This window comes from Papio anubis, chromosome X, assembly GCF_008728515.1.
Source record: "Papio anubis isolate 15944 chromosome X, Panubis1.0, whole genome shotgun sequence".
NCBI classification, from domain to species: domain Eukaryota; kingdom Metazoa; phylum Chordata; class Mammalia; order Primates; family Cercopithecidae; genus Papio; species Papio anubis.
Genome location: NC_044996.1, coordinates 127297898 through 127586255, shown reverse-complemented (window position 1 = coordinate 127586255; position 288358 = coordinate 127297898). Strand labels below are relative to the sequence as shown.

Below are 288358 nucleotides of genomic sequence, written 5' to 3'. Positions count from 1 at the left end.
GTTGGTGTTCTGCAGTTGAATTATGATGTGTTTAGGCATGAATTTCCTCTTTTTTATATGCTGCTTGGTATGTGTTATTACGTTTTTCATCAGTCTTGGAAGATTCCGGCCATTATCTCTTCAAATACTGCATTCTTTCTCTCTCTCCTCTTATTCTGGAACTCCAATTAGATTTATGTTTGACCCTCTGCACTGCATTCTGGGTAATTTCTAATCCTCTCATCAGCTGGATTTAAGCTACTATTTAACCAGCTCATTTAGCATTTTTACTTCAATAGTTGTATTTGAAGTTATAGAAGTTCCATGAAAAAAATCTTCCTGGTTATTTCTCCTGGCCTATTGTTGCCTGCTCATTTATGTGATTGCATCTTTTATTTATTTAAGCACTTCACATACAGCTGTTCTATATTCTCTATCTTGACAATTCCTGTATCCAGTTAGAGTGGGGATCTGAATCTATTATGTATTTGTAATGCTGCCTCTGGTGTATGGCGGCTTGCCTTAGCATACTGCGAACTTCTCCCTTGATTTTAATCTTTGGGTCTAATCCTGTAGGTCTAAATTAGAAATTAGAGAAGCTTTCTTCAAAGAGAATTTGCTTCAGCAGGGAATCAGGGACAAATCTGACCAAAGACTACTGTGAAGATCCACCGTACATAGATCTCAGAGTCAGTATCCCACCACAATGCTGGCCCAAGTGTCAGTATTCCCATAACAGCAATGCTATTGGTATTTGCTCTCAAGGCACCGCCTCCCCCCCCCCCCACACACACACCTATTACTTGCAGTTTAAAGTTTCCTCCTCTGGTATGGGCTTGGATTGGTTTTTATTTTGTGGATTGCAGTTGTGGAAGCCTTTGAAAATCTCTCCAACCACTTGCAACACTTGCAAGTCCAGAAATGCCTTGAAGAGTGTCTTGTATCCAGGATATAGCTATATATCTGCTATGCAGTGACAGAGTCCCTCAGAGCACTCCCCCAGCCCCCAACACACACACACACACACACACACACACACACACACACACACACACACTCCACTATACTGCTAGAAGGAAAAGGCTTATTGTTAAATTTTGAAACACACTGTTTTAGAGGAAATCAGGTTTTTAAAAATGCCATTATTCATTGTTGCACTGAATATGCCAAATATACAAGTTGCTTTCTTCTTTAGTCAGTATTTATCGTCCTTATTGTTGAGAATGGCTATGGGCCTCAAGATGCTTGCTTCTGGCGTACAAACCTGGTATTTTGGCATATGGTACCGAAAGATAGGTCCTGTCCCATAAGTGAGTTCATCTCTGGAAGTGGCACTGGCGATCCTGACCAGGAAAATGGTATTCCACTTAATCTTGCATACACGATCTTAGAAACTGTTGATGCTTCAACACCACATGAAGATATTATTTAGCATTCATAGCTTACTGTATATTTGCCAAATGCTTTACAGCCCTTTTCTGGTAAGTAATTTTTTACTACCACTCAGAGAGAAAACCAGGGTGTCCCTTCTAGATCCAATTCCATATCTGCCACAATCCGTCTTTGTGGGATGATTCAAACCCTACAAACTTCCATCCCTTTCTGCTCTATATTTATTGAATAAGTGAATCAACTGAAATGAAAAACTGGCTGCCACATCCCCCTGTTTCCTGATATCATTTCTTTCTGATTAGGCATCAGGAAAAGGAAGCTGATTTGACAAGTAAGAAAACAAACACTGGTACACAGGTTTTTCTTTGGACCCCTACCATGAAATGATGCAAGGGGGAAACCTTAGCACCCAGTGTCGGTGCTGTGGACAGGTGCCTTTCTGCACGGCTCTTTTCATTACTAGGCAAACTATTTGTCTTCAAAATTCGCCAAACATATATACAGTGTGCTGTCAGAGGAAGGGCAGGAAGCTTTTAAGTAGGCGGCCTTGGGAAAAGCGCGGAAGGTTGGGTGGAAAATATATGGAAAGCATTTCAATAGTTATGAGAAGACTATAAGACCCCTAGGACTATGAAGGCAAGAAGGGAGATTCACATTTGTTGAACTCCTGTGATGGACCTAGTACTTTTGTTTCTTGAATAAACAATGAAAAAAAGATAAAAAAAAAATAACAGAGCTTAAGGAGAATAACATTCATTTATCTATTATCTAGATTTAACAATCATTAACATTTTGCCATATTTGTTTCATCTTTTTTTTGCTGAAGTATTTAGAATCATAGACATGATAATATTTTACCCTTAAAGCTTTATCACGTTCTATATAATCACAATGCCGTTATCACATCTAACAAAATTAACAGTAATTTCTTGATATTATCTAATACTCATTTCATATTAAAATTTTCCCCAATATCTTTTGTAGCCGCTTGTTCAAAGCAGGATCTAATCAAAGACTATGCATTGCATTTCATGATTATATCTAAGACTCTATTAATGCAGATGGTCCTGGTAATTTTCATGTCTTATCTTTTTATCTTCATAAAAACCCTAAGAGGCAGTTATCATTATTTCCATTGTACAAATGCAAAAAAATGAGGCTAGAGAAGTACTTACACTAAGAGCACACTGTCAGTAAGTATGCAGAGGAAATTTCCTGCTTTTTTAGCTGCCCAGCATCCAAATCCCCTTCCTATTTTGAGCAAAGTTCTAGTGCATTTTGGTGGGGGCACCCTTGGCAGCCAGGAGGGAAGTGCATAATCTAACTTGGCAAATTGGATACCTTGGTCCAGGACTTTGAGTCTACACCAGTAAAATTTTCTGCAGTGATGGAAATAGTCTATACCTGCACTGTCCAATATGGTACTATCAGCCACATGTAGAAGCTACTGTATTGGACAGCACAGGTCTAGACAGAGTGATGGCAAGCTGCAGGGTATGAGAAATCATATACACCATCAATGACAGCATTTAGAGCTCAGTGGTGTTGGCAGCTCCTAGGGTTGGGTTGATGGTTGTGTTCTAAATAGATTGCTTGCTCACTTTCAAAGCTTGACCCTTTAATCAGTCTATCAATTATCTGAACCGCACAACAGCCAACCAGCTCCTCTTTTGCTTAAAATGTTCAGTCAGTTTCTGTTGTTTGAAATCAAATGTCCCTTGGCAGATAGTGTTAGTTGTCAGTAGTTTGTCGGTAGTTTGTGAACTAGTTGTTGCTTTTTCTCCTTAGGAAGAGAATCTTCATGCTTAGCTGGCACAAGTTCTAACTAGTTGTGGCTACATAACTAAGTCCTGATCCATGAGATGAAGGTGGAAGTGTGGTGTGCATATTCTGGAGAGAATTTTTAACAGGATTCATGCTCTTTTTTCCCCTCTTTCTACTTCCAACTGGTGGAATGTAGAGGTGATGGGTGAAGCTTAAGAAGCCATCTTGGATCATGAAGTAGAAACCCAGTCTTGAGGATGGCAGAGTTTCAGGGTAGAAAGAGCCTATGACCCTGGGGATTATGAAGTCACTACAGTAGCCTTGATTACTAACATTCATGTGAAAAGAAAAAAACTATCTTGTTTATGTCACTGTGTTTTGTTTTGGTTTTGTTTCATTTTAGCTGACTACTGCTAGTTTTCAGTTGAACCTAATATTAACTAATTAAAAACCCTGAGACAGGTGTGGCTGGTAGATCTAAATTTGAATCCACATCTGGCACTAAAAGAGTGGGAAGTAAGATAAACATATTCTTCTCTGGGACTATTCTCCAGACACTGATTTCCATGTTTCTATGGACCAAGCAGATAGTTTGTAGAACTCATCCACCATCTTGCTTATAGATAGGGCTATTCTTTTATCCCATCAAGAAGGATCTATTCTGGGCCTTGCCTACCAGAGGGCTCCACTTTGGCGGGCACCTTCTTACAGGAGGAGCCAGTAAGGCCAAGACCTTCTAGATCATGGTTTAGGTGGCAGTAATCTTGGGATTCCCTGCCCAAACAGACCAAGCCAGCTTCCAGAGCCTACATGGGCTTCTTCCCAGGGTTCTTCTTCACAAGGGCAGACAATGTAGCAAGTATAACCACCATATGCCAGAGGTAAGGCCAAAGGGTAGCTATTTGCAAGGAGGTAAGGATAGAATTTACATGGATACTCCAACCCATTGGTCACTATGCCCATGAGGCCCTTTACAGTGGGGGATGGAGTCTATAAGCAAAGAGATGGAGATTGGGCTACAGATTGGCAACCTGGGCTTACTCTCCCCATGCCATTGTGGTCTAGTCTCGAACTCCAAGGAGTCCCGTAATTTTACATTGAAACTTGGTATTCCATGTCTAACAGAGGTATAAAGGTAGGAAGACTGGCATGTTTTGATTATAAATTAGTAGCTTGTATATAATTTTTAAGTATTTTGATGCTTATGTGGGCTTCCATTTGTACTCTGGTGCCAGGTGTTACAAATATTTGTGGTGAACCTACTTGTGCATAAGCTTAAATACTATTTCCTACCTCTGAAACAGCAAATGTTGCATACAGTCCCCATGGCCTTACTTCTGAGTTGTTTTCCTCTCACTTTGTTATTTTCTTGTTCTCTTCCTAATGTTCTCCTCTGATTGCAATAAATCACCTGTAGGCAAGAACTTGGCTTTCTACTTCTTTCCAGCATTCTGGCTCCTTAACACAAAGTGTTCTAGGTGCACTGGTTGTGCGTCCAGTATGTCTTAACTCTAGCTGCACAGCAGAATGATGAGAATGCTTTAAAAACACAGAAACCCTAGCATCAACCTAGCAATTCTGATTCTGAAGTCTGAGCTGAGGTTAGGGAATCTGTAATTTTTTTTAAGTTCTACAGATGATCCTGAAGGACAGCTGTGGCTGAAACACTGAACACAATGACCAACTCACTCACTCCTGACTTGAGACCAATGCTGTCAAAGATACAAGAACAAGGGTAAGGACATGAGAATGGGGTGACTTAAAAAGTTGTCTCCCCTGGGTGTTCTAACTCCTCCTCCTTCCAAGCTCTAGGACACTACATCTGTGTCTCATTTCTACTGGCCTCTTGGCATTGAAAGGATGTCATTAGCACTATTATGGCTCGAAGCTTGATCATGGATTTCAAAATCACAGTGGTAGCTGGTGGTTCTTAAATTTGCATCCATACCTCTTTACATTTTTTGAGGATACACTCAATCTTCTAGCACAGTGTCTTACTTAGTTTTGTGCCACTATAACAGAACACCAGAGACTGGGTAATTCACAAAGAAGAGAAATTTACTTGGTTCATGGCTCTGGAGGCTGGGAAGTCTGGATCAAGGGGCTGCATGTGGTGAGGGCCTCCTTACTGTGTCATAATATGGCAGAAGGCATCACATGGTAAAAAAGTACATGAGAGAGAGTGAGGGGGACTGAACTCCCCTTTTATAACTCACTCCAATGTTAATGGCATTAATTCATCCATGACAGTGGTGTCCTATAACCCAAACACCTCCCATTAACCTCCACCTCCCACCACTGTCACATTGCAGATTAAGTTTCCAACATATGAACTTTGGGGGACACATTCAAACCATAGCACACAGTAATTGGCACATAGTGGATACTCACTGAATATTTATCTAAGAAAAAATATGTTTTTTTCTCTTCAACTTTTATTTTAGGTTCGGGGGTACTTGTGCAGCTTTGCTACATGGGTATGTAATTGCGTGTTGTTGGGGTTTGGTGTACAGATTATTTTATCGCCTTGGTAATGAGCATAGTAGCCAATAGGTAGTTTTTTGATCCTCACCTTTATCCCACCCTCAGCCATCAAGTAAGCCCCAGTGACTATTGTTTCCTTCTTTGTGTTCATGTATACTCAATGTTTAGCTCCCACTTATAAGTGAGAACATGCAGTATTTAGTTTTCTGTTCCTGAGTTAATTCACTTAGGATAATGGCTTCCGTCTGCATTCATGTTGCTGCAAAGGACATAATTTAATTCTTTGTTTATGGCTGTGTATATGCCATGGTGTATATGTACCACATTTTCTTTATTCAGTCTACCATTGTGGGCAGTTAGGCTGATTCCACATCTTTGCTATTGTGAATAGTACTGCAATGAACATATACATGCATATGTCTTTATGGTAGAGCAATTTATATTCCTTTGGGTATATTCCCAGTAATGGGATTTCTGAGTCAAATGGTAGTTCTGTTTTAAGTTCTTTGAGAAATCTCCGAACTGCTTTCCATAGTGACTGAACTAATTTACACTCCCACCAGCAAGTGTATAAGCATTCCCTTTTCTCCACAACCTCGCCAGCATCTGTTATTTTTTGACTTTTTAGTAATAGCCATTCTGACTGGGGTGAGATGGTTTCTCTTTGTGGTTTTGATTCGTATTTCTCTAGTGCTTAGTGGTATTGGGCATTTTTTCATATGCTTGTTGACTGTATTTCTTAAGAAAAACATCTTGAGCTGTGTTCAAGGATCATTGCATTTGGTTCTGGGAAAACATTAGAATCATCAGGATTTTATATTCAGATTCCTTCAAAGAAATGGACTAAGTGTTCTTTTTAGTTTTACACAACTGCAGACAGACTTGTTTAGTAGCCAATTACTACCCACAGTTAGACTATAATGGGAACTTTAAAACTCCCAATCACCTCACAGAAATACCTGTCCAATCTCTTCCACCTTATCTCTCATGGACATTATAACCAAGGCTTCTGATATTTACATTTTTAATATTCTCATTATTTAAAACACTGTCAGATACAATACCACCTCAATCTGCTTGAAACCTTTAGTGGATCATTCATTTTATGCCATCTTTTAAGATAAAGGTAAGTTCTTTTAGAAAACCAGGAACACATAGCAAAGCAGAAACCCAACAAGCATTTAGATAACACAAAACGAGAAAACTTCAGAGCTGGGAGCCACATGTCCTGAAGAATTTTTCTAAGAAAAAAATATTTGAGATAAACTATCTCTGTTCGTTTGCTGCCCAGCATTTTTCCCATTGGAGTTGCTATTGCACACGATTGCAACAATAGTTTGATCCTTGTCTTGATCTCAGTTATTTTTGGCCCCAGTGGGTTGGGATTATTTTCAATAACTGTCTTGGAAACAGCTCTGTCAAGTCCCTCCTTTGTTTCATGCCACAGATCTTGACTGAAAATAGTACAATGGCTTCATTAGGGACTATAAAAGGCTCATACCAGAAGTCCTTGGGAAGCCACAATAGAAAGATATTAAGGCTGTTTAGGAGGATGAAATGAGAACAACTATCCACCAAAGGGTCAATTAAACATGCTTTTCCTCCTTTACTAGAGCAAGTGAGTAACTGAACCTCACCATTTGGGTCTGCTTCTTGCAAGAGCTTTCATTGACACCACAGAGCACTATGCTGTAGCGTCATCGGACTTGATGCTTCATATGAGTACCACTGCCAAGTTCCCTTGAAGGAAAGTGTTAAATTAAAACCAACCCCATTGCCAATGTTTCTCAAAATAAAAAGAACCTGCTAAGTGAGACAATCATAACGTATCATCTCCTCCACTCTGCTTTTTGCCAGAATATTCTATTAACTAAGCAATATTCACAACCTTGTCAGGATTCCATATTACAGTCCATAGACTTAATTGGGACCATACAGAGAGAATGGCAATTGTGGGTTTCGTTTCTCAGGGGCTTGGGATTATTGCAAAGAGGGTCATACAGTGTTGACTAGGATTGAGGGAGTTGTGCACGGGGAGGCAGGCAGCTCCAAAGCAAGATCCACTGTAGCCTACAGTATCTTGATCTGTTCAGCTTTTGCTCATATGTTAGAATTTTAGAACTTTTAAAATCATAAGCCAGAAAAAAATCTTTAAAATAATGCCCTTGATATTTGAATAAAATACCTGAGACTCAAAGAGGTACAGCAACTAGATGTGAGACTCAAGGTCATACAGCTGAGTTGTGATTGACCCATGCCCATTGTTCACGCTCAAGAAATATTTTTGGTAGCTAATGGTAGTTGCTGAAAAGATTTGTGTGAATGAGGGTTAGCTGCTGGCAACAGCTTCAGAACACGATTTTGAGGAAAGTAATTCTCAAACTGTTCTATCACCTTGTGTGAAAAGTTCACTCGAAAGTAGACACAACATAGAGATAAAAGTATGTTATCACTATAGTCAGCATCAGACAATGAGAAATCCTCCTAAACCAATTGTGGGGCAAGGACCCATGTAGGGTTCAATTCTTAGGTGCCATTCCTAACAGTACAAGCTATGGATGTCACTAGGTTCTTACCCCTGCTTGATGCAAGAGTAGGAAGTATTGCTAAAATATTTGAGCTGATCCACATATCTTGAGCTCATGCAATTTAATCAATGAGATCTCATTTCAACATTCATCTTGTCAATTGACAAGTCATTAATTTTACCAATAGACCCCCTTTCTGATATTTGCTATCCTTATTAGCAAAACCTAGGTGATCTGGATAGCAGTAATAGGTATAAGAACAGCCTTTAAAAGGTGGCCTTCCTGCTGAGAATCCCCACAGACCAGCCCTGGGATGTGCACGCTTGACTGGCATCTGGGCTAGTGCTTAACCTAAATTTGACACGAGATGTCCCTCTGTAATTGGTGAAGCTTTCAAGTAAATTTCAGAAATTATAACAAACTTCTTATTGGTGAAATATGAACTCGAAACCAGGTATTCTGACTTCCATTCCAAAATCTTTTCCAAAAACCACCTGCCTCTCTTACAGCAATTTTTAAAAAAAGACAGAAAGCTGCTAAACATATGCCAAAAAGGATGCCAAAATACTAAATCATGCATGCCCATGAAATTGGGATTCTCTGAAACTGATTCTTAGGAATCCAGACTGGGGTGTCCTACAACTTCTACAAAGGAGTGTGTTTCAGAGCTGAGAACCCACCTTCACAGAGTCCCATAGAGCCATCAGCAGACACACACAGGGTGACCTTTCAGCAACACAGTGCAGGAGGCTCTACAAAAAACTTGATCTTGCCCACAAGGTGATTTTACCTTCTGGCTTGTTTGAATGGACCTGTGGGGTGTGGTGAGATGGACCCATAATAGGCACTGAATACTTATCAAGTTGAATTGTGCTGAAATTCCTGCTCTTCCCCTGGGAGACTGGGGGCGGGGCAGGTAGAGATTCTGGAAATATCCATGGGGCACTGATTTAAGTTTATGATTGTTTGGGGTTCTGTTCTCTAAGATTTTGTGTAATCCAGTGATTCTTGTCCTTGGCTCCCTGTTAGATCCCTTGAGGAGCTTATAGAACTAAGCTAGAAGGATTAAATCAATCCCTAGAGGTGGGGGTCAGGCATCAGTATTTTCTTTCAAGGGTTTCAGATGGTTTGAATCTGCAGCCAGGGTTGAGACCCAATTGTCTAATCCAATGTCTCTCAAACCATAATGTGCAGGCCACCTGAGGATCTTCTTAGAATACAGATTCTGATTCAGCAGCTCTGGAGTGGAGCCTGAGAGTCTGCATTTCTAACAAACTCACAGGTGATGCTTATGCTGCTGGTCCACAGACCACATTGTGAGTGGCAAGGGTTTAATTTCTACCCAAAGGGTTTTGAGAGTCAAACCATTAAAGCAAAATCTGGGATGGGCCAAGATCATCTAACTCATAATGCATCCTTCTGGAGAATGTGAGGAATACAGCTTCAGTGTGACTGTGAAGCAAATAAGATGGTTAAACACCCAAACGTTTTGTAAAAACTAGACTTTGACTTCCCATAGACTTGCCTTAAATGTTTAGAAGATTTTTCAAATCATAAAAATAGCATGGCTCTCATTCCAAAGAGCTCACCGTCTAATGTACTCAAAAATTTTAAAGAGTTGTCTCTCCATTCCCTATTTCTTGTCCCCTTTATATTTATTGATTGCCTTGAATCTCACTGCCTCTGTAGTTAGCCTGCCAGAGTGCAATACCTGTGTTTGCTGTTGTTTTCGCAGCTCTAGTTTAAGCCAATTAATTGCACAATCCAGGGAGGGTGTGGAAGAAGCTGCGTCACCAACAACCAGTGGGTCTGCAAATAGCATAGGCAGCTGGAAAGGAAAGGGCAGTCTTTAAATGTAAACAAAGGAATAGGCTGGGGCTCATTGAGTGGCCTTTTCACTACACCTGCATACGCAGATAGTGACTGACATCAGTTACAGCAGCTTGATTCTGAAGGATGAACGAGAGAATTTTGCAAACTCAGAAAGGAAAGAAAGCCCAAGCCACTACCCACAGAGCCCAAGGTGCCAGCGCCTGTGAATTATGTTATCAGCTGCACAGCAGGACGGTGGAAAGCACAAACTATGAACAATATATAAATTACAGGGGTCATTCAATGAGCGGATCAAGTGGAATTAAAATGCAAAAGACTTTTCTTTTTACCTGACTCAGAAAAAAAAAAAAGTTGCAACCTCTCTAGATCACACAAGAGGGCCTTCAGTTGTCCAGAAGAGCGTAAAGTAGAGCAGGGGGAGAAAAACCTGATTACTGGACTCAAAAAGGCTAACGTGCAATTTGTGCTCTTTTTATGTAGATTAAATGCATTGACTGCAGCTTGTACCGCTTAGATACGCAGCAGGGAGTCAAAAGCTTGGGTATCAGTCAACCACAGCCAGCAGCTGAACCACGGAGCCAAATCTGTTATTGTGCCTTAGATGAGACACTTAATCTAATCTAATGGGAGCAAACCCCCCTGGACAAATAAAAGGGCATTACCAGCAGCAATGGTAGCTGTAATGTTAAGAAAAAGCCCCAAATATTTTTTTTGTGATAACATAATTCATGACTTCTTCAGTCTCCTGCTTGGTCCTTAAAAATCCTGCCTTTCAGCTCACAGTGGCTTGTCTCACACACTGATGGAGAATCTCATGATGTAATAGGAGGCAGCAGTCTGCTTTCTTCCTGTCTCAGGAAGCCATGTGTCCTAGGTATATCACAATCACAAAAATGTGGGTTTTCTCACTGGAGCCATGGATGCACCCTGAAGTAGAGAGAAAACACGATTGGGTTTTAATGAATTTGCCTATTAAAGCAAACAATAGTGTGACAAGGGGTAGGAAGAAAGAAGACAATGAAACTCAGGATTTAGGGCTCCTGGGACAGGTACTATAAATATTTAAGACAGGAGAGGCCGGGGGCGGTGGCTCACACCTATAATCCCAGCACTTTAGAAGGCCGAGGCAGATGGATGGCTTGAGCCCCAGAGTTCAAGACCAGCCTGGACAACATGGCAAAACCTCAGCTCTACAGAAATGACAAAAAAAATTAGCCGGGCATGGTGGCATGCGCCTGTAGTCCCAGCTACTTAGGAGGCTGAGGTAGGAGAATCAACTGAACCCAGGAGATTGAGGCTGCAATGAGCCATGATTGCACCACTGCACTCCAGCCTGGGTGACAGAGCGAGACCCTGTATCAAAAGAAAAAAAAGAGAAAAAAAAAAGAGAAAATTGGAGACAAGGATCGCAAAATAGACAAACAGAGTATTGAAACTGGAATTAATCTTGGAAAACATGAACTCCAATCTGCCCTCATTCAGGAATTGATTCTACAGAGTTCCAATCAGGTTGGGAAACTACTTCCAGTAAAAGGGACTCCTTTCCAGAAGCTACCCTTCTAGAATGTATTCCCTTCAATTCCCAAATCACCATACAGGATCCTTTAGTTAAGTGCATCTCCTACTTTGAAGTGCATACAAATATCCTAGAATCTTGTTAAAATAAAGATTCTTATTCAGTAGGTCTGGGGTGGGGTGTGCCAATGCTGCTGGTCCATGAACCACACTTTGAAAAAAGCTATGGTTATCTACCCATATCCCAAATCAAGCCTAAATTTGTTAGCTTGGGTGAGTCTGGTGCTAAGAAGGCCAAGAATTCTGAATTTATCCTCATGTGGTCCTTTTTCCTTCATGATCACAGCTCTAACCCTGATCAACAACCTCACACTTGGTCTATGGCCACCACCCCTAGAAAAGCAAAGCCAAGTAGGTAGGTCAGTTTCCTGCGCAATGGAAGGCCTATTATTGCAGAAGCTTCTCTGAATGACAGACATGTAGCCATTTTGCCAAACGTGTTAGTTATCTATTACTGGTAACAAATCACCCTGAAACTTGGTGTCTTAAAACAATAAACATTTAATACCTTCCAAAACTTCTGTGGATCGGGAATTTAAGAACAGCTTGGCCAGATCGTTCTGGCTTGAGATTTCCCAAAGCAATATAGTCAAATGTTGGCCAAAGCTGCAGTTATCTGCAGCCTTCACTGGGGCTGGACAGTCTCCTTCCAAGGTGGCCCATTCCCATAGCTGGCAAATTGGTGCTGGTGAGAGACCTCAGATCCTTTCCATGCGGTTCTCTCCACTGGGCTGCCTGAACATCCTCATGGCATGATGACTGGCTTCTCCCAAAGTAAATGACCTAAGAGACCAAGACATAAGTTGCACTCTTTCTGACTGATCCTCTGCAGTCACACAATGGACACTTCTGCCATATTCTATTGGTCACACAGACCAGCTATGAATTCAGTGTGGGAGGAGACTGCAAAGGGTCTGAATACCAAAAGGCAAGGATCACTGTGGGCCACCTTAGAGGCTGGCAACCCACACCAAATTAACCATGGCTCCCTATTCCCTCTGCAAACCATGCTAACTGAGGTCGATAGCCCACTGAACACTCCGAGCCATACTCTACTAGCCTATGTGCCTGTTCTCACTGCCTAAGCTCTACTTACTTACTACGAGTTGATTGTGTTTGCTCTCAAACCTCTTTATGACAATTATTCCGGTTGCACTTGTTATTACAACTTAGTAATTTATACAACATGTGAATTGATGAAATATGAATCCAAAAAGTTTTTCTATGGAAATTAAGTTGAAAATTTTGGAAAGATTTGAAAGTAGCAGATAGCTAGAAATGCTGTTAAATTATGTGTGTGCCAAACAGTTGTAAAAGATTGAAAACATCATCTAAAAATTGGGGGGATTATGCACTGAGCTTGCTTCACAAGTGTCTTGCTCCACTTTCAAGAAACTACAACTGGAAATTATAGACAGTGCAATTTAAGTATGGCTCATGCAAAAAGGAAAACCCACAACTCCTATCAGCAGATTTGTATTCAAAGAAAATGACTTGGATGCACATCAAAAGCTTAGTGAATGAATGTATATTTACATGTTTTAAGTTAACTAGAATGTTTAACATTTGTGTGTACCACTTTTTAAAAAATGATTCACTGCTTTACTTATTTTTTAACTAACCAACCAAATCCAGGCTCCCCAAAATTTTTAAATGTTTTCTTCCATTTTTTACAATTGTTTGGCACATACATAATTCCACAGCATTTCCAGCTACCTGCTACTGTTGAATCTCTCAAAATTTTCAACTTAATTTCCATAGAAACAACTTTTGCATTCATATTTCATCGGTTCACATGTTGTATAAATTACTTAGTTTTAAGAAATTCAGGTTCAGATGAATGGGTATGAAAGCATGCATTGCAATTGGGAAATTGTTCCAGGGCCTGGCACTTTTGAAAGAAGTAGGAAGAAAGAAGGATAGAGCTAGGGATAAGGAGGTATTCAATCGCCTGGTTTTAGAAAGTTCTGAGGCTGAAAGACAATTTGTCTGCAACCTCATCTACTTGCTACCAACAGGGTGGGGCCACAGCTGCCCTATTCTACCCATGCCTTGGGCTTCATAATGTCTTTTGGTAGCTTCTTCTCCCTTTCAAGGCAGCTTTCCATTTATTTTAATCTGATTTCACTTGCATGCAATGGTTAGGAAGCAATATGGCTTGCTGGCCACCAAAACTTTATGCTCTGCTTTCCATGGTGTGGAGTTGTTGCTAGGAAATGGTTTTACAGACAGGAGCTACCTTCTCCAGCCCCACCTTCATCCAGATGTGGTCATGCAATCAGTTCTCATTGATGAAATATGACTGGAAGTGACAGCCAGCACTTCCAGGCTAAGATTTTAAAGAAGCTGTTGTACGTTACTAGTGGTCTTTCTCTTGCTGGCTGAATGCACAGGACTCTGAGGTTCTGGAGGACAGCAGAGCTACCAGGTAGAAGAAACCTGGGTCGCTGAATTGCCATCTGTGGGCAAGTCACCCACTTGCTGTCTACAAGACACAATTTCAGTGTCAAGGCACTGAAATTCGGAGCATTGTTATAGTAGCTAGTGTTACATCCCCTTGACCAATACAGGGACTGCTTACCCTGAGGCTTGCCCTTCTTTCTTCCTCCTTCTTCTGTCCCCCTTCCTCCTCCTACACCAGCATCTTCTGTTTCAATGGGATATAAACTATAGTATGTACTTCAATGAGGTATGAGCTATATAGTATGTATAGTATATACTTCTGTAGTATGATCTATGGATTATTAACCTGAGGTGTCTGTACAATTAATAGCATGCAAAATGTTGTCTATAGGTGCATTTTTCTGGGAAGAAGGTCCAGTGCTTTTGTGAGCTTCTCATAGAAGCCTGGGAGCCCCCCCAAAGTGTTATGAAGTGTTCCTCTGAGAGATTCTCCTTTGGCTGGGCACGGTGGCTCACCCCTGTAATCCTAGCACTGTGGGAGGCCAAGGCAGGCAGATCACAAGGCCAGGAGATAGAGAGCATCCTGGCTAACATAGTGAAACCTCGTCTCTACTAAAAATACAAAAAAAAAATTATCCAGGCATGGTGGCATGCGCCTGTAGTCCCAGCTACTTGGGAGGCTGAGGGAGAATCACTTGAACCCAGGAGGCAGAGGTTGCAGTGAGCTGAGATCGCACCACTGCACTCTAGCCTGGGCGACAGAGTGAGACACCATCTTAAAAAAAAGAAAAAAAAGAAAAAGAAAAGAAAAAGAGATTCTCCTTCAATGTCTTATTCCTAATTTAATCTATGACCTTAATTCACCCTATGATTTAGAGATCTGAATATCTGTGGATAATCAACAGATGCAGATGAAAGTGAAAGCCAAAGTAAAGGACTCTAGTTGGGTTGTGCATGCAAACGCAGAGGTACGCTGTGGTTGGGATAGAATGGTGGCCTGAGGAAGCTGAATGAAAGCCCCCTCTGGGATTTTTAAAGTAGCTGCCCTTCTCCTGTTGCAGTAAGCATAGCCCCAAAGTGTCTCCTAGTGACCTCAGAGAGCTACCATATTCATTTCCATTAGCCTAATTTACAGCCTCAACTAAGGAGATCCTGTTTTTGTATGTTGTGAGAAGTCATAGTGCAAGCCACATGTCCTGAGGAGTTTCTGTCCAGCAAAACTGCCTTACTTCTAGGGCAGTAATAAATAAATAAATAAATAAATAAATAAATAAATAAAATGGCTTGCAGGATTCTGAAAGAAACTGGAAATATGAGACCATGTATCATGCCTGTTCCAAGTGTTGAAAATTACTGGGTGGAAATTAAGGGTCTCCAGGGAGTCCATTATTCATAGGAAGGTGTCTAGTCTTTCCCAAGGCTGGGAATGACCTGAATTCTAAGACAAGGGTTGACATAGAGCTTCCCATTTTACTTGGTGTCTTTTAATAGAGCAGATATAAATATACCACTTTCATCTTGAAGAAGTGTGGAGAATTATGGCGCCACCACATCAAGGTCTTTTCCCCAAGAAGGTAGGAGGTAGAAATGTTCATCCAAGCAGGGTACGGGAGTATTCATCTTTCAGGATTCCCCTTGCTGGTGCTTTTGACTAGGGTCTGTGGATATTTTCTCTTGTAGCCCCATTTCTAGACAAGTTTTCATATACTTTGTTCCTTGGAAATTCTAGACCTTGGTCTAAACCTTGGACTTTGGTCCAACCCAGTGGTTCTCAATATATAATCCCCAGACTAGCAGCACCAACAAATTCTTGGGCCACATCTGCTGAATCAGACCCTCTGAGGATGGGGCCAAACAATACGTTTTAACAAGCCCTCCTGGTCATTCTGACACATGCTGAAGTGTGAGAACCATCAGACAAACCTCTGCCAAGAGTTTGTCCTTCACTGCCTGATCTTGACCCATGCAGTCTCTTACTAGATCCATATCAAGTTCCCTTCAAGACTGAAATGGTGTAAGCAACTTCAGAGGCATTTTGGATTTTTGAGTGTTTGGGTTTTGTTTTTGTTTTGGCTATTGCTGAGATAATGATGCCGTGTTTAGCTCACAGAAGAACAACACAGCAGACAAAAGTAGCTTCTGGAAAATTAATGTTTTTGTGTACTATAAGATGCAGGCATTCTTGGATCTCCTTTTTCCCCAGGTATTCCTGAGGTGTTGGTTCCCTCTAAGTTGTAATGTGTGGGAAGATCTGCCGCATACACACAACCTGTCTCATTTTGATCTAGCACTGCAGAAAAGAGATTTATCTCCAGCTGGTAGACAGCCTGATAATCTCTCTTACTTTAATCTACTCCTTTACATTATGTAGCTTCAAATACTCATGTTTGCCTTCAGAGTTTATTAGCAGGAAGGCTGTTTCTTAATGCTCAGAGCTCTAAAGCAATTATTTGATACAGAAGTCATTGCCTGGCAACCTATGCCACTCACAGCCGCCTGCCCTATTTGAGGTGTTCTCCTCGCTCTTCCTCCTCTTTTCCTCATCTCATGACCATTTCAGTTTCTGCCTCTTTTTCCCCCCTCCATTTTCTTCCTTTGCCTCTACGCTCAAAACATTCTAAGACTGTACTTTTCAACCTTTATTTTGAATCATCTGGAATTCTTGTTTAAAATGCAAATTGCTACGTCCCACTCTCTCTAGACACTGAATCAGCATCAGGGAGTGCAGCCCAGGAATCTGCCTTTTCAACACGTGCCCCCCACCCCCGCCACCGTGATTCTAAGACTTACTGGATCACTGTTCCAAGGTCTCTGAAGATTGCCAGCTCTGGAATGTCTTAGGACTTGGGATAGCATTCTGTTCTACAGAATCTGAAGTGGGCTGAGTGACTTGTCTGGCTGTATTTGCTTGCAGTCACCTGGCTTCATTGTGGTCTCTATGTTTATTCAAAGTGGCTTTGGAGGAAGGCTGATGGAAATTACGGAGGTACTAAAGTCTCCCTCCACACCCCTCAATCCTGCAGCCATGCCATATAATAGTATTACTCTCCTGCCCACCACTCTCAAAAGGATGCTGAAACCCAAAGTTCATCTTATTTGAACTTTGAATGAGACAGGCACAAAGATTTTTTTTTAATCCAGCCTCTTCGCTGGGCGCAGTGGCTCACGCCTGTAATCCCAGCACTTTGGGAGGCCGAGGCGGGTGGATCACCTGAGGTCAGGAGTTCAAGACCAGCCTGGTCAACATAGCGAAACCCTGTCTCTAGTAAAAATACAAAAATTTGCTGGGCATGGTGGCAGCCGTCTGTAATCCCAGCTATTCAGGAGGCTGAGGCAGGAAAGTCACTTGAACCCAGGAGGCAGAGGTTGCAGTGAGCCAAGATCACACCACAGCACTCCAGTCTGGGCCACAGAGAGAGACTCTGTCTCAAAAATAAATAAATAAATAAATAAATAAATAAATAAATAAATAAATCCAGGCCCTTGACACTTGCACCTCAATACCCTGCATGAGAGCAGCAATGCATTTTGATTGAACTTCAGTGTTTTTCACGCCCACTCTCCCCACACTGGATTTAGGGACTGAAGAATCTTCCTAGGGTCGAACAGAATGTCCTCCCTGTGCTTGTAAGCTCCTGTAGCAAATCCTATTGGCACCCTTGCATATCCTCCTCCCTCTACACTCAGGTTGCCAACTGAAAAACATCTATAACTCTCTTTGAGGATGCACTTGGCTGGTGCTCAGGGCAAGTTGGAAATGCTGTAGAGTTAATGTCCCTGGAAGCAGCCCTCAAACAATGACAGATGTGAGATTTGATGGAGAAATAACCCAGCTTCCTCATCCCTCCAGGAGGATAACTCTGGAGTGAATTCAGTCATCTTCCAGAGTCCCCAAAGGGATTGCTCCCCAGGAGTCCACAGTGGGAACTTGCTTATTACACATAAAGTAGCAGCTTCCTTCTCTTTCCTTCTCCACTTTCCAACCAGTGTCTCCCAAGACCACCTTCCAAATAAACAACAGTAGCTCCCCCTTATCCACAGTTTTGCTTTTGAGCTTGGTTTCGGTTACCTGAGGTCAACCACAGTCCAAAAACTTTAAATGAAAAGTTCCAGAAATAAACAATTCATGAGTTTTACATTGCGTGCCGTTCTGAGTGTGATAAAATCTTGTGTTGTCTTCTCTGTCCTGTTGAGGACATGAATCTTCTCTTTGTCCAGAGTCTCCACGCTGTAGATGCTCCCCACCTGTGAGTCTCTTAGTAGCTGGCTCAGGGATCAGATCCAAAAGTAACATAATTTATATAGGGTTTGGTACTATCTGCAGTTTCAGGCATCCAGTGGGGGAATCTTGGAACATATCCCCCTCAGATAAGGAGGTACTACTATACTTGCATTTGAATCGTTGTCTCTGGATCTGCTTCTGAGGGCACCCAAACCCTGGCACCCCTCCCATCTCCAGGACTTAAAAAACACAAAGATGAGCTAACAGTTCCAAATGGACACAGGAACTGTAAAAGATGGGAGTGCTCCCTTGTCTCTGGACTGCAGACAAAATTAGTGGATGCCAGGGAAACTTGATGGCCTGTTTCATAGCTCCTCCTAAACAATGAGCCTTATACTACCTAGAACGATGGGGACAGAGCAACAGCAGTCCTCTTTTGCCCTGTCACAAATTGAAGGCTCCGTGTTCTACATCAGAAGGTCAAGATCTGAGCACAATCTGGGGTCTTGCAAAGTCACCAATTCACATTCATCAGAAGTCCTTAGGAGACAGGACATTCCACATTTGTTCATCCCTTTAACAAATATTTATGCAGCAATTGCTGCTCATCGGGGTCTGGGAGATACAGAAGGAGTTGTGTGTGAGTTCAGCCTGGTCAGGCTGTTGCTAGATGGAATCCTACCACTTCTTCCATTTTACATGGAAGCTTGCATCTCCTCCTGCCTGGATGAAGCCAAAGCCTGCTAAACAGGCTCCCCTCCTTCAGTTCAGCCTCATCTGCTTCACCCTCCACCCCGGGAGCAGTGTTATCCTTCTGAAATATAAAACTATGTGGCCCTCCCCTGCTCAATAACCTTCTGTAGCTCCACTTTGCCTATGGAGTAGAGTACACATTTCAGATTTTATATGCTCCCAGGGGCTCTCAAGTTTGGCTCTTTTCCCATCCCTTTCTTCCCCTTCCCATTAGGTGGTTTGTACTCCCTCAAACACTCCATGTTCTTTCAGTCCTCCTGCCCTTTTTTTGTACCTGCTGTTCTCTAGGCCTAAATCTCACTTATGACTTTAGCCAAACTCTATTCATTGTTGAGCACACTTAGTCAGAATGTCACCTCTTCCATGAAGTTTTCCTCACCCCACTTCTCTACCTTCAACAGTACCAACAACCATGTCCTCTAAATCCCTTACTAACGTCACACATAGACAAATTCAATACTGATCACACTATGTTGTCATTGCTTCTCTCAAAAGACTATGAACCTGTAGAAAGCAGGGGCATTGCCATTTTGTTCACCTCCATACCCTGCTGTGGGCCTAAGATAATGCCTGGGACACTGTACATTTGTAAGAAATGTTTGAGAATGACTGCATGGGCCCATGAAAGCCAAAAGGAAATTCAGCCCTTTCTCTCTAGTAATTGGCACCACTGCTGACATAAGATTGGCTCCACACTCCTGCATGAAAATATCAGCTTGGGCTGTCCTCTGCAGCTTCCTTCTGTTTCAGGGCCCCCAGCAGTTCTCTCCCCAACTTTAGAGCCAAGATCTGGAGGTTGCCCTGGGATAGGAGGTCAGCAGGGTGCTGCGATCTGTCAGGAGCCAGAGCTGAGCAGATGGATGTTCATTTCCCTGGGGTACATTCATGCTGCTCCCATGGGACTCCACTGGCACAAGGTGGCAGGAAGCTGACCGCATTGCAAGCCCTCATAGGTATTTACAGGGAGTCTTCAATGCTGATGGTCAACAAGTTGATTCAAGACAGGGAAAGAATCAGATATTATATCCAGAGAAGCTGAGATGGCATCCACAGGGAGAGATGTCTTAGAAGGGACAAATCAAGGAGTACTCTAATGGCAGGCGTCCAGGGAAGAGAGGGGAGAATGAGTCAATATTATGACTGCTCAGCTGAAACCAGCAGCCACTTAATTCTACCAGAGAACTGATGGCAGTGCTGGCCTGAACCATCTTTGATTGCTCTCTAACTAAAACAAACAAACAAACAATGCAGCACTTTGGGAGGCCAAGGCAGGAGAATTGCTTGAGGCCAGGAGTTGAAGACCTGCCTGGGCAACATAGCAAGATCCATCTCTATAAAAATAAATAAGTAAATAAATAAAACAAAAAACCCTCACTCAACCCCAAATCCATTCCACATCTTTCCGTACTTCTGCAAGGTATATGCCAGAATATTTCATTCTAGAGAGACCTGGGCTTTATAAATATTTACTATGGACCAGGAACAATGCTGTGTGCTTTCTGTGCATCATCTCAATTAATCTTCATAACAAACCCCGCTTGATAAGTATTATAATTATTTTACAGATGAGAAATGAGAGGCTCAATGAGGTGAATTCAGCCATCTTCGTACAGTTGGCGAGGAGCACGACTGGGATTCTTACCAGGTTTATGGGACTCCATGATCTGTGTTTGGAACTTCCACATGATGCCACTGAGAGTACAGTGGCTTCCCTGATGTTCACGTGAAGAGGCAGCAGAGTATAGAAATGAGCCAGGGGCCCTGATTCCTGGTACTTAGCCACCAACTAGCTGTGTGGCCATGGATAAAGCATCCAATCTTTCTGGACCTCAGTAATTTCCTTGATAAGCAGGTGTGAGGGTTGGACTGAATGATCTGCAAACCTCCTTTAGATCTAGCATTCTAGTACTCCATAGTGGAATCACATTTTCTTAGATGCGTGGCCATCATGGGTGGGTATCCATGCTCTTAGAAGAGACTAACTGGTGGGAAATGAAACTGAGCTTAAGCAGGGGGCATATCCCTGAGTCATGATATGAAGGGGGGCTTTAGTTGTCATTTGGAGGCTGTTGAATAAAGCTGCCTAGAGGGCCATATTTTTAGTCCCCTTGACACATTCTAGTGGTCAAGTATTAAGCCCCTCGGGTTGGGTCTGCCTATCTCAGGCTGTGAACTTCTGAGGATGGTAATTTTCTTTAAATTGCTGTATATAAATCCCAGCAAGTATCACAAATGGGCAGTGTTTCAATTATGACTACTGTATTTTAAAATGTCCCCAAACTTGGTGACATAAAGCAACACTTTTATTATGCCTATGGATGGATTCTGTGAGTCAGTAATTCAAACAGGACACAGTGGGGATGGTTTGCATCTGCTCCTTGTTGTTTGGGATCTAAGTTAGGAAGACTCAATGATTGGAGGTAACTGAATGATTGGGGGCTGGAATCTCCCGGAGGAGTCTTCACTCACAGGTCTAGCAGTTGATCTGGCTGTTGGCTGGGACATCCACTGGGTCTGTTTATCAGAACACATTACTTCTTCATGTAGCTACTTGGGCTTCCTCACACCATGGTGGCCTGAGGGTAGTCAGAATACTTCTTCCTTTTTTTAATAGTGTGTAAAGACTAATGGCATTTAATTCATATGTACCATGCTTTGGGATAATGTTTTCTTTTTTATTATACTTTAAGTTCTGGGATACATGTGCAGAACGTGCAGATTTGTTACATAGGTGCCATGTGCCATGGTGGTTTGCTACACCTGTCATCTACATTAGTTATTTCTCCTAATGCTATCCCTCTCCTACCCTCCCCCACCCACAGACAGGCCCCAGTGTGTGATGCTCCCTTCCCTGTATCCATATGTTCTCATTGTTCAACTTCCACTTATGAGTGAGAACATGCGGTGGTTGTGTTTCTGTTCCTGTGTTAGTTTGCTGAGGATAATGGTTTCCAGCTTCATCCATGTCCCTACAAAGGACATGAACTCATCCTTTTTTATCACTGCATAGTATTCCATGGTGTACCTAAAGGATTATAAATCATACTACTATAAAGGCACATGCACACGTATATTCATTGCAGCACTGTTCACAATAGCAAAGACTTGGAACCAACCCAAATGCCCATCAATGATAGAATGGAATTCCTTCATAGTAGTTCAAGATCTAAGTGTGAGTGTCCCAGAAAGTGAAGAATAAGCTATATTGCCTTTTGTGACTTAATCTCATAAGTCATTTCCACTTCATTCTATTGACTACAAGTGAGTCATTACAGCCAGATAAGATTCAAGGGAAGAGGACATGAATCCTTACCTCTACAAGAAGGGAGGAGCATCAAAACTGGCATAGCATTTTCATTGTTCTATATGGCAGGGACTGTGTCTTAGTTATCTCTGAATCCCTACAATCTAACATGGGGAATGACCAAGAATAGATGCTCGATGAGCGACTGGTGATAAAGCAGTGGATAAGTGAGTGATTGAAGGAAAATGCATCCCATTGAAGAGTATCTTGTTGAGAAATGCAGGCATCTCTTCTAACTGTTTTTTTGTTCGTTTGTTTGTTTGTTTGTTTGTCTGCATTGCCTTTGCTTTGGTATTTCAACAGTAAAATAAACCATGATTTGTGAATGACCTGCAGAGTGGAAAAAAAAAAAAAAAAAAAAAAGATCAATGGCATTATGGTAGCTTCGCCTTTAAAGAGGATTCTATGCTCATTAATTCTTCCTCAGCCCCATATCGTCTTCTGTGTTGGGGTGTCTTCCATGTTTTCCAACAAAATGGTTTAGAAATCAGGTTCTACCAAAGCAGACTGAACATTTTGTAGTGAGGTCTGAGCTGACTTGCCCAACCTGCCCACTCAGCTCTATGTCTGTGTTCTCCTAGTTGAGTTCTAGCCTTCCCCTCTCCTCCCCTGCCCCTTCTCCTGCCTCTCCCCTCCTCTTGCGGGAGGAGTGTACCTTTGCCTCTACCCCACCCCTGACTCCTTCTGCCCTTCTCCCTAACACCCTCTTCCGTTTTTACTCTCATGCTCCCTCCCCTGCTCCTTCCCCTCCCTCTCCTCCTCCTTCTGTCTCTCCTTTCCCTTCCCCTGCTCTCCCTCACTCCCTGTTCCTCCCCCAATGTTATCACCTCTAGCTTGGGGTTGAGAATGTCTTCAGGATTGTCAGAAGAGTCAAAGGGAAGCCAAGCCACCTCTGCCCCCAGCGCCAAGTCAGGAGAATGTCCAGGACCATCAGCATCCGGACTTCTCCTCATTGGTTTGGTATATGGCTTTTCATCACTTTTATGGGCAGCAAGTTATGATGTAACACAGAAGGCTTAAAGCTCCTTTGGCTGTTTCAAACTAGCATGCAAATCCCAAAATTACAGAAACACGACAGAAAATAAGTCTTTAAGAAGAAAAACCGTGACAATGGGAATTTGCTCTTCCCAAATTAGCATTTGGAAAATACTAGTCACACACACTTATGCCAGCAGAGACCTCAGAGAGCATCTTGCTAAGCTCCTCATTTAAAAATCAGGGAGTTAAGAGCCAAAGAGGAAGAGTTATAACAACAACTAATATTTACTAGGCACTGATTCTGCCCCAGGAACTTTCTTATTTTATGACAACTGTGCAACAATCAGATGAGTTGAAATCATTAACCCCATTTCTAAGATAAAGGGACAAAAGCTCAGAGAGGGTCAGTAAGTTCTGCGAGGGTACACAGCCAGAAAATAGGAGAGTAGGGATTTAAACCCAGTATCTAGGATGAGTCCCCAAACTGTATTCTTAACCATTAGGCTGAACTGTGTCTCTAAGTGATTTTTTATTACCCTCCCTTTGCCCAGATCACACCTATTGCTAATGGTTAGATTAATTTCAGAAAAGTAAGTTGAGCAGTGCCTGAAATTGAACAAGTGATGCTACAGTTTAAGTCAAAGTCAGACTTCATTAAACTGAATTCAAGTAGAAAGGACTCAGAGCAGAGATCTTAAGAGGCTTAGAGGATGGTCGTTTACAGGGACAACTACGAGCTTAAAGTCAGCAAAGACCACACGGTTCAGTGACTTTAAGATGTAAACTGAAAGCCAGTCTTTCATTCAACACTGGCTCTGATTCTTCCTAGCTTAACCTCTGCACCTAGTTTCCTTCATCTGTACAATGAGAGATGGTAATAGTATCTGCCTGATAAGATAGATGTGAAAGACCAGTAAGATTCACAAACATGAGGTTCTCAGAAGTGTCTGACACATAACAAATTCTTTATAAGAATTTGTTCTGTTATTACTCAATAATATCTCCATGGCCTAATAATCTCCAGGAACTAACATGGTTCCTAACACATGGAAGGTTTCAATAAATTTTTGTTAAATAAATAAAGAGAAATGTATTAGTAACTCTAATAATATTCATCTGCTCTTCATCCTCTCAAAACAGAAAACATGAAAAAATGAGTTTCTCCTTTACTTTACCTTATAGTCTTTCCATATGTTGAAGCCTGATTCTTCAGTGATTGAAATCACTTTTCCTTGGCAAAGGCTGGAGGAGCCTGAGGACCAGCTGTTTTCCACTTTTTCTGAGGCCCACTTTACCAAAAAGAAAAAAAAAAGACACCTTAAAGATGTAGAAGACACAACCTCAGGATCCCTTCAGTTACAACTGTCAAAAACTCAACTCAAAGGGGAGGAAGCAAAGAGGTGAATGTATAGAATCAACTAAAAACTATAGGGATGACTTCAGGCATGGCTAAATCCAGGAGTTCAAATGATGTCAGCAGGACTTGGTTTTGTTCCATCTCCTTGCTCTGCCTTCTTCAATGATGGTGTTATTCTCAAGCACATTCTCTCCTCTAATAGCAAGATGACTGCCAGCAGCTTCAGATTTATATCTTTACAACTCCAAAACCAGGGGAACTAAAACACTTATTTTTATGACAACTCCAGCCAAAGTCCCAGTTTGACTGGGCCAACTTGGGTCAGGTGTTCATTCCTAAACCAATCACCGAATCACTGTGGCTCCAGGAATGGAACACTTTGATAGTCTAGGCTTCATATGTGTGCTCTCCTCCTTGATTCCAAGGGATTGAGTTAGCTCCAGACAAACTATATAGACTAAGACTGGGATGGTGTTACCAAAGGAAGCAAAAGTGGACTGAACAGCCACAATCGACGAACTTCCATGACAAACAGCTACAAGGTAGGGATGGCTAGCAAGAGCATAGCTCCCTTCTTAAAGGGTTGTGGATATGCACCCCCATTTTACCTAAAGCTCTCTCATGATTCACACCCCCACCTCTCCCTCCAGTTATAAGGCAGTGATTTTCAAAAGTTTCCACCTCCACCTTCAGCAAAAAAATAAAATTCACATTAAAAACTAGTATCCATATGAACTGAACTGAAACAAATGCTTCATCAAACAATATTTATTTTTCACTACCTGCAATGCACTTCGATAGTTTTTGTTCTGTTTTATTCTATTCTAGCTTAATTTAATGTATTCCATTATGTTCCTTCCCTTCCACCCCATTCCACTTTATTATTGTAGTTATTAGTCAGGGCAATGCTTGCTAGCTGCTGAAACAAACAGCCCCTAAATCTCAGTGGTTTAACAAAGGTGTATTTCTTGTTCATGTTGTGGCCTGATCCTTATTAGGAAACTCTGCTCGGTGGCCTTCTTCCTCCTCTAGGGCTCCAGGCTCTTTCTATATCATGGTGCCACCATCTTCAACACAGGATTATGGCATAAGAGGGACAGGGAGGAGAGAGGGAAGGGGAGAAGATGAGAGGGGATGAGAGGAGAGGGGAGCAGAGGGGAAGGGAGAGGAGACAATCACTTGGGAGGATTTATAGTTAGGCTTGTAAGTGGCTTCTACCACTTTTGCCTGTACTCCACTGGCCAGAAACTAGTCATGTGTCTCCAACTGCAAGGGCCACAGGGAAACATGATCTGAGCACCCAAGAACAGGAAATGGGATCGATGGACATCAATCTATATTCACAGTCTATGTCACAGGATTTTATTCAAGTTTGTTGAGAAAAAGAACATGATGGTTCCACTACGTGGAATTCAGGACTCTCTAGTGGATGCAATTCCTTAGTTTGAAAAACCTTGCCCTACCAACCTGCCTTGGTTTTTCCACCTTGCAGACCAAGGGTTTTTTTTGCTCCTGTCTTTCTATTCTCATCTGTTTGTCATGGCACCTAAGTTCATCATCCCTGGTGAGGAGACCCTGACCACCTTCCCACACACCTTCCTCAAACCTGTCTCTGACTCTGTGTGAGAACCCTGAATTCTTTGAGCCAGTCTGTGGCTGCTATGGCAGCCATGAGCCATGACTCCTATCTCCTGCCTCAAACTGTACTTCTCCATCTCACTCATCCTATCTGGCTATTCTCTTACCCTTGCTCAGGCCAGGGGACTATAGTGACAGAGACAGTAAATGAGACCAGGGTCTGTGGGGCAGCTAGCCACCTCTCCAACTCCAGGGCTCTGCCCTGGGCTGGCTCCAGCATCTGTCTATGTCAGTACTGAAGTAATTGAGCCAGCCAGGCATGTAATAAGATAGCTCTTTCACCCCCTGCTACTATGGTGAATGGCTATGGAATCTGATTCTAGCAGCGTCTTTATCTTCGCAATTAGGCTTCAGGGTTCATTATCTAAAAAGCATTGGCCAGTAGCACAGAGCAAGTCGGTTACCTTAGAGGGGAGCTGGCCCTTTAATCCAAGCCGGAAGGAGACCAGGATCTTGGATTTCTCAGTTAAAAGACCTTCTGGTTCTGGAAGAATTGCAAGCTGACTGCTCTTCAAGTTGATAAACAATTTTACTCCATACTTAAATGGTGATCACCATGTGCCACACACTGGTAAGAGTGCTTTATAATATTAATTCACTTAAGCCTCACAGAAACTGTATAGGTGAGGAAATTAAGACCCAAAACCAGTAAAGATCTGCCCATGTCACATAACTAAACAAAACCAGAGCCAGGACTGGCAAATCCTGGCTCCAGACACTACTCTTTTGACCACTAAGTTGCTCTGCTCATGAGAATAAATTTTATTTATATATAATATTTATATGCTGCTTACAGTTTTTGAAATGCTTTTACATACTTTTCTGACCTTCACAAGAACCCTGTGATCCAGTTATGATTATTTTGTGAGAAAAATGTTTCCATTTTACCACTGAGAAAATTGAGGCTCCAAGGAATTCAGTAAGATTCCCAAGTAGTAGCACTTGAGCCATCTTAGTCCAACTTTCTCAAGCTGATGGTTAAATCATGAGGAATTTTCTAAGCCAATTGTAAACCATGGTTATTATTTAAAATTAAATTATATAAATTTATAACTTAAAAACTCTATTCAAAACAAAGGTGATAAATACCCAGAACTCATCACTTCCTAATTCTTTTCCTACATTTTACTGTTATCAAGGCACTTGAGACCATCTGTAACTCTATTGTATCTGTACGGTGGAAATAATGTATCATGGGCACTTTAGTGACATCACATTGATAGACTGAAGTTAGCCACAGTGGTGGTATCTACACTTGGGAAATCAGCAAATTCTGTGGCTCTTTCTCCCCCATGAGAGCTTGTTGTTAAATATTTCCCAAGACCCCTATTTCCGTGACTCTGACCATCTCAGGTGTGTGCTCATGTGACTTGTTTTCCTGTCCTACTCAATGCCATATTTCCAGGGCTTCACATGATCTCCTTCCTCTCACATTGCTCATAAACACCCCTGCCCAGCCTCCTGAGTCTCTCAACCCCATCTTTTTGACTTGTATTTCGCAGAAGGGCTTTCCCAAAAGCCCACAGTTGCCCTCACTTGGCCTGAGTCAGCTAACACCCAGCCAGCCCAACAGCCTTCATTCCTGCCAGGGCCAAGTTCTGCCTTCCCCTTTGCAACATCCAAGCTGAAAGACCCACCCACATGCTTATCTGCCCTCTTAGAGGCAGGAATCAACAAGACCCGAAAATGTTCCTGCTCCAGACTTTTCTTCCACCGTCTGACCTAGCTAAGCTGGCAAGGGGATGGTTAGTTTCTCCCTGTGTGTTCTTTAGGAGCTGGTTGCAGATCAAACAGTGGTCCTTCCCTAGTCTTAATGCAGAATACCCCTAAGCATGCCATATACTCCTAACCATGCCAAATGCTCCTGCTTGGCAGCCTGGGCACTGACTTATGGGCATCCAAGGGAGGGTGGCAGGCAGGGATTTTAGTGAACCATCTGACACCTAATACGCACAAAAGATATGCTTGTCTTCATTCTCTCTAAAACACAGCTAGATTTGGTTTTTTTGTTTTTGTTTTTGTTTTTGTTTTTTTCCAGTTAAGGATTCCCTTTCATTCACTAGCTCATTTTCAGCCTCATGGACTTCTGGGAATTCTGTAACATTAGCATAATATATGTAGGACTCATTACATGCCAAGCACTGTCCTAATTGCTTGAACAATCCAAGGGTGTAGGCACTACTATCACCTCCATTTGAAAAATGAGGAACTGAGGCACAGAGAGCTTAAGTAATTTGTCCCAAGTCACACAGCTAGTAAGGGGGTGGGGGCAGATCCTGCCCAAGTGCTCTGGTTTCAAAGCCTGTGCTCTTCATGGCTTTGCCAAAGTGATCTGAAATCTAACTGGTTCTCCCTCTGGGTTTCAACAGCTTTCTGTTTATACGTAGGTTAAGAACTTACCAAATTGCAATATCATTATCTGTTTACGAGTTTGTCTACATTCCTCCAAGCTCCTCCCCTGAGTCCTTGGAGGATGAGAATTATGTCTTATTTTTATTTGTGCCCAGAGTCCAAGGTCGAGTCTGGCAAGTGCTAAGTGTTAAGTGTTAGTTAAAATGCGTAGTCCTCCTCACTTTCAAGATGAGGAAACTGAGGCCCAGAGAGCTGACAGAGGACAGCCGAGAACCGAGGTGGCATGGCTTGAAGTCTGGCACTTGTCCTGCTCTGCCTCACTGCTCTTCTTGCTAGCTTGGGAGTTGTGGGCCAGGTCATGGGGACCTAGAGCAGGTTGGCCTTGCCCATCCACCATACTGGAACACTGGTCCATGGTTTCTCCCAGAAAGAACATGCATGTCCAAACTCACCCCCAGGAGAGACTGAGAAAAGCACCACTGTGCTGGTCACACACTCTCTTCTGGCACAGGTGGGTACAGCTTGGGAAGCAGGTTAGGTTCCAGCCTCACCTGATGAGGCTGAAGATAAACAGATGCCTAGAGCATTGAGGGCTTAAGAACAAAATTCAAAGACTCCTCATCCACTTTTTATTTGCATCAAGATTATTCTGACCCAAATCCTATCAAAGAAAACAGAAAGATCCTAAACCATGAATTCTCCCCTCCCACCCTTGCCACCCCCATTTTGTTAGTTTCTTAACATGAGCAGATTACCTTACTCTTGGGTTTCAACTAGCTGTTTTCATCCTTACCCTTAGTTATAAAGAAAAAACTCCTGTTTAACCTAAATGCAAATAGCCAGAAAAAGAAAAGAAAGGTCAGGTTCCATGTTATTTTATAAAGCATTACAAAATGACAAATAAACAAGATAATACTGGCAATTTTTTAAAAATTCAGTTAACCTCAAGAGCTATCACAAGGTCTGTGTAATTCATAGGAACAATATAATGAAATGTTTATAGTGTCACTAAAGTCCTGGCAAAGATTGAAGTACCTGTGACAGATCAAAGAAAAAATAAAACATTATTCCATTTAGGTGCAGTGTTATGGATATCCTGGTACTATAGCTCTTTGGAAATGATTAACTCCATGTGGTATTGATGGTAATGATCCATTTTTCTGGCATAATGAATTAGGCATTCCTCCATTGTTCCATAACTTGGCTTCATTGTGTGTGTATATATCAACGGCAACTTTTTTTATATACCTTTCAGTTTCACACACACAAAATAAAAACACACCCCCTAAGCTGCCAGAGAAGAAAACATGAGCCTCAAAGCTGATTTATTTTTATCACCCACGTAACCCTATTTCCTACGTGAGACATGAAACCACATCAAAGAAGGATTAGTTTTTACTTCTCTGAACTGGGAGGGAAATTGCTTCTCTTCAAGCTGGGAACTCAGAAACCTTTGTTGAAAAGTGTCCATTTTTATCTAACACGTTCTTCTTCTGAAAGGCCCTTGTTTTTAAGGAATAATTCTTCCAACAAAGACTCACCCATCAGGCATCCCACTCATGATTAGTTAATCTGTGAAAATGAGAAACAACCTCTAACTGGTTGACATACTTTAGCAGCAAGAGATAATCACAGCCTCTAATTTCTGAAAAGCATAATTGTCTTGCGACCATGGGCTTTTTAAATGGCAGGAACACTAAAAGAAATGAGGTAAAAAGATAGAAAAGTCAGCTAGTATGACATTTTTATTAAATGCCATTGTATTGTCTCTCTCTCTGGTTTGTTTGTTCGTTTGTTTGTTTGTTTGTTTTTAATGAAGAGCGGTCTCTAAGACTAATCTGTTTAACATCATGGCATTTCCTTGTACTACACTGAACCATCTCCATGGCATTTAAAAGTGAAATATTTGCTTCAGAAATTAAAACAAAAGATAGGCAATAAAATGTAGCTGTAAACAAGTCTTCATGGCTTTATTTTTCATAGATAAATACACAATAAGTTCAAAGTAGAATTGAATTCCTAAAGCAATACTCCACTAATCTGTACTCGGGGGTCTCGAGCGTATTATCTGTAATTTACAACCAATTTAAATGGCATTAACAGCCTTCCCCTTATGGGAATTTAAATTTGCATCCTACCATTGAATTAAACAGTGATTGCGTATTTTCTATAGGGGACGAAATGCTCTTTGATGCTTGTTTTGAATAATGAAGCATCTATTCATGCACAGGGTGTGATGTGCTCCTTTGTCCTCAATGTAATTGAAGCAAAATATGAGTTAAAGGGATTTTTTCCTCCTAGCCACAGGTTTGTCAATTGGTGCCTATTTTCATCTATTCAAAATTAAGAAAACAGTCATCTCTCACTACACGGGGAAATCATTTACCTGAATGAAGGGAGGTCAAGTTTTGCCTTATTTGATCTTTTCAAAGATGAAGAAGGATGTCAGCAAATATTGCAAACTAACCTTTGGGGGAATGGTATTGTGGAATTAATTTGCAGTTCTTCTCTAGGACCAGAACAAGAAAATTAGAAGTGGAGGATAGGGCAAAGGGAGAATATGGCCTGTTTCCAGACTAAGAACTTAAATAACCTTGCTCACCTACAGAAAACTATACTGAAATAGAAAGGGCAGAGTTTTTGCAAATCATAGAACCTGAAGCCTTAGAAGTCCAGGGATGGCAAATTCATGCGGATTGCCTTCAGTTTCCACAGTGTGCCTATGCCAGACATCGGTAATCAGTGATAGCTCTCGTGGCCATTAAATGAAGATAGAACCTCATAATCAAGTGCTCTGGGTAGCCAATAGCAATTGATGTGTTGGCACTAGAGGTGAAACCTATTTGCCATTTTAGTTAATCCACCTCTCACTTAATACATGGTTCCAGAAAGATGAGGTGGCCCTCCAAAAGTCTGAGAGCTGGCCACTGGCAGAGCTAGAACTAACAATATACCACCACTGGTGCTCCATAGTGTGCTTTCCACCCACTACCACCAGCATGCACTCTGTGCCTGTCTTGTGAACACTTATATCCCTGTAACAGAGCAACTAGTAGATGCTCAATAATTACCTTTTTTTGAGACAGTCTCACTCTGTTGCCCAGGCTGGAGTGCAGTGGTACAATCACAGTTCACTGCAGTCTTGACCTCCAAGGCTCAAGCCATCCTCCCACCTCAGCCTCCAGAGCAGCTAGGACTATAGGCATGTGCCACCATGCCTGGCTTATGGTGGCACATGCCTGTAGTAGAGGCGAGGTTTTGCCTTGTTACTCAGGCTGAATATTTGCCTTTTTTTAAGTGAATGAATGAATGAATGAATGAATGAGAGAGCTACACATTGTTAAACCTTTATCGTTATAGAAAAGAAGTTCCTTCTTTGAAAAACAATAACTCCCCTGGCCTTGCTGGACCATAATTAGACAAGATCCAAACAAAATTTTAACATCTACTTACCTAAACCCTTATTTAGAGATAGGAAAAATCACAAGCGTCAATAACATCAACAAAAACAAAGCTTTTAGAGAAGAAAAAGTTTCTCTTCTTAAAGCACTCTCATAGTATCTATTAATATGCAACTGATACACAATTGCAAATCATTATTCAGCAAAGAGGATGCTGAAAATCTCACCCTGCTGCATTCGAAGTAAAATCATATTGAAAAATGACATAACTCAGATTTTCCAATAGTTGAAATGGGGTTTTCTGTTTATTATTCTGTATTAATATTCTAGTTATTTCCCTTAAGGAATTAAAACACTAAGTGTTCTTGACACTTGTCTATGGAGTATCAAAGTTCCTTGATATTAAATGTCAGCCCTTCTCCCTTACAATAGGACCCATCTTCAAGATTTAGAATGTTAGGAAATAGGAAAACTCAACTGTCCCGCATTCTTAACATAAGTGTATCCCAGTGATTCAACCAGGGTCAGTTTTGCTCCCCCATACACATTTGGCAATGTCTCAAGACATTTTGGTTGTCACAGTTGGGTGCTGCTGGCATCTATGGGTGGAAACCAGGGATGCTGCTGAGCACTCTACAGTGTTCAGAACAATTCCACAACAAAGAGTCATCCAGCCCCAAAGGTCAATAGTGCCAAGATTGAGTAACCCTGGTATATCCCCTCCACCCAAAACTGTTCATATCAGTTCAGCCCTATGTTGAATTAGAATGTGTCTCTCTATGCCAAATAAGACATTTAACTGTGGTTGCCCAAATGTCTCTCTCTCTTTTATTTTCACTAAGATGTCCAGGTTCCTTATGTAGAGGGAAAGGAAGCTACTGATATTCATCTTGTTTGCTTTCGCACAGAGCCAAACTAAAGACTAGCTCAGGTAGTTCAATGCTGGATTTTTCCAGAGCATAGAGAAGGGTTTCAGGGACTCCCCAGTGTCTCAGCTACACTCACCTAATGTACTGCATATTGGCCTAATAAAAGCAGGAAGGGGCCTGAACTGCCCGCTACTGCATATATCTGAGGATGGCCTCCCTTTGAAGCTTTATGACCTAGTTGTTTAGAAAAAAGAGTGGAATTTGTATGTGTTTGCTTCTTTGTGTTGTTGCTGCTCTGCTAGTTCTAGCTTCACTGCTAATTTGCCTTGTAATTCTAGAGATCATGAGATCTGTCACTTACATTTTTTTGCATTTCAACCTTTCTGTATGTACGAAGCAATCCTGTCCTTCTGCTGGAAGATAAAAAGGGGACGGTAAGAGCCAAGATATTTAAAGTGCTACTTAGTGGGGTAGCATTTCTAACTCCACAGGGGAAGGGACTATGTCTTGTTTACCCTATAGCTTCAGAATCCAGCTGGTTGTTCTGTGCTTGGCACAAAGTAGATCATTAACAGATAAGCATTGTCAATGCATTGGAAACTATTTGACGGTCTCTAGAAAGCTGAACAGTGATCTAGCAATTCCACTTCCAAGTATGTACTCAAGAGAAATGGGTGCATATATCCTGCAAAGGATGACTATAAAAAGATTCATAACAGCTTAATTAACAATAGCCAAAAACTACAAAGAAACTCACCTGTCTATTGACAGGAGAATGGATAAACTCACCTGTCTATTGACAGGAGAATGGATAAAGAGTGTTCATACAATAGAATGATGTAGTGCAATAAAAAAGATCCAACTATTTCACATAAAATGCTCAGTAAGTGTCTGGTAGTAAGGGATGCTCAGTAATGGTAAAAAAAAAGTGATAATAATTATTGAGCATTCACCTTGTGCTAGGCACTTTTAGAGACTTTACACATACTGATTCATCTAATCCTAAGAACAACACCAGGGATACTTTCTATTTCTGTTCTCATTTTACAGAAGAAAATAGTGAGGTACAGAGAGGATCAGTAAATTTTTGTTGAACTAAACTGAAATAAAAATACATTCTGACATTTTTTTAAGTACCATGTCTTGGATCAGGCTGCTATAACAAGGTGCAATACAATGGGGGCTTCCAAACAAAAGAAATTTATGTCTCCCAGTTCTGGAGGCTAGAAATCTGAGATCATGGTGCCAGCATGATCAGGTTCTGGTGAGGACTTTCTTCAGGGTTGCAGACCAGGAACTCCACCCTCATGACCAAATCACCTCCCAAAGGCCCCACCTCTTAATACCATCACGTTGGAGGTTAGAGTTTCACATATGAATTTCGTGGAGGGGCACATTTAGTCTATTGCATACCATATCAAAAGCAATATTGAGAAAATTAAAAGCAATGGTCTGCCTTGTATTTAGTCTGGACATATCGTTTCTGCCCTATGTTTTGGTGCTTTATTCCAGGCCATTCCATCTTATTCTTTTAGCCAATATTGTTTTTCACCAAAGCCTGTGCAGATGTTGCTCTTGTGATTAAGGGTTGCTATTCAGAAGGCTCCAGCTAATGGAAACTTGGGGAGGCATTTTGTCTTTGATTTGTTTTGCCTGTCTGGCTACAGGGGGGCAGTCAGTGAATGAAAACTTGAGAGTGAAGTTTTAGGGCAAGCCAGGGGAGCTTGGAGATCTTAGCTTCACTGCTTGTTAAATAATATAGGCCACACCCCTCCAGAGCTGCCAGGGCAGGGGATAGGGGGTGATGGAAAAGGCTACTCCTCCCGTCTGGCAGTTTCAAGAACTCCACAGTTAATATGGTGTTCATGCTTTACAGTGGGTCCATGGAAATATTGTTAAGGCTGTCTTATGCTTTGTAGTGACCCAGGTGTTCATCTTGTTTGCTGTGATGGTGCTGAGGAAATTGATAGTTGGAGGGGAAGGTGTCATTAGAGTGACGAGCAACTGTGGTCGTGTCTCAATTGTTTGCATCCAATGCTTCTGCACATTACTTTGGACTCACAAAAATTTCTCCATTAGGAAAGGAAATAAATACAGGTGATGTAGGAATACTCACCTCCATGTCATATTGAAAAAAAGGTTCATTGGTAATGACAAATTTGTGTGTGTGTGTGTGTGTGTGTGTGTGAGAGAGAGAGAGAGAGAGAGAATTGGAGAGAGAGAGAGAAAAAGATAGAAAATGAGAGAGCATGGAGAGTTGCAATCACATCCTAGCAGCGAGTTTATTTATGGTTTGCTCAAGGTTTATTCCCCCACCCCCATCCCTGCATCCCCAATGGAAGGATTCTGAGAGGACAGAGATGGGACTATTAAATCCCCTCATCTGCACCTCATCTCGGCTCTCAGCAGCAGCTGGTGCCTCCCCTCTGTGGATGTCGTTACCTGGGTAGCCGAGTGTTCTGGCAGAGGTGATGGATAGAGTAAGCCCTGCTTTCTTGGAGGCTATTCTGGACACCGGTTTAGAGTAGCTCAAAAATTCAGTAAGTTCAATGCTTTTAGCTGGATTTAACTGACTGTGTTTTGTGGGGCCTAAAAGAGTAAAACTGCTCCCAAAATTCTGAAAAGAATCCATTTGAGGGCAGAAGGTAATGACTTGGTCTTGGAATTCTGAGGACATTGAGTAGAAATTCCCTTTTCTAAGAAACACTTCTAAGACTTTTTAAGTTAAAAAATGCTTTTCATATGCATATGAATTAATTTTTTTAGTAATTGACCTTTTTAAATTATACAAGTAATAGAGGTCACTGTAAAACTTATAAAATTGAGAAGTAAAAAGAATAAATTAAAATAACACTCAAAGAACCAAAATTTGATATATAACCTTCCAGTTTTCCATGTGTATATGTGTGTGTTTCAATAATTATTTTTCTTAAATGGAATACTAATACACTTAGTGATTTGTAACCTGTTTTTTAATTAAATAGTATCACTTGAATACCTTTCCATGTTAATAAATAACCTTCTACACTGTTATTTAATACAGTTACCTAGTATTCCAGTGTGTAATGTACTAGAATTTATTTAACCAATCCCCTTTTGTGAGCATGTTTCTGAAACTGGGTGTTTCTAGTTTTCCACTGTCATGAATAAAACTGTGGTAAAATATTTATTTACAATCACTTATGTGCTCTTGTAATTAATTACTAGAATTGTAATTGATGGGCCAAGAGGCATTTTCAAGGTTTTTGATATGTATTGCCAAATTGCCTTCAGAAAGCCAACATGGGCCCACTCATTCACCAGGAGTATATGAGAAGAGCCAGTACCCTAAGCACAGAGGGGTTTGTTTAAACAACATTTTCAAAGCCTGCAATTAACTTCCTTTCTATCACTTTTGCCTCATCTTATAATGTCCATGGTTTCTCTCTGTTCTCTACCCACTGCTCTGGTACTCTCAGAAAGCCAAGAAAGAGGGTAGAACACATTAGGGGAACTGGTTTCGGCAAACTCTCAAGGAATTTCAGTTTCATGCTGGAATGAGACAACACAAAGAGCTGCCCATTCATTCTGTGCAAGAGGATATTTACATTATGTTTTATAACAGTCATAAATGAAAATGGCATTAATCTGCCAAGTTGATGTTTTTAAAAGAGAAAAAGGGAGGAGGTGGTTGACCTACCAGAGAAAGCCCTGTGTCTGCCAGAGCTTTGCTGTGCATATGATTTTAAATAGCAGGGCAAAGGTGATAAAGCCAGCTCAACATTTCTGTCTCCATGGCAACAGCATCCCTTCTTTGAGCCTCTGACATAGCAGCAGGGACCAAAATACACTCCTTGCGCACAATGACACTGCAACTTAGGAGTTTCTTTTTATTCCTTGTAAATGCACAATTTAAAAATATGAGCAAGGACAGAGAAAGAGCAAATCATGCATAGCTAGAGGAGAGTCTTTTAAACGACTAAGCGAAGAAAATGAATATCCAAAGGGTTTCATGAAGTCTGCAGCCTACAATCACCATGTACAGAGAGGCTGAAAACCTTTCTCCTATGTGAGTAGAAAAAAAATCTATACATACATATAAGTGCGTGCATTAACATTTTTAAGTGTCCTTTCCCTAAATTTTTAATACAGGTCAATCTTGCTATCAGCATATCCACTTAGCTCAGGTTATGATTTAATCAATTTAAGCAGCCATCCAGTTTACATAGCTGGAAGCTCCTCATATGCTAAACCCAACAAAACTTCAAAGAAACTGCATTAGCCTTGAGTGTGGAGGGTGTAATTGGCCCCCTTTAAGGTCAGCCCAAACCTACAAGTGGACACTAATGCATACTCGAATCCTGTTGAGGTCTATCTAGTCTTCTATTTATTTTGAAAGGATCTTGAAAATAAAGAAATGCGGAAGCAGACTTGTGATTATAAACTGTTGGATTCTTTCTGAGCTATTGCTGCGTGATTAGTGTTCAAGAAACCTGAAGTGATAATTTAACTGTTAAAGTTAACACTTAGTTCTAAAAAACGTGTGTCAATAAGTGTCAAGGGAATAGATGAATGACTGAGAAATACCAAGGAAATATAAGATAGACATTTGATAGTTTCCCTATGTGTGTACTTCCATTGAGTGTGCCAAGACCATCTGGTTCAGTGGGTCTCAAACAGGGGCAGTTTTGCCTCCCCAGGGAAAATTGACAGTATATGAAGTATTTTTGGTTGTCACAACTTTGGGGAGGAGAGCCACGCATCTCCTCCTAGGATGCACAGGACAGCTGCATAGCAAATAATGATCTGACCCCAAATGTCAATAGTGCTGAGGTTAAGAAACCCTGCTCCAGTCTGATTGTCCATTTGACTACATTTGGTCCAGAGGGTTCTGTGGGTAGATTAAATGGTTATAATTTCCGGGTTGTGTATAAAGGTAAAATTCTACTTACCTTACCTCAGCATTAGAATTTTCTTCATTGGTTTTATTGTTACATGATTCCCCCATTGCTTTAAACACAGTATGTTCTATTTTATTTTAGGTTAGGACTCCTGAAAGTAAAAACCAATAAACAGAAAATGAGCATTAAAAAAAAAAAAAGCTCAGGATGCATTCCTTCAAAGAGGGTATCTACAAGGTGGCTAGCACAGAGGGATGCTCAGAAAACAGTAGCTATCGTTATTTTTCCCTACACATTTTAGCATGAAAACACCATATATATAAGATAATGTATTGTGTGTTCACTGCTGAAATAATAATAATAAACATTTAAGTACTCATTGCCCAACAGCTTTGAAACTTCATTATCCTGCTTTTGTTAATAACTTTCTTGATATTGATGTAGATATATTGATATAGATATATAGATACGTAATATTATTTGACTTTCCTTGTTCTTGAACTTCATATAAATAAAAACATACTATACACTTGTTTCTATGAATTGTTTATATCATTCAATAGTATGGTGGGTTTTTGGAGTCTTTTTTTTGTTTTGTTTGTTTGTTTTTTGAGATGATGCCGCACTCTGTCATCCAGGCTAGAGTATAGTGGCTTGATCTCTGCTCACTGCAACTTCCGCCTCCTGGGTTCAAGTCATTCTCATGCCTCAGCCTACCAAGTAGCTGAGACCACAGGCACACCACCACCACACCCAGCTAAATTATTTATTTTTTTAGTAGAGACAGAGTTTTGTCATGTTGGCCAAGCTGATCTCCAACTCCTGACCTCAAGCCATCTGCCCACTTCAGCCTCCCAAAGTGCTGGGATTACAAGTGTGAGTCACCACACCCAGCCAATAGTATGGTTTTTGTTTATGTTCCTCATGTTCATGTGTATAGCTGTAATTTATTCACTTTAGCTACTAGATGGTATTCTATTGTATGACTATGTCACAATTTATTTATCCATTTTACTGGTGCTGCACATTTGGTTTTGTGATATTGGTCTATCACAAATTAGGTTGCTATGTATGTTGTTGTACATTTCTCCTAGGGTACATGCACAACGATTTATTTTGAGTGTATGCTTGGAGTTAAATTATCAGGCCAAAGGTTTCTGCATTTTAACTTTACTAGGTAATGCCAAATTCTTTTCCAAAGTTTTGTTGTACCAATTTGCACACTTATGAAAAATATGTATTAGTTAGAATTGCTCCAACATATGGAAATAGTCAACAAGTAATACAGTCATTTTTTAATTTTTCTGTTTAAGTGAGCATGAAATGATATCTCATTGTGGTATTAGAAATTAATTAATTAATGGAGTTGAACAGCATTTCAATTGTTTATAAGTCTTTTGTGTTTCCCTTGTGAAATATTTGTTAATGCCTTTTGTATAATTTTCTATTGGACTGACATATATTGTAGCAGGCTGACTTCTAAGATGACCTCCAGTGATTCTGACTTCCTAACATTCATGCTCTTGTGTTACACCCTTCCCCTTAATGTGGACTGGACCTAGTGATGTGCTTCTAACCAATAGAGTATGGCAAAAGTGATGGGATCACTTCTGAGATTAGCACAGGGACTAAACAAGGGAACAGAAAGGAGACCAGAGACACAGATACATACATATTGCAAATTAAGAAGATAAAATGAACTATTCAATATACAATACTGAGGTAATAGTCTATCCCTAGGGGAAAGAATGGAAACGAAGCCTCACCTCACCATACACTATCCAAAATGAACCTCTACATTATTATACACAGTTATATAATAAGTCATAATATTTGGGGGACCCAATTCCTCCACTTGGTTTCTCTTCTTTAGGAGCATCTTAGATAGGCTTCAGCATTATTCTTCATGTATATTTTGGAAACAGCATGCCAAGATCCAGCTTGTTGAAATTGTATTCAATTGTATTCAGTTTATAGTTCAATCTGGGGAAGAGTGGACTATTTACCCTATTGAATCCTCCTACCTATGAACATAGTATGCTATGTTCATTTTTCTTCACCATCTTTCAATAGTTTTACAATTTTTTCATAGAATTATTGTACATGTTAGACTTACTCCTAGATACCTTATGTAATTTTGTTACCATTACAATTGGCATCTTTTAAAAATTTCTTGCAATTGACTTTCATGTATTCATGGAAGCTCCAAAATTATAATTATGATCAAGAAAAAATCTGATAGATTTTTGCCTAAGTTTCCAGGAATGCATTTGAGGAACTAAATGAAACAAAACTCTAATTAAGTTATAGTCATCTTTTAATAATAATTTATATATTTCTATCCCCAGAGTTAATTTAGCCATTTTTATATCAAAATGTATAATTAAGACTAGACTAGACTAGTTCTTTATATCTGTCTAATTATTGGAAATTTCTTGTTGCTGCCCTTACATTTACTTTGGTCTGACCAAATTTCCCACCAATGTGAGGAGTTATGATTATTTAATGGCTACTCCAGATGGCATTTTCAGAAGAAAATTTTTTCTTATTACTTCATTTTTTTCAATTTTCATCAGCTGTTAACATTTCCAAAATTTCATCACAGACATTCTTCGGCAACTCTGTTTTATTACGGGATTACTGGGTTTTATTGATAAATATAAGAAACTGTACAAGGAAAATCATTATATATACTTTAAAACAATGTAAAGGTAGGGTTTAAACTACCCACCTAACTTCTCCCCTCCTTAACACCTCTTAACATGTGCAGAAAGATTTAAGAAATATGAGTACTCTGTGCACATGTACACTCATACTTTTTCATCACTTAGTGATTGACTTCAACTGCTGATATCTATATATAATAAATGAAGATAAATTTATCTTCAAGTAATACTCTTGAGAAATGTTCATTTCTTTATTTCAAGGCGGAACCATGATGAAAAGATGTCTCTTGGAAGCCTTATCCATTCCAGATGAGGCTGAGGCATGCTCAGCTTGGGGGTAGATTTCTAAAGAAACTGGTGGTGAGAGGTTAAGTTGAAGTTGGAAATTTTCACCTTACAGAAACTAAAGACAGCAAGGTGAGGAAAGTTGAAATTTGAGGTTCAAGAAGCAGGGAAGGGAGACCAGAAGATTACTAAAGCTAGAGGAGCCCATTTGGGTCTCAGAGTTGGAGAACAAGATTAGAGATTCATGGCTGGGGGAACAAGAGCCCAAGTGTCTGCAAGGTACAATAGAAACATGCACTTTAAACACCAAACCAAGCTCTTTGGTGTGGCTGCTAGAGAAGTCCAGGTCTTATTGGCTGAATACTCCAGGGCATTACGTGAGCTGAGAATGACCCTGAGAGATGGAATCTGAAACACAAAGAGGGCCTCAGTCACTCATGCTGCTGGAGCCCTGGCTGCTCCTCCTTCCATGACTCCACCCCTTTCTGGACCTGCCCTCTGGTGTGCAGCCCCGACTTCCTGACCTTGCTGGGTCTGTTTCCAGCCCTTACCACTCACTAGTACTGTTTGCTCCTTAGTCGGATGGGCTAAGGTGCTTTGTGTTCTTCTTCCTGTCCATATACGATTCCTTTATATCTATTCCCTGTCCCCTCCTGAAGCGTCACCTACTAACCACAATAGTTAAGGGAAGCTATGGTGCTATTAAAAGAGCCTCCAAAAATTCAGTGGCTTAAAGAATCAAAGAAGTTTATTTTTCTCTTAGTATTGGTCTAAAGTAAGTAGTATTGGTCTAAAGTAAGGGTTCTATATTCATAGGCAGCACTGCCTCATGGAGTCATTCAAAGACCCAGGTTCCTTCCACTTTGTAGCTCCCCAAACCCCTAGGGTAAGAGTTCTTAACCTGGGGTTCATGGATAGAACTCAAGAGGTTCATGAACTTTGATGGAAAAAAAAATCACCATCATTTTAGCTAACCTTGCATGCATTTCCCATTGCTGCTGTGACAAATGGCCGCAAACATAGTGGCTTTAAATAACACAGATTTATTCCCTTACAGTTCTGGAGGTCGGAAATCTTAAATCAGTTTCACTGGGATAAAGTCAAGGTATTGGCAAGGCTGTGTTCCTTCTGGAAGCTCTGGCAGTTAATCAATTTCCCTGTCTTTTCCTCCTTCGGTAGTCTTCCTTGCATTCCTTGGCTTGTGACCCTTCTTCCATCTTCAAAACCGGCAACATAGCATCCATCATCACATTGCCTTATCCTCCTCTATTGTCCAGTCTCCCTCTGTTTTCCTCTTATAAGGACACTTGTGATAACATTTAGGCCCCACCTGAATAATCCAGGAGAATTTTCCCATCTCAAAATCCTTAACTTAATCACCTCTGCTATAAAGTCCCTTTTGCCATGTAAGATAACAGTCACAGGTTCTGGGATTCACACATGGATGTCTTTGAGGGCTATTATTCAGCCTACCACAAATCTCTAATTGAAATTTAGCATTTTCTTACATTAGAAATGTAGACAACCTATAGTACTACTAGGAATACCCGGAACTTCGTCACCAATAGAAATCACAGACAATAAATCTTTATTTGAATTGAAAAAAAAAAAAAGAGAGAAATCACGAATATTTTCCATATTATATTACAGTTTTTGCAGATATCTCAAATTTATGTAAGTCATTATACCTACCACCAAATCTTGTTAATGCATTACTAAAACTGTACATATAGTACTGTCTCGAAGATTTGTGGGTTTTTTTGTTTTTGTTTTTGTTTTTGAGACAGGGTCTCACTCTGCCGCCCAGGCAGGAGTGTGGTAGCACGATCTCAGCTCACGTCAACCTCCGCCTCCTGGGTTTAAGCGATTCTCCCACCTCAGTCTCCCAAGTAGCTGGGATTACAGGTGCACGTCACCATGCCCAGCTAATTTTTTTGTATTTTTAGTAGAGATGGGATTTCACCATGTTGGCCAGGCTGGTCTCAAACTCCTGACCTCAGGTGATCCACCAGTCTTGGCCTCCCAGACTGCTGGGATTACAGGTGTCAGCCACTGCGCCCAGCCAATACAAATGTTCTTTTAAAAATAATCTTATATATTTTACTTTATGCATTCAAAACTTAACTCTGAGACTTTATGCATTCAAAACTTAACTCTGAGACTTCACCAAACTGGCATAAAACCCTTGCCCTAAAGCATTGTCCCCATCAGCATGGTTGATCCGAGGTTGAAGCCTTATCTGGCTCTGGCCTGAAGGAAGCAGGACAAGAGTATGGAAGAGGACTACTCAATGTCTTTAGGCCTAAGCATGAAGGACCACACATGATTTCTATTCACATTTTATTTTCAGGAACCTCAACATGCATCAGAATCCCCTAGAGGTCTTGTTAAAATGCATACTGTGCCCATCAACTCGTCACACCAACATGGCACAAGTATACATATGTAACAAACCTGCATGTTATGCACATGTACCCTACAACTTAAAGTATAATAATAATAAATAAATTTAAAAAAATGCATACTGTGAGCCCTGCCCCCGGAGTTTCCGATTCACTGAGTATGGGAATTCGTATATCTAACAAGCTCTGAGGTGATGTTGATGTTTTGAGAACCACTGGTCTAAAGCATAGTCACATGGTCACAAATAACTGCAAATAATGCTAGCAAATGTGTTGCCAGGCAATTATGTTTAAATACACTGTAGCTGTACAGAGGGGCTCAAATGTAAGAACATGACAGAGGCCTTCAATGTGTCTGGCAACAACTTTATTACTGTGGAAGAAGAGGACAGTGGATGTTGGTGGCCAGCTATTAGCCTTCGCCACAATGCCCTTCTGCCCTGACCTGACTTCCCATGACTTATGTAGAAATCTGGGGCTCCTCTCTAGATGCAGATGCGCAGGGTGCATTTGCACAAGGAAAGGAAAAGGGATCTTTGATCCCATTCTGCTAACTCTGAGTGGTTGGAAGTATCCAGGAACATCTCTTTTGAGGCTTTCTGGGTGTATATTCATTCTCCATGCTGTGGTCCCAGGAAGGTGTAGAAATATACAGTTCTTGAAGCAAGTTCAGTTATCCTTGTTGAGTGGTATGCCTGCGTAGCATAAGAGGGAAAATCAGAATTCCACGTTGCTGTCATGAATATAGGAAAACTCAGTAATCACTTGGTGCAACAAAATAGTAAAAATAGTAAAGATGAATGGGTGCAGGCTACCAATAAGACAATATAACATAACCAAGTGGGTTAATATTATTGTGGGCAGGCTTCTACCATTCCCAAGGAAAGCTCCGACACGGAGCTACTCTTTATATTAAGTATAAGGTAACTTGTACGATCTTCTCTTACAGAGTCCCATGTGCTGCGCAGGCACCACTCTGATTCATCCAGATGATCTGTCTTGAGTGGCTGTGCTTAGTGCTACGGTATTGTAAACAGATTTCCAGGAATACCAACCTGGCAAAGATCACTGTGGGAGTCTGAGAAAGTTTGAAATCTTATCCTTCACATTGCCATCTACAAAATATAGATTGTATCTTCAATCCTGAAGAAAAGGAAATTCTGCCTATCAGAAAAGAGCATGGGTTCTGAAGTCAGGCTACCTGGGTTCAAACTGTAGAAACTTGGGGGCTTGGGTGAATCTCCTAGAGCCTCAGTTTCTTCATCTCAAAAATGAGGAGAATTATACTAACCTTATAGCACATGCATAGGGACTTTAATTGCACTGGTGAAAATGGCTAGCCCGATGGCAATCCATTGCAGAAACTCAATTGTCATCAATGCTTTTCATTTGCTCCTATCAATTTCTTGTTTGGGGAGAGTTTGGGTATGCCATCACTGCAAGTGGAAGCAGAGTAATAAATTATTGAAATCAATGGTATAATAAAAAATGTATTTAGAGCAGCAAGGGATTAACTATGAAAATAATAGCCTGAATATAGGTATTAAGCCCTAAATAATGGGGGCGGGAAACTTGGGCTAGGTTCTAAAGGCATGCTTACTAAGAAGGAAATATACTTTTTTACTCCTTGGTGTAAGTTATTTTCCTTAAGGACTTAGACGAGGACTGTAAAGCTGGGGTTCTATGAGATAAAGGCCAGAGCTCTCCTTGTTCTTTCCTTAAACCAAATCTAATAGCTGGGCTTTGTCCGAGAAACTTCATGAACTGTAATTGTAATTTCAAGAATCACTATACCAAGAGCCCTTGAAACCACTAATGGAGAGAAATCTGGGTCTTTTTGTACATCCTGTGATTTCCTTTCAGATCATTAAAGTTCTCTATAGAAATGGCAAACAGTTGTTTTGATTTGGATTGCAATGGCCCCAGACCAAAGGCTAGAAAGCACTCATCTGTATACAGCCTTGCTAGAAATAGACAAACGAGAGAAATTTTTCCCCAACAAGCTCTTTAAGCTGCCTATGCTGGAGCTGATTAATTCAGGAGAGCAGAGTCCAGGAAAATGGTTTTCATTCCAGTTAAGCTCTTTCTGGCTCTCTCTTCCTTCCTCAATTCAAGGAGTCTGAAGATGCATTTTCTAAAGCATCCTAGTCTCTCTTATACAGAGAGGAGTGTTAAGTCCCACAAAAGGAATGCAGACATGGTTCCTTCTAGATGGCTTTTGCGCAGGGGATTTCTATCTTTCAGTGTCCTCGAAAGGCGAGGAAAATTCTGATTTCTGTAACATTGGAGATAAATTGGAGCAGACAGCTATCAGTGGTGGGAAATTGGAAAAACAACAACAACAACAACAAAAAAAAACACCAAGAAATGTGTCTGGGGCAACACCATTTTCCGTCTGTATATTCCTCCTAGACTAATCTCTCCCTTAGTCACCCAGTTTGAGTAATAGTATGTCCTTGGTGCTGAGCAAAGCAGGTTGATTTCATCTATTCTGCTCTCTGTGTTCCTCTTGTGGGGAGGGCAAGACTGTAAAATGATGGTGGGGATAGTAAATTTCTGTTATTTATTGGCAGGACTTTCTATGCCCTTTGCTAAAAGCTCTCATTGGGAGAAGCCAGCAGCAAGGAGGAAAGTATTTCTTTAGTATAGTTGTCATTTTTCAGTGAATGGAATGTAGTTAAAAAGGTCATAAATGCTGCCTCTATCTATTCACAGAGTAGTATCATCACAAGTGACAATATTTCATATTGAAGTTAAAATCAATTAATTCTTTAAAATTTCCTGTTTTTGAGTAAGTGGCTACAACGGGGCTACCTTTCAGAGTTATATTAATTGTAGTATCTGCAATCTTTAGAGGCTCATTTAAAAATTACCATCCTGAGGATCAAAGTGGTGGCACGTGCTTCCCAAATTATTGAAAGCTGGTTTCATGTCTGGCTGTAAAAATACAAATCGGCCTTTTTTACTCAGTGTCGGCTCAGAGAGCAGCTGCTTATGATATAAAAAATATCACGGCTGGCTGGTTTACAGCATCTACTATAAATATAGGAGTATTTTATTCATCTGAAGAAAACCATGAATTGGATCAAGACAAGTTAGAAAAAAAGGCAGAAGATTAGATTTTAGTGAGTGTCACAAAACGTGGACCAGGTGGAGGATTTGAGCCCTGAGCTGCTTTTCTGGCAGAAAACCCTCTCCCTCTCCACCCGTCTCCCGTCTCCCTTCCCCTGCCTCTTGGGACTCGCCAGTGCTACCATCTTCCCAAAGAATTAATCTTCTCCAATAGATATTGTGGCTGGGGGCTTGTGGGGAGAATGGGAGCCATTGTGATGTGTAGAATAATTGAAATCATGGAATTTCTGTATGATCAGATTACTAAAAGCCACTTGAGATATCATCCAGTAGAAACCCCTTCATGACAGAAGCACCATGTCAGAATTCCACAAACAAGGTGAACAGCCAATTCTAACTAAGGTCAGAAAAGTCACTAGATTATAAGGTAAGCCATTTCATGTCAGGATATTAGACTATTTGTATATTAGAATAAAGTGTGATTCTCTATAACTTTATTGCATTGGCTTTGCTGCACATAATTAGTGGTTTATTTATATTCTGCCTCATTCTATGAAGGGTTTGCGGCATTTTGCAAAAAATAAAATGTACACAGCAGCCAAAAAGAGAAAAAGAAAGAGTTGAGAGAATCGGGTAAAGAGATGATGAGGGTTAGAGAATCATACAGCCAGGAGTCAAATTCAAACCAGAAATGTACTTTATATGGTCATTTACAGTTGTTGAAGGTGGCCTGAAATATGGCTCTGTATTTCCTAACAATCAGAGTGTGTTTACTACACTGAAGTATAGGCTCCATGAGAGCAAAGATATGTGTCTGTCTTGTTCCCTGCTGTGTTCCCCAGGACCTAGACTAGTGACTGGCACTTAGCAGGTGCTCAATTAATATGCATTGAATGAATGTTGAATGAAAAAAGAAAATGCAATCAACTATAAGATTTCAAATATTTGGTAAGATTAAAAAGAGTAAATTGTTCTGAAGTAATTTCTGGAAAGCAAACTTGGGAACCAATTTCTCTGAGTCCTCAAGTAGAGAACAGAAAGTCATGCAGTGAATGACATCCTTGACAATTTCCCCACAATCAGTAAAAGAATGAATTTTCTCCACTATTTTTTGTAATGGTACTCGGCATCGGCAGAAGGTATAAAGCTGAAGTGCTGTTCAGTGGAAAGGAATTCTGCAAGATGACAAAGAATGAAATACAAGTCATTAAGGTTGTAACTCCAAGCTTTTCGAGGTACATGTATACATCCCCAGAGGGTTGTGTCTCTGTAGGAGATGAGCAAAGAGAAGATCTTATGGGGTGTGCAGCCACAGATTAAGCATGGCACATCATCCTAGGGTGTAAAATTTACTGGAAGATGGGAGGAGAGAGGGAAAGCAAGTAAATAGGTTAGTTCACAATTTCAACCCTTGCTATTCAAACTGTGCATAGACCTTTATCCAGGTGCCTGGAGGCTTCTTAGAAATTCAGAATCTCAATCTCTCCCCAAGACCTACTGAACTGACACCAGCATTTTAACAAGATACCCAGGAGATTCATATACATCGAAGTTTGAGAAAAACCTATTTAAACCATTATTTGTAAATTCAAAGAGACATGAATCCATTGTGGAATAAAATGTACAGTTTACATAACTTTTAAGGATAATATGAGAAACTTGAGAGAAATTTCTCACTATTAATTGGTGGTTTGGGGCCGCACCTCTGGATGGCTGGAAAGATGTGAGAGCTCAGGTTCTGCTGTCCTTAGTGTAAAGATGGGAGTGTTTGAGAAGCATTACTCTCATTTGTTGATGGCAAAAATGTAAACTTTTCAAGTACTTAAAGATAACGCTGAAGTCCCCATCATCCTCCCTCCCACCCACTACCTCAAGTTTTTGTTTTGTATTTGTTGTTGTTGTTTTATTGAATGTAATTCAATAACACACTCTCTGGCCTGAATAATGTTCCATATTAGGTGACTGATGGTGGTTTCCTGACAAACCCACTCTCTGGAAACAAAAAATCTTGATTTGCAGCATTTGCCAATTACAATGGTGTAAATACTCTCACCATGGCCCATTTCAAGCTACCAAAGGTTTAACAACCAGCTCACAAAATTCCTCAGTATTTAGCAATCTCTAGCAAGCAGTTACCAGCCAGCTCCAACACATCATTGGTTCCAGATTCTTTTTCCACTCTAGCTGCCTGTCTCAGATCCATTGCAGCTTGTCAGCCTGCCATGGTCTAAGTACAATAACGCAGACAGAGTCTGGTAGGTACCAAGTACAATGGAATTAGCCTTCTCATTATACTGTAATTAATGTAGTCCAAGATCACATTCAATACTTGGCAGCCACACACACTTTTGGCTCATGATGAGTTTATAATAAATTAAAGGTCCTAAGACTCCCCCCAGCCACTACTATACTAATGTTAATCTATGCCTCTTTCATACTGTTCTCGCAGAATTTAATTTTTAAACAAAAGTACATGCATTTACATGCATCCTTATTGCATTTAAGCTTGTTCATTTTAGCTGTTCATTGTAGCTTGCTGGGAGCCCTCTGAATTCTGAGTCTGCCACTGGCCACTGAATCTACTCATCTTTATCCTGCATCTCCTACAAACTTGCTGAGATTTCATCATAAGTGCTTATTATAGCCTTTGAGAAAAAGTAGAATAGGAAAGGGTTAAAGAGAAGGTCCTCACAACAGTATTGAAGCTCTCCCTCAAAGATGACTTTCAAGATCAGCCAGAATTCATACACCTATTCTATCACTCAGACCACATTCTTGGCTTCCAATCCACAAAAATGTCATGCTAGCCCTATTAAATACTTGTTGAGATCCAGATACACAATATCTAAGGCAATTGTCAATATCTTATTGACAATTTTATTAAAGGTATCCAATAAAAGGGAAAGGGGGATTGACGTTAGTTTTAGAAGGATTTCTTAATAGTCATCACTTTCCATTTCAAGTGCTTCCAAATCAACTATTTAGTAATACACTTATAATTTTTCCAAGTACCAATGCCCAGCTCAATGACCCGATACTATGGTGTTTTTACTCATTACTGGAAGATTTCACTATTGTGAAAATGAACATAAGATTATTCCCAGTCATAGGAAGAGAGGATGGAAGAGCAGGGAACTAGGCAGATACTGAAATCTTCAACCTGTGAGCAACAGAATGCCATGCCAATTCAGAGAGTCAGATTCCAGAGTCAGACTACCTAGCTCAAATCCTGGCTTCACCACCTACTAACTATATCTCTTTAGGCAAGTTCTTAACTTCTCTGTGCCTCTGTTCCCTCACCTGAAAAGTGAAGAGAGTTTTAGTTCATATCTTGTAAAGTTGTTATGAAGAATCAACCAGTCAACATATGTAAAACACGCTGGACCAGAGTCTAGCACCTAGTAAGTTCTATGTACGTGTTTGCTACTAGTACCATTGCCTTTTCAAGTTGGAAAATCCAGACGTGCCAATTCTCCAGCATCTCTTCCCTTCTCCATTATTTTCCTGGTAACCAATTGTGGTTCTATTATCTCATCTGCATGTTCTTTCAGTAACCCCAGATGTAACGTGCCCAGACTTTGACATTTTAACTCATTCAAAACAATTAGGGGCTTTAAAAATATTGCTTAATATTTCTACACTTTATTCTTAAGTAGGTGAGGGCCTTGTATCAGAATACTGCTGAAGCCTCACATAAGACTTTGTCTTTGCTCTTCTCGCTCCTATTTTAAGATGGCTTTTCTTAATGAAAACTGCAGAAGCAAAATAAAATTGAGATTTGGGGTAAGCTGTCAATAAGATTTCAGAGAAAAAAAAGAAATGAAAAAATTCTCAAAGTAGTGAAATTAGCCTTAAGAAGTAATTCAAAGATCTGGCTTCTAGTCTTGCTTTCTGACACAGCAGTTTGATTGTAGCAAATGACTTAACTTTTCTGGTTGTTGGGTCCTTATTTGTCAGAGAGAGGTATCTAGTAAGATATTGTCCATGCTTATTCTGTCCAATATGCTAGTAACTAGCCACATATGCTATTGAATGCTTGAAATGTGGCTAGTATGAATTGAGATGGCTGTAAGTGCACAATACATATCGTATCTTGAAGACTTAATACCAAAAAGAATATAAACTATCTCATTAATATTGTTTATGTTGATTACATATGAAATGAGAATGTCTTGGATATATTGCATTAAATAGTATGTTATTAAAATTAGCTTCCTTTGTTTTTTTACACTTTTTAGAAAGTAGCTACTGGAAAATCATAAATTGCACATGTGGCTTGCATTGTATTTCCATTGGCCAGCACTGTTCAATGGTCTCTTTCTGTCCCAACCATATTATTCTGTAATATTCTGATTGTGTTGCATTGGTGGTATTTTCCAAAGTCTGAGATGTCTATCTGCGAGGTAGACACAGACAACAAAATTTCTAGTGACATCTTGAATGATTTCCCTCCTTTACTACAGCCTGGGCAGGTAAGACTGACCTAGTTCCTGAAGGTGAATTACTAAAACAATGTAGTAAAATCGCTGTTGTGTTGCCCATTGCACAGAAATGTCAACTGTTCCTTACTGTAACTCATTCCTATCCCAATTTTCAAGAGAATGTAGTAAAGGCATTTACAATTTAAATTCTCAGTGAGGAATTGTTCAAATTACTTGAAAAATATCTTACAGTTTATATCCTGACTCTCATTCTGGATCACTTACAAGAGGAAGAAAAATTTGCACTTTCATGTTGGGAGCTTGAAAGCATTACAATGGTCCTAAAAACAGATAGAAACCACTTATTTTAGTGACACCTATAGAACACGTTCATTTCCCTTCCAGGTAATCTTACATGGCCAAAGTCAACTTATAGTGAAGAGGAATGTTTAGCTTTCTTTGCAAAGAAATTCCTGCCAAAACCAGTGAGGAAGTTAGTGGAGAAGATCAGTAACATCAAACAAGTTAAACAACACTGAGAATGAGAATGAAAGTGAGGATGAGGACAAGACTGTGTGTGTGTGTGTGTGTGTGTGTGTGTGTGTGTGTGTGTGTGTGTGTGTGAGGGGGGGGAGAGAGAGATATAAACTACACTTTAAAGAGCACTAAAATATCAAAACATACTAGAAACATACTCAAAATAATACAGATAGGTATAAATCTGAATTCTCAGGGGGCTAATCCAATGTCTTTGATTTATAATCCTAATGAAATAATTTGTTTAAATGTGAACTTCCATATTCAACTTACGTGCCTGAGGTCACAGGACCTGAGACTTTGGGTTTATTGTTGACATTATGAATGTGAAATCAAGATACTTTACATCTTGACTCTCAATAAATGCATTTTCCTTAATTTACTTTAAGCCTGTTACCAAAATTTGCTGGACCCACAACATAGTAAAGTAGGACTATATTGCAAAGAAGTAATATTTCCAAGAAGAGAGAAATGAAAAGCACAAACACAAAAACTGTCCTTTAAAACACTAGGCATTAAGAATATTCTACAATGAACCTATAAGTTTCTATTAAATCACCATCTTGACAACCAAAATTTATGCATCCAAATGCATAACAGACATTACATACTATTTTGGAATATTTTCACCCCTGTAGCTATGAATGATGAGTGTGCAGGGAGAAATAATGTCACAGCAGCCAGTAATATATAGGTTTGGGTCATAAAACAAAAAATCAAAACAGTTTCTTGGTTTCCCCAAATAGAAGGCATTCTGTTTTTGCTTCTGGGTTGGGGGTGAAAGTTAAAATGGAGAAGGGAATAGAAATAGAAAGCTAGGGTCCTGAAGACTGACTTTTTTGACTCAAAAATGCCTTGAGCTACTCAAGGTCTTGCACATAAAATAAAATGGTTACACTGTTTTAACTGACATAGACTTGGCTAAGCTTGTCCTGTTTTCTGGGATTCCAATTCAATAAAGCCTTCCTGAGGAGCTGCAATGCTCTGAACATTAGCCACATAAAATGTCAACCAGGCCCCTCAACTCGCTGGGCTCACGTGCAGAGGGCCATTTGCTAGAGGTCGGAGCACACATATCAGCTCAGCAAATGCCCCGGGTAAAATACATTCTAGGTCCTGTTTATCCTTTGAGAACCATTTGTCTTACATTATTTGCATGAGTGACTATCTTTGTCATAAAATCCTTTTTGTTTGCTTTCTGGAATCACTTCACCACCAGTGACAAACATTACAAAGCATTTTATGTGGATAGGATATCATCCTAGGAACTGGGGCTATAAAGAGAAAGGAGACATAGGCTCAGCATTCAAGCAGCATATACTGCAGCTGGGGAGAGGATCAGTCAAGGCCCAAACAATATAAATAATAATATAAGTATGGAGTGGGAGCAGACTTGCATCTCAGTGGGACTCAAATGTGTATGGGCTTGACCAGCAATCGGTTGGGTGGGCCTACAGGAAGCCTATTTACATGAGTATTGAACAGCTGCTTAAAAAAAAAGTCCCCCCCTAACAGAACTCAAAAAGGCCAGGAATAACATGCTCTTACCAGTAATAAAGCATAAGCGAATAATTTTCTGAGTGAAACTCAACAACTATACTGTCTCTAACCCAGCCCTAAGAAAACATTGCTTAGATTCTAGAAAGCAAGCAAGCTGTAAGTAAACTTTTACTTTCACTAAAATTCTGTAGAACATCAGAGAAAGAGCATGCTTTGAGACTTCTAACAGAATATAACAAACAAGAACTATGGTAGCCATTATTGCTATTCTCCAAATATTTCCTGCTCTCATCTTATGGGCATAGAAATTGGATTGCTCTTCTTGGCCCCACTGTGTTTGGGTGAGCCTGATGACTACTTCTGGCATGTAGCGGACATATGGAAGAGTAAGAAGTTTAAAGATCTAGGATTCTCATGTAAATACCCACCAGAAAGCATCCATCCTCCATGAATGAGGCACTGAACAATCAAGTAGAGAAAATAAACCAGCCAGTTGGCATCAGTCAGCCTTTGTCGCTGGCCACCAGATTTAGTACAATGGAAGCAATGGAGTAGCCATGGTGGTAGAGATGGAGGTCACACATGGCCCAGGAAGACCCTTTTGCTGACACCACCTGTTAGCAATATAGATCAATGCCGAGCCTCCAATATGGTACTTTTCCTTTAAGGGACTGACTGGCCACTTGGTAGCAGTTGATTTTGTTGAATCTCTTCCATCGTGGAAAATTCAGCAATTCATTCCCTCAGGAATAGATACTAATTCCAAATGTGGGTTTGCCTTTTCTGCCTGCAGAGCCTCAGCCAGGTTTACTACCCAAGGACTTACAAAGTGCCTGATTTACAAGGATATAATCCCACGTAACATAGCATCTGGCCAGGATGCTTCATTTTGTAGCACAGGAAGTGGGGGAGTAGGCGGGGATCATGGGATCCACTGGTTGTGGAATTGCCTGTTGAGGGCACAACAGAAGTGCCACCTTAGAGAAAAGACTCTGCCAAGATGGAGTGTCATCATCCAGAATTCAATACATATGCTATATCAGAGACCTCTATATGGCATTGCATCCTCCACAGGAAGAATACATGGATCTGTGAACCAGGGTGGGGAAGCAGGGGTGGTCCCACTTGCCATTATTCTCAATGATCCACTGGGGGAAATTTATGCTTTTAGTCCTTTCGACTTTGGGCTCTGTAGAATTAGGATGCCCCAAAGTGGGTGTACTCCTGCCACCCATCTCCTTTCAGAGGACACAACAGCTACAGTTGCTCCCTGGATATTTTGTGCTCTTTGTGTTCTGGGTCCAGCAGGCCAATAGAAGGGTCACCATCTTTCAGGAATGGTTGACCCTGATCAGCAGGAGGAGGTAGGGCCACTTTTACACAATGGGGCAGGGAGGGACTCATTGGAACTCGGATGTTTCACTTGGGTTCCCTGTGGTACTTCCTTGCCCAATTGTGACTGTGAATAGACATGTACATCAACCTCAGCCTGGGAAAGAACAGTTACCTGGGCTCAGAATCCTCGGAAATGAGGATTTGGGCTTCATCACCAGCAAGCCACCAAGATCAGTAGAGGTGGTAGTTGAGGGGGAAGGGAATTTAGAAATGATGGTGAAAGGAAGATAACAAGTACCATTTACCAAGTCCAAGTCTCACTAATCTCTCTCTTCTAAGTTTCCCCTCAGAAAGAAAGACCCTAGCTCCCTGGACTATTTCCTAAACCTGTGTGGATAAGTGAATTTGTGTGTCTACCATGGAGAGAAAGAATTTGACTACCCAGAACCATTTCTCCATCACAGTCCCCTCAAGCCTCTCAATCAAGGTCACAGAGATACGGTTCTTACTTGAGATCTCCATGCTGGAGCACATCAAGAACCTGTCTTCCATACATTCCCTCTCCTGTCCCCATGGAAATAAAGTTCTGAGCCCCTGATCTGCTTTGCCTCCATCTCCTTAATATCCCCCTAGGCAGAGCATTGCCCTTTTGACATCTGCTTCGACTCCCTCATCTTTCTCTTCTAATTATTCTCCTCAGCACTGACTCACAATGTGTGACTGTTTTATCCTAAGTTATTGTGATTGTGGAAATCATGTGTGGGGGTAACGCTGCCTACATAGCACTCTGATTCAAGAAAGCTGACTATTTGGCAAGCATTTCTATTGAGACAGTTTCATACAGAATGGCAAAGGATGGCAGAGTGTTATGCACTCTCTTGATTGCATATTTTAAAATCCTAAACATACACGACCCTTCTCAACACTACTCACAGGTCCACAATACCACAGCTGGGATCCCACTTTACTCCAGTTTGTCTTTAGATCTCAGTGTAACAGTCACCCAGAGGCACTTGCAATAACCACGTGGCTGCTGCCAGGTGGAGTTCGTCTTGCACATGTGGCAGTGATGCATGGGCCTGGAGCCCAGCTTTCCCAAGTTCACCCTCTCCATGACCATTTGTGACACTTGCCACCTGCCCCCAGTCAGAAATTGTGTGTATGTGTGCAAGTCTGTTTTTACTGGGGAGGGAGATATTTATTTGGATTACTCTCTGTGGAAGTGAAGCAGTTTCTCATGGTATTGCTCCATTTCTAGATCTCAATGCTAAGGTAATTTTCCCTGGTCCAGGCAACTGCCTCTAGTTGCCTCCTAGGAACTAGAGAAAGAGCGGAGGAAAAAATCCACAGCCTTACATTCAATATGTGCACCTCCCAGCCAGTGGCTGTCCAGACATTTAACAAGGAACAATCATGAGATGTGCAGGCTTGGACTACTTAATCACAGTGTGGTTGGGTCCTGCTGTTTCAAGTGAATATAAGAAGAAACAAAATACTCTTGGAGGTCATGGTCTAAATCAAAGAGGAGGGCAGACTCCAGGCACATGATGTTGCACCTCCTGCTCCAGTTGGCTCTGACCCCTCTGTGAGATGGCCGGAGCAGCTCCAAATGTGACATGCAGACACGGCAAAGTCCAGACCAAGAGGGGGCTTCTCTCTCCATGTCTCCTTTCCCATACCCCAGGCAAAACTTCCTTCTCTTTCATTGGCCTAGCTTGGGACATATACTCTTTTTTAAATTAATTTCTGATACAGGTTCAGGTCAATTAAAAAAACACATTTTATGGAAGTATAATATACCTCAAAATATGTGTATAGCTTGATGCATTTATACAAACTGAGCCCACCTATATAACCAGCACTAAATAACCAGCACTAGATAACTTTCTTCTATTTATCTAAATAAGGGTTAACCTTGTTTGTACCAGGGGTTCCTTTGGCAGTGTGGTAAAGCCTAGAAGCCCCTTCTAAGACTGTTTTTAAAATACATAAGATTACAAAGGAATCCAGTTACCTGGAAAGGATGTTCTTCAAATTTTAATATGTTCATTCAGGTTAATTAAGATTAATTTGGTCATTCAACAAATTTGTGATATAGTAGTATGTGTTCTGCTTTATTGACACATTAAATAACAAAATCTAGTGACAGATATAACTACTACCATAATTCTGAATTGCTCATGGACATAAAAGATTCTGCTGGTGACAAAGTCACAGGTCCTGCTAATAGTATTGTGGTTTATTACCTACATTTATGATTAAAAGAAAAGCTACATTTCAGTTAAAGGTTAGTGAAGGCAAAGAGGTATTTTTTTTCCATTCACAGTCATATATCCCTTGAATCCTATCCATAGACTTGAGGTCAAGAACACCTGGAACTTGGACTCATCAGTTGGAATGGTCTGGATGTTAAATACCATGACCCTCCACAGTAGATCAAGGAAATTGGAGATTTGGGTCCTGCAGATTCATTCATTCATTCATTTATTCAATAGTTATTTATCACACATCAACTATGTGTTAGGCACCATCCTATGTGTGGACACACAGTGGTGAATTAGGTAGACATGACCTCTCCCCTTAGGTAGTTTATAGACCAGTGGAGAGGAGAGAAAATAAAAAAGTAAACAAAGGTGAACTGAAGACTCAGACGTTAAATTGGGCATTGAAGCTGGAGTCCAGAAGGCGGTTCAAAGCAAAGGATGGATTGCTAGCTAAGTTTGCTAGAGGTAATTGCCAAGAATTTCTCCTGAGCAAAGATTTTCCAGTGGGGCCACTCTGGACCCCTGTTGATCCCCTCCCTAGAGTAGCCTTGTCTAAAACCCTGATCTTCAGTGTGGTGACTGGTTCCATTTACTTTGATACTGCCTGCTGTGGTCTGAATGTCTGTGTTCTTCCAAAATTGATATGTTGAAACCTAATCCACAATGTGATGGTATTAAAAGGTGAGGCTTTGGGAAGGTAATACATTCAGGAGGGGGTACCCCTTATACAAGGGACCTCAAAGACCCAGAAAGCTCTGTCACCTCTTCCCTCATTTGAGAATGCAGCAAGAGGTGCCATCTGTGAATCAGGAAGCAGGCCCTCACTAGACACTGTATCTCCCAGTGTCTTGATCTTGGACTTCCCAGCCCCCAGAACTGTGAGCAATAAATTTCTGCTGTTTATAATCCACCCAGTCTATAACAGCATGAATGGACTAAGACATGGTACAATGAAGACTCCTATGACTCTCCTTGCTATGTCGATGTTTTCCACCAAAGCTTTCGGCCAAAGCCAGGAGTTTGGTCTTTCAGTGATTTATGTTAAGATGCTGTCTCCAACAATACATTATGTCTCTGACTTGCAACTTCCAATATCAATAAAAGCGTTTTAGTAAGCACCTTGATATCCCAAGAAAATAAGGCTTCATTTCCTCCTTCCCTCTTTCATTATAAAATACGTACTAAGCACCTGCTAAATAATGAGCATGATGCTGGGAGCAAGGGAAATAGACGTTAATAACACATGGCCCTACCCTCAAGCAAATAGCACTCTAGTGGAGACAGAAAGGCATGTAAGCCAGTAAATGCCATTAAGTGCCCCAGCTACCAGGGGAAAGTCTGTGTGGTTTCCAATGGGAGTACAAAGGCTGAAGGGGACAATTCTAACAGGCTGGATGGTGGAGCAGGCAGAAAAGATTTCATAAGAAGTCAATTATTGGGTGTCATCATGGAAGAGGGGTGAGTAGAATGTTTCTGGATGGTCAAAGGATAAAGGGATTTTCTCAGCTATGCTTTCACCAGCTACCACAGCCTTCCTCCACCCAGAAGAGCTGTGAATCCTTCATCGAAGCCCCAAAGAGGAGGTCCTAAAATTAGGAGTGACCATCATTCAATCTTGCTTTTCGTCAATGCTGCTTAAAAACATGTAAGCCAAAAAAAAAAAAAAAAACCTCAGATAGGGAAGAGAAATGAAATGAGGACTAGGCCAGTGGGCAAGAACCAGAAACAGCTTGATAAGAGCAAGGAAATAAAATGAAGTTAGTATTTTCATGTTCTGTAAGGGAGCAAATATTTTTAGGTCCTCAAAATCACCATGAGTGAATATAGTTTTACATCTTCTTGTTTGGGTTATGTAGTTCTCAACCTTGGCTGCAAAAGAGAACCTCCTGAAGAGCTTTAAAAATGACCAATGCCTAGGATATACCCCAAACAATTAAATCAGTATCTTTAGGGGAAGAATTCATGCATCTGTGTTTTTTAAAGGTCCTCAAGGTGCACCAGAGTTGGGAACTAGTGCCCTCTAGACCAGGGGTCAACAAGCTTTGACTGCAAAAAGGCAGAGAATAAGCACTGTGGGTTTTGCAAGCTATACAGTCTGTTGTAACCTCTCAACTCTGCAATTGTGGCACAAAAGCAGCCACAGGCAATACATAAACAAATGGTATGGCTGTGTTCCAATAAAACTTTATTTATGAACACTATGAACACTGAAATGTCAATTTCATGTAGTTTTTAAGTGTCACAAAATATGTGCCTTTCATTTTCTCTCAATCATTTAAAAACGTAAAGGCCGTTCTTGACTTTCTGGCCATACAAAAGTAGGAGGCAGGCGGATTTGGCCCACTGGCCGTAGTTGATTGATTCCTCCTGCTATAGGCACCATGAGATACCAGACCAAGGAAAGCAAAATGGAAAGCTTCCAGTACTTCTCGGTGAAATGTCAACTTGCAGATAAAGCACATTTTTGAGGGCAGAGCATGTCTTCCTTCATCCTGAATATTATCTCTAAAAATGCAAGCTTAATATTATGCACACACACACTGCTAAAATTATATCTCATTGCTCTTTAAAAACAAACAGGTAAGGTGAGCAAGATATTCAAAAACCGGTTTCAAAATACTCTTCTAACATCCTATTCAATATCCACTTTCAAACTGCCAGTATTGCAACCTGCTTCACAATTTCATCAAACTGGCAGAAACAATTGGACAGCGTTGGAAAGTGATGACTTGCCAAATGTCACTTGAACCAGCAGGGACTGGAAGCAGCCCCACTGACGAGGCTCCAGCTTGGTGAGTGCACACACAGCTATAACCAACCTGTTCTCAACCAAGTAATTACCTTCTCCTGGGGAGACAGAGTGGTATTTTAAAAAATTGCAGAAAGACAACACACTGTCGGGGGAGAGAAAGAATGAGGCAGAGAAAAAGAAAGGAAGAGAAAGAGAGGGGTGCAAGAGGAAATCGATTCTGGCAAGACATAAAAAAAAAAGATGGCTACGGAGAGACACCAAAATTCCATCTGGGAAAATCATCCAAGAGATAGAAAAGGAAACGAAAGAGCTGGCAGGTGAACAAGACTGGCTTTTAATGGCTTAATAATGGGAATGTTTGGTAACCAATGAGGTTAATGCACGAGTGACATAAACCAGCAGGGGGTCTTACAGGGGACTCACTGTACATACTAATTGAAGGACATTTAATACAGGATAATGGCAGAAAGATAGGGCTGTGGCTGAATTCACTTCCTTTCATTCACAAAGGATGAGCTTGCAGAATGTAATAGCTTGGCGCTGTCATTTAAGAGGAACAGCAGTATTGATTGAAACAAAGTCTTCTTTTTAATGTGGGAACCAATGGAGGGAAGGAAGCAAGAAAGGAAGGAAGGAAATGAGGGAGGGAGAGAGAGAGGAAAGGAGAGAAGGAAGGAAGTTAACAAATGAACTTAATGAGAGACCCTGTGGCTGTGATTTCAGGGGTAGAGAGCTATTATCTTCCATTCATTAGAAAATGCCCTGTTAATGCAGTTGATCAATAGACCACTTTCTCAAACTTTGATGTGCAAACAAATCTCCCAGGGAGCTCATTAAAAGACAGGTTTTGATTCAGTAAGCCTGGACTAGGGCCTGAGATTCTGCATTTCTAGCAAACTTCCGGTTGATGTGCTGCTGCTGGTCCACAGACTACACTTTGAGGAGAAAGGCTTTAAGACCTACACTGCTCCAATACAGTAGCCACTCACATGTGGCTACTGAGCACTTGAAATGTGGCCAGTCTAAGATAAGATGTGTTGTAGGTTTCTAAGATGTAGTAAAAAGGAATCTGAAACACTCCATTAATAATGCCTATATTGATCACACGTTGAAATAAGATTTTGGATATACTGGGTTAAATATAATATATTATTACAATTAATTTTACTTGTTTTTCTTTTTCACTTTTTAAAATGTGGCTTCTAGAAAATGTAAATGTAGCACATGTGGCTGGTGCTGTATTTCTTTTTTTTTCTAGGTACATGAGCAATTTTATTTAAGATTGCAACAAGAATTGGTGTTTCCACCAGTTAGAGTGGCAATCATTAAAAAGTCAGGAAACAACAGATGCTGGAGAGGATGTGGAGAAATAGGAATGCTTTTACACTGTTGGTGGGAGTATAAATTAATTCAACCATTGTGGAAGACGGTGTGGTGATTCCTCAAGGATCTAGAACTAGAAATACCATCTGACCCAGCAATCCCATCACTGGGCATATACCCAAAGGATTATAAATCATTTTACAATAAAGACACATGCACATCTATGTTTATTGTGGCACTATTCACAATAGCAAAGACTTGGAACCAACCAAATGTCAATCAATGATAGGCTGGATTAAGAAAATATGGCACGTATACACCACGGAATACTGTGCAGCCATAAAAAAGGATGAGTTCATGCCCTTTGCAGGGACATGGATGAAGCTGGAAACCATCATTCTAAGCAAACTATCACAAGGACAGAAAATCAAACACCACATGTTCTCACTCATAAGTGGGAGTTGAACAATGAGAACACATGGACATGGGGCAGGGAACATCACACACCGGGGCGGGTGGGGGGGTAGGGGGCTGGGGGAGGGATAGCATTAGGAGAAATACCTAGTGTAAATGACCAGTTGACGGGTGCAGCAAACCAACATAGCACATGTATACCTATGTAACAAACCTGCATGTTGTGCACATGTACCCCAGAACTTAAAGTATAATTTAAAAAATAAAAAAAAAAAGAAGAATTGGTGTGTTTTTCACTTCCCTTGGATTCACCTGCATTTTTAAATGTTTTTAATTTTTTAATTTTTAGTTTTTATGGGTACATAGTAGGCGTGCAATATGAAATAAGCACATCATGGAGAACGAGGTATCCATCCCCTCAAGCAGTTATCCTTTCAGTTACAAACAACCCGATTACACTCTTAGTTATTTTTAAATGTACAATTAAGTTATTATTGATTATAGTCACCCTGTTGTGCTATCAAATAGTAGGTCTTATTCTTTCTATTTTTTTGTACCCATTAACCATCCTCACCATTCCTACCACCCCCTACTACCCTTCCTAACCTCTGGTAACCATCCTTTTACTCTCTATCTCCCTTCGTGTTGTATTTCTATTGGCTAGCACAGCTCTAGGCTCTTCCTCCTTGCTGTCTCCTCTGGTTTAAGTTATAAAAACTGTTCCAAGCAGTTTGTATCGTTAACCCATGAGCTACGGGCAATGCAGTTTCTCTTCCTCCTTCCTATTATTAAAAAGCAAAAAAAGAAAAAGAAAAGAAAAGAAAAGAAAAACCTGATGCTGGTGAGGTTGCAGAGAAAAGGGAACACTTATAAACTGCTGGAAGAAAAGCAAATTAGTTCAGCCACTGTGAAAAGCAGTGTGACGATTCCTCAAAGAACTTAAAACAGAACTACCATTTGACCCAGCAATCCCATTACCCAAAGGAATATAATGAGTATTCCTTTGGGTATATTCTATATACCCATATTATATACCCATATACCCATATACCATATACCCATATACCCATATACCCATATATATTCTATATACCCAAAGGAATATAAATAGTTACACCATAAAGACACATATACACATATGTTCACTGCAGCACTATTCACAGTAGCAAAGACATGGAATCAGCATAAATGCCCATCAATGGTAGATGGGATAAAGAAAATGTGGTACATATACACCATGGATTACTATGCAGCAATAAGAAAGAATGAGATTATGTCCTTTGCAGCAACATGGATGGAGCTGGAGGCCATTATCCTAAGCAAAGTAATGTAGGGACAGAAAAGCAAATACTGCATGTTCTCATTTATAAGTGGGAGCTAAACAACAACAAGAACACATGGACACAAAGAGAGGAACAACAGACACTGGGGTCTATCGGAGGGTGGAGAGTGGGAGGAGGGAGAGGATCAAAAAACTACCTATCAGATCCTATGCTTATTGCCTGGGTGGTGAAATTATCCGTACACCAAAGCCCTGTGACATGCAGTTTACTTATATAACAAACTTGCACATGTACCCCCGAACCTAAAATAAAAATTTTAAATAAAGAAAAAAAGAAAAGGTACCCATGAGTTTATTGCCCACACTAACTCATTTCTCACACAAGCACTTACTTTAGCACAGCCCCTGGTTTTCTCATTAAACCAATGCTGGCAAAAATAAGACACAGATGACATGTTCAAGATCATGGTCAAGAAGGGCAGAAAAATAGGTATGTAAAGACGTGTATATAGAAGGGCAGAAAGATAGGTAAATAAAGACATATAAGACAGTGTACTGTGTGCTGTAATAGAAGTGTATACAAGGGACATAGTAGAGAACACGGTCTAAGCCAGTTTCATTGGCCAGAACTTTCCCTTCTGCAAATTAACTGTGTGACCTTAAGCAAGCGACTTTACCAATCCATGCCTAAGTTTCTGCATCTAAATGGTAATAATAATAGTACCCTTCCTAACAGTGTTGTATGAAAGTTAAATGAGTTCACACTTATGAAGTACTTAAGTCAATGCTTAACACATAGTAAGCTCCATATACATGCTGGCTAGGCTTGGCCATTGGCAATCTGTTGATGAATGTTTTAGGTATAAATGTCTGAATATTATTATGATTCCATTCCATCCCAATGACCTTCTGAAATTCAGCACACAGAAGACACTGCAAATAACTCAAAGGATAGATAAACTGTAGTTGATTCATACAACTGAATGCTATACAATGATCAAAAAAGAAATAAATGACTGCTAATCACAACACCATGGATGCACCTCACATACCTAACGTTGAGCAAAAGAAACCAACCACAAAAATGTACATGCTCTGTGATTTCATTTATAGAAAGTTGAAAAATATGCAAAACTAATTTATGGCAAAAGATTCTCTTTACTTTTGGGGTGGTGGTAATGACAGGATGGGTATAAAGTAGGCATCTTGGTGCTAGTAATGCATGCCCTAACCTAGATGGTAGTTCAATGGGTGTGTTCATTTTGTTAAAATTCATTGAGCTGTACACTTGACATTTGTACACTTTACAGTATGTATATTATTTCACGATTTAGACAAAAGAAGGAATGGGAAGTGCAGAAGAGAATTCTTTCTAGTGAGTTTCAGTTGGAAAATCCAGCCATGAACCCCTGGGTATAAAGATGTCAGAACCTACTTAAGGCCAGGCGTGGTGGTGCATGTCTGTATTCCTAGCTCAAGAGGCTGAAGCAGGAGAATCACTTGAGCCCAACAGTGAGAGGTTAAACGGAACACTTTCATAAAATTATGAGATTCACTTTGCTTCTGCTCCCCTTCTTGTCATCTCTGACTCAGAATTAAATCTTTCTTATAATAGGAGGAATGGGTGAGAGAAATGAGAAGAAGATTCGAGTAAATGAGGGTCTTTCTGAAGCTGAGCTTTCTTCTTCCCTAAGATTTTCCTAAACACCCTCCACCTACAGGATTTCTTCAGTTACCTGTGGGACTAGAGGGTTTTGCAAATTCTTTCCTCACTGAATTTTTTTTTCTTTTTTTTTTTTTTTTTTTTTTTTGAGGTGGAGTCTCGCTCTGTCACCAGGCTGGAGCACAGTGGCGTGATCTCGGCTCACTGGCTCACTGCAACCCCTGCCTCCCACGTTCAAGCAATTCCCCTGCCTCAGCCTCCCAAGTAGCTGGGACTACAGGCATGCACCACCACGCCCAGCTAATTTTTGTATTTTTAATAGAGACAGGGTTTTACCATGTCCAGGATGGTCTCAATCTCTTGATCTCGTGATCTGCCCTCCTCGGCCTCCCAAAGCACTGGGATTACAGGTGTAAGCCACTTTGCCCGGCCCCTCACTGCATTTTTAAGCATTAGGAGTGTTGCAAGAGGATGGGGCTGGCTACATCACATGGTGTCTAGCATTTAATAGCTAAATGCGTAGACTTTAAGCAGAAAACCTCAGAGAATAACCAACGGGCATAGCATCCAGAACTGTCACTAGTCTTATCCATAACTGCGGAAAGATCATCTAACATTCAAGAGGCATATGTGCCAAGCAAGGGGTGATCTTGATTATTTGTACTTTGTCCCATAACCAGTTTATTAATTTTAACAATTATATTTTCTTAGTATTCACACACTACTGGTAACATAAAGAAAAATTATTTTCTAAATGTCATGACAATTCAACCAAGTAATAATCCTTTAATATTTTAAATATCCTACTGGTTTGTGAATAACATTGGCAAGGTTGAAAGAATCTAAGATGAAAAGGTGGGAAAACTGAGTTGTTGTTGCAGCCCAGCCACTGCTTAGGTGTGAGATTTTACCTTAGTTTACTAAGTAACTAAGTAAACTAACTAAGTAACAACAGTTACCTTGATTATATAATGGGAAGGAGGAATAACAGAGGGCTCTGGTCTTTAGAATGTTTAAGGACCCCCTGAGGTCTAACCTTTAATTCTACGAAACCTAAATCCCCTGACCCTCACCACTTCCAAACACCAGTACGTGCATTTCTTTGTTTGAGGGCTGTCTCTGGCCAGTGAAGCCAGATTTGTCTGCCCATGTGGCAGGCCAGAAATGCTAGGAAATTAACACCATTTGGAAGAAGGCCCTTCTCCAATAATACTGGGGAATTGGTATATAAATACCCCAGCTCTCTTGCTCATGGGTAGAAGAACCCTGAAGCGTGTGTTTAACGCTGTTTCCCAGAATTTCCCAGTGAGATCAAGTTCCAGTCAATCACAGTGATAATTTGATAATGCACATTTTATTTGCTGCATTCCCTATCCTGTTTCCCTTCCCTATTTCCCTACCAGTATTTCCTTCATCATCTAAAGAAACTATTTGTACTCAAATCCTGTCTAAGCATCTCTTTCCAGGTGAACTTAAACTAAGACAAACCCGCACAAACCAGACACTGTGATGAAAGGTGAAAGCAACTGAGAAATAGTTCCCTCCCCAGACATGAATTTTAAGGAGTTGAGTAGATAGTGTGAACAGAGGAAGAATCATTGCCATCGAGACACAAAGCTGATGGCAAGACCACTTAACCAACTGCTCTTCTCCTCCCACCAGAATGATACCCCCTTTAAGCATTTTAACTGCTAAAAATGCACAAGTATTATTAGAAGGTTGGAAAACTTGCACCATCTGGCTAAATCTAGTCTGGTGTCTTGGAGACACACTAAATTTGATATACACTCCATTAAGGAAGATAATGAAACACTCATCTTTCAAAGATTCAAATTAAGTCATTAGTTAAGAGCTCATCCTTCCAATTTGATGGGAGAGACTTTCAAATCTCCTGTTCCAAATAGTTTTCACTATCGGCTATATTCAACACCTTATTCTGAAGGGATCAGTGTGAGGCCTTTTTTTTTTTCAATGTAAAGAAAAATAGTAATTGCATACCTTTGATCCCTTCACTTGTGTTCCACTCTTTCCTTTCTCAGTGTGGAAGACTATTTTTTAATACAGGGAATGTGTAACAGACGCTGTTGAGAGATATTCAATGTTCATTCCACACCCCTTCTCCCTTCTCTGTCACAGTGCATGGAGGTTGGAAAAAATCAAAGACTCACTTTTCCAGTTTCTCTTATACTAAGGTAGCCATTTTACCTAATTCTGATGAATGAGAGTATTGGGAAAATTTGCTGGAAGTCTTTGCAAACTGAGAGGAGAGAAGTATCTGAGGAGATCTCCTTCACTGCCCACCCATTTCTGTATAGATATGATGGTTGGAGGCTTAGTTGCCATCTTGTGACTATGAGGGAAGACTCTGCCAGGAAACTGAGAGTGGGCAAGAGAGAAAGTGGAAAGATCTTGGGTCATTGGGATGCCGTCAAGCTGACAAATCAACTCTGAGACCACTCACCTCCTTGTTAAATAAATAACGAATACCCCTCTGGTTTAAGCTGCCAAAAGCATTCCCAACAGATACAGTAGATTTTTAAGGTAAAATTTTTATTGAAATATACATACAGAAATATGCACAAATTATAAGTATGCAACTTGAAGAATTTTCATGGAATGTTTTTTTCTTTGTAAATTGCCATTACCCAAGTATTTTGGAAACGAGAATAGTGGTTAAGAGCACAGACTCTAGAGCCAGATTGCTGGGTTCCAAACTCAGCTCCACTACCCACTAACTCAATGACCTTGGCAAATAATTGAATCTCTCTATGTCTCAGTATTATCACTTGTAATGTGGGAATGACAATACTACCTATTTCATAGGATTTTTGTAAGGATTAAATATGTTACTTTTTAAAATTTATGCATCTGGTACATAGTAAGTGCTGATAAATATTTGTTAGATATCAGTAATGTTAACCAGGGCACAACTCAGGGTGGGGAGGTACAGCAGGAAGGATCTGGGAGAGTTAATAAGTATTTGAGGGTCTGAGACCATCTTGGAAGCTAAAAGAGCCTAATGAGCTAGGAAACGCTAAAACTATTTTACAGCCTAGAGTTGCATAATGGAGCTACAGACCTCTCGAACTTGGATGCAGCTTTGAAATCTCCAGCATGGCAGTTCTTAACTGGGATCTGACCACGTGCCCCTGGAAACCCGCCACCCCTCCTATAGCATACAAGAGTGATGCTGTACATCAACAGGCATATATGTGTGTTTTGCTACCCAGACTTTTCATCAGACTCGTGGGGCACTCATGATCCCCAAAAGGCTAAAACTCCCTACTAGCTCATCTCCCTGACTTTATAGTTATGGCCAAGAGAGAGGCAATCTAATATTTCAACTGAATTGTCACATTTGGCTTTAGGTACATGTCCCCAGAAGAAAATGAGGTCAAAGAAAACATATTCTACTCCCAAATTCTAGCATTTTCCAATTGAAAGGACTTAGTAGCTTTTCAAATAGAATCCTGCTACATTTATAGATGAGGAAGCCAAGTTCTAGTGCAGTTAATATGACCTACTCAGCATCCTAGAGAGAAACAGAACCATAAAGGACCAGGTGTCCTGGCTCAGCATCTAATTTTCCCCCACAGTAATACTTTGGTGGCAAAAACATCCCACCAGCTAATTTCATGGGCTGGCCCCGCTCATAATTGTTAAGTGTTCTAAACTGGAGCCCTTTTAGTGTGGTTGCTAAGGGTAGCCAGGACTAAGGGGCTTCAAACATTCCTTTCATTGCTTTAAGCTTCAGAGTGATTAGAATTAGTCACACATAGGGAAAGAAATGGGAAAATAAAGTGACAACTTTTCTACTAGCCCGATTTATCATTGGGAAGCTATTTCACCATCTACTTTTTGCTTCTTCCTCTCCTTGGAGAAATCTCTAAGAACGCCTCTCTCAGTGCAGTGTGTGTCCACAATTATGAGCCTAAGAGGCACAGAAAGAGTAGTTATATATTAAATCTGCACAAACAAACCAATTTCTAGATACAGATTGCTCTTTCCAGGGTGGGGGTGGGAGTGAGTGACACTGATATTAAACACAATTTAATAGATTCACCTATGAGGATTATATTGAGTCTGGTATCAGGTTCTGATTAAACAAGGTTTGTGTGCACGAGAGAGAGAGAGAGAGAGACTGTGTGTGTGTGTGTGTGTGTGTGTGTGTGTGTGTGCCTTCACTTAAGTTTAGATACAAACTTGAATAGCCTGGCTAACAGCTCTAGGACTTTTCTGTTGCCAGGATGGCTTTGCCATTTCTACTGGACTTTTGACTAAAGTCACACCAGAATTATCAGGAGATCCAGGCCACTTTATTTCTGTGGAAAGGAAGGGAAACAAGAAAAAAGAGAGAAAAGGCATGTACAGTTGTTAGCCTGGTTGCCATTTAAGATTCAAAGATTATTCAGACTTCTTGTTAAATGTAACGCTGCAAAAAAAAAATTTTCCCTTAGCACTGATTGACAATTTCACTTTTACTGCTGGAGGAGGAAGGTTTTACCCGTGGTTCCAAACTGTATGACATAAATTTCAAAATAACAGGTCTAATTGTGGTTTGTGTTCCATATTTATTTTTACTTATTATCTAGTTTTCCTCCCTAAAGCGTCCTCCCACCCCTACCCCTTCTCTTTCTGAAAGGATGCAACACACAGCCTTTTCCCCAGTCCCCAGCTAATAGTAACACCTTCATTTTATCAAATGCTGGGCTCAGGGAGGAGCCTTGGAGTCCGCCCCAAATGATGAACAGCTTAGCCCGCACCCTCTCGGGGAGGTCCTGACTAATTTCTCTTCATGGCACATAAAGCTGAGTCGGTGACCTTTCTGCCTGAGCCACGGACAACACACTACATGACTAAGTCGAAAGTGGGTCACTCTCAGGCAGACAGGCCAGAGGAAAGGACACTTAGCACTGAGGAATTAATTGTGCCTTCTCAGACCTTCCTGGCCCCATGAGGAAGATAGCTTCTTCCGCTCAGCACCTTGCTTACCTGATCCATCCGCCTGTTTTTTTGTTTTGTTTTGTTTTGTTTTGTTTTTCGTTTTTTGTGGTTTTTTCAGGTACAGATTGAGCTAGTCCACTTTCAAAGAATTGAGATAAATCAGAAGGGGCTTGGGGAGAGAGGAAGGAAGACAACAGTGAGGGAACCAGAGGAAGAAAAATGGCCTTAAATCTTGCTCTAGGAAAAAGAATCACATATTGTAGAAATCCCCCGAAGAGCAGTATAGGTAGTTAGAGCCAGACTATCATTGCCCCTCCTCCAAGTTGGGTAGGGAGGCAATTTTAGGCTATTTCCACATCAATATTTGCCTTCATCCATGTGAGTTTTTATAAAGGTAGATGATCTTAAAGGCAGTTGAAACTGCAGATATGTTAATTAAATTAATTAATCACTGAAGCTTATTCCAACTGCAGCCAAGCCTAATTTCCCAGGGGGGTCTGCTGGCTTCCGCGAAATGAGGGGCAGTGAGGAGTTGGCACTATCAGGTACAGTCCCCTGAGACCGAACAGCAGAAAGTAGGGGAGACCCAGGCAGCTGATTCCCCCATTTGGGTCTGCTCATTTCTCAGGGTTATAGCACCCAGTAGCAGCTTTTCAAAATATCCAAGTGCAGGAGGAAATCAACTCTCTGAAGGTCGAAGAAGCCTCCTTGCATCTCCCTTAAATGTTGTTCCCATCTGGCCACTCTGAGTCCGCAAGCCTTCAATCCAAAGACTGTTTATTAGGCACCTTTCCGAAGGGCTATTTTTCTTTCGCAGCCTCTATTTCCAGACCCCCGTGAGGTCTCAAGGATCCTGAGCCTGTTTCCTCTCTGCCTGTCACCAGCAGACCCAATACACTCCAGAAGGTTTCTGGGACCCATTAGTGCTGCTTCAGGTGGACAGGCAGAAAATGCAAGTTCAGGAGGTCTGATGCGGGGAAATAAATGACCCCAACAATAGTGTGGCAAGAGCATCCTGGCCTCTGCAGGGAACAGCTCCTACTGGGAGCTCCCTTCCCCACAGGCAAACAAAGGATGTCTTTCCCCTACCTCTCAGCCAACGAGGTTGAAGTTGTGACCAAAATGTGACCTCTAATTATGGCCACTAGTTCTCCCCTTCCCTTTTTGAACACCAAAAGGCAAAGTGGGAACAAAAGACATTTTTCTTTCTATTTTTAACACAGTGTATATTAGCAATAAATTAACACTCCCCTTCCAGCACCTTTTAAGCACCAGCAGGGGCTAATTCTTTTTACTATAGTGTCTTCCTAAGAGCAGCCAATGGATCATGCTGTCACAGAACGCAACACAGCAAAATAGCCCCTGAAACTGGCATTCTCACAGTCCCATACTGCACATCTTCTGGAAGCTACTTTGTGGTGTGATATTGCTGTTCCCCTGTTTGGCACAGTGGGAGGAGGGGAGATTAATGCAAATGATGGTGACTTGCAAGGGAAAACTGCTACCTTTTTCTTGACTTTTCAGTATTTAGAAGGAGTGTGAAAGAAGAGATATGACCGAGAAAAACCTGAATTAACTCTTCATTTGCCACATCTTTTGTCAGAAATATCATTCCATGCCCTACTAAATTGCAATCACTAGGTCTCATGTCCTTCATTGTGGGTACTGATGATCAAAATTAAAACTTCCTTATCTTTCTCTCACAGGTCCAAGCACCCATACCACTTCTTACAAGACCGTTTATTTACATGTCAGCGCCTACTCAGGTTGTTGGGAGAGATGAAAGTTTTCTCCCTAAATATTTTCATTTTAAAGCCACTAAAGGCCGGGCGTGGTGGCTCACGCCTGTAATCCCAGCACTTTGGGAGGTGGAGGCGGGCGGATCACAAGGTCAGGAGCTCGAGACCATCCTGGCTAACATGGTGAAACCCCGTCTCTACTAAAAATACAAAAAATAGCTGGGGGTGGTGGCAGGTGCCTGTAGTCCCAGCTACTCGGGAGGCTGAGGCAGGAGAATGGCATGAACCCGGGAGGCAGAGCTTGCAGTGAGCTGAGATAGCGCCACTGCATTCCAGCCTGGGCAACAGTGCAAGACATCGTCTCAAAAAACAAAAACTAAAAGCCACTAAAGAGGAGTTGATGAGATTTCAAAATCAGATGTCTTGAGCATTTCCTGAACAGGCAGAATAATTTCATGTTACCAATCAAGAATACTACAGGGGTTCCAAGTCTGTCCAGAACATTTTAATGCCATTGTGGTTAACAGTCTGGACAGATCTTGAAACCATAGAATAAATAGTCTTGATCTGCCTGTTCTGGGAATGCTCAAGACATCTGATCTCGAAATCTTACCATTTTCCCTTGACTTTAGTGTTGAAATGCAGGCTTTATGGAGCCAGATATCTGGATTCAAGTTCCAACTCTGCCAACTATGAAGCTGTGTGACTTTGAGCAAGTGGCCTAACCTCTCTGCTCCTTGGTACTGTCATTTATAAATGGGGCTATTCATAGTAACTGCCTATAGGATTGTTATGAAGAGTAACTGAATTAATACATATAAAGTGCATAAGAGAGTGGTGCCACATGTGTCATATAAGAGCCTGTGAAACAAATCAATAAATATCAGAGTCTGCACAGTGTCTCTCATTCTCCTTTTCAACAACTGCTTGAATTTCTAAATCCTGAAGTGTTCACAGTGGAAATAATCTTCTGCCCTGATATGGTTTGACTGTGTCCCCACCCAAATCTCATCTTAAATTGTAGCTCCCATAATCCCCATACGTCCTGGGAGGGACCTAGTGGAAGGTAATTGAATCAATGGGGTGGGTTTTTCCACGCTGTTCCCGTGAGAGTGAATAAGTCTCATCAGATCTAATGATTTTATAAAGGGCAGTTCCCCTGCAGACACTCTCTTGCCTAACACCATGTAAGATGTACCTTTGCTCCTCCTTCACCTTCTGCCATGATTGTGAGGCCCTCCAGTCACGTGGAACTGTAAGTCTATTAAACCTCTTTTTCTTTATAAATTACCCAGTATTGGCTATTTCTTCATAGCAGTATAGAAATGGACTAATACATGTGCCTCCCCAAAGACTTGATGTACCGTCTCAGACCACAGCTGCAAGTTAAACCCCACATGAACAAGAACAGTGTACTTGCTACAGTGGCCCCTGTGCCCAAGGTCTGTGCAAAACTTTCAGATGCTCCTTGTGAAAATGGCCAAATGAGACAGAGCCTATGCAGAAGCCACCTCTACCTCACAATAAAATTCCAGACTGTTGGACTTTAAGCTCCTGTCTCTTTCTCAGCTAGACTGTGGGACTAATAAAGACCTTGACCTTCTTAGATAAGGAGCAGCCATCCACATGTACTTTTGGTTCTGGGTTAGCTGTTCTAAGAAAAAAAATGCTGGTAGATGGTGAACTAAACTATATAGAATTTCTGAAAGGCAGACAACAAAACACTGACAGGAAAAATATTGCTGCCTCCCACAGGCACTGCAATAGAACAAGGGTTTGTTTAGCCTGGGGGTATTTTCCTCTCTTTTCTTTGTTGTGAAAAAATAGGAAAGAGACCACTGGAGGAAGGAAATCTTCCAGAGGTGGAACAACAACCCATTTTTATCTCCAAATCCCAGGCCACAATTCCCAGCCCCTCCCTCTCTCCCATGCCCCAAGGTAAAAAATTGGGTGCAACATCAAAAAAAGTAGCAGAGAAAGATTGCCAGGGCTGCTGAAATAAAGAGAAGATTTTGACCAAGAATCCTTCTTTATGGACGTTTATAACGTTGGGGAACTCCCCACCCTCTAATGGCCACATGCCCCTTTGCTCATAGTGGGGTGAGCTCCACAGACAGGAGAGCAGCTCAGAATATTTATGTGGTTGCTCCAGCCAGCCAGGAAAGGAAAGACAAGAGAGGATGACCACTAGAAAAATGGCAGAAAGACAACTAGAATTCTTCTGCCTTTTGAGCCAGATATAAATTAGGGAAGCCCCAAAGTCCTCTTAATCCTGCTGCTGATCAGACATCAAGGCCATACATAAACTGCATTCAATCACAAGTGACACAGTTAAAATAACATTACAGGTCTGGTTAAACCTCTAGGAGCTGGAGGATTTAAGAGTTAAGATTCCAAAAGCAAAAGACTATTGTCCCAAGCACCTTTGAATTTGTGACTGCAGCAAAAATTTCAGCAAAGGTTGATCTTGGGAATTGCAATCTGGACCTGTGCTAGTCAGCTGTTTCTTCACATCTCACAGGAAAGACTTGGTAAGGTCCTCTCTTGGATTGGAAAATAAGTCTCTGTCCCAGGCACCATATGCACCAAGGCCCTGAGCATGTGTTAAGAATGGAGCATCTTCACTGGAAAAAAATCTCCCTTCCCTTAGTGGTGTTGTGGGTTGAATTGTGTTCCTCCAGAAGTAGGAAGAACTTTCATCCAAGATGACTGGTGATATGCTTTGGCTCTGTGTCCCCACCCAAATCTCATGTCAAATTGTAATTCCCAATGTTGGGGGAGGGACCTGGTGGGAGGTGATTGGATCATGGGAACAGATTTCCCCTTGCTGTTCTCGTGATAGGGAGTGAGTTCTCAAGAGGCCCTGGCCGTTTGAAAGTGTTTGGCACTTCCTCTTTCACTCTCTTTCTCTCTCCTGCTCCACCATGTGAAGATTGTACCAGCTTCCCCTTTGCTTTCCACCATAATTATTAGTTTTCTGAGGCCTCCTAGCCATGCTTCCTGTACAGCCTGCAGAACTATGAGTCAATTAAACCTCTTTTCTTCATATATTACCCAGTCTCAGGTAGTTCTTTATAGCAGTGTGAGAATGGACTAATACAACTGGTGTCCTTATATGAAGAGGAAAATTTGGTCACAGAGAAAGGAAAGACAGGCAACTAAAGACAGAGGCAGAAGTTAGAGTTATGTTGCCACAAGCCAAGGAATGCCTGGGGCTACCAGAAGCTGAAAGAGACAAGACAGTATCATCCCTAGGGCTTTTGAGGGAGCACAGCCCTTGAATGGGAGGTCCTATGCCTGGGATGATCAGGAGTGGATTCCCAGAGGAGGTAACATTTCATGAAATAATTAGTCAAGATTTGTCAAGCAGAAATAACAGTCAGATAGAATGGCATGTACAAAGTCATAGGGGTATGAAACAGCCTCGTGTTTTAGGGAACTCCAGGTCACATAGTATGGCTGTAGCAGGAAGGGCACACACCTTGATGGGAAACCTTGGTTTCGGACTTCTGGCCTCCAGAACTGGGAGAGAATACATTTCTGTTGTTTGAAGCCACCCAGTTTGTGGTGCTTTATTACAGCAGGCCTAGGAGACTAATAGAATTGGCTTTAACCCTTTCCTCAGCTTACATGCCTCCTGTCTCCATCTCTAATGACTGCAAACCATCAGAGGTGCAGAACTCAAGCAGAAAACCCCCAAAGAGCAAGCTTGGCCTACTAGCATTGAGCAGCAAGAGAGAGGAGAATATAATGTCCTCCTTCCTGATGCCAAATGCTGTCAAACCAAGGCCAGTCTGTCTTCCTGGTCAAAATCCACAGTGGCTGAAACAACTTCCATGCAGGTCACAGTGACTACAAAATCTGAACCAAGGGTTCCACCCAGGCGATCTCTCTCTCTGTCCCCCACTAGGCCTTAGCCTAAGCCAGCACAGCATTTTAAAGTGAGGGCTTAATCCTCCAGGGCTTAGCAGCCCAGCCTAGCATCTGAGGCCCAGAAGCCAGAGTGGAGGAAGGGGAACCAGGAGGCAGGAAGAGGGGGCCCAGGCTTCCTGTTTTCTCTTACTCTGGCTACAGGGCTACTATGGTGTAGAAGAAAGATTAAAACAAAGCTTGCTGCACTTGGGGAGTTAAATATTACAAACATTTTAAACAACCCAACTGGACCTCCTAATTGTGTGGCAAAGGCTGCAAGTTGTAAAGTTGGGAGTCTTGGCTCAAATGAAAGCCTCTCTCTGAATAACAATTTATTTTAATTTGTGATGTCTCATACTGTCCATATGGCGGGTCTTCATGGGAAAGCAACTGTCTCACAGTTGACAGGGACATCTGAAGTATGCTTTTTTGGCGTACAGGGGGATTTTTTTTTTTTTTCATTTAAATCAGTGACTTGATTGAGAAGCAGAGTTTGAAAACATTTCTCTAATGTTTCCAGCATTTTTACAACTGGAAATTTATCATCTACTCATGGAAGTTACAAACTGATAACCGTTTCTCAACCAAATTGCCACACTTTTAGGCCAACACCAGTTTGTAATAGCGGAGTTCAGTGGGCATTCATTTGAAAACAGAAAATCCTATTTGGATGCCTTTCTTTAAACAACAACCCAGAAAGCGTGTGAAGAATGTTATGACCTAAAGTAGGAGCTGCTTTGCTTAAGCGTCCCAGACAAATGTTGTGTAGCGACTTCTAGAATAATCTACAATACATCTCTGGGAGAGTGCCAGGATTTCCAGCCAACTCTGGGTAGGATGCTTGTTCCACCACAGATATGGTAACAGTCTTTACTCTTAGAGAGTCTTCGAACCACATGCTAGGCCCCAGGGGCGTGATGGGGAAAAGAAACTTGTTTGTTCTTTTTTCACCTTTCTCCTCCCAGGCTTTTTACCAGCTGCTCTTCCAAGGGAGAGAAAAGAGATTCTAACAGAATCTCAATTTTTCCCAAACTTATGGCTCTGCAGGGAAAAGGGGAATAGGTGAGGTGTCATGAAGTCACTACACACGCTGATAAAGTCACATTCTTCTACAAAAACCTCACTACTCAAATGCCAGATCCCCTGAGAGGTTTTCCCTGACTGTGGCATCAAAGAAAGCATCCCTGAATAAATGAATGAAATCTTCAGAGGCTCCCTTTTACCCAGATGTTCTAGAATTTACTCCTCTGTCGGTTTCAAAGTTCCCTTCCATTTTGCCCCTACCTCTTCCCCATATCTTTTTGCCTTTTACTACTATCTTTGTCATCACCCTCACACCAGCTAAAAAAATTACTGACTTTCTTTACTAGTGATCCCTGATTGCTGTCTGTTTGCTTGTTGGTTGGTTGGGTTTTTGGGTTTTGTTTTGTTTGTTTTTTGCTTAAGCTGCTCCCCTGGTCATCTGGGCATTCTGAACTTTTCCTTTCCACATCTTCCCTAGAAAAGCATTTCCTATATGTTTAGCCAAGATTAGGTGCTTATAAGACACCCAGAACAAGTATATTCATAAAACATCCGCTCTTCTTACAATACACTAAAAACCCATTTGAGCAGCTAAGACTAATTGTGGCTTGAAAAAAATATGAGCAAGTAAGACAATTATTCAATTAACCGCAAAGTTGGGAAGTTAGAAACCATAAAATCTCAGAGCACCAAGGGCTGATGGAGTCCAGGAAAACACCAAAGAGAAGCAGCAGGCTTTGGGCTATCCCTGACTGATATGTAGGGTTCAACTAGAGCAGGCTCTCTCACCCTAGACACTAGTGACATTTGGGGCAGATTCTTCTTTGTCGAGAGGGCTGTTCCTGTGCATCGTAGGATGTTTAGCAGCACCCCTGGTCTCTACCCATTAGATGTCAGTAACACCCTCTCCCCAGTTGTCATGACTAAGAATGTCCCCAGACATTGCCAAATGTCCCCTGGGCCAGGGGAGAAGTTGCCCCCAGCTGGAAACCATTCATAGACGGAAGAAGAAAGAGGACATCAGAACTTAGAGAGTGCTGAGAAGGGCTTGCTCACTTCACTCAGAATCCTAACTAGGTCCACAATGCACCCAGTTACAAATCTGATTTATTTAGGGTGTACTAGGGAGCTTTCTATGTATGCTTTGTACATGTTCTATTAAGCCTATACCCTGCGTTAAATTGGGATTGAAATTGATGTGGTTTCCAAATGCTTTAGTCATAGAACCCTTTGTTCCAGTGAAATCTTATCCAGAAGCACAAATACTAAGGACATAAGCAGAGTGGTTTTGGTTGAAACTTGAATAGAGAATCTTCCCCTCCCAATATGCATCTCAGCCCTGCCCAATGGTCTAATAGCACAGCAATTCCTGGTGTGTTTCACTGTATCGTAACCACGAGAGAGGCAAAGGTGACATCTCACTCTACCATACTAATATTGTGGTACCAGAAAAGGAGCAATGGATTAGGAGTTGCAAAACCTGGAACATTTTGCTAACTGCCGGTGTGACTCTGGGCATGTTCCTTAACCTCTCTGAACTTGTGTTTCTTGGTTATAATCTTTAAGACCCCTTTCAGCTTCAAAATGTTATGAATAAATAAGTACAACTGTATCACATTATCCGTGGGCCCAGGATGATGATGATGATTATTATAAACAAGCTGATTATTTATAATGTCCCTAAAATTCTCTTTTAGGGGCAAAGGAGAACGGGGAAGTGACTGTGATCTCTCAAATTCTCTTTGACTAGCACTTTGGCTTTTGCTTGATTTATTCATGCTTGAAATTCACTCATGCACGATCTGGCTGGCCTTTCTTCAAACGATCATACTAAATGGGGTCACAAGTGGAGGTGAGAATGAATATTTTAAAAATTCAGAATGAAAGTGAAAAATCTGGGACACTTGCCAAATCCATGAAGTTAGAATAAGACTCTTAAAAATGACATGCAATAGATTCTATTATGAATCAGCAAAATCCCAGAATGAAAGTCTAAACATAGCAATAACAAGAAGTGCATAAGTTGCGGAGCCTGGAATCATCTCTCTCCAACCTCAGGGGCCCCACTAGCCAGCTCTCAGAATGAGAGGGTCTCGCACAACAAGCAGAGGCAGAAGAGACAGAACCTTCTCATCCCCTGCCTTGGAACAACTTTCTGTCTTCTCTTACCGCTGCACAAGAAATGAATGGGAATGTGTGTCTTTACTTTCTGTTTTTGCTCCTTCTTTGTAAAAGAAGAAATGTAAGCCTCACTGCAACTATCTAATACCACAGGGAAATAGCACAAAACCACAGCTACCAAACAATGATGCTAAAATCCACAGCTATGTTTCTATTCAAATATGATACCATATTAACAAATTCCCTATTCAGGGAGTACTTCTGCTCTCTTTTATTTTGAACATAAATGAGATGCTATGCTTGTCACAGATAAATGATTTTTTAATTGGAATGTAAGAATGTTTTCCAATTATCCAGCAACCTGATTCTTAGGAGAACATGACAGACACGTGAACTACTTTAGAAGTTTAAAAAGAAAACATGCCAGTAGTGTATGTGTGTCAGGGGTGGGGGGACAGTGGGACCTCTGCGGTCAGTGAGGACAACTCGAAGTTCTCCAAAGCTATTTAATACTGATAACTGGCAGGAGAATGGAAAAGTTTCTTTCATGGAGTTGTTTTTGTTTTTTCCAGAAGTGATTTCTCCTCATACTAGAAGTGCTGAAACTGTACTAGTATTGCTAATTCCTTGCATTTTTATTTATTCACTTTGAATAAACAAAATGTGGACATAGTGAAAAAAATTCAAACAACGCAAAGTGGCATACAGTGAAAATTGAGTCAATCTTCTATTTCAGTCTCCCAGTCCCTCTCCCTGTTACTAGAGCCTCATGTTTTTGAAGATATTGATTCTATGCAGTGCACATACATATACTTGTTTATTTACATACATATTTTGTTATATATATGCTGTTTCATATATGTTATTATAGATATACGCATGTATGTGTATACATATAAGAACTTCCTTGTTATACAAATGGTAATGTATCCTCCCCTTCTGCACTTTTTTCCCTCTGTCTAATAATATGTAATAAAGATGGCTGCAAATTATTTGCCATTACTGCCATTAACAGTTGAAGTCTATTTCCTCTCCTCTTGAACCTAGGCCTGCATGTGACTTGCTTTGACCAATAATATGTGACAGAAGTGATTCAGTGTAACTTCCAAAGAAGAACTTTCTGAGATTTGCAACTTCCATCTACACAAGCTTGGGATATTCCCTCTTGGAACCCAGATGCTATGCTGTGAGAATCCCAAGGTGTAGGGAGAGGGGATCCAAGGTGCTCTAAACAATAACCCCAACCAGCACCAACAGCCAGTCATGTTAGGGAGTCATTTTGTATGTTCCAGCCCAGTTGAGCCTTCAGATGACTTCAGCTCCAGCTGACAGTACCTGGGGCAGAAGAATAGCCCAGCTGAGCCCAGTCAATCCTCAGAATCATCAGAAATAATAAAGGATGGTTGTTGTTGTAGGCCACTAAGTTTTGGGGTAATTATTCCATTTCAACAGAGTATATAAGTCTGCTTCATCCTTTTAAATAATATTTAAAACAATAGCTACCATATATCTATATGCTTACTATGTATCAGGCATTGTTCTAAGCGTTTTAAATATGTTGACTCATTTAGTTCCTACTAACTCTAAACATTTTTATGGAGATATATCATCCCCATTTTACACAAGGAACTGAACTGTAGGGAAGTTACATAACTTGCCCAGTATCCAAGTGAGTAATCAACATGACTGGGATTCAAGTTCAAGTCTTTGACTCCAAATGTTTTCATATAAAGTACTACCTTAGACCACCTCAGAAGCTACTTTATTTAACTAGTCCTCAGTTGGTGGACATGCCAGTCATTTCTAATCATTTACCTGTAAAAATAAGGTTACAGTATCTCCTTGTACATACTTTTCTGAGCATATGCAAGAAGAAGCCATTCTTTTCCAGAAAGTGGAGGTATGAATAGATTCAATTTATTTTGCTGCACAAGTAGGTGTCAGAAGATATATGTTGGGTACAGAATGTCAGGTGCATCCAACTCCAGTCAAGATAGAGTTCCAGCCCATTTGGCCTTTGGCACTCAGTGCCAAAAACTTCATCAGGACATATGAGGATCTGGTGACCCCAGAGAGAATATGTATCTTATTTTCGTTTGGGCTCCAAGTGGGGCAAGTAATAAGCTAACTTTCCTCAAAGTACCCTATGCCTTAATGTATATTTTTATAGGAATTCTCAGACACCTGAAAAGCATATTTGGAAAGTAACCTATGAACCTTGACCTGTGACATGTACAATAAATCTGCCACCACAATCACTGCCAGTTCTGAGGAATCAATGGCCATATTTATAAGGCACATATATAAAACTCCATGGCTGTATATCTCCCCAGAACCCACTCTAATATAAGCACCATTGGAAAGGAAGCAGATGGACATAACCTCTTTTCACGACTGCCTGGCTGTCTCTAACACCTCTGAAGTTAGATTTCTATCTTCTACAGGCTAGAGATTGAATGGTGGACACCTGCTGCCATCTCAGCAGCCTCTGGGCCCTACCTTCTGAACTGCCTAGAGGGTCAGAGAACCAGCCCCTTCTGGCTATAGGGAAGGGACTAGAACAGCAGATTTTTGATATTTGAAAGCTAACAAAATCTGTTTCTATCCATTAAAATAGAAAATGAATTAATACTGTGTAGTTCTAAATGCTAATAAGATAATTATTTAATTTTCACATTTAAAGGATATTCGCTTAAGAGCCTCACTTCTGTTCCTGCATATGGATTCCTCCCCTACCATACAAAGCCTTGGGGAAAAAAAAAGCAAACATGGCAAGGTATGTTGCCCTTGTCTTTAGAACAGAAGGAAGGGGTTTTACAGTATGTTGTTCAATGCCTTCCTTGAATAGAGAAGTAAACTGAGTTCCAGAGAGGAGAGATGATTTGCTGAAGGTACTCATCGTTGGTACATCGGTTAGCTATAACCGAAATGATGTGTGTAACGAACTACTCCAAACCTCGGTGTCTTAAAACATTAACTCTTCTCTGACTAGGAATTGACTGATTTAGACCAGACTCAGGTGGGCTCGATGCCAAGCCGCTGGTTGATTTCTGGTCTTTCCCATGTGTTTCTCAACCCTTAGACCAGTGGGCTAGGCTAGTCAGAGTGTTGTTGTTTTCTTTCCTCATGGAGAATGTAAGATGTGCAGAACAAACCTAATCACATAAGCATATTTCACACCTGCATTAGCAGTATGTCTGGTAACAGTTTATTGGCCAAAGCAAGTCACATGGCCAACTCCAACATCCACAGGGATGTATTCTCTGCTTCTAGTGGTAGGAACTACAAAGACACACGGAAAAGGGCATGAATGCACGGAGGGGTGAAGAATTGGAGCTATGAAGAAATCTACTACGGTTGGTGAGTGACTGAGTGAGAATCAGAACCCACAGCTCTTGACTCCCAGCTGAGTTCCACGGTTCTGTTTGTAAATAGTTTTTGTTTCTCTGTCTTAGAAGCTGTTTCTTCAAGCTAATGAAGGGTTTGTAAAGTTCCAAACAGAAGTGAGGGGCCGGCAGTGAGAAAAAGCAAAGATGGTTCCACTCTCTAGGATAAAGTCAACGGAGATACTGGGCAATTCCTTTTCCATCTTCTTGGATGCAGAGTCCAAGGCAAGCAGCCAACTTTGTGTCCATTTCTGGTAGTACTTAGCTCTGTGTGCAGTGAGCTGGACTCTCTAATAGCTGGGAGTGATGGGCTGTGAGTTCTGATTCTCACTCGGTCACTCACTAACCATAGTAGATTTCTTCATAGCTCCAATTCTTCACCCTTCCATGCATTCATGCCCTTTTCCATGTGTCTTTGTAGTTCCTACCACTAGAAGCAGAGGATACACCCCTGTTGATGTTGGACTTGGCCATGTGACTTGCTTTGGCCAATAAACTGTTAGCAGGCATATTGCAAACGGAAGTGTGAAATACGCTTATGTGATTAGGCTTTTTTTTTTGTGTACATCTCATGAACTGTGTACACAGTATGAGCTCCAGAATCAGACAGAAATCAGTGTGCACTGAGCTACCACTGCCTAGTTGTATGACTTAGGACAAGTCACTCTGTCTCTCTGAGCCTCAAGTTCCTTCTATACATCATCATCTATGTTCTTTCCTCTTCCAGCTTAATGCAGACAAGCTCAGTGACTTTGAAAGTCATTCTAAGGAAATGTAAAGAAGCTTGCATTCCTGAAGCCCTGCTTGGAATATCCAGTTTTTACTTTACAAGTGCAAGTGTTCCATTGTGTGTGAGTCATCATGCCTATCTGGTTTTTTCTTGTTGCAGCAGCTACCGTTACCTTAACTGATGCAGTCTTATTATTTACTCTGCTTTGTACTGATGAGGAACCTGTGGCTTAGGTTAAATAGCTTGCCCAATGTCACACAGCTATTAAGTGGTGGCTCTCATTTATGCATCCAAGTAGTCTGGCTCCAGAGCACCTGATCTTAATTACCACACTCCTCTGATGCTCATTAATAATAGTATCAGTCTCACAGGTTGGATGTATGGAATAAACGAGCTAACATTTATCAAGTCCTCAGCACAATATCTGCCATATAGAATCACACAGTAAATACAGGCTGTGGATGGAATATGATGTTCCCAGGTAACATGTAATGTAAGATATGTTCCCTTGAGGTCGGGAATAGGACAGGAAGCCTCAGAAAACTTCCAATAAATACTTTCTGTTGAGAGTATTTTAGATGATACCAACATAATTTCATTTGATCTTCACAGTCAACCTGTAAGGTGTGTGAAGGGTGTCTCATTGCCCCTAAATCATGGACACAGGTTCTGCGGCTCAGGGAAGATTCACACGGTCAGTGGCAGATCCTAGATTAGAATCAGTATCTCCCAGTTCTCACTCTTAGATTCTTAGTCCTAAAAGGACTTGAATCAGGGAACCAGGCCAGAGTGAACCAACCTCGTTATACTCTATCTGTCCAATAGAAATATGCAAGCCCTAACTGTGAGCCATATATGCAATTGCACATTTTCTAGTAGCTTCATTTTTAAAAAGCAGGTATCAAGTGAAATTAACTTTAACAATACACTTCATTTAACTTCAAATATTTTAATTTCAACTTGTAATTAATATAAAAATTTCAGTGAGATACTTTTTTTTTTTAACTAAGCTTTCAAAGCTGGTGTGTATTTTACACTTATAGCACATCTGAATTTGGACTGGCCACATTTCAAGTAATGGGCCACAGTGGCCAGTGACACAGGTCTAGAACAAATTCCTTTCCTGAAAATTTCTTAGGGTGAAGCCCTAAGAAGGCTCCCAAGGAAAATTGTAAAACATACTCTTTACCCTTTGCTCTTTGAAAGTCTAGTCATATGCCTTTAAATTGGAAATAGTGTCTAGGACAGAGCGGTTTGTTTTAGAGCAAGAAAACTTGCTTAAGTTTCAAAGATTGGAAATGTATTCAACATTAGGGACCCCTAGATATGGAGTGGTCTCCTTATCTAACCAGAAAACTTGCAGAATTCACATTGGAGAATGATGGCAGGGCAGGATGACTTACATAAATATCAGTTTAGGTGATTTTAATGAATAACACAGATGAGAAAGAAGCAGAGAAATATGCTAAAAGCCATACAGAGCTTTTACTATTTATTTAGTGTATTCCCACATTCTATCTACCATTTTTTCTCATCCACTTTTGGAAATGCACAATTACACATGAGTTTCCTATATACCAATAACAGCAGGTGGGAATCTTTGTTTTTTGGAGTCTATAAGGCAGCCTTAAGAGGAGTACCCATTATGGAGCTCTGCTTCTCACATTTTCATTTTAAGTATCTGCTATAATTTATAGTTAAAATAGTCTTGGTTTACTGTGTTTATATGGATATCAAGAAAATAAAAGGTTCAGCTTCAAAGACCCTTTTGGGGCCACATGACTCACAAGGTCTCTATCTGAGTCATAGCACTGAATTCTCCCAATGTCTGATTTGAAGTTCTTAGACTATGCCTTTACCACCATGCCCCATTTATCCAGCATGGTTGAGGATGAGGTTGTCCATGTATGTGAATTATCCAAAATAACTGAAATATACCGATCAGTTCCAAAATGTATATAAACATTTTAATGGAAATCTTTCTAAAATGCAGCCTGCATCTCCCTTTTTTTAAAAAAAAAATATTGTTTAGAACATATTTAATTCTTACTCCATGATTTAAAGACATTGTGAACATCCATTTAGACAAGTATGTTCAGAGATTATTGAGTCATATAGCATCCTGAGCACATTTAGTTATTTCATTGTGATAGGTTTGATTGTACATAAGTATTTTGAAAGCATTATAATTGTTCCAGTCACCTAATGAGCTAGGCATACCCCATTTTGCAGATAAGAAAATTGAGAATTTGAGAAGTGAAAAGACTTATCCATCAAGACTCCAGTTATCACATTTCTACATAGTTCTGGACAAGGTTGTATTAATTCTTGTAGCTCTATTTTTTTTTTCTTTTCATAACTTAGGCTCCTGCTTTTTGCTAATTTGTGTACATATTTCTCCTAAGTTCCTGATTTATTTTGCACCTAATTATTTCAGAACAAGCTTGAGGATTTCTCCTCCTCTTCCAGAACTTTGTGACAGCTTTTTGACACTTGAAGGACATTTTCACACACTTGTAAGTTGGGAGTTCTATTCTGGACATTGAGGCTGTGAAAAATTCTATCACTCACTGGTGGCCCAAAACTCTCTCTCTTCATAGAAGACTCATTTGAACTGAAATGTTTCAAGAAATGAAATTTGACCAGAAAGGGTAAAATACCTGACAAATTGGCAAATAAATGTGTCAGACTAACGGGTTCAGCACTCACATCCAATGACTCAGGCAGGCACACATGCAATGACAAAGCCATAGAAGGAGAATCCTACTGCTTTTTGGCCACTGAGTCACAAGGTGGAACTATGCCAGTAGTACCCATAGGCTGGAGCCATCATCAAACTCATGACTGTAAACACAAAACTTTTCCTGGCTGGACACTACTGATCAGAGAAGGAAGATGGTAGTCCATTGGAATACTGCATTTCAGCAAATCTAAGATTCCATGGATTGTAAGACACATCATTATTTTAGGTACCATCAAGAAATAAAAATACTGCCAACTAAACAATAATTTGATACTTTCTGACCACTTACAATTTTTATTTTATCTTTGTTGAATGAGCTCATTTTGACTTTAGTGATATGGGATTTTTTTCTATATACTACTCTAGAACATACACTAAAAGGTTTGAGCCTGAGGCTTCTGAATTAATCTAACTCAAAATCAGAGATACCCATGCCTTTCCATAATGCATCATCTTCTATATTGGAAAAAAAAAAAAAAAAAAGCTGATGATACAGCCTTTCATAGAGATGTGCTCCACTGTCATCTCTGAGATTTTCTTCCAAGCCACTGATGCCCATTCTCCAAGTTTTAATGCTTGGCGTTTTCTAGATTTTTACCTGAAGGTGACACTGAAAGTTTTCAGTTCAAGTTTGCACATGCGCAGACAATGCTCACTGCCTGGCTGATGACAATACTAAGGCATCATCCACCAGATACATCCTGATTTCAGAGATATTAAAATGTGGGGGGAAATACTGTCTTCTGGATAGTTGATTGATGGATTCAGTAAGTCCGGAATATTTAGATCCCTATAGGCTTGTTGTCAATATCTCATTAGAAGAATAAGAGGTATATTTTGCCTTAAAAATAACTAGGCATGACTGGACATGTTCTCATGAGGTCTACATTTGTTTCCTTTATCTCTTTGAAAGCATATTGAAGCAAGCCTGAGAATTATGTCTTCTCTTGAGAGTAATGAGAAACACAACTCAAACTCGGAGAAAGTTTACCCCTAAATCACTAAGTAATGCCACCACCACCACACTGTGACATAGCCTTTTTCATCTAATTTTACCATCAGTAAGTATTGCTCTGTCTCATTTTGCCTGGATTCAGCAACACTCAATATCTCTGCGATGTGGTGAAAGAAGAAACTGGTATTTTAAAACAGCCTATTTTTAAAAGATAGCCTGTGCATCCTCACAAAGTGTTTTCTGAGAACCCAGACTTTGTGATTCCCAATATAAAGGCACAGTAACAATTAAAGGTTCAGGGAGGAAGGCTCTGGGCACACAAAAAACATTTTTTCAGTTGAAGTTCCATAAAAATTTATGTCATGTGACCTTGAGACTGTGCATCTGACCCCAAACCTTAGCTAACAGCAAACTATTTTTCAAGTATCGGGAGCCAGGCACCCAATAAATCTCAAATTAAGTTTTGACTTGTCATTAAACTTTAAAATGATCAGGCTTCTCTCATGAGCATACATGCTTCATCTTCTGCAAAGAACAAATTGGAAGCACGGGGTGCATAGGAGAGGACGCAGGAAATGAAAGGATCCAATGGAAACCAAGAATACGCCCTCTCCCTACTGAAAAGAGAGACTATGTTAGTGGGCTGTCGAATTGAACAGCTGATTTAAAGGGATACGAAAGGCTTTAAAGCAAACTCAGACCAGATTTTCCCAGAGCACACATGGTTAATCTTCACCCAGGGATAGAAACTGGGGCAAGGTAGACAGAAGAATCTGCCTTGCCTTTGAAGTGCTGCGGAGCCCAGTACATTACAGTCGGAAGCAAGCACCCCTTCCTTCAGGTGCCGATTGGAGTTTATTAGTTGTGATTTTTATGAGATACTGAAAGAAGCTGAAATACTGCTGCGCACCCACAGAACGGGAGCCAAGAGTCATTACCAGTTGTTGAGAAGTTGACAATGGAGTCTTCCTGAAAGATTCTTGCAGTCTGTGTCAAACGTTAACATAGAAGCCTTTTTTTTTCTTTTCAAACTAAAAAGCTCTGCCCATATAAGTCATGAATTATTGCCTGAGATATTGTACATTATCCTTCCCTAGCAGGTTCACAGCTTCCAAAATACCATCAGGAAAAGATGACATCTAAGGAGGCGGGTTTTCAGGGCATATTTTCTGTCCACTGTGGAAAGAAGGGAGTGGGATTTTCATGACAAAGAAGATTCATTTTGTCCCATATGCCGTGGACTGAATATCTAATAAGGGAAATCAACCACTTACGGTCTTGGAAGAATAGAGCACATGAATCGATTTTGCATCTATTCCCCTTTCTCAACAAGGGCATTTGTATCACAGGTCATATGACAAAGTAGATCTTTGGATTTCATTCCTAAACAATGTTAGGAATGACCTGCGGAGAGTGAACAACGATCATTGACACAAACCTAAAATTCACTTCCTCAGGAAAGGAAGGTGTGGGCTTTGGAGAATAACAGACCCAGATTTGAATGCCGTCTCCGCCTCACACTGATTATACTATAGCAATAGTTTTCAAGTGTGGTGGGGCTATGTCAATCAGTTAGCTATAGCTGCATTACAAACCATACCAAAGCTCAGTGGCTTACAACAATAATTTACTAGCGCTCAGACATGTGCAGAGGGACTGGGATGCAACTCATCTAGGTGAGTCTTCCTCAGGCTGCAATGACTGGGGAGGTGGGCTTGCCACTGCAGATCTATGAGTCATCTGAGGTGGCTCTGTTCCACATCCATCACTTCCTTTAACTAACAGACTAGCCAGGATGGATTCCTCACAGATCAATGGCAGAGGGGCGAGAGAATGCGTGGAAACCTGTGGGGCCTCATAAGGCTTAGACTCAGAGCTGACTCACATCACTCCTGTTGGCATTCCATTGGCCATGGGAAGTCACATGTGACTAAGCCCAAGGTTAAGGGGCCTTCAGAAGAACTACAAAGTCGCATGATAAAAGATGCAGATACAGGGGAAGATGAAGACTTGGGGCCAAGAAAGGAAGATAGGAATCTTCCTTGAAGGTCAGTCTTCCACTTATTACTCTCCTTTATTCAGAATTATTTTACCCATTTACTTTTCCACATAAAATTTTAAATTATTGTATTAAATTATCAATAATGTCTCGTGGGAATTTTGATTGGGATTGTGTTGAAGATATCGATTAATCTGGGTAGAATCATTATTACTGTATGTAATACTAAGTCTTTCCATCCAAGAACATCCTATGTCTCCATGATTCCTTCAAGTGTGATTTTATATCCACAGTAAAAATTGTGTAGTTTAATTCAAATAGGTCCTATATTTTATGAATAAGAATATTTCCAGGTATGGACCAAGTGACTTGACGCTCCTTTCTGGCCATAGAAATTAGTTTCTGGCCATTGAGTTTTTAGTATTACCACTACTAAGTGTTTAAAACTCATTGTCTCTCATAACCATTCTAGATGATGAAACTTAGGTTTGTTCTCTTTGAGATGTACACAAACAAATAAACTTTCTTTATTCAATTGACTACTATCTACTTAAGACGAACCAACTATCACCCCATATTAAAAACAGGACAATGTGAAATTTTAGTTTAATAATACCTTATTTATAGAGCTTAGAGTTTACAAAGCACTTTCCATATAGTACCTAATATGTTTCTCATTACAGCCCTATAAAGGAGGCCAAGTGGCTAAATATCATCTCAGTTTTTCAGGTAGAGGCAGTGAGGTGCAGAGGAATTAAATGATCCAGGTGCAGAGGAATTAAATGATCCCCCCAGGGTCTCCAGGCCAGTGATAAAGAGCTTGCTGTTTTGGCTTATAGTCCTATTCTTATTCCTTTACTCCTAGTCTTCATTGAGTTCCTCCTTGCCCTTTAATCCTTGGCAGCTGACTCTCCCACTTTGAGGACCTCTCAGAATCTAGAACAAAATCCAACCCTTAGAGCAAGCCTGCACTTTCAGTGTACATGTAGAATTGTGTGGCTCTGAAGCAATTATTGCTGCATGTTTGAAAAGGAGACAATGAGTTCCAAGGGAAAGAACTTAGACTTTGGAGCCAGACAGACCTGTTTTCAAATCCTCCCAGTCTACTTAGAAGCTTTGAGACCTTGGGCAAATTGCATTAGCATTTGAACCACAGTTTCTTTATTTTTAAAATGGAATGAAAATACCTACTTTGCAAGAATACAATAAGAAAAGAGTTTATATAAATAAAGTACCCACCATGCAAGGGGCATTTAGCAATTGTAATGTGGCACAGTAACAGAGTCCATATACACATGGGTATTACCCAGGAATCTCAGTGGCAGGGTTTTTTTCAGGGTTTTTTTTGTTTTGTTTTGTTTTTGTTTGTTTGATTTTTGAGACAAATTTTCCCTCTGTCATTCAGGCTGGAGTGCAGTTGCACAATCATAGCTCACTGCAGCCTTGACTTCCCAGACTCAAGTGATGCTCCCACCTCAGCCTCCCGAGTAGCTGGAACTATACACATGAACCACCACACCTGGCTAATTTTTTTAAATTTTTTATAGAGGCGAGGTCTTGCCATGTTGCCTAGGCTGGTCTCAAACCCTTGGGCTCAAGTGATCCTCTCACTTCAGCCTCCCAAAGTGCTGGGATTACAGGTGTGAGCCACTGTGCTTGACCTGTTTTTTTCTTTTTTAAAAGATTTGCACCTTATAGGCCCTGAAAAAAGAAATCTTGACTGTCTCAGATGGTATGGGGAAAAAAATGGATTTGCAATGAAATGTACTAATCAGGACTCTGTGAAAAGTTTGCCAGCTTTCCCAAATTCATTTTACTTCAGTTCATTCTTTTCCTGTCCAAAAATTTCATGTAAAACAAGGTATATATATGCATTTTACAGACATTACCATGTAATGATAGAATCTTACAATTCTCCCCATCACTTGACAGTCTTAGATAATGTGATATGCTCCGTAGAGAATAAGAGAGCCCATAGGGACAATTGCACCACCATGAGTGGAGGTCTGACAGAAACAGTTGGGGGTTTCATTGATGTTTGCCTCAAGTCACCTAGTGAGTATGCCGCTACAAAACCTGTTCTTATAACGCATGTACCCCCGACCCACCTCATCTCCACAATGCATTTCTCTTTGCCTGTGTCTACCCAGAAAAAAACCAGGTCAGCAATCTAACTGGCTGCCAAACAGATAAAACATGCACAAGAATGGATGAGTTTTTGGTTGTTACAGTTGGCCAGACACTTTGATGTCATGCTAGTGCTGCTTATATCTATATCAGCACTGTCCAAAAAGAAATACATAATGTGAGCCATATGGAGAATTCAAAATTTTCAAATAACCATGCTATAAAAGGTAAAAAGGAACAAATAAAATTAATCTTAGTGACATATTTTCTTTAACCCAGTAGATCTAAAATAGTATCATTTCAACATATAATCAATATTGATAAATTATTGATGACCTATTTTACATTATTTTCTTTGTACTAAGCCTTTGAAATCCAGCATTTGTTTTACTCTCACAACACATCTCCGTTAGGATTAGCTGCCACATTTCATGTGCTCAATAGCCACATGTGGCTAGTGGCTGCTACATTGGACAGCACACCACCAAATTGTTCATCCCTGCAGAGAGCAAGGTGACACGTAGCATTCATCCAGCCTCCTGACATAAAGATTCTATACCAAGGTAAGCAAGAGTCCAGAACTTCAGCTAGTTTTTTGGATACATAGAACTACCACTTTTTGGGTTTTGTTTGCTTGTTCAAAGAGAGGGGGGGAAAAAAACCTTAGCTTTCTCAAACTGAAAGTGTGGTATTCCAACATGTTTCTGGATTTTTTATTCTTGCAATGGATTTTTCCCCCATTTGGAAAAAAAATTTTTAATTTAGGGGACAGAATGAGTGTGACATATCTACACATTTTCAACCTACTTAGGTTCCTTCGTATGTCTGAAAAATCCCAACTATTTCCATGACAACAGACATTATAATGACATATACTTCTTGACAGGAGGTGGATTCATAAGCCTTGGATTTATTGCCTATGTATCATTTTTTAGAAATGCATCAGAATGAGACAGTCATACCACACTTTTATGAAATAATTCAAATAGTTGGCTGTCAGTAGAATCAGGATCTTTGTAAAATACTGTGCTTTATATTCATAACACTACTGTCCCACTAACTGTTTCTCACACACAGTGGATTTTGACAAATGAGTAGCAGATATCTGTCACAAGTCACACGCCATTTCTCACCTTTGCATTGTAGTGGTTTTACTGAATCACTTGTGTCTAGGGGCAGGCAACATAAGTTGCACAGAACTAAAGCAGTGAGAAAAACACCTTGATCAGATAGCCCCCTGCAGGTCAGCCATGTACTGTTGTAGAGGTTGTTTACCACACAAGGGTGGGTGCCTGGTTGATGGGGAAGGAGGGTCTGAAATCCAGCTCTGTAGTCTGCATACCAAGCCATGCATTCTGATACAGGGCTGCTCTGTCTGGAGCAAGCCATGCCTTTTTCTAATTCACACAGAGACAGCATATGGACTAGGGGCAGCCCTAGCCACTTACCTTGGCCAATTTATTGGCCTGTTTGGTAAATATAAGAAGTAAGGCATGCAGAAGTCAGAAAAATCCAGGTTACTTCCTGCAAAGAAAAATAAGAGGAAATGCTTTTCATATAAATATTTTGAGATGTAAATGAGGAATTGGTTCACAGGAAAGTAAAAATATCATTAAAGTAACAATCCTTAAGTAGGACCAGTCCCCCAGCGAAGCAGAAATCCTTTCTGCAGAATCCTTTCCTCAGACTGCCTTGGACACAGTGTTGGGGGAGCCCTGTGGGGAAGGAGGCCTTACCTCCTATTTCTGATTGTTGCCCCTTCCCCAGAACACCAACTGGAGGGACCTTACTTGTATGTATCACTGTGAAAATGGTGTCTGGCATATTGTAAAGGTTCAGTAAACATTCATCAGTCAAATAGGCTCTCGCTTCTTAGTGAGGCAGCTTGTGCCATCTGTGTACAGCTGTAAGTGTTCATATTGTTAACATTTTAAAGTGCAATCATTGTATTATCATTTTTTTAAAAGAACCCTTATCTTTTAGAGATACATATTTGTAGATGAAGTGATATGATGTCTTGGATTCCTTCAAAATAGTTCAGGAGGCTAGAAGAGGGTGGGAACTGAGATGAAATGAGATTGGTCATGAGTTGCAAATTGCTGACACTCAGCAATGGGAACATCAGGGTTAATTATACTATTCGCTCTACTCTTGCTTGAAATTGTCTGTAATAACCATCAAAGAACATATTATTCATTCAGCAGACATATATTGAGCACCTAATATGTACAAGGTGCTAGAGATTTAGGGTGAACATGATAGACAAATTTTCTGCCCACATGGGACTTATATTTGGATGAAAAAGTCAGATAATAAATAAATAAATAAACGAAGTAATTACAACTGGTGATTCATGATACAACTAAAATAGGTGGGCACCATGAGAGAAAATAAATGATGAGTTGTGGATGTTAATTTAGAGTGAGCAGTCAAAGAAGGCTTCTATGTGGAGGTGATGTTGAAGCTAAGTCCAGAACAAAATGGAGCTAACAATACAAAAGCTAAAGAAGAAACTTCCAGGCAGAGGAAACATAAAGTGCAAAGGCCTTGTGGCTGACAAGAGCCTGGTGTGTTTTAAGCACTCTTAGAACAGTAAGCATGCCTAGAACTCAGAGAAGTAGGAAAGAATGGCATGAAATTTGACAGAAGCGGCAAATTGGGGCCAAATCCTGTAGGGCCTTGTGAGCCATAGTCAGAAGAGGGGCTTTATTCAAATTTTCAGAAAATCTTTCGTCATATTTAGTTCAAAACTGCATTCCTGCCATGTATAGCCACGTGATTTGCTTTGGTTGACAGAACGTGAGCAGAATGGGTACATATCATTTTTGGTTGGAAGCTTTAAGAGCAAGTGCATGCTTTACCACATTCTCTTTTCTCTCTGTTACAGCAACTTGCAGTGTTCTACATGGTGATTGCCCCTTCAGTGTGAGTCCAGTGATGACAAGGAACAGAACCTCTGCTGATCTGATCCTTGGTGGGCATGGAACATAAATAAGAAATAAAGCCTTGTTATTTGAAGGCAGTGACATTTGAGGGATGTTTGTTATTACAGCATAACCTGTCCTCTCCTGATTAATACACTGGAGTAATTAAAGCTAATCACTCTTCTGAGCCTTTAACTAACTAAAAACTCACTATAAATATGTATTACTGTAAAAACTCCAAGAGAGGGTAGGGTATGCAGTATTTTCCAAACTAATTTGAGCACAAAAACCATTTGGAAGAGATTTTTGTGGGACATTGATATGGTTTGGCTGCATCCCCACCCAAATCTCATCTTGAATTGTAGCTCCCAAAATTCCCACGTGTTCTGGGAGGGACCCAGTGGGAGGTAATGGAATCATGGGGGTGGGTTTTTCCCATACTGTTCTTGTGATAGTGAATACATCTCACGTGATCTGATGGTTTGATAAAGGGGAGTTTCCCTGTACATGCCCTCTCTTGCCAGCCACCATGTAAGATGTAACTTTGCTCTTCCTTTGCCTTCTGATTGACTGTGAGGCCTCCTCAGCCATATGAAACTGTGAGTCAATTAAACCTCATTCCTTTATAAATGACCCAGTCTCAGGAATGTCTTTATTAGCAGTGTGAGAAAGGACTAATACAGACACTCAAGGAAAAGCTGATATTGAGTCTGAGTGCAGCTTTGTATCCAATCTGAAGAGGCCTGGCTGCCTCCAAAGGGACTTCCAGAGGGGACTTCCTATAATCAGACCCCTTGACCCTTTGTTCTATGCAGCAGTGATGCTCTGATCTTGCCTTGGGATTTCTTAACTTGATCGGGCATTCTCTTCATGCTCTCATTCAGCTAATCCTCAAATGCCTTCTCCAGCCAAGTCCTCTCTCTCCTTGCCAGTTCCTGACTAGTGCCTCCAAGCCCCAGCTCCACCACACTCCCTGCCTTGATTGAAATTTTCTCCTGGAATCTGCGTATCTCTCTCTTTCTCTCTCTCTCTTCCCCCCCCCACCCCCTTTGCCCTGATGAAGGACACTTTTAACAAAGCCCTTGTCATGGGGGCTTTCTGTAGGCAATTCATTAGTGACAGTCTTTGGCTACCCCCAACCATCATCTTGCAGCTTATAGTCACAGCCTCCTAGCTGATACCTGTTGTCTCAACCTGTATGCCTTGAATTCCTAAGATTCCTCCCTGTCTCAAGTCAGGTGCAGAAGAGATATACATGCCATCTACATCTTCAGCCAAAATATTAAAGCAGAAGAGACCCCAGTGGTGAGCACTTTAGCTTCACACTAGTGACTTCCTGGGGGGCTTGATATTTCTTGATTAGGCAACATTCTTGAGCTGTCTCATAGGATAACAAGGGTTTGTCCTAGTATGGAATTTTTCGACAGAAATATTTATATTGTGCTTCTTTAAATAAGTTGAATTGAAGATATGTTCATTTAATTGTATATAATAAGAAGAAAGAATTTTAGATTTATTTTTATAGATTTTGATTGAAACAATCACTTAGAGGTTTTTTTAAAAATACAGAACATGGAATCCTAATGTTTCAGCCTTTCAAAAACTTGCTCTAAAATTTATTGTCTATCCCAATTGAATAAATAAATACCAGCCAGTTAAAATATTGGAATCATTTCATTTTCCTTTATGATTTGTAAGTATAACATTCCTCCTCAAGGGAAAAATAATCAAAGAAATTGAGACATTAAGGGTGAGCTGACAAGCATTCAAACACACTGATTGAACAAATGACTAAAGGAATGAGACCTTCAAGAAAATATTTAAAGTGAGATTTGAATGAATTCTCAGTTTAAAGTGCTAACAGCTTAAAGGAAATGGGACAAAATATCATTTTGAGATCTGATAATGAGGGATTACTGTTAGGACCAAACACAATGGCAGGTACATTATTGTGGAGTTCAGTAGGGAAGAAGTAAAATGGTTACCATATGGGATTGCTGAAAAGCAAGAATGAAAGGAGGAGAGGTAAATAGTGGTTCCTAAATGTTTGTTTCCTAAGGAAATGCACAAGGAAGATAAAAACAGACTGAAAGACTATTAATACAATCAGTAAACACTGGAAAGGTAGTTACTGATTGCTTTTTATTGCCAATCATATTTAACAGGGCTTTATAATGTGATCTCAGTAAGGTCATTTTTGGCTGAGTTGGAAAATGCTAATGCCTGTCAGAATGCCGAAAGATGAGTAAGGATTTGCTGGCCTGTTGGGAGAGATTGCGACTGAATCTGATGCTGCAAATAATATTTAATTCCACAGGGAAAGTCAGATGAGACAGAGAGAATTTTGCAAGCAAAAGGCATCAAAAGATTGTCCTGTATTTTAATTCCTCCACAGCACTCAAGTGTCAATAATGTGGCCCTGTCACTTGTCTCATTTGCTGAGATGATTTTAGATGGATTGGGAGAAAATCTAGGGATTATGGAAATACCAAATTCTTAAATAAGAAGCTGTATTCCTGTTAGATTACATTAAATTCCAACCAGAAGTTTCTCAGTCTTTTGTTTGTAGGATTCTTTTTCCTTTTCAACCTTTTTTTTTTTTTTTTTGGTGGGGAGTGTTCGAGTGAAACATGTGCAGGTTTGTTACATGGGTAAATTGTATGTTGCTGGGGTTTGGTGTACAAATGATTTCATCACCGAGGTAGTGAGAATAGTACCTGATAGAGTACTATCAACCTTCATCCTCCTCCCATCCTCCACCCTCAAGCAGGCCTCAGTATTCGTTGTTCCCTTCTTTGTGTACTCAATGTTTAGCTCCCACTTATAAGTGAGAACATGCAGTATTTGGTTTTCTGTTTGTGCATTAATTTGCTTAGGATAACAGCCTCCAGCTGCATCCATGTTGCTGCAAAAGACATGATTCATTCTTTTTTATGGCTATGTAGTATTCTATGGTGCATATGTACCCATATTTTCTTTATCCAGTCCACTGTTGATGGGCATCTAGGTTGATTCCATGTCTTTGTTATTGTAAATAGTGCTGCAATTAACATAGAAATGTATGTGTCTTTTGGTAGAATGATTTCTATTTCTTTGTATAAGTAATGGGATTGCTGGATCTAATGGCAGTTCTGTTTTAAGTTATTTGAGAAATCTCCAAACTGCTTTCCACAGTGGCTGAACTAATTTACATTCCCACCAGCAGTGTGTAAACATTCCCTTTACTCCGCAACCTCACCAACATCTGCTATTTTCTGATTTTTTAATAATAGCCATTCTGACTAGTGTGAGATGGTATCTCATTATGGTTTTGATTTGCACTTCTCTAATAATAGTGATGTTAAGCATTTTTTCATAAACTTGTTGGCCACAGGTTTATCCTCTTTTGTGAAGTGTCTGTTCGTGTCCTTTGCCCGTTTTTAATGGGATTGTTTGTTTATTGCTTGTTGATTTGTTTAAATTCCTTATAGACTCTAGATATTAGACCTTTGTCAGAAGCATACTTTACAAATATTCTCTCCCATTTTGTAGATTGTCTGTTTACTGTGTTGATATTTATTTTGCTGTGCAGAATGTTTGGTTTAATTAGGTCCCACTTGTCTATTTTTGTTTTTGTTGCAATTGCTTTTGGAGACTTCATCATGAAATCTTTGCCAAGGCTTATGTCCAGAATGGCATTTCCTAGGTTTTCTTCTAGGATTTTTATAGTTTTAAGTCTTACATTTAAGTCTTTAATCCATCTAGGATTGATTTTTATATATTCAGTCTTTTGGTTTTGATCAGGAATTAACAAACTTTTTCTGTAAAGGCTAGAGTGCTAGGCAGAATAATGCTCCCCAAAGATGTTGATATCCTAATCCCCAGAACCTGTGAATAGGATGCCTTCCATGGCAAAAAGGATGGCAAGGAAGTGATTAAGTTAAGGATCCTGAGCGGGGATTGTATCCTGGATTATCTAGGTGGGGCCACTGAATGAAACAGTACATTCAAAACAGCACTGTTTGTAGTTGCCCCAAATTGTAAACAACTCACTGATCCATCAAGAATAGAAGGGATAGATTGTAGCATATTCATACAATAGACAAAATAAAAATGAATGAACTACAGCTACATGCATCAACATGGTTACATCTCATCAACAAAATTTGAATAAAATAAGTCAAACACAAAGAGTACAGACAATAATATAATTATGTTTATATGGAGTTCAAAACCAGGCAAAACTGAGGTAAAGTGTTTAAGGTTACATATACGGAAAATCAAAGTACAAAGAACACAAGGAACAGTATACTATCCAAATTAGGAAAGTTACTTCTCTGAGGGAAGGGGGCACACCAAGGGCTCTCTGGAGTACTGGAAATGCTCTGTTTCTTGACCTGAGCTATGGTTCATGTGTGTTCATTTCATAATAATTTATTAAGCTGTGCATTCTTGTGTTGTGTTTCACAATTTAAAAGATTTAAAATAGGCCAGGCGTGGTGGCTCACACCTGTAATCCTAGCACTTTGGGAGGCCGAGACGGATGGATTGCCTGACCTGCCTGGGCAACACAGTGAAACCCCATCTCTACTAAAATACAAAAAATTAGCTGGGCCTGGTGGCATGTGCCTGTAATCCCAGCTACTCGGGAGGCTGAGACAGGAGAATTGCTTGAACTCTGGAGGCCGAGGCTGCAGTGAGCCGAGATGGGGCCATTGCTGTCCAGCCTGGACGACAGCCTGAGACTCTGTCTCAAAAAAAAAAAAAAGTTAAAATAAAAAGATTAAGATGTATTCAGTAGAAAATTCAGCTAGTGCTACCTGGAATTGTCCCATTAGAGAAGATAGTCAAAGCAAGCAGATATGTTACACAGTTTTGAGTGATGAGCACTTTAAGTACTAATGTTCGGTTTCAAAGTATATTCACTTCCCACTGTACTGTGGGGACACAAGCACTGTCATACATTGCTGGGGGGTGGAAGTGGTAAGGGGAGTACACAATGGTACAACTCTGATGGAAAGCAAGTTGATAATGTCTGACAAAATTTCAATACAGGCGGGTGTGGTGGCTCGCACCTGTAATTCCAGCACTTTGAGAGTCCAAGGTAGGAGGATCACTTTAGCTCATGAGTTTGAGACCAGCCTGGGCAACATAGTGAGACTCCATCTCTACAAAAAAAAAAAAAAAAATGATATTAGCCAGGCATGGTGGCACGTGACTGTGGACTCAGCGATTTGGGAGGCTGAGGTGAGAGGATTGCTTGAGCCCTGGAGTTCAAGGCTGCAGTGAGTTGTGATTATGCCACTGCACTCCAGCCTGGGCAACAGAGCAAGATCCTGTCTCAAAAACAAAAAGGTTTTCATGTATTTCCCCATTGGCCAAATAGTCTCACTTCTGCAATTTATTTTATGGATACACTTGCACATACATAAAATTACATACCACAAGTCATTGCAGTATTATTTATAATAGCAAAAAGATTAGGAAAAACCCCATGTCAATCAATAGAGAACTGGTTAAATAAACTGAGACAGCCATACAAGAAATACTATGGAGATGTAAAAAAGAATGAGTAGGACCTTCGAGTGCAGACCAGGTTCTATCTCCAGACTATATGTCTCATTGAAAAAATTAAGATATAGAACCATGTGGTTACCACCTTTTGTGTAAGAAAGAGGGATATAGGAACATATTTTCATACTTACTTCCATTGTATAAATGGATATACAAGAAACTATAAAAACCGTTACCCCTACAAGACAGAGGAGTAGGTAAGAGAAGGATAGAGGAAGGAATGGGAGTGAGATTTCTCATCATATAACATTTTCTGCTGTTCTGATTTTTGACACATGAATGTATTATCTATTCAAAAAATAAAACTAAATGTTAAAGCACAAAACAAAAGAAAAACATATTTTCCACCAAGAAGGGCCCAAGGTTGGTTTCAATCAATGTCATTTGAAAGAAGACCCAAAAAAAGATTTTTTAAGTTGTTCTAATGGATTGCTAAATAAATGTTTTGGTGTTGATTTGAGTTTTACTTATTTTTTCCATGTTTGTGGACAACTTAGAATCAGAGAGCTTAGGACAGAAGGAGAGGGACAAATGGTACCTAAAATAGAGGTGAGAATAGAAGACTAACTGAAAAAGGTTTGTTTTGTGTCTATATTTGGTGCCAGTTTGTTGAGAAAACCCTATCTAACTTGATGTTATTCAAACATGCCCAACAGCTTTTAGAAAATTTTTTTCTTCCTAACAGATACACTGAAAGTATTTATTTATTTTTATTATTATACTTTAAGTTCTAAGGTACATGTGCATAACATGCAGGTTTGTTACATATGTATACTTGTGCCATGTTGGTGTGCTGCACCCATCAACTCGTCAGCAACCATCAACTCATCATTTACATCAGGTATAACTCCCAAAGCAATCGCTCACCCCTCTCCCCCCATAATAAGCCCCACTGTGTGATGTTCCCCTTTCTGAGTCCAAGTGATCTCATTGTTCAGCTCCCACCCCACGCAGCAAGAACATGGTGTTTGGTTTTCTGTTCTTGTGATAGTTTGCTGAGAATGATGGTTTCCAGCTGCATCCATGTCCCTACAAAGGACACAAACTCATCCTTTTATGACAAGTGTAGTATTCCATGGTGGTGTATATATGTGCCACATTTTCTTAATCCAGTCTGTCACTTAGATGACATTTGGGTTGGTTCCTAGTCTTTACATAGGGCTTAATGGCCGCAATGAACATACGGTGTATGTCCTTATAGCAGCATGATTTATAACTTTGGGTATATACCAGTAAATGTATTTGCTGGGTCATATGGTACTTCTAGTTCTAGATCCTTGAGGATTCGCCATACTGTTTCCAAAGTGGTTAAACTAGGCTTGCCAATCCCACCAACAGTGTAAAAGTAATTCCTATTTCTCCACATTCTCTCCGTTGTTCCGTTGTTTCCTGACTTTAATGATCGCCGCTCTAACTGGTGTGAGGTGGTGTCTATTGTGGTTTTGATTTGCATTTGATGGCTAGTGATGAGAGCATTTTTCATGTGTGTCTGTTGGCTGTATGCATGTCTTCTTTGAGAAGTGTCTGTTCATATCCTTTGGCCCACTTTTTGATGGGGTTGTTTGTTTTTTCTTGTGAATTTTGTTTTGAGTTCTTTGTAGGTTCTGGATATTGTAGTCTGTGTCAGATGAGTAGATTGCAAAATTGTCTCCCATTCTGTAGGTTGCCTGTTCACTTGATGGTAGTTTCTTTCTCATTGTGTAGAAGCTCTTAGTTTAATTAGATCCCATTTGTCAATTTTGGCTTTGCTAATATTGCTTTTGTGTGTTTTAGACATGAAGTCCTTTGCCTATGCGCCATGTCCCGAATGGTATTACCAGGTTTTCTTCTAGGTTTTTTACGGTTTTGAAGTTCTGACATTTGGTTCAATCCATCTTGAATTAATTTTCACATAAGGAGTAAGGAAAGGATCCAGTTTCAGTTTTCACTTATGATATTGTGTCAATATTCCCAGCACCATTTATTAAATAGGGACTCTTTTCCCCTTATTTCTGCTTTTTTTTATCAGATTCTGTCAAAGACGATGGTTGTAGATGTGGTATTATTTTCTGAGGACTCTGTTCTGTTCCATTTCGGTCTTCATTCTGTTTTGGGTACCAGTACCGCTGTCTTTGGTTACTGTAGCCTTGTAGCAGGCTTGAAGTCCGGCAGCTTGATGCCTCCAGCTTTTGTTCTTGACTTAGGATTGGCAATGGTGGGTCTTTTTGGTTCCATGAACTTGTGCTGTTTTTCAATTTGGTGAAGAAAGTCATTGGTAGCTAAATGGGGATGGCACTGAATCTATAAATTACCTTGGGCAGTATGCACATTTTCAATTTATTATTGACTTCTTCCTATCCATGAGCATTACGTATGTTCTTCCATTTGTTTGTGTTCTCTTTTATTTTCACTGAGCAGTGGTTTGTAGTTCTCCTTTGAAGAGGTCCTTTACGCCCTCGCAGTTAGATTCCTAGGTAATATATTCTCTTTGTGCTGCCAGAAATTGGGATCATTCACATCTTGGTTTCTGTTTGTCTGTTACTGGTGTATAAAGCAATGCTATTTTGGCATAATAATTTTGTGTAACTCCTATATTCTTTATGAAGCAGTTTCATCAGCTTGTCTGAGATTTTGGGCTGAGATGATGGGGGTTTTCTAAATACGCTAACTGTCATCTGCAAACAATTGACTTTCTTTTCCCAGTGTAACCTAATGCCCTTGATTTCTTTCTGCCTGATTGCCCTGGCCAGAACTTCCAACACTATGTTGAATAGGGAGCGGTGAGAGGGCATCCCGTCTTGTTAGCTCAAAAAGGAATGTTTCTCCAATTTTTGCCCTATCTTACATGATATTGGCTCTGGGTTTGTCATAAATAGCTCTTATTATTTAGAGATATGTTCCATCAATACTTTGAAATTTATTTGAGAGTTTTTAGCATGAAGGGCTGCTGAATTTTGTCAAAGGCCTTTTTCTGCATCTATTGAGATAATCATGTGGTTTTTGTCTTTGGTTCTGTTTATATGCTGAATTATATTTATTGGTTTATGGAACCAGCCTGGTATCTCAGGATGAAGCCCACTGCATCATGGTGGTCGCATAAGTTTTGTGGCGTGCCGTTGATTCGGTTTGCCAGTATTTATTGGAGGATTTTTACATCATGTTCCTGTGATATGCCGGCTCAAAATTTTCTTTTTTATGTGTTCTCAGCTTTAGTATCAGGATGATGTTGGCCCTATAAAATGAAAGTTAGGAGATTCCCTCTTTTTCGATTGAATAGTTTCAGAAGGAATGCAGCCCTTGTACTGGTAGAATCGCTGTAAATCCGGCTCTGGTCCTGGACTTTTTTGTTGGTATTATTAATTATTATTGCTCAAAGATATTTTCAAGAAAGAGCAAACTATACTGCCGATCAAAGTCGAATGAAGGAAAACAGCCAGAGAGAAAGGTCGGTTACCCACAAAGGGAAGCCCATCAGACTACCAGCAGATCTCGGAGAAACCTCCAAGCCAGAAGAGAGTGGGGCCAATATTCAACATCTTTTAAAGAAAAGAATTTTCAACCCAGAATTTCATCCAGTTTAAACCAAGTTTCATAAGCTAAGAGCAGCAAACTTTACAGACAAGCAAATGCTGAGATTATAGTTTCACCACCAGGCCTGCCTTACGGGGTGGACCCTGGAAGGGAAGTAATACTCCAAACATGCAGAAACAACCGTACCAGCTTGCAAAATATGCCAAATAAAGTCCATTGGATGCTAGAAGAAACTGCATCAACTAACGAGCAAAATAACCACAGTTAATATCATGACAGGATCAAGTCTACACATAACAATATTAATCTTACATGTAAATGGACTAAATGGTCCAATTAAAAGACACAGACTGGCAAACTGGATAAAGAGTCAAGACTCCATCAGTTTGCTGCTGTATTCAGGAGACCATCTCACATGGAGACACACATAGGCTCAAAATAAAGGGATGGAGGAAGATTTCACTACAAATGAAGAACAAAAAAGTAGGATTGCAATCCTAGTCTCTGGATAAAATGGACTTTTAAACCATCAAAGATCAAAGAGACAAAGAAGGCCATTACATAATGGTAAAGGACTGACCCAACAGGAAGAGCTAACTATCCTAAATATGGCGCCCCAATACAGGAGCAATTCCATATCTATAAAGCAAGTCCTTAGAGACTTATAAAGAGACTTAGACTCCATACAATAATAATGGGAGACTTTCCAACATCCCACTGTCAACATTAGACAGATCATACAGCAGGTTAACAAGATATCCCAGGAATTGAACTCATCTCTGCACCAAGCGGACCTAATAGACATCTACAGAACTTCACCCCAAATCAGCAGAATATACATTCTCAGCACCACATCACACTTATTCCAAAATTGACCACATAATTGGAAGTAAAGCACTCTCAGCAAAAAGTAAAAGAACAATTATAACAAACAGTCTCTCAGACCACAAAAGTGCAACCTGAATCCAGAACTCAGACTAAGAAACTCAATCAAACCGCCAACTACATGGAAACTGAACAACTGCTCCTGAATAACTACTGGGTATACAACAAAAGCTGAAGGTGGAAATAAAGATGTTCTTTGACAATGAGAACAAAGATACAACATAACAGAATCTTCTGAGATACATTTAAAGCAGTGTGTAGAGGGAAATTAAGAAAATGGCACGCCCACAAGAGAAAGCTGGAAAGATCTAAAATCAACACCCTAATATCACAATTAAGAACTAGGAGAAGCAGGAGCAGCCACACTCAAAAGCTAGCAGAAGGCAAAATAACTAAGATCAGAGCAGAACTGAAGGATAGAGACACAAAACCCTCCAAAAATCAATGCATCCAGGAGCTGATTTTTGAAAGATCAACAAAATTGATAGACCAGCTGGCAAGACTAACAAAGAAGAAAGTAGGTGAAAGGAAATCAAATAGGAGTTTAAATAGTGCATATCACACCACCCCACAGAAATACAAACTACTGTCAGAGAATACTGTAAACATCTCTATGCAAATAAACTAGAAAATTCTTAAAAGAAATGGATAATTTCCTGACACTTACACTCTCCCAGCCAAACCAGGGAAGAAATTGAATCCCTGAACAGATCAATAGCAGGCTCTGAAATTGAGGCACAATAATTACTATCAGCCTACCAACCAAAAAAGTCCAGGACCAGACGGATCTCATTGTCAATTCTACCAGAGGCAAGGAGGAGCTGGTACCATTCCTTCTGAAACTATTCCAATCATAATAGAAAAAAGAGGGAATCCTCCTCAACTCATTTTATGAGGCCAACATCATCCTGATACCAAAGCCTGGTAGAGACATTAACAAAAGAGAATTTTAGACCAATATCCCTGAGGAACATCGATGTAAAAAATCCTCAATAAAAATACTGGGCAAACCGAATCCAGCAGCACACATCAGCAAAGCTTTTGACGTAATTCATGATCAAGTGGGCTTCCATCCTCGAGATGCAAGGCTGGTTCCAATGGCTATGCAAATCACAATGTAATCCATATAAACAGAACCAAAAGCATTAAAACCATGATTATCTCAATAGATGCAGAAAAGGCCTTGACAAAATTCAACAGCCCTTCATGCTAAAACTCTCAATAAATTGCATTGATGGGAACATATCTCCAAATAATAAGAGCTATTTATTAAACCTTAAGCCACATCATACTGAATGGGTAAAATTGGAAGCATTCCCTTGAAACTGGGTTTGGCAGGTGATGCCCTCTCTCACCACTCCTATTCAACATAGTAAAGGAAGTTCTGGCTAGGGCAATCAGGCAAGAGAAAGAACTGGCAAGGGCATTCGGTTAGGAAAGAAGAAGTCAATTGTCCTCCTGTTTGCAGATGACATGATTGTGTATTTAGAAAAACCCTACTACCCAGCCCAAAATCTCCTTAAGCTGATGGGCAACTTCAGCAAAGTCTCAGGATACAAAATTAATGTGCAAAAATCACAAGCATTCTTATACACCAGTAACAGACAAACAGAGTAGCCAAATCATGAATGATCCCCCATTCACAATAGCTTCAAAGAGAATATAATACCTAGAATCTAACTTACTTAGGGACGTGAAGGACCTCTTTCAAGGAGAACTACAAACCACTACCATAGTGAAATAAAAAGAAGACACAAACAAATGGAAGAACATACTATGCTCATGGATAGAAGAATCAATATCGTGGAAAATGGCCGCTACTGCCCATAATTTATAGATTCAGTGCCATCCCATTTCACAACAATGACTTTCTTCACCAAATTGAAAACTGTTTAAAGTCTTACATCCTGCATTGCCAAGACAAATCCTAAGTCAAAAGAACAAAGCTGGAGGCATCACATCGGACTTCAAACTATACTAAGGCTACAGTAACTCAAAACAGCATGGTACTGGTACCAAAACAGAGATAAAGACCACAATGGAACAGAACAGAGTCCTCAGAAATAATACCACACATCTACAACCATCTGATCTTTGACAAATCTGACAAAAACAAGAAATGGGAAAGAGTCCTATTTAATACTGTAAATGTGCTGGGAATATTGGCTACCATAAGTAGAAAGCTGAAACTGGATCCTTCATGCCTCCTTATATGAAAATTAATCTATGGATTAGAGACTTAAATGCTGTGACCTAAACCGTGAAAACCCTAGAAGAAACCTAGGTAATACCATTCAGACATAGGCATGGCAAGGACTTCCATGTCTAAAACACCAAAAGCAATGGCAACAAAAGCCAAAATTGACAAATGGATCTACTAAACTAAAGAGCTTTACACAGCCAGAAGAAACTACCATCAGAGTGAACAACACAGCAACCTACAGAATGGGAGACAATTTCTTGCAATCTACTCATCTGACACAGGGCTAATATCCAGAACCTACAAAGAACTCAAAACAAATTCACAAGAAAAAACAAACAACCCCATCAAAAAAGTGGGCAAAGGATATGAACAGACACTTCAAAAGAAGACATGCATACAGCCAACAGACATATGAAAAATGCTCATCATCACTGGCCATGCACGAGAGAAAATGCAAATCAAACCAATAATGAGAGACACACCCTCACCCAGCACAGAATCCACATCATTAAAAAGTCAGAAACAACAGGTGCTGGAGAGAATGGAGAAATAGAACACTTTACACTGTTGGTGGATTGTAAACTAGTTTAACCAATTTCTGGAAAACAGCATGGCTTAATCCCTGGCGATCTAGAACTAGAAGTATTATTATGAATTCATTATCCCATTACTGGTATATACCTAAAGGATTATAACTATGCTGCTTATAAGGACACATGCATACCGGCCGGCGCACATTCACAATTAGCAAAGACTTGAACCAACCCAAATGTCCATCAGTGACAGACTGGGATTAAGAAAATGTGGCACATATACACTACGGAATACTACACAGCCATAAAAAGGATGAGTTTGTGTCCTGTAGGACATGGATGCAGCTGGAACCATCATTCTCAGCAAACTATCACAAGAACAGAAAACCAAACACGAGATGTTCTCACTCATAGGTGGGAACTGAACAATGAGATTACTTGGACACAGGAAGAAGAACATCACACACCGGGGCCTATTGTGGGGAGGGGAGAGTGGGGAGGGATAGCATTAGGAGATATACCTGATGTAAATGACGAGTTAATGGGTGCAGTACACCAACATGGCACATGTATACATATGTAACAAACCTGCACGTTGTGCACATGTACCCTAGAACTTAAAATATAATAAAAAACAAACAAAATAAAAATAAAGAATAAATAAATGTATAAACAAACAAAAGACATCCTTGTCTGCCATGCACAGTAATTGCAAATTCGCAGCATCCTCTGAGCTGTAATTATTATTGCAGTCTATTTTCTAATACAGTCTGGGTCCATTTCATTGAAAAGGTTGTAAAATTCGCTTAAAATCAGAAGAGTGTTCCCGTACATTGACCCCCTTTCTTTATTGCCTCCTAAAGAATGTAAAGGAAATAAAAGTTTCTCAGTGCCCACTTGAATCCTGTTGCTTGACATTCTTGAATTACATAAATTTTAAAGAGACATGTTTACTTTGCAAGCTGGGATTTTGCCATTCTCTCCACACTCCCCACTTCATTAACCCACAAGTTTCAAGAATTAAAAAGCAAAGTGGGTTTAAGAACAAGAGAGAAAACATACCCATAAAATGGCTTAGAGGCCTGTTATTATAGAATTCCCCTTCCTTTACTTTTAAATTGTTTCTACTGCCTTTCAATATCAGACCTATTAACATTAATTTTATTACTAGAAAATCCATTATTAACCTTTAATCCACTGAAAGAAGTATTTCTCTTTAAAATTAAGAAAAGAACTGTCATCTTTAAACCACACAGATTAAATTTCCTCTAAGTGAATGATAAAGGCTATTCATAGTTATGTTAATGTGCCCATCCATTTCCGTTTTTTTATTTGTGGTAAGGTTTAAGTTATTGATCCTACTACTTTAAATTATAGAGTTTTTTGTCATTGATGTTTTTGGATTTTGTTGTTTTATAAAGGATGAGGCCACCAGGGTTTCTTGACTTGTAGGCAGAGCAGTCTACTCAGGTTGGGGGCTTCCTATACCTTTCTTCACATACCTTTCCTATAGGTATGTGGTACAATGGATTTTCCTCTCTCAAAATGACAAACCTTCCTTTTGGCAGGCAATTTTTGTTCCCATGAGTTTAATTACAGACAAAGACAAAATGATGACAACACTTGGCCTGAATTGGACTGATTTCAATGTCAGTGGGATTAAAACTTGCAGAAGATTGATTTTCCTGTTATATTTCATTTGACCTATTTCAGTGATAAGCATCTTAGGTGGGCTCAGGTCGTGGGAACATCTGTCACAAGACAGCTGTATTCTAGTCTTTGTAGAGGAAGTTACTAAGCTGCTCTCTCAAGTTGGTCTAATTTACCTAACACCATGTCTGAATCCCTCCCACTTCCCTTGCCCTTAAGTTCCTCATCTTGTAATGACCAACTCAAAAAATTCCTTTATAACGTACTTTGGCCTACTTAGAAGATAATTCCTGTTATGAACTAAATTGTGTCCTCACCTTCCAAATTTGTACATTGAAGTCCCTACCCCTTGTACCTCAAAGTGTGACTGCATTTGGAGATAGGGCCTTTAAAAAGGTGATTAAGTTGAAATGAGATCAATAGGTGGGCCCCAAACTAATATGACCAGTGTCGTAAGAAGACGCCATTAGGACACAGACCTACACAGACCAGGGACAACCATGTAAGGACACAGCAAGATGGCAGCCATCTGCAAGCCAAGGAGAGAGGCCTCAGGGGAGACCAAACCTACCAACACCTTGATCTTGGACTTCAAGCCTCCAGAACAGTAAGGAAATGAATGTCTGTTGTTTAAGCCACCCAGTCTGCGGCACTATATTATAGCAGCCCAAGCCAACTAATGCAATTCCTTTGAGTCATTCCATGAAAGTACTCCATCTCCTTTCTGCTTCCAGCAGATGGCTTTCATGCTTTCAGTTCTTCACTCCTCTGTGTACTCATGCTCTTTGCCATCCATGTGACTTTGTGGCTCCACTAGAGGTAAAGTACTTGTTCCCACTCCACTGATGTTGGGCTTGGACATGTGATTTTCTTTGCCAATAGAATGTGGGCAGAAGAGCCAGTGTGCCAGTTCTGAGCCTAAGCCTTAAGGAACATCACGTTTCTGCTTACTCCCTTACTCTTTCATCAAAAATGGAAAAGCATGCCCCAAGTACCCCACTGGTCCAAAGAGGATGAAAAACATGTAGACCAATATTAGAACCAAACTATATCAATGACCCAAGCCCAGCTGGATGTGCAGTCTGAAGCAGTAATTGTCCAGCTCAGCTTGAGCTAGACCAACTGACCCTCAGTCAACTTACACCTTTGTGAGTATGACAATAAACGCTTATTGCCCTCAACTGAGTACTGGGGTGGTATGTTATACAGCATAAGAGAATGCATAAGAGGGTATTATTGTAGTAATAGCTCATTGATACAAATTCCAAAGTCTTAACACAGGAAGATCCTGCCTTAAGAAAATGTGATAGAAGGCACAAAAGTCCAGATCTGAAAACAACACACACATACACACCAAGGAAGATTATCCATATGGCATAAGAATCCCTTCAACTACCAAATGCTATTTGCCCATTTACAATAATGTTTGATTTTCATATGATGTGGTGGTGTTTTGGGTGGGTGGGTTTTTTCTTTTTTTTTGAAGTTTTTATTGAGATAGATGCACACGTGGTAACAGACATTTTCTTGTTTTGCTTTAGACCCACAAGGGTAAGGGTCATTCTGGAGTCAAGCAATCTAACAACAACAAATGTAGGGAAGAAGTTGGTCGGGAATTGTCATGGTAAACTGACTTCAAAGATAAGTGATGGCAGTAATCTAAACTAGAACATGGGTGAAGTGCACGACCTATCCCCTGCTCTGTCACTGCTCTAAGTGGCTTTGAGTAAGCTTTCCTCTCCCTCTGGGACGTAGATGCCTCACACCAGTGGTTGCCATCCTTCCCTTTGCATCTCATCTCTCTGAGTTGATGGTGCACATTGAGGGAGGCCTCCTGGCTTGCACCTCCTGCAGACGCCACTTTGGTTCTCCCGGTGTAGGTGGCCTGCAGTAAGTAGTTGGTAAACTCACTGCTATCTCCGCTCCCACTTGGGCTTGCTCTCTGACTTCGAAGGAGCTGGAACAGCCACATCTCCTACAAGGATCATGACCGTCAAACACACCTTCCTTTTCGGTGTGGAGGGAGGATGTGGGCAGAGTGGAGATCGGATTGGAGTCATGTGACTGTCACTTGAGGCCACCAGGGTTTGCCCAAATCCATGGAGAGCCCTGTACAAGCCACATGAGAAGCCAGGCTGCACGAGACAGAGTAGGGTCCATGAAGGTCACCAAGGAAGGACCAGAACACAATTATAGCCCCAACAGAGAGTTGAAGTCAGGGCCATGAAATTATAAGGCAGGGGATGTCAGTGAAGTGAACATTACACCCAGATTTGTTTTGGGGCAGTGAATTTTCTTGCTGGATGGGACTGTGGCATGAGAGTGGGTGAATACTGGCACATCACAGACCAGGGGTAGGAGATAGAGATAACCCTCACACCCAGCCTTCTCAAGATGCAGAACATGAGGCTCAGAGATGTTTGCATGGAAGAACTGGATACACACACAAACACACGACACAAGCATGCATGCATGTACACATGCACGTACACACACTCACATGTAATTCCACACACACCCGCACACGACGTGAACACACACATGCACACACCCACACCCTTCACATCGCTGTCCTGTTCGGCTTGTGGTATGAGAGACTCAATCTTTCCCCTCTTAGAAGTTCATTCACAAATGAGCCCGATTCATATCTGAGTAAGAAAGGAAAAATCGGCAAAATTGCCCTGGACTAATGAGGATTAACAAGCAGAACACTGCCCAAAACAGATCCTAAAAAGTAACTGCGCAGACACTCCAAGTCAGGAGTGTTATTGTCAAAGAGGACAATGGAGTGGCCCATAAATATCCTCAATTGCCCAAATCCACAGGCCCCTGGTGCCCGTCTCTGTGGTGAGTCCAAGATCTAGCTCTGCAGTGGTTGCTTGGGAGAAGAGCTAGTGAGGGCTTTCTCAGCCATCAAACCCATCAGCTTTTGGTAGGTATTAGTTCCCCCAGAGACACAACCTGTTTGACCCGGCTCACATGCATTTCATGAACAAATGAGAGTGTGGCAGTCAGTTTCACAAATGGTCTGTGCCACAACCTGCATCGCATGCTCCTACCACCCTCAGCGTGTCCATGGCCTGTTAGGTCTGCTCCGATTCATGTGCTGTAAGTCTCCCCAGTGTAACTAGTAAGGGTTCTGTTACTATAATTTCAAGGGATTAAAAGAGTTACTAGCTCACTCATTTATTTTAAAAACTTTTTTTTGAGACGGGGTCTCATTCTGCTACTCAAGCTACAGTGCAGCGGCATGATTACGGCTCACTGCAGCCTTGACTTCCCGGGCTCAAGTGATCCTCTCACCTCAGCCTGCAAAGTGTCTGGGACTATAGGTATGTGCCACTGTGCTCAGCTATTTTTTGTATTTTTTGTGGAGACAGAGTCTCACTATGTTGCCCAGACTGGTCTCAAACTCCTGGGCTCAAGTGATCCTCCCACCTCAGCCTCCCGAAATGCTAGGATTACAGGCATGAGCCACCATGCCCAGCAATAAATATTTTTTTAAAAATAATTTTAGATTTGCAAAATGTTGCCAAGATGGTACAGAGAATTTCCTGAGAACCCACATCCAGTTTCCTCTACTACTAACATCTTACATTACTATACTTGTCACAACTCATGAAGCAATATTGACACATTATTATTAAAGTCCACACTTTATTTAGATTTCTTCAGTTTTCATCTAAATTCTTCTTGGCATTCCAGGATTCCATCCAGGATGCAACATTACACGGACATCATGTCTTCTTAAGCTCCTTCTCCTGGCAAGTTCTCAGGCTTTCCACTTTCTAAAATAACCTTGACCGTTTGTAGGATTACTGGTCAGGTATTTTATAGAACATTCCTTAGTTTGGGTTTCTGTGATGTTATTCTTGTAGTCAGACAAGATTTCATGGGTTAGAGAGTAAGAATATAGAGGAATAGTCTTCTTCTATTCCTCTTACCACCTTTCAGGGTTCTTTGGTTGCCTTCTGTTACAGGGTTTATAGTTGTACCTACCAGGGAAGAGCAGGGAGAAATGGGCCCATATCATCTTGTCTGAATCAGGAGTACACCTTGTTCTGGAGGACTATATATGTTACATAAATTGATAATCCCCATTGTTAAGAAATCTGGTTTTGCTTAAACTGTGGGGATTCGTGGTAGTACCATGCAGGAGGAATGGTGGGTACTCTAATAGCTAGAGGTGTCATGTTGAAATCAGCAATTTTGCCAATATTTTCAAGCCCCTCAGTAGGCTAGTTACTGCCTCTTAGTTCTAGGCATAGATGATTGGATGGATGGAAAAATCAACTTAAACGTCATGGGGAAAATGTCACTAATTCAATAAGTCATTCTATTATGAAAACATATGCACGTGTATGTTCATTGCAGCAATGACATGGAATCAACCTAAATGCCCATAAATGGTAGACTGGATAAAGAAAATGTGGTACATGTATACTACAGATTAGTATGTAGCCATAAAAAGAAACAAGATCATGTTCTTTGCAGGGACATGGATAGAGTTGGAGGCCAATTAACCTTAGCAAACTAACACAGGAACAGAAAACCAAATACTGCATGTTTTCACTTATAAGTGGAAGCTGAATGATGAGAACACATGCACACATGGGGAGGAACAACACACATTGGGGCCTGCTGGACAGTGAGGGAGTAGGGGGAGGGAGAACATCAGGAAGAATAGCTAATGGATGCTGGGCTTAATACCTAGGTGATGGGTTGATCTGTGCAGCAAACCACCAAGGCACATGTTCGCCTATGTAACAAACCTGGAAATCCTGCACATGTACCCCTGAACTTAAAATAAAAGTTAGAAATTTTAAAAGGTGTCACTAATTAAAATAATCATTTCTGAGAATGAAAGAAGAGTCAAAACTCCAGGATCACAACATTCACATTATTTTCTGCTATGACCCTAGTAGAATGTATCGAGCCATTTTTATTTAAGTAGCTCAAGTAATATTCTCTAGAAAGTGGGTTTTAATGCAACACAAACATCCTTTGCTTTTCTTTTAAGAGGTTCTCTTAAATTCCCAGCAGGCTTTGGAAAACACTCCGTTTAGAAACAACCATGCTTATGTGATATTTGCTGCATTTTGTTTCTCCCTCTTTTCTCATTGTTAAACAGCAAGGAAATAAGCTGGAATGCTTTAATCTTGATACCTTTAACATGCTAGGTAACATTTCTACATGGAGCAAGCTGTAACCACCTCCCATCTCATGAGCATCACTGCATACCTAGGTGTGGTGGGCATAGATGTCCACTGACCAGATCTCTTTTCAAGAAGACCTCCTGCTAGAAATGTGTTTGACTGACAGCCTTGAATTGCTGCACCTTTGAATTGGCCACAGCATTTAAACCAAGGCCACACTTCTCCTGGGCTGCTCACAGCTGAGACAGAGCATGGCAGGGACACTGGAATAGCACTATTTTGGCCAAGTGCAGGATTCTTCTACTGGGCAATACTTGCTCAAGAACTTCCCACCAACCTGCCTGAGATTTTCTCAGGACTGTGCTATGGTCTCAAGGTCTTCCTACCCAGTCCTCCATCCTTCCCTCTCTCCTTTGAAGGGTGTCAGACTGGCATTTTGGCCTAAAGTATCTTCCCACTGTCCCATCTCCCTTTATCCTTCAAAGGAATTTCTTCTGATGAATCTCTTGTACATCTAATCCTATCCTAGTACATGCTTCTCAGAAGATCCAGCCTGACATATTGAAGTTGAAGAATTTGCAGTTCAAGAAAAGATAAAATTCTCATGGGTGGGTGAAGCAATTAGAAGGAAACTCTCTGGTTTGATATTTGGAGTTGGTTTCTCTTGAAATAAATGGCTCTCTGCCCACAGATTGAAACTTTTGTTTTTCTAACTCTTTATTGAAGTATAACAGATGTACAGAAAAATGCATAAGTCATGAATGTACAATTCAATGGACATTTACAAACTGAACACACCCACATAACTAGCACTCAGATGAAAAAGCAGAACATGACAAGCACCCCTAAAATCTTCCTTGTGTTTACTCTCAACTACTACACCCCAAAGGTAATTATAATGCCTGACTTTTAACACATACATTAATTTTACCGCCTTTGGATCTTTCTATTAATGCAATCATATAATATGCATCATTGTGTCCAGCTTTTTAACTTAACATTATGCTTGTGAGATTTATCCATGTTTCCCATGCAGTAATAGTTTATTCATTCTTATGGCCGTAGCTCAAAATCTGTCTTAACTCTAAGTCTTGTGAATGTGTCTTCAAGAACTAGATTGGAAACGCCCAGCTGGAGTGTTTTATCATGTTAAATTTTCACTTGACTTTCCATGATTCAGTGAAGACAGTTTCTGTCTCTTCTCTTGAAACACTATTTCACAAGTCCTGACATGTAGAAAATGTTCCTGAAAGTCTGAGTTTTCTTTCCCAAGAATTCTGTTTAGGTTATCTAATTACTCTCCCTGGGACCATTATATTCTTCCAATGACGGAGGACTATTGTTCCCTCTTAGTCATCCTTTGGCTGTAGTGCTTTTCTTTTTACGTTTGTAGAACAACTTCTAAATGTCTTCCCATCTTCTGCCATCATTTGGAAATTCAGGTCCAAACCCATTAGCAAAACTGCAGGGACCCTGTATTCTCTTCCCTGGTATTCCCAGGTTAGATCCAGCATTGTCTTATCGAAAACACAAGGCCACCTTTGAGAACAAGATGCTAAGAGGGGAGAAAATCAACTGATTCTTAATGACTGTCTTGGAACTTGAAAACATCTATAGCCACTCTTCAGATCTTTATCAACCACTCCCCCACACCACCCCAGCCAGTTTTCCTACAATTTTTCATATGGGCCAGAGAACAACTGTGTTTTGAATCACTTTTCTTCTGTATCTAAAGATGGAATGGCTCCCAGGCAGTTTTCTAAAGGGAGTTTTGTGCTGAGCTTTTCCTAGCCACTTTGAATTATTTCTTCAGTTCCGTTATTTTTTATCACAACCTTCAATTTGGGCTCAGAACATCAGCCATTGAGAGTTGTTGCCATAACTGAGGATCTTCTCCATATAGCGTGGTTTATAAACCTTCTCTATAATCTACAAACCTTCAATATATGTATCATGGTTTTGTTTATCGAGACAGGGAAACCAAGGCCCAGAGATGTTAAATGCCCTGCCTAAAGTCACACAGCTACCAAATGGCAGAGCTAGGGTTCACACAAGTCTTTGGCTTCTAAATTCATTCTTGTTTCACTATCCCATTGTACTGTTCTTCCCTCAGGCTGACTCATCTACCAGTTTCTTCATTTCTCCATCTGCTCCCCACATTGCTAACACTTATGTGTGCAAGCATGCACAGGCACACCCCGACACACTGTGCCTCATTCTTTTTTGATACAGTTACTTCCCTCCTCCACTCTTCATGCCCTGAGGTCAAAATCATCTAAGAGAATACCCAGCGTCCCGAAGCATTATGGCCCAGTAAATAAGAACCTAGACTCAGAAATCAGACCATTTGTGGATGAATCCTGATTCCCCCCCTTACTAGATGTAAATATCTTAGGCAAGTTACATTATCTCTCTAAGCTTCCATTTTCTCATCTTTAAAGTGGGGATAACTGTACCTTTTCCATAGGGCTATTGTGAGGGTTAAATACGATTATGTAAGTAAAGCTCTTAGCACTGTGCACATAGTCAATAATAAACATTTTTCTTATTACTCTGTATCCCATAAAGTGAGGAAATAATGATCGGGTAATAGTGGTCAATGTGTGGTTCCCAAACCTGGATTTTTGTCTGAGCCATCTGCTGGGTTTTTGGGAAAGACTTTTTCCTTGGCCCTTCCTCTAGAAGTTCTGATTCCGTAAGATTAGGTTAGAGCCCTAAAATCTGCATTTTAAAAGCTTTTCCATCTGACTCAGATGTTCAGCCAGATTTGGAAACCTCTGTCCTAGAGCAGAAGTCCTCAAAGGCAATGATTTCAGAAAGTAAAATTGAGTCATCTCAGAGCAATATCTGGTATCCCAAAATCTCTCCTCTTAGGCTATATGTCCTCCGTCATGCAGAATAATATCCTGCCCATAAACACAGGACACACACACCCTACTCACGCACCACCGCCTGGATTGAGCTATGGCCAAGGCTGGATTCCAGGAAAAGAAGACCACTATCTCATTGGCAGGCATTCGAGAAGCCCCAGGAAAGTCCTGTGTGGTGGTTTTAGGGATGGGAGATCATGCCAGAAGACTGATCACAACCAGCAGCTATCAAGTTATTTCTGAACCTCCATATGACCAAAGACCTGCCTAACATACCTGCTTCTCCATCTGTAAGACAGCTCTCAAAACTGGCCCCACCTCTGTAATCAACAGACCATTAGCAAGGCGAAATTTGGAGGAGACAGCGTTGAAATTATGGGATTCCAACGAATTGTCATTTCCACAAATGCACGATAAAATGTCATGTCCTTTCCCCACAAGAAGATTCTGCTCTCCTCACTTCTCGGTGATGACTCTCCACCTTCCAATGTGTACACAGTCAATTTCCATCTTCATACTTGGTGGTGGGGGTGGGGGTCCAAGCCCATGAATTGCAGTTTTATTAGGTTGGTGCAAAAGTAATTGTGGTTTCTTCCATTAAAAGTAATGGCAAAAAAAAAAAAACCCCAAAAAAAAAACAAAAACAAAAAAACGCAGTTACTTTTGCATCCATCTAGAAACCTGAGGTAAGTCTGTGAGTTCTGAGGTAATATAAGGAGGAAAGGGCTGTGGCGCCTCCACATTTTCTCAGGAGTAACTCCAAACACTTACTCATTTGAGAGCAAAGGTACTTAGGAAATGTGGGAGTTAACTTTCATTCAAAAACAGCTCCGTTCATTTCAATCAACCTGAAGGGCAAACCAAGGCTTGGAAAAATAGCTGTTCCATCCCAGCTGATCCACCAGCCCCAGGTGCTTTGACTCGGATTGCAGCTGGATTTGTTTTCCTGTGAAGAGGTTGTAGCAACTGCTTTTATCATCTACTCTAAGTACAAATAACAGCAGGAAATCAGGCAGCTCAAGCAAAATTAAGCTCTGTGACAAATGATTTGGTTTCTTTTCGTTAACAATCATGATTTGACCTGAACTGCCTCAATTAAGGGATTGTGGGGGGTGCCCTTGGTTTATTCTATTATATGCAAGAGAGAGAAAGAGAGACAAAGTGAGACAAAGAAATACAGTTGAGAGAGAGAGACAGAGAGAAAGACAGAGAGAGAGAGATGAAACAGAAAAGATGACAGGATGTTAATTCAGTGTGGCATATGTAAGTATGATTTAGACTAAGTAGATGGGGTACCACGTGATTTTAGTCCTTCCACCCCCCCATTCCTCACTCTAATATTCCAAGAAAGATCACAAACACTGTATTTATGAGAGCTCATTATGCCAATGTGTCCATTTGATGAATGGTGTCACTGATTAATGAAGACTTGAAACAATTGGATTCTGACTCAAAAGAAGTACACAGCTTTTAAGGACCAAAAAAATCAAATAATTGGCAATCCTCCTGCCTTAAATTCTCTCTTCCATGTTTCAGCCTTTAAAAAATGTATCTTTTTACATCATTGGTATGTCCCTGTTCACAGACACATTGCTCACAAGTAATAAAGCTTGTGAAACCAAGTTGGAGAGGCTCTTCTCAATTTTACCCTTTTAGTCTCGAAACATGAAATATCATTTTCTTAGGCTTCCCACAGGACTGAGATGAGCTGCACAAGTTACAACTTGTAGGAATTAAACACAGAATGCGGAAGAAGATAATTATGTACCTTCATCTCGTTCACCGAGCCACTGAGGCACTTGGTAGGGCAATATTATGCTAGCTAGTGGTTATTTTGTTTTGTTTTGTTTTCAGGAAGCTTCTTTTTTAACTTTGTATTTTGGAATAAGTTTAGACTTACAGAAAAGTTGTAAAAATTGTAGAGAATTTGTGTATACCTTTCACCCAGCTTTGCCTAACATTAACATCTTATATAAGTATTAAATAATTATCAAAACCAGAAAATTAACATTAGTTCAGTACTACCAACTGAACTACAGAACTTATTTGGATTTCAACAGTTTTTCTCCTAATTTCCAAGATCTACTCCTCCTTAGGCACCTTCAATCTGTGACAGCTCTTCTATCTTCCCTTGTCTTTTCTGACCTTGAGACTTTCGAAGAGCACTGGTTAGTTATCTTGCAGAATGTTCCTCAATTTGGGTTTGTCTGATATTTTCTCCTATTAGATTGAGGTTATGCATTTTTGGCGAGAATACCATAGAGGCAATATTGTGCCCTTCTCAGGGCATCATATCAGAATATCCATGAGGTTGACATGCCTGTTTATTAATGATGTTAACTTGGTTCAGGTGTGCCCACAGAGCTGTTCCACAGTAAAGTTACTATTCTTTGTAATTAAAAAATACCTTGAGGGTGACAACATGCTTCTCCTCAAATATTCACCCATTAACTTTTGCACCCATCAGTAGACTGTGCCTTGCAGGCAGCTTTTAAAGAACCCCATCAGTAGTGGTCCAAAGAGCCTTTAGAAAAAAGACTCTGGAAGGTCGAACACACTGTGGGAATATTACTTAAACAGTTGTTTACAGGAGGTAATTCTCTTACTGAACAAATGCAAGCACCAGGCCTTAAGACACCAGGAATTTGTGTTGTTCTATTTCCTGGCTTGGGATTGGTTGAAGAAGAAGCCTTCAAATCTTTAGAAAACATGGTGAGGCTTAGCTTTTACTGAAGAAAACATACTCCTTCATTTCTCCCCAAACAAGAAATAAAATAACCCATTAAATTTTCCTATATGACTTTGACCTTATCCACACCCCAAATAACTTCCCAATTGGCTTATGTCCTTTGGTCTGTGGGTGACAACCACCCTCAGCTCCATTATCACTGCCACCCCCACGTGAGAAAACCTGAATAGTGTTTTCTGTTATCCTTCTAGGACTTAGAGCAGTTCCAAGTATATTTTTTTCATTTTTTTAAAGAATTCACCAACGTCATTGATGAACTCACTATCACCTATCTCATGAGGAAGGAATAACTAGCTGCCTTGAATGGCTCTTGGCTTTTTCCAGGCATACTAAAGGAACCTCTCAGTCCCAGAGATGTCCCTGCAAACTATTTCTTAATTGGCAAACAAATTCCTTTGTTAAAATAAACTTATAGAATTAAATCACTGCCAGAATGAAAACGAAGTTCTGATAAGCCCCTGCCTTTGATTGAAAAATTCTCTTCAAGTGAAGAGAACACAATTTTGATGTGTTCCAAGAGGCAGAAATAAAGAAGAATTAGACTGGCGTCTACTTAGACCGAGGTCTTCCTTTTTTGATCTGTCATTAAATATGTTTCTGATCTTGGGGACTATTCTTGGGTGGTGGCTGTATCCATATACTGTGCAACCTCACATGCAGAGCTGCCCCTTCCAAAACTGCTTCCTAGATGATCCAAGTCACAAATTTCACTCCTCCAACCCCAGAGGCAAAGGTGGTTCAGCGACAGGAGACTGTTCTAGAATAGCTGAGATACTCTCATTCACCTTCAGACTTAGGACTTCCAGTGAACAGCAGTAAACACTTTAGAGCGGATGCTCACCCAAGGGCATCTCCTAAAATACGGACTCTTCTTGTGAAATAAACATAATGCTGCTGGCCTTTAAGATGTGCCCCAAGTTAGGAATAGTGATAGGGAAAGGCCTTCACCCAGCCTCTCAACTAGCCCCACTTGTAACTATCAGTGCTCACTTGTGATGTGACTGGCTGGACTGGCCTGAGTAGGACTAACTAACGGCAAAGAACGTTGTTTCTGTGGGCCGATTTGGAAAGCAAGGCTTTGACTGCCTGCCACCAACCAAGTGAGTTTATTATCCCAAACCGTTTGTCAGACTCCAACATCAGTACTTTATATGCCTGAAGGGAAGCATTATGAATTACTATTTCCCTTGTGAATTGTTTTTGAAAGAACTTGAATCCCCAGAAGGTGCTGACCACCTCAGTTCATTTGTTTTGAAAGTCAGCAGTTGAAGACCATAGGCACGCTGGGGAATGGAGAGTGCAGACTTTCTAGAGGAAAAAGGGAAAGGGGTAGGGGAGGGTAAATCACAATCACTGGCACCTGATCTGTGCCAGTTAATTTCACATATGGAAATGCCGAATCTTCACAGCAACTCTACAAGTTAAATTCAGTACTACCAGTTCATTTCAGACATGAAAACTGAGATCAAGATAGGTAGAGAAACCTGGAATAAACCAGTTTTCAGCACAGGTTGGTTTAACTCCAAAGCTTATTCCTTTTCGATTGCCACATTCTGCCTTCTGGATCCCCTTCCACTTTGCCCACGACTTCAACAGCAGTAGACTGGGAGCAAGTTTGACAAACATCCTTTGTGTACATGCTGACCCTGTTGGGGTTGTCTTTCTAGACATGGCTTCTAGAACCATGGGTCCAGTTGGAGGACGCATTGTTGGAAGCTACCTCAATCTGCTGTGGGCTCCTCTCTCCCTCTCCTTCATGTGGAAGTATAAATGCATCTCCTGGCTGTATTCACACATTCTCTGAATAGTAAAATGGATTGTCCGGCAGCCCTTCTGGGCCTTCTGTATGGCTCCTGACAGCTCTAGGTGGAGCTGAACACTCTATGAATTGTTCTGAGAGCTGATATGTAAAATCAGCACCCAGAGAATTGCCCAGCATTGGCTGGGAACTCAGCAGATCTAAACCACTTAAAACCCCATTGAAAAACTGAGAATTTGTGTTTTTCCTTCTCTCCTTTTTACTCCTAATTTTCCTCCTCTCAAGTGAATAAACAAAATCTTTTATATTCTCATCAAAACACACATCATTAACTGCTAATCAACTCAAGGCTCAGAAATCCCCAAGCAACCTCTCAGTTTTCAGAAATGCCTACAAGAAATAAAGTACTGTTGATAGAGCCTTGGCTAATGGGACCAGGTTAGTCTCAGGGGGCTCCAGGTGCCAGGGACAGTGCCATAAAGTTAGGTCAACAAGTAAGCCTTCTGTTTGTGGGTCATGAAAGATAGACAGAGCTCTCTGGTTCTTAGGTGTTAATGCCTTTCACTCACCAGGGTCACGAGGGCTGGGAATGCCAAGAAAACAGGGTAAGGAGACCAGAGCTCCCCAGTCAAGGGTAAATGGGGGCCAGCAAGTCTGGGAAAGGAGACACAGGTAGTCTGAAAAGGGCAAATGAAGCCCCTGAATTGAGCCAGAGGAAGCTGATTGACTGCCTGACAGAAGATACAGAACAGTTTCAGGTCCAGTTCTGGCCTAGACAGGACTGGCTTCCCAAAATGGAGCACTGTGCTTTCCTTGCCATTAAAGAAGTCAGCAGGCTTGGGGGCTATTATGTAGACAGTAGGAGGCCCTCACTAAGGCTCTTTGGGCTGGGGCAGGTGGTGGCTTTATGAAGGAAGGTTCCATGAGATGGGCAAGGAGAATGGAGGGGAGAAAATGGGGCCATGCCAAGGCCATCCAACAGGTCTGAAATTATGTGGAGGGCAAGACAGGAGGGCCTGCCCAAATTGCCCATAGAATGCCAAAGGGTCCTGGCAATTCCATTTAATTTAATTCAACAGGTGTGATGGGATTATGCTATGAAAAAGTGCAAGGGATATTAAAGTGGGAGACATGGGGTACCCTTAGCAGCCCTAGATTTATTATTCACATTTTTATCCTAATCATGGCCTCACAATCTACAAAATGTGGAAAGGAGCCATGCTGTGAGGGCTGAAATTGAATCATGGCAATTTGAGGAATTTGAGGGTGGTGTGGAGAGTGAAGCATTTGTCTAGTAACTGAGTCTAGCTGGCCTTCAGGTACAGCAGCATCTCTGCTGTCTCTTAATGATACCAAGAGGCAGTGTGGCAGAGTGGCTAAGAGCATGAACACTGGAATTACACTTCCTGGCTTTATAATCCCAGATGTGTCTCTTGCTGCTACATAACAATGAGTGGGTTACTTACCCTCACAGCACCTTTGTTTTCCCATCCGTTAAATGGGATAAATAATGGTACCTACACTTGAGAGCTGTCATGAAGGTTAAATGAGTAAATACAGGATGACCCAAAAGTGTTAGTGCTTTTTTTAAGCTTTAATAACTTCAGAAGTAGAAATGCTACAAACTTACAAAAACCATCATTCAGATGTTAAATTATTCAAATTTATTTTGCACTTCTTTAGTCTTGTGAGTTCATTTTGTGTATTATGGAAAGCACATGAAACAGTGCTGGAAATATAGTAAATGTCTGTTGTTATCCTCACATGTGTTCATCCTGGAAAGCTATACTTTACCCTCTTTTATGGGAAAAATGAAAGGTCTGGGGCTCCCTCCTTGGCCAATGTTAAGGGTTTGCTCTATGTCTACCAAAGTTAGAATTACATTTATTGGGAATGAATTTGCGCAAGGGACATTTCTGCACCTCTACAAGGCAGCATCTGTGGTTGACAGTCACACTATTCAGAGAAGGGGCAGATGGGTTGATCCTGAACAAAACTTTCTCAAGAGTAGGAGAGCTCTAAGACCTATCATTTAAAGCCCTAGAAGAAAGGTCTTAGGCAAAATGTAATTTTATGAAATCTTTTTCTACCAGCTTCTAACATCTACAAGTGGTATGATTTGAGTGACATCAAAACATATGCCGCCCCAACACACACCAAAAAGCATAGCCCCACTAGCCTGTCGCAATGCCTGAAATTTCACCATTAAAGGCTCAGTCTCAGATGCAGACAGCCCAGGGAGCGTTAAGTGCTTTTAGTCATCAACACGAGTGTGACTGTTTAATCAGCTGCTTTACCCTAACGGCTAGCTGAGTAGCTTGAAGGGAAAGAAAGGTGATTCTAATAGTAGCAGAGGAAAGGTGAATTTGCAAACCTGGGGCACTGCCTCGGAGAGGGCAGGATTGCTTCAAGGAGTGCTCTTGGAAGATTGGGCACCTGTTAGACAAGAGGAGAGAGACATTCTGGAGAAGAAGGAAGGCCCAGACAGGGAAGAGCTAAAGCTTTGAGACCATACAAGCTGTCTTCCTTTATACCCCGCACCAATTGCAGCAAAAATGCTGAGCGTTATAGTCAAAGCTTCATGAATGATGAAATTATTAATGACAATATTCTTCTATAAGGGATTTTTTCAAAAGAGTTGCAACCAGACAGAAATGTTAAATTTTACCATTGAGTGTTCCTAAATTCTCATTTGCTTGTTTGTTTGCATCCCAAAAGGATTACTAGTCCCCCACCATAAACTTGCAAAGTAATTTATATTCTTCACAATTAGGTTCCCTTAAGAAGAATCACTCAGTAATGTAATTAAAAATGAAAACCTTAACTCCTCATCTTGAAAATGCAATAGTAACATTTCCTGGATAGGATATAACATTTCAAGCTTCCTTTTAATTTTGCTTTATACGTAAGATGGTGCTTTAGTGGTAGACGTTAATTGCACTAAACTGGTAATACAAAACCACCAGCAACTTGTGGCCATATATCTTATACTTGCTCAGATCAATACAGTGATTATAATTAAGAATGCATGCTTGTGTCTGGGATAAATCTTCATATTGTGACATGTAAAATAAGATTTAAGGTAATTATTTTCTTTCTAGTCTCCTCCGAAATCAAAGAAGAATGTGTGGAGAGACTTTTTATTTATTTATTTATTTATTTATTTATTTATTTATTTATTTATTTATTTTTTGGGAAACTAAGGATATAGTGACCTGCCCTTAGCCAGAAGTCACTTATCTGGGAGCATGTAAACTTGTGGAGGACTGCCAAAAATGTAGAACTGGTGTGGCCAAAATGTACCAATTAAATTACATGTTTAAGAAAGAGGTTTAAAAAGTGCCTAGGTGCCTGACACTAGGAATTGTGTTCATGAGCACCCCCAAATGTGAGTGTGCAATTAGGTAGAGAGTCCTGGAAGCATTGTGAGAGTGGCAGAAATGACCATGGTGGCCGGTAGAGTTGATGTTAGAATCAAAGATTCTGTCATTGCTTACATTTGTTGCCCCTGGGGCTGAGATTAGAATGGCGGTTGACAGAAGAAACCTAGAAGGTAGAATTTCTGCTCCTTACCTGAAGAGTCCCTGCAGGAGCAGGACTATGTCTTTTCTCACTGCATCTCCAGAGTCTAGCTAGCACCTGGCAGGTACTCCACAGACATTTGTTGACCAACTGAATGATTTACTCTCTGCACTCAGGTTCCAAAGCTGGAAGATTTGGGAGATGGGACAGGTGCTCTTCTACCAAAGAAACCTCTAATATCTGGAAACATGAGTAGGAAATGGGGTGGGAGGGGTGCATGACTCTCCCCCATATCTTGAATATCTTCTGAGATATTCAAGTCACAAAAATGAAAGAGGAAAATGGAGTGTTTTCTGTCCTCCAAAAATGAGAGGAGGAGGAAGAAACTGGAGGTGTCCAGTTAGACTAGGGTGAGAAGGAGTGGTTCTAGGAGGGATGGGGTAGGGGGAGTTTTTAAAGAATGATAATTAAGAATGTATGCTTGTGTCTGGGATAAATCTTCATATTGTGACATATAAAGTAAGATTTACGGTAATTATTTTCTTTCTAGTCTACCCCTAAATCAAAGGAGAATGTGTGGAGAGACTTTTTTTTTTGAAACTAAGGATATAGTGACCTACCCTTAGCTAGAAGTCACTTATCTGGCCTATGTAAATTTAGGGTCAGTTCCCTGACCCTTAAAGCATAAAGGAGATAATGTCAGAGGGTGAGGTTGTGCAACACAATTGTGTGGTCTGCAAAAAAGCCATAGGAGACACGTTTTTGTGCAGGTCCAAGATGGTGAGAGAGAACTGGGAAAGCTCATTTGGAATTTGGAGTCTGTACGGTGAGGTCTGACCACCACAATGAACATCTGAATTCTTGATGAAGGCTCTGCTTTGCCTCTTCCCTGTGTGGTTTGGATTATGAAGGGTTGGATCTTTATTTCCTGCTTTCTTTTTTGGGGAAATTAACGAGCAAAGGAAGATGTGCACATGGGTAAGCCTCGCCAGGCTGCTCAGTGAACACAGATTGGGGACATATTATTTTAGGATTTTTATTGTATACACATTAATTAGCTTGATTATGGTGATTATTTCAAAATGTACACATCTATCAAATCATCATGATGTACAACTTAAATAAATGCATCTTACTCTGGCTTTTCCAAAGGGTCGAGAGCAAGCTTTTTCACTTGCTTTGCTCCATGCTTTTGGAAAGTGAGGAACCCTAACAGGAAACCATACCCCACTGGGAATGGCATTCTTGCCAGTCCTCTGCTCTCTCTCCAGAACTATGACTGGGTTGTATGCCATTTGAAACCCAGTAGGTGCAGTTTTGAAAATCCTCTACCCACCCATCATCAGACTTGGAGTTTCAAAACCAACCTCGGCTGGGCGTGGTGGCTCACGCCTGTAATCCCAGCACTTTGGGAGGCCGAGGCGGGCAGATCATGGGGTCAGGAGATCGAGATCATCCTGGCTAACACGGTGAAACCCCGTCGTCTGCACTAAAAATACAGAAACAAAATTAGCCGGGCGTGGTGGCAAGCGCCTGTAGTCCCAGCTACTCGGAAGGCTGAGGCGGGAGAATGGCATGAACCCAGGAGGCGGAGCTTGCAGTGAGCCAGGATGGCGCCATTGCGCTCCAGCCTGGGCCACAGAGTGAGACTCCATCTCAAAATCCGAGTAGCTGGAAAAAAACAAACCTCATTCTTCCGCTTTTAACCCTCTTTTCCACAGAAGTTTCCAGAAAAGCTTAGCCAAGGAACTAAAAATAGTGAATGTCCACAAGGTTTCCAAACAACAGAAACAATAAATCTAATTAAAAAAAAAAAAACCCTCACCCAAACATTTTAAAGTTTAAAACTGCCAGTGTCTTCCCTAGTTTGAGGCAAAAATGACTTTTTTATTACATGGGGGGAAAGGAGCATGAAATCTCTCAAGCTTTTGCCAAAGCTGAAACTCTCTGAGCATGCTTTGAGAAGCAGCAAGGCGTTGAGCGGGCCATGGAAAGCATGCTGTCTAATTGGAAGTGCATGGGTCTCCTTGGCTCCATCTTTCCGATATTCACCAAGATCTCCCCTGCTTGGTCCCCTTACATTCCTAGGGGAGAGATCTGTAGTGTCAGCAGAGGTTCTTTTGTGAGGAATGTACAATGAAGAAAGGAGGCTCATCATAGCTGACCAGAAGAGCCCTGACAAAGCAAGCCTTCTGTTTCTTTCCTCGAAATTCCTTCACAACAACTTCTTGTGGATATTTAGATTATAGGAATTGCTATTTAGGAAACAGACATGTTCCAAACAGAAAAATCTTTGGGTTTGGGCTATGGGACCAAGACCATTTGGCTTCAAACCCTGGGTCTGACACTTCAACTTAATTAGGTCTGCTTACTGTAACTTCTTGATCTATAAGATGGAGCTAAGAAGGCCTAGGCTGCAGAGGGGTTGGAAAATTAGAGGGGACGTACCTGAAGTATTGGCTGATCAAATACTGCCTTCCTGTTAATTTCAATGATAAATTCAGAGATATTGTGCCATAAGAAGGGTCCCCTCCTTCATGAATTGAATCATTTGATGATAACAAAGTCATTCAGATGAGACTCAGCCCCTCCAAATTTCAGAGACTTGAACTTTTTGAAATTTCAAGAATTCAACTAACCAAGACCTACTTAACTCCTGACTTTATACATTTCATAAGTACAAGTTGTCACTTATCGCCTGTCCTTAATAATACAGAACATACTTATTTGGTAGCCAAATTCCTCAACTTCCATAGGAGATAGGTCAAAAGCTGGGAATCAGTATAAAAAGATCCATCGGATATTGGTTCAACACCTATTGGCCATACAATCTGGGATGTTAAGTCCCTGTCAGGTAGAGAGCAAAATAACCCAATTTTTCTGTTTATTTTTCATGTAATTACAACTAGTAGAGCAGGAAATTTCCCAGGCATCCCTTTCGTGCACTATGTTGACAAGCACTTTGGGATGGATTAAGGTTTGTGATCCAACAAAGAGACAGGCACCTATGCAGGTAGAAACACCACTCACCCCTGCACTTGCTCTGAGATACTGAACATTGATGTTATACTGTTGATGTTCAATTTCCCTCAGAGGGTCCTTGTCATTTTAAACAATCACATTAATATGACTTGCGGGCAAATTAAGGTGCATTGAATTAGATAAATAAATAATAAATTTGGAGGAAAGTGAGCAGGAATGATGTCCATTATTAATGTCCATTTGAAGCATGCAAAGAGATGCTTGCTGCTGGGTCCTTTAAAAAGTAACATCCTTTTCTCCTATAATGAGATTTGGCTTTCTCAGCAGTGAGACTCTTAAAAGGGAATGGGCAATGCTGGGCTGTGAGGCAGAGTTAACAATTGGATACACTGAGGTTAAGAGCATAGACCTTTTAGAGACATAAGTATTAATCCATCTACACTAATTGACTTTGAGCAAATTTCGTACACCTCAGTTTTATCATCTGCAAAATGGGACTAATAGGCACCTCCTTCCTGCAGTGGTTGTGAACATGACCTGGGATAATGAATGCAATTTGGCACATAGTGGGCACTCAATATTACATTTGCTATTATCATGTGACCTTTGGGAAAACAAGAAAGGCTTGGAAAACTCATCGTTTTGACACCTATGGTGGGGCCCTAAATGACCATAGGAATTAGTTGGTCAGTAGGTCAAGTTCCAGGACATGACCTGAGACTGTAAGGAGCAATCAGTGGCCTGGACTAGGTGGGCATAGTCCTGAAACTGACATGTCAGAGGGATTTGGCAATGTCTGAGTATCCCTCACCCCAATTTATATGGCCTGAGAAATACAGGTGGTCCAAGACCAGCTCGAGCTACACATTTAGCAGAAAATATTGCTGGTTAGTAAAGGAATTGAGATTCTATTAGCTACTGTGAGGGACAAGATCCAATAATAATACCACCACCTTCTATTTGTGTAATCATTTACAAAGTATTTTTGCAAATGTCACCACATTTAATCCTTTCATCTGTAAAATGGGGCCAAAAATGCTTATCTTATTACCCCCATTGACAGAGAAGGTTATAGAGAAGCTGAGAGGTTAAGTGACTTGCCCAAGGGTAAATAGCAGGTAAGACAACAAGTCAAAGTTATTGATGGGACAGAATATTTATGACTACTGTAACAGACATCAAAATCTCAGTGACTTAACACGTAGGAGACGTTTATTTCTTGGTTCTGGAATAATCCAATACAGGGGTCTCTATTCATTGGGGGAAGTTGGGGGTCCACATGGTGACTCAGAAAGACAGGTGCGTGGCATCTTGTGGCTCCATCATTAACACGTGGTTTGTCTGCATGAAGCAAAAGTGGCAGGATACATGTGACAGGTTTCTGTGAGGCAGGCCTAGAAGTGATAGATATTTGTGCTTAGAATCTGTTGGCCAGAACTCAGTGACATGGCCACACCTAGCCATAAGAGAGCCTGGAAAATGGTGTCTAGCTGTGTGTCCAAGAATAGAACACAGGAGTGGGGAACATTAGCCCATCTCACCCACATCACCCGAATCCAACTCCACTGTGATTTCTATTATACTATGTTCACACTGCAATGGATTTTTAATGAATTAACAGATGTGCATGACACAATCAAAGGCCACGACACCTTACAGACTTTAATATGGAGAGGGATTGAAAACCATTGAAAGTTGTAAGAATGCAGGCTTAAAAGGTCGATAGCAGGTTGAAGACACCATAATGGCATGTACTATGGTGGAAAAAGTACTTCTTAGCTCTTAGGGAGGCTCAGGGACACACCTATATATGACGACAGCCACTTTGAGCCAACGGTCTGAAGCAGGAGTCACAACATTACCAAGTGGACTTTCTGTCTTATCACAACCTAAACTAGGACAAAATGTGAAGTGATGCCATTAAGCAAGAAGAAAATGTTGGCTCTGGCTTTTGGATCCAAATATCAGGTTCTAATAAATGCTCCTTGAGGTCAAGGACTAGGTCTTTAATCCCTGAAACCCCCATACTTAGCACAGAGCCTGATATAAAGTAGTTTCTCAATAGTATTTTGTTGGATGAAAGAAGAAAGGAAGAGATACATACTTAAGCTTATTTTGTATCCACATCTCATTTTCTGAGGCTTAGCACTTCACATTTGAATCACTGAAAGTGCTTGAATTCTCACTAGTGTTAGGGAGTGGGTAGCATCCATGTCCATTTAATGAGTAATTGTGAATTAGCAACAATCTAAGTCAAAGATGCTATATCACAAAGTGAACTTTACATGTTTTGATAGGTGCAGCTTAATGTGAACTATTTATTATATTTTGTGATGTGTTTTGTAAAAGTAATAAAGATTTAGTAACGTGAGCCACCTCCAGCTTTCTGCTGGTAAATGTCATTCCAAGTCTTCACACTCCCTCCATTGCTGACTTTCAGATGCTTTACTGAGGGACAGCAGTGTGGTGAGGCAAAAGGAAAATACTGGAGCACGGAGGCTCTCCATGGACAGACTGGCAACGTGGGAAGGAACCAACTCACCAGGAGGACTGTTTGTTTTGTTGACTTCTCCAAATTAGCTCCCTTTGAACTGATTTTCATAATCCGTGTTACCAAGGGGGTGGGGGTAAAAATTCCACTAACCTGGGTCTCCTTGGAACCCATGCTTGATATTTTGCTGCAGGATAATTTTTTAATGATGACTATACTATTTGAAAGTCACATTCTTAATTAACAAGAATAAAAATTAAAATCCAAGTAAAGTTCCAGCCCACCATACATAACCTGAATCCAATCTTAAGGAAGTATTAGACAAATGCAAAACAAGGAACATTCTATGAAATAATAAGACTATACTCTTCAAGATAAGTCAATGTCATGAAAAACAAAGACAGACTGAGGAGCTGTTCCAGATTAAAGAGGACTAAAAACATTACAACTGAATGCAATGCTTTATCTTAGGTTGGGACATGGATAGTTTTTTAAATTGCTCTAAAGGATAGTATTGAAACAATCAGCAAAATTTGAATATGGATGTGCTACTAGTTAATGGTAGTATATCAACGCTCAATTTCCAGAATTCATAATTGCACTGTGGTTTTGAAAAAGTATGCCATTACATACTGAAATATTTAGAGGTAAAAAGTCATGATGCCTGCAAGTTAACCTCAAATTGTTCTGTAAATAATAATAATAATAATGCATAACAATGTGCATACACATAGAGTGAGATTCAGGAGACTGTTAGACTAACCAATACCCTGTCTCACTTATTACTTTGACTCATAATTGTCCTATTTTCTGAAAAATGTTAATAGGTACATCTAGGTGAAAGCTTATGGAAGTTCATGATACTGTTCCTGCCATTTTTCTATGAGCTTGAAATTTTATTTTCAAAAATAAGGATTAAAAAAACATACACACACTGTCCCCACTCAAATCTCAACTTACATTGTAGCTCCCATAACCCCCATGTGCTGTGGGAGGGACCTGGTGGGAGGTAATTGAATAATGGGGGTGGATTTTTCCCGTCTTGTTCTTGTGATAGTGAATAAGTCTCATGAGATCTTACGGTTTTGTAAAGGGCAGTTTCCCTGCACTCGCACTCTTGCCTGCCACCATGTAAGACGTGCCTTTGCTCTTCCTTCACCTTCTGCCATGATTGTGAGACTTCCCCAGCTATGTGGAACTGTGAATCTATTAAACCTCTTTTTCTTTATAAATTACCCAGTCATGGGTATTTCTTCACAGCAGTATGAAAATGGACTAATACACACACTGATAAGGACCATATCCCTACTCACTATTGGCAAGTGTTAAGAAGTAGAATAGGTCTTTAACATTCCTAAGGTATTCAACCATCAGACCTTCTTGAATTTCCAAATTGGTTAATTTCCCTGGAACATAGCATCCTTCATCAAATGCAGCAAAATATAACTTCCTGAGCAAGAACATGTATGTGACAAGCAAAGGAAACAAAGCCACCTTGAGAAATAGATGCTAGCAGTCGGCTGGACTTGCCTTAGTAAGAGGCTTGCTGCAGTGCCTGAAATTCATGCCCCACCAAAAATAGAAATGACTGTCAGAGTCACTCACAAAGAGTTGGAATGGTAGTTGTTGAATCTTCAGATGGCAAGAATCCACCTTATTTGTCGAGCAACAGGGTTTCCTTTTTTGAACTCCAGATATTCGGGATTAAGGTGTTTTGTTTGAGAAGTTAGGTGGGTGGACTGGGAGTCTCAATGAGCTTTTCTGGATGAAGGGATTGGAATTTTTGTGGAGGAGATGGTAAAGGGAGTCGAGGAATAGTTGGGGATTGATAGCTACAGAGAAAAATTAAATGGAGTTCAGCGACAGTTCAACTCAGCCTCCTCTTCCTGCATGTGGTATAACAGCAGTTACCTTCCCTATAGAAAGAGATTGTTATATGCACAGGGAACAAAGAATTTATTGCACTGGGTTATCCATTGTACATAAGTTATTTTGACTAGATAAAAAGAATATGGTGTTTCTGAGCCATCTGCCTAGAAATAGCTTTGTAGTAAGCAGTCTTTATAATGGTGTTTATTGTAATGGGATTTTGTTTTTATCGTTGGTCAGAGGTCAGCTGATCTACCATGTTTCCTATTAAATTTTGGATTTCTCCTTCTATACGTCATTTTTTCCTAAAGAGATTGGACAACTGGGATATATTTAGTAGCTAACTTGTGCCCAGCAAGTTGAAATAAATTATGAATTTGGGGAAATATGCCACTCCTAAGCCATTCTGTTTTCTTTTTACCTGCAGTGTTTAGCTTTAAGTCCTTAAATGTCATTTAGGGCCTTGTGAAATCTCACTCCGAAATATATTTCCAGTTCATACCCTCCGAACCCTGCTACCACTCAAACCTATGCCCACTCTATAATAGTTGGATATTTAAAGTTCTCCAAATACATACTCTTGTGACTAGGTCCATGCTATTTCCTATTTCATCTACTAAAAATGTTCTCCCTGCCATCACTACCTACTGAACTCCTATCCATCCTTGAAAGCCCAGCTCAAATATCACATTTTTTGGACTATCTTCCATGACTCTTGCTCCCTCCTTGCCCCCAGGTGGATCACTTCCTTTTCTGTCCCCCAATGGTACTTTTCTCAACCGTCTGTCAGAGTCATTGACACAGTCTTCCAGAATTAACTTCCCAACTAATGTTTAACAACTTGAGGATAGAGACACTGTTTTATGCATCTTTGCATTCTCTGCACCCAGAAATATTGTTGCTACATAGTACATATTTTTAAATGTGTGTTCAGGAAATGCCTCAATCAACGAATTAATCAACAGGATGGAAAATCTGCAACTATGTGCTCTTTGTGGCTTACAAGCTAAACACTCAACACATGTCAGCACAGCATAATGACAACCTGTTTACTGAGTGCCTACTTTCTTCTGGCACAATGCATACATTTTATCTCACATCAATTCTACTACATAATTATTATTACCATGTTTATTTTTAAAATGAATAAACCAAGTTATGTATATAGCCCTTGTGGCTGGGGTCCACTCCTTTGTGTTCCATTGAAGGATATCCATTGACACCTTTGGGGCAAGATGGATGGAATAAGGAGGAAATCTGGTCTATAGTCCCCCTCAGTCTATTTCTATGTCATCCTTCCTGCATCCTTCTGCTAACCAGTGGCCATCATTGGTTAAACTGAAGATAGTTTTAACACAAAAAATAATGGTGGCTGGGCCCAGTGGCACATGCCTGTAAACCCAGCACTTTGGGAGGCTGAGGCCAGCAGATCACTTGAGCCCAGGTTTTCGAGACCACCCTAGGCAACATGGTGAAACCTTATGGTCTCAGCTACTCGGGAGGCTGAGTGGGGAAGATCACCTGAGCCCAGGGAGGTCAAGGCTACAGTGAGCTGTGATCGCATCACTGCACTCCAACCTGGGTGACAGAGTGAGACTATGTCTCATAAAAGAAGAAGAAAACAAAACAACAGCAACAACAACAAAAAATAACAACAAAGGTAGCAGTAGCATCCTCCTGGTAGCAGTAGCTCTTGGAATCATGACCCCTCCCCCTACCACAAGAATGGTCCCTCCCCTACCCCTGAGTTGGCCGGATTTCACAGAAATATTGCTAAAATATGTGACTGGCCATTCTGGAAGGGCTGGCCATCAGACCTCACGGTTCAACTCAGATGTAAACTCTGTGGTGATTCTCCACAAGCACTAAGGAGTGGTTTGGGCTTTTCAGTAATACAGCCTTTCCGGCTGAGCCTATCAGGGCCATACTTTGAAGTTCTAGGAAATATGCTGGCTCCCATTCATCACCCCCTTCTCCATTATCTCTAATGCCATTAGCTCGACGTGCCATCCCACTAATGATCTACTGCTACTTGGTAGTGAGAAATTTATTTTTAATCACTATATGCCATCTATATTCCTCATCCAAGATAGTAGTAGGGTCCTTCTTAGTGGCCATTTGTTAATCAGACTCATGCAAATGAAAATAAAGGAAAACAATGGCATAAATTTAAAAACAACAGAAATCTCCATTTTCTAAAATACACACATATCTTAATAACAGCTAAATAAATCCAACCTTAGCTTGGTGATTGCTTTTTACAGAAGATTAATTTTCTATAAAATAAGAAAAGGAAAAGGAAAAATATAATTCACACAAAAAATCAAGCATCTATTTTAACCAGTGCACCTTTTCTCTAGTTCAGCAGTTTACAGAATTCGTCCTTAATCCTCAGGTGAAAAGGTTGAAAGTGGCCGATGCAGGCGTGTGTTAGCCTCCTGGAAACCCTGGTCTACTGCCAGTCTCAGGGACTCAAACTCACCTTGGAGATAGTCCTCCTGCCTGGGTACCCAAGGGCAGAGTAAGGTGGTAGCCACCTCCTATCTACTTTTAAACCCAACATTTTATATATTTGGGTAGACATTTCAGCAAAGAAGATATATGAATGGCAAATAAGCACATTTCAAAAGATGCTCAACATCATTAGTCATCAGGAAAATGCATATTGACACCACAATGAGATAGTGTTTCACGTCCCACTAAAATGGCTATAATTTTAAAAAGAAGACAATGACAAATGTTGGTGAGAATATGGAGAAACTGGAACCCTCATATGTTATTGGTGAGAATGTGAAATGGAAAACAGTTCATTAGTTTCTTTAAACTTGAAACCTAAATTTACCTTATGACCCAGCAATTCCACTCCTAGGTATCTACCCAAGAGAAATGAAAACATATGTCCACACAAAGATTTGCATGTAAATGTTCATAGTACCATTATTCACGATAGCCAAAAATGTGGAAACAACCCAAATATCCAACTGGTGAATGGATAGACAAAATGTGGTACAGCTGTAACAACAGAAAGCTATTCAATAATAAGAGGGAATAAAATGATACATGCTAGAGAACATGAATGAATTTCAGAAATAACATTATGCTAAGTGAAAGAAGCCAGATCCAAAAGACCACATATTATATGACTCCATTTCTATGAAATGTCCAGAATAGGCAAATCTATAGAGACAGAAAGTAGATTGGTGATTGCCTCGGGCTAGGGGTGGGAAAATAGGTTAAATTGTAAACAGACATGAGAGATCTTATGTGGGTGCTGGGAATGTTCTAAAACTGGATTATAATGATGGTTGCACAACTTGGTAAATGTTTCTTAAATCACTAAGCTGTGCTCTTAAAATGGGTGATTTTTGTGTGTAAAGTATGCCTCAGTACAATTGTTTAAAAAATAAATAGAAATTTTAAAAGAGCTGCATTTTATACAGCACCAGCCCCTCATTCCTTCAGCTCCTCTGACAGGGGTCTCTTGTGATCCTAACCCCCATGAGGTCCCCAGAATCCACTAAGTCCCCTAGAGAAATGGCAGAGCTACCTTCAGCTGCACTAGCCAGGTTTCTACACTCTTAAGTCTGAATGGACCTTTTGCAGAGATGCCAGTTCCTCCAGAAGACAATTTCCACCAAATGCTGAATCACACCATGGCAGACAGACAATTCTTACACATCTCCAGGTTGCACTGGGAGAGGCCCCTTGAGAGTGGGGATAGGGATTCATGTGGGAAGCGGGGGTGTTCTCTAGACCTCTGGCAGTTAACAACCTCTTCTTATTCGTCCCAGTTTGCTCCATTTTCTTTCTCAAATAAAAGATACTTTCTGAATAGTCACTGCATGCACCAAGCACGATAGATAGATAGATAGATCATAGATAGATAGATAGATAGATAGATAGGTAGATGCACATAGATATATGATTTAACAAACACTTATATGACACTTGTTGCCAAACACTCTTCTAAGTGCTTTGCAAATGTTGTTAGCTCATTTCACCCTTGCAACCATATGAGATAGGTATGCTGCTATTACCCCCTTCATTAACAGATAACAAAGGAGTGATTTGTCCATCTAATAACTGAGAGCCAGTATTTGAACCCAGACTCTGCTCTAGAATCTGTGCTTTTAACCACTATGTTATGTTGCCTCTCAAAAACAGCAGTGTGTTTAATTCTGCAAATCATTTAGTGATGTCAGTGATCTCATCTTCATTTTATGAACAAGGAGACAGCTAGGATTGGACGGTAGATTTTCCAATTTCCAGCTGAAGACTTTTATTCCATTATGTTTTTAACTGCCTCTTCCCAAGCTTTTTCTTCCACACCAGTGTTTCTTAAATTTCAGCGCACATCAGAATCCCCTGGAGAAATCCCAAGACCCCTGTACCTCAACCCTAGAGTTTCTGATTCAGTGGGTCTGGGGTAGAGTCTGATAATCAGCAGTTTCAGTAAGTTCCCGGTGATGCTGTTGCTGCTGGTTCAGGGACCACACTTTGAGAGCCCCTGCTTGACACCTATCCACTTAAACTAACCTCATCCTAGGAGATTCTGCAAAGTGAAACTAATATTAGAACACAAGGGTTTATTATTAGCTGTTGGCTGCTCAGGCCAATTCCAGGAGCTAAAGAGATTGGGCTCTCACATTCTTTGCTTTTCCTCCTGTGTTTTTGGGTAGGAATGGATCATCCCCAGAAGATTCATTTGCACATTCAAGCTTGACATGTATTGCTCTAGTTGCCTTCTTAGAGCCCAGATTTCCTTTTGCAAATCCAAATTTCCTTTTGACTTCTACTCACTGTTATATATTTAATAAAATTCAAAACACCTGAATTTGTATCACCTGCTATGAGGCTTAGTGCAGAAATGTCAGGGATTTGGGGTCACACAGACTTTGGAGAAATCTCAGATCCTTTCATTGACACTTGAGACTAAGTCATCATCCATAAATATAAGGTGATTAGTCTACCTCAGGTCTTTAGTGTGTTGTGATCTCAAACTTGTAGAAGTGTCTAGCACATATAGGCATTCAGGAAAGATTATAACATGACTACAACCCTATTGGGGAAGAAATGACTTCAGTAGGCCGGGCGCGGTGGCTCAAGCCTGTAATCCCAGCACTTTGGGAGGCTGAGACGGGCGGATCACGAGGTCAGGAGATCGAGACCATCCTGGCTAACACGGTGAAACCCTGTCTCTACTAAAAAATACAAAAAACTAGCCGGGCAAGGTGGCGGGTGCCTGTAGTCCCAGCTACTCAGGAGGCTGAGGCAGGAGAATGGCGTAAACCCTGGAGGTGGAGCTTGCAGTGAGCTGAGATCCGGCCACTGCACTCCAGCCTGGGTGACAGAGCCAGACTCCATCTCAAAAAAAAAAAGAAAAAAGAAAGAAATGACTTCAGTAGCATTCAAAACAAGGTCCAAAGGACGGTGGCTTAAACAAGACAGACGTTTGTTTCTGACTCACATAAAAGTCCAAATTGGTGTGGTGGCTCCATTTAATGAAGTTATCAAGGGCCCAGGCTTCATCTCTTTGATGACTCCTCCCTAGGCCCACATTCCTGCAAGTGGGAAGAGGGACACATCTTTTCTACTCATATCCCATAGGCCAGAACTTAGTTATACGGCCACACCTAGTGTCATGGAATGCTATTTGAATATGTCTTCCAAAGTTCATTTGTTGGAAACTTAATCTCCAATGCAACAATGTTGAGATGTGGGAACTATAAGAGGTGATTAATAATGGATTAATATCATTATCTTGGGAATGAGTTAGTCATCGCAAAAGTGGGTTTGTTAGAGAAGTGAATTCGGCCCCCTCTCATTCTTTCACTCTTACACTCTGCCCTTCCGGTTTCCACCATGGAATGACAGCACAAAGGCCCTCACCAGTTGCTGACACCATGACTCTTGGACTTCCCAGCCTCCAAAACCATGAGCCAAATAAACTTCTATTTATTATAAATTATCCAGTCTTGGGTATTCTGCTATAGCAGAACAAAATGGACTAAGACACAGAAGTATACCTAACTAAAAATCAGGAGCTTTAATGTTTCAGAAGAAAGGGAGAGTGGCTATTGGGGGACAATTTGCAGTTTCTGTATATACATTTCTTTATTTAATCTAAATAGGGTGCCATGCCAGGGAAGGGAGGGAAGAAACTGGGAAGACAAATACAAACAAATCAGGGCTCCAGTCTTAAGAGGCAGCAGAAGTCCTGAGCATGATTCAGCATACTTGTACAAGAAACTAGGCCAAAAACCAGACAAAGGACACCAGGTCAAGTCTGGATGGCAAGCTGTAAGGCTAACCTGCCACTGAGTCATACAGCATGGATAGACAGGCCCTTAAGAAGCTTCTGGCCTTGATGGGCTGAGCCATCTCCTGGGGTTCACCTAATCTGCAGGGAAGAGGAAGGTAAGGTAGAGCCTGGATTTGGACAAGTCCCTGACCTTTCCATGATCCAAGTCTCTCCTTGGCCACTATCCTAACCCAGCCACATCATCACATTCCCAATAGTATATAAGAGTTCCCTTTTCTCTACATCTTTGCTGGTATTTGTTATTTTTTGTCTTTTTGATAGTAGCCATTCTAACTGAGTGACATAGTATCTCATTGTGGTTTTAATTTACATTTCCATAAAAATCAGTGATACTGAGCATTTTTTCATATACTTGTTGGCCATTTGTATGTCTTCTTTTGAGAAATATCTATTCAGATCATTTGCTCATTTTTTAATTGAATTATTTGTTTTTCCACTGTTGAATGGTTTTAGTTCCTTGCATATTCTGGATATTAATTCCTTGTCAGATGAATATCTTGCAAATACTTTCTCCCATTCAAGGAGTTGTCTCTTCACCCTGTTGTTTTCTTTGCTGTACAGAAACTTTTTAGTTTGATACAATCCCTTTTGCCTATTTTTGCTTTTGCTATCTGTGCTTTTAAAGTCTTAGCCATAAAAATCTTTGCCGAGACCAATGTCCTGAAGCATTTCCCCTTTGTTTTCTTCTAGTGGCTTTATAGTTTTGGGACTTACATTTAAGTCTTTAGTCTATTTTGAATTGATTTTTGTATATGATTAGAGATAGGGTCATAGTTTCATTCTTCTGTATATGAATATCCAGTTTTCCCTGCACCACTTATTGAAGAGACTGTCCTTTCCCCAACATATATGTTCTTGGTGCCCTTGTTGAAAGTCAGTTGGCTGTATATGGGGGATTTATTTCTGGACTCTCTATACTGTTCCATGGGTCTATATCTGTTTTTATACCATGATGTTTTGGTTACTATAGCTTTGTAGTATATTTTGAAGTCAGGTAGTGTGATGCCTCCAGCTTTCTTCTTTTTGCTCAGGGTTGCTCTGGCTAATCAGGGTCTTTTGTGGTTCTATGCAAAATTTAAGATGTTTTTTCTGTTTCTGGGAAAAACGACCTCAGTATTTTGATAGAGATAACATTGAATCTATAGATCATTTGGGGCAGTCCAATCCATGAACATGGAGTGTATTTCCATTTTTTGTGTCCTTTTCAATTTCTTTGTGTGAGTGTGTTAGGATGACATTGTGGCTCCAGGGATGTGAAGATACAGGAGCTATTGGGACCCCGAGCACTCCAGCAGTGACTCCATCCTCAAAATGGCATCATGCTTACAGCATTCTGGGTCCTGGGGAGTGGGGTGGGGAGGGGCCCCAATGTGAATTCCCTTTCTGAAGTAATGCAGTTGCATGGACTCCAGGAAGCTCCCTACACTGGGCTCAGGGCCTGTGAGGACTGTGGGGCTCTCCTAAAGCTGGGGTTGCAGGTATATGTGGAGGGAATGTGGACTACTGGAGATCTCCCACTTACTTTTTCCCTGCAATGGGGAGTTCCTCTTGGCTCCAAGCAGATGCTAGTCAGGTGCTTCACTTTCTTCTCTATGCTGCCATCCCAAGTTTCCATGCCTCAGAGGGTCTTTGGCATTTCCTTGTTGAATTCCAGTGTTCTCCCCTGGATGCTCTATTCTACATGTGATTATCTACTTGTTCTTTTCATCCTTCTTTGTGGAGATGGTGAATGTTGGGCACCCCTACTCAGCCATCTTGATGATGTCTCTCCCAAATCTTTTATGATGGTAGTGGTGGGGGGCTTCTAGCTGGTTCTAATCAGGTTCCCCTTGCTTTGGAGTAAAGGCTTCCCCTTCACACCTCATTGTCACCAACAACCACAACCTGCCATTTTGAGGACAAGAGCCCAGGATGCTTGGTCTGTGGGTTGCTGGGGGGCATTCACATTTGAGGACTGCTTAGCAATGAACCCTCTCCATTGAACTCCTGATCCTTAAGATGCAGGTTCCTTTTACTGCTGGCCACTTTGAGGTGCAGTTGTCCCTTCGTGGGCCTTGTTTATAGTGGAGCTTCAAATGGTCAATACTGAGAGAGGAGTCATGGGCCTGGAAACAGGGAATGACTAAAGCCCCACCCTTATGACCTTGTTTAACTTCCATCACCTCCTCAAAAGCACTATCTCCGAATACAATCACATTCGAGGCTAGGGCATCAGCATATGGATTTGGAGAGGGAAGGAACACAATTTGGTCCATAACAGCCTTCCTCTGCACGAATTGAGGCACTACCCAAGTGACTAACCCCTAAATGAGGGGCCAGACTCAGGCTCAGCTTCCTTCCACAGCTGGCTGGGCATGGGGAGTCAGAATCAGGGGTGAAACTCCAGCAAGGGCCAGGAACAGCTTTAAGCTTCAGATCTGGCAACTCGGAAACAAGTAACAAAGGCCCAGAAAAAGGATTGTAAACAGCATTTGATTTGTCTTTATTTACAAGTGAGTGACGGGTATATTGGGTGGGAGAAAAGAGCCAGAGGCAGAACAGACACTCACTGCCCCTCAACTTCCCTACTTTTTTTTTTTTTTTTAATTTTTAAATAGGCATTGTCTCACTCTGTTACCCAGGCTGGAGTGCAGTGATGCGATCTTAGCTCACCACAAACCCCGTCTCAAGCAATTCTCCCACCTCAGCCTCCTAAGGAGCTTGGATTACAGGCGTGATCCACTGCACCCAACCAACTTTTCTAACTTATTCATAGATTTTGTGTGAACTCAAATGTGCATTCAGTGCCCCCATAAGAATCTATTCCTGTGGTAAATTGCTACTGGCATAAACTTTAGAATTAAAAATAATCTGTTTCTACCAGAATATTTTAAAGGAGCCAAATCCACAGCAACTATTTATAAACTACATTTAACTAGAGACTGAAAGAGAACATTTAAAAGTAATCCCTCAGCAATCATAAACACAGAACCCACTTACATATATATATTAAAAGTAATGTGTACTTATTCAATAACCTCTCATTTTGACTACCACGTCTGAAAGAAAGAACTTGGAATTAAAGCACAGGCAACTCATTTGAAGTTTTTGAGACACAAATCCCCCGCAATTACAAGTCATCAGTGAACACTAGGTGGTGACATAAAGAACTGAACCCACAAAGGAACCAAACCGTTGGCGGATCTAGCACTGAAAAGGTGGGAAAACCAATTCTGAACGTTCTGAAATGAAAATTAGAAAATAAAAACAAAACACAAAAGGGTAAAGACAATCCCGGATCAGGCTCCTCTTAGTAGTTTACTTGAGGTTAATTAAACATCATACTGGATCCCAAGTTAGCAACAATTTGAAGTGGAGAAAATGGAGCTTTCAGAAAATTAACACTTAAAACACCAAATCACCCCAAATGCCCAAAGTAAAATAAAAAGCTAGAATTACAGAATAGCTTGATATGGAAACATCAGTTGAACAAGGAGATTTAGGTAGCAACTGACTGGAGTTTGAGACTTAGCCTGGCCACACAGCCAACTTTTATAAACATGTTTACATTTTCCCACATTGCACCATGCTGTGAATTTCGGTTAAACTCCAAGGCCCCTGGGGGAAAAAGGGGCAAAACTTCCCCCTTCCCCCGATTCAATGCTAGTGAAAGACCCCAGCACAGAGCCAAGCACCAGCAGGCTCTTGCTGAATTGCCCCCCTCACCTCCTCCCCAATATAGCACCTTCCAGATCTCCCGAGGCCAAAAATTTGGGGTCTACTGCTATTGGAAAACTCACTTCAGAAACCCATCAGAAGAAAAACAACTATAATGAAAACACAGCTTCTTTATCCTTGCTGGTTCTCAACTTTTACAAGAGTTTGTTTATAGTGGGGTATAAATTAGCCCAAGAAATTGAAATCAGATATAGCTGGGCCTCTAAATGCAACTCAAGTGGGTGGTGATCTAGGAAGGCCTCTTCTGCCTTGTCAGAGTTCGTGGTTACGGGGGCAGGGTGGGGTGGGCCCCTGCTCGAAGCCTGGACAGACAAGCCCAAAGGCAGCAGCCTCCCACCCTCCTCCCTGGTGGCTCCCCGTTGCTGCTGGCATCCCCACACTGTTCCTGCGGCCACCAGTCTGGATGAAAGCACACAGGCTGCCCCGGAACTCTGACAGCAACTCCCGCGTGGTCCACTGCCAGCCCTCCTGCCCCCGGTCCACTTTCAGCTGCTGAAATCGGAAGGACTCTTTGGAATTGCTAATGCCAAACTTTTCACTTCACAGAGAGATAGAGTTCAGAGTTGGCCACAGGCAAAATTGCCAAGTACACACAATTTGTCTCTTTGGAACCCCCCTCCCTCTTTTCTAGATAACATTTGCTTTTTAATAGATACTTCCAAAGCCGCAGCCCCTCTCAGACCTCCCCTCACCCCAGAGGAAGACTACCTCCTCAGCCTCCATGTGGGGCAAGCCCTGGAGAACTGAGGGTTGACTGCTGAGAACGCCTTGCTTTATATTCTGCAGGGAAGCCCCGCTGAGAGAAAATTTATTTCATGTACTTTCTGAAATGGGCAGCAGCTCTTTGAAATGAAATCCTCCTGCATGAACAACTGAATACCTCTTTTGTCTCTTTACTTCTCTAATAAACTTGCTTACACTTTACTCTATGGACTCGCCCGAATTCTTTCTTGCGCAAGATACAAGAACCCTTTCTTAGGGTCTGGATCAGAACCCCTTTCCAGTAACACCAGGAGTCCCAACCAGAATCATAAATTCTTGAGGTGGGCCCAGCATCTGTTGTAACAAGCCCTTTGGGGATTCTGATGCATGTTCAATTTGAGAACCACTGCTCTAGGCAGAAAAGTTGATGGCTTTCCAATCTCTGAGTCCCTTAGTTCCTTATCATGGTAACATGGGTTTTACACATATGATTTCATTGTATAGCCCCAGAGGATAATAATACCCTGCAAGACAGATGTATTGCTAGTTGCTGTAATGAATAAGTCTAAATTTTCAGTAGCTTAACACAATAGAAATGTATTTCTAGCTCATAGAGCCTAACCCAGGAGTCCATTTTGACAGTAGGGGGTAAAATGGACTCTGCTTCACACAGTTATTCAGAGACACAAGCTGACGAAACCTTTTTCATCTTCCTCATTCGGCTTCCAAAGTCACCTGGGAGTTAGTATGGAACCAAAAGATGGGAGAAGAGAGCATAAAGAATACACACCTACTTCATAGGTACTTTAGCCCAGCAGTGATCACTTCCAGCCATATATGATGAGTGAGAACTAGTCTCATTTGGGCCCTACCTAGAGGCAAATGGTACTAAGAAATGTAGTGCCTGCCTGGAAAAGTTGCTCCTTAGCCACAATTACAACTGTATACCATAGAAGGGGCTGTAAATTTTTGACAAACAGCTGTCATTTCCACCACAGTTTTGCAGACAAACAAAGGGATTACAGTTTTGCAGATGAACGAAGGTTTAGCCAGATTAAGTAATTCTCTGCAAGTCACACAGCTTGTTAAAGCTGGAGTGGGAAGTCAAACCATGGTCTGTCTAACTCCAAAGCCCTGCTCTTTAGAATACTTCATCATGCCCCGTGTGGTAAAATAAATAATCCCCCTACCCACCACCCCCGCCAAAGATGCCCATGTCCTCTTCCCCAGAACCTATAAATATGTTACCATATATGGCAAAGAGACTTTGCAGACATGATTAAGTTAAGGTTGTTGAGATAATCCTGGATTCTTTGGGTGGGCCCAAGGTAGTCACAAGGGTACACATAAGAGGGAGGCAACAGAATTAAGGTCAGAGAGAAAAAGGAGATGTGACAATGGAACCAGAGCGTGGAGCTGTGTTTTAAAGATGGAGGAATGGCCACAAGCCAAGAGATGTGAGTGTCTTCTAGAAGCTGAAAAAGGCAAGGCAACAGATTCTCCCCCCGAAGACTCCAGAAGGAACACATCCCTGCCAACACCATGATTTTAGGCTTTTGACCACCAGAACTGTAATAGAATAAATTTATGTTGTTTTAAGCCACTAAGTTTGTGGTAATTTGTTACAGCAACAACAGGAAACTAATAACCCTTATAGCACCATGTTTTTCTGTTGAGCAACTTGGTAACAGAGCCCCTTTGGCAGGGCCCTAAGATCTCTCCTCTCCATTTTTCCTTAGTCCCATCCAACAAGAAGTCCTACCCTCATCTGTGTCTTCCCAGCCCATCCCAGGAATAGAGCTGACCAGCGGAATGATGTGCCCTCATACTCTCAGAACTTCACACAGAGCCAAGATGTCAACCAAGCATCATTTTCAAAATACAAAAAATAAATAAATAAATAAATAACATTTGAAAGTTCTACATATTAATGATTTTTATTTTATTTTATTTTTTTGAGACAGGGCATCCCTCTGTCATCCTGGCTGGAGTACAATGGCACGATCAGGGCTCACTGAAGCCTCGACCTCCTGGGCTCACGTATTCCTCCCGCCTCAGCCTCCAGAGTAGCTGAGACTACAGGTGAGTGTCACCACACCTAGCTAATATTTTTTTTTTTAGAGACAGGGTTTCACCATGTTGCCCAGGGTGCATTCATGATTTTTTTAAAGTGCTCAGAAAACTAGGAATAGAAGAAATTGTCCTCAACTTGATAAAGAGTTACAACTAAGATCATACTTGATGGTGAAAGACTGAATGATTTTCCTCTAAGATTAGGAACAAGGAAAGGATGTTCACTCTTACCACATAATGCTGTGCTGAAAAGCACAATAAAGCAAGAAAAGGAAATAGGATATAGACAGATTGACAAGAAAAAGTAAAACAATCCCTATTTGCAGATGACATAATTGTCTAAATAGAAAATCCTAAGGAATCTACCCCTAAAAATTCCAGAACTAATAAGTTAATTCAACAAGGTCACAGATGCAACGTAGATACATAAAGATAATCATATTCATATATACTAACAATAAGCATATAAAAACTAAAATTTTAAAGCACAATAACTTTACACCTACTCTAGAGAAAATGAAACACTTCAGTATAATCTTTTCCTAAACATGTATAGGATTTGTATCCTGTAAATTACAAAATGTTAATAAGAGAAATCAAAGACCTAAATAAATGGGGAGACAAATCATGATCATGCACTAAAATATTCAACATAGTAAAGATGTCAATTCTCCCCAAATTGAAATGTATAGGTTCAATGCAATGGCTATCAAAATTCCAGTAAGGATTTTTATAGACATAGACAAAATTATTTTTAAATTTATATTAAAAACCAAAGGACCTAGAATAGCTAAAAAAAAAAAAAACAATTTTTAAAAAGAATAAAATGGGAGGAATCACTCTACAGATATTATGACATTCTATACAGCTACAGTAACCAAGACAGTATAATACCAACAGAAAGATAAACACATAGATCTACGAAACAGAATAGAGAATCTAGAAATACACACACAAAAATATGCCCAATTGATTTTTTAACAAATGTGCAAAAGTAATTCAATAGGAAAAACAGCCTTTCCAACACATGGTATTGGAACAATTAAACATCCATACGCAGAAAAATATAAACCTCAACCTAGTTCTACACTTGATCTTAGCCAAAAGGCCAAGAAAAAAAAGTCCCCTCAACCGAATTCTCACATCTTAGATAAAAATTAATTAGAAATATATCATGGACCTAAATGTGAAACACTTAAAAAAAATCTTTGGGATGTAGGCCTAGGCAAAGAGTTTGTAGACTTGATAACAAAGCACAATCCCTAAAAGAAGAAACTGATGAATTTCACCTCATAAAATGTTAAAACCTTTGCTCTGGGAAAGATTCTGTTAGGAAGATGAAAAGACAAGCTACATACTGGGAGAAAATATTTGCAAACCACATATCAAACAAAAGACTTGTATCTAAAATATATTTTAAAAATTTTAAATTCCACATTGAAAAAGACAAACAATCCAATTATAAAAGGGACAAAATATATGAACAGACATTTCACCAAAGAGTACATATAGATAGCAAATAAGCACATGTAAAGATATTCCGCATCATTAGCCATTAGGGAAATGTGGATTAAAACCACAATGAGAGATCACTACACACCTATCAGAATGTGTGAAACAAAAAATTAATGATAACACTAAATGTTGATGAGGTTACAGAAAAAAACTGAGCACTCACACATTATTACTGTTGGAAATGTAAAATGGTACAGCCAGTATGGAGAAAATTCCTTATAAAACTGTATGCCTGCATTTACCATACAACCCAGAATTGTTCATATCCCCCCAAAAATGGAAACAGGTTGACTCAAAAACCTATACATGAACATTCATAGCAGTTCTATTCATAATAGCCCAAAATGGGAAACAGCCCACATGCCTTTCAATGGGTGAATGGTTAAGCAAACTGTGGTCCATCCATACCATGGAATACTACTCAGCGATAAAAAGGGACAAACTACTGATACATGCAATTAACTTGGATAGCCCCCAATGGAATGATGCTAAGTGAAAAAGCCAATCTCAAAAGACTACATTCTATTATTTCACGTATGTAACATCCTTGAAATAACAACACTGTAAAGATATAACAGATTCATGGTTGCCAGGGATAGGAGATTGTGAGGAAGGAGTATTTGAATATAAAGAGGTAGCATAAGAAAGGTTCATAATGATGGAGAAGCTCTGTATCATGATTGTTATGTAATTACACGAAGCTACCTACACATGTGATAAAATTTCATGGACCTACACACACACAAACACACACACACACTCACAAATGAGTACATGTATAACTAGTGAAATCTGAATAAGCTCTGTAGGTTGTATCAATGCCAATTTCCTGGTTTTGATACAGTTAAGCAAGATGTCAACATTGATAAAGGTGGGGTGTAGGGTGCACAGGACCTTCTTGTACATATCTCTGCAACTTCATGTAAACCTAGAATTATCTTTTTAATAGTTTAAAATTTTTAAGTAAAAATAAAGAGCTCTTGACAGTTTACAAAACGATGTCATGAGCATTATCTGATTCAAGATGAGCCTCCCTAGGAGGCTAACCCCTAGCCTAGGAGGTTGCATAAAGGAGATTTGCACCCCATTTTACAGATGGACAATGAGATGCAGATGAGCAGCCACCCAAGGTCACCCAGTTGCTAAGTGATCGTGAAGACAGGTAGTTAACCTCACCTTTGATGATCCCCCAATCCAATGTTCTCTCTTCCTTCTTCCTTCTTTCCATATAGCAGGCATGAACCTTAATGGCAGGAATTTAACTGTACCAGAAATTTCCCCATTTCATAGTATTCTTTGGACCAAAGTACATCAAGCTCTAAACATTCATTCCTTCATGTTTGTAGAAAATTCAATTTTTGACACTATTGAGTTCCCTCCCCTGCCCTGGAGTCAAACAAAAACCTGGGAGGTTTCTATGATGCCTAGGAAATAGGCAAAAGGCATCTTCAAGTCCCCCCTAAGCTGCCATCACCATTGTCTTAGTACACATGCTATATAGAAGACCAGGTGCCCAAGGTTCCAACTATACCATGGTGCATTGCCCTAGGGTGTAAAAACCTCCAAGATACTAAATGAAGGGACATTTTCAAGATACCAGTGTTGGCCAAGTCTCCGTTAATGGAGAGATCACAACTACCATTCCCACTCCATTCACTTTATTAAGAGCTTCTTTTTGAATAAAACATTACTTCTTATATTTTATACTGGTTTATTATTTGTGGTTATAAGAAAAAAATTTTAAGCGAATTGGTATACATGTTTTGTTGCTGAGATACATGGTAGACAAGAAAAGATTTTCAGGCGTAAAAATACACTACATCAATATAAAATTCTGTGGGGAAAGTGAAATGGAAATATAATTTCAAGGAGTAAAGAGAATGATGTAAAATTTCTGACTGTCAAAGAGCTTGTCATATACTTTTAAAATAGATAATGGTGGCTGTCATATCATAATATTTTGATTCCAGTAGGTATGATATAAGAGTTTTATTTTTAAATGTCAATATTTACAATATACTGACTGTCACATCCTTTGGAACCACAGTATTTAAACTTATAAAGTATTTTAGGTTTCAACTCTGTAAGCGTGAGGGAGTATGTAGTTTTGCAAAATTCTTTTAGGGGATATGCAAGCAAAAAAGACTTGGAAGATCCTTCATTGAGATGAAAGTTTCCTGCAGTGTGGTATGTGGGCAATTCTTCTCTTGGAAAACAAAATGATTTTATGTGGCACAATGATGGTCCATCAACTTCACTTGTCTAACATTTACCCTTGCCTGTTTCTCCTCCACCATCTGCCATTCACTGTGTCCTACTGTGAAGCTCTTCAACACTCACTCTGCACACCCTTCAAAACAACCTTCCATCCTCTACCCCTTCTGGGGCCCTCTCCTAGTCCCTGATGATGCCCTCTCCCCCGCAGTGGCTTCCTTCTCCGAACTTTACTTTACCACTCCACTGTAATTCTAGCCCTGCTCTCTGCCTCCTCCAATCTTCCCTCTTCTCCCCTCTGTAGTTCCTTCTAAGACTCTTCTCTGAGCATGCTACAGTCCTTTATGAGTCACAGCTTCCATCTGCCTGCAATCACTCACCCTTAGACCCTGTTCCCTACCTTCACATGGACAAACATTATAAAAATGGTCCAGAAGTGACTGAATCTCAAGTAATACTGCTTTATTCATAGGGCATGTGGATGTTCAACAAAATGCCTGACCAAACCCCTCATCATATCAACATGGACAAAATATAGACACATGCTTACATAAAAATACAGTGAAGTGGGTCCACTTATCTGCTGGTATTATGAACTAGGTCACTATAACTGTGATGGCATATGATCAGAACTAAAGAGAAATGTAGGCAAGAAGTGAGGATGGTAGAGGATGAAGAGAGATCTAGGTGGGCTTGACCATTTAGGGAAGCCTGCCTGGAGCAGATCAACTATGAGCTGGGTGTCAATCCCTGTTCCATTGTGGCTCTGTTCCAGCTGTCTCCAAAGGTCACCCAGACTCATTGCATTGACCCATCATGCCTCAGAACCTGCACATGCCAGTCTGTGACTTGTAGGTGCTCTCCTGATATGTTTCATTGCAACATCTGGAAATAATAAACCCATTGCTATTCAGAGGCAGTCATTGTATCAGTTGGCTACTGCTGTGTAACAACAATCACTAAAATGTGAGTGTTTACAATAAGAATTTATTTGTCACACACCAGTAGTTTGCCTGGGACTCACATGAACTAGCTTGGGTTCAGTTAGGAGGCCCTCCTTCAAGCTGTAGATTCAGCTGGGATTGCTTTCCTGATATGGTCTAAGATCTAGTCTCTTCCATATGGGTTAATTCTTGGGCCTGAGCTGAATGAGCAGTAGCTACCCATGGGAAGATCTTCTCATGAAGATAAAGACATGAGAGAGGGAAGATAAAAACACATAAGAAATCCTTGGGCCTTGGCTCAAAACTAAACTTGTGCTGCTTCTTCCCACATTCCATTGTCCAAAGTAAATAACAAGGCCAAGCTCAAAATCAAGTGATAGAGAAGGCTGTTTTGCCTTTTGTAAGAGAAGATGCAAAGTTACAAGGCAAAGGGCATGGATAAAGAGAGGGGTGTCAAATTGGGATCGATAAATCCTTTTCCTACAATCCTCCTCTGCCTCCTTATGTCCAGAAAGCCCATCTAATCATCTGGTTTCATTCTGCCTGGGTCTTGTCAGAATTCGATGATTCTCCTTATGCCTTCTCCCATTCCACAGCTCTTTTTGTGCCAGGGAAATTAGCTGCCAGAGACCTGAGCCCCTCACCAGCTCTTTCCAAGGACTATATATGTTTGTTTCTGATCCCCCCAGTTATGCTGTCTGCACCCAACACTGAATGTAACACTGTCCCATACCCTAAAAGGCAAGTCCCTTCCCTGGCCAGGCTATGGTCACCTTACTTCCATGTACGTTGCTAAAAATCAGACCAGGTACTATTCTGTGATGGATTCTATCTTCTCTCTTCCCTAGAAAGACTCCACTATATGTTGCATTTATCTTTTTTTTTTTTTTTTTTTTTGTCTCAGACCCTGCTGGGACTCAGCCATCCCCAGCCAGGCCCCATGAGTGCTCAAAGGCCAGTGCTATTTCCTAAGGTATGTGTGTTGGATGTGGTCTGTTGGCATTCAGCATCCATTCCCACCTCCTTCCATTGTGTCTTCCCATACTACAAAAACTAGAAAGCTAAATACCCTATTTCTCTGACTCCCTTGCAGCTAGGCTTTTGCACATGAGCAGGTTTTACCAATGGGAATTCATACATGAGTCAGAGACCATGTTCCTACTGCTTTTCTGCCTTTAAGCAGAGATGTGTAGTGTTTCTGAGGCTGATTTCCAATATTTAATTTGCACTACAGGGGTGTCATATGTTCTTGCTTTGTGGCTTCTATTTCTTTATTTCCTTCTTCCCAATCAGCTTTCCCCTTCTTTGTATTCCAAATATAAAACCCAGACTGGAGTGCGCAGGTTCTGAAGAATGGTGAGGTAACCCAATGTGTCTGGGTGACCTTTGGAGACAGATGGGGGATTGTAGGAGAGAGGCATCAATAGGGACTTCCTGGTCCCTGGATGGTGTGTTTCAGTGTCAGCCTCCTCTGAGTCTTCACCTTCTCAATTGTGTCTGAGGCAGGATTTCTTTGAGTCAACAAGTTCTGTGATGGTTGGGCAACCATTCCTACTTGTCTAGCCCTTTAAAGAATATGGGAAGCACCTTCTTCTCTGAATTCAAGACTTTTCTGTTTAGATACCCAAAGGGGTTTCTGTTTCCAGCACTGAACCCCAGTAGATCCACCATGATGCCTCGTGGTCTTGAACTACAGTAGCACCTGGGTAAGTAGTGCAGGTTTTCCAAAAAGAACAATATCTGATATACCCACCTGTCAGCAGAGGTTTTCCAATGAATGCTGCCCAGACTGCATTCTTTACTAAACTAAGCCAGGCAGCAAAGAAGCAAGAAGGCATCACCAGGAGACCTAAGGGAGCCAGCCTCAGGCTGGTCCCAGCCCAACGTCCTAGTTCCCTTCTGCTTGGCTGCACCTTGCCATGGGGCCTCCTCTGATGCCCTTGAATTCTCCAGGCGATGCTAGGAGACTATTCCCCCATCAGTCAGACCACATGGACAATGCCAAAGGTTAGTCGCCACCCACAGATACTCCTCAGAATTTGTAAGAACAGCTTGTCTGTAACTAAGACAGGGGAAAGATGCAAGGGTGGAGAATGATTAATGGCCCCTTCATAGCTGATGTAAAGCAAGTGTGATCTGCATTTGGGGTGTTGATACTTTCTCACACCACAACATTCCCACATGGTAGCAACCTGGGGGACAAAAACAACAGCCTTGTCTAGGGGAGAGAAGGAGGTGTCTGTGTTCTTCAGTTGCTTTGGAAGAGAGCATGCATTTGGGAAAATGTTGCCATAGGGGGCTGTTGGGTTCCTGTGGAGTTTGGCAAAGTTGATGTCTCTGGAAAGTCCAAAGGTGATATATTTAATAGGCGGCTTGTTTTCTTTCTTCTTCGTGGTAAGTGTCTAATCCCAAAGGCAGTTCTTAAAGCAACACACAGCAGGTAAGGACAGACGAAGTCCCCATCAGACTACTGCTGAAACCAAGTGGGATTCTGCTTTTGTAAGAGGAATACAAAGAAACACAATGAAGGAGAAGTTGATGGGGAGGCAAGAAACAAAGAAATAGAAGCCACAAAGCAAAAATGTATGAGTGGATGTGGACAAGGGACCCATCTCCATGGGATGCCTGTGGGCAGAAGGGAGCCGAAGCTCTGGAAAGGGGAAGCAGGGCCCTGGGACAAAGCATCTCAAAGTACACCGTATCGACAGTCGCACTGGCTGGAAGTCTTCGGGACATTGTGAGCCTATTTCTAAACAATATGGTTGTTATACCAAGAGTCAGACACACAAACGTCCACTGGACACTTCCCCAGCACTAATCACAATGCCTAGAGGTAAAAATTAGGCCAAAAATTTTAGATACTTTTTTCTCTGGTTACAAAGGTAACATATGTCCATTGTGGAAAATACAACCAGGTAAGAAAGAACAAAGATTTCATACAGTTCCACCGCCGAATTCCCACTGGCAACTTCAGTTGGGTTCCAAAAATCTGCCTAGAGGTATAACCTAAACTCACTTTCATTCAACAACTTTCCAAAGGTCAGGTGAATAAAACAATGCTTTTGGAAGATTTCTACATTACCATACTAGAAAATAGATATAATAATTGCCTTGCTGTATTTTCTTCTTTCTGTGGATCTTTCTAAAAAAAAAAAAAAAAAAAAAAAAAAAAATGAGACCTTTCAGTATATGAAGTTGTACATCCTCATTTCTTCACTAATTATTATGTTCTATTTTTCTATATAACTAAATATTATTTGAAAACATGCTTTTTGAAAGACTGAATTAGTGTTCATTGTTTATAAGTCTTTTAGGATAGATCCCTAAAAGCTGAATAACTATGTCAATGGGAATGTTTACTTCTAAAGCTTTTAATACTTTTTGCTAATTGTCTTACAGAAAGTTTGCACCAATTTACACTCCCACCACAATGTTTAAAGGTGCATTCAAAATACTTTTTGTATTTTGCTCTAGAAAACAGCCAGTCTTGGTCAATGTGATGCTATTGTGGAAATTTATGAAAAAAACTGAGATTTTTCAGTCTTGGTTCTGCTGTGTATCTTTGGGAAAATTAGCTCACCTTTTCATGACTTAGCTGTCTTAGGAACACCTCAAGCTCTAATATTTTTGAAATTGTGTTTTTTTAACTGAGAAAGATTTTTAAATGTAAAGACCGTATTTTATTCAATTAGTATAATATCAAAGACGTAATAGTATTAAATGAATGCATACACTATTGAAAGTCTGTTCAGCACTTGTGATTGGTAGAACTTAATACTCCTGCAACAGTCACTAGAATAGCTATTAAGAGAGAGATTTGTATCTGTTTTGTTCGCTACTATATTGCCATGCCAAAACATATGGGGTGTTTTATAAATATATGTTCAATGCAAGAATGAATTCATGGGGAAAATTTTATTAACTGGATGTAGCCAACACTGTTGGTGCTCCACCAATATCCCTTTGGTGCACCTTCTGGGCACCTCCAGCTTTGGTGACCAGATTCCCCACACTGGCAGATTCCTGCCTCTAACACCTGGGTCTCTCTGCCTAAGACTTTATCTGGCCACAGCAGCATTCTCGGTCCATGCAGGGCAAACCAGAAGTGGTGGGGACCTAACACTTCCAGAAGTAATTCTCAAACAAGGAGGGATGGGAGTTGGTGGATAAATATCCCAGCTTCCTCACCCCTTGGTGGGACATTTTTGAGTTATGTTTTACACAATCTCTCAGAGAATCCTTAGTAGAAATGAGCCCAGATGACCACAGCAGTAATCTGCTCATTCACACACCTTCTTTCCCATACTCCCTCACCGTGCTTCTTGGGATCACCTTGCAAATAAACTACTTGCACCCAAATCTTCACCTCAGAGTCTACTTTTGGAGGAACTCAAATGCTGGAATCGATGTTTGCAAAATTATTTAGGTCCATGACTTGAAAATGTATCCCCTTTTTTTACAAGGAACACATTCTCCATCATGTTAATTCTGAGAGCGGGAAGAAAGCTGGTAAACTCACTTGGCAACAGTGACAAAACCCCACATTTAAGTGAGGTTTTGTGACTGTGTGTGTGTATGTGTGTGTGTGTCCAGAACAGCTTTGGTCTCAAGGTTGATTTGAGAATAGATGTCAAGAAAGAGGGCAGATGGCCAGGAGCGGTGGCTCACGCCCATAATCCCAGCACTTTGGGAGGCCAAGGCAGACAGATCACCTGAGGTCAAGAGTTTGAGATCAGCCTGGCCAACATGGCGAAACCCAGTCTCTACTAAAAATACAAAAATTAGCCGGGCATGGTGGCACGTGCCTGTAATCCCAGCTGCTCAGGAGGCTGAGGCATGAGAATCAGGTTGAAACCCAGGAGGCAGAGGTCGCGGGTGAGTACGAGATTGCTGCCTAATCGCACCCAACCGAAAGATAGAGTAAGGCTCCTTGTCTCAAAAAGAAAAGAAAAGAAAAAGAAAGAAAAGAGTTGTTGAAAGAAGAAAAGAATGAAAGAAAGAAGGAAAGAAAGAAAGAAAGAAAGAAAGAGAAAGAAAGAAGAAAGAAGTTGTTAGGTGTTATTAGAAAGAAAGAAAGGAAGGAAGGAAGGAAGGAAGGAAGGAAGGAATAGAAGGAAGGAAGAAGGAAGGAAGAAAGGAAATATGTTGTTATGTTGTTGTTGTTGTTGTTGTTGTTGTTGTTGTTGTTGTTGAAAGAAAGAAAGGAAAAGAAAGAAAGAGAAAAGAAAGAAAAACAAACAAAGAAAGAGGGCAGGCAAAGACTTATAGAATTAGAGAATCTAAAATTGAAGAGTTAAATGTAGCTTAAAGCTGGAGGAGGAGCCCTGAACCTGTTCCTCACTCTTGGGAAGACTTGGCATCAGGATGCTTAACTCCACCACACACATCAACAGTGTGAGTTACTGGAGCAAGGCAACCAAGGTTCATACTTTTCTGAATCCCTCCAGCTGCTATCACAGTGCAGAATACAAGGTAGGTCTTTAAGCAGGAGTTGTTCACTGCTTGAAGCATAATTTGTGTACTTGGGGACTAATAAACAAGTATAGAAAACTGTGTATATCAGTCAGGATTTTAACTGCAGACAGTAGAATCCATTCTAGCTAAGAAAAATTTTGAAGGCTAGAGAATCTCTGAAAAGCCAGAGAATGAGTTTAGAGGCTGTGTGGTAAGGAACAAGGCTCACAAATCTCACCAAAGGGCTGGTCCAGTAGAGACACCTCTGCCACCTTCTGGGCACCATCACAACAGCTGGCACCACCCACCCATTGATGCTGAACCTTGCTGCCTCTGGAGGTTGTTGCTGCCACACTCACCCTGATGGATTCCATGCAGTAACACTGGCTTCTTCCAAGTCAAATGCTGACCTGCATGTATTTGACTGGCTGAGCCCTGGTGTCTAACCGCAAAGGAGGTCAGGAAAGTGAGACTCTTTCTTCCATTGTGGGAGATAGTACTTAAAAGATGGGGCATTCTCCAAATAAAAGAAAGATGTTCAAAGGTGCTAGGTCAAAAACGACATCCACTACACCTCACCCACCACTCTCCAGTGCCCTCCCCCACTGCCATAATGCTTACCATCCCTGAATACCTGTTAGCCCTGAGTTATGCCAGCCTAGTTAGTGGCATCTTTGTAAAGGCTACATGCTAAACACTCAGCCAGAGAGGCAGAAGCTAGAGGAAGAGCATCAGTGGGTGATCGGAGCCACTGCCTGAGTTCAAGGACATATCCCCTCATACCACCTAAACAAGTATTGTCCACTAGAAATATAGTATGAGCCACAAATGCAAGCCACATATGCACTTTAGAATTGTCTAGTAGCCACATTTTAAAAAGAAACAGAAACAGATGAAGTTCATTTTAATAATGTATTTTATGTAGCCTAATATATCCAAAATATTAATATTTCAATAGGTCATCAGTATGAAAGTGAATTTTGAATAAGCTATATGATCATTTTATTTTTCATACTAAGTCTTTGAAACCCAGTGTGAACCTTACACCTATTGGACTAACCATATTTTTAGTGCTCAAAACCACATGTGGCAATTTGATCCCATGCGGGACAGTGCAGACACTCCTTTCAGGATGGCAATACCCATGCTGTGCCCTCCTCCTATTCAGCTGCGAGCCACCTACCACACTTGTGGTGGGGCAGCCATTTAGAGAAGCCATATTTCTATAATATAACGTAGTGAAGAACTGTTGCTTTATTCTGTTTAGGAGTTGAGCTGAGTTACAAAATTTCTCACTCCTAGTCCTCAGTCCTCCTGGCTCCCTGGGAAGTCTATGATCATGTTCCCACTTTACTGCTGCCCTGCTGCTAATCCCTCCATGACTTCACCTTCCCCAGGGCTAGGGATCAGGCACTCACCTCGGATGCAAACTTTAAAGGGATGCCAAAAAACTCAGTCATTGAGATAAATATTTTAATGCAATATTTTAAAAAATTAAAATCAATGCAAAAATCCGTGATGAAGATAATATCAATTTTTTTAATGACAACAAGGCCCTACCAGGGCTGGTTTTAGGGTGAGGCAAGTGAGTTGGGTGGTGGGAGAACAGGGACTGGCTTTCCCCTTCCCATTTCCTCAAGTGTCTCTAGAAAATGGGACCACTTTCCTAGTACATAGTAAGTGCACAATATGTATTACTGGGGAAATGAATAAATGAATGACAAAAAAAGTCTTTTCTGTCTGGTTCTTAATTATTTAGTGTCAAATTCAGTTTTAATGAAATGCAGTAATATATTGGTTTGATACAATTGCAATCAAAATCCCATTGGATTTGTTTTAACTTGACAGATTGGCTCTCAAATTTACATTGAAGAATGAGTAGGTGAGAACAGTGAACAAGAACATGCAAGAAAAATAGTTATTTTAGTAAGCAAGAAAAAAGTCTTCAAGAATGGTAGCCTTGTTTGGTTTCTGCTCCTTGTCTACACAACCCTCAGCCCTAGCTCCTGCACAGCCATGGCCCTGCAGCAGTTCTCCCATGTGGGGCAAATCATACTGCCAGGGACCCCCTTCCCCTCCCAAGCTGATCTTGGCAGGTAAGACATGGTTAAACAGACAAGGACCTTGAAGGGGGAAAGAAGGAGAAGAATTTTCCCAAAGTGCAGCCTATGGTCTGAGGAGTTTCTGAAATCAGGGAAGTAAGTTCCAGAGGTCCCAGTCCTACAGACCTTTATCCCCACTCTCCCACCCCTAGACAACCCCCAGGTCCTGGCCACATTGGTCCAGCCCTCTGGTAGCCTTGTCTTGCCCATCTCTCCCTTCTAGCAGCATCTGTTGGTTCACTCCTTTGTCTCCCACCTCCTGACCACCTCTAGCTGCCCACACAGAGTGGATCTCAAAACCCAAGACAAGGACAGAGCTCTGCTTGGTCCAACTCTATTGCTCATGCTTCTCTCTACCCTTAGTACTCTGTCCTCTCCCTCAGCACACACATACACACACACAAGCAGATGCACACACACATGCACACAAACACTCACACACATGTCCCCACTCCCTTCTTTCTTGCTCTGTCTGTCCCAGCCAGTCTAGCTAGTTGTTCCTCTTTCTCTCTATCCCATCACTCATGATACATTTGCATTCACGAGCATGCACTTGCCAAAATTCTACACTGCAGAGTTCCCTTTCTGCAGAGGGAAGCCTGGAATGGCAGGACCTGTGGTCCAGAGTCACCTAACAAGAAGCAAGTTTAAGAGGTCCAGCCAGTGAGCTGGACTACTTAGGGAGGGACGGGGAGGGCTGTGTCCGAACAGAAGCCTATAGTAGGAAGCTGGACCTCTCAGCCACGAGGACCATATGCACCCTTGGGTTGTGTGTGAAGGGTGTTGGTGCTGCTAAGCTGCCTTAACAAAAAATGTAAGTGGCAGAAAGGGGCTCTAAGAATCAACCCAGCAGAATTTTGACATTGAAAATCCACTAACACCTCTCTCAGCACATGTCCCAGCGTCCCAATGCCATATCATACCCTCATTTACTCCAGCACCAGAGGTAGAAATGGGATAGGAGACAAAGGGCTAGACTCCTTCCTGTAGGCTGGGGTATGCATTTCCTTCCTTTCTTCCCTTGAGGTGAGGAGGCTTCTCCTTGTGATGGCCTCTGGCTTCCAGCTTCTTGGCTGTCCAAGGGGTGCCCTGCCATATACAAAAGTTCATGGTTGTGGCTTCGGCCTTCCCTGGCCTAAGTGACTGGGACCTTGGGAGTGAAGCCCTGTGTATGGGACCAGGCTCTCTGAAACCGCACTCATGAGTCCTGAGAATGCCCCAAGGCCTCTGCCATACTACCTCCTCCCATGCCACTTCATCTTCTTTCCCCTTCCTCCCCCACTCCCCTTCTCCTTGTACCAGACACCACGGCACAGTCCTGAGGAAACTGGGTGCCCTCCTGCATCATCTACATCCAAGGCAATGTTGGCGAAAGAAAAATTGACCCAAGAACAATTGCCGGCTAATATATGACTGTGATTATTGAAGTCATTCCATACTTTCTGGGAAGAAAATGTCACTAACTTGTTAAATGGGTGCTCTTTCTTGGTCTGACAGGATTAGTCTTCCATCATCTTCCTTCCTACAAAGACAGGTGGAACTTTCCAGAGCCAAGACCTTTCTGTCCCCTTTGACAGTCTTTCTCTGTTCCATTGAAGCTTCCTTATCATGTGTTCACATTGTCAGGATTTTACCCGGTGTCTTATCAGCTGATTAATCAAACAGTCATGGCCGGGCGCGGTGGCTCAGGCCTTAATCCCAGCACTTTGGGAGGCTGAGGCAGGTGGATCACGAGGTCAGGAGATCGAGACCATCCTGGCTAACGTGGTGAAACCCCGAATCTACTAAAAATACAAAAAATTAGCTGGGCATGGTGGCGGGCACCTGTAGTCCCAGCTACTCGGGAGGCTGAGGCAGGAGAATGGCGTGAACCTGAGAGGCAGAGCTTGCAGTGAGCTGAGATTGCACCACTGCACTCCAGCCTGGGCAACAGAGCAAGACTCTGTCTCCAAAAAAAAAAATAATAATAATAATAATAGTAAATTTAAAAAAATAAAGCAGTGAATTTCAAACCAATCTGTATAAAGATTTAATATGAATTTCTTGCCTATATATAAAATGCTTGCATTATTTTTTTTCGTTTTTTTGTTTGTTTGTTTGTTTGTTTTTTATTATTTTCTAATAAGACTAGATTTATTCAATACCCTAGTAAAAGTTTTGATTATAAGTATCCAACAGTATAAAAAGTACAAAACAGATCTGTAGATTTCTAATATATTAATACAAAGTGCATGACTACATACAGTACATCCTACAGGCAAAGAGAGGTGGAAGGGGAAAAAGAAGACTGTGGTTGAGGTCTAGTAATAAATAAATAAATACAGAAGTAGAGATGATCCATATTATAGTATATTCTACCACCAATACCAAGTGTTTTCAAAATAAAAAAATAAAAAAAATCATTTCAAAATAACTCAGGATAATGATAATGGCTGGACTTTTGTGCACTACCAAAGACTGTGGAGAGCCGACTAACTCACTGTATAGTCTGGTGCATATGGTATTTGTAGCATGCAGGTTTTTCCAAAGAAGCGAATTATAAAATGTTTAGATTAAGAACCATAAACTATAAGCTCTTATAAAGTGGCTTACTCATATTATTATACTACCCAATTTTAAAATGTGTGCAGTTGAAAAAAAATAAGCACTGAGTCTTGTTATGACAATGTTCTATCAAGAAGTAAGACGAATCATTAGCATGCTTTTAAGGACTATTCAGAAAGAGAGGTGCAAGAGCACACTGTGGTTTGGGTTCCAGTGAGAGGCTTTTCATGGGGATCTTTAGGATTGAAGAGTGCTAAGTTCAGGATATCTCAATGCTCAGGAAAGCCTGACTAAAAGAAGCCAAACCAAAACCATTTAACATGAACACAAAACTCTTTTCTTTTTAGTACTACTTTAATACAGAGTGAAAGAAAATAATAAAACTTCTAATAGGCTAAAACAAGTCAAACACCCATTCTACACAGATAAAAAACCTTCACAAAGGTCAACGGAAGTAATCCAGAGCTGAAACTGAATTGGTGCAGATTTTCAATGGTCATCAAAGTCATGTAACACAAACAAAGTCAAATTATATTTACACACCTCAGCAAGCTCTAAGAAATGTGCCCCTAAAAGCATTAATCCTTGTTTTGTGCCATCCTGAAGACTTGCACATTTTATTTTTCAGATAGCTTTAATATTTTTAATTAGAGTGTACTCTACCATGCGTAATGCTTTGTACTATTCCATACAGGGTCTCTTCGTCCTAAAGACTTTGCTATATTTCCCAGAGAGGAGCTTTTGATTCTGCTTTTAGAAGTTTTACATAACTAAAAATCTCTTTATCAAATATTAATATGAAGGAGGCACAGGATGCAACATATATAGTCAAGTTACCTCTGTACATTTAGAAATTCATTTCTCCTCCAAGGTATTTGCAATATAAAGTTCAATTGTCCCCTGGCTTAATAATCAGTATACAGGCTTGAATCACTGCAGTTTGGCAAGACCTTTAATACTTCATGAATTATCAACAACTACCTCTAGGGCAAGTCCATGCTACTGGAGTTATGACAAATTTATTATCGGAGGGAAAACAAGAAAGCAGCCAGCCATCTAAAATGCCCCAACCACTGCTTCTCAATACAGAAAGACTAAAAACTACATACAGTTTATCATACAACAAATCCCATCTTCTGTCCCTCTGAAATTCCCCCTAGTTTCATTCATTAGAAGGATTAAAAAAAAGACTTAAAGAGTTAATTTTACAGCAGCATTCAGCTTTCCTGTATGAAATACTCAGCATCTTAAATATTATGTACAACTTCTTTTTAGTAATAGACACTGGTTTCAGAGTTTTAGGGACTGGGGGAAATCTCAACTCCATCTAAAACTAATTTAGAAATTGTGGTTTTGGCAGAATAGCAGATATCCAAGTTAAAAAAATAGGAGGGTAATTTGAGACCAGCCTGGCTAACATGTGGTGAAACCCCCGCCTCTCTACAAAAACTAAATTAGCTGGGTCTGTGGTGGGCACCTATAAACCCAAAGCTACTTGGGGAGGCTGAGGCAGGAGAATCACTTGAACCTCGGGAGGCGAAGTTGCAGTGAGCTAAGATCACGGCACTGCACTCCGGCTCAGGGCAACAAGAGCAAAACCTCCATTTCCAAAAAAAAAAAAAAAAAAAAAGAGGGTCATTTGTTGCTTTGTGGTCTTTTCAAATTTAGATGTTTTTTTTTTTGTTCCCCTTCACATAAAAAACCTTCAGTCACCACTCCTGAGTAGAGATGTGGGCAGAGGCTCTGGCCCCTGCTCCTCTGGCCGGCATGCTTTCTTATTGCTGCAGCAAGGCTTGAAGAGATGTGTGTCACCTATGACTTCCAAAAACGGTTTCTTTACAGATGATCCCACAACATATCTTCTGCCTTTTCCAGGCATGTGAGATCTAAAAGCGAAAAACTGGTGTTCTTACAGGAACCAGAAGCCATCTCTGTATCTGAGCCATCTGACTGCTTTCATCGTAACAAGGAGATTCTTCGAGCTGGGAGGCACTTTGAGGTGGTACTCGTGAGCACTAACAGAATTATGACGCTTAAATTCCTTCTGCAGCTCTATCGATCTGCTGCTTTTATCCTGTTCCCAGATGGTGAGCGCCTTTCACTTTGGTTCTCACAATGTAGTCTTTAGATCTGTCCAGCTCCTTTGCATCTACCACATGATTCCAAAGTTTATCCTGCTGGCAACTTCTTTTCCCCATCTTTTTTCACAAGCAGGACACAGGCATTGCAGATGTCTCCTGAACGAGTCTCATGCAATCCCAAAACAGCTCTGGAAGTCCTTTTCATAGCTTTACCGTCAGTGAATCGAGAACTGGAGGACTTAGCTCTGCAAATACAGCAGCCCTCTATACTTCGCATCTTTGGCTTCAGGAAAACCAAACATCTTTTCTTCTGGGCAATAGTCTTCCAAAGCAGCCGCTCCACGCCGCAATAACGCTCCCTCGGAGGCAGCGGAGTGCACGCCAGGCCAGTCCCTCAGCGCCCTCCTCCTCAACTGCCTTGTCTAGAAAGATTGTCTCCTGGCAGTTCCCTTTATTATACCTCTTAAGTTCTAGGGTACTCCAGGCACACCAGGCAGTAATTTGTTACATATGTATACTCTTGTGCCATGTTGGTGTGTGCTGCACCTATCAACTCGCTATTAGCACCTCCATCAACGGCTGCTTACATCAGGTATAATCAATGCTATCCTCTCCCCATCCTCCTACCATAATAGGCCCTCTAGTGTGATGTTCTTTCCCAGAGTCCAAGTAATCTCATTGTTCAATTCCCACTATGTCCAGTGAAATTATCCATTTCTTCTATAGGTTTTCTTGGTTTATTTATGAGAGGTGTTTATATATTCTCTGATGGTAGCTTGTATTTCTGTGGGTCGGTGGTGATATCCTTCCATCATTTTAGCCAGAGTGCCTATTTGATTCTTTCTCTTTTCTTCTTTTATTGCCTTAAGTTAGCTTCATCAATTTTTGAAAGTTGATCTTTTCAAAACCAACTCCCTGATTCATTGATTTTGAGTGGTTTTTGTGTCTCTATCTCCCTCTGAAGTTCTTGCTCTGATCTTAGTTATTTTGCTCTCTGCTAGCTTTTGAATGTGCTTGTTCTTGTTTCTCTAGTTCTTTTAATTGTGATGTTAGGAGTGTCAATTTTAGGATCTTTTCCGTTTCTCTCTTTGTAAGCATTTAGTGCTATAAATTCCCTCTCTCACACACTGCTTTTAAATGTGTCCCAGAGATTCTTGGTATGCTGTATCTTTGTCTCCTCATTGGCTCTCAGAGAACATCTTTTATTCTGCCTCTCATTTCACAGCTATTGCTATGTACCCAGTAGTCATTCAGGAGCAGGTTGTTCAGTTTCCCATAGTTGAGCTGTTTTGATTGAGTTTTCCTCTTAGTCCTGAGTTCCTAGTTCGTTGCACCAGTGGTCTGAGAGACAAGTTTGTTGCACTTCTATCTCTTACATTTATCTGAGGAGTGCTTTTACTTCCAACTATGTGGTTATTTTGGAATAGGTGCTGCATGTGTGGTGCTAGGCTGAAAGTATATTCTGTTGATTTGGGGTGGAGAGTTCCAGATGTTCATTAGGGTCTGCTTGGCAGAGTTGAGTTCAATTCCTGGATATCCTTGTTAATCCTCTGTCTCGCTGATCTGTCTAATGTTGACAGTAGTGCTGGGTTCCCATTATTGTATGTGAGTCTGTCTCTTTGTAAGTCTCTATGACCTGTTTTATGAATCCAAGTGCTCCTGTACAATATATTTAGGATAGTTAGCTCTTCCTGTTGAATCTTCGATCCCTTTACCATTATGTAACGGCCTTCTTTGTCTCTTTTTCGATCTTTAATGGTTTAAAGTCTGTTTTATCAGTATATCAGACTGCAACCCTGCTTTTTTTTTGTTCTCCATTTGCTTCAGGTGATCTTCCTCCATTCTTTATTTGGGGCCTATGTGTCTCTCTCTGTGCATGGTGAGATGGGGTCTCTGAATACAGCAAATTGATGGGTCTGACTCTTTATCCAATTTGCTAAGTCTGTGTTTTAATTGGACCACTCAGTCCATTTTACATTTAAGGTTAATATTGTTATGTGAACTTGATCCTGTCATTGTGATATTAACTGGTTATTTTGCTCAATAGTTGATGCAGTTTCTCTTTCCCAGCACGATGACTTTACATTTTGGCATGCTTTTGCAAATGGCTGGTACTGGTTGTTCCTTTCCATGTTTAGTGCTTCCTTCAGATCTCTTTGTAGGCAGGCTTGGTGGTGACAAAATCTCTAAGCATTTGCTTGTCTGTACGATTTTATTTCTCCTTCTCGCTGATGAAACTTAGTTTGGCTGATATGAAATTCTGGGTTTAAACTCTTTCTTTAAGAATGTTGGAATATTGGCCCCCCACTTTCTCTCTGTTTGAGAGTTTCGCCAAGAGATCTGCTGTTAGTCCGATGGGCTTCCTTTGTAAGTAACCGACCTTTCTCTTTACGTTCTTAAGATTTTTTCTACTCTCAATCCTTGTGAATCTGGATAAAGTTATGTGTCTTTGAGTTGCTCTTCTCGAGGAGTATCTTTTGTATGTTTTCTTTTGTATTTCCTGGACTTGAATGTTGGCCTGCCTTACTTCAGGGTTAGAAGTTCTCCTGGATGATATCCTGAAGAGTGTTTTCCAACTTCTGGTCTCCATTTCTTTCCCTCAATTTCATGGGCACCCCTAACTCAGACGATTTATCTTTTTCATTACATCCCATTATTTCTTGGGAGGCTTTATCATTTCTTTTTCTTTTATACTTTCTTTCGCCTTATTTTCATCTTCATGTGGATCTCTTCAGTCATTGATACTTTTCTTCCAGTTGATCAGAGTCGTTACTGAAGCTTGTGTGACGCATCGTGATTTCAGGGCCAAGGGAGCCATCTCTGTCAGTTCGCTTTATGGCCTTCTGTACTTTTGATTATTTTCCTAGTTATCCATTCTTCCATTCTTCAAGATTTTAGTTTCTTTGCGCTTGGCAATATGTTCCTCCTTTAGCTCTTGAGAAGTTTGATCGATCAGCCCTCTCCTTTAACTCACAAGCCATTCTCCTCATCTCAGCTTTGTTCCGCTGTTGGTGATGAGCCGCGCCTTGAGGAGATGCACCTGAGTTTTTGAATTTCCAGCTTTTCGTCTCGTTTTTCCTCTATCTTTGTAGGTTTTATCTGCCTCTGGCTTTGATGCTGGTGACGTGACTGAGGTTTCTATGTGGGTGTCCTTTCCTGTTTGTTAGCTTTCCTTCTAACAGTCAGGATCCTAGCTGCAGGTTCGTTGAGATTGCTTGATTCACTCCAGACCCTGCTCTGTTCGAGGCATCAGCAGCAGAGGCTGCAGAAGATAGAATATTGCTGAACAGTGAGTGCTGCTGTCTGATTCTTGCTCTAAAGCCATTGTGCAGTACCTAGGTGAGGTCGGTCTGGCACCTGCAGATGTCTCCAGTTAGGCTACTCAGGATCAGGAGCCACTTGAGCAGGGCTCAAAATGTTGGGAGATCCACTGCTCTCTTCCAAGCATGTTGTTGTTGTTTAGCTGTGCCCTGTCCCTAGAGGTGGAGTATACAGAGACTGGCAGGCCTCCTTGAGCTGCTGTGAGCTCCACCCAGTTCGAGCTTCCCAGCGGCTTTGTTTTCCTACTTAAGCCTCAGCAATGGCGGGCGCCCCTCCCCCAGCCTCGCTGCTGCCTTGCTGGTAGATCGTAGACTGCTGTGCTAGCAATGAGGGAGGCTTCCTGGGCGTGGGACCCTCCCAGCCAGGTGTGGGATATAATCTCCTGATGTGCCCATTTGCTAAGACCCTTGGTAAAGCGCAGTATTGGGGTGGGAGTTACCCAATTTTCCAGGTGTTGTGTGTCTCAGTTCCCCTGGCCAGGAAAAGGGATTCCCTTCCCCCTTGCGCTTCCCAGGTGAGGAGATGCCTCGCCCTGCTTCAGCTCTCACTGGTCGGGCTGCAGCAGCTGACCAGCACCGATTGTCCGGCACTCCCTAGTGAGATGAACCCAGTACCTCAGTTGAAAATGCAGAAATCACCTGTCTTCTGTGTCACTCGCGCTGGGAGCTGGAGACTGGAGCTGTTCCTATTCGGCCATCTTGCTCCGCCCCCCAACATTGATGAATTTTTAAATGTTGAACCAGCCCTGCATATGGGGGACAAATCCCATTTGGTTGAGATGTATACTTTTTAAATACATTGTTGGACTTGATTTGCTAATATTGTGTCAAGAATTTTTGCATCTATGTTTATGAGAGATATTGGTCTATATAAACATTTTTCAGTTTCTTTCTCTGGCTTTGGTATTAGGGTGATGCTGGCTTCATAGAATGAGTCAGGAAGTAGTCCATCTGCTTCTGTATTCTGAAAGAAATTGTAGAGGATGGGTGCAATTTCTTTCTTAAATGTTTGGTAAAATTCACAGATGAATCCATCTGGGACCGGTGCTTTTGGTTTTCGAAGGTTACTAATTATCAATTTGATTTCTGTAATAGATACAGGTGTATTCAGATTGTCTATTTTTTCTTATGTGAGTTTTGTTAGATTGTGTTTTTCCAAGAATTGGTCCATTTAATCTAGGTTATCAAATTTGTGAGTATGGAGTTATTCACAATGTTCCTTTATTATTCTTTTAATGTCATTGAGATCTATAAGAATGTCCCCTTTCTCACTTCTGATATTAGTGACTTGCATCTACTATTTTTTTTCTTAGCCAGGTTAGAAGCTTATTGATTTTATTGATCTTTTTAAAAAATCCAGTTTTTAGTTTTGTTTATTTTCTTCATTGATTTTCTGTTTTTGATTGCACTGATTTCTACTCTAATTTTTATTATTTATTTTCATCTGCTTATTTTGAATTTATTTGCTCTTCTGGTTTTCTAAAGTGGAAGCTTGGATTATTAATTTTAGTTCTTTTTTTCTAACATATGCATTCAATGCTATAAAATTCCTTTTAAATATTGCTTTCGCCGAATTCTGTACTGAACATATTTTGATAAGTTGTATTCTTATTTTCATTTACTTCAAATTAAAAAAAATTCTCTTGAGATTTCTTCTTTGACCCACGTATTATTTAGAAATGTGTCATCTAATTTCCAAGTATTTGGAGATTTTTCAGCTATTTTTTCCTATCGATTTCTAGTTTAATTCCATTGCGGTCCGAGGGCAGACATTGTATGGTTTCTATTCTTTTAAATTTGTTTAGGTATGTTTTGTACCTCAGAAAGTGGTCTATTTTGGTCCACGTTCCATGTGAGCTTGAGAAGAATGCATACTCTGCTGTTGTTGCTTAAAGTAATTTACAGATGTCAATTATATCCAGTTGATTGATGGTGTTGTTTCATTCAACTATGTCCTTACCGATTTTCTGCTTGCTGGATCTGTCCGTTTCTGAAAGAGGGGTGTTGAAGATTTCAACTATAATAGTAGATTTATCTATTTCTCCTTTCTGTCTTATCAGTTTTTGCCTCACATATCTTGACGCTCTGTTGTTAGGTGCACACAGATTAAGAATTGTTATGTCTTTTTGGAGTATCAACCTCTTTATCATTTTGAATGCCTCTCTTTATCCCTGATAACTTATTTTGCTCTGAAGTTTTCTCTGTCTGAAATTAATATAGCTACTCTTGTTTTCTTTTGACTAGTGCTAGCATGGTGTTTCTTTCTCCATCCCTTTATTTTAAATTTACTTATGTCTTTATATTTGAAGTGTGTTTCTTGTGGACAACATAGAGTTGGGTCTTCCTTTTGGATCAACTCTGGTTATCTCTGTGTTTTAATTGGTGCACTTACAACATTAATGTTCAAAGTGATTATTGATACAGTCAGATTAAGTTTTACCGTATTTATTACTATTTTCTATTTGTTGCCCTTGTTCTTATTTATTTATTTGACAAATACAAATTGTATATATATAATTTATAACACATTGTTTTGAAATATGTACACATCATGAAATGGCTAAATTGAGCTAATTAACATACATTACCCCACGTATTTTTTTTGTGCTGTGATGTTGCCCTTGTTCTTTGTTCCTTTTTGTCTTCCACTCTTTTGTATTTTGTGGTTTTTAATGAGCATTTTATATGATTCAATTTTCTCTCCTTTATTAGCATATCTGCTGTACCTCTTAAAACATTTTTTTTAGTTGGTTGCCCTAGAGTTTGCAAGATACATTTAGAACTACTCCGTTAGTGCAGGTGCCTTCTAATAACAAAACAATCTTAATTCTTCCCTCTTACCCCTTGTATCTTTGTTATTATTCATTTTACTTATACATAGCTTGTATAAACACACACACATAAATGTATATAATTGAATACATTGTTGGTATTCTTATTTTGAGGAAACCGTTATCTATTAGATCAATTAAGAATAAGAAAAATTAAAATTTTTATTTTATTTTCACTTATTACTTCTCCAACATTCTTCCTTTCTTTATGTGGGTCCAAGTTTCTGACCTGTATTATTTCCCTTTTCTCTGAAGAACTTCTTTTAACATTTCTTGCAAGGCAGGCCTACCAGTAACAAATTCCCTCAATTTCTGTGCTTCTGAGAAAGTCTATATCTCCTTCATTAATGAAGGATAATTTCACAGGGTACAGAATTCTAGTTTGGTGAACTTTTTTTCTCAATACTTTAAACATTTCATGCCTTTTTTTTATTGCTTGCATGGTTTCTGAGGAGAATCAGATGTAATTCTTATCTTTTCTCCTATGTAGGTAAGGTTCCTCCCACACGCCCACCCCTCTGGCTTCTTTCAAGATTTTTTCTTTATGTTTGATTTTGGGAAGTTTGAAAATGAAATGCCTAGGTGTTGCTTTTGGTATTTATCCTGTTTGGTGTTCTTGAAGCTTTCTGGATCTGTGGTTTGGTGTCTAACATGTGCCTCAGTTTCTTCATTTGTAAAGTGAGGATTTTAATAGCAGCTACTTAATGAGGCAGTAGTGGAAATTAAAACAAACTCAATACATGACAAGCACTTAGAATAGTAACTGGAATGTAGCCAGTGCTGTGTAAATACTAGCTAGTATTTAACAGACACTTGCCAAGCAACAGGCTAAGAGCTTTTCATACAGAACCTCATTTATGCTTCACAGAAACCTTGTTCTCACAATGCACCTTTTATTATCCCATTTTACAGATGGGGAGACTGAGTTTTAAAGAGGTTAAGCATCTTGCCTATAATCGCACAGCTAGTCAAGTGGAAGGTCTGAAATTCCTACTCAGGTCAGTCTGACTGCTAAGACCATGCCTTAAATTACCAAGGTAGAGCACCTCAGAAGGTGATCAGATTCCAGTGAATCTCTGTGGTCCCTCCAGAACTAAAACCCTATTGTATGAAGTCTTAAATAATGTCAGTATAATACTGTGATAAATTTCACAGGCTTGAGGGTTGGAAAGATTGCCTTTAAGCAAGTCAGGCACCCTCTCTGCTTCCCCTGCTGTTACATGATATGAATCCAAGTACCTTCCTTATGGAGCTGTTTTGAAGATTGAATGAGCTATTACATGTAAAATATCTAGCACAGAGCTTTGTAAGTGGTACTAGCACCTTTTAGGTACTCAAAAATGTTAGATAATGAAATAATAGTAATTTAGAGATCTTCTCTAGTAGCTATAGTTTTGGAAGGAGATGTGAAATGCCTTGATTTAGAGGCTCTCCAACTGTCCAGGGAGGAGGGCATATGGGAGGAAACTGGTTTGGTTTTTTTCTTTGTTTTTGAGACAGGGTCTTGCTCTGTCACTCAGGCTGGAGTGCAGTACTGTGATCATGGCTCACTGCAGCCTCAACCTCCCTTGGGCTCAGGTGTTTCTCCCACTTCAGCCTCCTGAGTAGATGGGACTACAGACATGCACCATCATACCTGGCTAATTTTTTTTTTTAATTTTTTGTAGAGAGAGGGTTTCAACATGTTGCCCAGATTGGTCTTGAACTCCTGGGTTCAAGTGATCCTCCTGCCTCTGCCTTCCAAAGTACTGGGATTATAGGGGTAGGCCACAGTGCCCACCCAAGGGAAGAAACTTCTGGGCTTGGTTATAATAAACCAGACTAACTTACATGATAGAACCCAGCCTTGGGGCTGCACAAGAGCCTCCCTGGGCAGGAAGCTGAGATGTCTCTGGTATGTGGAAGATCTTATTTCTAACACTGGCAATCAGAAGAGAATCAGGACACTCCTGGGCATCGCAGCAGGGCTCTTATTTATGATCAGTCACATTCAGAGGAAGAATTCAATGGAAAGGAGTATTTCCATCATGATTGGTACTGGTTAAATAGCGAGCAGATGGCCTTTCAGCGAGACATCAGCCATGCCAGACAGTGTTAGGACTGCCTGCTTTTTGAGTTTCTCACAGTGAAAGGGCTGCCACCATGATGTGACTTGGGCATAAAATCTCTTGGAACACGGAAAGGGGAGATCTCTTCTTTGAATTAGAAGTGACAGCCTCTCTGGGGGCCAGACTTAGGGGACATGGTGTCAGAAGCAAAATTCCTATGCCTCACATTTTTAAGTGTGTGTGCATGCCTACAATTCTGTTACTGCCTTTTCAATTTCATCTAAAGAAACAGAATGGTTAAGTAGCAATTCTACTCCCTTTCCTTAGCTGCCCAAGCAGCCTTACCCCCAAAACTCTGTATTATAATCTCAAAGCCCCTTGCTAGCCTCCTCCAATTATTCCTGCTCATCACACATCATTCACTACAATGGCACTACTTTGGTTTTCAAATCTCTCTCTTCGGTTAATAAGCATGGCTTGTGGACACACTATCTTATAATTTGCAGATACATAGAAAAATGAGACAAAGTCCTGGCCTGCAGAGTTGAGAGTGCTGAGTGTGACAGGGACATTTAAATAAATAGTTATAGCACTATGTAATGACCTGTGAGAGAAGGGTTTTAGTTTGGGTTTCTCCCAAAGCAGGCCCTGCAACAAGAGTGAGTGCAAGTGGTTTATTTGGAAGGTGATTCCAGGAAGTACTGGTTAAAGAAATCAGGTGGTTGAGGCAGGGAACATAAGAAAGTTGGTCAGGGCTACATTTTAAGCTAGCTACTACTATAAGCAACTGGGTATTTCAATCCCCCCTGGGAATTTCTGGGAGACACTGTAAAAATGAGCCTCAGAGTTGTCCCCACTAGGGGGTACAAAGCTGGGGTGTTGATCCATCAGATCCCTCTTCATCATTGTTTGAAGGCTGCCTCAAGGGGCATTAACTCCCTAGCATGTACAGTTGGGCCCCTACTTGGGCCAAATGTGCTCTAGTGAGCAGACATAAAGCCCCCAGGTGGAGCCATGGTTGTTCATAGCACGCTGCCTTCCCTGTAGAGGTGAATACCAAGAAAATGAGGGTAGGGTGCCAGCAGTATCTGCTAAAAGAAGTGTGTCAACTTTACAGTGAGGGGACAAGGAGAGGATCAGTCAACAAAGATTTCATACAGAAGAGCTTTCAACAAAGCTCTTCTAGCCTTTAAGCGAGACATCAACCATGCCAGACAGTGTTAGGACTACCTGCTTGGGTGATCAACAAAGACTTCATAGAGAAGAGCTTTCCCAGAAGGAACGGAGGCACAGAACATTTGGAAAAATGCAAGTTCAACAGAGCTGGCACATGAGAGTGGCAAGGAAGAGAGTGTTGAATGTGGCAAAAGTGCTGGCAGGTGGGCCAGGGTCACAGTCACCTCAGGGAGGGCCTGTCTGCCAAGCTGCGCTCCAGACTCCACCTCAAGATGCATAAAGAATCACAGGAGGGCTTTACAAAGAGTTGTGATCTGGCCACGTTTGCTTTCTAGAAACATCTGTCTGGCTATGGTACCCAGAACAGGTTGATGCTCCCTCCTGTTTGCTCCCTGTGGCTTTGTGTCTATTTCCTGTTGCTGTGAGCGCTATCCCACCAGTGGTAATTCATTCCCATTTGGCAGTTTCCCCAGCATTCCAAGAACCAACCTCATTGTGACTCTTCAGAGATACCAGCACGAGCTGGGTGGCATCCTGTCCTCAGGGATCTGGGTTAGAGACCTACAGGGTACCTCCTCCAGGCTTTTAGCTTCTGATAATCCTCACCTCCTCTCTTTTTTCCCCCAGATCCCAGAGGCAGTCACTGATCCCTAAATCTCCTAACTCTGTGGCATCTCAGCATCCCCTGGGTCTACCTTTTTAGTCCTCCAACACACCTTTAAGCAAGCTAGCCTCAAATGCCCTGCTCACTTCTGGTGAAACAACCGCTGTGCTCTTTCTGCCTGGACCCTGACTGATGCCAGGAGGGACACATAACAGAGTCTCTGAGGAGCGGGCTTAGATTGGAGACCATTTGCAATCCATGAATTTGCAATCCACACGCTTGCTTGATTTTCCCCCAAAGCTCTCAACAGCCAGGACGCAGGAATAGAGAAGGCAGATGTGGGGGCTGAACCAGCCTTGAGGCTTTGTAGAGAAAGATGTTTAAGAGGGCACACAAGCATCAGAGGTAGTGAACTAGAAAATAGCAATGGCAGCAGCAGCAGAGATGATCATAATTTTGCATTTACTGTGTGCCAGGCACTCACTATTAAGTGCTTTACATATACTGTTAATTAACTTAATTCTCACTACAACCTTGTGAGTCAGGTATTCTCCATTTGACAGATGAGGATACCGAGGCACCGAGAGGTTAAGTCATGTACCCAAGGTCAAATAGCTAGTAAGGGGTAAAATCGCTTTTTGAACCTGGGCGGTCTGCCCCCATGGTTAGGGCTCATAATCATTATGAGGGGTGATTTTCTTGCCCTTGGCCTCTGTGAGTCCATAGAAATATGGCAGAGTGCCTCCATGACCATCTGAGGCTTGGCTGTATGGTTTCAGAGACACATTTCTAAGAAGCCCTTGCAGAAGGAGAAAGCTGGCCTTAATCTATGAAGACGAGACGGAAGACAAAGGCCGAGAGGGAGGCCAGTAACTCCTGATCTGTACGTGCACAGATGGAAATCAGACAGAGGAGCAGAGAGTTTATCATTCTCTGAAAGCTTAATTAGGTCATTGGTGAGGACAGAATATTAAAAAAAAAAAAATCCTACCAGCTAAAGACCTGTGGGATTTAATTCCCTCATTCCTGCTCTTTAGTCTTAGAATAAATGAAGTCTTTTCCTAGTAACAAAAATGATGTTTGAAAAATGATTGATTCTCCTAATGAGGAAAGAGAACAGCTGCCTGAACAGCAGATGTAACTTTTATAATCATTTCCTCTTCATCAGTTTTCTCCCTAACGACCCTGACACTGATGATAGTATTTAAGAAGGAGGGTGTGTGATGGGCAGAGGCCTGGAATGATCAGGAAGCTTGGGCAAAGAGGGAAACAGTTGGCCAGAGTCCTTCATGATCATCTGCATTTTTAACAAGCCCAACGTTATGGCTGGTTCATCAGGCTGGATGAAAGCGACAGCGTTTGTGGCAACCCAACGTCCCAGGAGTGAGGGCCAGGCCTGGCAGAAAAAGCACCTTTAGCTACCACATATACTTAGATCTGCTCTGACTTCACCAAGGCTCTAGAGTGAACCGTCATGCAGAGAGGAGCAGCCCCACCAGGAAACATTTCACAGCAAGTCTGCAAAGAAACTGAAAGCTGGTAGCAGAGGCAGCAGAGCATAGTGGTTAGGAACATAGACCCTGCCAGCAAAGTCTGCATTCAAATACTGAATCTGCCACTTACCAGCTGTGTGACCATGGACAAGTTTCCTAACATCTCTGTGCCTCAATTTGTAACTGTGTGACCTTGGGCGAGTGTCTTAACCTCTTCTTGCAGATCTTGTTGCAGATCAGTTTCATAATCTGCAACAAGAATATCTATTTCACAGAGTTGCTGAGGGAATTAAATAAGTAATTTTTTGTACAACACTCAGAACAGTGCCTGGGATATGTCAAGTCTATTGATACATTTCCTAGTTATAACATACCTGACCTCCTCTTGGCAAAACTGAATCAGCCAAGTTTTTCTGCCATTGGCAAAAGTGTGATTCAGCAGTTTGTCTCCAATGCCCTCAAAATTCCTGGACCTCTTTCTCTTCCCCTCACTTCAGTGGCGTGGGGGTCCCCACCCCTTTTGTGGTCCCCTCATTGGTCTCTCATTCTGCACAAATCTTCTACACCAATCTCAGGAGGGACTGAAGAACCAATGCATGGTGAGATGCTAGGGGCGGATGACGTTCAACACGTTCCTCCTCCACTTTAAATCAAGGGGCTCTGGTGGCATTCCAGGCACTGACCAGAAGTGATGGACCTCTTTGTGCCACTTGGTGCCCACTTTTACTGAGACAAGGTCTCGCTCTGTTGCTCAGGCTGGAGTGCAGTGGTATGATCATGGCTCACTGCAGCCTCGACCTCCCCAAGCCCAGGTGATCCTCCACCTCAGCCTCCCAAGTAGCTGAGACTACAAGCATCACCACCATGCCTCACTAATTTTGGTATTTTTTTTTTTTTTTTTTGTAGACACGGGGTTTTACCATGTTTCTCCCTCTGACCTCAAACTCCTGGACTCAAGTGAGGCTTTTTGGGAGGCTTGGCCTCCCAAAGTACTAGGATTATATGCATGAGCCACTGCGCCCAGCTTTGATGCCCATTTTGAAGACCAGTTTTGTGTGGACCCTTCTGGTGTCCCTCACCACAGCTCAGAAATCTTGAGCTTGTGATTCCTCCAGCTGGGATCCTAGACCCATACCACCACACACCTCCCAAAATTGTACCGTCAGAGCTGTTGTCTGTCTGGCTTATGAACATAGCCATTATGGGTTCAGAAAATGCTGGAGGCCAGACCTGCTTAGTGATACTCTTGTCCACAAATCCAGGCAGCTGTCCCAAATTTGGGTTTGGTTCAAGTAGATATAACTATCCCAAATGTTAAAGAGTAAACTTTCTTTTAGTTTTCAAGGCACTTGTCTTCATTTCTTTTATCTCCATTTTGCAAGTGGAAAAAAAATCAGGCGTGGTTGCGTGTACTAGAAAACCTATCTTCAAGTGGGTTCGAAAATATGGGAGGTTTATTGGCCCAGATAAAGGAAGAGCCCAGTGGTAGGGCAGTGATCAGCTATGGTTTTGTGAAGACTCGGACTTCTTTTCTCTTGAGACTCTCCTGACTCTTCTTCCCCATGAGTGGCTTGATTCTAAGGCTGATAGAGGGCACCACAGCACACCTGGGGTTCAGAGCCACAACCCAAAACACCTGAGGAATACAGGAACCATCTTTTCTGGTGGCTCTATGTTTTTGAAGTTTCATTTAATTTTAATTTTTTTTTTCTTTTTTTGAGACAGAGTCTGGCTCTGTCACCTAGACTGGAGTGCAGTGGCACCATATTGGCTCACTGCAACCTCCACCATCGAGGCTCAAACCATCCTCCCACCTCAGCCTCCTGAGTAGCTGTGACTACAGGTGTGTGCCACCACTCCTGGCTGATTTTTGTATTTTTTTGTAGTGATGAGGTCTCGCTATGTTGCCCAGGCTTGTCTTGAACTCCTAGGCTCAATTTTCCCACTTCAGCCTCTTAAAGTGCTGGGATCACAGGTGTGAGTCACCATGCCTGGCCTTCTTTTTATTTTTAATTGACAGTTAATAATTGTATATATTTATGCAGTACAATGTGTTTCTGATACATGTATACATTATGGAATGATCAAATGAAGTTAATGAACAAATCCATCACCTCAAATACTTACCATTTCTTTGCAGTGACATTTAAAATCCACTCTCTTAGCTATTGTGAAATATACATTATTATTAATGAAGTTACCATGTGGTGCAATAGATCACCAAAACTTATTCCTCCTAACTGAAACTTTGTACCCTTTGACCTTTCCTGTTCCACATCCTCAGCCTCTTAGTTCTCTAAGTTCGACTTTTTTAGATACCACATATAAGTGAGATCATGTGGATTTGTCTCTCTGTGCCTGGCTTACTTCACTTAGCACAATGTCTTCTAGGTTCATCTATATTGTCACAAATGGCAGAATTTCCTGCTTTTTAAAGGTTGAATAGCATTCCGTTGTGTATATATACACCACATTTTAAAAATTCACTTGTCTGTTGTTTCTGTGTTTTGGCTATTGTGAATAACGCTGCAAGAAACATGGGAGTGCTATCATCTCTTTGACATAATCATTTCATATCCTTTGGATATATACCCAGAAGCGGGTATATTAAATCAGTATTTTCAGTTTTTTGAAGAACTTCCATACTGTTTTCCAAAATGGCTGCATTAATTTACAATACCAACAGTGTACAAGGGTTCCCTTTTCTCCACATTCTCACCAACACTTGTTACCTTTCATCTTCTTTATAATAGCCATTATAACAGGTATGAGGTGATATCTCAGTATGGTTTTAATTTGCATTTCTCTGATGATTAGTGATGTTGAGCATTTTTCTTTCAAATACCTGTTGGCCATTTGAATGTTTTCTTTTGAAAAATGTCTATTCAGGTCCTTTACCCATTTTTAAATGAGGTTATGTGTTTTCTTCTTATTGAGTAGTTTGAGTTCCTCATATATTTTGAATATTAGCCCCCTAACCAATGTATGATTTGCAAATATTTTCTCCCAATCTGCCCATTGTCTCTTCACTGTGTTGTTTCCTTAACTATGCAGAAGCTTTTTAGTTTGGTGTAATCCCATTTGTCTATTTTTGCTTTTGTTTCCCGTGCTTTTGGGGCTATACCCGGGAAATCACTGCCCAGACCAATGTCATGAAGCTTTCCCCCTGTGTTTTCTTCTAGTAATCTTACAGTTTTGGTCCTTACATTTAAGTCTTTAACCCATTTTGAGTTTCTTCTTGTATAATGGGTGAGGTAAAGGTCTATTTTCATCCTTCTGCCTGTGAATATCCAGTTTTCCGAACACTAGTTATTAAAGAAACTGTCATTTTCCCATTCTTGGCACCTACATTAAAAATCAACCGAACCTGGTGGCTCCATGTTAATAAGCTCCTTGAAAGTGTCCTTTTATGCCTCATTGGTCTGAATCTTGTCATATACCAACCCCTGAACAATCCTGGAAGCTGGGAGAATGCCATGTGCTAATTGGCTTAGGCTTGGGGTGTTGAACCTATTATTGTCAAAGGGGCCATTATTACATTTAGCCCAATGAAACCCACCAGTGATGTTAAGGATGGGTCAACTTCCTTTCACACTGAGGGAGGTGGGAACCATGCCTAAACAAAAGGGTCATCAGCCTCCATGATGGCCTCCAATGATTCCTGCATCCTGGTATTCCCACCTTTCCCTCATTGAATAGGGCTGAAATGTCACCAATCATATATTGCTGAAATGACAGTGTGTGACTTCCCAGCTAGGTTATAAAAAGCATCGCAGCATCTGCCTTGGATTGTTCCTTCTGGGGGAAGCCAGCCACCATGCTATGAGCACACCTCTTCAGCTCTGTATAGGGTCCCACATAGGAACTGAGACCTAGAGACAACAGCTTGCACCAACTTGCCAGCCATGTGCGTGAGCCATCTTGGAACTGATTTTTTGTAGTGACGCCAGTGCCAGGCGAGCCTCAGATGACTGAAGCTCTGGCTGACACCTTAACTGCAACCTCATGAGAGACCCTAAGCCAGAACCACCTAGCTAAGCTTCAGAAAGCCACGAGAGAGGGTAAATGAGTATTGCTTTGAGTCATTAAGCTTTGGAGTGATTTGTTACACAGTATTACGCAACGGGAACAGTGACCCTCAATGGACACTGCACTGATTTCTTTTTTAGATCCAAGGAGTGCTCTCCTCCTTTCCTTTCTTTCTAAATAATTGGAAGTGAAACGAATGCTTTTCAAGGAATCCCCCACCTTTAGTCCCCATTACTTTCACTTCTTCACTGAGTACGCAGCTACCAACCAAATACATTTTCTGAGGAATCTCACCTGAGTTGTTTAAAAATTCCACACTTCAGGCCACTGGGCATGGTGGTGCGTGCCTGTAGTCCTAGCTACTTGGGAGGCCAAGGCAGGAAGATTGCCTGAGCTCAGGAGCTCGAGATCAGCCTGGGCAACATTAGCAAGACTCTGTCTCAAAAAAAATGTTTTTCACCCTTTCAAGTTGTGCACAGACAAGACTGGTATGGAAAACAATGAACTCGGAAGCTACCTGAGTAAAAAAGTGGGAGTTTCTAGGGCCCATCCGAATAGCTGGCCTGGAGTCAGTCCTTAATGCACACAGGCTCTACCAGGTCTGACAAACACCTGTTCAACTTTACAAATAATCAAGGTAGAATAGAATTTCCCTCTAGCAATATGATTAAGCGGAAAAGGTTTATAACATTTCATTTACTTTTTTCCTGATTATAAAGGTAAAAACTTTTTATTATAGAAAATATGGGGGGAAACATTGAAAAGAATAAAGAAGAAACTAGAAACCACCCATAATTTCACTACTGAGACTGCCATTAACATTTCTTCATTGCTTTCCTCATGCATTTTACTATAAAATTAGGATATAAAATATACGGTTTTGTATCTCACTTTTCCCTTTATATTCTAAAGCATTTTCTCATATGGTTAAATATTCCTTGAAAATACGTTCTTTCGAAGATGCTTAAAGTTTTATTAAATAAATGTGCCACCACTTATTTAGCCATGCCTGTAGGTTATTCCCAAGATTTTTCTATTACAGACAAAGCTGGGTGGACAATCCTTGTATGTTCATCATTCACAAGCTTCTGATGATTATTCTGATGATAATTCCTAGAATTAGAATTATTGGGTCAAGTTCATGACGATTTTCTTTTCTTTTTTTCTTTTTATATTTTGAGACAGGGTCTCACCCAGGCTGGAGTGCAGTGGTGTGGTCTCAGCTCACTGCAATCTCTGCCTCCTGGGGTCAAGCGATCCTTCCACCTCAGCCTCCCAAGTAGCTGGGACCACAGGCCCATGCCACCACACCCGGATAATTTTTTGTATTTTTAGTAGAGATAGGGTCTCGCGATACTTCTTGGGCTGGCCTTGAACTTGTGAGCTCAAGCAATCTACCTGCCTTGGCCTCCCAATGTGCTGGGATTACAGGCATGAGTCACCTTGCCCCACCAAGTTCATGACGATTTTCTAAGGCCACTGATCCATATTGCCAAATTGCCCTTCAGGAAATCTTAGTGTTTGATGAAAGTAATAAGACTATTCATATCACAATATTTGTCAAAACAGAGAAGTCTAATTTGTAAACGTGATTATCAACTTGAAAGGCGAAAACAGTATTGTTTTAATTTGCATTCCTTTCTTAGTTGGAAGTTGAACATTCTCTCTCACACATTTATTAACCATTTGTATTTCTTTTTTTGTGAAGTGTCTATCATATTCTTCAACTATTTTTTCCCATTAGGATTGCATCTTTTAAAAGAAACTAATTTTAAAAATACATAGATGAAAAATATCAAATACAGTGCAAAAATTTTCTCTGGTTGGTCATTTGCCTTTTACTTTTATTTCTGGTGTTTTTAGATGATCATATTTATGTCACTCTCTGCTTTATACCTGGAAAGTTTGTTACTATCTCAATATGATTTAAGCATTTGTTTAAATTTGTGTTTTTCTTTTAATCATTAACACACCAAGAACTTATTTTGTGGAATTGGTGTGAGGTAAGATTCTAAGTTTTGGGCTTCTTTTTCTGATTTAGTCAACCAGTTGCCGTAGGAGACTGTATTGAATGACCCCACAGGTAATGAATGCCTACAGGTGACAAATTTCCTCAATTTTTGTTTGTCTGAGACAGTCTTTATTTTTCCTTTACTCTTGAAGGTTAATTTCACTGGATACAGTATGCGAGGGTGGTGTTTTTTTAAAATTTGAACACTTTAAATATTTTCCTCTACTTTCTTCTTGCTCATATGGTTTCTGAAGAGAAATCCGAGATAAATCTATTTACTTGTTCGTACTTTTCTTGCTTTTCTATAGGTAAGGTATTTCTTTTTTGTTTCAATTTTTTTCTCTTTGTCTTTGATTTTCTGCAGTTTGAATATAACATGCCTAGATGTGGACCTTTTGGTATATAACCTACTTCGTGTTATCTGAGCTTCCTGGATCTGTGGTTTGGTGTCTACCATTAATTTTGGAAAATTCTCAGTGGCTATTATTTCAAATATTCCTTCTGCTCTCTTCTGTCTTTTTTTTTCTAGTATTTCCATTATGTGTATGTGATATCTTTTGTAATTGTCTCACAGTGCCTAGATGTTTTGTTGTGTCTGTTTCTTTTTTCTCTCTGAATTTCAGTTTTGGAAGTTTCTATTGGCATATCTTCAAGCTCACTGATTCTCAGCTGTGTCCAGTCTATTGCCAAAACCAACAAATGCAAATGCATTCTTCATTTCTGTTACAGTGTTCTTGATTTCTAGCATTTCCTTTTGGTTGTTTAATCTTAGAGTTTCCACCTCTCTTCTTACATCACTCATCTGTTCTTGTTTGTTTGTTTGTTTTTGAGATGGAGTTTCACTCTTGTTGCCCAGGCTGGAGTGCAATGGTGCGATCTCGGTTCACTGCAACCTTTGCCTTCCGGGTTCAAGCGATTCTCCTGCCTCAGCCTCCCGAGTAGCTGGGATTACAGGCATGCACCACCACGCCTACGTAATTTTGTAATTTTAGTAGAGATTTGGTTTCTCCATGTCGGTCAGGCTGGTCTCGAACTCCCGACCTCAGGTGATCTGCCCGATCTCAGGTGATCCTCCCAAAGTGCTGGGATTAAAGGCATGAGTCACCATGCCTGGCCCATCTGGTTGTTTTTTGTTTGTTTGTTTGTTTGTTTTTTTGAGATGGAGTCTCACTCTGTCACCCAGGCTGGAGTGCAGTGGCACAATCTCGGCTCACTGCAACCTCTGCCTCCTGGGTTCAAGTGATTCTCGTGCCTCAGCCTCCTAAGTAGCTGAGACTACAGGCACGCACTACCATGCCCATCTAATTTTTGTAGTTTTGGTGGAGATAGGGTTTCACTATGTTGGCCAGGCTGGTCTCAAACTCCTGACCACAGGTGATCTGCCCGCCTCGGCCTCCCAAAGTGCTGGGATGACAGGTGTGAGCTACCACGCCTGGCCTCAATCATCTGTTCTTATGTGTTGGTGACTTTTTCCATTAGAGCCCTAAGCAAATGAATTATAATTGTTTCCAATTTCTGGTTTGATAATTCAAAATTTCTGCTGTATCTGCATTTGGTTCTGATGCTTGGTTTGTCTCTTCAGATTGTGTTTTTTTGTGCTTTAGTGTGGCTTGTAGTTTTTGTTGAAAGCCACGCATGATGTACGATGAAAACAACCAAGGTAAATAGGTCTTTAGTGTAAGGTTTTATGTTTATCTGGCTGGGACTTAGGCTGTGTTTACGGTTTGCTGTAGCAGTAGGTGTTAAAGGCTAAAATTTTCTCTCGTGTTCTTGTTTTTGTCTCCCCTGTTGCCTTTGTGTTTTCTTAGAAGCTTCTTTAATAAGGTCTGAGACATGCAGTTCTTTCAGTTGTATTTCTTACTATTATACAGGAGCCCTAGTAATGTGGTGGTAAAGTTTGGGAAGAGGGAAGTATTCTATAGTCCCGTGATTAGGTCTCAGTCTTTCAATGAGCCTATGCCTTTTGGCTGTGACCTCCACAGGTGCTTTTCACCAATGCTCAGTTCTGCATAGTCTCCCTGAGGCTCTAGTGTCTCAGTTAGACACCTAAGACTCAAGGTAGCTATAAGCACACCAGACCTCCTCATAGCCTGAATCTTTTCATATTGACCAGTGCATTCTTTTCCAAGGCAGGAGCCATAAGAAATTTTCCATTTTGGTTGCTTTTCATATAAGTTGAAGAATGTGATTAAGGGATGCATTCAGCCATATGCAGATAGTATACTAACTGTACCAAATGGCAGATGTTTATTCCTTCCCATTAATTAGAATAAAAATCCTGTGGAAAGTGAAGGGTTGGAGGACATTGGGTAAATTAATCCATGGTTTTTCTGATACTGTTTAAGATAATTTGAAGTTGCTGCCTTTAGAAATGCAAACTGCCTTGTACTATTTACATATTTTATGTGGGAAGTGGCAGGTTTTAATTTTAACTGCATACCACCTTCTCAATTGTTCCCTGAACAGAGTAGAAACTTAGAGAAAATTGTATGGGAAAAAAACAACACCTGATAATAAAACTGGGGACTGAAATGAGTTTAAAGTTCAAACAAAGTGCATTCCATAGCTGGCACAGTCTATAATCCATGCACATTTGATCAGGAAAACTATATGATCTTTTATAGTGTTTTTGACTGCCTGGGTTGACTCAAAGCAAGGAAAATTCATTCTTGAAGAAAAAAATGAGTAGACTCATGATATGCAAAAGGGATAATGCTAGGGTTTTATGAAGTTTTTTCTATCTGATATAAAATTCTTTAAAAAAAGATTGGTTTTATGCTTTGGCTTTTCTTGGTTTTGTGCTTTGGAATCAAACTTACCTTTTATTTAAATCATGCAAAGGGCTGTTAAATGACAAATGACAGATAAATTTAAATATTCAGCCACAAAAAAAGCCTGAAAGGAAGGATATCTTTTTTCCTTTACATTGGCCAAGTTCCTCTGCCTGAAACTTCATAAATTGAGGTGCTGGACTTTGAGCTGGGGCCATACTCTTGGAAAACCTACCTCATCATTTTAGGGCTTGCTTTCTTTGGGTCACACTTATGGACATTATACTTCTTCCATTAATCTCTATCATCAGATATTATATGAGTCAAGATAGGATAGACTATACTGCAGCAACAAATAACCCCAATAGCTCAGTGATGTACACAATAAAGGTTTGATTTTTGCTCACAATCTGATGCAGGTCTGTGAATTCTCCTTGGGGGTTCTAATTCAACATTTACTGGGATCTGGGCCATTTTCATCTCGCAATCCATCATCTTTGAGTTCGAGTCCTTTATAGACAAGAGAGAGTGGTGAACTCACCACTACAGTTAATTGCGGTATATATCTTAGGAAGAGCTGGAGATGATGCCTAAAGGAGGCATAACCAAGATCAGAGCGTAGCTCACCCACGAAAATTTCCCATTCTTTAAACTTCAATTAGCATGAGTGAATACTTTTCCCCAAACTGAGATTTGTGCTAAGAGCATGAGCAAAAATTCTAGCAGCCACTCGTGTCCCTTATTTCTAATGTTGCCATTGGTGCTGGGAGAGAGAAACACGACAGCAAAGACAATATTGCATGACATACTACATGAAAAATTACATGACCTGGGAAACCGGGATGTGTGCACTATCATAGGAGAATACATATATCTCATTCATTTCATTGTGAGTACCATTTTCTTTCCAGTTAATTATTACAGTGGAAACTGCATTTCTCTCTCTAGCAAGAGACTTTCCTCTTAACCAATCTTGCTCTCACTTTCAAAATGTTTTTTTTGTTTGTTTGTTTTTGTTTTTTCCGTGGGCTTCAAGATCTTAATTTGGACAGTAAAATTGGAATATCCTCTCTTTGCATTTTGCCTCCAACGATCCTCAAGGCCATGTGGATGCCCATGACTGTTTAGGCAGAAGTCACATACAAGACAGTGCAAAAAAGAAAAGCCCCAAGGTGATCAATTCCAGTGACTCTTTTTGTAACATACTGTCTCGATTCCTGGTGTGTAGCTGTACTTTTGCGACAGACTCTTAAGTGCAGAGCACCCAGGCTCAGGTCTGGGTCCCCCGGGCTAGTGTATGTGAACAGATGTGTGCAGGCCTGGATATTTTTCAAGACTCACACTAAGCATTTCTTTCTGATCAAGGGCTGATTCACAAGAAGCTCAAAGGTAGTTTTAGAGACAACAGGAGACACTTTATTCCAAAGTGTGGCAAAATATGCCCACTTGCATATTCAAGGTGGTGCCATTGTGTTTGCAATTATTGGAATGTGTTGGCTTTTAAAAATTATGGTTTTAAAAATAATGCAAGGGAGAGCAGTGGATCTCCCAGCACGGAGGCTGAGATCTGAGAACTGACAGACTGCCTGTCTGGCGGGTCCCTGACCCCCATAGCCCAACTGGGACATCCCCAGGCAAGCAGACCAACACCCCACACCTCACACCTCACACACAGCGGGTACACCCCCTGAGACGAAGTTTCCTAGAGTAAGCAACGTGACAGGCACACTGTCTGTGAAAGACCATCTCTGCAGCCTCTGCTAGGTTGGATACTCCCAGGCAAACAGGGTCTGGAGTGGACCTCAAGCAATTCCCCCAACAGGACCTATTAGCTGAGGGTCCTGACTGCGAAGGAAAACTAACAAACAGGAAGGACACCTTGTTGGTGCAAGTTCCCCATCAGTACTCACTTCAGCATCAAAGACCAGGAGGCAGATAAACCACAAAGATGGGGAAAAGCTATGTTGAAACCAAAAACTCAGGAGTGCATCCTCCAAAGGAACGCAGCTCACCAAACTTGATCAAAGCTGGACGGAGAATGACTTTGATGAGTTGAGAGGGAGAAGGTTTAGCCTCCATCAAACTTCTCTAGAGCTTTTGAAGGAGGAATTCACGCACTCCAGCGAAGAAACTAAAAATCTTTGAAAAAAGAATGGAAGAATGGATAACTTAAGGAATAATCAATGCAGAGAAGGCCATAAACGAACTGGGATAGAGATGAAAACCATGGACACTCTAGGAAATACGCGGACAATGCAATAAGCTTGTGCAACTGGACTCCTCGACCAACTGGAAGAAAGAGTATCACCGACTAAAGGATCACAATGAACAGCCGCAGTAGCGGTACAAGAGGTTAAAAAGAAAATGACCCCAAAGCCTCCCAAGAAATATGGGATTATGTGAAAAGACCAAATCTACTGGGCCTGGATTTTGGGGTGCCTTGAAAAGTGAGGGGAAATGGGAAACCAAGTTGGAGTACCACTCTTCAGGGATATCATCCAGGAGAACTTCCCTTAACCTAGTGCTAAAATGTCATTCAAAATTCTGGAACAAACGCCACAAAAGATAATTCTAGAAGAGCAACCTAAGATTAATATAACTGGTCAGATTCTACCAAAGTTGAAATGAAGGAAAAATCTTAAGGGCAGCTTGGTAGAGAGAAAGGTCGGCACGGCCAAAGGGAATCACCGACCAATACAGATCTCTTGGCAGAAACTCCAAAGCCAGAAGAGAGTAAATAATATTCAAATATCTCCAAAAGAAAAGACCTTTAACCCAGAATTTCATCCGTTTCTGTTCCAAGTTTCCATCAATATGAGAAACAAAAATCCCTACAGATGCACGCTTTAGGAGATTTTGTCACTCACCTCAAGCCTGCCCTTACAAGAGGATCCCTGAAGGAAGCACCCAAACATGGAAAAGGAACAACTGGTACCAGCCACTGCAAAACATGCCAAAATGTAAAGTCCATCGGATGCTGGGAAGAAACTTCGCATCAACTAATGAGTTGTAAAATAAATCCTTCAGTTAATATCACAAATGACAGGATCAAGTTCTACGGCAACAACATTAACTCTGTCGTAAAATGGACCGAGGGTCCAACTAAAGACACAGACCGGCAAACTGACAAAGAGTCAAGACCCATCAATTTGCTGTATTCAGGAGACCTATCTCACATGCAGAGGACATAGGCTCAAAATAAAGGATGGAGGAAGATCTACCAAGCAAATGAGGAAACAAAAAGCGAGGCTGCAACCTAGGGGGTCTCTTGATAAAACAGGACTTTTAAACCATTAAAGACTGAGCATTGTGCCAGCATCGGTAAAGGATCAATTCATAACAGGAAGAGCTAATCTATCCTAAATTGAGAGAGTCCATAAAGCAAGTCCTCAGGAGACCTACAAAGAGACTTAGACTCCCACACAATAATGGAGACCAACACCCCACTGCTTACGATTAGGATTTGACTTCAACGAGACAAGGATTAATCCAGGAATTGAAACCCAACTCTACACCTTAATAGGACACTTGGCTAGAACTCTGCACCCCCCAAATCGACAGAATATACTTCGCACTACATCGTTAATTCCATTCCAAAACGATCACATAAAGCAAAGCAATTCCTCAGTAAATGTGTGTTAAACAGAAATTATAAATAAACTGTCTCTCAGACCCACAGGTGCAAATCGAACTAGGAACTCCAGGACTCATGAAACTCAATCAAAACCGGGTTTCAAATCACATGGAAACTGAAACAACCTGCCCTGAACGACTACCGGGTACATAAACGGTCGAAATAAGATGTTCTCTGGAAACCAATGAGGAACAAAGATACAAATATACCAGGAATCTCCTCGACACATTTGAAAGCAGTGTGGAGGAAATTTATAGCACCAAATGCCCACAAGAGAAAGCTGGAAAGATCTTAAAATTCCTTGACACTCTTAACATCACAATTAAAAGAACTAGGAGAAGCAAGAGCAAACACATTCAAAGCTAGCAGGAAGGCGAAATAACTAAGATCAGAGCAGAACTTTCGGAAGGAGATAGGGAGACAAAACCCTCCAAAAACGAACAGAATCCAAGAGCTGGTTTTCTCTGAAAAAGATCAACAAAATTACAAGACTTCATAGCAAGATCCATTAAAGAAGAAAGAGAGAAGAATCAGATGGTGATACACAAAAGTGTGATGCATCCCACAGAAATACAAACCAACCATCAGAGGAACACGACAAACACCCCATGCAACAAACGGAAAACCCAGAAGAAAATATAATTTCCTGGACACTTACACTCTCCCAAGACTAAACCAGGGAAGAAGCTGAATCCCTGAATAGACCAATAGTTATGGGTTCTGGAAATTGAGGCACAATTAATAGCCTTACCAACCAAAAAAGTCCTTGAAAGTGACCTCAGACGGATTCCTACAGTCAATTCTACCAGGAGGTACAAGGGAGGAGCTGGTACCATTCCCTTCTGAAACTATTCCAATCAATAGAAAAAAGAGGGAATCCTCCCTTTAAATCCATTTCTTTATGGAGGCCAACATCATCCTGATACCAAAGCTCATGGGTGAGACATACAACAAAAGAGAATTTAGGACTCAATATCCCTTGGATGAACAATCCATGCAACTTCACAAAAATACTGCAAACCGGATCCAGCAGCACACGTTTTATCGACCATGATCACAACCTGTGGGACGCTACCGGTCTCAACACACGCTAAATCCTCAATCAACGTGAATCCAGCATATAAACAGAACTTCAAAGATTAAAACCACATGATTATCTCAATAGATGCAGAAAAGGCCTGATTAAATTCAATAGCCCTTCATGCCAAAAATCTCAACAAATCTCGGCATTGTTGAAACGCAGTCTCAAAAATAACAAGAGCCATTTTATGACAAAACCCAATGTCAATATCTCATACTGGAATGGGCAAAACTTGGAAAATTCCCTTTGAAAACTGGCACAGATAGGATGCCCTCTCTCTACCACTTTATTCACCATAGTGTTAAAGTTCTGGCCAGGGCACTTCAGGGCAAGGTTAAAACGCATTCAGTTAGGAAAAGAAGAAGTCAAATTGTCCCTGTTTGCAGATGACATGATTGTATATTTAGAAAACCCCATTGTCTCAGCCTTAAATCTCCTTAAGCTGATAAGAAACTCTCGTTAAAAGTCTCAGGATACAAAAATTAATGTGCAAAAAAATCACAAGCATCTCTTATACACCAGTAACAGACAAACAGAGAGCCAAATCATGAATGAACTTCATTCAATTGTTTAAAGAGAATGAAATACCTAGAATCCAACTTCTATAAGGGATGTAAAGGACCCTTCAAGGAAACGCAACCACTGTCTAGTGAAATAAAAGAGGATGACAAACAAATGGGAATATACTTATGCTCATGGATAGGAAGAATTAATATCGCGGAAATGCCGCCTGCAAAATTTATAGATTCAATGCCATCCCCATCAAGCTACCAATGAATTTCTTTCACAGAATTGGAAAAACCACTTTAAAGTTCATATGGAACCAAAAACAAAGCCCGCATTGCCACATGCATCCAAGTCAAAAGAACAAAGCTGGAGGCAATCACACCACCCGACTCAAACTATACCATAAGGCCAAGGCAACCAAAACAGCACATGGTGTATTGGTACCAAACAGGAGATATAGGACCAATGGAACACAACAACAGAGTCCCTTGTGAAATAATACCTCACACATCTACAGCCATCTGATCTTTGACAAACCTTGACAAAATAAGAAATGGGGAAAGGATTCCCATTTTACTAAATGAAAAGTTGAAAATTCATTAGCTTATAAGTAGAAAGCTGAAACTGATCCTTTCTTACTCCTTATAATGAAAAATTAATCTGGCGATGGATTTTTTTTTTTAGGAGGACTTTAAAAATGTTAGGACCTAATACCTCATAAAACCCCAGAAGAAAACCTAGGTAATACCAAGTCTCAGAACAATAGCATGGGCAAAGACTTCATGTCTAAAACACCAAAAGCAAATTACAACAAAAGCCAAAATTGACAAATGGGATCTAATTAAACTAAAAGAGCTCTGCACAGCAAAAAGAAACTACCATCAGAGTGAACAGGCAACCTTACAGAATGGGAGCATCAATTCTTGGGTAAATCTACCCATCTGGACAAAGGGCTAATATCCAGGAACCTACAAAAGAACTCAAACAAATTTACAAGAAAACAAAAACAACCCCATCAAAAAGTAAGCAAAGGATAAGCGAACAGACATTTCCTCAAAAAAAAAAAGAAGACATTCATACAGCCAACAGACACATGAAAAAAAATGCTCATCAACACTCTTTACTGTGAGAAATTGCAAAATCAAAACCACAATGAGATACTCATCTCACACCCTGCTAGAATGGCATCATTAAAAAGCCGTAAAACAGTAAGCTGAGAGGATGTGGAGAAATAGGAACACTTTTACACTGTTGGTGGATTGCAAACTAGTTCAAATCCATTATGGAAAACAGTATGGCTGCATCTCTAAGGATCTAGGAACTTAGAAGTACCATATAACTCCAGCCATCCCATTACTGCATATTCCCAAAGGATTATAAATCATGCTGCTATAAAGACACATGCACACATATGTTTATTGTACTTATTCTAATAGTAAAGTGACTTGAATCAACCTAATGTCCATCAGTGATTAGACTGGATTACAGTGGCACATATACACTATAGAATACCATGCAGCCACATAAAAAGGGATGAGTAGTCCTTGTAGGGACATGGATGCAGCTGGAAACCATCATTCTCAACAAACCACAAAAGAACAGAAAACCAAACAACTCCATTGCCCTCACTCATGGTGGGAACTGAACAATGAGATCGGGAAGGGGAACATCATACACTGGGGCCTATCATGGGGAGGGGGACGGGGAGGGATTGCATTGGGAGTTATACCTGATGTAAATGATGAGTTGATGGGTGCTGATGAGTTGATGGGTGCAGCATGCCAACATGGCACAAGTATACGTATGTAACAAACCTGCACGTTATGCACATGTACCCTAGAACTTAAAGTATAATAATAATAAAGAAAAAAATAATAAAATAAAATAAAATACAAAAAAAAAATTCATCAATGTAATTCAGTCCCAGTCTGAAGGCCTGAGAACCAGGGGAGCCAATTATGTAACCACCAGTCTCAGTCCAAGGGCCTGAGAACTGGGGTGCCACTGGCATAAGTCCCAGGGTCTGGAGCCCAAAGGCCCAAGAACCAGGATCTCCAATGTCTGAAGGCACAAGAAGCTGGATATCCCAGCTCAAGAAGAGAGAGCAACTTTGCCCTTCCTCTGCCTTTTTGTTCTATTTCGGTCCTCAACAGACTGCACGATGCTCACCTACATTGGTGAAGGTAGGTCTTCTTTGCTAGACTATTGATTCAAATGCTAATCTCTTCCAGAAACACCCTCACAGACACACCCAGAAATAATGTTTTCCCAGCTATCTGGGCATCCCTTAGTAGAGTCAAGTTGGCAAAACTGAAGCAAACCACCATGGCACGTGTATACCTATGTAACAAACCTGCACGTTCTGCACATGTATCCCAGAACTTAAAGCATAATAATAATAAAATAAAAACTAACCACCACAGACTCTTATCCAAAATAAACAAAAAACTTTTAAAACTCAATAAGAAAATAAAAAACCCAATTAGCAAAATGGGCAAAAGCCTTGAAAAGGCACCTCTTCAAAGAAGATATACAGATGGCAAGTAAAGATTTGAAAAGATGTTCAAGATCACATGTCATTGGGGAATTGCAAATTAAAACAATGAGAACGTGGAGCCACAGGAACTCTCATTCATTGCTGGCAGGAATGCAGAATGGTACAACCACTTTGGAAGGCAGTTTGGTAGTGTCTTACAAAATTAAACATACTCTTATCATACAATCCAGCAATCGCACTACTTGATATTTACCCAAATGAACTGAAAACATATCCACATAAAACCCTGCCCATGAATGTTTACAGTAGATTTACTTACATTTGCCAAAACTTGAAAACAGCCAAGATGTCCTTCAGTAGGTGAATGGATAAATAAACTATGGTACATCCAGATATTGGATTTTATTCAGTACTGAAAAGAAAGGAGCTATCAAGCCATGAAAAGACATGGAGGAAACTTAAATGCATATTACTAAGTGAAAGAAGTCAATACAAAAAGCCTACATACTGTATGATTCCAACTGTATGACACTCTTGAAAAAGTAAAACTACGGAGACAGTAAAAAAAGATCAGTGATTGCCAGGGGTTGTGGAAAGTGAGGTATGAATAGATTAAGCACAGATAATTTTTAGGGCAGTGGAACCTCATTTTATTGCAGTTTGCTTTATGTGATTTGCAGATATTGCATTTTTTACAAATTGAAGGTTTTTCCAACAACATGTGCTCACTTTATTGTCACATTTTGAGAATTCTTGCAATATTTCAAACTTTTCCATTATTATTATATCTGCTTTGGTTATCTGTGATCAATGACCTTTTCTGCTACTGTTGTAATGATTTTTGGGTCACCAAACCACACCCATATGAGACAGCAAACTTAATTGATAAATATCATATGATCTGACTGTTGGCCCTGTCTCTCTCCTTCTCCTCAGGCCTCCCCATTCCCTCAGACACAACAATATTGAAATTAGGCCAAGTAATAACCTTACAATGGTCTCTAAGTGTTCAAGTGAAACGAAGAGTTGCATGTCTCTCACTTTAAATCAAAAGCTAGAAATGCTTAAGCTTAGTGAAGAAAATATATTGAAAGCCAAGACAGACTAAAAGTTAGGTCTCTTGCACCCAACAATTGGCCAAGCTGTGAATGCAAAAGAAAAGTTCTTGAAGGAAATTAGTCTACTCCAGCGAACACATGAATGACAAGAAAGCAAAACAGCCTCATCTCTGAAATGGAGAAAGTTGGAGTGGTCTGGATAGAAGATCAAACCAGCCACAACATTCCTTTAAACCAAAGCCTAATCCAGATTAAGGCCCTCAACATGGAGGCAAGGCCCTCTACCAGCAAAAAGATGATGACTCACCAAAGGCTCAAATAATACTTGGCAATAAAGTATTTTTTAATTAAGGTACGTACATTGCTCTTTTAGACACAATGCTATTGCACGCATAATTGACTACAGTATAGTGTAAACATAACTTTTATATGCACTGGAACACCAAAAAAATGCATGTGACTCACTTTATTGCAATAGTCACATTATTGTGGTGGTCTGGAACCAAACCCACATATCTCTGAGGCATGCCTGTACTCTGTACAACACTGCTCTGGTGGATCCACGCCATACATTTGTCAAAACCCATAAACATACAACACCAAAAGTGAACCCTAATGTAAACTATGATCTTTGGGTGATAATGTGTCAGTATGGGCTCATCAGTTGTAACAAATGTAACACCCTGGTGAGGGATGTTGATAGTGCGGGAGGCTATGCATGTGTGGAACCAGGAGATATATGGAAAATCTCTGTATTTCCCTGCCTAATGTTGCTGTGAATCTGAAACTGTTCTAAAAAAAAAAAAAAAAAAAAAAACAAAGTTTATTGGTTTTTAAAAAGTACAATGAAATATTCTGCAACCAGCAATGTAGTTCAAGCTTTATTCAGCTAGATATAAAATCAGAAGAACAAAACAAGTAAGAAACTGAGGGACAGAAGTGTTGCAGGTAATAACAGCACAACCAGCATTCGAACCCTGGCAATCCGTCTCTGGAGTGTGTGCACTGTGCACTATACCACCCTGCCTCTCAGTTGTTCATTACCACTATTAACTATTATTTTGCAAACAGAAACACTGAGGCTCAGAGCGATCAACCACTTGCCAATGTACCAGATTCAATAAAAGACAGCACGAGATCCCAGGTTTCCTGAAACACTGACTCCCAGTTCTCCCTCTACTCTTCTCACGTTGCCTCTACACTCCCTCATGTCTCCCTCCTCAAAGAATCTGGAAATATCCAAATGTATTATCTTGTCAAGGGGTACATTTTGTTCCAAGTACAACATTTCAATACTCAGATACTTCCAGAAGCAAAACCATCTCCTCTTCACTTTCAAACCGGCTTAATTGTCAAAATGAGAAGAGGATATTCACTAATGCAAGCTGTCAGCCAATACGTGGTGGATTCAATCCACTGCAGGACTCCAGCGTTTTCAGCATGTTTGTCTTTGGCACCAATGTGCCATAAGATACAGAGGGTGAGTAGAACACAGACAAGAATGAAACCCATGTAGAAATGTAGCCAGCAAATGGCTGATAGAAGGAGATTTACCCAAAAAAAAAAAAAAAAAAAAAAAAAAAAAGGATGTTCACTGAGAGGCACTAGAAGAGATTTTTTCATTCTTTCAAAGCTTGCCCAGCTGAAAGGGATCTGCTTTGGTATAATTCCCTGACCCACTTTTTTTCCTGATAAGAGATAGATGGCCAAGATACCCAGATGTGAGGGATACTGTCTCTGTAGAAGGCTCTTATTTGATTAGACACTGCTTTCATTTTATAACAATTCATATTTCCAAGGGCATCTCCTTCTTTGCTTCATTTTACATCTCAACTTCTATTTCCTTCCACAAAATCCAAGGCTCTATATCTTCCAGTTAATGCTACAGTGCACCAGAATGCACGATTTTGTGCAGTCTAATTTCCTTTAGGTCATGTTCACATTCAGTTATTTTATGCACATTGAGAGTAACTCAATATGTATAATCTTTCCTTTGAATTTTTAAGCTGAGAGTTCAGTCTGCTCTAAGATAAATTAGACATTATTCCTAAGCCTTAGTGTGCTCTAGTGAACTACTCTAAGGCCTTGAGATTTCAAACAAATGTCTTTCTTTTTCTCCTTTCAGAAAACTAAGCTGGGTCTCAAAGTATGTCCCTTGCTATTGTGATTTCTTATTATTTCCTTTCATCCCTAGAAGAAATCTCTCAGTTCAGCATGATCCAGTGCCTCAGTCACAATTGGCTGAGTGATGTTTGCTTAAATAACAGCCCTTCCCAGATGGCTGATGGTAGCTTCAGGTCAAAACATAATGAAACTAAAGAGTGATCAGTGTTCAGAAATCACTGGAGTGTTGCTGGGTATGTAAGCATAATGAAATTCTATCAGATCCTCTGATTAATGGCAAATCTGAGAAGGAGAAGTTGGAAAAGGCAAATTTTTTGTTTGCTTGCTTTGGGAGCCAGAGGAAACAGTAGCTTCTGGCTGTTAAGGGCTGAAGTGTTTCAGAAAAGTAAAAAGGGGGCTGTGTGTGTGTGTATGTAAATAATTATATGTCCTGCACAACGATCATAGTAAATCTCCCATTTCCAAAAACGATTCCAGGGAAGAATATCAAAGGTAATAGAACTTACCACCTATTATCAAACCTATGGTAGGTTTCATTGTCTGGGAGGTTATAAGTGTCTTCAAGAACTTGGCAAGAAATTAAGCTTGAAGGTAAAATAGTACTTTCTTTCTAAATTTTATCCTGGTGTATTTTTATCAAGACATTCAAATTATGAAATATCGAAAGTCCATTTACAATCTCTATTTTCACCCCATATGAAAATATTTTATACTATCCCATTAAGTATATTTATACTTGGTATATACTAGGGCCAACTATAAGGAGTCCTACCAAAGAAAAAACACATTTATTCAGTTCTAAAATTAACATTTAAAAATAGGTAAGCCATGCAATAATGATTCTCTATCTGTATATATTGTTCTACACTTTTCAAGGCATTTTCAAGTTTATGATCTCCTTTAAGCTTCATAATAACTCTATGGAGAGGGAAGGGCAGATACCATTTGGATCATTTTACAGTTGAGGAAACCAGAAGTCAGACAGTATGGTGGAGGCTGGTCAGTTGTTTACCACACCGTGTCCCTTTTCCTTTTGGGCAAAAATCAAGACTACATTTCCCAGTATCCCTTGCAGTTAGATTTGAACATGTGATGGGTCCTGTCCATTGGAATATGGGTAGAAGTGATATATACCACTTCATGGCCTGACCCATAAAACCCTCCAGTATATAAGTCTCCCATTACCCTTCCTCAGTGACTACCTGAATGAAGATGATTCTAAGGACTGCAAGGATAGCAAAGCTGCATGATAAAAGAAGGCTGAGTCACAACTAAGAGGAGAATTGCCCAGGAAAGCCACCCTGTCAGAAATATGTACTGGATTGTTGCATGAGTGGGAAATAAGCTTACGTTGTTTTAAGTGATTGGAATATTGGGGTTATTACTGCACCAGTTATCATACGTTAATACAGAGAAGTTAAACTATTTACCCAGTATTATACAGCTACTTAGTTTAAAAGAAAAAAAAAAGCCAGGATTAGAACTCTGTTTTTCTAGTGCATAGTTTAATATCCATTTGTTTACTAGCAAAAACCATATGTAATGCACTGTGCTGTACACTACTGCGAATCCAGTAACTGCAAGATTTGGAAGGATGATAGACAAGTCTTTGCATATCTCAACTCTCTGATGATCTCCTCCTTCTGCTTTCTCCGTGTGTTCTTCTAGTAGTTACTTCCTCAAGTATCCCAGCAACAAGCAAATACAATAACAGATACCAGGCTTTACTGATCTAAGAAGAGGACTTACATTTGAAAATTATCTCCCCTGAGTTCCCTTCCTTCCTGATAGTACAATCAAGAGTTAATAAAATATATGTTCTCTCCTACTGAGATGGGCTCAAATCAACTTCCTTTAGAAGGAACCTGATAAATGAAGCTGCCAGTACATGCAGAGAACAAGAAGTGACTGAAGTCTCGTTATATGTCACAGACAGATGCTGTCAAGAAGCCAGAGGCCAAAGGGCGAGAGCCAAGGCAAGCAGGGGTAGTGAATCTGCTAGGTGAGAGACACTAATGAGAGCAAGATTCCACCAGGCCAGAGACAGACAGCAGCAGTTATTCAGGACCCTGGAGAGCTCTTAGCGCACGCTTGCTAAGAATGTTTATTCTGAGAACCCCATCAGGTAGTTTGCCCTTTTTTCTGAACTCCCTGGTTCATAAAAGGGGCTTGTCCTCTCTATGAATGTCTTGGTTTCTATGAAACAGGAGATTCATTTTCATGCTTTCTGAGGAGTTCAGTGTCTATGTCCAGTAGATAGGTGGAGGCTGTCTTATCTAGCCTTACTGAGGGTCACACCTCAGAAAATCTAGAAAAGTACATAACCAGAGGTCATCATTCTCTTTGATTATGTATGTTCTAGGAGCTTTCTCCTTTCTAGGTTAGAGACTGGTGCTTAGGTGAATCTGGTTCCAAACACATTACCAAGGGAAACTTTATTACTATATTAACCATTTCATTAGCCCTTTGACCCTAACAGGAAGATTGCCAAAATTATAGATCTTTTTCTTTCTGAAAGTGTGCTCTCAAACAAGGTAACAGATATTCCATGAAAATGGATTCTATAGTAAAATAAGTTTTGGAAAACTTTGAACTAAATTGTTAAACATTTACAGTGATTTTATATATTTTTTCTTTCTCTACAAAGTACAATGTGATGAACATTTTCAGGCACATAAGTTTATTTTCCTCTTAGGATCCTGTTTCCTTTGTAGATATGTTCCTCCAAGTAGAATTACTGAATTAAAGAACTAGAACAATGCTATATCACTATACAGGCCAATCCAACTGGGTTTGTATAATTTCACTTCCGTCAGTAGCGTATGAAAACATTAATTTCAATTTCATTTGTACTTGATTAGTAACTTGACTTATATTCTTTGATGACTAGTACCTAGAAAATTAGGTAGTAGTTGTACTAGCACTACTTCTTTAAAGTACCTAGAACTGTGTTTGGCCCATAATAGATACTCAGTAAATATTTGTTTAAGGTTGAAATGAAAGGTTTAACACTTTCTCACGTATTTGTCTACTTAGCACAGTTCCTCATTTGGAATTGTCTGTCTTTTTCTTCTTTATTATCAGGGTAGTAATGTTCTTCTTTTTAATTTGGTTAAGACATTAAGCCTCTGTTTCTCATATTTGTTTAAAATATTTCCCCTCTGTTGTTTAAATTTTAGTTTTTATGTAATCAGATTTTTCAGTCATAATAATTGTGATGTTTTATCACTTTAAAGATTATGAAACTTATAGCAAACTCTAGAGACCTCATAAAATTCACTGTTTTTCCTTTTGAATTAATTTCTTATATACAATTTATTCATCTGGTATTGTAGTGTGAGATGTGGGTCTACATAGATGTTTCTCTAAATTAGTAACAGGTATCTCAATGCAATTTATAATCTAATCTTTTCCCCAGTGTTTTTTACTTTTACCACTGGCTCTTGGTAATATGTGTGGATTAAAACAAAAGGGAACAAGTTTCAAATATCATGAAAAGAAATAATATGAGATAAGATGGAATTATCTAACACTCTCCTGTGTGGTTTGTACCATCCTGCTCTGAAAAGGTTTATAATATTGTTGTCAAAGGTCAAACTTTTGACTACATCATTTATCTGTTTGAATATAGCAATCTAGTGCCCTTAAAATGTTTTAAAGTAGATATTGAAATGTCACTTTCACAATTCAAATAGGCAGTAAAAATACAGTTTCTCTACTTCATAACATGATATATTATTCTTCACAAACCCCAATAGCATTTATTTCTAAGCCCATGTGTCTTCTCTAGGCTACAGCTTGGATCTTGGGGAAATGGGATTCATATGAAATGGTGGGCTTGAATTTTCTGGTGCTGTGTCCCATGCTGGTCTTGAGGTCAGTGACTGCGGCTGGTGAACTTGTGATTTGTTTTTGTTTGTTGGCTCAATATACTAGAAGACTATTGGCCCTCTCCCTCTGGCAACTTCAATCTAATCTCTAGAAATCCCTCTGAGTCTCTTTTACAACTTCCTCCTCAACCCCTGGGAGCAGAGTTTACCCTCACCCTCTGCTCCAGATAACTGTGCCCTGTCACAGGCAGCCTCATGGGCAGCTTCCTGGCTCCAACATATGGTCCGCATCGCTCGAGAACTAAGGTTGACTCAAGAGTGCTAACCAGGCCCCCACTGCAGAGGACACTATTGGTGCTCCACAGTGATCTCCTTTACCAGTCAATCACCCATTCCTCAAGCTGTTGCACGTTGCTTGCTAAGAGGTTACCTTTCTTTGCAGAATATCTCCCAGCTGAATGAGAACCACTGCTGCCCAAGAAGCTATACCTACCTCTGCCTTTGGGGCACAACCCATAGCCAATGACTAAACATCACAGAGATATAAAATTCTGGCGTCCTTGCTTCAAGGGGAAACAACTCTGTGGTGCAGTTTATGCTACAGAACTCCTTGTGGAATCAGGCTGAAACTAAGAACACATCCTTACTTAGCACCTTCCCCTGCTCTGTTCCTCTTATCTCCCTCCCTTTCTTCTGAAAGCATTCATCCAATAAACAGCATCCAAGGAATCCCTATCTCCAGCTATGCTTCCGGTGAGCATGACCTAAGCTGCTCCCTATGTCTGATGATGCCTCTCTTTGCTAGGCTGAGTCATCCTCTTGTCTCAGTACTGTTTATTCTAATGACTGACATTTCTCCTCTGTTCTACAGTGCAAGGTATGTCAAATATTAACCTTATATGTAGATAAATTTCTGGATTCTCCATTCTATTCTATTAGTCTATATTTTTTATCCTTGAAAAATAATATACTGCCTTCATTACTACAGATTTATAACAGTTTTGTTATCCAGTGGATCAAGTCTTCCTGCTTTGTGCGGTTTTTTTCTTCCTCAAAAGGGCAATGGCTATCCTTGGCCTTTTGTATTTGCATATAAATTTTACAATCAATTTTTCAAGTTCCACCAAAGACATTTATTGGAATTGCATTGAATTTAGAAAGAAATTTAGGAAGACTTGGCATCTTTTTTGCTCAGAGTACTATGGTATATCTCCCCTTGGTGGCATTTCTTCAATGTTTCAAAATAAGGTTTCATCATTTTATTGTATAACGATCTTGCACATTCTTTATTAGACTTATTTCTATATGTTTTATGTTAATTTCATTTTCTGTTTGCTCGTGGTATGGAGAAATATATTGGATTTGGGGATATTGAGGTTTTGTATCCAGAGACTGTGCTAAATTTTCTTTGCAATTTCAGTAGTTTATCAACTAAGTCATTTGGATTTTCTATGAATACAATCATATCATCTATAAATAATGCAGAAAGTTTCCTGTTTCTTTCCAATTCTTATGGCTTTATTTCTTTTTCCTTGTCTTATGTACTGGTCAGAACATTGTTCACAATGTTGAACAGCAGTGATCATCAGGGTCATCCTTGTTTTGTTTCTGATCTCCAAGATAAATTTTTAAATATTTTGTAATTTAATATGATGTTTGCAGTAAGTCTTTTGGAGATTAAAGATGTTCTTTTCTACTCTTACTTCCCTAAGAGGTTTTTAAAATCATAAATGGTTGTTTAATACTATCAGATAAATTCTCTACATCTATTAAAACAATCATGTAATTTTTTTTTTTTTTTTTTGAGACAGAGTCTCACTCTGTCACCCAGGCTGGAGTGCAGTGGCACGATATCAGCTCACTGCAACCTCTGCCTCCTGGGTTCAAGCAATTCTCCTGCCTCAGCCTCCCAAGTAGATGGGATTACAGGCAGGCATCACCACGCCCGCCTAATATTTGTATTTTTAGTAGGGACAGGGTTTCACCATGTTGGCCAGGCTGGTCTCGAACTCCTGACCTCAAGTGATCCGCCTACCTTGGCCTCCCAAAGTGCTGGAATTACAGGCATGAGCCACCGCGCCCAGACCACCATGTAATTGTTTTCTGACTCTCCTATGTGATGAATTACACTGTTTGATTTTCTAATTTTAAGTCACCTTTGCATTCCTGGGTCAGACTTAATTTGGTCACAATGTATCATGTTCTGTGAACTTTTCTATACCTGCCTTTTGGTACACTGTGTGCACATTTCTTTTGGCTACTATATATGGGAGTGAAATTGCTAGATCATTGGGTATAGAAGTTGGTTTTAAAGAAAAGACTATGAGTTTAGCTTCAGGTATATTGAGTCAAGACTTCAGGGGGACATCTAGAAAGAATATTCAGCAGGCAATTAAAAATGTGGGCCTGGAGTTTGTGTAGAAGCCAGAAACACGGACTTGAGAGTCATCAACATAAAGCTTATATCTGAAGCCATCAGAATGGAATGTTCTTTGTTGGGGAGGATCAGGGAAGAGAGAAGAAGACTCCAAATTAACACCTGGAAAACACCTATAGCTAAGAGGCGGGAAGACAGAGAGCCACTAGAGAAAGGCTGGGAGAAAGATGGAGAGAATATCGAGCTTCCCACATTGTGAAGAAAACAACGGTAAGAAGGTGCTTAGATTTGGTGACCAGGAGGCCATTACACTATTTTCTCCCTTGCTGCAGCTGCTGCTACAGTTACTGCAGGGTGCTTGTTTTGTCGTTTTTTGTTTGTTGGTTTGGTGTGTGTGTGTGTGTGTGTGTGTGTGTGTGTGTGTGTGTGTTTTGTTTTGTTTTTTGCTTGTTAATCTTTATAAAGTTCTTTGGTTACTTTTGGAGTTATTCCAAGTTGTAGGACTGTTATCAACCCTGGCAGCTGCTTAAGAACATTCTCTTCCACCCCACAGAAACACTCAGGACAGAGTACTTAATGAGCACTTACTAATTATAGGCCCATCAGTCAAAATTATGACCTTTAAAAGAGCAGGCTTTCAAAAGTCAGCTGAAGGTGCATATGCCACGGGACAAAGCAGTCACACAAACGGATAGGGAAAAAAAGAGGTTCCCTTTAAAAGCTATTAACTTCACGGAATTGGGTAACTTGGGTTTTATGAGATGATATACTGAACCTTCCTTCATGCTTACTCTTGCAACTCCTGTCAACACTTCTTTAGGCTCCTTTTCAAAGGTTGCTGGTGACAGATCATGAGAAAACAAAGGGGGAAATGAAGAAGGTCAGCTGAGTTTTGTGGATAGAAACATTAAAGTTTGGGAAGATTTCACTAGCTTGCCTCTACTCTCTGTGAGCAGGGATTAAGGCAACATATATATGATGTGTCATTAAGTGCACAGACACAACCCTTGATGTGGTTTGGCTGTGTCCCCACCCAATTCTCATCTTGAATTATAGCTCCCATAATTCCCACATTTTGTAGGAGAGACCTGGTGGGAGATAATTGAATCATGGGGGCAGTTTCCCCCATACTGTTCTCACGGTAGTGAATACGTCTCACAAGATCTGATGGTTTTATAAGGGGAAACCCCTTTCACTTGGTTTTCAATTTTCTCTTGTCTGCCACCATGTAAGACGTGCCTTTCACCTTCTGCCATGATTGTGAGGCCTCCCTAGCCATGTGGAACTGTGAGTCCATTAAACCTCTTTTTCTTTGTAAATTACCCAGTCTCGGGTATGTCTTTATCAGCAGGGTGAAAACAGACTAATACAACCCTCAAATATGTAGTGAACGTTATTCCACAAGATAAATATTTATCATGCATTTACTATATTCCTAGCAAAAGAAAGACAATTAGCCTTGCAGAAAACATCTTATCAGCAATATAAATGGTCAAAAGGCAAAAGAAAATGAGAACATGAGATGGATGATAAATAAAGAAATAAAATTGATAACTTCAAAACTAGAAGAAGAAAACAAAAACGAAATACACAAACAGGAACAACAACAACAACAAAGCAAAAATTAAACCTAAATATATCAGTAACCTGTGTTTCAGTCACTATCTTTAAAAGATAAATAAATTTGTTTATATTGGGTGGATGAAAAACAAAAGCCAAGCATAGCCTATTTATAAAAAGCCACACCTAAAACATAATGACATATATAAGCTAAAATAAAAGATGTACTAGACAAATAATAACAAAAATATACTTAGCAAAATTGAGAGAAGGAAAAATGGAATTTAGAGGAAAAACTTAGTAGGAATAAAGAAAGACCTCACTTGATGACAAAAAGAGCAATACACCAAGAAGATATAACAATTTTGAACCTGTAGGCACTTCATAATGTGGTTTCAAATTGGCATGGTGGTTCATGCCTGTAATCCCAGTACTTTGGAAGGCTAAGAGAGAAGGATCACTTGAGTTCAGGAGTTCAACACCAGCCTGGGCAACATGGCAAAACTCCGTCTCTACAAAAAATACAAAAAATTAGTCAGGAATGATGGCAGTCCCAGTCTGTAGTCCCAGCTACTCAGGAGGTTGAGGTGAGAGGATCAATTGATCCCAGGAGGTCAAGACTGCAGTGAGCTGTGATCATGTCACTGCACTCCAGCCTGGGCAACACAGCAAGATCCTGTCTCAAATAATAATAATAATAATTTGGTTTCAAAATATGTAAAGCAAAATTTTTATAACAGATATACCATCATAGAAGAAAATTTTACTTAACTTTTCTCAAAAAGTTATTGATAAGGTGGCAAAAAAGTATATATATATAGCAAAGATTTAATCTTCACTAAAAACATAGCTTGATCTAATATTTATATACAGAATATTGCACTCAACAAATAAAGAATGCACATTCATTTTGAGATCATATGGAACATTTATAAAAATTGACCACATACTAAGTAGGCTATAAAGAGAATCCCTCCAAGTCCAAAGTTGGGGAACTGTGGGCCAGTTACTGAACTTGCATTAATAGTGGAGAGAAATCTACTAATACTGTTGGCTTTCTTTAGTTCAGAGACTGGGAAAGTCCCAGCCCCCATGTAGCCAAGTCAGAAGCAGCTGGCCAGCTGGTCTAAACTAAAATTATGTCAGATTCCAAGAAAGTTTTCTGATGAATCAGAAAACATGACTTAAACTAAATCATTGGAAGCTCTACATTTGGGGTTCAGAAGCAAAACCACTTAAAAGATATTAAAATAAGAAATGAGTGTGATTGTATTATTTTCTAGTTTGCTGCTTTTCCTGAATTCATTTTTCTATCCAATGGCAAACTGCAAAATCATTTCAACTGCCACCTTCCATTTCTGTTGTACCTTCACACGTATTAATTCACTTGATCCTCACAATAAGCCTGTCAAGTAAAGAAAGTAATATTATTCTTATTCATTAAGCCAAAGTAGATGAAACCCACTTCTTGTCCATCACCAGAAAAAAAAAAAATCCTTTGATGATGGAAAACTCAGATTGTGTTTAAAAATATCTGCATGTTATTCTGGATAGCCAATAGCATCTTTATAACATTTACCCCATCACCAACCTATCAGCATAAAGTTCATTTTGTCAGCAGGGCAGCAGGATGAAAGTTATGGGAAATTATCAGTCCGCTAACAGTTTTCAAGCCAAGAACTGATTGTCTTTGGGCTATAAAAGCTTTGCCTCCTTCGCTCAGAGGAATACTAGCATTTTTTTAATTGATATATATTTGAACATATTTAAGTGGTATATGTGATATTTTATTACATGCACTGAACATGTAATGATCTAGTCAGGGTGTTTGGGGTATCCATCACCTCGAACGTTTATCATTGCTTTGTGTTGGGAACATTTCAAGTCCTCGCTTCTAGCTATTTTGAAATACAAAATACGTTGTTGATAACATGGTCACCCTACTCTGCTATCAAACATTATAACTTATTCCTTCTATCTAACTGCATGCTTGTACCCATTAACCAACCTCTCTTCATCTCTTTGCCCAACAGACATCCTTTCCAGTCTCCGGTAACCACTATTCTACTCTCTACCTCCATGAGAGCAACTTTTCTAACTCCCACATATGAATGAGAACATGCCATATTTGTCTTTCTCTGCCTGGCTTATTTCACTTAACATAACGTTTCCTAGTTCCATCCATGTTGAGGCATTTTTTTAAAACAGGGTCTCCCTCTGTCACCCAGGCTGGAGTGCAGTGGCGTGATCATGGCTCACTGCAGCCTCAACCGCCTAGACCCAAGCAATCCTCCCACCTCAGCCTCCCCAGTAGCAAGGACTACAGGTGTGTGCCACCACACCCAGCTAATTTTTGTATTTTTTTGTAGGGATGGGTGTCTCACCATGTTGCCCAAGCTGATCTCAAACTCCTGGGCTCAGGCAATCCCCCCATCTCAGCCTCCTAAAGTGCTGGGATTACAGGCATAAGCCACTGTGCCAGACCCAAGAGGCATGTTTTTTACACTGCCTCCTAGAGTTCTCCAGCAGGCTTAAGTTCCGGTATCACCCCGTGTTGACTTTTCCCTTGCCTGTCTTCTTTCCCCACTCTCCATCAATATTTCCTTCATCTCTCAATTAAATGAGTTGCATTCGAATCTTTGTCCTGGTGTTGGCTTCTGTGGGAACCCAAACTAAGTCATATTTCACTCAGAAAAAAACTATTGCAGCATGTCTTGTACAATTTCTACTTATTGCTTAATGTCAGAAATAACTGAGCCATTAACTCTTGTTTTTTTATCTCCTGAAATGTAGAAAATTATTGGTACATTTTAATCAATGAACATGTCATTTAGTGAGCACTCCTAGCATGCATAGCTGATGCTGATGGCCTTATTTACTGCAGAGGGAGAAAGGAAGGAAGTGCGCAATATTTAAGATGGGTATTCACAACTGGAATTAAGTGAGGACTTGGGGCCAGGGATGAGCTGACAATCCTTCATGTTGTGGGTGTCACAAATGACTTGCCTGTATGTGCTCTAAAAACCTGCACAGCTCAATGCTCCGAAGGCTTCTGGAGACTATAGTAGGGTTTTGCTTGGCCCTGATTCCAGGTGGGAATTGAGACACCCAACATCAGTGTCACTTTTAGGGAGACCTGGTCTTTCCTGGAGACCTTCTGTGAGAAGAGTGACCTTCCCTAGGCAAACCGCCCACTCTCTGTAAGATCCGACTGAAGTCTAGCTCCAGACTGCCCAACTCTATCACTTACACCACTTTTGGAGGAAATGATTAAGGAGCATTTCTTCTGCCCTTTATTCTTTTCAAGATGATTTGCAACCATTCATTGCTCATTCCTTACAAAGGAAATGCAGGGAATGCAGGGAAATGAGGAAATGCAGGGAAAAGCCAGGAGATTATAGATGGGTGACTCAGTTCAAATTACCCCTTCCAGCATCTTTGCACCCTTCCTTGGACAGAAAAAAGTCTTTAAAGATCATGCTGAATCTTCCTTTGAAGTGACAGGTAGGACAATGCAAAGTAGTTCAAAAGGATATTTTATTTTAAAAAAGAATTTAAGATCCTGCTTTATCACTCTGTAATTTAAATAACTTTATGGAGACTTTGGAGTTATATGTATGTTCCTCCTGCTTTGTATACATGTTTTAAAAGGCCAAATTCATTCTATGATAAATAAGGCTTTATTCCCCAGGAAATGTGACTTTTGAGTTCTTTGCAATGCATGGGCTCTGCTTCTGGAACCATTGTTTTTTTATCTCTGGTGAAATAATATCATCCCTTGTTTGAATAAATGAAACACATACTAAAAACTGTGGCAAGGAGAGAAGAAAGAAAACCAGACAGAAAAAAAGCACTTTAAATAACTGGAAGAGAACTTCCCTTGTTGGTTCTTGTCCTTGTTCCAGACAGCAGCTATTGTAAGCAAAAAGGGACAAGTGTCCCCATTCGGTTATGATGAGGATGCAGAGGTTCAGCAGGGTCAAATGCCAGTTATGCTTAGGGTCACCAACCTTTGCTTTTCCTTTTTTATTTTTTTCAAATTTTGCATTCCACATTTGGAAGTCACGTAGGCTGGAGATGGGAGAGGAATTATAGACCACTGATTTTCAAGGAGGAAATTCCTTTTGATGCCAAACAAATCTTATTTGACTTTTCAATATATAAAGCAGATTTAAAAGTGGTATTTTATTTGTCTGAATTTATTTTATAAATTCTAAGTCAGTTAAGAAGCACCTTGTATTTTTAGTAGAGATGGGTTTCACCATGTTGGCCAGGCTGGTCTCGAACTCTTGGAGACCAGCCTGGATGTTTGTCTCCTCCAAATCTCATGTTGAAAATTGATCACTGTTGCTGGAGGTGGAGCCTAATGAAGGTGTCTGCGTAGGGCCTAATGGAAGGTGTTTGGGGCCCATGAAAGAGGGTGTGGATCCCTCATGGATAGATTAATACTCTCCCATAGGGAGTGAGTTCTTGTTCTAATAGTTCCCACAAGAGCTGATTGTTGAAAAGAGCCTGGCACCACCCCTCTCTCTCTTCCTTCTTTTTTTGCCATGTGATCTCTGCACACTGACTCTTCTTCACCTTCCACCATGAGTGGAAGCTTCCTGAGGTCCTCACCAGAAGCAGATGCTGGTGCCATACTTTTTATACAGCCTGCAGAACCATGAGCCAAATAAACCTCTTTTTAAAATAAATTACCTAGCCTCAGGTATTCCTTTGTAGCAACACAAACAGACTAAGCACCCAAGCCTTACCCCAAAAAAAAAGAAAAGAAAAAAAAAAACAAGAAAGAAAAAGGATCTGGGCACAGTGTTTCACACTTATAATCCCAGCACTTTCGGAGGCTGAAATGGGCGGATCACTTGTAGCCAGGAGTTTGAGACCACTTAGCCAACATGGCCAAACCCCATCTCCACTAAAAATACAAAAATTAGCTGGGTATGGTGGTACACACCTATAATCCCAGCTACTCGGGAGGCTGAGGCAGGAGAATCTCTTGAACATGAGAGGCAGAGGTTGCAGTGAGCCAAGATAGCGCCACTGCACTCCAGTCTGGGCAACCGAGCAAGACTGAGTCAAAAAAAAAAAAAAAAGAAGAAGAAAAAGAAAGAAAAAGAAAAGAAAGAACACATGCATACATATAACTGTATGTGATACTGACCCAGTGAGATAAGACCTATTACAAGTTCCCTTATTTGGACACCATGATATTTAATTGAGTGGGCACATATGATTTGGGATGGTGTTTTACATGAGTACAAATCCACATGCTTGAATTACAAAAAAGAAAGACAAAGCTGTAACCTTTCAAAATAATGACACAATGTTAAGAACGGGACTCCAATAAACAAATTAACATACCATAAAGAAGTGTGTGGTGAATGCTGTGATGTGCCACCCAGATCCCCCACTCAGGCCTGACACACCCCCCAGTTGCTATCAGTGCTGCCACTTGACGGCTGTCTGGGAATTGCCCTCAGCCAAAGAGAGCTGCCTTACTCAAGGTCACACCTCCATTCCTGGGCAGTTCACATCCAATGACTAGTGAGTGAGGAGACATAATATAGTCCTGGTCCTCTTGCCTCAAAAAGACCAACTGGGGCCAAGCACGGTGGCTCACGCCTGTAATCCCAGCACTTTGGGAAGCAAGGCAGATGGATTGCTTGAGTCCAAGAGTTCCAGAACAGTCTGGCCAACAAGGCAAAACCCATCTCTATTAAAAATACAAAAATTAGCTGGGCATGGTGGTGAGCACCTGTCGTCCCAGCTACTTGAGAGGCTGAGGCAGGAGAATCACTTGAACCCGGGAGGCGTAAGTTGCAGTGAGCTGAGATTGCACCACTGCACTCAAGCCTGGGTGACAGAGCGATACTGTGTCTCAAAACAATATAAAAAACAACTGGGAAAAGCAATCCAAGTAGAGCTCCCATGAGTTCGACTGAGGCCTTTGTTGTAATTTTGGGGTTCACATCATCCCTGTGCTGAATCCTGCTACCTTGGTATCAACCCACCATCACACGTTGGAGTACCAACCTGTATACACAGAGACACACTTCAGGTCTATGACTTGGTTAATATCTCTTAATAATTGACAAGCTGTTGAGTGTGCCAATGTGAACACATCTGTTCTCAGGTCCACAGTTTGTAAATTGGATAACAACTTTTCTTCTTAAGCTGGTATTCTTAGGCAGATCAAAAGGGCATTTAAACAATAATTGTTCTTGGAATCCAGTAAGTGAATATGAGTACAGCATACTGCCTTGCTAGGCACCACAAAAATATTTAATATATCAATGTGATATATCTCCCTTAAACAGACTGGTTTAATCAGTTAAGTAAACCAACAATTAGGTTGAAAACACAAGTGCTCATTGAACAAAGTGATATCCACTAAGATGTAAAATTTATTTCAGGAACATCAAGAAAGTGACTTACTTGGAAACTGACTTAAGTAGTGCCATTAAAATTCTGAAATGTCAACATTCTTTGGGAATGGAGTATATTAGAGATGCAAATGTACAATTCCCTCCTGGGGCTGGGCTTGTACAGTCTTGTTCAAGTCAGAGTAAAAGGCTCTAATGATTTTTGAATGGCTCTCTCAGTTAAGCAGGACTCTTAGCTGGCCATTTAGGGATAAACAAAATATATTGGATCATAAATATGCATATATATGTTCCTCTTTCTCCCTTTCTCTCTCTCTCTCTCTCACACACACACACGCGCGCGCGCACACACACACACACACAAATACAAACACACACACACAACTCTTCCCGTTTTTGAGAGGGGAAAAGAAATCTACCCTTGCCTATATCTTGAAGGGTGACATTTTCTTTAAACAGACATGTGAAATAACTTTGGATTAAAAACAACAATCACCAGGGCAAAGTGGCTCATGCCTGTAATCCCAGCACTTTGGGAGGCCGAGGCAGAAGAATCACTTGAGCCCAGAGGTTCGAGACCCCAGCCTGGGCAACATGATGAAATCTCATCTTTACAAAAAATACAAAAATTAGCCAGGCATAGTGGTGCATGCCTGTAGTCCTAGCTACTCAAGAGGCTGAGGTGGGAGGGTCACTTGGGCATGCAGGGGTCGAGGCTTCAGTGACCTGTGATTGCACCATGCATTGCAGCCTGGGTAACAGAGTGAGAACCTGTCTCAAGAAAAAATCCTAAAGCTCAAGGTGATGTTATTGTGATAGGTAGAGGGGCCCTTGAGAGGTGATTAGGTCATGAGAGCAGAGCCCTTATTAATGAGAGTAGTGCCCTTATAAATAAAAAAGGCCCCAGAGACATCCCTTGCCCCTTCCACCATGAGGACACAACAAGAAGACGGCCATTTACGAACAGGTTCTCACCAGATACTAAATCTGCCAGCACCTTTACCTTGGGCTTCTGGTCTAAGGTACTTTGTTATAGCAGCTCAAGTGGACTGAGACAACTGGATTCACAGAAGACCTTTGGCTACAGCTTTATTTAGAGCTAAAATTCCATGGTTTAACTGAAGGAATTTTTCTCATAAGATATTCAGTTGAGATCTCAGTGCCAGCCCCAGCCCAACTGTGTAACGTCCCTTGCAGCACTCTTCTTCTAGATCAAGTGTTCCATTTTCTGTTGCCTTTACATGAATCAGAATTGGCCTATTTTAAATTACACATTCATTTGCATTATAAACAATACAAACAAGGATATGGTTTGGCTGTGTGCCCCCACTCAAATCTCATCTCGAATTATAATCCCCACGTGTCAAGGGAGGGACATGTAATCCCCACATGTCAAGGGAAGGAAGTGATTAGATTATGGGATGGTTTCCCCCATGCTGTTCTTGTGATAGTGAGTGACTTCTCACGAGATCTGATGGTTTTATAAATGGTAGTTTTTCCTTTGTTCATGCACACTTCTCTCTCCTGCTGCCATGTGAAGAAGGTCCTTGTTTCCCATTTGCTTTCCACCATGATTGTAAGTTTTCTGAGGCCTCTCTAGCCATGTGGAACTGTGAGTCAATTAAACCTCTTTCCTTTATAAATTACCCAGTCTCAGTTATTTCTTTACAGCAATGTGAAAATGGACAAATACAAACAATAATGCCTCCCACACCTATTTATTCCTTTGCACTCCCCAGAAGTAACGCCAACTAAGCATCCAGCAACTGTCCTCTAACTTGTGTGATGCATTTACAAATTACACATATATGCCCATGTGGTCTTTAATAAAGCAAATGGAATTGCATTTCATTTACTGTTCTGTGACTTGCTGTTTGAACTTAAGAAATATGTCTCTTGCAAGTTAGGACATGATTTTCAAATCATTTTATCTAGATTGATTGCATTTTTTTTTTTACCAGTACTTTGTTGAGATATAATTTATTTACAGTCTACTGCACATAACTGACTTTGAGGATTTTTTTGCATGTACTTACAGATGCTCTTTGATTTACAATGGGATTATGTCCCAATGAATCCATCATAGGTTGAAAAGAAAAGTTGAAAATGCAGCCTGAGAGTCTTTGGTCAAAGAGTCTCCAGTGCTTAAAGTCTGAAACCTTGTGGTTGCATATGACTTTCACACCATCATAAAGTTGGAAAATCATTCATCAAACCACATACGTCGGGACCATCTGTATTCCTGTGTGACAACCACCCAGATCAAGATGAAAACATTTCCGTTACCCCAGAAAAGCTCCCCCATATCCTTCCAGTCAATATCATCCCACAGATATTGAGATGGCGACTACACTGACTTCCAACACCATGCAGTAGTTTTTCCTGTTAAACATTACATTCGTGGACTCACATGCAGGTATTCTTCTGCGTCTGGATTCTTCTGTGCAACATAATATTCTGGAGCATCATCCATGTTTTTGCATGCATTGGTAGTTTGGGATTTTGTTGTTGTGGCTGCCTAGTGGTATTCCCACCAAAATTTGGGTTGTTTTCACTTTGGGGCTCTTGTGAGTAAGGTTATTGTGAATATTCTCACAGAAGTCGTTTTGTGGATATATGCACTTACTTATCTTGCGAATATGTTTACAATTGTTGAGTCATTGGTACTGCCCATTTAATTTTATTACAAACTACCAAATATTTTCGCACAGTGACTGATATGGTTTGAATCTGGGCCCCCACCAAAATCCCATGTTCAATTGTAATACCCACCGCTGGAGGTGGGGCATGGTGGGAGGTGACTGGATCATGGGGGTGATTTCTGATGGTGTAGCACCATCCCCCTAGTGCTGTCTTGTGCTAGAGTTCCCACAAGATCTGGCTGCTTAAAAGTGTGTGGCACCTCCCTCTTCTCTCCCTCTTCCTCCTGCTCAGGCCATGTAAGATGTGCCTGCTACCCCTTTGCCTTCGACCATGATTGAAAGTGTCCTGAGGCCTCCCCAGAAGCTACCATGCTTCCTGTACAGTTTGCGGAACCATGAGCCAATTAAACCTCTTTTCTTTATAAGTTAGTCTCAGGTATTTCTTCATAGCAGTATGAGAATGATTAATACAGTGGCTATGCCACCTTACACTCCTACCAACAGTGTATGGCATTCCGGTTGTCCCATGACAGCACTTTGTATTTTCAGTCTTCACAGTGTAAGCCATTCTGATGGATGGATACTGGCATCTCATTACAATTTTAATTTGCATTAATCTGATGACCGATTATGTTGAGCACTTTTTCATGTGCTTATTGGCCCTTTCTATATCTTCTTTTATCACATGCCCATTCAAGAATTTTGCCCATTTTTAAATTGTATTGTTCATCTTTTTATCATTGATTTATAGGATTTTAAAATATATAATATATCCAAGTTCTCTCTCAGACATATGTATTGTGAGTATTTTTAATCTATGTCTTGCCTTTCATGTTGATACTGGCCACATTCTTTTTAACGGATGCCTATTTTCCCATTGGAGTGGGAGTTTCTTCATCTACGCTACAAGTTCTCTATTAGTGGACATTTACATTCCCAGCGGGAGGAAAATGTGCTTTGATGGAAAACAGCATTGTTTAGAGCACATCCTTCTGGGTTCTCAAATTCTGCTTCTGCACCTTTCATTGTCTTTGAACCATTTTTGGATTCTGTAAATTGTGTATAATTGAAGCAATGCATCTATAGATGGAGATTCAATTGGCTGCCTGTCCTCGCTGTGGAAGAAGCCAATTTTGCCTTCATTTGCACATTCACTTTCATATTCCTGATGTCTACATGTGTCCATTCTTTCGATTGTCCTTTGAAATGGTTGTAACATCTTACCAGTTCCCTCATTAGTACTAGATTCAATAAAATCTCCAGCATATGTTCATTTTATATCTATATGAGAGACATGATTTTACTTTAAAAAAAAAAAACACATCGTTTCCAATTTTTTTCCTTTTACAAAGGATATTGCAGCCCTAATTACATATTTATCTTAGTACACATTTATCTCTCTTAGGACTCAGAAGTCCTCATGCTCTCTTCACACTTGAAATAAAACCAACTTTGAGGAACAGATTTGACAATGAAGGCATGAGGGATGAGTACAGACAGAACTTACATTTTCACAGGGGAAAAGGTCAAATTAGGCTAAAACCAAAGAAATAAAACTAATCATGAATCCTCAGGCATGCTAAGGCAGGGTAACTGAGGAATGTTTTTGTTTATTGGGCATCTACTATTCGGTGTTAGGCACCAAAGACACAGTCTCTGCCTTCCGGAAGCTCAGGCTAGTGGCGAAGACAAATAATTAAGCAAGTGAGTGATGTTAAGGCTGACGCTGTGTGTTCTAATGCCACAAAGTGGAAGGAAGGGAATTTATCCATCTCTGGTCCTCAGGTTTCTGAATGCTTCCAGAGTTCCTGGAAATGCTTTCATATGGAAACAGCCTTTTATATTTGAAAGATAAAAGAAATTAAATTTTGATCTTCATGTTTTTCAAATAAGAGCATACATCCTAATAACAAAGATACTCAGTTTTACTGCTAAGAAATATCTGAAATATTCATTAAACTGCTCACTGGTGGGTATGGGCACAATTGATTGTGAGTCCCTGTTTCTAATGGCACTGACTCCTGGGATAGTGAGAGGATCAAATGCATTAACATGTTATACTACATCAGGAGTTAGTTGGAGAAACAGAAGCCATGCTATGTACGCCAGGTAAAAAGGATTTTAGCATAGGAATTAGTGGTTTACAGGACTATTAAAAGAGGTAGGAAAGACAAGGTCAAAGAAGGTGTCATCGAAGATAAAGGCAGCAGACACTGGAGACCTCAGCTTAAAGCACCGAGGTAGAAGATTGTCAAAAAGATTATTGGGAAGCTGCTGAGGTTCTAAAGAAGCAATGGAAATCCCCTCCCTCCCCTAGTCCCACCCTTGTCTGCTGTGAAGTGTGTGATTCTCAAGAGTTCCTTAAGGAAGCTTCTGTAAATCTCACGCCTGCCCACATGTCTGGCCATGGACAATAATGGCTTCTCTCTCTCTTCTGCCTTCAAATTTCATGCAAGTTTCTCTCACTGACAAACTCTCAACTGGAACTGTACTAAGGCAAGAGTTCTGGGGAATGTGCTTCTCAGTGTCTCTTCTGGAAAGCACAGATTCTAGAAGGAGGGCAGTGGTGACACTGAGTTGAGGCGGGACAGTTCCGCCTACACAGAAAGCACAGTGCCTGGCCCTCAGCCAGATCTTAATAAGCCGTGACCACTATCATCATCACCATTCATGAAGCAGCAGGGATGCTGGGCCAGCACTTAACTTTTGCTTTGTTTGAAATTACTATTTTTCTTCCAGGATATCTGTCCACCATGCAGCCTCTTCATGCCCCCATTCCATTGTTCTATAGCTCAGCAAAGAATTGGCCGTCACAATCCTGGAAGGCAACTGCTGGATAATTCAGTGGTATTGAAAATATGTGAAGGGATTTATGGGTTAGTGATAACACCCTTCGCATGAAAGTGAGACTTTAGATCTAGTCCTGGCTTTGTTGCTAGCAGCTCTATGATTTGGGGCAAACTACTGAACTGTTCTTGTAACTATTTTATGGAAAAATCTAGAAGGCTGTGATACTGAGACGAGCACATCAGCTCTGGGGTTTCTTCTCCGCAATGCATACCCTCAATCTAATCAGGAGAAAACATCAGACAAACCCAAAGGGAGGGACATTCTACAAAACAACTGACCAGTACTCTTCAAAATTGTCAAGATCAGGAAAAAACAAAGGAAGACTTAGGAGCTGTCACAGATTGAATGAAAGTAAGATGTGACAACTAAATGCCAGGTGGGACTTTAGATTGAATCCTGGAAGTAAAAAAGAACTTCAGTGGAAAACCTAGTGAAACACAAAGACAGTTTGGAGTTGGTGGTATTGTACCAAGGTTCCTTTCTGAGTTCTGATCATTGTAGCACGGTTATGTGGCTGTTAACCATGCTCAGGGGAGGCTATATGGGAACACTCTGTGCTATTTTTGCAACTCTTCTGTAAGTCCAAAATTATCCCCCCAAAAAAACTTTAAAAATAAAAGACTGCTAAGTAGCATCAAGAGTGAATTCATCACTTTGCACTGGGCCTGCAAATGATGTAGCCAGTCCTGTATGGAAGTATATGGAGAACAGGACGAAACATTTCCTAGGATGCAAAGTAAGGAAGCAGCACGAAAATGACTGCCCTGAGCTTGAGAGGGTTCTGGAAGGGATGGAGACAGGAGCTGTTAAATCTGAATGGAACTTGGGGACAGGAATAAGAATGGCTGTGGGACTGAGTGCAGTGGCTCACGCCTGTAATCCCAGCACTCTGGGAGGCCAAGGTGGGCAGACCACTTGAGCTCAGGAGTTTGAGACTACCCTGTGCAACATAGCAAGACTCACGTCTCTACAAAAAGTACAAAAATTAGCCAGGCATGGGGGTGCACACCGGTAGTCCCAGCTACTTAGGAGGCTGAGGTGGGAGGATCGCTTGCACCTGGGAGGCGGAGGTTGCAGTGAGCAGAGATCACTCCATTGCACTCCAGCCTGGGTGACAGAGTGAAACCCTGTCTCCAAAAAAAAATAGCTTTATATATTAATATCTAAGAATTTTTAAAAATAAAATAGCTGTGGACCACTGATTGAAGACCAGCTGGGACAAGGCACACACACTTCAACTGATGATGGCTACAGAAAACGACAAGAATCTGATTCTGATATCCTCTCCCCAGCTTGGAATTGTAGAAGACCCCTAGAACTTAGAAGTAAGTCTGGAGAAAAGGACGGAAACACCACTCACTGGTATTCTCCCAACCTCCGTCGATGCCCCGGGTTGTTTTCTTGTCTTCCAAGGAAAGTCAAAAGCCTTGAATGATTAAGTTTCTACTTCCAGTGCATGGAGGCTCTTAATAGAAATTAAGTAGTTATAGAAAAATTAAGTTAGATTTCCTGCCCGCCTGTGTTTGTGGACTGAGATTTGTACCTGTCTCACCCATCAGTCTTCCAAATTGATTTTACTAGTTAATTTGAGATTACAAATTATTCTACGTTGAAGTAGATGAGCATATTTTTTTAGCATAATGAGAAAGGTCATTGCAAATTTGATGCATTGTGAATTAAAATAAGTTAGGATGAAACGAAGGGGTGATAAGTGCTTTACTCTACAGAAGAGTTAATAATGTCAGACCTCCATGGAGAAATTACTCCATTAGATATGGATATGGGCTATAAGGAAAACTGAAAGCCAGAGCTGAAAATCTTAGCTTTGCTGGCCAAAATAAAAATATTACCATATATTTAAATAAATATTAAAGCATAAAAATGGCATGTGTTAATAACACTTAGATTTTACTCAGGAAGGACAAAGTACTGCCAAAGTTTTCAATAGACATAATTATATCTACCATGGTAAATTACTGTTATTGGGTTAAACTATTCTGTTTTGCTTATCAAGGAAGAAAGTCAACATTCTAGCTGTGCCACATTTAATAAACTGGCTGAAAAATATGTGTTACATTAATATAAAACACTGTAGGTAACATCAGCAAAAGTTCTGTAAGATGAGTTCATTAAAACAACAACCTGAGCATCTATATTAAGAGCATTTTAAATGTGTGTTTATTGTATTTATTTGGGAAACAAAACAAAACATTAAAGATACATTTATTTATCAAAAACAAGTCTTATGAGCAGGCAGTTGAAATGTTTAACATTGGACTAATACAGTAATAGAACTAACTTGTTAAATTTTGAAGACAGAAAAGATCCACTTTAACATAAAATACAAAACATCTTCATAAAATTTATTTTGTCCAGTCAAATGTGATCCTCCCTCTTGAGCCCAGGAGTTCCAGATAAGCCTGGGCAATATAGCAAGATCTCCATCTCAAACAAAATGTGATTTTAAAGAAGTTATGTGTATGTTATTCCTCTTCAAGCCATGGGAACGACTTTTAAATACTTTTTTTAAAATAAGGGGCATTTTGAACTGTGCCATCCAACCCAGTAGCCACTAGCCACTTGTGACTATTTCAATTTAAATTCTAATTAGCTAAAATGAGAGAAAATTTTAAATTTACTTCCTCTGTCTAATTAGTTACATCTTAAGTGCTCAATAGCCATACAAGCCTATTGGACATTGCAAATTTATATTTTTAATGTGGTATGTTTATTTACATTTCCATCATGGTGGAAAGTTCTATCAGACAAGACTGCTTTAAATAACTTCTGAAAACCACTAATGTAATAAAGTTAGCAATAGAAGTCTGGAAATTTTCTTCTAAATGTAAAGTTTTGTTTCTGTGGTTTTGCTTCTAGTCCAGGGAATATTTCAGATACCACAAAATATTAACCAAATTCAAAATCTGCATATACAATTTGAAATTTCTTCTTGCCTAGGGTCGATTTGTATTTTTCTTTTAGGAAAATTATTTTTAATTGACAAATAATAACTGCGTGTATTTATGGGGTATGATGTGGTCTTTTGATCTATGTTTATAATGTGGATTACTATTCTGTATTAGCTCTGTTACTAGTAGTTTGTAAAATAACTTATGAAACTGAACGGTGAAGCCAAAGACTATCTTAGTTGGATTAAATCTGAATTATGGAAGTTAAAGCCTTTTTGCCCTTTATGGAAGATTTTTTTAATGCAAGATTTTTTAAATTATCTATTTTTTTTTCTTTTCCTGAGACGGAGTCTCACTCTGTCACCCAGGCTGGAGTGCAGTGGCACAATCTCGGCTCACTGTAATCTCCACCCCCTGGGTTCAAGTGATTCTCCTGCCTCAGCCTCCTGAGTAGCTGGGACTACAGGCACACGCCACCATGCCCGGCTACTTTTTTTGTATTTTTAGTAGAGACGGGGTTTCATCATGCTGGCCAGGCTGGTCTCAAACCCCTGACCTCAGGTGATCCACCTGTCTCAGCCTCCCAAAGTGCTGGGATTACAGGTGTGAGCCACTACGCCCAGTAAATTATCTACTTTTTAAGACCTTTGTAGGCATAGCTTAACTTATAAAGATGTATGTAGAAGTATTATGGTTTTATTAAGTTGAAGGCAACTACTACAACAAATCATTCAGAGAATTATTTTTAAAAATAAATCCTTAATATCTTATCTTTAAAAAGCTATACTTGTATATTATAAACTATACTTAAATTTTGCTAAAATACTCTAAAAGTTGAATTTTGAAAAGATATATTTGAAAATATGTATTCATTCTACAAATCGGTCACATAAAAAAATCTAAATCTCGCAAGTCACGAAAATAAAAAGACTTGTCAAGTTTTATATGAATTATATTATTTGACTGAGTGGCTCCTTACTTTCTATCGGATTTCTTTCTCTACCTTATCAAAAAAACAAATTATATTAATGTCAATTATTTAAGACAAAGACATGGGTCAGAAGCCAGTGACCAAAACTAAAGGCTGACCTCTTACAAGGGAAAAAATTGCTTTTTGAACAATACCTAAGAATGCTATAAAAACAGATGTGACTGAGGGCCATTTGATAGGTTAAAAGCTGAAAGATGGCATTAAACCTGGCAAAATGGTTCTTAAGCACAAATGGTCGAATGATGAAATTATAGAGTACTTCCCATGGCTGAAACATTCAAGAACTTTCTTTAAAATCAAGTGCCTATGTTAAAAATAAAATCCTATGCATGAGCAAAATGGGATTATTTTTTAATTCTCTAAGAATCCTGTCAATATCCTTTAAAATCACTTCTTTCTAACTGAATTTGGAATCTTTTTTCACTTAAAACATTGTAAGATTTACATTTGTATGCATTTCAACTAGTAGAATCTATCAGAAAAATACAGCAAACATATTAAAACCTTCACCCAGACATTTCAGAAACCAAAAATTACGTTAGTGTCTGAATTTGGTCAGATCCTTAGCATTTATAGTAGCATATTCTTAAATCTAACCTACCTAAATGGAACTACAGTTTTATAATATGATTTTCTACGTTAACCCTGAGAAAACGTCAGTGCTAAGATATTATCAGGAGGTAACTAAAGAAATGCTGTTCTCATCAGGAGTAAATTAAAAGCACACAGGTCTCATCGGAAAGTTTAGGTCAATGTGTCAAGCCTATGATTCTGATGGATGTATAAGAAAGGTACTGTGGGTGCTTTGGTTATATGTAAACCATACCTCGCTTCTGAGTTAGTGGCATTAAGATCTAAGCCCTTGGTTACGATGTACTTGGCAGATACTCAATGTCTAGTGCCTGCAAGTTTCTATGCTTGGCAAATATTTCCCAGTGCCTCTTCTACGGCTCCCTACCTATCTTTATTCACTGACACTCAGATGTCATCTGTCATTACGTGCTAAGTGTACTGATCTTCTCACCCCACATTCAAAGGCAATGAAAACTACCATTTTATATTATTTGACTGATCGACTCCTTACTTTCTATTGAATTTCTTTCTCTGCCTTATCAAAAAAAAAAGTATATTAATGTCAATTATCTAAGACAAAGCCATGGGTCACAAGCCCATGAGTTTACTACCATTCCCTCAATGAAAGGTTGTCATCAAATCCACAGATGAAACATTACACATCTTCCTAATGTGATTCTACCTCCTTTATGAGCAGAAAAAGAAGTTTGGCAATTTCTACAGGTGTTAATGCAAACTACTCTGCCAGTACAGCAGGCTGATTTTGGAATTAGAACTTGAGAAACTTACAAAATAGTCTTAACAGTTTAAAAAAAAAAAAAAAAAAAAAAGTTTGGCAGCTGCCGTTCAGGTGCTTCTGTCAGTGGCGTTGGGATCTCTTGACTTTTACTCCTGCTCCGACTCTGGAGGGGTCACTACTGGAAGCGACTGAGATCTGGCTTCAGCACTTCTGACATTATGTCTAAGGCTACGGATACTGCTGTTGATGGAGGTCACACACAACTTCCAGTCCCTTCCATTTTCCGAGAGATCACAAATTGGGTAGTTTTCTTGGAGGAACTCTGGTGGTAAAGACCCAAGACATAACAGTTTACTTGCAAATCACTTCTCAGAGAAATCAATTCATTCAACTTTCATTCTACTATGGTGTCTGTGAAAGGATCATTAACACTTCAATTAAAACACATAGGCTATAATCATTATTAAATTAGCTGAACAAATTCTTTAATCTAAAAAGAGAACTATATGAAACAGCACCATGCTTAAATCACAATAAAGCAAAAATCTCCCATGACCTTGCCACATACCAGAATAGAAATCCTCTGCTGCCTTGAGTATTCAAGGTCAACTTTTGTTACTCTCAAAAGTATCAAACAAGCATCTAGCATGTCACTTATCAGCTCGAATAGAGACATGCTAAGCCTCTGCAATGAACAAGAGGCTGCAGTGTCATCCTACTTTAAGAGGGAAGAAGCTGTAACTGCTAACTTTTCTGGTACTGCTGGATTTATCTCTGATAACAGGAATAAGGGTATTTAGATCTTGCAATTAGAGGAAGACTTCTAAAAGGGAAGGTGACAGAGTAACATAATTCAAGGAGCACTCTTAGAGAAAGTGAGAAGACAGACAAGGAGAAAGGTATGGAAGAGAGGTGTTTATTAGAAGAACAGGGCTGCCCTCGGACACATCATTAGGTAATCAAAGGTCTAAGTGCCTTTCAGCCCTTGGAAAAGGATCTGGTGATCCCTACAGGTTAGCATTAGTTAGTTACGTTAATCTCATTTGTTTTTCAATAGGGTTAATAGGCTAATAAACATGCCATAAACATCACATATATCCAAATTTTTTAGCAAAGCATGTGTCAAGGTTGAAAGGCTTTCGTACCCAAAGGACTAATTAATTAATGGATCAGTGGTAGCCTGGAAAAAGGTTTTTGTGGTATGTCACTGGATTCAGTATCCCACTCTATCCTGCTAACATTTTATTAATCAAAAATAAGTTCTGGAAAAAATGTTTATCCCATTTTCCCACAACAGCAAAGCTGGGAGGGATAATTACCACACCGGAAGACAAATAACAATGCTTGCAAAGCTTTCAACAGGTGGCAACAAGGAGCCTAAATTGACTGGTGTTTCCCAAAATGTGTTCTCTGGAATGCTAGTCATAAAAGAAGTTTCTTGGGGAAAAAGGTGCTAGTTGCACAAATGGGAAATGCTACCCTCTGCAGCTAGTCACCACTTGGGGATTTAAGATTGCACACAAGCATATTCAGGGTTCTGAACAATCCCACAGAAAAGACAAGTGGAGCCTCCTTTTGCTGATTGAAATGTTAGAGATGCAGCTGCATTGGTGGGACGCATAAATGAGGGAGGTGGCAGTGCACAGGACAACAGAAGGTCAGGGATCAAGACTGGGAGATTTAGGCAGGCTTGATGGCTAAAGGCATTCAGTTTTCAAACTGACAGTCGGCCAGGCACGGTGGCCAAGACGACCAGATTGCTTGAGCTCAGGAGTTCGAGACCAGCCTGGGCAACAATGGTGAAACCCTGTCTCTACTAAAAATACAAAAAAATTAGCCAGGCATGGTGGCGCATGCCTGTAGTCCTAGCTACTCAGGAGGCTGAGGTGGGAGAATCACCTGAGCCCGGGAAGTCAAGTCTGCAGTGAGCCATGATCTAGCCACTGTACTCCAGCCTGGGCAACAGGAATGAGACCCTGTCTCCAAAATAAAAGAAACTGACAGTCAAGTGAAACCTATCTATTGACTGAGGTCCTTGGGGTGCTTGCTTAAGGTCTTTCCTAGCCGTTTGACTTTAAAAGTATTTCACGAGGCTGGGCACAGTGGCTCACACTTGTTATTCCAGCACTTTGGGAGGCTGAGGCGGATGGATCACTTGAGCCCAAGAGTTTGAGACCAGCCTGGCCAGCATAGTGAAATCCATCTCTACAAAAAAATTACAAAAATTAGCCAGGTGTGATGGCGCATGCCTGTAGTCCCAGTTACTCGAGAGGGTGAAGTGGGAGGATCATTTGAGCTTGGGAGGTCGAGGCTGCATTAAGCTGTGATCACGCCACTGCATTCCAGCCTGGGCAACAGAGTGAGACCCTGTCTCAAAAAAAAAAAAAAAGAAAAGGTATTTCATGAAACACCTAAAACACCTACTAACATCTAGCTGAATTTGAGAAACACAGTTCAGGGAATGCTGACCTACACTGACAAGATATGATGCAGCAAAAAATATATTTATATTTTTCTTACATTAACATTAAAAGGTGCTAGCAGTATAAATGGTAACAGCCTGAATACTAACAATATAAATGTCAGTTATAGCAAGAAAGATCTAGAGGTCTTAGTTGACCATATATTTTATTTTATTCTATTTTATTTCATTGAGACAGGGTCTCACTCTGTCACCCAGGCTTGAGTGCAGTGGCACAATCACGGCTCACTGCAGCCTCAACCTTCTAGGCTCAAGTGATCCTCCTGCCTTAGCCTCCCAAGTAGCTAGGGAGTAGCTAGTAGCCAGTGTATGCCCAGCTAATTTTTGTATTTTTTGTAGAGACAGGGTTTCACCAGGTTGCCCAGGCTGGTCTCGAACTCCTGAGCTCAAGGCATCCTCCTGCCTCTGGCTCCCAAAAGGGCTGGGATTACAGGCATGAGCCACTGCGCCTGACCTGACCATAAATTTTTAAATGGCATGTGACATTTTAGGCTGCATTAACAGCCTAATAGGTTGTACTATTGTATCCTGGGTGGATTTAAGCACATCTGAAGGTAGTTATTGAATCAAATCATGAAGGATCAGGGCAACATGTATGTGAGGAATTCTGAAGGGAAATGTTAATATTTAACTGAAAAAGCATAAGGCTTAAGAGGGAAAAGGTTAGGTAGAACATTTCCTCTCCAACCCTCATGCTACCATGTGGAGAGACCTCTACATTGGAAAGTTGGGATGAATGGGACATGTACGATTGAAGAATAAAGCTGCTATTTTTATCTTCACCTGCCTGAATGGAGCAGCCCTCTCTCACTCGGTTCTGAACTTAAAAGGGAGTGTCTTTATGATCTCCTAATGCTCCAGCAGGAAGTGATGGCTGTCATTAACTGCTTGAAGGCCCAACCTGTGAAAAGTGATTGGATTGACCCTGTTTAGGTAGAGAAGGGATAACCAAGACAAATGTGTATGATTTACAAAGGAAGGTACATTTTGAGTCACTAGAAGGAAGAACTTTCCCATGAATTGTAGCTGAGACAGCAGGTGCCTCATCAATGGAAGTGTTCAAAGCCCAAGGGAGGTGACTCTGTCAAAGTTGAGATAGGAGTTCCTGCTGTGGGTGGGATGTTGTATTAGAGGGCCTGTAAAGTATTTCCTATTGCTAAGATTCGACAGTTCTGCAATATAAAGACATGGATGGGGGTTTAAGGAGTGAGGGTTGTTCGCTAATTGCAAATCTGCCTACTAACTTCCTCCCTATCAATTAAGAGCCCTTAAGTGATACTGAACTCTCATCAGAGAGCATCAGATAATAGTTATTTATATGAAATCTACACCTTTGGCTCCTGGACAGAGTTACCTTTGACTAATAATTTTCAGAAACTTTTCCCCCAAATAACAAAATATTAGGGTAAGAAACTATATTAGAATACCAGAATAAATTGGTTTATTCATTCAATGGGATATGAATCAGCAGTTCAAATGTATGAAAAGATCTCAAAAACATAATGTTGAGTGATTTTAAGTTGTGCAAAAAGATTACTGTACATCCCCATTTACGTACATTAAAACAACCACATGCCGAGTGCAGTGGCTCACACCTACAATCCCAGCACTTTGGGAGGCCAACGTGGGAGGATTGCTTGAGCCCACCAGCTTGAGGCTGGAGTGCAGCGTTGCAGTGAGCAACAGTGAGCCACGATCACACTACTGCACTCCAGCCTGGGCAACAGAGCAAGACTCCATTTCAAAAAAAAAGAAAAGAAAAAATAAAGTAAAATAAAATAACTACAGAACAATATTACATATTATTTATGGATCTATTAACATAGGTAGCAAAAGTATAAAACATGCATGGGAATGATATATCCAACTCCAGGACTGTGATTACTTCTGGGGAGCAGGAGAGGGGAAAGGGATGATGAGTTGGAGTGTTAATTATATCAGTAAAGCTTTATTATTTTTTTAAAAACAAAAACGTGGAGCACAAAACACGAAATGTCTATTATCAGTGACGGGGGTAGACAGGTATTTATTATATTATTTTCCATACATTTCTGTATGTTTCAACTCATTTCGAATGAAGCAGCACTTTTACAGAAATCATATTAGGGGTCATAATCCCAGTTCTCCCACGAGTGCAGGTCTCTCCTCTCATATCTGATCACCCAGCCTTTGCTCTGACTCTTCCTTCTCCAAGTTCATTTTATCTTTATATTAAAGTGAAAGAGACTTTCTTATCAGCTTCTACTCCTTGGGGCTGGCTCCGCCCCTTGGGACAACAATAACTCTACTGTCTTCTCTCTGCTGAAATAACTGAAATGATTGTCCTTCTACAAAGCAATAGAACTTTGAGTCTTAGGAGAAATTTGTTAAAATCTGCCCTATGTGGATAATACATCAAACTCGTGCTGAATATTTGTTTACTGCAAAAGACATCTTTCAGATTTTAATATAATTCAGTGAGAGAGAAAATGATAAAAGGCTTAGAAAATATTTTTCATCAACTTTTAAAGAAGTAATCTTTTCTAGATGTTAAAGAACTATAAAAGTCACCTATTTTTCCCTGCATTAAAAAAAAAGTAATTAGAAAGACACTATTTCTTCCATAAACACATTCATTTCAGAATTGCCTACAAACTTTTTTTTTAACCATAAAGGGAAATTGAGTTTAGTTTTTTTGCCTAGTAGGTTAGCTCAGTGATGTTCAAGTTGCAAGTTGTGACCAATTACTAGGTTGTGAAATCAGTGATAGCAGTACTTGAAAGAAATGTAATGGAAGAGAAAATACTGGAATGTAACACTCATAGAGTAAGTACTGTTTGTGAAACTTTTGCTTTGGTTTTTAAAAGTCACACTCACACAGAGGCATGTACTGTGTCACAATGTAAAATGTAGTTCTTATTATGGGTTGCAGCAAAAAAAAAGTTTGAAAACAATTGGGTTAGATGATAACAAATGCTTATAAAAGCTGCTAGCTGAAAACCAGGTTTCTTTATTCTGAAACACCAGTGTTGTTCAAATTTGTTGGCTATGAAAATGTATGATATGAAGGTAGGAACCACCTGAGATCAGAGCTACATCTTTGCTGGGTGCCAGTGACACAAGTAAGAAATATTTTGCTTCCACTTTGTCCAAATTTGAGATTTCACAAGAAATTTTTAGAAGCTTTATTACTTCACTTAGCATATGTCACAGAGACTATATTAGGCTAATGTGCACAAGAAAAACTTAGCAAATTAACCTTCTGTGCTTTTGTTGACACTTCTGCAAATGGATAAAGCCCTTTAGCTTTGACCTTGCTCCTCAGTCAATGAAGGTGTTTTGAGTTTTCATATCCCTGGCAGTCCATAGCAGGGAGCTACAGTCAATAACCCCTTTCCTGTTCTAGCAAAGCCATTCAAGACACAGCAATTAGCCCTAAGAATACAAATGCAGAGAGAAATACAATTCATGATCTTGCTCCTTGCTGTACTCTAATGAGGGACTCAATAAAAGTTCCATTCTCCCCAGAACAAACACAACCTGAATGGATTCTTCTTTCTGCCCTTCTCTTAAACACAATTGGCTTTTATTTATTCAGACATACTCTACATGTAACAAACCTTGGAGAGCACTAATCTTATTAGGGTCAAGGGCATACAGGCCATGCTTTAGATTGCCATAGACGTTACTTTGGATCAGGACATCTTTTGTGAAGAGTTTGTGAATAAGGTATCTAGCTGACAGGCTTGCGCAAGACTTAGCTTTTGCCAAAGTCAGTACTGAATATGGCATCCGTATATTTCTCCAAGGTCTTCCAAAATAGCCTAGAAGCAAAAGAGAAAGATGTCAATTTTCACAGCAGATGTTAGGTTGCATTATTTTTTAAAGGCTGAAACAGAAACACTGATTTTTCTGAATTGTTAGGCTCAAGAATTTGAGAGGTTAAAAATCTAAGGCCTTAAACATTTTTATTTATTTTAAAGACAGAGTCTTGCTCTGTTGCCTAGGCTGGAATGCAGTAGCACAATCATGGCTCACTGCAGCCCCAGCCTCCCAGGGCTTGAGTAATCCTCTTAGCTTAGCCACTTGCCACTCAAGTAGCTGGGGCTACAGGTCCACCCCACCACCCCCAGCTAATTTTTTTTATCTTTTATAGAGGCAGGGTCTCACTTTGTTCCTCAGGCTGGTCTCAAACTTCCAGACTCAAACGATCCTCCTGCCTCGGCCTCCCAAAGTACTGGGATTACAGGTATAAGCCGTCGTGCCCAGCCTAAAGCCTTGCGTTTTTAGTGGATTATGAGACAGCATGAGAAATGAGGTAGAAATCACTGTGATTACACATGCTACCACGGTTCAACGGAAGATTTAATATGCTGTTACCTTTTAGGATACAATAAGTTTTAAAATTACATTAAGTAACAAATTCTAAGTAATTTAATGCACTGTTTCCCTACTTATAAGAAAGATTTTTTCAAAAATAAGCTCCATGATTCTTCCTGAAATAGTTATAATTTTTAAAATGTAGGTTTTCTATTTAGTATTAAATTCATTTTAAATCAACACACTGCTGGTTCACTTTACATATTGTATCTTAGAGATCTTATTTGAAATGAAAAGTAAGTTTTAAGACTTTTCATTTCTCAACTCTACAGCTTAATCATCATCATCTCTCTTCAGTCCATAGTGATTCAAATTAACTCTATTTGAAAAATATTATATTTTACATATAATAATTATTTGTTAAATAAAATATATTTTAAAATATAATATAATTATTATAAGTCAGTAAGTATATTCTTCATCTTAGAACATCCATCATTTAATGGGTGGCAATAAAAACTATTGAATCATCCAGATTCAACATTTAGCAGGAGAGATTATTTAGAAACACATTTAATGGGTCCAAAGACTTAATTCTGGGAGATTTACCTAGTAATATTTATCAAGGGTCAGGAAAAAAGGTTAATACTCTTTAACCTGGTAATTCAATTTCTAAGAACCTAACCTAAGATAATCCAAAGTATGAAAAAATCTATCTGAATCGGCCGGTGCAGTGGCTCACACCTGCAATCCAGCACTTTGGGAGGCTGAGGCAGGTGGATCACCTGAGGTCAGGAGTTCAAGATCAGCCTGGCCAACATGGTGAAACCCTGTCTCTACTAAAAATACAAAAAAAAAAAAAAAAACACTAGCCGAGCGTGGTGGCACACATCTGTAGTCCCAGCTACTCAGGAGGTTGAAGCAGGAGAATCGCTTGAACCTGGGAGGCGGAGGTTGCAGTGAGCCGAGATTGTGCCACTGCACTCCAGCCTGGGTGACAGAGCAAGACTCCATCTCAAAAAAAAAAAAAAAAAAAAAAAATCTGAATGAAGACTGTTTTTTTGTAGACTGATTTGTAATCCCCTTCCAAAAAACCCTCAAACCAAAATGACAACAACAACAAAAAGAAACAAAGTAGGAGACAAATAAATTGGGATGCACTTAATTAATGGAATGTTATAATCCTACTTAGAGCAATGATTACGAAGATTGTAGATTCTTGAGGAAAAATAGATACATATTATAATGTGAGAGAAAGGGAGTAATTATATGGGAATCATAATGTTTCCAAATGTTCACAGGAAAAAAAAAAACTGGAGGAAAATGAAAATGCCCACAACAGTTTTTTAAAGTATTTTGATCGTGGGAGCTTTCTTCCCCCTCTTAAAAATATTTTCCAATTTTTAAAATAAAATGGCATAACGGACTCCACACACACTACAGTGACTGCTTGGCTCACAGTGGGCTTAGTTGCCCCGTCCCCTCGTTATAGCTGAGTCAGGGTTAGAGACATGTGGCCCAAGTTCTCACAGTCTTGGGGCTGCTCTAGTTCTTGCCTGCCTGAGACTCACTCGGTTCTTTGCTTCTTTGAATACAGGAGCTATTCAACTGGTGACTTGTGTTGTTGTTTAATTTATCCAGTCTGTGTCTGTAGTGTACAATCTTAACAAATACAGTAGTTAGATTACTTTTATAATGGAAGAAATAAAGCTATATCTTGTCAATGATTTCGTTTGAAAAGGATCCCAGGTAGTATTCTACTTAGGGTTAACATGGGGGCAGGGTACAGAGAGAATGAAGTTTTGCTACTTCAGATGTCACTCATCGGTATGGGTGATGCTAAAGCCCAGCACCCTGGGAAGATGCATTGGGAAGCACAAGTGGCAGGTGGCACAGTCACTACTGAACCACTGCCACTTGACACCCATCAAAGCAGGAGGCGCCTTTAGCAGACAGTTTAGCAGTGGGAGCACAATGTTCTGAGAGATGAGATTCACAAATTCGTGCCAAAAATCCTATTGCACACCTGCAATGTGCCAGGCACACAGATAACAAGAAGTGTATCTCAGCTGCAGCCCCTCCCCTTCACCACAGAGGGCAGTGCCTTATCAGAGCTCACACGGTCCAGTGAGTCGGCAAAGAGCCACTTTCCGTAGGAAAAATAACAGTCCCAGAACCATGTGTCTATATATTTCATTAACTCATTAATAAAAGACATTAAATTGTTTCACTTTCTGATGAAATTTCTCAAACACACATAAAAGTAGAGAGAATAGTACAATGAGCCCCAAAAATGCATCACTCAGATTCAACATTTATCAGCAAGAGAATTTATTTAAAAATAAGTTTTTTAAAAACTCACCCCATGCTTCACCAGGTTCCTCTGGATTTTCAGTGGAAGGCTCTTGCATTTCTTCAGGGACAGAATTACTGTTTGGCTGCAAGTTCCCCTTTTCTCTCATTTCAGAATAATTCATTGGCTGAAACATCCAAGAACTGCCTTCACCACCATCTCTGTCCCTGTGGTCATTTCTGTCTGCAGATGCTGGTGCAACAGGGTTGGTAAGCTTTTTATTTTTGCGAACAGTTTTCTGTTGAAATATAAAACCATATCCGTAAACAAAGTCCCACAGCAAGAAAATATGTCTGTGCTCTACCACCTACCAGGCCCCACCTAGGGAAGCAACTAACTCTTTAAATGGTGGGCTGAAGCCATAGGAATACTGTTTGTCGCAATACTATCTGGAAAGAAGGAAAGGGGTGGCTTCTTCCGCAAGCTGTCATGACCCGCTGCTCCTTGGAGGATTTTGTAGCTTTGTCTAAGGAACTGAATGAGAACTGCTGGGACAAATTAAGTGCATAATAAACATTTCACAAATAAACAAAGCAGTGAGTTTCTTGGAGATGACCACTTTTTGTTTCTCATGTTTTGTTTGTATTCTTTTTCCCTAGTGGCGCTCAAGTCTGGCTGCCCGTTTGAACGACCTTCGGGATCTGTAAAAACAAATGGTTGTGTTGGGCCCCACCCTAGGCAAATTCAGCCAGAATCTCTAGCAGTGGGAGTGGGGAGCTCAGGCGTTAGTAACTATTTTTAAGTGTCTCATGTAATTCTAATATGCACCCAGGGTTGACAACCACTGCTCTGGGTTAGCGCTTCTTGAACTTTAGTGTGCACACAAATCACATGGGGGATGGAGGTTGGGGAGGGTCTTGCTAAAATGCAAATTTTGCCCCTGAATCAAGACCCTGCAATTTTCACAAGCTTGCCAGTGGTCCACTGCTGCTGGGCTGTGGACCTACTCTGAGTGACAAGGACCTGTCCCATTCCTAGTCAAGCACACAGCAGGCACTTGGCAGACACTGCTTCTCTTCTCTTTTGACACCTAAGCAAATATGCAAATTACCATTTTCCAGGCAGTGTCTTAATTTTACATTCAAATTGTTTAGGGTGCAATTTTTGAAGGCTATAAAATGGAATGTTAAAAATAAGCAGATTTGGTTTCAGGCAGATGGTGCTTGAGCTATCACTGAAATCAACCCGTTCACCAGGAAAACATACACTCAGCTACAAATATTCTTGGCAAATTGTTTCCATAAACTTACTCTAGAGACACAGGAGCGACTAGACATGGCCAGAAGAAAAGGGGGTTGGTGGAAATTAGGAACTGTCATTAAGATACATATTTCATCAAAAGACAACAGATATGACACTCTTCCCTAATGGCCCGGTCGTGGTAAAACAAACAAAAATCTCTAATGTAGTTTGAAGACAGACTGGAGGAGAGAGAAACTAGATTTCTGTTATCACATAACTATATGGAGTGTAAAATATCTGTAATCGTTTAACGTTATAACGTGTTTATTTCACCAAGTTCCATCATCACTAAAAGTGAACAAGTAATGAAGTGCCTGCATTTTCCCCTGCACCTCCTCAGCTACCATTGAAACAGCCAAAGAGCACACAGCTAGCTCCTTTTTGTGTTGCTCGGTGAGATACTGAAAAAGATTTGCCAAATATCTTTGTAGCTGAAACTATTTTCCTAGTATTATCCTTGGCTTCAAATATACTAATTATAGCACTTTATTTATCTTTAGGATATTTTTATAGAGCATAAATCTCAAAAAAGTAAAATAAACATGCAGTATGCTTTTGAAAGAACATCCCATGCCCCCTAAGTTAAGTTAATGAGAATTTTAGCACACGGCCTAAAAAGCCTGTAACTCATGCTATCAGTTCTGAAGCTGTACACAGTACAAACTCAGGTAATAGTAACCATATTTAGACGAAAAATAACTTACTGGAGTACTCTTGGCTTCAGAACATAAACAGTAGATCATAGAATTGATACCAGAAATACAGTCCTGCCAGTCTTTTCCATGTTCACACAAATCACAGGTGGGAAAAGTTGTTGCCAGATATTCTGCAAACAGCAGAAAGTATTCACGAAAATTAGAAAAAAAATTAACAAACTAATGAAAATTTTTTTTCTTTAAATACTGACTTTTAGATGGTTCCATTGTGTAATGGTGAGCACTCTGGACTCTTAAATACTGACTTTGTCTCTTTCTACTTCTCATCCTTTTCTCTTATTCTTTCTGAGAATTTAGAAATTCCACCCAATGAGGATGCTTTGCTGAATTATTTCCCCTACCATGAGATCCCTAAAACACTGACGTAGGGAGCTAATATTGAGCTCTTGTTGCTCAAAAAAAAAAAAAAAAAAAAGGTGTAGGCCGAGCACAGTGGCTCACGTCTGTAACCCCAGTGTTTTGGGAGGTCAAGGCAGGAGGACCAGGAGTTTGAGAACAGCTTAGGCAGCAAAGTGAGACCTCATCTCTATAAAAAATACAAAACTTAGCTGGGTATGGTGGCATGCACCTGTGGGCCTAGCTACTCAGGAGGCTGGGGAGGAAGGGTTGCTTGAGCCCAGGAGTTGGAGGCTGCACCAGAGCTATGATCACACCACTGCACTCCAGCCTGGGCGACAGAGCAAGACCATGTGTCTGAAAAACAATTTTAAGTGTGTAACCAAATGTTGACTCTTTCAGGGTGTTCAGACCATTTAATAACCCAATGGATAAATCAGAGCTAAAAGGAAACATATCAAGAGAAAATAGTGTTACTGCAAACATGATTACACCAGGGGCTTACTCATTGTGTCTATCTTCCCCAGCTCTTCCCTCTGCCTAGAACATCCTCCTGTTCCCTCTACCTAGTGAAGGAGTCCTTCAGAATCCAGCTCAAACATCCTGTCCTTAGTTAAGCCTTCCCCAACTCCCTCAAAGCAGCTGCTCTGAGCTTCCCCAACACTACCACACTGGACTGGGATGTATCTGCTTCCATCAACATGTCCCTTTCTAGACTATGAGCTCCTCATAGGCAGAAACACTTATTCATTGTAGTATCCTTAGTACTCATGAGTTCTAGGATCTCAATAGACATGTCTGGAAGGCAGGAAGGCAGGAGGCTAAAAAGGACTAATCATAAAATTCTATTTCTGTGTTGCTAGTCTCCAGCACTGACAAGTCTTTAATTCCCCCACCTTTTGGCAGAGGAAGCTTTTTCCTTTTTTTTTTTTTTTTAAGTAGCAAGTTTCAGGGCTAAAGAATTGACTTAGTACTAACCATAAACAACTATAATAGATGAGGCTTGTCTTATTCAACCATTCAAGTCAATGGACAAGTTTTATTCTTTGGAAGTTGTTACCAATGATATATTATTAAGTTGTAAAATCAGGGTCAGACAGGTGAAAAAAATGAAGAGTTTTAAGATTCACACAGACTTCATTGTTATTCCTTCAACTGCCAATAACATTCATTATATGACCAAATGATTATTAAAAATAAGATTCCATTATCACTTAATGTACACATACCTCTCAATGCAGCCATTTTGTTTGGGTCAAGGGACTGGCTGTCTTTCAAATGGATATCCACTGAGTTGCTAATCAGGATTTCCTTGGAGAACAAAATACGAACCAAATAGCAGGCTGCTTGCTTAGGTTTGGCCATATTTCGTACGGCCAGCAAATGAGTTTTAAGTACTCTGACATTTCTTTTTGGATCACCAAGATAGCCTTTAAAAATAAAGAGAAAAAGGAACATCCTTGGTTTTGTCATGCAAAGGTATCCTGAAAGTACACAAGAGAATTACACTGATTTCTTTCTTCTTCTTCAAATAAGGCAAATGCTGATAAACTGATTTCTAATTCATGAATTTCTACTTGGGTGAATTTTTTTTTCGATGCTTATCTCTTCCTTTCCCTTAAATGGGTCTCTTTGACACCATCTGCCAAACTGTCAACATTCTTCACTTCTGCTGGTCTTGAGCTTACTGTATTGAACTACTCTCTTCATTAGTTTGAACACACGTCATTGTTAGGCTGCAGGTGCATATGTAAACATGTTGCCCTGAGTTCCCACTGCTCCATTTCACACTCTAAAAGTATACTCAGAGCCATTCTACTGGGTAAGTGGATGTTCCCTGAAGACAGTATTGAAAGCATGGGTGGGGATCATTAAGAAAATTTTCAAATAGCTAGCATTTATCAGTAGTTCCTGTATATCAGGCATGTGCTAAATATTTTACATCTATGCACCAGCTCAGTTTCATCATTCTAACACCTCTATCATTACTCCCACCCCATTATTCCCACCCCCATTATTTCCAAATGAGGAGACCGAGGCCCAAAGAAGATAAGTTATTTGAAAAGGTCACACTGCTAGTTACAGAGCCAGTTTTAAAATCTGTTTATGAGTCAACTGCTCTAAACCATGAATCTTCTACTAATATCTTCCATTCTTTTTCCTATTTTTTTAAAAGAAAAAATTGAAATCATGCTTTAAGTATAGTTTAAATCCTGCTTTCTCAGTTAACATTGTATTTTGAGCATTTCTCTGTTTTCATCTTTTTAAAAAAAATCTGCATTCCTGTCACCATGATTTTCCTGACAAGTGACATTTATGTAGTACTTACATCCGAGGCATTGTGTTAAGAGCTTTAAATGCATTGTCCTAGCCAGGTGCCGTGGCTCACGCCTGTAATCTCAGCACTCTGGGAGGCCGAGGCGGGCGGATCATGAGGTCAGGAGATGGAGACCATCCTGGCTAACACGGTGAAACCCCATCTCTACTAAAACTACAAAAAATTAGCTGGGCATGGTGGCGGGCGCCTGTAGTCCCAGCTACTCGGGAGGCTGAGGCAGGAGAATGGCGTGAACCCGGCAGGCAGAGCTTGCAATGAGCCGAGAGCGACAGAGCGAGACTCCAGCCTGAGCGACAGAGCGAGACTCCGTCTCAAGAAAAAAAAAGAGAGAGAGCTTTAAATGCATTGTCCTATTTGATCTTCACAATTCTGTGAAGTAGGCACTATTATTTTTGTCACTTCACAGCTGAAGAAACTAATATTTAGGTTACGAAAGGGGCTGAAGGTCATAAGGTTAGTAAGACACAGAGCAGGGATTTGAAATCAAGCAGACAGACATGAGAGCTCATGCCCTCAACTATTAGGCTTTACTGCCTCACATGCTGTGGATATACCAGAAGTCAAGTGATTAATTCCCTATCATCATTTATTTTTGTTTGTTTGTTTCCAAATTTTCCCAATGATTCCGTAAAGGACATTCTTGTACCAAAATTTTTATGTAATTTTTTATTACACTTTCAGAGAGAAGTGAGATTACAGTCAACTGGCATAAATGTTTTTATGGATTTTTCTACAAACTATCTTTCAGAAAGTTTGTACCAATGTATACTTCTAACAATGTATCAGAGTGCCCATTTTAGTACAGAGAATCAACTTTTGTTTCTGGGGTTTCTTTTTGTTTTTTGTTTTTTGTTTTGGCTGGAGTACAGTACAGTGGCATGATCATGGCTTGCTATAGCCTCAACCTTCTGGGCTGCTCAAGTGATCCTCCCACCTCAGCCTCCCAAGTAGCTGGGATTACAGGCACATGCCACCACGCCTGGCTAATTTTTTGTATCTTTGTAGAGATGGGGTTTTGCTATGTTGCCCACGCTGGTCTCAAACTCCTGGGCTCAAGCGATTTTCCCACCTCAGCCTCCTAGATTGCTGGGATTAACAAGTCTGAGCCACTGTGCCCAGCCGAGACCATAATTTTTGAAATTTCTTCTAGTTTGAGTAATAAAATAATTTAAAGGAATAAGCTCTCCTCTAGGAAGGGAGTCAACAAACTACAGTCCACTGGCCCATCCCCCCACCGACATGTGTGAAAGGTATGCTGGCCATGGCCATGCCTATTCATTCGTCTACGGGCTGAGGCTGCTCTTATGTTACAACAGCAAATGTGGGTATTTGTGACAGACAATACTACCTAGCCCTTCACAGAAAAGGTTTCCTGACCCCTGTTCTAGGATATTAATAAGAGATAAGCTGCTTAGAAGTTGAGACAAAAATGAACTGACTACAAAATATTTGGAAGGCTTACCCTTAGAAGCCACAGAGCTTGGGGTCCCCTCATCTCTGCCACTGTGGCTTGGCAGGCAGTACATGAACTGGTAAGATACGTGAGCTTTAGGCCAGTTACGGTGGCTCATGCCTGTAATCCTAGCACTTTGGGAGGCCAAGACAGATGGATCACTTGAGGCTAGCAGTTTGAGAACAGCCTGGCCAAAATCGCAAAACCCCATCTCTACTAAAAATACACAAATTAGCTGGGCGTAGTGGTGTGTGCTTGTAATTCCAGCTACTTGGGAGGCTAAGGCAGAAGAATCGCTTGAACCTGGGAGGCGGAGGTTGCAGTGAGCCAAGATCATGCCCCTGCACTCCAGCCTGGGCAATAGAGCAAGACTCCACCTCAAAAAGAAAAAAGACACATGAGTTTTAAAGTCAGAGAAAGCTGGGGCAGAGCTCAAGTCCTACTCACCAGCTCTGTGACCTTGGGGATGGGGATAATAAAAGTGCCAACACCATGGGGTCATTATGGGTATAAGTGGAGAAGAGGCATGTCAATTGTTTAGCACAGTGCCTTGCATGTAATATGCACTCAATAAATGTTAGTCATGGTTCTGAATATCACCTAAAACCTGTCCTCAAAACAGGAAACACACAGCTTTCACTGTCTTGCATCAAGTAAGTGGAAGAATGTAGCTCAAATAGTGCCACTTATAATGTGTGTCATTTCAAACTCACCATACTTGGGAGGGATACAGACAGGTGATGAGGAAGAATCCTGGCCACTGTCACTGTTCAATAAAGTTGAGCGATTCATTGTGTTGAGGCTGTTTTCCGTGTTGGTATCTACTTTTACCAAAATGTTCAGAGGTAACAGTGCTGAAAGAAAAGAACTCTCAACTGACAATTCTATATCCAGCAAAACTATTTTTCAGGTACAGAGGGGAAATACACTCTCAGACAAAAGAAAACTAAAAATATTTGTTGCCAGCAGACCTACTTTTTTTTTTTTTTTTTTTTTTTTTAGACTCTTGCCCAGGCTGCAGTGCAATGGCATGATCTCGGCTTACTACAACCTCCGCCCACTGGGTTCAAGCAATTCTCATGCCTCAGCCTTCCGAGTAGCTGGAATTACAGGCACCCACCACCACACCTGGCTAATTTTTGTATTTTTAATAGACATGGGTTTTCGCCATGTTGGCCAGGCTGGTCTTGAACTCCTGACCTCAAGTGATCTGCCTGGCTCAGCCTCCCAAAGAGCTGGAGACCTACTCTTAAAGAATGGCTAAAAGAAGATCTTTAAACATAAAGGTTATGATGATAGAAGGAACAGTGGCACATCAGCAACGAAGAAAGAATAGAAAGATGCATGTGGAGAAATGGAACAGCCACACTGGAAAACAATTACTACATTTGTAATTATAATTACTATTATTGTAATTATTATTATTATAATTTAAAATGTAGTAATTAATTGCAGGGTTTTCTTAGGGTTAAGCACCTAAGAGTGAACTTGCTGGAAATTTCACTCTTAGGTATTTATCCCAGAGAAATAAGAGCTCGTGTTGACACAAAAACCTTCACATGAGTATCCTCAGCAGCTTTGTGATAGCCAAAACCTGAAAACAACCCAAGTGTCCTTCAATAGGTGAATGGTTAAAGAAACTGTGGTAAATCCATACCACAGAATACTATTCAGCAATAAAAATGAAAAGAGAAAGAGCAGAAAAATAGGCGATACAAAACCATCATGAGTTCTCTAAATCATATGGAATGACTGAAACAAAAGTGAAAACACCATCTGATACCTATGACTATGATATTTAAAGGTGGGGAGAAAAAGAAACCTAAGTGGAATTAAAGTTTCAACACTTCATTCTAAGTGGTAAAATGCTGATTCCAACAGGCAGTGATAAGTCACATATGTATACAGTAACACTCAGAGCAACCACTAGGAAAACTGCACAAAGCAATATACTCAAAAACAAACAAATCAACATGGAATGCTTAAAATGTTCAAGTAACTCACAGGAAGGCAAGAAAAAGAAAAGGAGAATGAGAAACAGAAAATAAACAGAAAAATAATAAAATGGAAGGGCTTAAACCCTGTATCAATAATTACGTTAAATGCAAATAATCTAAACATACCAATTAAGTGGCAGCAATTGACAAAGTACATAAAAAACAAAACCCTCGATTGCCAGGTAGTGTAAATGAAAACAAAAAAAGAAAAACAAGACCCACCTGTATGCTCTTTATTAGAAACTCTACAAATTCAATAACATAAGTAGGTTAAAAGTAAAAGAATGAAAAATTACCATGTGATATGGTTTGGATTTGTATCCCTGCCTAAACTTCATGTCAAATTGGAGGAGGGGCCTGGTGGGAAGTGACTGGATAATGTGGGCGGATTTCCCCCTTGCTGTTCTCATGAGAGTGAATGAGTTCTCACGAGATCTGATGGTTTAAAAGTGTGTGGCACTTCCCCCTTTGCTCTCTCCTGCCACCATGTGAAGAAGGTGCTTGCTTCCCCTTCACCTTCTGCCATAACTTTAAGTTTCCTGAGATCTCCCAGTCATGCTTCCTGTTAAGGCTGTGGAACTGTGAGTCAATTAAACATCTTTTCTTCATAAATTACCCAGTCTCAGGTACTTCTTTATAGCAGTACGAAAATGGACTAATGCACCATGCAAATATTAATCCAAAAAAAAGAAAGCAGAGTGGCTATATTGATATCAGATAAAATAAACAGACTTCAGAGCAAAGAAAGTTACCAGAGACAAATAAGAACACTACGTAACAATAAAAGGGTTAACCCCCAGGAAAATATAATGATCCTCAATATGTTCGCACCAATCAAAAGTGTCTCAAAATATATAAAGCAAAAACTGAAAGAGTAGAAAGGCAAAATAGACAAACCCACAGTTATACTGAGGACCTCAAAACACCTCTCAGCAACTGACAGAACAACCAGACAGAGGCCAGGCACGGGGGGCTCATGCCTATAATCCCAGCACTTTGAGAGGCTGAGATGGGCAGATCACCTGGAGGTCAGGAGTCAGGGACCAGCCTGGCCAACATGGTGAAACCCCGTCTCTACTAAAAATACAAAAATTAGCCAGGCATGGTGGCACATGCCTATAGTTCCAGTTACTCAGGAGGCTGAGGCCCAAGAATCGCTTGAACCCAGGAGGCAGGGGTTGCAGTGAGCCAAGATCAAGTCACTGCACTCCAGCCTGAGTGACAGAGCGAGACTCTGTCTCAAAAAAAAAAAAAAAAAAAAAAAAGAACAACCAGACAGAACATCAGCAAGGACAGAGAAGACCTGAGTAACACACAACCAACCAACAGGATTTTCATTATAGAACATTCCATCTAATAAAAGCAGAATACACATTTTTTTTTCAAATGCCTATGGAACATTCACCAAGACAGACCACATCCTGAGCCAGAGGAAAAAACCTCAATAAATCTAAAAGAATTGAAATCATATAGAGTATATTTTCTGACCACAGTGGAACCAAACTAGAAATCAATAACAGACAACAGAAAAATCTATAAACACTTGGAAATTAAACAGCAAACTCCTAAATAATCCACATGTCAAAGAGAAGTCTCCAAGGAAATTTGAAAATACACAGGACACAGCTCGGGAGCAAGATAGCTAAATAGAAGCCTCCACCGACTGTTCTCCCCACAAGAACACCAAATTTAACAACTATCGACACAAAAAAAGCACCTTAATAAGAAATCCAAAATCAGCTTAGGTCCCAGCTCAGCCACAGTGGGGTAGGGTACCAAGTGGGCTCTTGGGGTCCCTGATTCCAGGCCTTGGCTCTTAGATGGCATTTCTGGGCCTACCCTGGGCCAGAGGGGAGCCCACTGCCCTGAAGAGTGAGTCCCAGGCCTGGCAGCATTCACCATAAGCTGAGTGAACAGCAGCGGTGGCCTGGCGGTACCCCCTGTGGGCCTGTGGCAGTGGTGGCCACAAGGAGAGACTTCTCTGCTTGTAGAAATAGGAGGGAAGAGTGGGAAGGACTTTGTCTTGTGGCTTGGGTGCCAGCTCAGCCACAGTAGAATAGAGCACCAGGTAGATTCCTGAGGTCTCCAGCTCCAGGTCCCGGTTTCTGATTGGCATCTCTGGACCTGCCCAGGGCTGAGGGGAACTCACTGCCCTGAAGGGAAGGACACAAGCCTGGCTGGCTTCACCACCTACTGATTGTAGAGGCCGAGGGTCTTGAGCAAACACACACTGTAGCCAGGTAGTGGTTACAGCGAGCCTTGGGCAAGACTCAGGGTTCTGCTGGCTTCAGGTCTGACCCAGCACAGTCCCAGTGGTGTTGGCCACAGGGTTGTTTGTGTCACCCCTCCCCCAGCTCCAGGCAGCTCACCACAGAGAGAGACTCCTTTGTTTGGGAGAATGTAAGGGAAGAGGCCAGGCGCAGTGGCTCATTCCTGTAATTCCAGCACTTTAGGAGGCTGAGGCGGGCAGATCACCTGAGGTCAGGAGTTGAAGACCAGCCTGGCCAACATGGTGAAACCCTGCCTCTACTAAAAATACAAAAATTAGCTGGGCATGGTGATGCACACCTGTAATCCCAGCTACTCAGGAGTACTGACGCAAGAGAATCGCTTGAACCCGGGAGGTGGAGATTGCAGTGAGCTGAGATTGCGCCACTGCACTCCAGCCTGGGCAACAGAGTGAGACTCCATCTCAAAAAAAGAACAAGAGTCTCTGCCTGGCAATCCAGAGAATTCTTCTGGATCTTAACCAAGATCACCAAGGCGGCATCTCTACAAGTCTTCAAGAGCCACTGCATTACTGGGCTTGGGGTGCCCCCTGACGCAGATACGGCTTCAGTGACCAAAAACTTAGATCAAAACACCCAAGTCCCTTCGAATATCTGGAAAGCCTTTCCAAGAAGGATGGCACAAGTAAGCCCAGACTGCAAAGACAACAATAAATATCTAACTCTTCAATGCCCAGACAGACGAACATCCACAAGCATCAATTCCATCCAGGAAGACATGACCTCACCAAATGTATGAAATAAGGCACCAGGGACCAATCCCAGAGAAACAGAGATATCTGACCTTTCCAACACAGAATTCAAAATAGCTGTTTTAAGGAAACTCAAAGAAATTTAAGATAGCACAAAGAAGGAATTCATAATTCTATCAGATAAATTTAACAAAGAGATTGAAATAAAAAGTATCAAGCAGGAATTCTGGACTTGAAAAATGCGGTCAACATACCGAAGAATGCATCAGGGTCTCTCAATAGCAGAAATGATCAAGCAGAAGAAAGAATTAGTGAGCTTGAAGACAGGCTATTTGAAAATACAAAAAAGACAAAAGAAAAAAGAATGAAGCATGTCTACAAGATCTAGAAAACAGCCTCAAAAAGGCAAATCTAAGAGTTATTGGCCTTAAAGAGGACATCAAGAGAAAGACGGGGTAGAAAGTTTATTCAAAAAGATTTGCTAAGCGCAGTGGCTCATGCCTGCAATCCTAGCACTTTGGGAGGCCAAAGCAGGCAGACTGCCTGAGCTCAGGAGTTCAAGACCAGCCTGGGCAACATGATGAAGCCCCATTTCTACTAAAAATACAAAAAATTAGCCAGGCATGGTGGCATATGCCTTTAATCCCAGCTACTTAGGAGGCTGAGGCACGAGAATCACTTGAACCCGGGAAGTGGAGGTTGCAGTGAGCTGAGATCACACCACTGCACTCCCGCCTAGGTGACAGAGCAAGACTCTGTCTCAAAAATAATAATAATAACAGACAACTTTCCAAACTTAGAGAAAGAATATCCAAGTACAAAGTTATAGAATACCAAGCAGATTTCACCTGAAGAAGACTACCTCAAGATATTTAACAATCAAACTCTCAAAGGTCAAGGATTACAAAAAGATACTAAAAGCAGTAAGAGAAAAGAAACAAACAACATACAAAGACCTCTAATATGACGGGCAGCAGACTTTTCAGTGGAAATCTTACAGGCCAGGAGAGAGTTCCATGACATATTTAAAGTGCTGAAGGAAAAAAAATTTATCCTAGAATAGTACATCTGGTGAAAATATCCTTCAAGCATGACGGAGAAATAAAGACTTTCCCAGACAAACAAAAGCTGACAGATTTCATCAACAGCAGATCTATCCTATAAGAAATGCTAAAGAGAGTTCTTCAATCTGAAAGAAAAAGACATTAATTACCAATAATAAATTATCTGAAGGTATAAAACTTATTAGTAATAACAACACACAGAGTATTATAACACTGCAATTGTGCTGTGTAAAATACTCTTAAGTAGAAAGACTAAATGATGACCCAATCAAAAATAATAATTACAACAACTTTTCAAGACATAGACAGTACAGGCCGGGTGCAGTGGTTGACACCTGTAATCCCAGCACTTTGGGAGGCCGAGGCGGGCAGATCACCTGAAGTCAGGAGTTTGAGATCAGCCTGGCCAACATGGTGAAACCCCGACTCTACTAAAAATACAACAAGTAGCCGGGCATGGTGGCGGGTGCCAGTAATCCCTGCTACTCAGGAGGCTGGGGCAGGAGAATTGCTTGAACCCGGGAGGCAGAGGCTGCAGTGAGCCAAGATCACCCCACTGCACTCCAGCCTGGGTGAAAAGAGGGAAACTCCGTCGGAAAAAAAAGAAAAAAGAAAAAAAAAAAAAAGACATAGACAGTACAATAAGACATACAGAGAAAACAAAAAGTTAAAAAGGGAAATTAAGTTAAAGTGTAGTTTTCATTAGTTTTCTTTTTGCTTGTTGGTTGGTTTATGCAATCAGTGTTAAGTTGTCATTAGTTTAAAATAATGGGTTATTAAGAGTATTTGCAAACCTCATGGTAACCTCAAAGCAAAAAACATACGATGGGGCTGGGCATGGTGGTTCATGCCCATAATTCCAGCACTTTGGGAGGCCGAGGTGGGAGGATCACTTGAGCCTAGGAGTTCAAGAAAAGTTCAGCCTAGGAAACATGACAAAACCCCATCACTACAAGAAATACAAAAAGGTATCTGGGTGTGGTGGCACGTGCCTGTAGTCCAAGCTACTTTGGAGGCTGAGGTGGGAAGATCTCTTGAGCCTGGGAAGTCAAGGGTACAGTGAGTCAAGATCGTGCCACTGCACTCCAGCCTGGGCAACAGAGCAAGACCCTGTCTGGAAAAAAAAAAAGATACAATGGAGACATAAAAAAATAAAACAAGAAATTAAATCGTGCCACCAGAAAAAAATTACCATCACTAAAAGGAAGACAGGAAGGAAGGAAAGAAGGAAGGAAGAGAAGACCAAAAAACAACCAGAGAACAAATAACAAAATGGCAGGAAAAAGTCTCAACTTACCAATAAAAAAAATTGAATGTAAGTGGACTAAACTCTCCAATCAAAAGATAGAGTGGCCGAATGGATAAAAAAAAGCAAGAAACAATGATCTGTTGTGTACAAGAAGCACACTTCATCTGTAAAGATACGCTGAAAATAAAGGGATGGAAAAAGATATTCCATGCCAATGGAAACCAAAAAAGAGTAGGAGTACCTGTACTTATATCAAACAAAATAGATTTCAAGACAAAAAGCTGTAAGAAGAGACAAAGGAGACCATTACATAATGATTAAGTGGTCAATTCAGCAAAAGGATATAACAATTGTAAATTTCTATGCACCCAACACTGGTGCACCCACATATATAAAGCAAATATTATTAGAGCTAAAGAGAGAGATAGGCCACAATACAATAATAGCTGGAGACTTCAACACCTCACTTTCAGCACTGGACAGATCATTCAGACAGAATATCAACAAAGAAATATCAGATTTAATCTGTACTATAGACCAAATGGATCTAATAGATATGAACATTTCGCAGATATATTAAATGTATATTCTGCAGGTGTTCTGTAAATACCTATTAATATTTCTCCTCAGCACATGAATCATTCTCAAGGATTGACCATATGTTGTCACAAAATAAGTCTGAAAATATTCAAAAGAATTGAAAAATTATTCAATTTCAAGCATCTTCTCTGACTACAATGGAATAAAGCCAGAAATCAGTAATGGGGAATTTAGGAAACTATACATGAAAATTAAATAATATGTTCTTAAATGATCAGTGGTCAATGGTAAATGAATGGTCAATGAAGAAATTAAGAGGGAAATTGAAAAAAAAATCTTGAAACAAATGGTAATGGAAACACAGCATACCAAAACCTATGGGATAGAGCAAAAGCAGTACTAAGAGAGAAATTTATAGCTAAAAGTGCCTACATCAAAAAAGAAGAAAAACTTCAAATAAATAACCTAATGATGTATCTTAAAGAACTAGGGAAGGAAGAGCAAACCATGCCCATAATTAATAGAAGAAAATAATAATAAAGATCAGAGCAGAAGCAAAAGAATTTAAAATGAAGAAAATACAAAAGATGAAATGAAAGAAAAAGTTGCTTTTCTGAGAAGACATATAAAATTGGCAAACCTTTAAGCCAGACTAACTAAGAAAGAGACAAGATTCAAATAAATAAAACCAGAGATTTAAAAAGAGACATTACAACTGATACCGCAGAAATTCAAAGGGATTATTAGCAGCTACCATGAGCAACTGCATGCCAACAAACTGGAAAATCTAGAGGAAATGTATAAATTCCTAGACACATACACCTATCAAGTTTGAACCATGAAGAAATCCAAAACCTGAACAGATAAATAACAAGTAATGAGACTGAAGCCATAACAGAATTCTCCCAGTAAAGAAAAGCTCAAGACCCAATGGCTTCACTGCTGAATTCTACCAAATATTTAGAGAATTAATACCAATCCTACTCAAACTATTCCCAAAAATAGAGGAGGAAGGAATACTTCAAAACTCATTGTACAAGGTCAGTACTACCCTGATACCAAAGCTAGACAAAGACACATCAAAAAAAGAAAACCACAGGCCAATATCTCTGATAAATACTGATACAAAAACCCTCAACAAAATACTAGGAAACGGAATTCAACAATACATTAAAAAGATCAGCCGGGTGCAGTGGCTCATGCCTGTAATCCTAGCACTTTGGGAGGCCAAGGCAGGGGATCACGAGGTCAGGAGTTCGAGGCCAGCCTGGCCAGCATGGTGAAACCCCGTCTCTACTAAAAATACAAAAAAAATGGCCAGGCATGGTGGCGCACACCTGTAGTCACAGTTACTCAGGAGGCTGAGGCAGAAGAATTACCTGAACCCGGCAGGCAGAGGTTGCAGTGGGCCAAGATTGTGCCACCACACTCCAGCCTGGGTGACAGAAAGAGACTCCATCTCAAAAATAAAAATAAAAATCATTCATGGGCCGGGCTGCGGCTCAAGCCTGTAATCCCAGCACTTTGGGAGGCCGAGATGGGCGGATCACAGGTCAGGAGATCGAGACCATCCTGGCGTAACACAGTGAAACCCCGCCTCTACTAAGAAATACAAAATAGTCAGCGAGATGGCGGGCTTCAGTCCCAGCTACTCGAGGCTGAGGCCGGAGAAGGCATGAACCCGGAGGCTGAGCTTGCAGTGAGCTGAGATCCGCCACTGCACTCCAGCCTACAGATGCAGACCACCTCAAAAAAAAAAAAAAAAAAAAAAAAATCATTCATGGATGGCCATGGGGTCTCATGCCTACAATCCTAGTACTTTGGGAGGCCGAGGCGGGAAGACTGCTTGAGCCCAGGAGATTGAGACCAGCCTAGGCAATATAGCAAGACTTTGTCTCTACAAAAAAAATTTAAAAATTAGCCAGGCATGGTTGTCCATCCCTGTAGTCCCAGCTACTTGGGAGGCTGAGTTGGGAGGACCATTTGAGCCTGGGGGTGTCGAGGTGGCAGTGAGCCATGATCATGTCACTGCACTCCAGTCTGGGTGATAGAGACTGTCTCAAAAAGATCATTCATCATGACCAAATGGGATTAATCCCAGGGATTCAACAATGGTTCAACATACACAAATCAATCAATGTGATACATCATGTGAACAGAATGAAGAACAAAAATTGTATGATCATTTCAATTAAGTAACTCTCAAAATGTAAGCATATAAAAGCAAACATTACTGTAAGACAAGAATAGATATTTCAAAGAGGAGGATATGCAGATAGAAAATTAGCACATGAAGAGCCGTACATCATTTCGAAAGGCCAATGCATATTAAACCCTCAATTAAATATTACCATATACATATCAGAATGGCTAAGTGGTGGGCAGATCATGAGGTCAGGAGATCGAGACCATCCTCGCTAGTGAAACCCCGTCTCTACTTAAAAAATACAAAAAAATTAGCCAGGCATGGTGGCACATGCCTATAGTCCCAGCTACTCGGGAGGCTGAGGCAGGAGAATAGCTTGAACTCAGAAGACAGAGGTTGCAGTGAGCCAAGATCGCACCACTGCACTCCAGCCTGGGTGACAGAGCGAGACTCCATCTCAAAAAAAAAAAAAGCAAACATACTAAATGCTGGTAAGAATGCAGAGAAACTGAATCACTCATACACTGCTGATGGGAATGTAAAATGGCACAGCCACTCTGGAAATCGTTGACAGTTTCTTATTACACTATACATGCAATTACTATACCACCCAGCAGTTAATTGTACTCAGGCATTTATCACAGAAAAATGAAAAACATTATGTTCACACAAAAACCTGTACTCTGGTTCTCATACCTGCTTTACTTGTAATAACCAAAAACAACAATCTAGATGTCCTTCAGTGGGTGACAAGCCATGATAAATCCATACCATGAAATAGTACTCAGCAATAAAAAGGAAGGAATTTCTAATATACACAAAAACTTGTATGAATCTCCAGGGAATTATGCTATGTGGAAAAATGCAATCTCAAAAGGTTAAATGGTATATCAGTCCATTTATCAAACCAATGGTGTATCAGTCCATTCTTACAATGACAAAATTATAAAAAGGGAGAATATACTAGTAGTTGTATGGGATAAAGATGAGGCCAGGGAGGGAATGACATGAAGGAGTAGATATGGTTATAAAAAATCAGTAAGAGAGTCCCTGGAAGTCATGGGACAGTTCTGTATCATGACTAGATACAGTTAGGTTTATTTATGACTGAACGCAGATGTCATAAAATTCCAGACAACTGGATACACTCTCTCTCTCTCTCTCTCTCTCTCTCACACACACACACACACACACACACACACACACATGCGTACTCACACACATACAAATGAATACATGAAAAGCTGAGGACATCTGAATAGATCTGGTGATTGTATCAACGTCAAAACCCTAGTTGTGATATTTTACTATATTTTTGTAAAACAGTACTATTGGGGGAAACTGGGTAAAGGTACACAAGATCTCTCTGTATTCTTTCAATCCAGATTAAAGAGTGCTACTTGTAACACATATCATTTCAAACTCACCAAAATTGGGAGTGAGGCAGGCAGATGCTGAAGCATCATCTTGGTCACAGCTATTTTGCATTACAGTTGAGTAACTCATTGTCCCAGAATTCATTTGTGGGCCAGATTCTGTTTTGAACAACATTTCAATATGTAAAACATTTTCTAGTGCTGAAAGACAAGAAATCTCAACCATGTTTTTTGTATCAGGAGAAACTATCCTTCGGGAATAAAAGAAAAACAAAGACATTCTTAGACAAAGAAAAACTTTAAAAAGTGGTCACTGGCTGACTTACCCTTAAAGAACAACTAAAGGAAGATCTTCAAACTGAAAGGATATGATTAAGGAAGGAATCTTGCAGCATCAGGAAGGAAGAAAGAACAACACAAAGAGCAGAAATATGGGCATGGAGAAACTAGGTCACTCACACGTTGCTGGTGGGGGTAGAAAATTGTACACTCTGGAAAACAACTTGGCAGTATTTTATAAAACTAAACATACCATTATCATAGGACCCAGCAACTGCACTCTTGGGCAGTATCTCAGAGAAATGAAAACTTGTGTTCACACAAAACCTATATGGTGTATGAGTGTTTATAGCAGCTTTACTTCTAATAGCCAAAACCAGGAAACAACCTAGATGTCTTTCAATACCTGAAAAGATAAACAAACCACAGTACATCTACACCATGGAATAGTACTCAGCAACAAAAAAGAAGGAACCATTTGGGGGCTTGCCTGTGGTAGAGGATACATGAACCTAATTAGACATATGATAAAAACTGAACTAAAACACATACATACACATGCACATAAATAAATACAAGTAAAACTGGGGACATCTCAATAATATCTGCAGAAGGTATCACGTCAACATCCTGTTTGTGATAATTTCTTATAGTTTTGCAAGATGTTACTTTTGGGGAAAAGTGGTAATGGAAACACAGATTTCTCTGTATTATTTATTAAAACTGCATGTGTAGCTAAATTTTTCTGAAAATAAAAACTTTAATTAGAAAAAGCTACCAATATCTTGCACTACGGATGCCAATCAATCTAGATTAAATAGTGCTGCATATAGCAAGTATCATTTCAAACTCACCGAAATTGCAAGGGACGCTGTGAAATAATGAGGAAACATTCTGGCGACTGTTGTTTTCTAATAAAGGTCGGTAATTTGTTTTCACAGACCTCTTTACTGAGCTGGTTCGTGCTTTTCCCAATGTTTCTATAAATAAAATATTTCAAATATTGAAAGACAATACATTTCAATCATGAATTCTACATCAGGCAAAAGTGTCCTTCAAATATAGAGAAGATAAAGACATTCTCACACGAGGGAAAACTAAAGTGTTTGCCACTAGCTGACATACACTTAAAGAATGGCTAAAGGAAAATCTTCAAACAGAAAAGAATGATGAAAAAGCAAATCTTGGAGCATCAAAAAGGAAGAAAAAACAATGAAAGCAGGGGAAATATGCATGCGGAGAAACCGGATCATTCATACATAATTGGAGAGAACGTAAAATGATACAGTCTCTCTGGAACACCATTTGGCAGTTTCTTATAAAACTAAACATGCAATTACTACACAACCAAGCCTTTTTACTCTTGGACATTTATCCAAGAAAAATCAAAACTTATGTTTATACAAAAATCTGTACATCAGTGGCCATTGCAACTTTACTTGTAATAGTCAAAAACTAGAAACAGCCGCAATATCTTCCAATGGATGAATAAGCCAACTGTGAAACATCCATACCATGGAATAGTGTCCACAATAAAAACTAAGGACCACTCATACATCCAGCCAGTCAGATGAATATTCGGGGAATTATGTACTGAGGCAGGTGTGGTTATAAAAGAGCAAGATGGGCCGGGCGTGGTGGCTCACGCCTGTAATCCCAGCACTTTAGGAGGCCAAGGCAGGTGGATCACTTGGTGCCAGGAGTTGGAGGCAAGCCTGGGCAACACGGTGAAATCCCATCTCTACAAAAACTATAAAAAAAAAAAAAAAAAGCCAGAGTTGGGTGCAGTGGTTCATGCCTGTAATCCCAGCACTTTGGGAGGCCGAAGCAGGCAGATCACTTGAGGCCAGGAGTTCAAGACCAGCCTGGCCAACACAGTGAAACCTCGTCTCTACCAAAAAATACAAAAATTACCTTGGCGTGGTGGCACATGCCTGTAATCCCAGGAACTTGGGAGGCTGAGGCACGATAATCGCTTGAACCCAGGAGGTGGAGGTTGCAGTGAGCTGAGACTGCACCACTGCACTCCAGCCTGGGTGACAGATGGAGATTTTTGAGACTCTGTCTCAAAAGAAAAGAAAAGAAAAGAAAAGAAAAGAAAAGAGAAAAGAAAAGAAAAAAGAAAGAGTAAAATGAGGCATCTTGGTAATCATGGAAATGTGTATCTTGATCATGGCAGTGGGAATCAAACCTACTCATGTGACAAAACTGGGTAGAACTAAATGCACACAAACAATTTAACACAATTAAGTGGGAGATCTCAATAAGATGTGTGGATAATATCAATGTCAATATTCTGGTTGTGATGTTCTGTTACAGTTTTGCAAGATGTTATTGTTGGGAGGAATAGGTAAAGTGGAAGGGGTATTTCTCTGCATTGTTTCTTACAACTACCTGTATATCTTAAATGACCACAAAATTAAAAGTTTAGTTTAAAAAAATCTACCGCTAGTTTTACATTAAGGACTTTGATGGATGTAGATTAAACAGTGCTACTAATAACATGTATAATTTCAAATTCACCAAACTTGGGAGGAATGGAGAGCGATAAAGAGGCGTTACCTTGGCTATGGCCCCTTCCTGATGAAGTTGGGTAATTCTCTGTCTGAGTATTGTTTTTTACGTTAGTTCCTGCTGTTTCTGGCATTTCTATAACTTTTTCAAGTACTGAAAGAAAAGAACTCTCAACTATGAATTTTATACTGGGTGAAATTGTCCTTCAGGAAAGAAGGGAAAATAAAAACATTCTCACAAAACGGAAAATTAAAGGAATTTGTCCCTCGCAGATTTACCCTTTAAAAATGGCTATAGGAAAACCTTCAAACAGAAAAGATACTACAAGAGAAGAAATCTTGGAGTATCCGGAAAGAAGAAAGAATGATAGAAAGATCAGAAATACAGATATGGAGAAACTGGATCACTCATACATTGCTGTTGGAAATAAACAATAGTACAGCCTCTCTGGGAAACTATTTGGCAGTTTCTTATAAAACTAAACATGCTAGTACCATACGACTCAGCAATTGTTCTCTTGGTATTCATGACAGAGAAATGAAAACTTATATTCACCCAAAAACCAGTACACAGTACATGAATGTTCAAAGTGGCTTTACTTGTAATATCCAAAAATTGAAAGAAAAAACCAGATGTCTTTCAATAGGTGAATGGTTTAAAAAAAAAAAAAAAAACTGTTCCTATCTGTACCATGGAAAAGAAGGAACTATTCATCAATAGAAAGAAAGGAACTACTGAGAAATGAAAACTTACATTTATACAAAAATGTGTACATGAAGATTCATAGCAGCTTTACACCCAGTAGACAAAAAATAAAAATAAAATAAAAACACAAAAAACCCACCAGACGTCCCTCAGCAGGTGAATGGTTGAACAAAACATAGTATATCCAGACATGCAATACTATTCAGCAATAGGAATAAACTATTAATAGAAAAAACAACCTGGACGAGTCTCTAGGAAATTAAGCTGAGTGAAAAAAATCCAATTCCAAATATGATTCCACTTATATAACAATTGAAAGAGACAAAATTATAGCGGTAGAGAAGAGATCAGTGGAAGCCAGGTGTTAGAAATGGGTCATGAGGTGTTACGGAAGGGTGACCTGAGAGAGTTGGTGTGGTTATCAAAGGCAACACAACAGCGCCTCGTGCTGATGGAAATGATCTCTACCTTGACTGTGGTGGTGGGCACACAAACCTACTTGTGGAATAAAGCTGCATAGTACTAAACACACACACACACAAATAAATACAAGTAAAATGGGACATCTCTATAAGATCTGTGGCTTGTATAAATGTGAATATCCTGGGTTGTAATATTTCTGTTGTATTTTTGCTAAATGTAATTATTGGGGGAAATTAGGTAAAGGGTAGTCAGGATTTTTCCGTCTTATTTCTTATACCTGTGTATGATTTCTGAACTATCTCAATATGAAAAGTTTAATTTGTAAAAAGCTATCACTAAGAATTAATATTAAGAATGTTGATGAATCTAGATGAGAGGGCTGCTTGTGATATCCATTATTTCAAACTCACCAAAATTAGAAGTGATGGGAAGATTTGAAGATGCTGGATTTGGGACACTCATATTTCCCAATAAAGATGGGTAATACACTGTCTGAGAGTTATTTTCCATGTTGGTTTCTGTTGTTCCTGGCATTTCAATAAGTATAATTTTCTCAGCTACTGAAAAAAAAAACAGAATGCTCAATCATAAATTCTACATGAGGCAAAACTATCCTTCTGGAAAAAAGGTAAAGACATTTCTCAAACAAAAGAAAACTAAAAGAATCTGTCCCTAGCCGACTTATCCATATGAAATCTCCAGGCCTGGTGCAGTGTCTCACGCCTACAATCCCAAAACTTCGGGAGGCAGAGACAAATGGATTGCCTGAGCCCAGAAGTTCAAGACCAGCCTGGATAACATGAGACCCCATCTCTACAAAAAAAAAAAAAATTAAAAATTAGCCAGGAGTGACAGCAAGTACCTGTAGTCCTAGCTGAGTCAGGAGGCTGAGGGAGCGTCACTGGAGCCCAGGAGGTGGAGGCTGCAGTGAGCCATGATCGCACCACTGCACTCCAGCCTGGATGACAGAGTGAAAAGAAAGAAAGAAAAGAAAGAGAAGAGAGAAGAGGAGAGGAGAGGAGAGGAGAGGGAAAGGAAAGGAAGAAGAGAGAGAGAGAAAGAGCGAGAGAAAGAGAGAGAAAGAGAGAGGAAGGAAGGAATCCTGGAGGGATCAGGAAGGAAGGAAGGAAGGATAGGAAGACCAGAAATATAGGCCAGGCACAGTGGTTCCACCTGTAATCCCAACACTTTGGGAGGCCGAGGTGGGTGGATCCTCTGAGGTCAGGAGTTCAAGACCAGCCTAGCCAACATGGCAAAACCCCATTTCTACTAAAAATACAACAATTCGCCGGGTGTGGTGGTGAGTGCCTGTAATCCCAGTTACTTGGGAGGCTGAGGCAGGAGAATTGCTTGAACCTGGGAGGTGGAGGTTGCAGTAAGCCGAGATTACATCACTGCACTCCAGCCTGGACAACAGAGTGAGACTCTGCCTCAAAAAAAAAAAAAAAAAAAAAGAAAGGAGAAAAAAAAGAAAGGTAAGAAATGTAAATATGGAGAAACTGGATCACCCATACATGTAAAGCCGTTCTGGAAAAATGTTTGGCAGTTTCTTATAAAACTAAACATGCTAGTACCATAAGACCCAGCAATTATGCTCTTGACATTCATGACAGAGAAATGAAAACTTATATTTATCCAAAAACCAGTACAGTAATGTTCAGAGCAGTTTAGTCCTAATACCAAAGAGTGGAGAGGGGGGAAATAATGACCTTCAATTGGTAAATGGTTAAAAACAACTACTGTATATCCAAACCATGGAAGATTATCAGAAAAAAAAAAAAAGAGGAACAGCTGATACACACAACAACCTGTATAAGTCTTTAGAGAATCATACTGACTGAAAACAAAACAAAACAAAAACCTACCTGCCATAAGATTCCCTTTATATTACACTCTTAAAGTCACAAAATTATAGAAGCCAGTGTTTGTCAGGAGCTAGGGAACAGTCAATGGGGAAGAAAAGGGTGACCTGAGAGAGGTGGGGGTGGTTATCAAAGATGAGGCAGCCTGGTGGTGATGGAAATGTTCTGTCTTGACTGTGGTGGTGAGAATCAAACCTATTCATGGAAAAAAATTTGCAAAGAAAGAAATACAGATACACCCACAGATTATTATAACTAAAACTGGAGATATCTCAGTTATATCTGTGTATTTTATCAATGTCAATATCCTGTTGTGTTAATTTACTATAGTTTTGTAAGATGGTGTTATTGGGAGAAAAGGGTAAAGCATAAAGGGGATCATTTCTATTATTTCTTACAAATACATGTGAATCTAAAATTATTTTAAAATAAAAATGGCTGGGCACAGTGGCTCACGCCTATAATCCCAGCACTTTGGGAGGCCAAGGAGGGCAGATCACCTAAGGTCAGGAGTTAGAGACCAGTCTGGCCTACATGGTGAAACCCCGCCTCTACTAAAACTACAAAAATTAGATGGGCATGGTGGCATGCCCTATAGTTCAAGCTACTTAGGAGGCTGAGGCAGGAGAATCTCTTGAACCCAGGAGGCGGAGGTTGCAGTGAGCCGAGACCACACCACTGCACTCCAGCCTGGGTGACAAAGTGAGACTCCATCTCAAAAAAATAAAAATAAAGTTTAATTTTAAAAATGAGCTGCTACAACTAGCTTGCATTAAGGATGTTAATCGATCCAGATTCAATAGTGTCACTTGTAATGCAGCATCTGAAACTCACCAAAATTAGGTGTGTAGCCGGCCGATAAAGAGGAAGAACATGGGCTGCTGCCATTTCCCAAAGAAATTGGGTAGTTCATTGTCTGAGGGTTGCTTTCCAGCCTGGTTTCTGCAATTGTTGGCATACCTACAGAAAGAACATTTTTCAAGTGGTTAGGAACTCTCAACCGTGAATTTATACATAGTGAAATTCTCCTTGAGTAATGATATGGTTTGGCTGTGTCCCCACCCAAATCTCACCTTGAATTGTATCTCCCAGAATTCCCACATGCTGTGGGAGGGACCCAGGGGGAGGTAATTGAACCATGGGGGCCAGTCTTTCCCATGCTATTCTTGTGATAGTGAATAAGTCTCATGAGATCCGATGGGCTTATCAGGGGTTTCTGCTTTTGCTTCTTCCTTATTTTTCTCTTGCCACTACCATGTAAGAAGTGCCTTTCACCTCCTGCCATTATTCTGAGGCCTCCCCAGCCATGTGGAACTATAAGTCCAATCAAACCTCTTTTTGTTCTCAGTTTTGGGTATGTCTTTATCAGCAGTATGAAAACAAACTAATACGAGTAATTAACAGGCAATAAGGACATTCTCACATGAAGGAAAACTAGGATTAGTTATCCCGCATAGACTTGCCCTTAAAGAAAGGCCAAAGGAAAATCTTTATGCAGAAAGGATATGATGAAAAAAATGGGTCTTTGGGCATCGGGAAGAAAGAAAGAAGAGAAAGAGCAGAAATATGCATGCAGAGAAATTGGATCACTCAGATATTACTGGTGAGGAGATAAAATGATACATCCCCGCCTTTCTGCCCATGGACTCCACTGAAGAAGCATCGTTAAAGTCTCTCTTCTCCCTGCCGTCATGTCTAAGTCAGAGTCTCCTAAAAAACCCCAACAACTGAGGAAGCTCTTCATTGGAGGGTTGAGCTTTGAAACAACCAATGAGAGCCTGTGAAGCCATTCTGAGCAATGGGGAACGCTCATGGACTGTGTGGTAATGAGAGATCGAAACACCAAGTGCTCCAGGAGCTTTGGGTTTGTCACATATGCCACTGTGGAGGAGGTGAATGCAGCCATGAATGCAAGGCCACACAAGGTGGATGGAGGAGTTTTGGAACCAAAGAGAGTTGTCTCAAGAGAAGATTCTAAAAGACCAGGTGCCCACTTAACTGTGAAAAAGATATTTTTTGGTGGCATTAAAGAAGACACTGAATAACATCACCCAAGAGATTATTTTGAACAGTATGGAAAAATTGAAGTGATTGAAATCATGACTTGACCGAGGCAGTGGCAAGAAAAGGGGTTTTGCCTTTGTAACCTTTGATGACCATGACTCCGTGGATAAGACTGTCATTCAGAAATACCATACTGTGAATGGCCACAACTGTGAAGTTAGGAAAGCCCTGTCAAAGCAAGAGATGGCTAGTGCTTCATCCAGCCAAAGAGGTCGAAGTGGTTCTGGAAACTTTGGTGGTGGTCGTGGAGGTGGTTTCAGTGGGAATGACAACTTTGATCGTGGAGGAAACTTCAGTGGTCATGGTGTCTTTGGTGGCAGCCGTGGTGATGGTGGATATGGTAGCAGTGGGGATGGCTATAATGGATTTGGTAATGATGGAAGCAGTTTTGGAGGTGGTGGAAGCTACAATGATTTTGGCAATTACAACAGTCTTCAAATTTTGGACCCATGAAGGGAGGAAACATTGGAGGCAGAAGCTCTGGCCCCTATGGTAGTGGAGGCCAATACTTTGCCAAACCACGAAACCAAGGTGGCTATGGTGGTTCCAGTAGCAGCAGTAGCTATGGCAGTGGCAGAAGATTTTAACTAGGAAACAAAACTTAGCAGGAGAGGAGAGCCAGAGAAGTGACAGGTAAGCTACAGGTGACAACAGATTTGTGAACTGAGCCAAGCACAGTGGTGGCAGGGCCTAGCTGCTATGAAGAAGACATGTTTTAGACAAATACTCACATGTATGGGCAAAAATTCGAGGGCTGTATTTGTGACTAATTGTATAACAGGTTATTTTAGTTTCTGTTCTGTGGAAAGTATAAAACATTCCAACAAAGAGTTTTAATGTAGATTTTATTTTCTTGCATCCATGCTGTTGATTGCTAAGTGTAATAGTCTGATCATTACACTGAATAAATGTCTTTTAAAAAAAAGATACAGCCCCTCTGAAAAAAAGTTTAGCATTTTCTTATAAAACTAAATATGAAGTACCATATAACCCAAAATTGCATGCAAACTTGTTTACACAAAAACCAGTACATAAATGTTCATAGAGCTTTGCTTGTATTGACCAAAAATAGAAAACACCCCTGATGTCATTCAATGAATAAACAGATAAACAGTTATACATCACTACTATGGAATAGTACTCAACAATAAAAATGGAGGAACTATTGATGCATACAACAATTGGTATGAATCTCGAGAAAATTATGTTTAGTGAAAAAAAAGCCATGCTCAAAAGGTTACACAGCATTTAGTTGCATTTAAGTAACAACATTCAAATAATGGAATTCTGGCAAGCAAAGTGAGATTGCTGACTATCCGTAGTTAAGATAGGGCAAGATGAGAGAGAAGGGAGATCAAGGGAGGTGGCTGTGGTTATAAAAGAACAATATAAAGGATCCTTGTAGTGATGATGGAAATGTTCTGTATTGTAACTAATAGTGGACATGTAAATTGACTCATGATTAAATTTCATAGAACTAAATACACACACACTGATGTAGATTTAATCAATGCCAATATCCTGGTTGCAGGATATAGTTCCTTAAGATGTTATCATTGAGGAAAATGGGTAAAGTACACATGGGATCTCTGTACAGTTTCTTACAACCACATGTTAATTCAAAATTATCTCAAAATAAAAAGGCTAGTTTTTTGGTTTTTTTTTTTTTTTTTAAGAGCTATCACTGACTTGCATTCAGGATGTTGATGGAAAATAAACTCTCAGCCACAAATTCTATGCCCAGCAAAACTATCCTTAAAGAATGTTAGGAAAATAAAGGCATTTTCAAATGCAGGAAAACTAAAGAAACCTGAAAGAAAGGCTGAAGAAAAGTATTCAAACAGAAAGGAATTGATGAAAAAAGAAAATATAGAGCATCCAGAAGGAAGAACAACAGAAATAACAGAAATATGAATGTGGAGAAACTGGATCACTCACGCATTGCTGGTGGAAATGGAAGATAATACAGACTCTCTGGAAAACTATTTGACAGTTTCTTATAAAACTAAACATGCTAGTACCATAAGACCCAGCAATTACACTCATGGCATTCATGACAGAGAAATGAAAACTTATATTTACAGAAAAACCTGTTCATGACTGTTCATAGCGGCTTCACTCCTAATATCCAAAAACTGGAAAAAAACAATTTGATGCCTTTTCAGTGGGTGAATGGCTAAACAAACTGTGGCATAGCCATACTATGAAATATAAATCAAAAATAAAAAGGAGGGTAGGCTGGGCATGGTGGCTCACGCCTGTAATCTCAGCACTTTGGGAGGCCACGGCAGGCAGACGACTTGAGGTCAGGAGTCTGAGACCAGCCTGGCCAACATGGTGAAATCCTGTCTCTACCAAAACTACAAAAATTAGCTGGGCATGGTGGCACACACTTGTAATCCTAGCTATTCAGCAGGCTGAGGCATGAGAATTGCTTGAATCCAGGAGGCAGAAGTTGCAGTAAGCCAAGATCGCGCCACTGCACTCCAGCCTGGGCAACAGAGGAGACTATGTCTTAAAAAAAAAAAAGGAGGAAACTCCTGATACATGCAACAAGCTGGGTGAGTTTTCAGAGAACCATACTGAGTGAAAAACACCAATCCCCCAAAATTACATACTATAACATTCCCTTAATGTAACATTCTTGAAGTGACAAAATTATAAACAGAGAACAGATCAGTAGTTACCAGGTGTTAGGGATGGGGCAGGTTAAAAGGAAGGGATGACATGAGGAAAGTGAATGTGATTATCAAAGGGCAAGACGAGGCATCTTTGCAGTGATAGAAATGTTCTATGTCTTTGCCGGAGGTAGACATTAAAACTACCTGTGATAAAACTGCAAAGAACTAAACAGACAGACACAAACTAATTACAAGTAAACCTGGGGATATCTCAGTAAGATGTGTGGAGTGTATCAATGTCAATACCTTGGATGTGATATTTTACTACAGTTTTAAAGATGTTATCCTTTGGGGGAAATGGCTAAATCATAAACAGGTCTCTGCATTATTTCTTACAACTGTGTGTGAATCTAAAATTATCTCAAACTAAAAAGTTTAATTTGAAAAGAGTCACACTAGCTGACATTAAAAATACTGGTGAATCAGGCTGGGCGCAGTGGCTCATGCCTGTAATCCCAGCACTTTGGAAGGTAGAGGCGGGCAGATCACCTGAGGTTGAGAGTTGGAGACCAACCTGACTAACATGGAGAAACCTTGTCTCTACAAAAAATATGAAAAAAACTAGCCAGGCGTGGTGGTGCATGCCTGTAATCCCAGCTACTTGGGAGGCTGAGGTAGGAGAATCACTTGAACCTGGGAGGCGGAGGTTGCAGTGAACCAAGATCGTGCTATTGTACTCCAGCCTGGGCAACAAGAGCAAAACTCCATCTCAAAAAAAAAAAAAACAAAAAACAACTAGCTGGCAAATCAAGATTAAATAACGCTATCTGCATATTTCTTTCTTATTTATTTATTTATTTATTTATTTATTTATTTTAGACGGAGTTTCGCTCTTGTTGCCCAGGCTGGAGTTAAGTGGCACAATCTCAGCTCACTGCAACCTCCACCTCCAGGTTCAAGTGATTCTCCTGCCTCGGCCTCCTGAGTAGCTGGGATTACAGGTGCCCACCACCACGCCCAGCTAATTTTTTGTATTTTTAGTAGAGACGGGGTTTCACCATGTTGGTCAGGCTGGTCTCAAACTTCTGACGTCAGGTGATCCACCCGCCTCAGTCTCCCAAAGTGCTGGGATTACAGGCGTGAGCCACCATGCTCAGCATTATGTATCATGTCAAACTCACCAAAATAGGGAGGGATGAAGACAGATAAAGAGGCAGTATTTTGGCCACTGTAATTTCCCATTAAAGTTGGGTAATTCACTGTCTCAGTGCTGTTTTTACTGCTGTTTGCTGATCTTTCTGGCATTTCTATAAATAAAAAGTTTTCAAGAGCTGTAATACAGGAACTTTACCCACAAATTCTATACCAAGCAAAATTATCCTTCAAGAAAGAAAGGGAAACAGACATTCACACACAAAGGAAAACAAAAAGAATTTGTCCCCAACAGATTTACCCTTAAAGAAAGATTAAAGAAAACTCTTCAATCAAAAGAAAAGAAAATGATGAAAGAATGAATCTTGGAGCATGAGGAAGAAAGAACAAAAGAAAGAGGAGAAATATGCATTCAGAGAAAATAGATCACCCATATATAGCTAGCAGGAATGTCAGATGGTACAGCCCCCCTGGAAAATAGTTAGGCAGTTTCTCATAAAACTAAACATGCATGTCCAAACTCATCACACTGGGTATAATAAATATGTGCAGTTTTTTACTTATTAATTACTACGGTTTGAAGGTATCTTTTCCAAAATTCAGGTGTTGCCACTGTGATCATATTAAGAAATGGGACCTTTAAGAGATGATTAAGCTATGAGGGCTCCTCCCTCATGAATGGGATGGAGGCCCTTATAAAAGAGGCTTCACACAGCATTTTGAAATCTTACCCTTCTACCTTCTGCCATGTGAGGACACAGTGCTCCTCTCTTGCAGAGGATGCAGCCCTCACCAGACAGACGAACTGGCTGGCACCTTGCTCTTGAACTTCCCAGCCTCCGGAGCTGTGAGAAATTACATTTCTGTTCTTTTTCAATCACCCTGTCTATGGTATTTTGTTACAGCAACACAAACACACCAAGACATTAATATATCAATAAAGATTTGTTTTTTAAAAAAACCTAAACATGCAATTAATATATAACCAGCAGTTGTACTCTTGGGTAATCATGTTAGAGAAATGAAAACTTCCATTTACACAAAAATTTGTATATGAATTTTCATAGCAGCCTTACTCCTAATAGTCAAAAACTGAAAAAATAGTTTCCTTCAATAGATGAATGGTTAAACCATGGTACACCTATACCATGGAATAGTACTTGGCAATAAAGGAACTACTGAAACACACAACTTGGTTGAGTCTCCAGGGGATTATGTTGAGTGAAAAAAAAAACAATACCAAAAGGTTACATACTATATGCATTCAATTAAGTGATAAAATTATAGAGATGGAGAAGAGATCACACTTGCCAAGGGTTAGGAATAGACAAGTGGGGAAAGGAAAAGGAGGATAGGTTTGGTTATAGAAGGGCAATACAAGCATACTTTCTGGTGATAGAACCGTTCTGTATCTTGACTATGATAGGAACATACAAACTTTCTCAAGTGATAAAATTGTTTTTAAAAAAGCCGAAAGTCAGACACACAAATGAATACAAACTGCAGCCTTATGAGATGTTACCACTGGGGAAAATTGGGGAAAGGGTATCTCTCTGTATTATTTCTTACAACTACATATGAATTTATTATGATTTCAAGATAAAACTTTTAATTTAAAAAACAGCTAACACTAATTTGCATGAAGGGTGTTTTAAAATCTAGATTGAAGAATGCTATCTGTAATATGTGTCATTTCAAACTCACCCAAATTGGGATGGATGCAGAAAGATGACAAGGCTCTACCTGGGCCCACATCTTCATTTTCCAGTAGAGCAGAGTAATTCACCACACCAGGGTTATTTGCCAGACTGGGTTCTCCTCGTGACAGACCTGCCATAGGTACTGCTGTAGTAGCATCGGCAAATGAGATGACAGCATGGGTACTTTCAGCACCTCCACTGATAAAGTTACATGGCATACCGAAACAAGGAAATGAGCCACCTTGTGCGACATACGGCTGTAATGAACGTGAGGAGACAATTCTGGGATATGATGAACTCTCACTGAGGTCTCCTTCCTGCAGTTCAGGACATGCTGCTGACTCAAGAGATGCTACAGCAGGGCTGGCCCAGGCATGGGTTTCCTGCCTTTCTGCTGGTGGTGGTGTGCTAGACTGTACCTATCCCGGGTAAGAGAACAGAATGAGTAAAGTTATTTTCTTCGGTTCCTAGACTTCCATTTTTCCATGAGACATACAATCAAAACTTTTTTGTGTAAATCCAGACGACCTCTAAAATGACACCAACCCAGTATAAATCAACTGTAACTTAAAATGAGGCTTAAAAAGTTGATTTTAAAAAAACATTCCTATGTATTTTCCTTGCAACATCATTTTCCATTGTTAAGGATAAATGCTGTACTTTGATTATATGATTTTTATTCTTCTTCAACCCTGCGTTTTATACATGATAATTACTAACATAAAAATACTAAGTGTTGTAATCTGTCAGACCTAAACTTCAGCATTCTTCCAAGGGAATTTTAGTCCCCCATCTGCTATTAAAGTAAGTAGAGAAAAGCCTTGCTAATCTCAGAGTTACTAGTTCTCTATCAGTTCTAACTGATTGGTGTCTTTAGGAGCTAGAGGTTTATCAAAGTTGTAAAAATGTTTTTGTAACACACATTTTATCAAAGGTGGTTGCTCCCAAGAACACTGCACTTCTGAAACAGCTCCACAAAGATGGTCAACTTGCATAGTGGTATTTTCAATAAGATCTTCTACATTCTATTATACTTAAAAAATAGTAGTTCATATTTCAAAAGAAAAATAACATGTGAAAACGCCATTAAGTCAAATGTTAACTGCTAGACACAACAAAAGTTCTCAAGCCATCAGAAATGTCTTGCTCCTATTCGAGGCCTGGCTGTAGGTGACACAAAGCCAGCAGGCTGAGCTCAGGAGCCCCAACATCCCCTCTGCTGCTCTACCCCGTGCAGGCACTAAGGATGCTCTAATGCCAGCAAATGAAAGTGCCGCTATGCCTCTACACCAGCACATTTATGATGAAGACACTGCACATCAAGGAAGGTGCTATTTTACGAAAGAAATCCTCAAATCTGCTAAAAGGCCAAAGACTCACTTTATAATGTTCATATGTAACATATATGTTCATCTATGTACAAATATGAAGTCTATATTATATACAGAGAGTGAGTGCTCCACTCCAGAAAGAACAGTAAGCCAAATATAACAGATGTGACTTTTGGCTTCAAACATTTTAAAATCATGCAGTCAACAACTAATCTTACAAAACCATTGAGTACACATCCCCTACGTGCCAAACAAGCATATATGACTGATAAAAATCTGAGAATTCCTCTTGAAATACACAGAAACTTTGGGCAAAAAAAAAATACACTTAAACAAAGGGCCAGAAACATTTCCTCATTCATTCATTCAACTAAACCTTTATTGACGGCCTACCATCTGGCAGAACTACTTTGCTATGTGTTGGAAACATGGACTGAAAGAAAGCTCCTAGCCGGGCACGGTGGCTCATGCCTGTAATCCCAGCACTTTGGGAGGCCGAGACAGGTGGATCACTTGAGCTCAGAAGTTCGAGACCAGCCTGAGCAATATGGCAGAACTCCATCTCTAACAAAAACAACAACAACAACAACAAAACCTCCGTTTCCAGAAAAAAAAAAAATACAAAAAAGTAGCCAGGCATGGTGGCATGCACCTGTAGTCCCACATACTCGGGAGCCTGAGGTGGGAGAATCACCTGAGCCTGGGAAGTTGAGGATACAGTGAGCCACGATTGCACCACTGCACTCCTGCCTGGGCAACGGAATGAGACCCTGTCAAAAAAAGCTCCTGTCCTAGAGGAACTGCCATCTTAGCTGGGAGAGAGACAAGTAAAGAGAGGATTCCAATAGACAAAGTGATTAGCAGCCTGGAACAGTGGTTTGCAAAGTGGTCCACAGACCAGTAGCATCAACATCACCTGAAGCTCATTAGAAATGCCAAATTTCAGGTTGTACCCCAGACCTCTGGAGTCAGAAACTCTGAGAGTGGCAACAGTGGTCTATGTTTTCACAAGCCCCCAGGTGATTCTGATGCTCCCAGTAAGAACCACTGGGCTATGGCAATGAGGTAAATAGTGCAGGCTCTAGGGGAACATGGTTGGGGTCAAATACTAGAGTCCAGCCACTTATTGGCTGTGTGACCCTGGGCAAGTTACTTAAACTCTCTGTGCTTCAATGTCCTCATGTAGGGAATTGGAATGAAAATCTCTCTCAGGGTTCTCTTGAGGACAAGAACCTTGCTATAGTATTAGGTTAATATTAATAGTAACAACACTACACTATGCCCGGTCCAACAGTGCTCAGTGGTCTCTTCCTGTTACTATTGTTATTACCAGCACCATGACACAGACAGGAACAGGAGGCTAAGCATGCACAGAAGAGTGGGCCTAACCCAGGCTGGAAGTCATGGAGAGCTTTTCAGAGGAGGTGAGGTCTGAAGTGAGAATTAAAACATGAGAAGGTGCTTGCCAGGTGAGGATGCATGTAAGGGTTTACAGGGTAGAAGAAACAGTAGGTTCAAAAATACCCAGAGAGAAAAACAGGAAGCCAGATGTGAAGACAGCGAGTATGAATGACATTCCAGGAGTGGGGCTGTCATGGGAAGGAGAGAGTGAGGATGACAGCAAAGAAGGGATGGGAGGCAAGAGAAGTGGCTTCTCTAAGCTGTGGGAGAACTTGTAGAGGGGAAGGAGGGACAGGGGCTAGAGCCAGAGGAGAGAGAGAGGGACGCCCGATGGGGGGCGGCTCTGAGTTCGGGGAGGGGACTAGATGCAGAAAGCAGCAAGGATGTCAGCCCTGGTCACTAGAATGGTCGGGAAGGGGTCAGAAGAAGGGCGGGGATGGGGGCAGTTGGTTGGCTGTGGGGACAGATATGAGGAGTTGGAGGAGAGGACTGCCCCAGGCACTCCACTGTCTCCAGGAATGAAGAGGCAGGACTAGGGGGCTGAGATAGGCTGGGGACTGCCAACAGAGGGGGTCCTCCTCTGCTCCCAGCTAAGCAGGACGGAGGTGGACTCAAGAGGGAACTGGGATGAAAGAACACGGCATGCTGCAGTGCCACCCCTATGATCTAGAACGGGCAGGGGAGGAAAGAGCCAACTCCTTAGGAGCAATGGAGAGGAGCCATTGGGGCCATTTCAGGCTGACTGTGGCCCTAGGCACCTCCTCCCACAGATACTGCCTCCCACCCCAGTGTGCAGGCTTGCCGAGGGGGACCCTGGTCTAGCAGTGCAGGGGAGGCAGGCTAGGGAGAACCTGCTCCCTACCTTCTCAGCTCGCCTCTGTACCCACTTCCCCACAAGACTGCATGTGTCCCTTGGAAGCCCTCCACTTCTGTTCTCCCCCATGATCATGATAAATGCCCAAACAATTTCACTTCCCAAAATATTTTAGCTCATTCCATTCAAGAAACATTATACACGGTAAGAAACATTTTTTTTTTCTAATAAACCTTCACTACCTCTGGTTTATAACACAAAATCCCCAGTAATCACATATTTACCAACATGGTGATTCTTATAAGGAAAAGAAGGAAACAAAATGCTTCAGAGCTCATTGTCTAATGAAAAGAAGCATACAGATTCAGGAGAGAGAGATATTTCCTTAAGCCTGAGTTCAGAGTAATTCTACAGTGTATACAAAGACTGAAAAAGAATCCAAATTGCTTTCTTGGAATATATTTGGCAATGAGGATTTAATATAATATAAAGATTCAAAGTCTGGTATACACTCATTAATGATACTTCCACCTTCTTCACAATCAAGTATTTATGTTACTGTCTAAGGAAAGTTTATTAATAAACCAAAAGGAAATATGAAAGAAAGAAAAGTTCAGGACTTCTATTTCATTTTCAAGAAGCACCTAAGGCCTATTTGTGATATCAAAGGACCTTTGCCGATTGCAAATCCTACAACTACAGGAAAAGATATATTTGCAGAATTGTGTTCTCTTTAACCCAGCTACGCTTAAGACACCATTTTCATCAAGCTTAACCATTTATATACTTTGTGGTAGATAAACGAGTTTTCTAGCACCAGAACTGCTTTAAAAGCAAGTGTTTCTAACCATGAACAAAGAACCAAATGTTAAATGGCTTTTGATTTTCAAATAAACCAACAGTGACACTCTGTGGACAAGACAGGAAACACTTAACCACCTATATTTCTTGATAAATTAATCTGTAAATCATCTTAAAATATTTTTTGGAGTAAGGCAGGGTATAAATAAGTAACTAAACAGTAAATAACCATTATATTTCTGAAAAATTATTCTAAGGATGAATTGTGGGCCATAAAAATAATTTTAACATAAACATACCAAGTAGTTATCTACTTCTTTGTTTCAAAATACATAATAAAAAATTAACTGAATTAGCCCAGCATTACAAACTTATTAGACAGCCAAAATTATATCAAATTATAATAGATATTAATAATTGTAAACACAATATTACCATCTTACCCTTGTATAGTGCTTCATGCTTTCCAAAGTGCTTTCAGATAATTATGTACAAAACCATGACACTGGGCAGATAATTAGCATTATCCCCAAAAATGAAAACATTGAGGCTGATAGAAGTTAAGAATTGCCTACACTACTTACGTGGCACTGATATCCACATCCTTATGTAGGTAAACAAATACATTTTCTGTTAAGCACAATTATATATAGTTTAATAATCTATTTTATTCAACTTCAGAGATCAAAAAGCACAGGAGAATATAGTGGTAATGTAAAACAGTACGACCACTTAGAAAAACTGGCAATTTCTCATAAACTTTCAATTACCCCATTACCTAATACTTCCACTCCCAGGTATTTACCCAAATTAAATGTAAACATAAGTTCACAAAGAGACTGCCATAAGCGTGTTCATAGTCACTTTATTCCTAATAGCCCAAAATTGCAAACAACCCAAATGTCCATCAAAAGAATGGATAGGCCGGGTGCGGTGGCTCATGCCTGTAATCCCAGGGCTTTGGGAAGCTGAGGCAGGCAGATCACCTGAGGTCAGGAGTTTAACACCAGCCTGGCCAACTTGGTGAAACACCGTCTCTACTAAAAATACAAAAATTAGCCAAATGTGGTGGTGGGCGCCTGTAATTCCAACTAGTCAGGAAGCTGAGGTAGGAGAATCGCTTGAACCCAGGAGGTGGAGGTTGCAGTGAGCCGAGATGGTGTCACTGCACTCCAGCCTGGATGACATAGCAAGACTCCGTCTCAGAGGGAAAAAAAAAAAATGGGTAAGCAGATTATGAGCATTCATATGACAGAATACCACTCAGCAATGAACAGGAATGTAATATTAATACTATGAAACAAATCTCCAAAACATTATTCTAAGGAAAAAAGACTATGACCCAAAACAGTACATATCGTACAATTCTATTTATGTGAAGTTCTAGAACAGGCAAAACTCATCTAGGATGGAAAAAAACATCAAAATGTATTTCCCCCAAAGTTAAGGGAGATGGGGACTTACTGGGAAGAGGTTCTAGGTCACTTTCTAGGGTGATGAAAATGTTCATTACCATTTTTTTTTTTTTTTTTTTTTTTTTTTTGAGACAGAGTATTGTTCTGTCACCCAGGCTGGAGTGCAGTGGCACAATCTCGGCTCAATGCAACCTCCGCCTCCCAGGTTCAAGCGATTCTCCTGCCTCAGCCTCCCGAGTAGCTAGGATTTCAGGCATGCACCACCACGCTCAGCTAATTTTTTTGTATTTTTAGTAGAGATGGGGTTTCACCATGTTGACCAGGCTGGTCTCAAACTTCTGACCTCAGGTGATCTACCTGCCTTGGCCTCCCAAAGTGCTGGGATTACAGGCGTGAGCCACCACACCCGGCCAAAATGTTTATTATCTTCATGGGGTGTAAGTATACACATTTTTCAAAACTCACTGATTTGTGCATTTGACTGCATGAAATTCAACTCCATTTCTTAAAAAGAAATACAGTAGAATGAAAAGAACAAAGAGAGATTTTCACTTTAATAAACAAACCATAATATCTACCTCTGGAGTAGATAATCTTCCTCTTTTTGGCAAATCCACTTCCTCTGAGTTGTAACTGTATCTTCTTAAATGTACTGGGCATTTGATCTGTGAAATGGTTTGGTCACCATGGGCTACTGCGAAGCAATGCATAAAAAAGTTATTTCATACACTACTCTCTTAATAACCTTAATACGGATATGTTCTTAGAATGCTAACTCAAATTGAATTGGACTTTGGGTTGAATTTTAGAGTGACAAAACAAGAATTCTTCCATAATCAATTTAGAGTAACTCTTTTAAAACTGAAGGGCTATATTACCCATGACTAGGAATAAGAATCAAATCAAATGCAATTGCAAACTGTGAAGTGACTGCTTAGTAACTTAAAATCTACACAGTAAATGCTGGAAACAAATGAACAAGAGAATGCAAGGGCTAACTGCTTTTGTAAAGGAGCCCCAAAAGGGCCTTGACTAAGGAGACGGCATTGTGTCCATAATGTAAGCCAGGAATCTATTCTAGATCGGACCCCCACCACTATGTGGGCTGGGCAGACCACTAGAGACACCACCTCCTCATCTGCCAGGTTAACATCAGTTGAGATGATCTCTAAGGTTCATTTCAGCTTTCAAGTTAGGATTGCCTTATTAAAGTTTATATTAATCCTAAATAAATGGATGTGAAATGTAAGCCAAACAATCTAGAATTAGGAAGGTCTGGTTATGGCTCTGAGTCACTTAACTACGGAACTAGAAGAAGACATTGGCCGCAACAGTATTGGATTATATCTTGTACTAGAGATTTGCTTTGAAAGCCTGCATCACAGTGACTGGGAGGGACACTTTAATGAAAGAGCTACTTCACTTAAACCTTCCTGAGCCAGGGCAGTAATGAGAGGCACAATTAAGGGATTCAGGTTTCATCTCTTTCCTGTTCCCTTTCATTCTATAGTGGAGATCCTAATGACCAAGGACCCAAAAGAGAGAAATCAAAAGGGGATAAAGAAAATGGGAGAACTCTCAAGTTAGATAAACACAGACTAAAGTTATATAGAAATATCAAGTTATAAAATACCTCCAGGCTGGACCCAGTGGCTCACACCTGTAATCCCAACATTTTAGGAGGCTGAGGCAGGATGATCACTTGAGCTCAAGAGTTGGAGACCAGCCTGGGCAACATAGCAAGATATCATCTCTAATAAAAATTTTTTAAAAATTAGCTGGCATGGTGGCATGCACCTGTCATCCCAGCTACTGGGAAGGCTGAGGTGGGAGCATTGCTTGAGCCCAAGAGGTTGAAGCTGCAGTAAGCTGTGATCGTGCCACTGCACTCCAGCCTGGGTGACAGAGTGAGACCCTGTCTCAAAAAATATAATAATAATAATAATAAAAGATACAGTAATATACCTCCAAATTGAGCTGTAACTTCAACCAAATTTTATTTTTTAAACTGTTTGAGTTTTTTCTGACTATAATACAAGCTATAAGTAATTAAATTCTGATGTATTCAAACAAAGGAACTACACAGCAATGAGAATAAACCAACTATTGCAGCACATAGCAAGAAGTAAAAAAAGCCAGACACAAGCCGGGTGTGGTGGCACGTGCCTATAGTTCCAGCTACACAGGAGCTGAGGCAGGAGGATCAATTGAGCCCAGGAGTTCAAGTACAGCATGGGCAACACAGCAGGACCCTGTTTCTGAAAAAAATGCCAGATATAAAAGAGAGTATAGCATATGATTCAATTGGTATAAAACTCAAAAACAGAAAAAAGTAATCAATGGTAGGAGAAGTCAGGATAGTGGTTACCTTACAAAGAGTAGTAGTGACTGAAAGGGGTTGGATAAGATTCTAGGGAGCTCATAACCTTATATTTCTTGGTATGGGTGCTGGTTATATGCATGTATTCATTTGAAAATTATTTAAGCTGTATATTTATGATGTGTGCATATTTTGTATGTCATATAACTTCCATAAAAAGTTCACCTATGGCCGGGCGTGGTGGCTCATGCCTGTAATTCCAGCACTTTGGGAGGCTGAGGTGGGCGGATCGCTTGAGGCCAGGAGTTCGAGACCAGCCTGGCCACGATGTAAAATCCCCTCTCTATTAAAAATACAAAAATTAGCTGGGTGTGGTGGTGCACGTCTGTAATCCCAGCTACTTGGGAGGCTGAGGCAGAAGAGTCGCTTGAGCCCGGGAGGCAGAGATTGCAGTGAGCCGAGATCACACCACTGCACCCCAACCTGGGCGACAGAGAGAGACTCCATCTCAAAAAAAAAAAAAAAAGTTCACCTAAAAAATTCAGCTCACTATAAATAACTCAGAATCTAAATAAAAAGAGAAAGCAATCCATCAGCTATAAATATTGTAACCTTTAAATACATTTATCTTACTCATATATTTTTTAAGCAATTTTGTGTGTCATTTATAATTTTAAAAATATTTTTAAATGCCTGCATAATATTCCATTTTATGGTTGTCCAGAGGTTCTGTTATCTGTTTTCCACTGTAGGACATTTATATGGCTTCTAATTTTTCACTATTTTGATATAATGATGTGTATACATTGAAAGGCAAACATTTATCATTTTAATCATTTGTAAGTATACAATTCAGTGGCATTAAATATATTCAGAGACTTGTATAACGATCATCACTATCTATACCCAAAATATTTCTATCATCTCCAACATATACTCTGTACCCATTACACTCCCCCTCACCTCAGTCCCTGGTAACCTCTATTCTACTTTCTGTCTCCATGATATCAGATGTTCTATAACACACTAAAGAAGTATCCTGCTAGCCCTGCTTATAGTTTTAAAACCAAAACAGATAAGTGATATCAAACTGCTTTTTTGGTATCAGATCAGGGAGCAAACCATAACCTGTGGACCAAATCCGCTTTGCCACCTGCTTTTGTATAGCTCATAAGCTAAGATGTTATGGAGTTTTTTTATATTTCTAAATTATGGGGGGGGGAGAATATTTCCTGAAATGGAAAAATTATAGGAAATTCAAATTTCAACGACCATAAAGTTTTATTGAAACACAGCCACAACCATCTGTTTACATATCAGCTGCTTTCATGCTATAAAGGCAGAGTTAAATACTTAAAGCAGAGACCTTATGGCCTGTGAAGCCTAAAATATTTACTATCTGGCCCCTTACAGAAAAAATGTACCAGTCTCCAACATAAGCAACAACATTTCCATGTTTTGAAGAGAAGAAAATCCAATTCTCTAAGCAAAGGGTAAAGAATAAATTGTCATATAGCTAAGGAAGAAATATTCCAAGGAATTAACGTCTCATGACTCTCTGTACAAGTGAGGATGTGGAGGGTCTCACATTTCCTAGAGAGCCATTCAAAGGACTAGTGGCTATAGCAGTTCTGGTTGCAGGACTGCACTTTCCATGGGGTCTTGGACGCTAATGTAAATTTCAAATTCCAATTGTTTATTGTTGCCATGTAGTACAGTGATTAACTTTTGTATATTAACCTGTTTCCTGCAACGTTGCTATAATCACTTATGACTTCCAGGAGATTTTTGTTGATTCTTTGAGACTTTCTACATAGATAATCATGCCACCTGCTCCATGGACTCTTGACTCAAGCTGTTATTCCTAGAAGTTCAGTTTTAGCTTTTTACTTTTGCATTGCCACCAAATTGTTATAATTATAGTTGCCAGATATAAATAATTGTTCAAAGAGAATATATTCTCCCCAACGCTTCCTGAGACTGTCTCACACAGAACAAAAGAGACATGGCAAAGGTTAAGTGAAGGGAAAACACAAGCAGAAGTAAACATTGTGGTATTACCACGAAGCTAAGCCCTCTGGTCATAACTAATTATTGTAAAGGTTACAGGAATATTTAAGCAATTTACTGGAAATGGGGACCAGAGAGCAAAATTTTGCCAAAGAGGAAATTTAACAAAATTACCATATGACATTTGGAGTGGACGGTGATGGTCATCACTGCCGCCTGGAAAATTTGGTTGTGTGGCTGTGTCATCAGTGGGATTATCTGCTGTGTCATAAGTGGAATCATTTGCTATGTCATCAGTGGAATTATCTGCTGTTTCAGAATCTTCCACCATCTCAATACTGCACTCATTGTTATCATCACTGTCGTCAACAGTTACAATAACAAAATCTAAGAATAAGCAAAGAGAAAGATTAGATTCAATACCACATTAAATAAACAGTTTCTTGAGGAAGCTACCTTATAAAGTTATAGATTGTTTAAAAAACATATCTTAGCTGAAAATTTGTATTATGTATTTTTATATCTGTAATCATTACAAGTTAGCTAATGAACCAATAGTAGGAAGTTTTGAAGTATGTATATACATATGTATGCATATACACACATAGACTACTATCTCTAGTACTTCCAATTTCGTAGAGCAATAAATTTCTTCTCATTTAAGAAATGTGGCCAGCTGGCCCATGCCACAGTGTTCAATGATATCCTTTTAACTTAAATGATGCAACTGGTGTTAAGTAGACATACTTGTGGTGACCATGATGTTCTAAACTTGTTCTCTAAAAACTAGTATTAGTGTCTATGATGACTGATAATGCAGAAATAAAGTGCAAAAGTAAATGTTGTTATGAAATGAATTAAATCTGAATCTCACAAAATGTGAAATAGGTAACCACAAATATACTAGATGTGAAATATCAACTTGGTAAACCATTTTAATGAACATGAAAACACATTATGCAAAATGTCTAAGATCAAAATAAGCTTTATTTCTTAAAGCTGGCCTGAAAAAGAACACATTTAAGCTTGAAGTATTTACTCAGAGATCACATTTAAACTACATCATAACTTGGATTTATTCTATTTATTTCAAAAAGACTAATGCAGGAGAATAAAATAATTAGCTAGTGTGAGGGGCATGTGATTATTTGAAAATGGTACTAAATTAAGAATCACAGAATGAAGGTTCCTAACTTTCAGAGCTCAATGTAATTATACCAGATGGTTATCTAGGTGGCTACCATTGGGCTAGGTAAATTGACTCTTTTGCCTCTGTTTTCTCACCCATAAAAAGTGGGGTTCTGTCATCTTAAGAAAATAACCAAGGCAATTGAAAGTGTATTTTTAAGACTAGTCTTCATGGATATCAACAGATCTTTCAAACTAGAGCTAGTAAAGCTATTGACAATGCCACTAAGGTTTCTCAGTAAATATGTAAATAGAACAATAAGTTCTTAAATAAATGTACTGGTAACTTTCCCAATTAGATGCTGGAATGGTATATTGCCAATAAGAAGTGTGTTCTCAGGCAGGGCGCGGTAGCGAATGCCTGTAATCCCAGTACTTTGGGAGGCCGAAGTGGGTGCAGATCGCTTGAGCTCAGAAGTTCGAGACCAGCCTGGCCAACACAGTGAAACCCTGTCTCTACCAAAAAATACAGAAATCAGTGGCGCGTGGTGGCACGCGCCTGTAGTCCCAGCTACTCAGGAGGCTGAGGCGGGAGAATCGCTTGAACCTGAGAGGCAGAGGTTGCAGTGAGCCGAGATCGCGCCATTGCACTCCAGCCTGGGTGACACAGCGAGACTCCGTCTCAAGAAACAAAACAAAACAAACAAACAAAAACAAGAAATTGTTTGAACATTATACTACCAAGGCGCACGGCTTTCAATTGCCATCAACTCATCAGATGAGGCACAGCTCACAATGAGGTCTGAAAACGGCTTTTCACGCCGGGACCACTTTGAGAAACACACAGAAAAACGAGGCCAATTACAACAGCCAGACCGCTCCGTTTGTTTTAAGAACAATCACTTTCTAAATCTTCCTGCGAGACTCTCAAAGGCAGCCCTTCCATTGCCGCCAGAACCGTATCCCATCGCCCAGCACTTGCCGCAGGCCGGACAAGTGAGGCCCAAAAGGGCACCCAGCCCACGGCCCGCTTTAGAAAACACCGCGCTGCAAAGCTGCTGGGAAAATCGCTCTCTTTTAGTCAACCTGAAGCCACTTTGCCGCTCTTGGGGAAAGTCGGGGAGAGGAGGGAGGGACGCGATCCGCCACCAACCAAATCAGAGCCTTTCCTGTTAACGACCGTGCGGCAAGGGGGCCGGGGCCGGGCCCTCGCACACCTCGACGGCCTCCCCCGCTCCACAGGGACCCCGATATCGCAGGATCTCCCGACTCCCGCCTCTGCTCCCGACACCCTACGTTTTTCTCTTCTTTCTCATTTAAAATATTTACAATAAAACAGCGAAGCTGCACGGTCTCTAATCAAACGCGGTTACCATCAAAGCCTCAGACTCTGTCTCAACCGCAAAAGGTCTGACAGGAAATCAACTCCGGAGTTTGTCAATTCTTTAGACTCAAAGCTCTCACCCAGTGCGGTGGTTCACGCCAGTAATCTCAGCACTTTGGGAGACGGAGACGGGAGGATTGCCTGAGCCCAGGAGTTCGAGACCAGCGTGGGCAACATGACGAAATCCCGTCTCAACAAAAAATACAAAAATTAGCCGGGCGTGGTGGCGCGCGCCTGTAGTCTCCGCTCCTCAGGAGGCTGAGATGAGAGGACTGCTTGACCCCAGGAGGCGGAGGCTGCAGTGGGCCGAGATGGTGCCACTGCACTCCCGCCTGGGCGACAGAGCGAGACTCTGTCTGAAAACAAAACAAAACCAAGCAAAAAAAACCTCTGTGAAAGTTTGAGTCATTCCTCATTCCTCGCCCCTCATACCCCGCCTCACCAAAAAGAGAACAGCTGAAAAAGGATCAGCTTGTCCCAGAAAGTCGGCATCAAGTATCTTATAAGCTGCAAAATCTCAAAATGTCACCCGCCCGGGCACCCCGGGAGAGGCGGCGGGTACCACCCAAAGCACCCCCTCAGAACACCCGGAATTTGAGGCTGCACCCCAGCCGCTATGCCAAAACGCTGAACAGGGCTGTGTTCCGCGGCTGCCCACCAGGGAAAATCAGTAAATTCAAGAAAAAGTGCAGCCGCACAGACCTGCTGTATCGCCGGAGCCCGGCGTCGCGACCGCCTGCATTGTTTCCCGAACACTCGAGGCTTCGGAGAGAACCGTGGGCCGGAGGGCAACCAGGCCCAGCCTCTTTACACACTCTCGGCACAAGCCCGAATCACCCCAACGCCGAGCCACCAAGAGCCACGGGGACGCCATGAACCTCAGGATCACCTCACGTCTCAGGGACATCTTGAGCCCCTGAGACGACCTGAACTCTGGGCCATCTCTGTCCACCACGCCAAATTTCCCACCGGCGCGCTGAGCAATCGGCGGCAGATGGCCGATACTCAGAGGCCGCCCACCGACGTGCCCCGGCCGATGAGTAGCCAATCCTGCCGCCCCTGAATGGCCGCCTAAGTGGGTGCCGTCCAGACTCTGACAGAACTTGAGGCCCAAGTTAGTGGGCCAGTTGAGGCGAGGTCACCTTACCCTGTTCCTCGGTCCCCTCAGACATTGTGAGATGGCGGGGTCTAGCTCTGAGGCCCGCGACCTGAGGCCTATGTCTGCGCCGCGACTGTGTGGTAACTCCTTGGTAACTGCGTGGTAACTGCGTACACTCGTTGTCCGAGGCACAATGAGGCGCGGGCAGGAGCCTGGACCACGTCTCTGCGGCTGCGCAGTAGCACGTGACTCCTGGGGGGTCAAAGGGCCTCGCCCCCCCCCCACTTTCGACCTATTTTCTTAAAGTGTCCTTTTTACAAAAATATATACATGTATGTGTATATGTATATATTTGTACTATATATGTGTGTGAATATATGTAGATATAGATACAGATGGGGAGAGAGAGAGAGAGAGAGATAATGAACTGGGAGCCAACAGTGTAATTCTGCTCGTCCCAAAAAGCACATCATAAAAAAAAAAAAAGTCCAATGTAAGAGAATTGCGTTCAGACTTTCTAGTGTTTTCCGGGTTGCTTCCTCACATCCGGTGCCGGCTTTGGGAACAAATCCGAAAACAAGCCGACTTTGAAAATGTGCCCCTAATAAATACCTAGCAACCCCTCCCCTCCCCTCCTTCCTGCCCCCTCTAGTAGTCTATAGCCTATTGTTCCCATCTTTCTGTCCCTGTGTACCGGATATTTAAGCTCCTACTTACAAGTGAGAAGATTCAGTATGTGGTTTTCTGTTTCTGTGTTAATTCACTTAGGAGAAAGGCCGTCAGCTGTGTACGTGCTGCTGCAAAGGACATGGTTTTGTTCTTTGTTACGACTGCATAGTTTTCTTTATTCGGTCCACCACTGATGGACACCTGGATTGATTCCATGTCTTTACTATTGTCTTCACACCTTTCAAAACCTGTCTCGGTACTACATCTGTTCGAATAATACCTCCATCAAGACACTTTCCGATAGCCCCCTGGTAAGAAGGATCCCACAGCAGGTAATCTTCAGGTCCCTATCAGTATTTAAATTACTTTACCTGATATTATAAATCCTCGTCAACATGCCTCTCTCCTAAGTTCCTGGAGGACAGCACCATGTCTTATTTATATTTGAACACCACCTCCCTCACAAGATTCTAAGAATTAAATGTTATAAAATATAAAGAACCTGGTGCCTGGAATTTGGGATCCATTTCTTCACTGTGTCAGTTATACAATGACTCTTGGGACTGTGGGTCTCTTCATTTGGGGGAAGGGTAAGAATTTCTTTACTTGTGAGAAGCAAAGGTGTATATTGTTAGGTAGAAACACAGAGTTGTTTTGCTATCGTACCAGAGTGTACATATGTGTAGGAGGATGCATAGAGAAACCGAGGGCTGAAATGGATACACTGTGCTGGTTACCAATGTGTTACCTCTCACCTCCAACTTCACCCACTTTTGCCGACTCTGTGAAAGTGGATGTGGGCCCTTTAAATATTTTTCCCTTTGCCAGTAACACAGTTTAAACCTTTGGCAGTAGAAGGTGCTAAAAGGAGACCATAGGAGGAGAAGGGTTTTTTTGCCTCCTGGTTGACCTGTGCTCTCTGAGGACATTGATGCAAAGTGTAGCTTTCTCCTGCAGGAGAAGGCAGATTTCCAGTACTTTATAGAGGATATATTTCCAGCAAATTCATCAAGTTGCAAGGTTGGATTTCCAGCAAATTCCAGAGAATAGATTTACAGTGAAGTCCACCAGTGCAAGCCATTGAGTGAGTCTTAGACACTGTGTCTCAACCCTAAGGGTAGTGCCTGTTTCTTATAGCTGTAATTTGTAAAGAATATTTTAGAATTTTATTATTAGCTAATCTCTCATTACTCCAGTCCTCTTTTATACTTAATAATTTTTTCTTTCTTTTTTTTTTTCTGAGACAGGGTCTGGCTCTGTCATCCAGGCTGGAGTGCAGTGACTCGATCATGGCTCACTGCAGCCTGGATCTCCCAGGTTCAAGCAATCCTCCCACCTCAGCCTCCTGAGTAGCTGCGACTACAGGCATGCACCACCATGCCCAGTTAATTTTAAATTTTTTTGTTGAGATGGGGGTCTCCCTATGTTGCCCAGGCTGGTCTCAAACTCCTGGGCTCAAGTGATCCTCTCGCCTCAGCCTCCCAAAGTGTTGGGATTACAGACATGAGACACCACACCCAACCAATAATTCTTTACATTAAACTTTCCCTGTTCAAATTACCACATGGTATTTCTCTTCATATTGGACCTGGAGGGATGCACCCACCTTTTGGGATTTCCTTCTAGCACACAGTACTCAATAGGTACACAAGGTTTGTTCATGGACTGTAATTGAATAGCCAACAGATACTCAGTAATCCCCTTCAGTTTAATTTCTGGTCAGTCCTCTCCATTCATTTGCCTGACGCCTCTTCTCCACAGAGAGAGGTGGGAGGGAGGGAAGAAACACTTTCCTATTGTCACGCCTAAGACTGACTTTCCATTTCCTGTCCTACCTAAGCTACATTAACCTGAGCAGGAAGAACAGCAGGCAAGGGAGGCTTCCCAGCCACGGGAGAAGTGGGAGGAGATGCTGCAAAGCTGTCTGTTCCCAGGTGCAAGCTGGACCACAGGAGCTACAGAGCAGGTATTTCTGTCAACAGCCAGTACAGTCACAGCAATGTGGAGTTCCGCAGCCTGTAATTGTGGACTGGTAAACATCTTCTGAAAGACAACTAAAAAAAAAAAAAAACTGGATGCAATGTTTTTTAAATATTATAGCATTAGGCCGGGCGCGGTGGCTAAAGCCTGTAATCCCAGCACTTTGGGAGGCCGAGGCAGGTGGATCACGAGGTCGGGAGTTCAAGACCAGCCTGGCCAAGATGGTGAAACCCGGTCTCTACTAAAAATACAAAAATTAGCCAGGCGTGGCAGCGGGTGCCTGTAGTCCCAGCTACTCGGGAGGCTGAGGCAGGGAATTGCTTGAACCTGGGAGGTGGAGGTGGCAGTGAGCCAAGATTGTGAAACGGCACTCCAGCCTGGGTGACAGAGCAAGACTCTGTCTATACACACACACACACACACACACACACACACACACACCATTAAAGAATATCATAAAGTTAACAATTTCTGAGCTAAGATCTGAGAAAGACCCAAAACCTAGATAGGTGTGAGAAACTGAGAGCATTGCTTTTGTTCTTGGACATTTGCTGATGCAGAGGAGGCCAAAGGAGGCTGAGCTACACGTTGGGTGGTTTTGTGGAACTGAGGGACAAAAGTTGGAATCTGGGACCCACCAAAGCAGAGTTTGTAAACCACCTCCCACCTCAAACTGGGACCACAAAGAGACAAATCTTTAGAGTAAAAGTAACCAAAAACTAACCATGTGGTCTCTAGATCAGCCTCATGTCACCTGCGAATTTAGCACTCCCAGGTGCCTGCATAAAGCAAGCAAACATTCTCTCTTGCAAAGGTAATGGTAACTTATTTCTACAAAGAATTATTTATTTTGTTTATTTATTTTCAAAGATATTATTTTTTAAATGTTTTTTATTTCAATAGCTTTTGGGGTACAAGTGGTTTTTTGTTACAGGGATGAAATATATAGTGGTAAATTCTGAGATGTTACTGCATCCATCACCCAAGTAGTGTACACTGTACCCAATCTACAGAGTCTCACTCTGTCACCCAGGCTGGAGTACAGTAGCACAATATCGGCTCACTGCAACCTCTGCCTCCCGGGTTCAAGCGACTCTCCTGCCTCAGCCTCCCGAGTAGCTGGGACTACAGGTTACAGGACTACCACGTTTGGCTTTTTTTTTTTTTTTTTTTTTTTTAGTAGAGACAGGGTTTCACTATGTTGGCCAGGCTGGTTTCGAACTTCTAACCTCTGGTGATCTGCCTGCCTCAGCATCCCAAAGTGCTGGGATTACAGGTGTGAGCCACTGCAGTTTTTTTAATTCCACACCATCCTCCCACTCTCCTTCTTCTGAGTGTCCAATGTCCATTATGCCGCTCTGCATGCCTTTGTATACCCATAGCTTAGCTCCCACTTGTAAGTGAGAACATGCAGTAAGTGGTTTTCCATTCCTGAGTTACTTCACTTACAATAATGGCTTCCAGCTCTGTCCAAGTTGCCGCAAAAGACAATATTTCATTCCTTTTTATGGCTGAGTAGTATTCCATGGTGTATATATACCACGTTTTCTTTATCCACTCATCGGTCAGTGGGCACTTAGGTTGGTTCCATATCTTTGTAATTGTGAATTGGGCTGTAATAAATCTACGTGTGGCAGGTGAATCACTTCAGGTCAGGAGTTCAAGATCAGTCTGGCCAACATGGTGAAACTCCGTCTCTACCAAAAATACAAAAAAAAACCAAAAAAATTAGCCAGGCATGGTGGCAGGCACCTGTAATCCAAGCTAGGGGCAGGGGCAGGTTCCTAGCATCAACCTGGTTGATTTGCAGGGGAAGCAAGCAGGCCATGCAAGAAGAGAGGGAGAGTTGACTTAAATGCAGCCCACAGGACACGAGACGGGACAATATGGCCACAGAGCAGTGTCCAGCTGCCCAAGGCGCCACTCTCCACTTGTTTCCACTCCACTCCATTCAAACTCCTGCCACCCAGGGGGGTTCCATCTCACCAGGCACAGTGGTCATCACCCCTGGCTTGGAGCCCCGGACACAGCTCCAGTGGCCTGGCCAAGGCGTGCAATGCCATGCTTTCATGAGGCCCTGAGAGCCTGCTGCTTTGCTGACCCCAGTGTCTGCAGTGGGTTTTTGGCCCTAAGGGCAGGTTTGACAAAGGAGTGTGTATTAGTCAGGGTTCTCCAGAGGGACAGAACTAATAGGATAGATGTATATATAAAGGGGAGTTTATTAAGGAGGATTGACTTACACGATCACAAGGTAAAGTCCCACAATAGACCATCTGCAAGCTGAGGAGCAAGGAAGCCAGTCCGAGTCCCAAAAGCTCAAAAGGAAGGAAGCCAGCAGTGCAGCCTTCAGTCTGTGGTCGAAGGTCCAAGAATCCAAAAGCTGAAGAACTTGGAGTCTGATGTTTGAGGGAAGGAAGCATCCAGCATGGGAGAAAGATGTAGGCCAGAAGACTAAGTCAGTCTAGTCCTTCCACGCTCTTCCACCTGCTTTTATCCTAGCCGTGCTGGCAGCTGATTAGATGGTGCCCACCTAGATTGAGGGTGGGTCTGCCTCTCCCAGTCCACTGACTCAAATGTTAATCTCCTTGGCAACACCCTCACAGACACACCCAGGGACAATACTGTGCATCCTTCAATCCAATCAGGTTGAAACTCAATATTAACCATCAGAGGGTGTGTTCTTTGTAAGGACAGGGAAAGGCCCGGAGGAGCTGCAGAGCAGCACCGAGCTCTGGCCATCAGTTGTGAAAGCTGGATCCCATGTGTTCATGGGCACAGACACGTGTCTGTGTGTGAGTGTGTGCGTGCGTGTGTCAGAGAGAAAAAGAGAGGAGGGAGAAAGGAAGATGGATGGGGCTGAGATGGTGATGAAAAGGGGAAGACAGGCTGAGCACGGGACAGAGTGACAGGCTAGCACCTCACCATTTCTGTGTTACCTACAAAACGGTGACCTTAGCAGAGTAAAAGTTGCCTGAGAACTTCACCCTGTCTCCCATGTTGAGTCTAGCACTCAGCCTCCCGGGGGAGAAGGGGGGCGGAGGGCGGCTAGCAGGGTCTTAGGTATGCCCCAGGGGTGGTAGAAGGTGGAAGCATCTCCAGCTGAAGGAAGCCTCCTAATTAGGCACAACCTGTGCTGTCACCTCCCCTGACCCCATCAGCCCATGCTGATCATCACCAGGTGCGACTCCAGGGCTCGCCTCTCACTCACCTAGCTCCTAGTGCAGAAGCAAATCCCATGTGGCTTCTTCCTGCGCCTGCATTTGGGTGGGGGGACTGGCCTGCACCATCCCACCCTTTCAGGGCCCCAGGAGGCTGGGCCCCAGCGCACTCTGCCCTCCCCCTCGCCCAGTTCAACAAAGAGTCTGCAGCCTCCAATCCAGATCGCAGAGGGCCAGGCTCCAGTGACCTTTCCGGATTCTGCATCTTGACGTTTTCATGCTGAGAAAGCAAACAGGGAAGACGCCTTTTGAACGCTCTAGTCAAAGGTTCCGCTAAGAGCACTGCAGAAAGCTCAGCTTCTCAGACCTCAGGCAAGCTTGAAAGTACTTTACTCTACCATTTTAAAGAGAAAGGGAGTTGCGCTTCACTCGCGGTCATTAACTCAACAACTCGGACTACTTTCAGAGGGATGCTTGCTCTTCTAAGCACAGCCCAGGAAAAGGCAGGAAGAAATATTTCGAGTGGACCCCAAGGGAAATACGCGGTTGGGATGCATATCCCAGGTAGTGCGCGGAGCAGATGGTCAGCTCCTGTTGGCTGAGAGCTCCAGAGCTCCCAGAATACGGATCTGATTGTGTGGCCTGCCGCCATTGATCACCCTTCAATTGATTCCCACAGCTCCTGGGATCCCATTCAAAGCCTACCCAAGGTCCTTCCTGCTCCAGGCCCTGCTCAGCTGTCCAAAATCCAAGCCAAAATAATTTGGAGAAGGAATTTAAAGTCTTCCTTAATAGTAAGGCTTGCTAGGGCTGCAGTTCCACTGTGTGTGTGGCGGGGTGAGCCGTGGCCAGGCTGTAGGAAAGGGAGTAGCAAGGGCCTGGGGACGGGAAAGACAGAAAGACAGGCAGAGACAGAGTGGGCACCCTTTGGGATGAGGCACTTCCCCATCTTGACCTCCCTGAACTGTCAGGGGAGGGGCGATCCTCATTGGACCAAGGAGAAAACAGACTCGGATTGCCTGAGCTCTGTGAAAAAGCCACACAGGCAGAGGGTCCAGCCCTGAGCGCCTTGGGCAGGTCTTTCCCTCTCCAATCCCTTTCTGAAAGGCTCTGAGGCTCTTGGACGGAGAAGGGGCCCCGAAGGAGAGGCAAGGAAAGCGCCATGGAGGAGCCTCCTTGGATAGGGCCAAGCCAGCAGGAGCCGGCCCTGAGAACAGGCGGCCCCCATAGGCCCTCCGCAGACCCTCAGCAGGAACTGGTAGACCGTCTGCGTGCACTGGAATTTCTGACTTGGTGTGGGTTTGGTGACCCGCGCATGTGTTGGTACAGGAGTCCGTGTGTTGCCTTCACCCAAGGGGCACGTATAGACAGCGGCTCCTGGTGACTGAAGTCAAGCCCTGTCTATAGGCCAGGAGCCCCAGCTCCCTCCCACGACCGCAATACGGCAACACGACAGCAGGACCAGCCCTCCCCGAAGGAGGGCCAAGCCCCTGGCCCAAGGCGTGCCTCACACGTTTGCTGCCGAGTGTTTTCTTCTCCGGCCACTGAAATTCTCACGTTTCTTTTCCTCCCTGAACCCACCCCCCAGCCCTCCCTCCTTCCACCACCTTCCGCCTCCTGGGTCCTGCAAGCGCAGTTAGCCATAGCTGACTGCCGGCTTTCTGCAGTCCAAATCCTCTGGCTCCTCCCAGCTTTCCTCTGCCTTGGGGTCCCATGGATTTCAGCGTGTGTGGCCACTCCTGCTGAGCTGTGTCTTGACTCCTGGAATTCACTTCTTCATTGAACACATCCTCACTGAGCACCTCCAGGGTGCCAAGCACAATCGTGAGGCGGGGACAGAGCGGGCAGCCGCACACACCAGGCCTTGACCTTGACCTTCTGGTCAGCAAGGGGAGGGAAAACAGAAATGAACAAAATACTTTCCGGAGGCGTGGAGCACTGTGAAGAAAGTAAAAGGAGATGACAAGGAAGGGAGGACGTGCCAAGAGGGACAGTCACAGAAGACTTCTCTGAGAGGCCACATTGGAACTGAGACGTGAATGGTCCAAACAGGAAGAAGCCCCAACACCTGGGGGCAGAGGAACCCAGGAAGAGCCACTGCATGGGCGGGGCCTGAATTCAGGAGGAAGCTGGACATGCCGAAGCATCCAAGAAATGGCCAGGGCAGCTTCACAAGGGTGGCCGAGAGGAGAAGGATGGGTCTAATATTCAGTAAGGGTCAGAATCAAATAAGACAATGAGAGAAGGGAAGGAAACACATCGCGGGTAGGTATGGACCCTACTAAAACAGAAAGACACGGACAGAAGCAGAAGAGGTGTGAGGATGGAGCACAGAAAGACAGAAGAGATGGGCGGGGTCAGATCCTGTGTGAGTATCAATGGCAGGAAGACAGGAAGAGATGGTCAGAGCCACATCATGTGTTGGTGTGTCAGTAATACAACAAGGCCTAGGCTGGGCATGGTGGCTCATGACTGTAATCCCAGCACTTTGGGAGGCTGAGGTGGGTGGATCACTTGAGGTCAGGAGTTTGAGACCAGCCTGGCCAACATGGCGAAACTCCGTCTCTACTAAAAATACAAAAATTAGCCAGGCGTGTTGGCGCGCGTATATAATCCCAGCTACTCAAGAGGCTGAGACAGGAGAATGGCTTGAACTTGGGAGGCGGAGGTTGCAGTGAGCCGAGATCTCACCACTGCACTCCAGCCCGGGTGACAGAGCAAGACTCTGACCAAAAAAAAAAAAAAAAAGAAAGAAACTTCAATGCCTTTTGTTCACGTGACTTTAGCAATCTTTTGGAAATAAAGACAGTTTTAAAAATTATTGGTTAACAAGGTGTGGTGGCTCACGCCTGCAATCCCAGCACTTTGGGAGGCAGGCAGGCAGATCATTTGAGGTCAGGAGTTTAAGACCAGCCTGACCAACATGGTGAAACCCCATCTCTACTAAAAATACAAAAAAATTAGCTGGGTGTGGTGGTACACACCTGGAATCTCAGCTACTCAGGAGGCTGAGGCAGGAGAATCGCTTGAACACAGGAGGCAGAGGTTGCAGTGAGCTGAGATCACAAAAAATAAAAGTTGCTAAGAGTTAACACTGTAATATGTAATTGACACTACTGGAGAAACAGTTTTACATACAAGGTGTGTAAGGAAAGTATAATGTTTCTTTAGTAAAAGATTAGAAGAAGGCAAGGGAATATGGCTGTTGTTAAAGGGAATGTAATTTTGTCTAGTTCAGAGGGTTTAAAGATTGCCTTCACCTAAAAGAGTAACGAGACAAAACTGAAGGTTTAAGCAAGGTGAAAAGGGTTTGTGAAGCAGCAGATGGCAAACCCACACTCATGACTCCTGCCTGAGGGCGCTATTGACACAGGCAGGACTGAAGAGGTATAGAGTGGCAAAAACAGGAGGGGAAAGGACTCAGGGATGATGAACAGGAGATGGCTGTGGCTTGGAGGTGGAGACATTAGCTGAGTGTTGGATGCACGGGCCAGGAACACAAGGAGAAAGTTAGGAAAGAAGCTGTGCCTAGAAAGGTGGTGGTGGTGATTGTTGATTTTGTTGTTAGTGCCTCAGAGACTCTCATTAACTTCCAACTTTTTGCCCCAGGCCATAGCCTGTACTGTGCTCTGACATTCAGAGGGTTCTGGTAGCGTAGTAGGTACTCAATTTTGTGAACGTTCTATGGAGTCCTGAAAAGTCTGTGTTCCCTTTTTGAATTTGATGTCTATTAATAATGCCTTTACAATGATACCAATATCTACCATTAATTTTGCATACATCTATCAAAAGCTAAGAACAAAGTCTTTCATTCCTGTTGCCTTTCTATTAAATTATCCATGAGGTTCATCTGGTTCTGCTTTCTACTGTTGATTATGTGTAATTGATCAGATATACCTTCATGATCTGTACTTGAACCTCATACCAGGTAGCCATTCTGATGCATTGACTGTTTTTGCCTCTAATTCTCCCTCACCTGGATCAGTATTATCACGGTGGTACTTTCTGTTTGCTTGTTGATCAGTTTTTGTCCAGTCCTTTATTTATTTAAGAGACGGGGGGGTTCCCTATGTTGCCCAGGCTGGTCTCGAACTCCTGGGCTTAAGCAACCCTCCTGCCTCAGCCTGCCCAGTAGCTGGGACAACAGCAAGCACCACCATGCCCAGCTTGACCCTTTATTCTAATGTTTGAGGTAAATGATGAGGTAGGTAAAAGCATAAGATTGTTTTAAAAATAAATCCTGGAATCATTTTAACATGGGCGTTTAATCTGTTTCTATGTAATGTCATTATATTAAGTTGGTCTTCTGACATACGTTATGCTTTTTCCTTATGATTTTGGCTGTTTCTGCTGCCTGCTAAATGGCAATGTTTTATTGCCTTTTGTCTTCCACAGTGATTTGGACATGATATAGCCTGTGTTCTTGAAATTGAACAATTATTATAACAGCAATGCGCTGCAGAGAAATCAGAGAGTGAAGATAAGCAAAACGAAGAGAACATGGCCAGAATCCCACCTGCCCCTCCACACCCACTATAGACGGGTTCATGTGTATCTTCCAAATATCTTCTAGACGTATAAACACATCTGAGTATAAACACACAATGGGATCCCCTGGAGAAGGAATGCTACAAATCTGCCTGTGACCTGCTTTGATCAACATACCGTGTATCTTTCCATGTGAATAAATAACTTTCCCCTGTATAACTTTTCATGACTGCAAATGTGTGCATTGAATGGGTGTAACATAATTTCAACAGTTCCCCTATTGTGGACTTGTTTATGAGCCCTTTGTCATTTCTAACAATATTGTGATGAACAGGCTTGCTAATACCTTACTCTTTGAGCACATTGTTACTTCTGCAGGATACATTGGAAGTAGAGAAATTACCAAATCAATAGGTGTGTGCCTTTTTCAGGCTTTTCCTGTGTGATGCCTAACTGCCTTCAGGACACATTACACCAAATTCACATACCATTAGCATGAGTACCTGACATTGCTTTGACCTTTGCTAAATTTTGTTTCAACTTTTATTTTAGATTCAGGGAGTGCACGCACAGCTTTGTTACCTGGGTATATTGTGTGACACTGAGGTTTGGGGTACAAATGATCCCGTCACCCAGGTAGTGAGCATAGCACCCAACAATGAGTGTTTCAGCCTTTGCTCTCTTCCCTCCCTCCCCCATCTAGTAGTCCCTTTTTTTTTTTTTTTTTTTTGCTGCCACCTTTATGTCCATCAGTACCGAATGTTTAGCTCCCACTTATAAGTGAGAACATGCAGTATTTGGTTTTCTGTTGCATTAATTCACTTAGGATTATGGCCTCCATGACTTTGCTAAATTTATAAAAGGTGAAGAATCACACATACCCTGTTTTACTTCGTGTTTCTTTAATCACTGGCGAAGCTCAACATTTTTCATGTGTGGTATCAGCCCACAAGTTGACCCATAGTGGTCCCCCCCGGCCCCCGGTAGTCCCGCTCCTGTGTAATCCACCCCACAGTGAATCAGGGATGGTCTGGGGGCCAACAGAACACCGCAGAAATCATCACTTCTGACCCTAGGCTACAAAAGACAGTATTTGTTTCCTGTAATTCACATGTTCCTTGTTGCTGAACCTGTGCTCAATTTTGTGAAAGGTCTTCGGATGCCTCTGCCTCTCTCCTGAATCGCTTTTGCCTCCCTCCGCCGCAGTCTTGGGAGCCTTGTACCAGAGGGAATAGGTGGCTGAGATGGTAGCCCCATGAGAATGGAGGCCTTCTGCCAAAAGCCACAGCGAAGTCGAGGGCTCCAGTCAACGTGTGTGGGTGGCCAACCATCCCGGGACTGCGGGGTGAGCCAGGGCACAAGCCTCTCAGCGCTAACTCTGGGGACAAGCTGGTCATCCTATACATGAGTGAGCCGTCTGGGAAGCAGAGCCCGGTCCTAGTCAAGCCTTGAGATGACTACAGTTCCAGCCGACAGTGAGTGCATGACCTGTAACACCCTGGGGCAGAACCACGCGGCTGAGCAGTGCCCAGATTTCGGATCATCAGACCCTGCGTGAGATCCTGAGTGCTTGTTGTTTTAAGCTGCTAAGTTTGGGGGTAATTTTGTTCCACACAAATAATACATTATGTTTTTAAAACATTTTATAAGGATTTAATATGTGATAAAGGTGATAAATTTACCCTTTGGGAAAAGTGTAGGAACAATTGGTTTATCCTGGGGAAAAGATAAAGGTTTTCAATCAAATGATCACCAGATGTACTGAGGATGTCTTGAAAAGAAAGCCACAGACCTACTGGAAGAGGGACAGGTGTGTCTTGACAGAAGCTCACTCCTGCTCAGGGTCTTTGGCCTTCGACACACACCTCCCTTGACCCCTGCCCATCATCCTTCAGGTCTTGGTGGAAACGACGCTTTCTCCAGAAGCCCCGCACAATCTTCTCAGCCAGGTAGAGGCTGCCTGGTGGAACTCTCATGGCTACGCCATCTGCCGTATTTTGCACACTCATGAGTTACATAGGCGTTTGTATGTTTCATGCTGTCTTCCCAGATAGACTGCGAGCATCCTGAGGCCGGGGATGGTGCCTGTGCTGTGCACTCTCTCATGCCCAGCTGCCTGTCAGTCTGCAGTGCCTTAGATGGGGCATTTTCCTCCCGCACTTCCTGGTTCTTTGACACGGGGTTTTGAAAACTCCACTTGGCAGTGTGTGCTCCCATCAGGGCTCTTCTGCTTCAGCTTCCACCTGCAGTGCTGTGCCTGTGGGGTCCACATGCACTACCCACGCCCCGGCTCCAGGAGTTGCAGCCGCCTCCTTGGCTAGGGTTTGCTGGGTGTTTTGGAATTGACATAACCTGAAGGAACAACGCAAGGGGTGCAGCATGGCCACGCCCCGAATGACCATACTACATGGCATCTGAAGACGCCATGGATTGTAAAACCCATCCAGATGTCAGACACGTTCATGCCTGGGAAAAAAAGACCATCTCAGAATTGATGATGTACGTATTTTCTCAATCCAGCTTCAAGGGCCTGAGAGTTGTAGAAATATTTCCCAGATGGGCAAAAGCTTGCCTGCCCTTCTAATTTTCAGGGGTACCCTGTGTTCTGGTCATTTTCATTTTCTGAAAGGTATTTAGTGAGAAGGCGAGAGTGAGTGACTCAATGGCTGCTAGCAAGCTGTCATGTTAAACCAGTTTTTAATTCTCTTCAGAGCCACACCGTCCTCCAATAACTCCCTCTTTCTTCTGATAGTTTTAGTGCTTGACTGGCTGTATATAAAACACAGAAGTGAAACCAACCAGAAAATAATCCAAAGGCCAAATGGCACCTTATGCCAGTCATTCACTGATACTTGTGGAATGGCTCAGTATGTGTTTGCTACTTAAAAACTCAGCCTCAATCTCCTAACTCATCATGTGACTAAGAACGCCTGGCCTCCTGGGAATGCAGCCCAGTAGGCTTCAGCTTTATTTCACCATCTATTCTCTCTGAAGGCTGCTACCTATGAGGCTTCATCTACATAACAAGAATCTGGACCCCCACAATTCCCCTTATCTTAATGCAAGCATTTCTTTCTACTGACTTCAAGTCTTGGGACAAAGCTTAACTCTTTCAACAGGTTGCCAATCAGAAAATCTTTGAATCTACCTATGACCTGTAAGTCCCTGCTCCAAGTTGTCCTGCCTTTCCGGTCGAACCAATGTATACCTCCCATGTACGGGTTTTTGTCTTTGCCTGTAATACCTGTCTCCTTATAGTGTATATAAAACCAAACTGTAACCCAAAAAATAAAAAATAAAAAATAGAAACTCAGCCTCGATCTGATTCCCAGGATTACGATTCTATCAGCAAGTAATTGATCCCTGATGGCAAGAATCAAAGCTGGTGAAACTCAGTGCCCTCATGAAGAGTTCATTCTAGTGGGGAAAGACATCCAATATGCAAATAAATAAACAAGTGAATGAATGAATGAACCGTGGCAGGAAATGTATCAGTTGCATCTCACCATATTTTTAAGCTGTGGTAATGAATCCCTAAATCCCATAAGTTACAACTGTAGACACTACTTCTTCCTCACATAATATGAAGGAGGCCACAGGATGGCCTTGGCCCAGCCCCACAGGCCTTCTTGCTTGCTCCAGAACCCAGTCTGAAGGGGCAGCCCTGTCTGGCCAATGCTGGGCTCACAGCCAAGGGAGAAGCATGAGACAGATGATCTCTCCCATGGGAAGGCTTCTGCTTGATGTGGTGCTCTTTAGTCCACTTGTGTACCTCCCAAAGGCCAAAGCAGGGTTCAGGGCCAAGTGCAACAATGGGCTGGGCAACAGAGTTCACCTTCAGGGAGGAACTGCAAATCCCATTGCAATGAATGGGAAGAAATATTCTTTGCAGGGAAGAGTTGATTGCTGGGAACAATAATCTAAGCAGCCATAAGTTTAAGTGACGTAAAGATAATATATCAGGGAAGGAGGCTAAGGGGAGCCAGGTGTGTGAGTGTCATGGGGTTAGAGGGGTGCCACAGAGAAACTGACAAACTTACAGGAGGAATAAACAGGTGATGTTCTGACGTTAGGATCGTGATGTATAGTGGAGACTGCTGGCTAGTTACCAAAAACCCATTTCCTCATCTTCCTGGGTACACAGACTTTTCCTGGCCACTGTTAACAGTGAGGTGTGGCCATGTGACTGAGGTCCAGCCCATGGAGTGAGAACAGAAGTGATATGTGCCCTGCCACCAGGAGTCCAAGGACCCCAAGGTCCTAGGGATGGTGGAGCCACAGACGGAAGGAGCCTGGGTCCCCAAATCACCATCCGGCAGAAGGACATCTACTTCGGATCGTGAGCAAGTAAGCTGGAGTGCAATGGCGCGATCTCAGCTCACTACAACCTCCGCCTCCCGGGTTCAAGTGATTCTCTTGCCTCAGCCTCCCAAGTAGCCGGGACTAGAGGCGTGCACCACCATGCCTGGCTAATTTTTGTATTTTTAGTAGACGAAGTTTCACCATGTTGGCCAGGCTGGTCTCGAACTCTAGACCTCAAGTGATCTGTCCATCTCAGCCTCCCAAAGTGCTAGGATTACAGGAATGAGCCACCGCGCCTGGCCAAAACCAGGGATTTTATGGTCTTTGGAAACCCACTGGTAGTGACTTCATAGTGATGTCATTTACGGTGATGTTGACCTAGGTGGGCTCTTCTGGGAGAGAGACTTCCCAACATGGAGAATGGTGTATATTGGCAAATATGAGTCATGAGGGGCTTCTTCAGGTGTATGGAAGAGAACTGCATATGGGGAAAAAGAATGAAAAAGGAACTGAATCCCTTTGTCTGAAAAGCAAACACAATTAGAGAGGTAATAACTGGAATAACCAACTGAGAGAGTGCTAACAACTTTGAAACCACCAGCCCTTGTACTTGGAGGAATTCCCCAGAATACCCTAGAGGTAGAGGCCCCTTTGGAGAGGGCAGAGTGTGGAGAGCATGGGTGAAGGGATGAGGGTCTTCCCTTTCTGACCATCGCTTCCTCCAGGAAAGCAGATCAGATTCCACCATACACTGATGAGTTTCAGAAACACCTGTCATTTCATTCAACAGAATGGCAGACCTGCCACCCTGCCATTTATCTGGATTTGTGTCTTCAAGTCTTCCTGTTTTCTACATGCCTCCCAATTATTTACTGACAAAGGAATGAGTTGATCCTTTGCCCTGTTTTGTTTTTCATCTATTACTTCAACCTCGTTTCCTTTTCAACTATAATAGGAAGAACAGGTGCTTCTCAGTTGTAGGTGGCTTGGCTGTCTTTGGCTAATATTAAGAAACCTCAAGCAAGAAGTCTAAATATTGATCATTAATTTACTGAAACCCTCTGTATATTGAATGTTTCTTGACTTCAGACATCTCTGAAAAGTATAGACAAATTTGTCTTCATATTCTGCATAAACTTTTTATTATGGAAAATTTCAAATATACATGATAGTAGAGAAATTTGTGTAATGGATTCCCATGTATGTGTCACTGGCCACAACAAATACCAACATAAGGCCAACCCTGTTTCATCTGCATCTCCTTCCCCATTGAATTATTTCAAAGCAATCCCAGATATCCTCTCATTTAATATGTAAAGTTTTTATAAGATACTTATTTCCAAGAGATAGGGGCATCATCTTTTCAAAATACCATTATAATACCAATTAGCACCATTGTTAGAAATGAATAGCAACTCTTCAGTATCATCTAATATCCACTGGGTATTCACCTTTCCCTGGATTGTCTCATGTATGCATTTTTCCTGTTGTTTTCTTTTAATCAGCATCTAAACGAGGTCTGTGCATTGCATTTGGGTGACATGACTCTTAAGACTCTTAATCTACAATCATTCCAAGTTCCCCTTTTTTTCCTTGGCTGGATGCAAGGAAATTGTTAAATGCCTTGCTAAATATGATGGCTTCATCCTAGTACTAGTTAATACCTAAAGGCAAAATACACATTTGTGGTAAGGCTTTTTGCTTACGATAATGGATATAATTTCACATTTCAAAGTCTCCTTGGTAATTGTGAATTTGGGGCAGATCTGATTAGATCACTTTTGTTTTAATTTGTACTAGGTTGTTGCAAAGCTCAGACGAGCTCTGCCATTTTCTTGCCATTCCTTTGGGCTTATATTATTAGTCTTCAATTCAGTTAATGTAGCTTCTTTTCATTCACTTTTTAAAACCACCTGTTCAGGCCGGGTGCAGTGGCTCATGCCTGTAACCCCAGCACTTTGGGAGGCCGAGGAGGGCGGATCACCTGAGGTCAGGAGTTCGAGATCAGCCTCGCCAACATGGTGAAACCCCATCTCCACTAAAAGTACAAAAATTAGCCAGGTGTGGTGGTCTGCACTTGTAATCCTAGCTACTCAGGAGGCCGAGGCAGGAGAATCACTTGAACCCAAGAGGCGGAGGTTGCAGTGAGCTGAGATCACACCACTGCACTCCAGCCTGGGCAAGAGAGAGAGACTCTGTCTCAAAAGATAATAATAAATAAAAAATAAATAAAACCACCTGTTCCGCTTTTAAGAGCTAACATTTTATGTTTTAAACCACCCATCTTTTCACATTAACATCTATGAAATCAGTTTGCATTTTATAATCAATGGTGATAGTTTAATAGGTAGCATTTTCTTTTACTATTTAGTAAACAGTGGTGCATCTTACAAAGAGGTCTTAGATTTGATTAAATATACTAGTTTATTTAAACTAGGTAATATAAAGGGCCCTTTCTATGGAAGTTTTACTCTTCTTTCTGAATAGTAGGCCACCTCTACAGGACAGATATGCTAAAGAAGGTAGACAAATCCAAGCCTGGCCAGGAACACATGAGCCATTCTGAATCTTCAGAATGGAAGTAGTTTAATACAGAATCAGAAGCTTACATGGCTCCTGGAAGGCAGGGGCTAAGGTGAAGGAAGAAGTTTCTAGAAATCCAGGAGTGCAAGAGTCACAGGGAAGCTCCCCTGCCCCCAGGTGTCTCAGCTGCCTGCACGACTGAAGGGGGCGAGTCTCAAGATGATATCCAGAGGCTGCTGGCAAACCCCGCATCTGCCTCCTGCTGATGCTCAAAAGCCTGTCCTGTGCAGTCACCAGAAGGAAACGGCTTCTCCTCACCTCCCTCCTCCCCAAATCAGGGCACAGGGTCTCTTGGGGCAGAATCTAAGAATCCATGTCTACCGGTAAAGAGTGTGGCAAGTGTCACGTTCAGGCTTTATGCCTCTAAGGACAGGGAGAAACCAAGAAGGGCTGGGATGGTGGCAAGTACCAACAATGTTCAGCACTTTAGAACACATCAGTGAATCCGTACATTAACTACAGAAAAGCTTAATCTTTTTCCTCTTATGTGAATATAAAAGGAAGTTGTAAGATAAGCTGGGATGGTGGCAAGTACCAACAACACTCAGCACTTTAGAACACATCGGTGAATCCATATATTAACTACAGAAAAGCTTAATCTTTTTCCTCTTACGTGAATATAAAAGGAAGTTGTAAGATATGTGTCCTGCTCCCAACGGATTGATTTCTGCCCCTGTGGAGTATGTGCACCCACTCCACCCCTGACGTCAGTGGACTTGAGCCTCCGAAGCCAGCCAAAGCCAGGTGGAGGAGTGAGGCCAAAGGAGGAACAGGGCTTGACAAGGCCAAAACCCTGCCCTGGCCGCCCCCTTGTCCCTGAGGGATTATTTCCACAAATGCATGTGCTTAAGGGCTTCAGTTCTATGGCAGGAGAACAGGACACACCATTACTGATGCATAAGGACACGTCACTTATGGGCACTTGGCACTGACTCATATGCTCTGTCATAAGTGCCCTGACGTTCTCCTTTTCACGAACACTGGTTTGTCTGTTATGTTGAGGCAGCTCGAGGGGAGGAGCTAGGCCCCTTGTTTCTTAAAGATCTCCCCTCAATGCTGATAGTATCCCTAAAGCCAGAAAGGTGATCCCATAACAAGAGAGTTGCCTCTATTAGAGCAGGGGGAGTGGCCAAGCTCAATTTGAGCATGTGCTAACTACGGAGCGTCGCTCTTAAGGTTTAGTGGCATCAACCTGCTGACAAAATAGGGCCAAACAGCCACAAGAGGAAGAACTGTCCCCCATGCATTCCAACAGCGGGCTATCACTTGCACGTCCTCTCAAACCTAAAGCTCTCCCACATTGCCTGGATCAGCTGCGGGGGACTTTGTGAGCAAGCCCCAGCATCAAGCTATAGCCCCAGAAATTTTAACCTACTTCATGTATTCAGCCAACTGCGAGGACAATCCCTTCTGCAGCTTGAAAAAGCAGTGCTTTTCCTCCCAATTACACTGTCACTACTCACAGTATTTACTTTTTACTTTTGAATGTTACAGAAGGGCATGGTGTTTCTATGCCTGCAGAGGGAGGCCTTGGTTTAAAAGTTTGGGAAATCCCACTCTAGAACATGTACTGTAAGACATTTCAACAATAAGAAATCACACAGACGAAAGACTAAAGCAAATGTTAGGTGTGCCCAGAAGGTCATAGAGCTCAAGATGCAGAATTCTGCAGGTTACAAAGCATCGAAGGATGGAATGAGAGGTAAAGCCAGAGGAAGATCATTTCATATCTGGAAAATTCACAGGAAGGATAATATAGCATGATAGTCTGCAGACTAAAAGTTTACAAGCCAGATAGGAGAAAAAAAGGAGCCACGAATTACTCAAGTCTCAGATCACTCAAATTGACACCCCCGTTCCAGTCACTGAGCATCACCCCTGGAGCCTCAGTCAGGGCCCTGTTGTCTCCAGTGAA

The 288358-nt window shown here is 40.9% G+C and overlaps 1 protein-coding gene and 2 pseudogenes across 3 annotated transcripts; 1 reads left to right on the top strand and 2 right to left on the bottom strand.

Annotated features, from left to right (window-relative positions):
* Nucleotides 1-159259: 159259 nt before the first annotated feature.
* Nucleotides 159260-194936, bottom strand: LOC116271850 (annotated as a pseudogene).
* An 18996-nt stretch (nucleotides 194937-213932) lies between these two features.
* Nucleotides 213933-269642, bottom strand: BEND2 (BEN domain containing 2). Of its 3 annotated transcripts, none has more exons than XM_009197276.3 (15): nucleotides 269312-269642; nucleotides 265827-266039; nucleotides 261901-262016; nucleotides 255565-255979; nucleotides 248858-248983; nucleotides 246572-246721; nucleotides 245082-245186; nucleotides 243374-243499; nucleotides 242292-242399; nucleotides 231602-231742; nucleotides 228327-228527; nucleotides 226750-226871; nucleotides 224813-225041; nucleotides 221751-221954; nucleotides 213933-215991 (listed from the first exon to the last, which is right to left on the bottom strand). In XM_009197276.3, the coding sequence occupies exons 1-15, from the start codon at nucleotides 269334-269336 to the stop codon at nucleotides 215816-215818; spliced, it is 2457 nt and encodes an 818-aa protein (XP_009195540.1). In that variant the 5' UTR covers nucleotides 269337-269642; the 3' UTR covers nucleotides 213933-215815. The 3 variants fall into 3 exon arrangements, with proteins under 3 accessions (XP_009195540.1, XP_009195541.1, XP_017809831.1); XM_009197277.3 differs by having other exon boundaries at nucleotides 246572-246718; XM_017954342.3 differs by lacking the exon at nucleotides 245082-245186 and having other exon boundaries at nucleotides 269312-269641.
* LOC108583878 lies at nucleotides 249700-250787 on the top strand (annotated as a pseudogene).
* Nucleotides 269643-288358: the final 18716 nt, after the last annotated feature.

Bases quoted from the DNA above. Each gene is read 5' to 3' on its own strand.
- BEND2 (XM_009197276.3), bottom strand. From the start codon at position 269,336: ATGTCTGAGGGGACCGAGGAACAGG. The intron at 248,984-255,564 runs GTGAGTTTGAAA...TTCTTTCTGTAG, and splicing joins CTGCATCCATCCCAATTTGG to GTATGCCAACAATTGCAGAA. The intron at 228,528-231,601 runs GTGAGTTTGAAA...TTATTTTTAAAG, and splicing joins CTGTATCCCTCCCAAGTATG to GCTATCTTGGTGATCCAAAA.